We start from the raw sequence: 288358 nt of genomic DNA, 5'->3' as shown, positions 1-288358 counted from the left end.
AACGTGAGGTCCAAGGCACTACAGACATGAGTGGGTCTTCAGTGGTGAGAGGCAGGAATGGGATGATTTGTTCCCAAGCAACAGGCAATATGTGGAGTGTTGAGCTATGAGTGTGTGTCAGGTCATTTTCTTTAAGAGATAAAAGAGACTTTAAGAATCATTAAGTGCAATTGCTTCATCCCAAGTGTGAAGAACCTAGGATCTAAAGCTAGACAGTGGCAGTATCTGAACTAGGGCAGAGTGTTGGCTACTGGTCCATTACTCTTTTCATTCAACCTTCCCAATCCTGCTTTGCACCTTTAACAATGACAGCAGCTACATTTTGCTTCTCTGTAAAAAAGCGTTGAGAGAGAAGCTGGTTATTCTATCCATCTTTAGGCTTGAGAATTAATGCTGGGTTTTATTTCCTCAATCCTTGCCTAACCCTCAAGCCTGCAGACTAAGAACTGTGAGTACTCAAACAATAAGGTTGGGATCGGGTGAAAGATGGAGAAGTAATCATATACCTTAGAGTGTGTGTAAGAGGATAAGTGCTCCTTAGAGCTCTGGGAATGGCAGCTAATGAGGGCCACAAAAATATCCACTCACGGTTATCTGCAAGGTGAGTCTCTACAGCTTGGATTTCAGATTCTCAACTCAACCATTCCCTCGGACCTCTAGCTCCCGCCCAGGTACTGTCCTAGACTGACTGCCTTTCATTTCGATGCTTATCTGCTGTTTTAATCAGACCTCTGTTTCCCTCCATGACACTGTAGCAGAGGCAAAAATGAAAATGTAAATATTTGCTTATATTCTTTCTATACTTCAAGCCAATCCCTCCCCTCCCCAAATATGTGGCATCTCCTCCCTTTCTTTCAAGTTCGTAAAAGAAAACCCAGGATTGCCCCCTTCAGCATCGGTCACCCAGCAGGCTACTATTTTAGCAGCAACACAGAACCTCTGAAGCTGGAACCTGCATTCAATTAAAAGCCATTCTAAGTAAATGGAAGCATTGACCCTTTCTCATTTGTTCCTTCCCAAGCCTCTGGGAAATGGAAATGGTGGCCTAGGAAGAAAATTGCATTTTGTTATTAGGATTGATAGTTATAATGATAAAACATCTGAAGACATGGAGGGGAAGGATAATAGGCCAATAAATATGGGGACACATTTAAGAAAAACTTAAGCTCCAAATTTATTTATTTAAGCTCTGAACCCCAAAATTGCTCCTTTCAAGTATCCTCAAAGGTCTACCTGCGTCAGTGAGCTGACTACACTCTACTGAATTGAAGTCTGCTTCCAATGCCAAATAGAAGGCAGCAGCTTCACAAGAGCAGTGGGCTTTGGGGACACTAGTCTGCTCTGGAGGCCTGGCCCTAATACTGATCACCCAGCTGGATCACCTTGGGAAAATTACCTGACCCTTGAGCTTCTGATTCCTCATCCATAAAATGGGGCTAATAATCTACTAGGAAGCATAAATGAGATGATGGAGACAAAGTAGGTAGGAAGAACTTATTAGCTGCAGAATTAAACCTCAGAGTTGGCAGAAGCATTAGAAGTCCCCCAGCCCAATCCTGCGCAACAGTCCTCCAGCCTCTGCTTGGTGCCTGCAGTGAAGGGAAACTTACCACCTCCCAAGGCAGCCCATGCCACTTTGAGACTAATGTTAAAAAACATTTCCCAACATGGAGCTATATCTCTGTCCCTTAATTTCAAATGCTCTGGCCTTTGTTCTGGCTTCTGGACCAGAAATGAGAATAAGTCTTAGCAGTCCTGCCCAGGAAAGCCATTTAAATTATTTATTTGGCCACCTGATGGATTATAGTTGCAAAATTCCCACATGCAAGTATACAGAACCACAGAGAGTTGAGGGTGAGTCCAGATTCATTGTTTGGGGGCTGGCTGAAGGGATGCCATTGGCCAAGACAGAGGACAGAGAAGGAGGGGCAGGCTCATATGGGAGAGGTGATGAGACCAGCTTGGGATGTATTGCTCTGGAGTAGCTGAGGGTCGCCGGGTGGAGGGGGTGAGCGGACAATGGACGTGGCAGTCCTGAGGCCAGGAGGAGGGTAGAGGCTAAAAAGACAGAGTTTGGAGGGGTCTGTATATAGTGGTGGCTGAAGTGGAAAATGTGGCTGAAATTGCCTAGGGGGGAAATGAGAACATCCCTGTTTAAGAGGTGAAGTATAAACCAGTCCAAAAAAGTAAAGAGGAATAAAAGTTGCTGCAAAAATCAATGAAAGTGCTCCATGGAGAGGAGCTCAGAGAGAAGATTAAGACCAGGCATCCATTAAAGAGGCACGAAGAAATCCAGGAGGGGAGTGGTAGCAGAGTAGCTGGAGAACAGTGTGTCATAAAGGAGGAGCTGGACTGCAGGCCAACTGAAGTATTGACACGTTTCCACTGGATTTGGATGTAGAGGCCCATCGGTGGTCACCACAAAGGACTTTCAATGGAGCGCTGGGAATGGAAATCAGATTGCATAGTCCATTGAGGGATTAATGAGAGATTAAAGAAGTAAAAACAGCCACTACAGACCAGTTTCAGGTAATTTGATTGTTAAGGATATAAAGGCAGAGGGGACTTAATTAAAGAGGGGTGACGTTTGCACGTGGTGGAGAGGAAAGGCTTATAGGCAGGGGGAGGTTAAAGACAAAGAGGAAAGAGTATGCTGATTAAGTGTGATCAGTAACTGAGTCTGGGGGAAATGTTCAATAAAAGGAGGGAAATTCTCTCAGGCGCAAAGGAAAGAGCGCAGGCTGGATGCGGAAATAGTCTGTAAGTGAAGGGGCAGGACTGAGCGGGTTTCCACTGATTCTCCGTGTGAAGAAAACATGAAGGTCCCCAGCTTGGAGGGAGGGAGAAGGTCACAAGCTAGGAGTTTGAGGTGGGCGGGGGGGAGAGTCAGACAAGGCAGTGGGGGAAACGGCAGGGAAAGGTGATTGGGATCCCGTAGAGACTGTCCACCCGCCTGCGAGACTATGAGGCTGATGAGTTCAGAGGCCATTATTCTGCAGGTGCACCGATCCAAATAGATGGTGGGTTTTTCCTCTTTCACAGAAGTGCTTAGCAGCCAGGACACAGAGGCAGGAAATGCAGGTGGTTGAACTTATTCGGTGGAGCGATTTTGGTGGGGATAGCAAAAGGGAAGGAGATAGGGAGTTTAGAGTTTTGGCAAAGGAGTGGGTGAAGGGATGGTCCACAGGGGCACGGCTGAAAGGGGAAGGCACCATCATCTTTCCTTCAAATCTCTCCGACCACTTCCCCCATCGTGGACCCTTGCCTCTGGATATGTTACTTTACACCACGTGTTGCCTGGAGCTGCACGTAACAGTCTAGATGTGTGGGACTTGAGCCCTTGGCTGATCTTGCAGGACATGGCCCATCCTATATGTCAGTTTAGATTCTGATTCTGGTGTGAAATGAGGTCACTGTGCTTCCCAGATCTGGGTCCTGAACAAATGGGATAAATGTGTCATCCATGTCTTTATTCAAGTCATCGATAGAAACGTCGAACAGGAGCAGGATAAATCCAATGGCAGAACTGTGTCTGACTCTCGCTGCTAGAACCCTCTCCCTAGATTGACACCAATCCATCAACCCCTTTGTGCGGGCATTTAGCCAATCAGCTACAAATCACCACATTCTGCAACTGTCCAGTCCACGTTTCTCCAGCTTGCCCACAAAGATATCACAAGAGACCATCCAAGCACCTTGTTGAAAAGTCCACGTTCGTTATGTCAACAGCTTTCCCATGATGCACTGGTCTAGTAACCTTATCCCCACTGGATAAGAACACAATGCGCTTTTCTTTGCTGTGTCTTATACACCTAAGACCAGATGGAAATCGGTTTACGACATTCTACTGCTTTATAACACTTCCTGTCTCACCATGACATCACTTTTCCCCAATCCTAGGACTTCAGAGGCCACAAAGGTGTTGAGACCTTAGCTTCTAAACCTTCCTCTTACTCCAGTAGATCGGGTTACCTGATCTCCCAGCCTGTTGAAATGAAGAACGTTAGCCTGATAATGAGACTATAACAGAAAAGCCACTATTTCAAATAGAGAGAGAAGGGCTGTATAAGGTGCCCCCCTTTGCCCTGTCTCAGGACTTCCTCCCAGCAGCCCTAAAGAGTAGTTTAAATTTATTTCCTTGAATCTGAGTTTGAAAATAAAGGCAAATGTGATTATACCTGAGCTTTCTTGAGTACATCATTTTCAACCAGGTTACTGAAATCCTGAGATTTTAAATCTTACAAGCTACATATTTAGTTGCTTAAAAAAGAACATGGGATGAGAAAGATACAGATCAACAATAACCCAGAGTAAAAATGCCAGGGTGTTTATGAAGGGTACAGTCCCCAATTATGCTAAGAGGGACACCCTTTCCCCTTGGCAATGCTCCTTAGAAGCTGCCAATACATTAAACAGGACCAGTTTAGCCAATCCATCAACATCTGTTTACAGCCTGCTGCTGGGGACACAAAGATGTGAGAGATATGATCAAGAGCCTCCGAGCCTTCACAGTCTAGCCTAGGAGGAGCTAAGAACAAAGAAAGACACTTTCACCGAAAGGTTCACCAACCAAGGCAGCATGTGCTGGATGCCAAGAGAATGTGCCAGGCAGTGTGTACGCCAGACTTTCTGAGAGAGGCTGCCAGCTGGAGGCTGAGGAGAAACACTCTTCAAAGGGAATGAGACTTTGCCTGGGTCTTAAGGGATGGACAGAGTTTAGGCAAGGGGTAGGGGGGCATTCCGGGCAGGGGGTGTGAAATAAATGCATATAGCCCATGCAGATGAAAGAAGTTAAGCTGCATCCAAATCCCGTCTCACTTTGCAAATACATTCGTGGGGCATTGGTTCCAGGACCCCTGAGGATACCGTAATCAGAGGATGCTCAAGTCCCTTGTATAAAATGGCGTAGTATTTGCATATAACCTATGCACATCCTTCCTTGTACTTTAAATCATCTCTAGATTACTGATAATACCTAATACAATGTAAATGGCTATACATACAATGTAAATACTGGCAAATTCAAGTTTGGCTTTTTGGAACTTTCTGGAATTTTTTTCCCGAATATTTTCCATCAGCGGTGGGCTGAATCTGCAGATGCAGAACCCACGATACACAGATAGGGAGGGCTGACAGGAGAAAGAGAAAAGCCTGCTGCTCAACGGGAAATTAACAAAGAAAACACTTAACTTTGCAAGAGGAGGGGATCTGTGCCTCCAGGCAAAGTTCAGCCAAGGTCATGCAAGGATGAACGTCCACTACACTCACTCTAAGATGCTCCGATGAAAACCCTAGTATGCTATTACACACAGCACAAATTTCATTAAAATCATCCCCGGAAATTTAAGATTTGAGACTAACGGACTTTCTAAGAATGCAACAACATATGCCACAGAGGTAAAGATCCTAAGAAGAAAAAAAACAAGTAGTGGTTGGCAGCCCTGGCTCCACATTAGAATGACCTGGGGACCGTTCAGAAAATACCAGTGCTTGGGCTTGTCCTACCAATTACATCACAATCCCCAGGGCATCAATATTTAAATTAAAAATACCAGTGATTCTAACCTCATTCTCTCAACAAATTGTTTCCTGAGTGTATGCTGAACCTTGTTCTAAGTGTTGAAGATATGAGTGAATCAAATAGGCTCCCCACCTTCAGAAAAATAGCCTCATAAATTTTACAATGCAGCGGGGTAGAGCAGGCAGAAAGGCAAATTAAGTCAGTAAAATATATATGCTTAAACACTGACCAGGCGCAAAGGAGAAAATAAAGCTGAGAAGGGGGATATGAAATCTCAGGCTGGAACAGGGTGGCATGGAAGACTTCACTGAAGGTGACATTTGAATCAAGACCTGAAGAAAGTAGCAACTCAGCTACATGAAAGAAGAACACGCTAGGCAGAGGGAACAGCAGGTGCGGTGCCCCCGAGGCACCAGTGTGCCAGGGTGGCGCGTGGCTTGAGCAGAGAGGAAGAGTTACAGAGATGGAGTCAGGGAGGATGGGAAGGGGAGGGCCTGGAAGTTAAGTAATGAGTTCAGCTTTTACTCTGAGTGAGATGGGGAGTCATGGGAAAGTTTGAACAGAGAAGTCACAGGATCTGGTTTATATTCTGAATCTAGAATTACTCAGCTGCTCTGTTGAGAATATGCTATGGGGGGAAAAGGAAAAGGTAGAAATCGAGCAATTCCTGAAATAGCCCACGTGCGAGATGAGGACACCAGGGATGAAGAGAGGTGATGAAGAGAGGTGATGAGCCATGGTCAGATTCTGGGTATCTCTGGAAGAACAAACTAGAGACAAAGCATCTGGAAGGGGAAGGGGTGGGAGTCAGGAACTTAGTTTTAGACGTTAAAGCCTGAGATGGCCATCAGTGGAGGTGTCAGATAGATAATTCTATATGCAAGTGGTACAAGATGGAGATACACTGGTGTGAATTCTCGGCTTACGGATGGCATTTAAATCCATGAGGATGACTGACATCACAGATAGTAATCACAGAAAGAAAAGACAAGAAGTGCAAGTAAAAAAAAAAAAAAAAAGAAGTGCAAGTAATGAGTCCTGGGCCCTCCAGCAGTTGAGAGATCAGGGAGGAGAAAAGACAGTCAAGAAAACTACGAAAGAATGCTGGCTGGTGAGCAAGGAGGAATGTCCGTACAGTATGGTGTTCAGAGAGCAAAGGGAAGGATGCATTTCAAGAATAAAGCAGGGATTAAAAAAAAAAAAAAAAAAGAATAAAGCAGGGATGAACTGTGTGCATCAAATGCTTTGAAGGAGCATGGAAAAGGCTGAGAGTCAGTCCTTGGGTTTAGCAATGTAGACATCATTAGCGACCTTGATAAGAGCAGTCTGTGATGTACAACAGGGTAGTGAATCACTTCTCTAGGAGGTCATGTTCTTGGACAGCTTAAAATATATCGAATGCCTGTCTTCCCTAATAGAATCTAAGAGTCTAGTACACAGTAGGTCTCTATCTGATTTACTGAAGAAATACCCCGGGGCTGTACAAGTGCAATGTTCATGAAATCACCTAAAATGATCACTCTGTAAAGTGGAAATCTTTCCATTTGGAAAAATATTGTGATGGAAAGCTCTCTCTTAAGACACATATCAGAAGGTTCATCTTCCCATACATCTTAAATCATAACTAGCACTGCCTCAGATTTACTAGCTCCCCTATTAGATGATAAGTTTCTGAAGGGCAAGACAGTTTCAGATTTCAGGGATCTTCATGGATCAGCTGTAGGTATGACCTGAAGTATGTAGTACCGATTATTCTCCCCACTCAGCCATGCTGGTCTGACACTAGTTTCATTCATTTAAAAAACCTTCATGAAGGATTTACTATGGTCCAGGAACTGCTCGGGGTACTTGAGTCACAGCATCAAAAAGGACATGGTTTCTGCCTAGAAGAACCTTCCAGTCTACTGTTTCTGACACACTGCTGACATCAACTGAAGAAGTGGCTATGGCTTCACTTTGGACTGCAGTTCACTTTCCCAACAAAAGCCACAGGTGACAGAGCACAATGTGACATCGCCCAGATTCACCCAGGCCTAGATATATATGTTTATGAGTAAATACACCTAAGGGGGTTCTTAGCCAGTTCCAAGTCTCCAGCAAAAGCCGGGTTTAGGAAGCACATCACGTTCTTGAAGGAATGCTTTCTCTGTTGTTTCTCCCCCATCCCAAAAGAGAGTTAAATAATTTGATGGGATTGGTAATTCAAGGCAATCTGAATTTTATTTATTTTTCTTCCTCATGCATTGAATGTGAAGTGTACATACCTTTTCTGTATGTGATATGTACTAAATAAATATTAATTGGATGAAAAGAAAAAAAATTGGTTTGCAGTGGCGAGGACAAAGTACAAACTCTAGGAAAGAACTGGGCATCGCTGATAATACTACCTCCTTCAAATGTCTGCTGAGCTTTCATAGTTTTCAGTGGTTTTACGGGAAGCTACCTACTTCCTATCTGCAGGACCACCTCTATTAGCAAAGTTTACATGCTGTGTCAAGATGAAGATGGGGAGTAGCCTTTGAGAAAGAGTTAGAAAAAATAAGTCCAACTATCCCAGCGTGCAGGTTCCAGCATGGATTTGAACCAATGGAAATCCAGAAGGACTTCTTGATCCAGCAAACGAGAACAGCGGTGGGTGGCGATATTCCACATCAGAACAGCACATACAATTCAACCTGGGCTCCATTTGACCACCCACCTGCCTGTTAGCAGAAACAATGAGCAGCCCCTCTTTGGTTCATGATAAAAATAAAGGAGACTGCTAATGAGCGACATTTTACATGCACAACCCTCCAGGCAAAGTTCTGGTTACCATAGCAAACCCCAGCTCATGACAGCAGAGGCAAAGCACATGACGTATCAAATGGCCAGAGTTCTGCTTCTCTGCAGGAAAGCAGCTATATTTGCCAAATATACTAATCAGTCACTATAGCCCTTTCTACGAATGAAAGCCCAACCCACATTTGTGGGTCTTGGCCACTCTCACAATTACTATTTGCCTGAAAGAGTAGCTTTTTGTCTGATGTTTACTTATCGGGATGCTGATGTAATTCTCAAGATGGAACCTATTTTTAAAAGGGGGTCCAAGAGCAGGGAAGGAAACAAATAGCTGCTTTCTCATTTTCCCCAGTCTGAAACTGGCAGAAGTTCCTTTGAGCCCCACATCTGGCAAGAGCCTATCCTTTGGCCTCTTCCATGACTGGCCCAAAGCTGGTGACAGAGAAATAGACCAGTGTTTTAGCAAGACCCAATGCAGAGGGTCTTGCTCTCAACCACCTAAAAATGGGATCCATGTTGTCATTGTAAGGTTCTATCAACTGGGAGGAGACAGGGAGGCAGACAAAAACCAAACTACAGACAAGTGATGATACAAAAGGAAAACCAGGAGGAGGAAGATCTCAGGGCTTCTTATGAATGCAAACAAATTTCACCTTTGCATTCTCCCTGCAGAGACGATCAGATGCAACCTGGTCACCTCTGCCTTTCCTATAAGCATTCAGGGAAGAGGGTTTAGGCTTCCCTGGTGGCGCAGTGGTTGAGAGTCCGCCTGCCGATGCAGGGGACACGGGTTCGTGCCCCGGTCCGGGAAGATCCCACATGCCGCGGAGCGGCTGGGCCCGTGAACCATGGCCGCTGAGCCTACGCGTCCGGAGCCTGTGCTCCACAATGGGAGAGGCCACAACAGTGAGAGGCCCGCGTAACGCAAAAAAAAAAAAAAAAAAGGAAGAGGGTTTAAACCATTAATTCTCTAGATGGATCAGAAAAAGTCTTCAGCCTAAATGCCCAAGTGGTGAAAAAAAGAAATTAACTTCTTAACTTCTCAAGCTTAAGCCCCAGGGCCAACTTTTCAGAGAAATAGTACATTGAGAATCTGAGTAAGTATATTTTTTCCCTGTGTTTTAACAATCTGTGTCCTGGGTTTCTGAGCAGAAAAATGAATTAGAAAACTCAGGGCTCTGCAGGGACTTTAGGGATCTTAGGCAGTCCCTCCTTCTCGGAGACTCTATATGGAATAATAGTTAAGAACGCGGGCTTAGGAGACAGATTTGGGTTCAGATTCTTGTTCCAACTCTTAACAGATGTGCAACTTTAGGCAAGCAATTTAAACTTTTTGAGGCTACTTTTCATCATCTGAAAAATAAGGATAACTGGGATCAGTGCCTGGAATGTAACAAGTGCTTTACTTGTTCAACAGCTATTTATTGAGTGCCTACTGTATACTAGGCATTGTTGTCAGCACTGGAGATACAGTAAACAAGACAAGGTCCTTGCTTTTTTTTTTTTTTTTTTTTTTGCGGTACGCGGGCCTCTCACTGTTGTGGCCTCTCCTGTTGCGGAGCACAGGCTCCAGACACACAGGCTCAGTGGCCATGGCTCACGGGCCCAGCTGCTCCACGGCATGTGGGATCTTCCCGGACCGGGGCACGAACCCGTGTCCCCTGCATCGGCAGGTGGACTCTCAACCACTGCGCCACCAGGGAAGCCCCCAAGGTCCTTGCTTTGATGGAACTTACATTCCAACAGGTGAGACAAACAATAAACAAATAAATCAAAACTTTATTTCAAACGGAAAAAGAGTAACATGATAGAGCACCTGGGGGGTGGCCATTTTAAAGTATATGATTGTGGAGAAGAAGGTCTTTGAAGGTTTGAAGGAAAAAGCTTCCAGGAAGAAGTAAGACGGTCTTCTGGGATAGAGCTTGCTATGCTCCATAAAGGACAGTGTTTCTGGACACAGAGAGTGAGGGCAATGAGTGGGAACAGAGGAAATCACCTGCGAGTCAGGTTGGGGCAAGGGGCCTGAATCATATTCAAATGGCAATGAGAAAGCCCCAGGTTGAAGCTGCAGAGTGACATGACTTGATTTGTGTGTTAAAAGGTCCCTCTGGCTGCTCTGAGGAGAAAGGATTAGGGGTCAAGAGTACTCTGGGGAGGCCCAGTTAGAGGACCACGGCAGCAGCGGTCCAGGGACAAATGGCGGCAGCTTCAACTAGGGGGGGCTGCCATGGAGGTGGGGAGAAGGCGGATACTGGAGGAAGGGCCAACAGGACTCACAGACTTAGTTGCTGGAGTGGGAGGAAAAGAGTAGAATGAAGCGTGGTTTCTAGGTTTGGGGAATGAGCCTGTAGGTGGATGCTGGTGTCAATTACTGAGGTGGGAGGAGAAGGAAAGAACTAGCCTCAGGGGTACCTATCAAGGCTTCCATTTTGATTGTGCTAGGTCTGAGGCACCCATTCTATTCCCATGCAGAGATGTCAGGTTGGCAGTGGGGCATACGAGTCTGGAAGTTGGTGAGAGCTAGAGACACAAATTTTGGAGGCAACATAACACAGATGGTAGATGAGATCTCCCTAGAAGGGAGAATAACTAGAGAAGAGGACCCGAGGTCAAGTCCTGGGGCAACATCATAAAACAATGAACATCAGTTGATGTTGGTATAATTTTCAGTACGCTGGGAAGGAGAGCATTGTCCAGTTACTGTTATCAGCATCTTTCTACCCATCTATCTACCCACCCATCCTGTCATCCATTCATACCATAAACAATCAGAGCACATTTACTGAGAGGTAGTAGAGACGATAGATGGTCCTTGACTTATAATGGTTCGACTTACAATTTTTCAACTTTACGATGGTGAAAAAGTGATACACAGTCAGTAGAAACCATACTTCAAATTTTGATCTTTTCCCGGGTTAGCAACAGGCGGTTACAACACTCTTTGGAGATTCTGGGCAGCAGCAGTGAGCCGGAGCTCCCGGTCAGCCACGCCATCACCAGGGTAAACAACCGATACACTTACAACCATTCTGTACCCATGCAACCATTCTGCTTTTCACTCTCAGTATAGTATTCAATAAATTACATGAGATGTTCAACACTTTTTAATAAAATAGGCTTTGTGTTAGATGATTTTGCCCACTATAGGTTAATGCAAGTGTTCTGAGCACATTTAAGGTAGGCTAGGCTAAGCTGTGATGTTTGGTAGGTTAGGTGTATTCTCTGTTTTTGTTTGTTTGTATGGCCACACCACGCGGCACGCAGGATCTTAGTTCCCCAACCAGGGATCGAACCCGTGCTACCTGCATTGGGAGCTTTAAGTCTTAACCACTGGACCGCCAGGGAAGTCCCATAGGTTAGGTGTATTCAGTGCATTTTTGACTTATGATATTTGCAATTTAGAATGAGTATTACTACGGTGGGCTTATTATAGTACACAACCACATTATAAGTCAAGGAAGATCTGTAGTTCAACAACACAAGCTCTGGAGCCAAACTGCTCTACTTAAATCCTGGTTCCACAAGCTCCTGCAACCTTGGGGAATTTTCTTAACCACAGTGCACCATTTCTCCATCTGCAAAAGGGTATGTAGTGGGTTAAATGGTGACTTCGTAATAGATATGTTCACATCCTGGTACCTGTGAATATGACCTTATTCACAGAAATAATTCAATTAAGGATCTTGAGCTGAGATCATCCTGAATTATCCGGGTGGCCCTCAACCCAATGACAAGTGTCCTTGTAGGAGACACGCAAAACAGAGACATGCACACACAAGAGAAGACACGAGCGCACAGGGCAGAAGGCAATGTGAAGACAGAGATGGAGATTGGAGTGAAACAGCCACAGGAATGTTGACAGCTCCCAAAAGCTGGAAGAGGCCAGGAAGTCTTCTCACTGAGAGCCTCCAGAGGGAGCATGGCCCTACTGAAACCTGATTTTCAGACTTCTGACCTCCAGAACTATGAGAGAATAAACTTTTGTAGTTCTAAGCCACCAAGTTTGTGGTAATTTCTTACAGCAGCCTTAGGAAACAAATGTGGGGATAATAATAGCATGGATCTCATCGGATGGTTACGAGAATTATATGAGTTAATACGTGTAAAGTGGCTGGAATAGTGCCTGTCAAATAGGGAACATCCAAATGACTTTAATTTTTCCCCATGTACTGAATATTGCGCCAGATCCTGAGGCGTATGGATCCTGAAGAGTATGGGGGAAAGGGCCGATCATCTCCAGAGACCCTCAAGAGATAGATGGTGCCCAGGACACTCAGCAGGTGAGGGGCCAGAGGGTGGGCAGGGTGCTCAGGGGCCGTGTATGACTCCCAGGTGCCAGAAGCTCCTGAATGCTGCTCCCCGGCGTCACGATAAAGAAGTCAATAAGCCTCACATCTGCTCAGGTTTTTAAAGACGAGTAGTTGGTCCAGAGAGGGGTTAATGCAGTCCTTTCTGGTACCTTCCTCTCCCTGTGCCATCTGACTGCCTGCTCTCTCATGAGAATCCATGCTGATGACGACACTTGGAGCACATTTCCTGGGGACAGCTGTCTCTTCTTTTAGCCTAATGATACTGGGAATAACTGTGACCAGGGTGGCGTAGGGGTGGAGAGTGGGCAGTGGAAAACTGGAGGAAAGCGATGCCGAATTTATATGCTGAGTGACTTAAGAATAATATTTGCATGGCTGCTTTAGCCTTGGGAGTTAATTTTCTTCACCAAGAGACCTATATAGCACACTCTAGTTTTACCCAAATCTCTATAAGATGCATTGTGTCAAAAAGGGGGTGGTGGGGGGACTTCCCTGGTGGTGCAGTGGTTAAGAACCCGCCTGCCAATACAGGGGACATGGGTTCAATCCCTGGTCGGGGAAGATCCCACATGCCGCAGAGCAACTAAGCCCGTGTGCCACAGCTACTGAGCCTGTGCTCTAGAACCTGCGAGCCACAACTACTGAGCCCACGTGCCACAACTACTGAAGCCCGCATGCCTAGAGCCTGTGCTCCACAACAAGAGAAGCCACCGCAATGAGAAGCCCGCACACCGCAAAGAACAGTAGCCCCCGCTCACCGCAACTAAAGAAAGCCCACGTGCAGCAATGAAGACCCAACACAGCCAAACATAAATTAATTTTTTTAAAAAAGGGGGTGGTGGGGAATGTAACTGAAGCACAGCTGAAATCAGACATTCTATAAGTGTCCATTGGCCAACACATAAAAATGTGAAGAGTTTATTGACATCTTGCTTTATTAAAATTGGCTCCATTCTCATCTTCATAGGTATAAAAAAAGACATGTTCAAACACTAGAAGAAGTTTTGTAATTATATTTGATCGCCTGCAAGCAAATATAAGCAGTGTCAAGAACCACTTAATAAGTCTTCAGGGATGAGGGCATTAACTGGGTGTTCAAACTTGTTTACACCAACCTAAGATAGCATGGCTAACAGAGAAGGGGTCTTGTGGAATACTGGAATTCCAACCCCATCCCAAGATGTGTAAACAGGACAAGCAAGTTCACATTAGAAGGCATGTGCAGCGCTCTGGCCTCTGGTGAAAGGGACGAAAGAGCCAGTGTTTATTGCATCTTCTCCCCTAGGTATCCCAAGAGCTCCTTAGGAGAGACGGTAGCCAGACAGGGTCCCAGGGGAGCCAGTCTCCCAGGCACTGTCTCTCCTCCCACTACCTTCCTCTGGATGACCAGAGGCCTCCCCTGTGAGGCAGCCTAGCGCCCCCACCCTCTACTGAGAACACCCTGATCCAAAATTACCCTCCCTCCCAGCCACCTCCCAGCACAGCTTGTATTCCTGCAGCGGGCAGGTCTCAGCCAGGGAGCTGGCTTTGGATTCCACAGCTCTTAGATAATGGTGGGAATCTGATTCTGCATTGCATCCATTCATCTTGATTTTTAGCAAAGCAGGATGCTCACCCCTCAGAAGCCAGGGTGACAGAGTGTATGTCTTTTAACTAGGATGATTCAGTTGAGGTAGCAGAGTTAGTTAAAGTGGAGTGCAGGCAAAAGCAAGTGCTGGCGGGCTTCCCTGATGGCTCAGTGGTTGAGAGTCTGCCTGCCGATTCAGGGGACACAGGTTCGTGCCCCGGTCCGGGAAGATCCCACATGCCGCGGAGCGGCTGGGCCCATGAGCCATGGCCGCTGAGCCTGCGCGTCCGGAGCCTGTGCTCCCCAACGGGAGGGGTCACAACAGTGACAGGCCCGCGTACTGCAAAAAAAAAAACAAGTGCTGGTGGTGTCAGGTGTTGATAAAAATGGAGACCATGAGTGGCTCAGTCCAAATCCATTTCCACTCCTGCCAAAACCCTCCAGGGACCCAGTCTGGAGCATCATTCTATTAAGGGCCACAAACACCATGAAAGCCCCTCCTCAGGAGGCTGCTCAAACACCACCAGATCTATTCTGGAATGCGCTAAATTTACTTCAACCTGAAGGCAAGGGATTGGATTATGGTCCTTCAAAGATCTGCAAATCCTTCAGAGAGTGTGATTTTTTTTTTAATCCTCATGTGGATAGCTAGGCATTTCAGGCTGCTTAAGGCAACAAAACTTCCCCTATCTCTTCGCTGTTATTTTATCTAAAGCTGTGACATCAGTGTGGGCAAAATTAGTCCTCTTTGCTGTAAAGCTGGTTCCCCAAACCCTGCTTCTCCAAAACCCCTTCACGTGTTAAGAGTGTTTGATGAGCCACAGAAACACTTTAAAACCCCAAAACAAATAATCCAGGAAAAACTTAGTCAGATGTTCAATGCTATCTGGTTTCATTAGACTGCTTCATAAAGAGAGTTAATGCCTAAGTTTCTGATTTTCTACAAGTTAATAGCTCAGTCACTCTTCACTCTATGTATTCGTGCAGGTAATGCATGCATCCCGAAGCCAGCGGCTCTCAGAATTGGGATTGTTTCCCGGCCCCACTGTGAATATGGGGTGGAGAAGATGTTATTGGCATTGGAGAGAGGCCCCGGCCAGGGGCAGACCTCTTCCGGGAGCTGGAGAGACTTAAAAGACAGATGTGTCTTCTCTGCGCTCTTAGTGCCTTAACAAGCCATCTCTCGGCTCGGCCGCCGTATCAGACCACAAAGGGACCCTTCAACTATTGAGTTTTCAAACCGTAAATGCTCCCAGTGTTTTCTTGAACACATTTGTAAATAGAATGCTGAGCTCTTGAGATCACAGGCGATTCAAGTCTGAATCAGATGACCTACCTGCCTTCAAATCCTGTCTCTGCCCAGAACTGCAGAACTCTGGGGAAACGTATCCTTTCCCAAGCCCATCTTCTTTTTCCATTTCCATTTCCATCAATAGAGATGGTTATTATAAGATCAAGGATTAAAAGGTTTTAAATGCCATGGAAGGATCCATCATTTTATATGGAACCTATGCATAAGGCCAAGGGACAACATAATCTAGACCTAGACCATCTGGCTGGAAAAATAAATCAAGGATAACCTGAGAACATATTTTTACACTTCTCTTTCCTTAAAAAACTTTCTGCACATTTTCCCCAAATATCATGTAATTTGGCACACGTTTATTATTTCCTAAATCAAGGTAAGCACTCCTTTCCCTCCCCTCTTTACGAATGAGTGAGAATATTCATCTAATCTAAGTATAATGATAGATCCATTAATAAAACCAAGGGGGGCCACAGATTTTGAATTCCTCATTACCCACCTGCATCTTGCACAGCTGCCATTGAAAGACGACGGTTCCCAGATCAAGCACCTTAGACTGTGATTCTAGCTCTGGCTGTACTGAAATGAGGCGAGTTCTCTGCTTTTCTGGGCCTCCGCTTCTTGGAGTGCAGGAATTAGCCAGTCTGAATGTATCGCTCCTTCCAAAAACCACTAAGGAGAGGGGAGACCAACCAGGATCTCCCTGCTTTGAGCCCTGGCAACTTGACTTTTGCATCAGAGAGGGCCGTGATACATCTTTCACCCAGAACTGGGAGAAAGCTTCAGTCGGGTCTACTAAACAGTCCTGCCTCCTGCCTCTACATTCAACTGGGCTGTCACTGACTTTGGCGAGAGGTTTATTCATTTCTCAGCACTCTCATCGGGACCCACACATACCAGATGCTGTCATTGAGACACATGCATATCTCAGTAGCTCTTTTTATTCCTCCTAAGAATAATCCTGGGAAGTAGCTACTCTACCAATTTTGCCCATGAAGAAACTGAGGCTGCAAAATTTCGAATCATCTGGCTAGCGAGACGTTCTCTGCACTGTGAGGATTCCAGCCAAGTCTCCGACCCCAGTTCCACAATCCTTCCTTTCCCTCTTGGCTGCCTCAGCCGGTGCCACGAACCAGGTTCACCCACCCTGGCCAGCAGCAGCCTGTGCCCCCAAAGCTCCCACCCTCACACAGTGCCCACCTGGCTGTCAGCAGCCAGCCCTTCTCTTTCACCAAGACTGATACCTTCCTCCGCTGCATTGCAGGCTCTCTCCAGCACCTTGCCCCACCTCTGCTTCCCTCCTACATTTCAGGGAAGGCAGATGCCAGCTTTTTTCTTTCCCTGCACCTGCTCCTGATGTCTCTGGCCCCTTCCCTCTCTTATCTGCTCCTTATCTTGACTCCATTCTCTCCCACTTCTCTTTTGTTTACTAAACATGCCTGGGAGGGGGAGCTGGGGGACTCTCCTGAATAAACCTTCCCATAACGCTACCACCTCCTCAAACTACCCTCCTGTTATTTTTGACTGGCATGCTTCTGCATCCAGTGTCCACACTCCCCACTTCCACTGTCTTGGCATTTGCTCTCTCCTTCGTCCCTTGCAGCCTGGCTTCCTTGGGCATCCTTCACAGATGCTGTCTCAGTCTCTGTTGATGGCCTTTTCCCATCATCCTCCTGGGATGCTGGCCCTTCTCAGACATTCCTGCCTGCACCTGTCCGCCCACCCTCCTTAGGGGCCTGCCTGCCGACCATCCTACTTGGTAGTATGGACACACTTTTGAGGGCAGAAGAAAGAGGTTAAAAACTGTTGAGTCTCCAAGTCTGCCCTGTTAATGAGATTCAGCCTCTCCTTTGGCTTGGTCCTGACCTTTTGTGGGTTTGTCTTCTTCGGGATGTTTCCCCTTGTGGATGATGCAGAAAGAGGGAGCTGGGGCCACCTTCCAGCAGGGACAGCCACCTCCCACCATAGTCTGAGTCACTTAGGCCCACAAGATCCAGGCCAAGGGGGTATGCACAGCTCTGTGCTACCCTGTGCAGCCCACCAGCTCCGGAACTTCCAAGCCAGGGTTGGGACAACTCCCTACAGTACAGTCAGCTGGCGCGATGGAGTGCGGGGTGTCTGGAGCGCAGGCTCTGTCCCTCTTCCTGTCTAACCTGAGGAAGTTGGTGGGTGACTGGTCGAGGCCTTTTCTGGGCATGAATAAGACAAGGTCCTAGAGAAACAGACCCAGGACTTCCCTGGTGGTCCGCGGTTAAGACTCTGCACTTCCAATGCAAGGGGCGCAGGTTCCACCTTAGTCGGGGAACTAAGGTCCCACATGCCGTGCTGTGCAGCACCCCCCACCAAAAAAAGAAACAGGCCCAGACAGCATGATGAGTGTGCAAAGGGGGCTCTGCAGATCGACGGTCCAAAGGTAGGACTGCTTTACGTCTCCTGGGAGAGGGAGAGGCAGAGAAGTCACAGAGGAGGAGGTTTTGAGCTAGATCTTGAAGAATAAAAAACGGTGCATCAGGAGGACCAGGGGAGAAAGGATATTCCAGGACCTGGCCCTTCCCACTACTACTGCAGAGAGACAGCGTTGTAGAGGCTGAGAGGAGTACAGGTCAGGAGGACTACAGCTCACATGCGAGTTGGGGGATATGGCAGAAAAGAAGTCTGAAGAAGGGCATAGGATTTGGAATTCATCCCACAGGTCCTGGGAGCCACTGATGGGTTTTACAAGGCAGTCAATGGACCTTGGTGACTGATTAGATGTGGGAGAAATCAAGGAGAAGTTCGAAAGCCTTTCTCCAGGCCTCTGGTCTGCTGAATGTTAAAACTCCAAACTCCCCATTTCAGCCAACTGTGTATTCTGCTCCCCACCTGCAGGTGACCTTTGTTTCTTCTTCACTCCAAGTCAAAGCAGTGCCGATGTCTGATGAGCCTTTCCTTTCTTCCAAGCCCACTGCCACCCACCGGCTTAGACCTCCATTAGGTCCCCACCCTCTATCTTATTACAATAAGCTCACCAGGGTCCTCACCTCTCATCTCCCCAATCCCGATTCTTCCTGCAAGAGATCACACGAGTCACCCTAAAGCACACAGCTCCTCCACTAAGCCTGTCAGATCCCCTCAGTCAAAAGTGGTTTCTTTCTCCACCGTACTCCCAAAATGTTGCATCTGGATCACTCTTCAGGTACTTTAGTCGTTAGATCATCCCTTCATTTCTCCATTCAACAAATATAGGGTGCCTATACATGCCACATGGGCACCGGTTTGCTTCGGAGCTCTCAGTATACGTATCTCACGTCTCCTGATAGACTGAAACTGTGACAGCAAGGAGGGAGCCTCTGCCACCTATGCACACCCCCAGGAACCTCTAAGCCCCTGTGCATGGCAAACCACAAAAATGGCTGAAATGAATAGAGAAATTATCATAAGTTTCCTTAAATAGTAAACTGCCGTGAGCACATGCAAAATCAATCTCAACGATATTTAAAGCAGAATTCAGTGTTTTTCCAGGAGCATGTTAACTGTGTTAAGGGAGGTCCATTTATATACTTTACATGGTTCTGATTCTTCCTTTCCCAGCACCTGCCATCCCTCTGCTCCCACATCTCTCTCTGCAGCCCTCCCCCCCGCCACCATCACTATGTGGTTATTAGTGGAGCAGTGGGTTTTGGCCCATTCTAATGGAGGAAGGAATTGATGAAGCTCTAGAACCACCTGCAGCCAAGGGTATGTTCTGGGACATTCTCTTCTACCCCTGCAAGCAGCCGTCCCACACCACATCTGCCAACCTGTTCCTACTTGACCCCCACTCAGAAGTCAGACTAGAAAAGCTGGCCCTAGAGCTGGTAAAAATACCAGGTCCCTAGAGCCCAAGTTCAGAGCAGACTGAGTGGGGGAGGCCTCACTGCAGAAGGACCGGCAGCACGGGAGGTGCAGCGGGGGCTCTGTGTAAAAGCAAAGCCAGAGTATCACTCCCTGCAGCCACCTTCCTCATGATGTGTCGAGGAAAACGCATCCACCCGAAGCACCATAGCTCTGTGAGAGGCAGGAGGCCGTGCCAGCTGCAAGAGGCCGCTCCTTGCCCCAGTGCCCCTCCACCTCCGGTCCCAGCGCACGTCTGCAGCTCTGGAATGCCCTCGTGCCTGCCATTCCAGTCTCTGCGACCAGCCTATGTCAGACCTTGTCCTCTTCACACTCCAGTGTCCCTTATCAAGGTCTCCGCATGGATGAGGGCTGCTGAGGACAGGCTTCTGGCAAACTCCAACCAGGGACCCTAGACCCTCCCCCTCCCCAATTCAGCATTGCAGGAAGACAAGCAGCCCTAAGACCTAAAATGTCAACGCAAACCCAAGAGAGCGAGGGAGAGAGAAAAGAGGAGAAGGCCAGATTTGCGGAGGAACTGGACTTCAGAGGGAGAGAAGGTAGAGCAGCATTGCCTCATCCGTAGTTCCCCATCTCGCTGGAAGACGCCGGTAACCTCCCCAAAGATGCCCTTGCTCTTTGCGCGCCCTGCCCTCGCGCCGCGTGTCTCTTCTCCAGGCAGGAAGGGGGCAAGAGATGAGTAAGCGCGGGAGGATGGACCCCAAGGCAGTACCTGAGGCCAGAGCACCTGAGTACCTCCGTCCTGGAGGAGGGGACCTGGCGATGGTCCAGGGATGGGGATCCTGGGCGCGCGCCCCGGCAGGGGCTTCAGGCCCTGTCCTGAGTGTGCCCAGCAGTGCGCCTCGGGCTGTCCCGCTGTCCCCGGCCCGCTCTGTCGGGCCCTCTTCCCGAGGCCGCGTTCTCCCTGCGCCCAGCCGGATGCACAGGGAGTTTGCGCCGCCCAACGTGGGACCGGGGTTCAGCTCCCCTACTCGCCGCCTAGCCGGGGCTGGGATTCCCGCACCTGGATTGGTCCCTAAACTTTCCTGGGCGCACGCGGTTTCGGGGGTGCCACGCTTCCGCCCCCACCGGCCCCCACCGGCCCCCACCCATCCTAAGCCCCACGTCCCGGCCACAGCGGGACTGTCGCTTCACCTGCACGCGGCTCGGCGGAGGCTCCGGCTGCTCCTCGCGAGTCCGGACCGAGGCGCCGCCCGGTGGGTCTCGGCGCAGCTACCGCCGGTGCCAACCACCGCGCCTGCCCGGAGCTGCAGCGCCTAGGTTCGTCCGCAGCCACAGGAGGCGCAATCCCGGGCGCCCACGGCCCTGCGGGTCCCCGCAGCCGCCACCCACCGCTTCTCCCTGCCCGGGGCCGCACGCACCGGCGCCGGGAGTCCGCTTCTCGCCCGGCTCTCCCAGCTGCACGGCGCTGGGGATCCACTGAGCCTCTAGGATGGGCGGGGATTCCCTCCCTCTGGTAGATTCGAGGGGCGGGAACTCCCTTCCTGGAGTGACATGGACGGGGGGCGGGGATTCCCCTGCCGGAATGACAAGGTGGGCGGGGTTCCCCTGAGCGAGGCACACCGCGGACCGAGTCCCTCCGGGTGAACCGGGAGCCCTGGGGCGCTGCCTAAGAAACCTGGGGATCCTGGGAGGAAAGGATCCGGGGAGATGGCAGCTCAGAATTTCCAGATGGTGGGGCTTGGGGCGCCATCTAGGTGGAAGAGAGTGCGCTAGGGGACGGGAAGTTGCCTTTGCACGGCACTTCACATAGCACTGAGGAAAATGTCAGTCACTATAAAATACAACAATGGGGCCGAGAGGCCAAAGGAGAGGGGGGAAGCAGTAAGCCACTCCAAGCCATCCTTGGCCTCTGGTCTTTGGGATACCAAAGTTAATTTAACACTGGTATGAGAATTTCGGGGAACCTCTTGGCACCTCAGAGCTGCTTAGTCCCCCAGTTAAACCCCTCAGAAGCAAAGGCCCGTGGCTCCCGGCTGGTGGTTTAGGTCATTGTGAGAACTAGACAAGAGCCCCTGCTGAGCGTACTGTGACAGCTAATACCAATTGCCCTTGGCCTTGTTCCAGGTCACTCGAGGAACAGAAGCCTCGGGCTTTTCGGATTCCTCATTCTCGTGGATTTTCAGGAAGGCCTTCAAATATTTTTGGTTCTTTTTTTGTCATCCTTGACATTCCGCCTACCACAGGGAGAGGACGATAAGAACATAATAGGGAGACTGCACAGCTCTGCAAATTAAGCTCTCTGAAGAGGAAAAAGCTGGTCTTTTTCAAGTGCTAGCAGATAAGAGTAAAAACATATGAAAAATTACAAAACCTGGGATAATGAATAGTTGAATAATGCTTTTGACATTTTCTGCACAGCAGTAATTGGAAATCTTTGCTTTGGGGGGATGGAGGTGGGGTGGGGCAGGGATCTGCTGCAGCTTCGCCCAGCAAGGCGATAAGCTCTGGTCTCTTGGAAGAGCAGACAGACATGAATCGCCTGCACAGATTCTGCAGAGCCGTCCCACAGCATCAGAGGCCAGGGTGGTCCTAAGGCATTTCAAGATAGTATTTTCAGCAGGGGTTGGGGTGGGGAACTACTTGAATTCAGCTGTTCTTCAGCATTTATAATTACCAGGTCACTGAGATCAATGTCTGCGCAAGCCCAAGCTTCATGGATTACAAGCTATGCAATCTTAGGCACCCAGAGTTTCTCTTCCTAGCTGTAAATAGAAAAAATACCTTCCACGCAGGAGTGTTGTAAGGATCAGCAGTAATATAGCTACTCAGCACAGCACTTAGGAGGTACTTAAGGAAATGGCAGCTAGTAACTAGAATGATGTCATTGGAACACACAAAACACCCTTCTGCAATCAAACAGGACTGGTGGTTTCTGTTGGGTTCACAGTCCCAGGCCTGTATTCCACCACTCTCTTCCAATCACATGAGCCACAAAGAGGCAATGCATGTCTCCTCTACCTCTGTACCCAGCACCTAGCTCCTTCAGCACCCATTGGAAGTTTGCTGAATAAATGAATATGTAAATGAACTTATCATTCAAACCATAAGCACTACTGTTTCTTACCCAACCCATTCCCAATCCCTGCATCCCAGCCATGCACTCCTCACCTGTAAATTTTGTTCTTCCAGAATGACACTCCCACCCTCCTGTGTCTGCTGAAATCCCAGAGTTAAATGTCACCTCTTCAGGGAAGGCTTCTCTGATCACTGGTTTTCTCTCCTCCATTAATCATAGTAATGGGAGCACTTTCTGCAAGTGGCTAACATCACCTTTGTCAGGTTGTGTTAAGTTGTAGAAATCACAGTGTTCCCTCTCACACATTTCCAGCTTGTCAATTCCTGGAGGTAAGAGAACGTAGATCTTGTTGTTTGTGTTCCCAGAACCTAGCACGGCGTAGTGTCCAACTCAATAGCCATTCAATAAATATTTGCTAAATTAAAATGAATTGTTAAATATATAGATAAATATATGATATGTTATATGCATTGTATGTAGGCATAAATATTATATATACATATGTAATATTTTATCACCCGTCTCCTTCAGACATGTCTCCGCTGACCAGATGAAAATACATACTTCTCGTTTCAATGTCTTTTCATCTGATATTTTCCAGATAGTTTCTGGCAAGTTCTTGCTTGCTAATAATAGCTCACCTCTCAAGGGGTCAATCAAATGGATGGAAATTTTGTTTTGCCCTTGCAGTCTTGCCAACTTGGAAAGCTCACAACTGAGGGCATTCATTTTCCAGTGTTTGAAGATGAAAATGTAAATTCTTTCTGCCCCCTTGTTAAATATTTAGTCACAGATTAGTACTTCTATCCAAGTTGCCATTTTAATTTATTGCTGATAATATACATGATGTGGAGGAGGATATAGCGAATCTAAGGTTTAGAAAATCTAAGGATTTTCTATATAGAAAATCTAAGGTTTAAGGACAAACAAAGATTAAAATAATGAACTAAGGGGAAAAAAATGTATGATACTAGCCTACAGTCGTGTCAGTGATAAATAAAAGACTGCAGCGTTCTTTTTTTTTTTTTTTTTTTTGCAGTACGCGGACCTCTCACTGCTGTGGCCTCTCCCGTTGCGGAGCACAGGCTCCGGACATGCAGGCTCAGCAGTCATGGCTCACGGGCCCAGCCGCTCCGCAGCATGTGGGATCTTCCCGGACCAGGGCACGAACCCGTGTCCCCTGCATCAGCAGGCGGACCCTCAACCACTGCGCCACCAGGGAAGCCCTGCAGCTTTCTTTAGGTGAGTCCATGTGGATTCATATGGACTATAGTGACTTTGGTTTACCTCCGGCCTTCCCCCTCTGTGAAGAAGAATCTACTCTCGGGCAGCTGGAACAAAATTGGATGTTTCATCACCCACTCAAATGTAATCTTGAGCATTGCTTTCCATCTTTCCTCTTCAGTTGTTCTTCCAAGTGGGTTTCCAGGGGAAAGGAGGAGGAGCCTTAGTCAACAACTGGCTCAATTCCCTGTTTCCTCCCAGCCTCTGTGGGTTCATTTTATCTCCAGAACAGATTCCAGCTTCCTGTTTACCTAGCAAGTTACCCTCCTTTCTTTCTTCTGCAAATTCCTGGCCACTAAATCCTCCATTCAGGAACTCACCTTGGAATGAGCCATCCCTTGGGCAAGGAAGGGCTTAAATATAAAGAACAATGATGGTAAAGCATCAATTCAGCGGATCCTAATCTGGAATGTGTTTAAGGCTCCCCAGGAGATTTGAAAATTCAAATCTGGTCTCAGCCCCTGAGACCATGCATGCTGAGTCTGTAAAGGGGCTCTGGATACTGCAATTTAGCCAGCACGACAGTGACTGTGACTTGGGTAGCTCCCAGAGGATACTTGTAGAAACACTGAAATAGAGTGACTTTAAAAATGGGAGGGAGCCCAAGTTAAATCACATTCTAGTATTTAGTCATAGTGGTGATAGATTTTATTTTAAACCTAGATTAAAATTTTGCAATATTTATTCGGTCTCAGACCAACTTTTTGGTTAGCCAGTACATGAAATGGACCTACATTTGATGTGTCCTGTTTTAAAATACTTGTTCAGGAGAAAGGTTTAAGTACATTTCATCCCACGTATATTGAAAATGAGGCGTTTCGCTGTATCCATGAGCGTCGCATTGGAACTTATGCAAATGTGTTTTGTTGTTTTCAGTGTTCTAATAATAATACCGCACATGCAGAATTTATTATTTCCTCCTGGGGGAGAAAATACAGAATATACTATCTCTCCTTCTATTTATTTAGGTGGTTAAATGATCCATTATTTTATATCTTTGATTCAGCCTTCCATTTATACTAAGTAAGCATTGGTTGCCAGGGTAATCTTTTACATAGTTTTTGGCATGAAAAAATGAATTTATATTCTAGCAAGCATAAAGCAGGTATCCATATTACTTTCACAGTTTATACAGATGATTCAATTATTCTGTCCAGTGCTGAATTACCCCCTTGTACTTAGGGCACCAGTGAAACAAGGCTGCTGAAAGAAAGGGAGAAAGTGAGAGAGGTTCAGCTTTGATGAATGTAACCAGTATTTTGCAATCAGCATATCTAAAGAGAAGCTATTTTAGTTCCACATATACATAGGTTTTGTTTTATAGTTTCTTTATTTTGATTCACACAAGAGACAGGGTGCGGTGTTCTTCTTGGGGCTGAGGGCTTGGGGCTGTCTATCACATTGGCACAGATGTAAAAGATACGCTCCCCCCACAGGAGTTGGGAGCTTGTGTCCCCCCTTCCCTGTTCCCACTTTGTTGCAATTCAGTCAAATCACCGTGTATCTAAATTTGTTGACTATTTAGGTAAGGTATTTCCTCACTCCTCACTTTGTGCACAACACAATCTCATTCCGAACTCCTGTCTCCCCTGATTATTCCCCTTGTTCTGTTCTGCTCTACTTACTTATGAAAAGGCATCATTCTAAGTCAATCATATGCTATTTTTACTCCTTCCTCAGATACTTCTGCTTCCAGATATCTTCATTTAATAATTGCCACAAAAAAAGCAATTATAAAAATAAACATATTGCTAGTCTATCTCTTCTGTTTTCTTGTTTTATTTTTCTAATTTTACGTCTTTACGGCTCATTGTCTCTTTTTTTTTTTTTTTTTGCGGTACGCGGGCCTCTCACTGTTGTGGCCTCTCCCATTGTGGAGCACAGGCTCCGGACGCGCAGGCTCAGCGGCCATGGCTCACGGGCCTAGCCACTCCGCGGCATGTGGGATCTTCCCGGACCGGGGCACGAACCCGTGTCCCCTGCATCGGCAGGCGGACTCTCAACCACTGCGCCACCAGGGAAGCCCTCATTGCCTCTTTTGTCAATCTTAGCACCTGTCTTTACTGGTACAGCTAAAATGGACATGGAAATAAAAGGTGGGTAATGATATCCAGTCTGAAAAAGGAACAGAGAGACAGCGCTGTGTTCTTTGGCCAATCACAGTAACACAGTAAGATGGAGTAACCTCTGGTAAGCTTCACTAAAATGGGGGTAATCACACTTGCCTCTAAAGGTCTCCTAAGGAGCTTGAGTCCCCAGTGAGATCATAGAGGCAAAAGTACTTTGAAAAAATTTAAAAGTCTTTGCAGAAGAAAAAATCTATGCTCACTCCAACAATGGTACCTCAGAGACTGGATTCAGGACTCTCTTGGGCCTGGAAGAGATTGTGGAGAAGCAGGGAGACATCATAGAGTACCTGAAGCGGCACAATGCCCTGCTCAGCCAGCGGCTGCTGGCCTTCATGTCCTCTGACCTCAGCTTTCAGCCAAGTGGGATTTGACAACAATTCCAGAGGAGCCAGAGTAATTTAGACTGACCGACTCCCTGACAAGCTATCTTAGCGAACTGCAGCTTTGCCAAGTAACATTCTACAATTTCTGGTGGAAACCTGAATTTGATTCTCACCTGTGTGGCTGTTTAATAAGTAGGACTCATGGATCATTTGAAAGACACTTTGTAGCGCCTTGGTAACTCAAGGGGAATGTCTGCTTTGCACATTTTGAAATTATTTAACTGCCTGGTTTATCCTAGGAGCAAAGGTAGATTAAACATCTCCTTGACCACAAAAAAAAAAAAAAAAAAAAATTTAAAAGTCTCTTCAAATAAGAGAAGGGGAGAGCAATCCTCTTTGAATGATGTCTTCAGTTTGTTGTTGAATGTCCATGAATAAGATGCTTTACGTTTCATCTCATTGTACAGCAAGAATCACCAAGGGTATTTGATAAAACTGTCAATAAATCATTATTAATAACTTATTTGCTTGATGTATGAATTAGTGGGCCAGACATAAGAAATGCATTTTGCATCTCTGCTGTGTCAAAGAGCCATGAACCAGTGAATGAAGTCCATAAAAAGTAGAACCTCTAAAGATAGGATACAGTGAACTTGAAAAAGCCAGATCTGGTGAAAACACATTCATTGTCTATTGGAAAATACGAAAGAACATCTTGATTTTGCTTGGTTTTAGCAAACGTTGAGTGACTCCTTCTCTCTAACTGCCCATCTGAGTGGGTTCCTCGTAGGGCTGCTGCTTGAAAAGAGCCCCAGAAATCATACTCTTGGTTGGCCTCTATTTAAGTCATGGTGTCCTTCTCATTTCTGGTTAATAGAACATTGTTTAAAATAACATTTAAATGCCCATTTTCGGGACTTCTCTGGTGGCACACTGATTCAGAATCTGCCTGCCAAGGCAGGGGACACGGGTTCGAGCCTTGGTCCAGGAAGATCCCACATGCCCCGGACCTGTGCTCTAGAGCCTGCGAGGCACAACTACTGAGCCCATGCACCACAGCTACTGAAGCCCGCGCGCTCTAGGGCCCACGTGCCGCAACTACTGAGCCTGCATGCTGCAACTACTGAAGCCTGTGTGCCTAGAGCCCATGCTCCGCAACAAGAGAAGCCACCACAATAAGAAGTCTGTGCACTGCAATGAAGAGTAGCCCCTGCTCGCCAGGACTGGAGAAAGCCCGTGGGCAGCAACAAAGACCCAATGCAGCCAAAAATAAATAAATAAATTTATTATGTTTTTTAATGCCCATTTTCTCAATTTGTTAAAATTTTTCAAGAATCCAGGGAGAGGTGAATCTTTTCCACTTCACTGTGTACTTGTCAACAAAGCGAATATCCTAAATTGCTTTAAAATAATTTGCTTTTGTAACTTAGACAACCAGACCATCTGGAAATAAAGAGAAAAAGACAAAAGAGTGAAGGCCAAAACACAAGATGACAAGATCCCAGAATTCTAGACCCCAAAGGAAACTCCTTAGGCATCAACTTGCCCAGCTCGCTTCTGTGACTTGCCTAGAAGTACTTCCGTGGGGAGGCAGAATGTGCTTTGGAAAGGCTATGGAGAAAGATCCCATAGGCTCAGAGGGGCTCTCTTTCTGCCCATCATTTTGACAACGCTAATTCTATCTACCGCATAATATATAAGCCTGGTTTTCACAATCGAGACGCTGTGTCACAGGGCTCTGAGGATAGAAAGACTGACTTAAGGACTTCAGTGTCCACATTTCCTTGTCATTGAAGGGTACACACATTTCTTTGTGTCATGCCAGAGTAGAGGAAATATTCTCTGACGAAGGGAGCAGACTTATAAATTAATTCCTTATGATAAATTGCAAATGCTCCTTAAAGGATGATGATTTTCTTATTAAAGTCTTTTGAGGCATGTACCATCAGTTGGAATGTCATGTGGCTTATCAATATTGTATCTCCAGCATGAATCCCCAAGAAAGGGCTTTTAGAGATCAAAAAAGTTCACAGAAAATACAGTAATGCAGAGCGTCACGTAGCCGAGTTGCCCAAAGTTTGCTTCCTTGTGTCTGAATATTTTCTTTCTAAAAGGAATTCTCTGGCAGTCCAGTGGTTAGGGCTCTGCACTTCCACTGCAGGGGGCACAGGTTCAATCCCTGGTCAGGGAACTAAGATGATCCTGCAAGCCGCGCGGCATGGCCAAAGTAAATAAGTAAATAACTAAATAACAAGGACACACAATTTACACCAAAACTAAATGTTTTTCCTAGAATTGCTAATGGCAAACCTTTATCTAAAATCGAAGTGAATGGTCCCATAGGTAGCATTCATATTAGATTTTTCTGCTGGGCTAGAAACCAGGGTGAGAGACACTCACACGCAAGGCTGTGCCTGACTCTGAGAGTGAAGGCCTCCTTAATTTTGCGCCCTAGGTACCTCTCTTGCTCATCCTAGCCCTGGCCCCGGTTCTCTGACAGACTACAACAGAGAATGCAGAAGTCACGGGAAAAGTCTGGACACTGATTCAGCCAGAAGAAGTGTAGCAATCGTGATTAATAAAACGAGTGCTAAAGACCAGTTAGCCTTTGCCAAGAACCACAGGGTGACCTTGGGCCAGCTGGGCCCAGACGCCACGCCCCGCGATGCAGTGCTGTGCCCCCTGCCTTGCCCTCCACCTCCTGGATGACCACACCCATGCCACCAGGCACAGCTGTCAGCCCCTCACAGAGGATTAGTGGGGGCAGGTTTGGCGCTACCATAGCCACTTTCTATTTTCTACATCTCAGCTGAATTCTGGGCAGCCTGAGCGCTCTACAGCCTGCCAGAGACACTGGAGACGGCAATCACAGGACCTTCATCACTAAGTCTTCTTTGGTTACCTGCCGTTTGCCACGCTCTCATCCCCGCGACATTCTGCCGCAGCCCCAATGCAGTTTCCTCTTCACCCTGCCCCCCACACTGCTGGCTAGCACCTCCACTCCCTCATCAACAAGCATCCCCATTTCCTCAACACTGCCCCATGTCTTCCCTAGACATTCCTTCCAACTCCAGACTTTCGCCTTCGCTGAAGACGCAACTTCCCCTGCAGCTCTGTCTTGAAGAGTCTGTTCATTTGGTCACAACATGCATTACCTACAACCCAGGGTCAGGAGCGGTGTGAGGAACCCCCATGCCTTTATTCTACAGCCTGTCATTTCCAACACTCTCGTATCCAAACTGTCTTTTGCCTTGGTTGCACCTACCCAGAAAGCCCCAACCCAGGATGAAACCGGCCCTTCTCTGAGCCTGACAGTTGACGCACTGACTGAAAGAAAAACATACCTGGGTAGATGGTGAATTCCTGGTTACCCATCTCAACTGTCTCTAAACGGTGTTCAGTTACTATTTAGTAACTCCCATTCTCCCATCTGCACAATGAGTATTTCAAACCTTCTGCACTATGTTCAAATTTCTGACTCCTCTTGTCTTATCTTTGTCCTACCCTCTTGCTATCTGAAGATGATCCTGATTTCTAACTCTCAGATAAAATAAAAGTTGAGACAGGAGCTTCTTTAACTTCCTACCTCCAGATTAATAGATCTTTCCTAAAATCAGCACCACCTTCCTCTTCCTTCTTGGAGTTGGTGTCTCTCCACTTGAATATCTCATTGGTGCCTCAAACAATGTATATATAAAGTGAATTTACACTCTTTTTCCCCAAATTTCTCCTGTATTGTTTAGCTATCCCAGTAAATAGAGCTCTAGTATCAGAGCTTGTCCACTTGCCCAAACCAAAAGCCTCATTCCTCATCTCCAAAAAGTATATCCTATCAATTTTTCTCAAGTACCTGTAGGCTCTACCACTCTGCTCCAAGCTACCTTCATCTTTTGTCTACACCAGGGTCTGGCAAACAAGTTTTATTGGAACACAGCTATGCTCATCATTTATGGATTGTCTACAGTTGCATGTACTACAAGGGCCACAGAAACCATATGGCCCACAAAGCAGAAAATATTTACTTTCTGGTCCTTTACAGACAAAGTTTGCCAATACAACCCTTGATCTACACTATTGCGAGAACCTCCTAAGTATACCCAGCACCAAGCCTGGCAATCTATTCTCAGATTATCCACAGGAAAGCTGATCATCTTTCTAAAACCTTGTAACACCATGCTTGGATCCCTTCAGCGCATGAAGACCATACTTGGGATAACATGGAGTGTCCCTGGTCTGGCCTACTTGACCCCTTATGATCGGCCCCTGTCTACCTCTCATCCTCACCTTGTACCTCTCCACCCCTTGCTCACTAAAGCCAGCAGTGCTAGCCACCTTTTGGCTCATCCAATGCACCATGTTCTTTAATTCCACAGAATTTGAAAATTTTTATTTCCTTTGCCTTGGAGGCTCTTTTTCTACCTCGATTTGCCCCTCATCCAACTCCTACTTATTCTTCATGACTCTGCTTAGACGTCCCCTCCTCCAGGAAGCCTTCCCTTTCTCTCAGATTGGGTTAGGCACCCTGTTTCATGGTACTATGTACTTTTAAAGTATTTATCTCAACTGGATTTAATTCTTTGTGAAACTGTTTAACGTTTGCTTTTTAAGATAGACTGTAGGGGCTTCCCTGGTGGCGCAGTGGTTGAAAGTCTGCCTGCCGATGCAGGGGACACAGGTTCGTGCCCCAGTCTGGGAAGATCCCATATGCCACGGAGCAGCTGGGCCTGTGAGCCATGGCCGCTGAGCCTGCGCTTCCGGAGCCTGCGCTTCCGGAGCCTGTGCTCCGCAACGGGAGAGGCCACGACAGTGAGAGGCCCGCGTACCACACACACACACACAAAAAAGATAGACTGTAAGAGTCATGCTAGAAAATCTTTGTCTATCTGGTTCAGAAATGTCATCTTCAGTTACTGACACTGTGCCTGGCACAAGATAGGTACTCAGAAAATATCTGTTCAATAAATGAATGAATAACAATAGCATACTAAGGTTGTGCTGATGATACTGGGAGGTAATGTACACAGACCATTTAGTTAATTGCCTGGTACTGGCCAAAGTTAGATAATATTTATATTTTAGTATTATTATGTTCTCACTTTGAATCGCCTCTGCACTTGTTGATTTGGCAAAGAAAGAAGGTACCTAAAAAACATTTTGTTCTTGTAACATGTAGCATGAATCATTCTTCAGTTCAATCATTCTCCTGTTTGGCTGTCTATAACAAGCATATCTGACTTTTCATAGTGCAAGACCTCTAAAAACTCAACGTATCTAATCCCGGAAGCCAAAAATTATGCTAACTTGTGTTTTCCAGTCTGGATAGCTCCTGCCTGCCCTCCAGATCTGCTTCCCACTATGCTACACCCTTCTGCCTGCCTCAGGAGGCTGACCTCCTGTTGTGCTCCTTGCCTTCTGCCTTCTGGTTTGGTTTGACCAATGGGTACCACCAGCCAGAGATTGGAGGCAGGACAGCAAGGAGGAGACTTTAATCCCTCCGGCTCCTTCTTTAGACTGTGGTCTGACGGGTGACTCCGCTGCTCTATCTAAGGTCTTAGCTCCTATCAGGGGATTTCTCTAATCCATCACTATAATCACCAGGCCCTCTCCCTATAGATATGGCTTCCTCTTGCTTATTTTGGCCTAGGATAGTTACAGCTCCCTGCTGTTGATGGCCTTGGCATGTTTCATTATCCCTTTTGGATTCCCTTAACTTGTCCACACCTTTGTCAATTAAAATCCTAGTTATTCCTGTTTGAGTGTGCTCCCTGTTTTCTGATAGAACCCTGACTCATACAATTCCATTGCCTAAGTAAATATAATGAAAACACATCAAGAGGCTCTTAGTGCCTCTCTAGATCTCTCAGCTACCTCTGCAAGCTTGGTTGATATGAGCTTAGGTACCATTACCCTCATTTCTCAGGCAGACAAAGGAGTTTGGAAGCAATCAAAGTAAGGAACGTATCCACACTTCCAGAGCTTGGTGGTGGCAGAGTCAAAGCTGCCGATCAGGTCTGAACCTTACACATTGAACTCAGAGCTTTATCTCGGCTACTTCCCTCCCAGAGGACCACCTGCCTGAGTTTGGACAGCTAGGATCTCAGATAAATCATTCTTGGTAACAAAGCTCTCTGCAGTGAGTCTAATCCAGGTGAAGGCTGAAGCTGGTGGGTGTGTGCAGCTGGCTCTGTGCCCCAGTTTGGAGCAGGTCTGGGAAGCATTCCCAGATGGCTCCTGGATGCCATGACTTTTTCTGGCTGCATTCCTGGGGGAGGTGGGAAAACACTTATAGGTCTCCTAGCTGCAAACCCAAGCAAAGAGCACACTGTCATATCTTTAGCAAATGATAGCACACAAAATATAGAAAGCCAAAGGACTAGAGAGAGACATATTTACCCAGCTGAACTAATTCACTCTTTAAAGATAAGGGACAACCAGTGTAGAAGATTTTCTATCCTCTTTGTGAATAATTGTCTTTCTTAAAAACAACTGCTCCTGGCTTTGGGCAAATCACAGACAGCCCTTCAGACTATCCTCTCAATTTCCTCCTCTGGAAAATGGAGTCCTGCCAGTTTGTGACAAGGGGAGCAACTTCCCATTAAGGTGAGCAGAAATCTCCGTAGGCCTTAATTTTAAAACCTCAAATACAAAGCTACCATTGATTTTTCTCCTTTTTTGGGCAGGAGGCAATATGAGTCATAGTTGAGAGCATAGACTCTGGAGCCAGACTACCTGGGATAAAATCCCAGTTCCAGCCACTAACTAGCTATGTGATCTTGGGAAAGTAACTTAACCTCTCTATGCCTCTGTTTCCTTATCTGTAAAAGAAGGATAATGACAGTATCTACCTCATAGGGTTGACGTGAGGATTAAATGACTTATTATAAGGAAAGACTTTGAATGATGCCTAGTATGTGGTAAAGACTACTTATATAAGGTGGTTGAGTAAAATGATTTCAGTAATTATCCATGTATCTTTATAGAGGCACATGTGGAATACTGATCATCTCACGATTTTTCATTAATTTTTTGCCTATAGCCCAAATAACTTTTAGGGTAAAATAACAGATCCAGAGAAGATTTGCTAGCACTGCCAGTCATTAGATCAAGGGAATTCGGCTTGTGTCCTAACTGCCATCAGGAAGAGAATATACCTGGGAGGCTAATAATTGGAAAAGCATATTTTGGTACGTAGACTAAGCCTGGCACGTTCATCAGTTATGCCCCAAGAATAAGGGGGAGCACCAGGTGGCCTTACCTGCAGGACTGATGGAGAATGAAGAGATGTCTTTTAAGCAGACCATCCATCACTGATAACTGAAGGCCTAGCATGAGTCCCTATCTATCATTCACCAAAGTCTTTTCATTTAGGCATCTGTTGCACAAGGCAGACGCATCTCAGAGGCTGGATTAGTATGCATTCTTCCCTTTCCTCTCCTCTTCTTCAATTTCCTGTTGGAAATCAGTGACCAGCCCAGTTTTCCATAAGCAAGCTTTGGTTTTCTCTACTGGCTCTCAACTAAAACACCCATCCTCCAGGTTTGAGGAGAGCTCAGTGTCTCCAGAAGGCCCTCCTCCTCTTAGGGAAGTCCTGGTTGAATGATGTTCTTTTTTTATTTTTTTAAATATTTATTTATTTATTTGGTTGCACCGGGTCTTAGTTGCGGCACGCATGTGGGATCTAGCTCCCCGGCCAGGAATCAAACCCAGGCCCCCTGCATTGGGAGCATGTAGTCTTACACTGTGCCACCAGGGAAGCCCCTGAATGATGTTCTTAATGAAAACATTTGAGCTACCCTGAGAAGTCGAGAGTTCACAAGAGTCACTGTCCTTTCATAATTCAGTAATAATGGCCAATTTTTATTGAGTTCTTACTATATGCTGGGTACTATGCCAAACACTTTATATAACATTTTCATTTAATTCTCACAGTCATTCTGGCATAGGCATAAGAGTCCACCATCTGAGTCTCTAGGGCAGCGCTGTCCTATAAAAAAATGTAATATGAGCCACAGGTGTGGCCACATATATCATTTTGAGTTTTCTAGCAGCTACGTTATATAAAGTAAAAAGGAACAAGGGAAGCTAATTTCAATAATATGTTTTGTTTAACCCAATATATCTTAAAATTGACATTTCAACATGTAATCAATATAAAAGTTATTAAGGAGATATTTTACATTCTTTTTTTGTCCTAAGTCTTTAAAATACAAATTCCAATTAATAAATGTAGAAGGAATGAGGGAAATAGGAAAATCACCATTTGTCAAACACCACAGTAATAACTGTTGCATGCAAGATCTGTCTATAGAGGCTAAAATTAGAGAATGAAAGTTTGAAGAAAAATAGGATATGTCCATACTCTGAAAATATCTCTCTCAAGATCTTGCTTAATTTCAAAGGGAGAAACAGTGACTTTACAGTGGAGAAACCCAGCAGTACCATCTTACCAAATGGGCAGAGTTAACATCATCAGTGAGAGGACACATCAACATCATGTAGCCCCGGTAGGATGCACGAGAAGGATACATCATTACTGAGATCTTACCAAAAATCTGTAATCTCGATTGAATCCTGAGGAAACATCACAAACACCCCAAATGGAGAGACAGTATACAAAATAAGTGGCCAGTTCTCTTCCAAAATGTCAAGGTCATGAAAGAAAAGGCAAGACTGAGGAAGCTTCACAGATTCAGGGGGCACCAAGTAGACATAACAACTAAATGCAATGTGGGATCCTGGACCAGGTCCTGACGCAGAAAAACGGATATTAGTGGAAAAACTTGTGTAGTTTCAATAAGGTCTATAGTTAGTTAAAAATCATGTGCCAGTGTTGATTTTCTGGCTTTGATCATTTACCCTAGTTATGTAAGTTGCTAACATTAGGAGGAATCTGGGTAAAGGGTATGTAGGAACTCTGCTTTTGCAATTTCTCTGTAAGCCTAAAATTTCAAAATAAAAAATGAAAGAGCACAGTGCAATGCAAGTAAAAATGCCAATTGATTACAAAGTACCTTTGCAATTATTTCAAAAGATACAGGAGTCTATGAAGTTGATGAAAGAATTGAAGTACTGCTGAAAATACATGAAAAACCAATGATGAACTAGGTAAACCAGTTAACATTTGGAGAAGAAAAATCAACAAGCATGGTAACAGGATGTGGGTTTCAAAAAACAATAATTTAAATGTCAAGGGATTATGAGAGGTCCTTGGAAAAATGAATGAAACTTTCTAATATGTTTGCCAAAAAATTTTTGCTATTAAATTACACATTAAGTGAAAGCTGTTGTATCATGCCATGTATCACTTTAAAAATTATGCCAAAATGTCCACATGAGATTTATTTGTGTTCATTCTAAGAATGAACACATAGTTGCAATGATAATCTATCTTATTTTATTGGATAAAATTTTATTTTCCTAATTTGTAGCTATATTTTTTATATTAAAAAGAAGCCTTGTTTAAAATTTTGATCCATCTCAAATAGCTTGACTTTGGTCTATTTCAGTCTCAATGATCCTTGGATCATGTGCACTTCCCGTCAGTTAGTGAGAGACCCAGGACTCGAATCCAAGTAATCGGCCCCTCTGGTCCATGTTCCATGGTCCATGCTCTAGTCTCATGCAGTGAGCATGTGCGCTCTGCACTGTGCCCAGGTCCCAAAAATGAGGGCTCCTCTTTGCTTCCATTACCTGATCAAACTTCCTCTAAGTCATTCAAAACCAATTTTGTGTCCTTTGTGAAGACAAGGCACCCTAGTATGTTTTCTACCACTCTGTGAATTTGTTGAGGATGAGCAACTCTATAAATCAATGGGAGACAAGAAAGAAATGGACTTGAATGAGCACATGAACTTCATCAGCCATGTCTGTGTGGCATCTGTGAAACAGCCACCCTTGATCTCTAAGACCCATCAAACCTGTTAAAGACGACATTCTGTTTTTTTTTTTTTTTGCGGTACGCAGGCCTCTCACTGCTGTGGCCCCTCCCGTCGCGGAGCACAGGCTCCGGACGCACAGCCCCAGCGGCCATGGCTCACGGGCCCAGCCACTCCGCGGCATGTGGGATCTTCCCGGACCGGGGCACAAACCCGTGTCCCCTGCATCGGCAGGCGGACTCTCAACCACTGCGCCACCAGGGAAGCCCTGACATTCATTTTTAAATAAGCCCACTGAATCCTAACTCAGAAACCAAACCTATAGCCAATGAAAATAATTCAAAATGCTTAGTGTTCAAAATGATGAACTGTGATATTTAAAAACAAAAGACTGAAGAAAGGAGATATGTACCATCAGGAAGGAGCTTCCAACACTTGAAACTATCAGTAACAAATGATATGGACAGAAGACTAATAAATTTCAGTGAGAGCATGCCAGGGCAGAGTGGATGGAAGAGGCCAAGTGAGAAAACATTTTCAGATTGGCTCCCCCTATCCTGGAGCAAGCATTGCTTTAGAGTGAAACACACACACGCAGATACACACACACACACACACACACACACACACACACACAACTGAAACTTAAATGATATTGATAGGGTCATTATTAAAATGCAATATGGTAAGTTATCAGTCCATCCCTGGCCCTGATCACACCAGAGGTTAGGAGGTTTGTTTAAAAGAGACGCTCTCAGTCATGGGGCATTAAACAGGGCATGCCTGTTTTCTCTAGGTACACCTGCTGGTACAGGGGTTCATTCGGATTCATCTTTATCCTGAAATAATCCTTAAAACAACTGAAAATTGGTCAGTCTTCCAGTAACCTATTGTGCTGACAGTGGGAGAGACGGCATAATGGGGCCAAGCCAAAGTCAGAAACCTGGGCAAAGGGGAGTGGCTTCCTTTATCAGTGTACTGCAAAGTCAAACACTTCTTTGTGGTCCAATCTCTTCTTTTTTCTGCAAGAAGAGTTGGATCACTTCCTGTTGGCCTCAGGTGGGCTAAAATCCAGGTCAGGCCATTCTCATCCCAACCACAGTGTTACTGCCACAATTACCAAGGACAAGAAGAAGGTGGGGATGGGATGGGGGGAGGGGTGACAATGGACCCTTTCTTGGTCTAGCCCCGCGATCCTTATAGCTCTTGTTAATTCTTTACAGACCTTTCGGAGAGTTCCTTTTTTCTGAGTCTCCTGCTTACGATTCCTCAAATTGCACAGTGCAGTGGACACTCCCACGCGCTGCTTGCTACGACCCCCGCTTCAGGGACAGCACTAAGCTGTCATCCCTCATCAACCGCTTCCCGGCCCCTCTTGGCATTTCTTTTCTACACGGACTTCCCAGATGCACTGGCCCTGGGTCCCTGGTCACTGTGGTCTCCAGTTTCCAGGGAAAAGCTCCCCATCACTCTATGCATGATTAGCCACCTCATTCTGCCAGAAGGAAGAAAGATCTGGCCTGCTGTCACCGCACATATCCATCCCTCCTCTACCCACCCAGGGGACTGTCAGAATCAGGTCGGGAATGGGAAGGAGTGATGCCAGTGTGAGCGTCTATCTCTCTAGTGGTTCAACCCATCCCAGCACTCCCAGCTTACTAGAAGGCAGGCTATCCTGACTTTAGTCATTTCTGTGCCAAAGGTTATACATGACCTTAGGCAGCTTCCATTGTATATCTTTGGCCAGGATGCTTTACTACCCACCTGGGCAGCAGTGGCAGGTGAGCACAGCAAGCCAAGAGCCATGAGTCCTCCTTTCTTGCCTGCATGTAGCAGTCGCCGGCACCTTGAGAGGCATCAGAGTAGAACTGAGGGGCAGTTGTGCTGCCTTCATGAGGATCGACTCTAACAGGAATAGAAGAGAGCATGCAGGACGGGAGAGAGGGGTGTGTTCTGAGACTCCCCAGGTGTGAAAGCTCTGGAAGTCAGATGGAGCATGGTGGGGGGAGAGCTGAGCTCAAAACCAGGAGAGGCTGGATTGCCGCTGAGCAGAGAGGGGAGGGGAGGGCAGCCGCTGAGCAGAGAGGTAGGGAAGAAAGCGCCTTAGGTGAATGGCCCAGGGGAGCTGGGGCTAGAAGGTGGGAGAAAGATAAGACGTGGGCCAGGCCAGGTGGTTCAGTAAACCAAAGCCACAAACCCTGGGCACAAAACAGAGTTTCTTCTTTGTCGGAGCCTCTGAGGAATTCTGCTAGGTGTGGGCAACTCCCCAGAGGTACCCTAAAAACAAAGAGCTCCACAGACCTTCCAAACTCAGAACAAGGTGCTTGTTATGAACAGCCTCAGCCAGGGTGCCAGCCATCACGGCACCCGACTGTAGGAGGTTTCAATCGTCCCAAACACAGGCCCTTGCCCTGACACTTGATTCTCACTGCTGGAAACAGAAGAACGTCTCACACTCCTCAGGGGGGCCGCGGGGGCGGTGTATTTTTCAAGAGTGATAGATACACAAGGATGAGCCCAGCACCTGTGGCAGCCCCATGCCTCTGAAGAACACAGCACACTATGCCATGGGAACCTTCCTCACAACCACTCCCACCAAGACCAAGGTGTGCAAGCCCCTCCACTGCTGTTTGTTCTTGGTTCCCTCAAGAAATAACCTTTGGATTTCCCTGCCCCTGAATTTTGGGCGAGCTTCCCAGAGAGAGAGAAAAACGTTGGATGCCACATAGGCTCGTGACCTTCTAGTGCAATTACAAATGTAGGAAAGAACAGCTGCTGTGGCTAAGGCTGTTGTGGCAGTAGGACGAGGGGCACACGCTGAAGCTACATCTCACTCTGGCACATCACGACGCCACGGTATTCTGTTTGTTCTTAGGGCTGTGTGCTTTACAAAGTTCAAGTGACACTGCTTTTCATGAGCTATCCCCACGGTGGATCATATGCGCACCAAGGGCCTTGGCTAAGGCTTATGCTTTTTCTATTAATTAAAAATCAAGGCTCTCTAAAGGAAAACTGCTGACCCAGAAACTACAACGAGCGCAGTGAGAAAATTTTTAAAAAGCACAATTTCTCTCTCCACTCGTCCATTTCCTCACAGTCCTTCCAAAAGCTTTCCATGCAAGAGTTCTGTTGGGGATTAAAAAACATTAAAAAAAAAAAAGGAAGGCAAAGAGTAACCTATGTGGAAATGCCCAAATCAATTATTGTATGCCAGTAGTAATTGCTAAGAATTGTTGCAATCTGAAGATACAAGTGGTGATGCCTCGATAGCTAAAATATTTTTTAAAAAGAGGTATCTATGATGCATAAGTGTGGGGAGGGGGTGCCTTCTTGAAGCTAGAGAAAGACTGTCAGTGCACTCCCAGCAACTTGGAATCTGGACTGTGTTTCAGCTCTTCTTCCAAGGTAATTTCCTGTTTACACGGAGGGAAGCTGGTTAATGGTGCAGGCATATTTTATCAAGTCGGTTTGGCAGTACTGGTCTAGGACTAGGCAGCATGCAGAGCAGTGAATTAGAAGTCTGGTATGAGGGAGGGTGGGGCATTCTCCCGGCTGCCACGGCTCTTTCTCTGAAGGAGACATTCCCTGCTGAGCTAGGCTGACCGAAGTGGGTGCTGTAGATGCTCCCCCAGCCCCTGGGGTGGGCTCTCCCATAAGACAGAGGGTGAGGTCTAACTCCCAAGCCCTGTCTCTCTCTCTCTTTCTCACACACACACACACACACACACACACACACACACACACACATACACACACACACAAACAAGGGCAGTTGCTGTAAATCAAGCAATTTCCTGACGAGGCCTTGCTCTCTCATCTCATATTTGCAACGAGACTCTTGGGACTGACTAAACAAAGCCAAATTTCTGAATGAATGAAAACTTACTCAATGGATAGCCTTCATTTTCCACGTGGCTGGCAGTACTTGGGCAGTGATTAGACAAGTCAAAATTACTCTCATCTGGTTAAATAGGAAAACAACTCTCCATCCTGTCCCTGTATGCAAGAAATAAGACCTCTTGAGTTGGCCCAAAGTAGGCCAGTCAATAGAGTGTTGCCAGCTGAATGTAGTAATTGTCGCCTACACCAGTGGATGAGCCGCGTAGCTGGGCCAGCTCTCTCTTTTACGCCCTAGTGACATTTCAGGGTCTTCAGTGAAATATCTGTTGTGTGCCTCATATATGCCAGGCTCTGAACTAGGAATGAGGTGCATACCAAGAAGGCCCAAAGTCCTGATTCTGCAACAGAATAGGGAATAGCCCTGTAAGCACAAGTGGGACTCATCCTTACCAAAGGGTGGCCCCATTTGTTGCCAAAGTGGCCACAGACCAAGTGTACAACCTGCCATGTCACCTGACAGACCTGAGGTTGGACTTCTCCCTCCACTAAGTCTTTGCTCACAACTGTAGAACAAGGTAGAACTACTGAGAGCTGAGGAACTGGGTGTGTCCTCAGCCCCACCCTGAATGTGTGTCATGAGCAAAATCTCTCAACCTCACTGAGTCATGGGTTCTTCATCTATAAAAGCAGGGTAAAAAATATCCTGGGTCCCATACTGGGATAGTGTGTGGGGAAGTATTTTTAAGACTGTAAGCACCATATAACTATACTGATTACACAAATCCAGATTCGTCACTTGAATAGATCCTGTCATTTAATACACATCTGGTCCCTGGACAAGCATTTTTTATTACATTTTCCAAAAAGAGAAATATCAAGGACAACAGGTGAGGGAGCCTCGTTACAAAGGTTTTGAATATCCTTCTACTTGCCCCTCTCTTAACCTAAATGGGGACCACACTTGCTGTCCCAGATAGCAAGGTGAGTTCAGGTCTTCATGTGCATTTTTGCCTGACTAGCAGAGATCTGACCTTACGGAGTGAATTAGTACAGCTCTTTATGTATATTTTTTAATCAGCCACAAATATGTCTGCCCTGGCACAAAGACATAAAATTACATGCTTTCAGCTCTTCCAATGTTTTATTTACTGCTTGTATTTAGGTGCAACTTAATATTGTCACATAATGTGACATGGGGGAGGGGCACAGCTCAAAAGAAAGGTATTTGCATTATTTAATTAAACAAATTGACCACGGTCTACTGTGAGACCTAACACACAGCACAACTATAAATACCATGAATGATTTCTTAACAGGCCATAACTTACACAACCAAATGAATGTTTTTCCTTCTAGAAATATCTCAGGAAAAAATTTTAACGTTGTTTTTAATATGTTCTGAGGAGGACTCATCCAAGAAGACTATTTTTAAGTTTGTCAGTTTAAGGTATAAATTTGAGCGTGCCTATTAAAATCCATCGCCTTATTTTATACTTCCAGCTCATGCACATCTCTGTCTTTTAGTAATATAACAGGATTAATATCCGAAATATTCAACAATTGGTATAGTTAGTGCACCAAACTATCAGAACAGACCTGGTGTGAAGGCAGTGCCAGGGCATGCTGGCTGACTATTTGGCAGTGAAATAGATCAAAGGATTCACATGCCTTGAGTAGTCTGGGATATTAACACCATAGTACTACAGATGGAGAACAAATTCTGCCTTCGAGAGCTCTTAATCTTAGACGACATGGTAAACTCAGATGAACTGGGGCAGGGACAAGATCACAAATAGCTCAGCAAGAGTTCTTGCCTTCCACCCAGAGAAAAAGCAATCTGAAGGCTTAGGATCTTTTCAGATATTAAAGATTAATTTAAGCTTTTTATCCTGCCCATAACGATATTTTGCAATTATAGCTTATGGCCTCACTTTTCATAATGTCAATACAAGATGACTGCCCACTCATGACCATGTCCGCCTAACATACATAAAGTCACTAAGCAATGTAGCTAAAACCCAAGGTTTTGCTTCTATTTCTTTAATTACATTTGTGTAAACTTCTTTTAATGGATCTATTGCATTTTGTGCTGTTCTAGATCACCGCTCCTCACAATTAACCAGTCAGCTCCACACTTGCTATTTTGAAAGGCCAGTCTGTTGAACTACTCCTGACACTGAGCTGAGGCTCTCCTTTGCCATGTGCCGCTCCACATGGCCTGATGTTCCCAACCTAAATAATAGACCCACCTACTTGGTGTTTCATACCCAGACATTTCTGGGTGTTAAGAACTGATGTCCCCTGGGACTTCCCTGGTTGGTCCAGTGATTAAGACTCTGCGTTTCCACTGCAGGGGGCATGGGTTCGATCCCTGGTTGGGGAACTAAGATCCTGCATGCCGTGTGGCTTGGAAAAAAAAAAAAAGAAATTGATTTCCCATCCACTACTTAGTTCTTTACTGGCCTCATTTCAGGTTCTTCCCGCCCCCGGCTTCAGTCTGGGAGTAGGAAGTTTAGAGGCTATTTCAACACAGGATGGTGACCAAGATTAAAACAATAATATTACAGCCTTGGATGTAACAATACACCAATGTGTTCTTTATCCTTGTTGTTCTTTATCTTTGTTGTAAAGTCAACATCAAATAAGAGAGGATTTATTATCCACAACCCCCAAACAATCTCCTCCTATATGTATTTACATCATTCCCCCAATTTTGTATTTCTGTTATTGCATTTATTACATCACGTTGTAATTATTTGTTCAGACATAGAATTTCCCTTCTAGAATATGGGTTCCTCAAGGGTAAGGTCTGTGTTTCACTGATCTTTTGTCCCTATCACCTAACTCAGAGCCTGGCATGTCATTCATATGGATTATAAATATAGGTGTGTGTGTGTGGAGGTGACTCAAGTCACCGTGGCACTTATTGTGTGCAAGTCATTCATTGATGGTGAACCAATAGGCCTGGCTGCCACTTTCATAAAGGAGGTGGCTCATGCTATGAGGTAAGATTATATAAACAGGGTTTGCAATCCTGAAAGAAGACCAGAAGCAAAACTCCCAGAATTAAGTCCCTTAGTCATGACTCCTTAACATTATCAGAGACATGTAACCACTGCAAAGATAAGGACTCAAGTATTTACAGCATTCCAGAAGCAGCTTCAGCCTTTATTATTATTATCCTAAGAGCCATATGGAGACTATAAAATACCCAATCAGATTTATGCTACAGACAAAAAATAAGTTAACTTGTTGGACCATTTTAAAATCCAATCCATATGTCCCTGAGGAATTCATTAACTGTTCATGATTAGAGACTTCTAGGCACCAAGCCACTCCATCTTCTGAATGGTCAGCTTTACTCCCATCTTGTGCCCAGCAATTATTTATCCCTCAGCTTGGTCGTATCTTAATCAGGATTTCCATAAAGCTAGATTATAATAAACAATTCTTAACATTATCCAACAATGCTTTCTCTAAATTATTTTATGATTTTTGTACCTAAACGTCTGCTTTTTTATTTAGGGTGTCTGATTCTCAAGAGTTCAGATTTTTGTACAAATTTAAAAGTTTGTACTTAACCCCAAGGCCTGAAGCCCTTAACTTTAGGGTTCTTTCTGTCTTGTCTGTCTCTCTGGATATTTATCCCACTGCGTGTCATTTGAAAGAAGTAAGAAGCATGCACTGACTGGGGTTGAACGGCTGTGTAGGATGCCGTTCTGGTGTCACACTGTTGGGCAGAATGCGGTATCCGCACCTACTCACACTCAGATCAAAACCCATCACTAGGCATCTACACTTTTCAGATAAGAGAAAACTTCTCCGCTGTTAGCCATTGCTGCCTTTCTCTTCTTTTTAAATCATTAAGCTACATTACATATTCCAAATAACATGTTTCAACCTAATGATAGCTATTGCATTAAGTAAGGGGAGCTCCAGAGAATTAAAAGGGAAAAGTAGACTGAAAACTAAAGGTAATATTTATACCTGAGAATATAACTCTTGGAAGCTGCCCAGGACAAGTTTTTAACCTTACTCAATTCCATGAATAATTTAAAAACACAAAGCAGAGTGCTTGGCACATAGAAGGCACTGAATAAATATTTGTCCAATGATCGCATGAATACTTTTGCACTTAAAAATATCTCCATGTCTACAATTAATTTGCATTAGAGTAAGCATCACTCTTTTTACGGGCATAGACCTATGTGGCCAATTTAGAAATGTTTTATTCTGCACTAACATTTATTACTCGCTAGAAATATCAGAATTCTATGAGTGGTTTAAAAAGTCTACAAAGCTCTCTTGATTTTCATATGTACTTTTTCTATACTTAGGCTGCCCAATAGAAGTTCCTTCAATGTTGGAAATGTTCTATATCTGCACCATCTGATACAGAAGCCACAAGCCACATGTGGCTACTTAGCACTTGAAATGTGGCTAGTGCAACTAAGGATGACATGAATTCTAAATTTTTTAACTTTAATTAATTTTAATTTAAGTAGCTGCACATGGCTAGTGGCTTAGAATGCACAGCTCTCTAAAAAGATCAGAAGAACAAAATTTGAAACATGGGCAAACACGTTTTAAAAAACACTCTTGTAAGTTTTCACCATTTTTGCTCTTCCATGGGAATAGTTTGTTCATTTCTCTCTGACTCCCTTTACGGTGATCATTTTTGAACTTTGTAGTTTTAAGGGTGATAAATGCTCTTCCATCAACCATTCTTTGCTCTTGTGGTTCTTAAACTTGGCTGTGCATCAACGTCACCCCAAGAGATGCGATTCAGCAAGTCTGGGGAGGGGACTGGGCATCTGTGTTTTTTAAGCTCCAAAGATGATTCTGATCTGCAGCCAGGCTTGGGAATGACTATTTTACACCAGAGATCCCAAACCGGTACCCCTTGGGCCAAATACACCCTCGAAACATATGTTCATCCCACACAGTGTTTTAAAATGTTTTGAATTAGTTGCCAACTTCTACAAATCATAATTTTTTTTTAATCCAAAAAAGTGGAGTTGACTAAAGACTGCCCCCTTTTGATATAGAGCATAACTTCTTGGTTTCAGCATTATTTGCCCACCTCATAAAAGCCTAGGTCCCAATAGCATTTGAGTTTGAGACCCCTTCCTTATATCTCTGTAACACTTGCCCAAACAGACAGCAATTCTTTTATATCAATGCACCATTCCCAAGATGGACTACCAATTATTTTATCCATGGGGCTGCCTGTAATCATCTTGGCAGGCTCAAGAATATTATCCTACCATCATATAAAAACCCTGAATAAATATTGGGCTGGCCAAAATTTTCTTTTGGGTTTTTCTGTAATATCTTACGAAAAACCCAAACAAATTTTTTGGCCAACCCATTAAGATGAAATTCTCAATTTCAAAGAATGGGTCCCAATCCAGGATCATTAGACCAATCCTGTTCATGGACAAATCATTAAAAGCAGGGAAAGACTGTCTTACTTTTTATTTTTTACATCCCAAACTCTCTCACCTAAGGCACCGTAAGACCAGCCAACAAGACTGTCAGGGAGGGTATCTTTGTTATAAATTCCTATCTCTTCAAAAAAAATTTTTCTTATAGCTCTCTCATCTTTCACCCAATTTCCCTTTCAGTAGATTTGTATTCAGCTATGATTCTTAATGTTAAAAGCAGTTGATCACACGTGTGTATCTTTTTTCTGTCTTGAGAATCCTCTATAATCATAGCTAATGAATGAAAATATGTAAACCAAACGATGAGATAAAAGGTAGACAAGCCATTAGTTTATGAAAACTAGATAGAGGAATGCTAATTAACTTAGAAAGGCAAAGGAAAGCACAGCTTTGAGCACAGACTCAGTAGTTGTGGCACACAGGCTTAGTTGCTCCATGGCATGTGGGGTCTTCCCAGACCAGGGATAGAACCTGTGTCCCCTGCATTGGCAGGCAAATTCTTATCCACTGCACCACCAGGGAAGCCCATGCTAAGTTATTATTTTTTTACATCTTTATTGGAGTATAATTGCTTTACAATGGTGTGTTAGTTTCTGTTTCATAACAAAGTGAATCAGTTAATGCTAAGCTCTTAATTCTGGCTTCACCACCTGCTAGTCATATGATTTGGGGCAAATTATTTGATCTCTCAGAGTCTCAGTTTCCTCCTCTCTAAAATAAGATTAATAATACCTTAATTATTATTGAGTTATGAGCACATACAATGTGCTTAATAAATATATTTCACTTTTTGCTTTGAAATTATTAACAAAAATGGAAATTAGTGAAACGCTCATCAAGACTGGTCAAACAGGGAATTCCCTGGTGGTTCAGTGGTTAGGACTCCACGCTTCCACTGCAGGGGGCCCAGGTTTGATACCCGGCTGGGGAACTAAGATCCCACGTGTTACGCAGCCCGGCCAAAAAAAAAAAAAACTGGGAGTAGGTTGGTGACGATTTTGTTTAGTGACATTGTACTAAGAAATCTATTGCAAAGAAAAGAATATTTTCATTTTGATGGGTTTTAGTCTCTCTGTTAACCAGTTAAGTCTTGTCTTTAAAAACCATACTGTTTCTATCTCTTCCTCAAACATTTTCTCCTCTCTTCTTTCTGCCTCATAAGCCTTACCTGTTAGAAAAGAAAATCGATGAAGTATGCCAGCCATGGTCCCAGCAGGAAGCTGACTTCACCTCAGTTAGTTCCAGAGAAGGGACTTTAATAAGGGAACTCTTTCAGGAAACAAGCACAGGGTTTTGAGGCACCCAGAGGCTAGCAATAGCGGGCAGTCATTACCACATCAAGGACAAGAGGGACAAAGGGGAGGAATAGAATTACTGGACCCCGGTGAGAGCTGAGATGTGGAGGATGAACCACCCAGCAGAATCTCTAGTTGTGGAGGAATGCAGCAACTATCTGAGCCTCAGCAAAACTGGAAGGAAGAAAAGAAGAAATAACCCTATATACCTTTCTTCTCCCATCTTCAGTTCCCCTTGACTGCTGGAAGCCAGTTGTCAAGGGACCCTGAGTGATGCTGCCCACAGTGGTCAACCTCCAGGGACCTAGAGCAAGGTGGAGTGCACCTCGAGGGAGCAAAAGGAAGCAAAAGGAGAGTGATCAGCACATGAAGATTTTAAGAAATATTTGTTGCATTACTTTGGGGGAAATCAAGATGTGTGAAAAGTCTAAACATTCTCAATGATATAAACTGGTTAAAACAGAAAACTGCAAGCAATCTTGTGAAAAAAAAAATTTTTTTTTTCTTCACTTTATCTTTGATGCCTGTTGTATGTAGGAATAGATGAGGATAGAAATGAAGGCATTTCCAATTAGAAAGCAAGATTGTTTCATATTGCATGTTCTATGCCTTAAGGTGACTCCTAGTTTATCACCTCAATGATGAAACCAACTGCCACTCAGGGGAAAGAGGAAGGGCAAAATAGTCAGCTCTGAACTAGTGGAACTTACCAGGCTACTGTATCAAGGACTGTTTCCAATGTATGCATGAGTGCAATTTCAGGAAATGTCTCAGCCTCGTGATGGATGTCTCTAAGGATTTGTTAAAAAATTCAGATGCCGCAGATTTGTTTATTTTATGCTGAGAAATCCACTATGCCTTCAGTTATAAGTTCTAGATGACAGTTTAATATGATCCTGAGAATGAGAGTATGTATTCCTTGCATTTTACTTAAAGCCTAATGGTATGCCAGGCTGCTTTCCCTTTTGTTAATACTAAAGACTAATCACAGTACGTGATTCAAAATTATGTCCCGCTTGGCAAAGCTCTGGCTGACATTTTGGTGCTTTGTATCAGTATAAATATTTAGCAAGTCATGTGTCCTATTTCAGGTTGATGACTTTTTCTACTAGGAATCAGTGGATAGGATTCAGGGGCCTGTGAAACCCTTAAAATTGATTGCAAAATGTTTGGCACACATACATCTTTCTAGGAAGAAGATCTATGGTTTCACAACTACTCCAAAGCTACGCTTTCCTTTGCCTTTCGAAGTTAATTAGCATTCCTCTATCTAGTTTTCATTAACTAATGGCTTGTCTACCTTTTATCTCATCGTTTGGGTTTACATATTTTCATTCATTAGCTATGATTATAGAGGATTCTCAAGACAGAAAATAGATTTCTTAGTACAATGTCACTAAGTAAAATGGTCACCAACCTACTCCCAGTTGTTGTTGTTGTGTTTTTTTTTGGCCGGGCTGCATAACATGTGGGATCTTAGTTCCCCAACCAGGTATCAAACCTGGGCCCCCTGCAGTGGAAGTGTGGAGTCCTAACCACTGAACCACCAGCGAGTTCCCTGTTTGACCAGTTTTGATGAGCATTTCACTAATTTCCATTTTTGTTAATAATTTCAAAGCAAAAAATGTAATATATTTATTAAGCACATTGTATGTGCTCATAACTCAATAATAATTAAGGTATTATTAATCTCATTTTAGAGAGGAGGAAACTGAGACTCTGAGAGATCAAATAATTTGCCCCAAATCATATGACTAGCAGGTGGTGAAGCCAGAATTAATAACTTAGCATGGGCTTCCCTGGTGGCGCAGTGGATAAGAATCTGCCTGCCAGTGCAGGGGACACAGGTTCTATCCTTGGTCCAAGAAGAGCCCACATGCCATGGAGCAACTAAGCCCGTAAGCCACAACTACTGAAGCCCACGTGCCTAGAGCCTGTGCTCTGCAACAAGAGAAGCCACCGCAATGAGAAGCCCACACACCGCAATGAAGAGTAGCCCCCGCTCGCCGCAACGAGAGACAGCCCGCGCGCAGCAATGAAGACCCAATGCAGCCAAAATAAATAAATTTCTTTTAAAAACTTTTAATTAAAAAAATAACTTAGCATATATGATTTCATCAAGAAAACTGCTTTCTTACATTACTGTAAAGCATTTCTCTTTGATTTTACCATAGTCTTAAGATGCTTTTGACACTCTGCAGAAAAGATCTTACTGTGTCCACATATTTTTCATTAAAAGGATTTGATTGGACTTCCCTGGTGGCACAGTGGTTGAGAGTCCGCCTGCCGATGCAGGGGACACGGGTTCGTGCCCCGATCCGGGAAGATCCCACATGCCGCGAAGCGGCTAGTCCCGTGAGCCATGGCCGCTGAGCCTGCGCGTCTGGAGCCTGTGCTCCGCAACGGGAGAGGCCACAACAGTGAGAGGCCCGCGTACCGCAAAAAAAAAAAAAAAAAAAAAAAAAGATTTGATCACACTTGTTTACAATTTGTTATCTGTCTTGAGATGTCTCTATAGTTACAGTTAATGAATGAAAAATACGTAGACCCAAATAATGAAATAAAAGGTAAAAGGGGGGCTTCCCTGGTGGTGCAGTGGTTGAGAGTCCGCCTGCTAATGCAGGGGACACGGGTTCGAGCCCTGGTCTGGGAAGATCCCACATGCCGCGGAGCAGCTGGGCCCGTGAGCCACAACTACTGAGCCTGCGTGTCCGGAGCCTGTGCTCTGCAACAAGAGAGGCCGCGATAGTGAGAGGCCCGCGCACCGCGATGAAGAGTGGCCCCCGCTTGCCACAACTAGAGAAAGCCCTCACACAGAAACGAAGACCCAAAACAGCCAAAAATAAATAAATTAATTAATAAACTCCTACCCCCAACATCTTAAAAAAAAAAAAAAAAAAGGAAAAAGGGCCATCAGTTGATGAAAACAAGATAGATGAGATTTGGAAAGGCAGAGAAAGTCATAGCTTTAAGGGCTCCCAAAGGAAAATTGGGACAAGAAGGAAGATTTAACTCATAGAACCCTAGAGAATTCTGGGATCAAAAACTGGATGTACATTGGTGGACACAAAAATGAGATGTAGGGCTGAAAACAGAACTGATGGAAAAACAGATGTCTGGTGATTCTTGTTATGCTTATATTTTCAAATGAGGCACTGAAATGATAATTGGGAAATCTGGGTCTGTTATCAGGGTTTGTCATTTTGCCTTCTTTGTGTAGGGTGATCAAGAAGGAAAATGGTTATTATTCCTCTTAACCCCACCCCAACTCATTCTCTCTGAGAATGCCTGCAGCAAGATATCTACCATGTAGTCAAGAAATTAGAGGTTTCTCCCTGGAGAAATTGAACGGTGTTAGAGAAAAGATCTCCACATTTTGGCTTTTGTGGGTTCGCTGAGATGATGCCTATTGCTCCCACCCGATCACTCTACAGCAAAGTTGACAAACGTGTTTACAAGTATAGGTGTCTTTTCTGTATCCCATTCTTAAATATATACATTTTTGAGGGGACACAATTCAGTCCATAACAATCAGATCCACAAGCTCATTAGTCTTTCAACTATTTATTGTATAAACCACCCCAAAACTTATTGTCTTAATGAAACAATTCAATATTTCTCATGATTCTATGGGTTGGCCAAGTAGTTCTTCTGCTTCATGTGGTAACAGTTTTGCCAACTTTTTCACTAGCACAGGACATGGTTTACCATCCTTCCAGACTTCAATAGTAGTTTCTTCACTAATTTTCCAGCTTCTACTAATAGTCTCCTTGCTACCCTTCCAGCTTCTATCTACTACCCAGTCTCAAGGCCATGACACATGCATTCAGTTTTTATTATAGCAGCACCTAATTTTTATTTTATTTATTTTAAAATTATTTTTTTTCTGGTACACGGGCCTCTCACTGTTGTGGCCTCTCCCGTTGCGGAGTACAGGCTCCGGACGCGCAGGCTCAGTGGCCATGGCTCATGGGCCTAGCTGCTCCGCGTCATGTGGGATCTTCCCGGACCGGGGCACGAACCCGTGTCCCCTGCATCGGCAGGCGGACTCTTAACCACTGCGCCACCAGGGAAGCCCAGCACCTCATTTATAGGTACTAGTTTCTCTTTCAACTAGTCTTTGTTGTGGAATAAAACACCCCAAAACTTAACAGCTTAAATCAACACCACTTTATGTAGTTCTCTGGGTTGGCTGAGCAGTTCCCTGCTGCTTTCACTTGGGCTCATACACACAGCTGCATTCAGCTGGCAGGTCATCTGGCAGGGTGCTGAACTTAGCTGGGACAGCTGGGTCTCTCTTTCCATATGCCCTTTTGTCCTGGGCTTCATTATGGTATGGTGGTCTCAAGGCAGCATTCCAAGAGAATGAAGGGAGACACCATATCACTATGTGTCCCAAGCTGTGAAACTGGCAAGATGTCACTTCCTCCACATTCCACTGGATAAATCAGAGAACAAAGCCAGCCCAGATTCAAGAGGTGGCGGAACAGACTCCACCTCTTAATAGAAGGAGCTGCAAATAATTTGTGGCCGTATTTAATTTACCACGGAAAGTTATGCTATGGTCCTAAATAGAAAGACTCAATATCATAAATATGTCAGTTCTTTCAAATAAATCTGTACAGCCAATGTCATACCAATCAAAATCCCAACAGGATATTTCAAGAAACTTGATAAGATGTTCCTAAAATTCATATGGAAGAGCAAAGGGCTCAGAATCGCTAACACAATTCTGAGGAAGGACAGGTCCTCACAGATATCGGGATTTATTATAAAGCTATGGTAACAGCTGTGTATTGTGACAGCAATTTGAGGAGAAATTCATGTGAAGTCCACAAGATATACAGCATCTATGGATGTATACAACCCAATTAGCTTTATGGAGCAATTTACTTTTATGATTTAGTAGTGAAAATATACAAATATAAGATTATGGAAAGCAAAATTTTTCCCACTTTATTGAGATATGATTGACATATAACATTATGTAAGTTTAAGGTATGCAACCTATTGATTTGATATGCTTATGTACTGCAAAGTGATGACCACCATAGCCTTAGCTAATACCTCCATCACATAATTACCATTTCTTTATCGTGGTGAGAACATTTAAGATCTCCTCCCTTAGCAACTTTCAAGTATATAATACAGTATTATTAACTATAATCACCAAGCTGTACATTAGATCTCCAGAACTTACTCATCTTATAACTAGAAGTTTGTACTCTTTGACTAACACCTCCCCATTTCCCCCACCCCTAACCCCTAGCCCCTGATAACCTCTGTTCTATTCACTGTTTCTATGAGTTTGGCTTTTTAAGATTCCACACATAAGTGATATCATACAGTATTTGTCTTTCTTTGTCTGACTCATGTCACTTAGCATAATGCCAGCAAAAAATTGTTAAGGTATGCATCTAGATTGAGCTTTACTGAAAAATACCTTGATAGGTACAGCTTTTTACTTTTGGTGAGTTAAGAATATAGAAGAATTTGTACTTGTGGAAAAACTTAAACTCAAGAAATGCTAATGATGTGCTTTTGAAGCTGGAGGGAGGGGCTTCCCTGGTGGTCCAGTGGTAAAGAATCCGCCTTCCAATGCAGGGGACAGGGGTTCAAGCCCTAGTCAGGGCACTGAGATCCCACATGCTGTGGGGAAACGAATCCGGCACGCCACAACTACTGAGCTCACGCACCTCAACTAGAGAAGAGAAAACCCTCATGTCGTAACTAGAGAGAAGCCCGTGCACCACAACGAAGATCCCGTGTGCCACAGATAAGACCCGATGCAGCCATAAAAATAAAATAAATAAAATTAAAGAAAAAGAAGCTGGAGGTAGTTTCAAGAAAAGATACATGCACCTCAATATTCATAGCAGCACTATGTATAATAGCCAAGACATGGAAGCAACCTAAATGTCCATTGACAGACAAATGGATAAAGAAGATGTGGCACAAATATACAATGGAATACTACTCAGCCATAAAAAAGAATGAAATTATGTCATTTGCAGCAACATGGATGGACCTAGAAATTATCATACTAAGTAAGCCAGACAAAGACAAATATTATATTGCTTATATGTGGAATCTAAAAAAAATGATACAAGTGAAGTTATTTACAAAACAGAAATAGACCCACAGACATAGAAAACAAACTTATGGTTACCAAAGGGGAAAGGGGAGGGGGATAAATTAGGAGGTTGGTATTAACATATACACACTTTTATATATAAAATAGGAAATGAACAAGGACCTACTATATAGCACAGGGAACTATACTCAATATTTTGTAATAACCTATAAGGGAAAAGAATCTGAAAAAGAATATATATATATATGTATAACTGAATCACTATACTGTATACCTGAACCTCATACAACATTGTAAATCAAACTATGCTTCAATAAAAAACAAAAATCGGCCAAAAAAGGAAAGAAAGAAACTGGAGGTAGTTTGAAAGTAAACATAACAAAAATCCAAAGCCTATTACAGTGAGAACGGCGACTCTCTTGAAGTCTAGAAGGAATGAAATGTCAATAGGCAGTAAAACTTTTTTTTCTAAACTTATAAAAGGTTTAGAAAGGTCTCTCATACCAGCAGCTTCCTGCAGGTACACACCCACAACAGGAAAAGCCACTCACCATTTCATAAAACGAAAACCAGTTATAGTGTGGGAAGTACAAACTACAGAAAACCAGGAGTCCCTGGAAGAAAAATGATCCTGCGAGAGAAAGGAGGACGCTCGGTTCTGCGCAGCGTCACTTGGTGAAGGCGGCCACCACTGCCCACAGCACCTCGTTGGTGCTGGCCTTCAGACACTCCACCTCAGGGTCTAAGTCCAGGAGCTGCCGCACCCGCTTGGTGGCTAAATCGTACTGCTCGTCCAGGAGGGGCGCGAACGCGTTCTCCAGGACAATCTGAGGCGTGGGCCAGGTAGATGAGGGCCAGGAGGCGCTTGTCCATGCGGTTCCTGCACCTTCTTAATGAGGCGCTGCTTAATGCTGTTGTTGGTGAGGGGATGTGTCGTCATGTCAAAAAGAAGGAAGTTCTGTTTCTTGGTTGTCAATACGCTCCTGTCTACCAGGTTTTAAGCTAATCATTCCTGCACGTTTCTTAATTGATAATGCAGTTTTAATGAATTCCATGTCTCACCTAAACAAAAGCACTTAAAAGCTAGAGAAGAATTTCAGCTATTATTTTCTTTGTACTCTTAACAGGAATAGCAAAATGTGTTCATTGTAGCTGGTTTGCTTCTGGAGAAGTGGAATACAAGTGTTCTAGGACGGTCTGTGTTCCCAGAACGTAAACTTCTTGTGGGACAAGAATCATATTTTATTGATCTCTATAGCCCGGCACCAGGTATATTTCCTGGAACATAGTATTGCTCAATAAGTATTTGGAAAAGAGAATGAATAAAGTATTCAAATACACGAATTAGAACAGATTGCTAATGGTTTTGGTGTGAGGTAGATATGAGTCAAATTGTAAAATGATAATTCCTGGTACATTTCTATCAACATAAAGTTGTCAGTAAATAGCCAAAGTATAAATTAGAGGTTCATTTATTTTTATTTTTTAAATAAATTTTTAAAAGGAATAATTTTAGATTTATAGAAAAGTTGCAAAGATAGTAAAGCGTTTCCACATGCCCCGCTGCTATTTCCCCATTAATGCAGCACATTTGTCACAATTAATGAACATCGATACATTAATATTAACTAAAGTCCATACACTCTTCACATTTCCTTGGTTTTTGCCCGATGTTCTTTTTTTGTTCCAGGATGCCACCCAGGTTATTATATTACCTTTATTTGTCATATTTTCTTAGGCTCCTCCTGGTGGTGACAGTTCTCCGATCTTCCCTTGCTTTTGGTGACCTTGACAGTTTTGAGAAGTAGTGGTCGTGTACTTTGTAGATTGTCCCTTTGTTGGGATTTATCTGACGCTTTTCTCACGATGAGACTGAGGTTACAGGTTTGGGGGAGTGAGACCACGAAGGGTGCATACTATCAGCATGAGTTATCACTGTTGGTGTTGACCTTGATCACCAGGCTGTGGGAGGGTTTGTCAGGTATCTCCAGTATAAAGCTGTTCCTCCCTCACCCCTTTCTGTTCTGTATTCTTGGATGGAAGTCGCTATGCGCAGCTCACATTTAAAGAGTGGTGGGTTATCCAGTACTTCCTTGAGAGTGCGGTATTTACATAAATTATTTGGAACTGGAAGTTGTACTTTTCATTAAAGAATTAAATTGAGATTCTCAATAAAGATGGCTGGTTGAATAAATATTCTCTTCGTGATGAAAATGCTATGAAAATAAGAGTAAAAGGATTTCTATAGAAGCACAAACCCATAATAGTAACAGGAAAGAACACAGGAGCAGTAAAGTTTCGGATACTGCAAAGTAGGTGAAAAAGTGGTAGGTGGATTAGTGGATGCAAGAATGCTAATCCAAAACTGGCAGTGGGCAGAGAAGGGAGGAACCCTACTTTACATGGCAGAAGCCCAGAGGCTCAGAAATTGGCACCAGATAGCTGTGGGAATGGTGGGGGGCGGGGGGAGAAGATAATGGTAGGGCTAAGAATAGAAAGACTGAAAGTCTATTTAAAAAGCATCTCCAGATCTCCTTCTCTACTCTGTGCAGTAGAAGATAATAAAACAGAGGGTCTCTGGACTCAGGGACACCAGGCACAGCTGAAGGAGGCAGGGATCTCCCACTGAAAACAGGGGGATTAAGTAAGAGTTTATGTCCTAGAATTTGGGACATTTCAGCCTTTTCTCTCCTTTTGACTCCCGGAATACTGGAAGCTAGGATTATACCCTCCAGCCAAGACACTGGAAGAGTCTTTTCTGGAAAATACCACCAGCCCAAGAGAAAAGGATGAAAAACACTGATATGAAGATTTCCCCAAAGAATTACAAAGAAGCCCCCACTTTACCACCGCCCACCATGCACACTTACAGCTTCCAAGTAACTTATTTGGCCTCTTTTTCCAAATATGAGCAGACTTCTAGAGAATGCCATACATTTGGGAAAAATTCTCTAATGCGAAACACAGAGTACAAAGTAAAATATTAAAATAACAAAAAGATGTTTCTAATTCCTCCAAAGTGGAAAGTACACAAACGTCTGGTCAACTGGTGAATGTCAAAACAAAATGCGGTACATCAGCACAAGGGAATACTCTGCAACAATAAAGAGGAATGAACTCCTGAGGCATGCTGCAACAAGGATGGCCTTCAGAAACAGCACGTGAAGTGAAAAAGCAGACACAGAAGCACATATACTGTATGATTCGATTTATACGAAATGCCTAGAAAACGCAAATGGGTAGAGACAGAAAGCAGATTATTGGCTGATTGGGACTAGGGTTAGGAATGGAGATGAATTGCAAACGGGCACCAGAGACCTTTCTGGGGTGATGGAAATGTTCTAAAACTGGACTGCAGTGATGGTTGACTGACTCAATAAATATACTAAACATCAGTGAATTAGACACTCACAATGGGTGAATTTTATGGCATACAAATTACACTTCCAATAAACCTGTTTTTTAAAAAAAGGAACTCAGAGGACACTGAAACTATGAAGGGAGAAGAAAAATGTGGGGAAAAAAGGCATTACTGTTCTCAGAGAAATAAGAGAATATTGTATCCATAAAACAGGAAAACAAAATGGTTGTTTTAAAAAGAAGAATATTCAGAGAACAACAACAACAAAAATACTAGGAAAATAAAAATTGGATGGCAGAACTGGAAAACCGAGTAGAAAAGTAGAGGATATAGTTAGGGAATCCAAAACTTAGGGCAAAATGGCAAATAATTGGACAATAAGAGAGAAAACTTAAGAAATTAATTGGTCAATCCAGGGGGCCCAGCAACTAAATAATATGAGCTCCAGAAAGGGTGAACAGAAGAGAATGATGAAGAAAAGTGTTGAACTTCCCTGGTGGCACAGTGGTTAAGAATTCACCTGCCAATGCAGGGGACACGGGTTCGAGCCCTGGTCCAAGAAGATCCCACATGCCGTGGAGCAACTAAGCCCCGTGCACCACTAGAACTACTGAGCCTGCGCTCTAGAGCCCTCGAGCCACAACTACTGAAGCCCGTGCACCCTAGAACCTGTACACCACAACTACTGAGTCCACGCGCCACAACTACTGAAGCCTGCATGCCTAGAGCCTGTGTTCTGTAACAAGAGAAGCCACCACAATGAGAAGCCCGCGCACTGCAATGAAGAGTAGCCCCTGCTCGCCGCAACTAGAGAAAGCCCGCGCGCAGCAACAAAGACCCAACGCAAAAAAAAAAAAAAAGTAAGCCGTCAATTTAAAAAGAAAGAAAAGGAAAGTGTTAATAAAATAACATGAGAGAATTTTCCAGGGCTGAAGAACATGAGCCTTTTTTCAAAAAAAGGCCCATTGGATATCCAGCCCAATGAATAAAAGACAAATAAATAAATAAAAATAAAGAAAAACAATTAAAAAACCCATTAAGCAATTAAAAAAAAATCCAAAAGACTCATTATCATAAAATTTCAAACACTAGTGCACTAGTGGTAAACAGAAGGCTCTAAAAGTTCGGGTGGGGGGTGGATGTTAGGGGGAGACAGTTAATGATCAGAAGAGTGTAAGAATGGCATCAAACTTCTTGAATGGGAGGTAGAAATAATGAAGCTGCACCTTCACATTTCCAAAGGAAATTTTTACTCTCCATCAAGTGAGAGGGTAGAAAAAAGACAATTTAGACCTCTAGACATGTCCTTCCCAAGCACCTTTCTTAGGAAGCTATTTGGGAATGTGCACACACACATACCACAGTCACACGAAAGGGCTCCCTTTAGAAGGAGGATATTGGGATACATGGGGTTGAGGAAACAGAGGATCTAATAGAAGCAAAAGGAATCCCCAGGGTGATGGCCAGTGGAAGTTCCAATACAACAGAGGAGCAAAGGCCCACAATGGAAGCATCTAGATTGTAACCAGAAGGTGGAGGCACTAGGACTGTCTTGGACTGAAGCAGAATGGGGGTCCAGGATGTGGTTCTTCAGTTATTTAACATGTTTTGTATAAAATGTAATGAGAGACATTTTACAGAGCTGTTGAGGATATGGGAATATTTAGTCAGATATTCAAAGGAAATTAAGAAAATGTCTTCAAATAAAGCAATTATTAACTCCAAAAAACACAAGTTATGTAAGAAAGGATATATAATCATGCTACTTGATGCAAAAACATACTATGTACTACACATACATTGTCAAAATTAAGAAAACACTGAACATAGATTTAACAGATATTTAAGATATAATTTTATTGAGAAGATGGTGGAAAGGAAAGAGTGGTATACCTGAGCTAAAATCCTTGTTATCTATAATTGGAAATCAACAGGTAAGTCTATTCTGATGAGTCAAGAAATACCAGTATATATTATGCATATTATTTAGAAATAAGAAAGTAAAATCAGAGAAAATATCTAAAAAAGTTGAAATTGATTACTTGGCAGATGGTAGGAGTAGAAAGGTAAAGAAAAGAGACTGCTGTTTTATAAAAGTTACTTTTAGCAATATTTGATCTTTTATACTATTCAAACAGCACTTTGACAAAAATAAAAGTTGATTAAAAATAACACATCATGGGCCTCCCTGGTGGCGCAGTGGTTGAGAGTCCGCCTGCCAATGCAGGGGACACCGGTTCCTGCCCCGGTCCGGGAAGATCCCACATGCTGCGAGCGGCTGGGCCGCTGAGCCATGGCTGCTGAGCCTGTGCTCCGCAATGGGAGAGGCCACAACAGTGAGAGGCCCGCGTACCGAAAAAAAACCAAAAACCAAAAAAAACACGTCATTTTACTGAATGCAAAAAAATGTATAAAGTTATACAATAACAAGAAACAGGAAATTTCAAATTATGGTATTAATACTCAATTTAATATACATAAAATTTTATTTAATCATATGAATTATACCAAAAAGACACAATTTGGAAAAGCCATTTTGCAATTTACGATTTGCTTTATAAAACTGGAGTTTTAAAATTATGATAATTAATTCATGAAAAGTTGAGGATTTGATTCCTGCTTTCTGAAGTTTATTAATATTTAAAGCCTGAGTCTATTTTTGAAGTATAAAGAACTTTATCAAATTAAAGAGTGGCAAATCATTCCTCTTTGAAGAAAAACATTACAATTTGCATTCAAATTCCTTATCTTTTTAAAAGAGGAAAGACAGCATTTATTTTAGCCCTCATTATATTTACTATCCTGAGTCTGTAAATGGAAATTATACCCAAACGATGAATGTAATCCTGATTACTTCTTTCTTTTGGGTTAAACATAAGTTCACACACCCATACTTAAATATTAAGAAATCAGCAACAGTTATTTTACCCATCTGCAGTCTGAGCCCAATGATGGGACAGCCTTCCCGCCTCCCTTCCTTCCAGAAGCATTTACTTTGTTCCTAGTATTGGCTGGGTGTTGAGGATACAAAAAAGAATAAAATATGATCTTCTTCTACCAAGAAACTGCAAGCTAGTGCCACTTTATACAACTAACCATAAAACAACATGGAAAGGGTGAGAGGAACAAAGTTCTACGAGAATAGAGAGGAATCAGAATTTACAGGGTGTCTGGAGACAGAGTATACTGGAAGACACTCTCCAAAGAGTACACTTTCTCTCTTTGACTTGGAGAGGTGGACAAGCCAAGGGAGAGGCCTAATGCCCTGGGACAGAGGGATCAGCAAGCGCAAAGCATCCAAGGCCACACAGGTACAGTGAGACGCAGACTACCTGGAAACGCTGCCTCCCAAGGTGGTCCACCTGTGGTCCCTGGTTACCCTGACTACACACTCCCCCAAAGTCGCCCACACACACCGGGAGGAGGAGAGACACGCTGGGGTGTTTCATTAGAACCGGACATTCCTGGGTGGAGGGCAGCTGGGGGAGGGAGGGTGCTCTAGAGAACAAGCCATGCCTGTTTCATTTCTAGCACAAAGAAGAATGCATTGTAAGTTCATTCGAACAAATGACTGCTCTATGAATAGTGCTAAATTTAAATTTCTTGGACAAAAGGATTTTCCTCAGGTTCCAGATGACTCAGGTTAACGTGAGAAAAGACTTGACAAACAATTTATACATGCAAATTGGACGTGAGATGTTCTTTCGTTCAACAATTATTTATTGGGCATCTGCTACGGGCTTCTGTCAGTGTTCAAGGAACCAAGAACAAAAAAATCCTCACACTTGTGACACATATTCTAGTGACTTCTATTCATTTATAGTTCATCTTTCTGAATTAAAAAAAAAAAATCATTGCCAGAAATCAACTTAAAAATTCATGAAAAACAACAAGCATTAACCGTATAGCACAGGGAACTATATTCAATATCTTGTAAAAACCTAAAATGGAAAAGAATCGAAAAAAGAATATAGATATATATATGACTGAATGATTTTGCTGTTCATCTGAAACTAAAACAATATTGTAAATCGACTACATGTCAATTAAAAAAATTCAAGAAGGCAAATTTAAGGGACTTACCAACAATACTGAAGAAGACTTAGATATAAATGTGACAAAATGATTTAAAAACCTGTATTAGAAGAAAATTGTATCATTGCCCTTTATACCATAAAACTGAAAGGACTTCTATGATAAATATGTAGTCTAGTGCCACCTTGTGTTTAAATTTCTCAATTACAATGTGATTTAATAGTATTCATTTCCTATTTTTCCTATTGCAGCTGTAACAAATTGCCACAAATTTAATGCCTTTAAAACAACACAAATTCATCATTTTATAATCCTGTAGGTCATAAGGGTGTAATGGATTGCAGTGGGCTAACATCAAGGTATCAGCAGGGCTGTGTTCCTTCAAGATCCTAGAGAAGAATCTGTTTTCTTACATTTTCCACCTCCTAGAGGCTGCCTGAATTCCTTACCTGGTGGCTCCCTACTAAGCTTGGAGCCAGTAATGGCTAGTTGAGTCTTCTCATGGTGAATCACTCTGACACTGCCTCTCCTCTTTCACTTATAAGAACGCTTGTTATTACATAGGCCTCACCTGAATAATCTAGGATAATCGCCTCATCTCAAAATCAGTTAACTAGCAAACAATTCCACCTGCTACCTTATTTCTCCCTTACCATGTAACAGAACATATTCACAGTTTTGGGGATTACAATACGTACATCTTTGGGAAGGGGGCATTATTCCGCCTACCACAGAGTCTGTTGGGTTTTTTTTCTGGGGGCAAATATGCTACTTCTTATGCTTCAATCAAATGGTAAAGATATTAAATTAAAACTGGGGGGTTCTTGGACTTTATTTGGAACTCGGAATTGATGAAAAACAACAAAAAAATCTTTTACCAATGTCTATGACACAAACCAAGCATTTAGAAACCACCCCCACCCTGTGAATATTTACTTTACTAATTAGCTTTATAATCTTAGCTAGAAAGACCCAAATTAAATATAAACATATTCTTAAATTCTCCCATAAGGTTAACAACTGATTTCTCAGCAGAAACTCTACAAGCCAGAAGGGAGTGGCACGATATATTTAAAGTGATGATAGGGAAGAACCTACAACCAAGATTACTCCACCCAACAAGGATCTCGTTCAGATTCGACGGAGAAATCAAAAGCTTTACAGACAAGCAAAAGCTAAGAGAATTCAGCACCACCAAACCAGCTCTACAACAAATGCTAAAGGAACTTCTCTAAGTGGGAAACACATGAGAAGAAAAAAACCTACAAAAACAAACCCAAAACAATTAAGAGAATGGTAATAGGAACATAAATATTGATAATTACCTTAAATGTGAAGGGATTAAATGCTCCAACCAAAAGACGCAGGCTTGCTGAATGGATACAAAACGAAGACCCAGATATATGCTGTCTACAAGAGACCCACTTCGGACCTAGGGAAACATACAGACTGAAAGTGAGTGGATGGAAAAAGAAATTCCATGGAAATGGAAATCAAAAGAAAGCTGGAGTAGCAACACTCATATCAGATAAAATAGACTTAAAATAAAGAATGTTACAATTTGGACACTACATAATGATCAAGGGATCAATCCAAGGAGAAGATTTAACAATTATAAATGCATATGCACCCAAACATAGGAGCACCTCAATACATAAGGCATATGTTAACAGCTATAAAAGAAGAAATCGACACTAACACAATAATAGTGGGAGACTTTCACACCTCACTTACACCAATAGATCATCCAGACAGAAAATTAATACAGAAACACAAGCTTTAAATGACACAATAGACCAGATATATTTAATTGATATTTATAGGACATTCCATCCGAAAACAGCAGATTACACTTTCTTCTGAAGTGCACACGGAACATTCCCCAGGATACATCACATTTTGGGTCACAAATCAACACTTGGTAAGCTTAAGAAAATTGAAATCATATCAAGCATCTTTTCCGACCACAACACTATGAGATTAGAAATATTTTACAGGTAAAAAAATGTAAAAAACACAAACACATGGAGGCTAAACAATACATTACTAAATAACCAAGAGATCACTGAAGAAATCAAAGAGAAAATCAAAAAATACCTAGAGACAAATGACAATGAAAACACGAAGATCCAAAACCTATGGGATGCCCCAAAAGCAGTTCTAAGAGGGAAGTTTATAGCTATACAAGCCTACCTCAAGAAACAAGAAACACTCAAATAAACAATCTAACCTTTCACCTAAAGGAACTAGAGAAAGAAGAACAAACAAAACCCAAAGTTAGCAGAAGGAAAGAAATCATAAAGATCAGAGCAGAAATAAATGAAATAGAAACAAAGAAAACAATAGCAAAGATCAATAATACTAAAAGCAGGTATTTGAGAAGATAAACAAAACTGATAAACCTTCAGGCAGACTCATCAAGAAAAAGAGGGAGAGAAAAAAAAAAGAAAAAGAAAAAGAGGGAGAGGACTCAAATCAACAAAATTAGAAACGAAAAAGGAGATGTTACAACACCGCAGAAATACAAGTCATCATAAGAGACTAATACAAGCAACTCTATGCCAGTAAAATGGACAACCTGGAAGAAATGGAAAAATCATTAGAAAGGTATAATTTTCCAAGACGGAAACAGGAAGAAATAGAAAATATGAACAGACCAATCACAAGTAATGAAATTGAAACTGTGATTAAAAATCTTCCAACAAACAAAAGTCCAGGAACAGATGGCTTCACAGGTGAATTCTATCAAACATTTAGAGAAGAGCTAACACCCATCCTTCTCAAACTCTTCCAAAAGATTGCAGAGGAAGGAACACTCCCTAACTCATTCTACAAGGCCACCATCATCCTGATACCAAAACCAAAGATACTACAAAAAAAGAAAATTATAGACCAATATCACTGATGAATATAGATGCAAAAATCCTCAACAAAATACTAGCAAACAGAATCCAACAACACATTAAAAGGATGATACACCATGATTAAGTGGGATTTATCCCAGGGATGCAAGGATTCTCCAGTATAAACAAATCAATCAATGTGATATACCATATTAACAAATTGAAGAATAAAAACCATATGATCATCTCAATAGATGCAGAAAAACTTTCGACAAAATTCAACACCCACTTATGATAAAAACTCTCTAGAAAGTGGGCATAGAGGGAATCTACCTCAACATGATAAAGGCCATATGCGACAAACCCACAGCAAACATCATTCTCAATGGTGAAAAACTGAAAGCATTTCCTCTGAGATCAGGAACAAGACAAGCAAGTCCACTCTCACCACTATTAGTTAGAGTTTTGGAAGTCCTAGCCATGGCAATCAGAGAAGAAAAAGAAATAAAAGGAATACAAATTGGAAAAGAAGAAGTAAAATTGTCACTGTTTGCAGATGACATGATACTATACATAGAGAATCCTAAAGATGCCACCAGAAAACTACTAGAGCTAATCAGTGAATTTGGTAAAGCTGCAGGATGCAAAATTAATGCACAGAAATCTCTTGCATTCCTATACACTAGCAATGAAATATCAGAAAGAGAAATTAAGGAAACAATCCCATTCACCATTGCAATAAAAAGAAAAAAATACCTAGGAATAAACCTACCTAAGGAGGTAAAAGACCTGTACTCAGGAAACTATAAGACACTGATGAGGGGCTTCCCTGGTGGCGCAGTGGTTGAGAGTCCGCCTGCCGATGCAGGGGACACGGGTTCGTGCCCCGGTCCGGGAGGATCCCACATGCCGCGGAGCGGCTGAGCCCGTGAGCCATGGCCGCTGGGCCTGCGCGTCCGGAGCCTGTGCTCCGCAACAGGAGAGGCCACAGCACTGAGAGGCCCGCGTACCGCACAAAAGAAAAAAAAAAAAAAAAAAAAAAAAGACACAGATGGAGAGATATACCATGTTCTTGGATTGGAAGAATCAATATTGTGAAAATGACTATACTACACAAAGCAATCTACAGATTCAATGCAATCCCTATCAAATTACCAATGGCATTTTTTACACAACTAGAACAAAAAATCTTAAAATTTATATGGAGACACAAAAGACCCCGAATAGCCAAAGCAATCTTGAAGGAAAAAAACGGAGCTGGAGGAATCAGACTCCCTGACTTCAGACTATACTACAAAGCTACAGGAATCAAGACAATATGGTAATATGGTACTGGCACAAAAACAGAAATATAGATCAATGGAACAGGATAGAAGGCCCAGAGATAAACCCACATACCTATGGCCAACTAATCTATGACAAAGGAGGCAAGGATATACAATGGAGAAAAGACAGTCTCTTCAATAAGTGGTGCTGGGAAAACTGGACAGCTACATGTAAAAGAATGAAATTAGAACACTCTCTCACACCATACACAAAAATAAACTCAAAATGGATTAGAGAACTAAATGTAGGACCGGACACTATAAAACTCTTAGAGGAAAACATAGGAAGAACACTCTTTGACATAAATCACAGCAAGATCTTTTTTGACCCACCTCCCAGAGTAATGGAAATAAAAACAAAAATAAACAAATGGGACCTAATGAAACTTAAAAGATTTTGCACAGAAAAGGAAACTATAAACAAGACTAAAAGACTACCCTCAGAATGGGAGAAAATATTTGCAAACGAATCAACGGACAAAGGATTAATCTCCAAAATACATAAACAGCTCAGGCAGCTCAATATCAAAAAACAAACAACCCAATCAAAAAATGTGCATAAGACCTAAATAGACATTTCTCCAAAGAAGTTATACAGATTGCCAACATACACATGAAGAACAGTACATATACATATGAAGAACAACATACTATGGAGAACAGTATGGAGGTTCATTAAAAAACTAAAAACAGAATTACCATATGACCCAGCAATCTCACTACTGGGCATATACCCTGAGAAAATCATAATTCAAAGACACATGAACCCCAATGTTCACTGCAGCACTTTTTACAGTAGCCAGGTCATGGAAGCAACCTAAATGTCCATTGACAGATGAATGGATAAAGAAGATGTGAAAAAAAAAAAAAAAAAAGATGTGGTACATATATACAATGGAATATTACTCAGCCATAAAAAGGAACGAAATTGGGTCATTTGTAGAGATGTGGATGGACCTAGAGATTGTCATACAGAGTGAAGTCAGAAAGAGAACAATAAATATCATATATTAACGCATATATGTGGAATCTAGAAAAATGGTACAGCTGAACCTATTTCTAAGGCAGAAATAGAGACATAGAGAACAAACATACAGACAGCAAAGGGGAAAGGGGGATGAGGGCTGGGATGAATTGTGAGACTGGGATTGACATATATACACTAATATGTATAAAATAGATAACTAATAAGAACCTGCTGTGTAAAAAATAAAATAAAATTCAAAAAAAAAGAATGAACTATGAACATTTTCTCACACCATATACAAATATAAACTCAAAATGGAAAAAAAACCTGTTAAATTATTTCAAATTGACAAAGGCAGGTGTAAGTCCAAATATTGCTTGATAATACACAAAGTATAAAAGTAGAGGGTCTTTGTTTACCGGGCAATAGGTTTTGTTCAAAAACTGGTCGGAATTAAGCTCATAAAAACTCAAAAATAGAAACCTCTGGGGACTTATCTGGCAGTCCAGTGGTTAAGACTCCACGCTTCTGCTGCAGGGGGCACTGGTTTGATCCCTGGTCAGGGAACTAAGATCCTGCATAGCTGCAGGGTGCAGCCAAAAAACAAAAACAAAACTCTGAAGGGATTAAAGGAGGAGAGAAAAGAGAAAGAGAACAGGTAGATTGTGGTTCTTTACATGTACCTACCTCTCCATTACTGTAGCAGGTGAGCACCCCAATTTTTATAGCTCATTTTCCAGCAAGGGCAAGAGAAACTGCTCTGCACCCACCAGGTTTCAATGGGCCGCTCGTGGAGTGGCTTTCAGAGTCACTGGATGATCCAGAGTCAGAGGATGATGTAGGTAGGGTATGCTAATCAAACATCGAAGGAAAATCAACAAGATACAATGCTTGGGTTTTCAGCAGGGTTCTGCCAGCCTTCTCTGGAATGTCATGTATAGTGTTCTGAGGGAAGGGTACATCAATATTATCCAGGTGGGCTGAGGGAAAAAAAAAACATAATAATTGCAGACTTATTTTTCTGTTATAAAATTTTTAGCCAACTATTAGTCGGACTGAGTAGTAGTAATGCAAATCTTTCCAGGGCCAGGGTATTGCTTTTTGTCCAGCTTGAGGAACACTTCATCAAAATATTAAAGTGCCTCAAACAGAATCTCCTTACAAAGTATTTTCATGGATAGCAGTCATTAAATTGCAGCTCAAGTCTTGGCAGTAACGTGTTATAGTTTTCACTGTAGAGGTCTTACATGTCTTTTGTTAAATTTGTTCCTAAGTATTTTGTGGATTTTAATGCTTGTTTAAATGCTAATGATTTTATTTCTTCCTTTGTAATATGTATGACTTTTATATCTTTTTCTTACCTTTTTACATTGGCTAAGGTCTCCAGTATAATATTGAAAAAAGTGGTGAGAGTGAACATCTTAGCTTTGTTTATTATCTTGAGGGAAGAATATTCAATATTTAACCTTTAGGTATGATATTATCTTTAGGTTCTTCCTAAATGCTTTTAAATTTAACAAAAAGTTCCCTTTCATGTCCTAGTTTGCAAAGAGGTTTTTGTTTTAAAATCATGATGGCTATTGAATTTTATGAGGTATTTTTGCATTTATTGGTATGGTTATATGGTTTTTCTCCTTTATTGTGTTACAGTGGCAAATAACACCAACTGATTTTCAAATTTAAGGCAACCTTCTATTCCTAGAATACACCTACTTAATCATGATGTAGTAATACTGCTTTTGACTTGCTAATATTTTGTGAAAGATTTTTGCAACTTAAGAGATGCTGGTCTCCAATTTTCTTGTAGGTTTCTGTCAAGTTTTTGGCAGTATTATCTTGGCTTCATAAAATGAGTTGGGAACACTTTCTATTTTCTAAAGGAGTTTGTGTAAGATTAGTATAATTTCTTCCTTAAATGTTTGATAGAATTCCCGAAGAAAACCATCTGGACCTGCAGTTTTCTTTGCAAGAAGGCTTTCCATCATCAATTCAACTTTAAAAATAGAGTTATGAAAATTTTCTATTTCTTTTTGTATCAGTGTGGTAAGTTGTGTTTTTAAAAGAACTCTTTCTTTTAATCTATTTGTCAAGTTATAGGCATAAAGTTATTCACTACATTCCTTTATTTGCCTTTTAATGTATGTAGGGTCTGTGGTGATATTCCCTCCTTCACTTTTAATGGTGGTAATGTGTACTTTCCCTCCTTTGTTTCTTGATCAGTCTGCAGCATTCCCAAAAGTACGTCAATGTCTGTGTTCTTTTTTCCCCAGGACAAGCAAAAAGGATGATCTTCTTTCAATATGAAGAGGTAGTACCCTCTTCTCTTTTCTTCTATTTCCCATCAAACACACACACACACACACACACATACATGCACACATACATGCACACAAGCATATACACTTACAGATAAGGCAGACTACATCTAGGAGATCCCTCATTTTCCTAATGATAAGTTCCTCAAAATGTTCTTTGGACAACTAGAACATATAAACTTCGGGGGATATAGCCAAAAATTTTAAGTGACTACTTATAATTGTTAATTACTATGATTATACATCTGTATTTCACATCATATGTTTTATTGAGTTTTTTGGAATGTAATTTAATTTTTTTAATTGAGTATATTTGACACACAATATTACATGTTTCATGTATAGTATTGAGCTTTTGTGTTAAAATATATGTATCATATAAAACTGAAAATTTAAATGTGTCATTTATTATATGTCAATTATACCTCAATGAAACGGTTAAAGAAAAAAATATATGTGTATCATAAAATTTACCGTTTTAAGTGTACAATTCAGTGGCATTAAGTGCTTTCACAATGTTGTGCAACCAATACCACTATCCATTTCTAGAACTTTATCATCCCAAACAGAAAATCTGTGCCCATTAAACAACTCCCCATTGCCCCTTCCTTCCAGGCCCTGGTAACCTCTATTCTACTTACTGTCTCTATGAATTTGCCTGTTCTAGGTACCTCATAGAAGTAGAATCATACAGTACTTGTCCTTTTGTGTTTGGCTTATTTCACTTAGCAAAATGTTTTCGAGGTTCATCCATGTTGTAGCATGTATCAGAATTCCCTTCCTGTTTATGGTTGAATAATATCCCATTGTATATATATACAACAACTTGTTTATCCATTCACCTGTAGATGAACTTTTGGGCTGTTTCCACCTTTTGACTATTGTGAATAATGCTGTTATGAATATTGGTGAACAAGTGCCTGTTTGAGTCCCTGCTTTCAGTTTTTTTGTGGTATATACATTGGAATGGAATTGCTGGGTCATACAGTAATTCAATGTTTAACTTTCTTAGGAACTGCTAAACTATTTTCCACAGCGGCTAAACCATTTTACTTTCCTACAGCAATACATGAAGATTCCAATTTCTCCAAAGCATTGCCAACACTTGTTATTTTCCTTTTTTGTTTGTTTTTGTTGTTTGTTTTAGAATCACAGCCATCCTAATGGGCATAGAGTGGTATCTCATTGTGGTTTGGATGTGCCTTTCCCTAATGACTAATGATGTTAGACATCTTTTCATGTGTTTATTGTCTAGTTGTACATCTTCTTTGGAGAAATGCCTATTCAAGATCTTTTCCCATTTTTGAATTGAGGTTTTTTTAACCCATTGCCTCATAGGAATTATTTATATATTCTGGATTAACATCCTTTATCAGATAGATGATTTGCAAATATTTTCTGCTACTCTATAAACTGTCTTTTTACTTTCTTGATAATGTCCTTTAATGCACAAATGTCTTTGATGAAGTCCAATTTTTCTATTTTTTCTTTATTGCCTATGCTTTTGGTGTCATATCCAAGAAATTATTGCCAAATTCAATGTCATAAAGACTTTCCCCTATGTTTTCATTTTAAAGTTCTATACTTTTACCTCTTAAGTTTAAGCCTTTGATCTGTTTTGAGTTAATTTTTGTATATGGTATAAGGTAAAGATCCAACTTCATTCTTTTGCATGTGCATATCCAGTTTTCTCACTACCTTTTGTTAAAAGGACTGTCTTTCCCCATTTAATGGTCTTGGCACTCCTATTGAAAATCAACTGACCAGATATGCTTGGGTTTATTTGGGGGCTCTATTCTATTCTTTTGGTCTATATGTCTATCCTCATGCCACTATCACACTGTTTTGATTACTATAGGTAAGTAATAAGTTTTGAAATCAGGAAGTGTTAGTCTTACAAATTTGTTATTTTTCAAGATTGTTTTGGCTATTGTAGGCTTATATTGACTTTTAAATACTGATTTCCCCCCTCATATTTCATGATCCCATTTTAATCAAATATGTCACATGCAACTTCAATAGAGTCTATTTTGGTAAAATTCTTTAAAGTGAATTAATTAAGCTCATACGCGATTGGAAAGTAGGGAAATGATGTCAGTATGCCATGGGAACTATATTGGTTCATCTGCACAATGTCCCAGCATGTAATATTTTGTGCCATCAAATAGAGCAGGGAGATGCAAGCACATTGGCAGGGGTGAATATAGCAAATACAAAGAAATAGAGTATTGAGAACAATGCCCTTTCTCTCTATGTTCTCTTTTTCTTTTGAAATAATTTTCCACTTAGAGGAAAGTTGCAGAAATAGTACAAAGAGCTTACATATGCCTTTCTCCCAGCTTCCGTAATTTTCACAATTCCATAACCATTATACAATTACCAAAACCAGAAAAACAGCATTGGTGAATACTATTAACCAAACACAGATCTTATTTAAATTTCACTCATTTTCCCCTTAATGTCTATTTTCTGCTTCAGGATCCAACCCATGATCCACATTGCATTTAGTTATTGGCTCCTTGGTTTCCTGCAATCTGTGATGGTTTCTCAGTCTTTGTCTTTCATGATCTTGATTGTAGAATGTCTTTCAACTTGGGTTCGTCTGATGTTTTCTCATGATTAGCTTGAGGTGTTGCATTTTTAGCAAGATTACCCCAGAAGTGATATTGTGTCCATCTCAGTGTATAATTATTTCAATGTGATTTGTTGCTGGTGATTTATTAACCTTGATCACTTGGCTAAGGAGGTGTCTGCAGGTATTCTCCACAGTAAAGTTACCAGTTTTCCCTATGTAATTGACAAATATCTTAGAGAAATACTCTGAGACTATGAAATATCTTATTTCTTCTCAAACACTCACAACTGATTTTAGCATCCATCAAACTGACTAGACCTGCAACACTTACTATGGTGGTGTCTGCCTGGCGGTAATTTTTTTTATTTCTCTCATTTCTTCTACATTTATTAGTTGGAATTCTTTTGTAAGAAGAGATATTGTTTCCCCTATACATGTATTTATTCAGTTCCTTTTTAAAATAATTTATTTATGGCTGTGTTGGGTCTTCGTTGCTGCGTGCAGGCTTTCTCTAGTTGTGTAGAGTGGGGGCTACTTTTGGTCGTGGTGTGTGGGCTTCTCACTGCGGTGGCTTCTCTTATTGCGGAGCATGGGCTCTAGAGCACAGGCTCAGTAGCTGTGGCACATGGGCTTGGTTGCTCCATGGCATGTGGGATCTTCCCGGGCCAGGGCTCGAACCTGTGTCCCCTGCATTGGCAGGAGGATTCTCAACCACTGTGCCACCAAGGAAGCCCTTCAATCCTTTTTTATGTTGGTTGGATTCATGGAAATTTGTTTTATTCTGAGCTCAAATTCAATACTATTATTATTAGTATTATTATTTATGTTTTGCGGTACACGGGCCTTTTTAAACTTATGATTTCTTGGCTTTACAATGGTGTGAAGCTATTCCCATTTGTACTTAGAATTTTTAATTTTGATCTTTTCCAGGCTAGTGACATGTGGTAGATACTCTCTTGTGATGCTGGGTGGGGGCAGCAAGCTGTAGCTCCATCAGCCACGTGACCATGAGTATAAACAACCAATACACGTACAATCATTCTGTACCCAGACAACCATGCTGTCTTTCACTTTTAGTACAGTATTTAATACTCCATGAGATATTCAATACTTAATTATAAAATTGGCTTTTGTGTTAGATGATTTTGCCCGACTGTAGACTAATGTTAGTGTTCTGCACACGTTTAAGGTAGGCTAGGCTAAACTATGATATTCAGTAGTTTAGGTGTATTAAATGCATCTTCAACTTTAAGATAGGTTTATTAGGACGTAACTCCATTGTAAGTCAGGGAATATATCTTTCGCACAAATAAGATACATACGTATTTTCTTTTTTTCTTAATAGATCTTTATTGGAGTATAATTGCTTCACGATACCGTGTTAGTTTCTGTTGTACACCAAAGTGAACCAGCCATATGCATACATATGTCCCCATATCCCCTCCCTCATAAGCCTTCCTCCCATCCTCCCTATCCCACTCCTCTAGGTCATCTCCTTCTATGTGAAGAGTAACATGCCATAGATACTCTTTTGTACTTTGCTTCTTCTCCACCCTCCTCCATATCGCCCCCCTTCTTCCTTTTGGCTCAGTTTGGTTACATGTTTTGTCTTAGATGGGCATAGTACTTAGTTTTCACCATCTTTATGCATTTTGATTTTGTTGCTATATCCCATATGCCCCAACCATTTTTTATACCTCCTTTCATCAAGGTACTTTCAGCTTTCTTTTTTTTCTTAAAAGGTAAGATTCTAATCTTACTGTAGTAGTTCTTTACTAAGAGTTTAATTTATCTCTTGTTACTATGCCAGTATTTCTCACTGGATTATGCTTTAAAAAAATTCTCCAACCACAATGCTACGAAACTAGAAATCAACTATAAGAAAAAAAAAAACTGCAAAAAACACAAACACATGAAGGCTAAACAATCTGCTCCTAAACAACCAACAGATCACTGAAGAAATCAAAGAGGAAATCAAAAAATACTTAGAGACAAATGAAAATGAAAACACAATGATCCAAAACCTATGGGACACAGCAAAAGCAGTTCTAAGAGGGAAGTTTACACTGATACAAGCTTACCTCAGGAAACAAGAAAAATTGCAAATGAAAAATCTAAATTTACACCTAAAGCAACTAGAGAAAGAAGAACAAACAAAACCCAAAGTGAGTAGAAGGAAAGAAACCATAAAGATCAGAGGCTAAATAAATGAAATAGAGACTAAAAAACAATAGAAAGGATCAATGAAACTAAAAGCTGGTTCTTTGAAAAGATAAACAAAATTGATAAACTTTAGCCAGATTCATCAAGAAAAAAAGGGAGGGGCTTCCCTGGTGGTCCAGTGGTAAAGAATCGCTTTACAATGCAGGAGACATGGGTTCAATCCCTGGTCAGGGAACGAAGATCCCACACGCCATGGGGCAACTAAGCCTGTGTGCCACAACTGCTGAGCTCTCATGCCTCAACTAGAGAGCCTTCATGCCACAAACTACAGAGCCCACGTGCTCTGGAACCCACGCCCCACAACTACAGAGCCTAGGTGCCCTGGACCCATGCGCCAAAACTAGAGAAGAGAAAACTCGCACGCCACAACTAGAGAGATCCCACATTCCTCAACGAAGATCCTGCATGCTGCAACTAAGACCTGATGCAGCCAAAAATAAATAAATCTTAAAAAAAAAAAAAGGGAGATAACCAAAATCAATAAAATCAGAAATGAAAAGGGAGAAGTTACCACCGACAGCACAGAAATATAATACAAAGGATCGTAAGAGACTACTACAAGCAACTATACACCAATGAAATACGCAAGCTAGAAGAAATGGACAAATTCTTAGAAAGAAACAATCACCTAAAACTGAACCTGGAAGAAGTAGAAAATATGAGCTGACCAATTACCAGTATTGAAATTAAGTCAGTAATTTTAAAGCTCCCAACAAACAAAAGTCCAGGACCAGATGGCTTCACAAGTCAATTCTACCAAACGTTTAGAGAAGAGTTAACATCCATCCTTCCAAAACTATTCCAAAAGATTGCAGAGGAAGGAACACTTCCAAACTCATTCTATGAGGCCACCATCACCCTGATACAAAAACCAGGCAAAGATATCACAAAAAAAGAAAATTACAGGCCAATATCACTGATGAACATAGATGCAAAAATCCTCAACAAAATACTAGCAAACCAACTCTAACATTAAAAGGATCATAAACAATGATCAAGTGGGATTTATCCCAGGGATGCAAGGATTTTTCAATATCTACAAATCAATCAATGTGATATATCACATAACAAACTGAAGAATAAAAACCATATGATCGGGGCTTCCCTGGTGGCACAGTGGTTGAGAGTCCGCCTGCCGATGCAGGGGACGCGGGTTCGTGCCCTGGTCCGGGAGGATCCCACATGCCATGGAGCGGGTGGGCCTGTGAGCCGTGGCCGCTGGGCCTGCGTGTCCGGAGCCTGTGCTCCTCAACGGGAGAGGCCACAACGGTGAGAGGCCCGCGTACCGAGAAAAAAAAAAAAAAAACAACCATATGATCATCTCAATAGATGCAGAAAAAAGCTACAGTGATTAAGAATCCACCTGCCAATGCAGGGGACACGGGTTCAATCCCTGGGCTGGGAAGATCCCACATGCTGCAGAGCAACTAAGTCCATGTGCCACAACTACTGAGCCTGCGCTCTAGAGCCTGCGAGCCATAACTATTGAGCCCGTGTGCCACAACTACTGAAACCCACAGGCCCTAGAGTCCATGTGCCACAACTACTGAGCTCATGCTCCATGACTACTGAAGCCTGCGCACTCTAGGGCCCATGTGTCGCAACTACTGAGCCTGCATGCTGCAACTACTAAAGCCCACGTGCCTAGAGCCCATGCTCCACAAGAGAAGCCACCACAATGGGAAGCCCGTGCACTGTAACGAAGAGTAGCCCCCGCTCACCACAACTAGAGAAAGCCTGCACACAGCAATGAAGACCAATGCAGCCAAAAATAATAATAATAAAATAAATAAAACCCCCTTAAAAAATATTCAACAACCATTTATGATAAAAACTCTCCAGAAAGTGTGCATAGAGGGAACCTATCTCAACATAATAAAGGCCACCCACAGCTAATATCACACTCAATGGTGAAAAACTGAAAGCATTCCCTTTAAGATCAGGAACAAGACAAGGGTGCTCACTCTCGCCACTTATATTCAGCATAGTTTTGGAAGTCCTAGCCATGGCAATCAGAAAAGAAAAGGAAATGAAAGGAATACAAATTGGAAAGGAAGAAGTAAAACTGTCACTGTTTGCAGATGACATGATACTATACATAGAGAATCCTAAAGATGTCACCAGAAAACTACTAGATCTAATCAATGAATTTGGTAAAGTTGCAGGATACAAAATTAATGTATAGAAATCTCTTGCATTCCTATAAGCTAATGATGAAAAATCTGAAGGAAAAATGAAGGAAACACTCCCCGTTTACCATTGCAACAAAAAGAAAAAAATACCTAGGAATAAACCTACCTAGGGAGACAAAAGACCTGTATGCAGAAAACTATAAGACACTGATGAAAGAAATCAAAGACGACACAAACAGATGGAGAGATATACCATGTTCTTGGATTGGAAGAATCAATATTGTGAAAATGACTATACTACTCAAGGCAATCTACACACTCAATGCAATCCCTATCAAATTACCAGTGGCATTTTTTACAGAAGTAGAACAAAAAATCTTAAAATTTGTATGGAGACACAAAAGACCCCGAATAGCCAAAGGAGTCTTGAGGGAAAAAAACGGAGCTGGAGGAATCAGACTCCCTGACTTCAGACTATACTACAAAGCTATAAGAATCAAGACAATATGGTACTGGCACAAAAACCAGAAATATAGATCAATGGAACAGGATAGAAAGCCTAGAGATAAACCCATGCACCTATGGTCAACTAATCTAAGACAAAGGAGGCAAGGATATACAATGGAGAAAAGACAGTCTCTTCAATAAGTGGTGCTGGGAAAAGTGGACAAGCTACATGTAAAAGAATGAAATTAGAACACTCCCTAACACCACACACAAAAATAAACTCAAAATTTATTAGAGAACTAAATGTAGGACCAGACACTATAAAACTCTTAGAGGAAAACACAGGAAGAACATTCTTTGACATAAATCACAGCAAGATCTTTTTTGACCCACCTCCCAGAGTAATGGAAATAAAACCAAAAATAAACAAATGGGGCCTAATGAAAGTTAAAAGCTTTTGCAAAGCAAAGGAAACTACAAACAAGACAAAAAGACAACCCTCAGAATGGGAGAAAATATTTGCAAACGAATCAGTGGACAAAGGATTAATCTCCAAAATATATAAACAGCTCATGCAGCTCAATATTAAAAAAAAACAAGCCAATCAAAAAATGCACAGAAGACTAAACAGACATTTCTCCAAAGAAGACATACAGATGGTCAAGAAGCACATGAAAAAAAAAAGAAAAAAAAAAAAAAAAGAAGCACATGAAAAGCTGCTCAACATCACTAATTATTAGAGAAATGCAAATCAAAATTACAATGAGGTATCACCTCACGCCAATTAGAATGAGCATCATCAGAAAATCTACAAACAACGAATGTTGGAGAGGGTGTGGAGAAAAGGGAACACTCTTGCACTGTTGGTGGGAATGTAAATTGATACAGCCACTATGGAGAACAGTACGGAGGTTCCTTAAAAAACTAAAAATAGAACTACCATATGACCCAGCAATCCCACTACTGGGCTTATACTCAGAGAAAACCATAATTCAAAAAGACACATGCACCCCAATATTCACTGCAGCACTATTTACAATAGCCAGGTCATGGAAGCAACCTAAATGCCCATCGACAGAAGAATGGATAAAGAAGATGTAGTACATATATACAATGGAATATTACCCAGTCATAAAAAGGAACGAAATTGGGTCATTTGTAGAGATGTGGATGGATATAGAGACTGTCATACAGAGTGAAGTAAGTCAGAAAGAGAAAAACCAATATCGTACATTAACGCATATATATGGAACCTAGAAATAAGGTACAGATGAACTGGTTTGCAGGGCAGAAATAGAGACACAGATGTAGAGAACAAATGTATGGACACCAAGGGGCGAAAGTGGCGGCTGGGGGTGTGGGATGAATTGGGAGATTGGGATTGACATGTATACACTAATAAGTATGAAATGGATAGCTAATAAAAACCTGCTGTATAAAAAAATAAAATTAAATTCAAAAAAAATTAATATATAATCATGCACTTGTACCTGTACAAGTGTTTAGTGTTGTTTTGTGGTGTTTTATATTTTTCATAAGTGGGATGCTATTGAATTCAGTATTCTAAACCTTGCTTTTTATTCTTTTCATGTCAGTAGATATCGATTTACATCATTCTTTTAAATTACTACATAATATTTCATGGTAGGGCTTTACTATGGCTTATGTAGCCATTTATGAATATATCGATGGGTATTTAGGTTGTTGTCCTTTTTTCTTTTCTTTGCAACTATGAACTAGGGGTAAGAATATCTTTGTGCATGCCACTTAAAATACATGTTTGATGCATACAGGATAGATATTGAGAAATGGAATTGCTGGGTCATTGAGAATGAATAATTACCATTTTCAAAGTTACTGCCACGTTGCTTTTCAGAGAGCCTTAAATAATGTTTTTTCTATCAGTTGAGTGGGAGAATACCATTTCCTCACATTCTTGATTGGTAGTATCAACATTTTTTATTTTTTACCAATTATATGGTGAAAAGTTACATCTTATTTTAATTTACATGTCTGCAATGACTAGGGAGGATAACATTGATTTTTACATTTACTGATCATTTGATTTCTCCCACTCCATAACTGTCTAAGCTACGCATATACTTGTAGCCTTACTTATGAATTCTTAAATTAGCTTGTTAAACTATATACTAAATATTATTAGGATATTTGGGGGATTACATTGTCTTTATGGAACAATTTGGAGAGAACTGGCATCATAATATATTGAGACCATTAATAGTGTCCATTTATCTAGGTGTTTTTCTATGTCCTATAGTTTACTTTTTCCCCTGTAAAGATCTTATATATTTATTGTTATGTTTATTCTTAGGTGTTTTATACTTAGGTTTCTGTTGCAAATTCCCTTCCATTACATTTTCTAACTGTCTATTGCTGGTAAACAGGAAAACCACCAATTTGTGAATGATTACCTGCTATCCAGTCACTTTGCCGTACTCTGTTATTATTTGTCAGTTTTCATCACACTTGTTTTCACAATCTACCATTTGGTAGACTAATACTACCCTGGAGCTGCCACCTCTTATCCCAAGTCCCTAGGAATAACAGAAAAGTTATAAGAAGAATACAATCCACAGCATGTAGAAATCTTCTTCTGGAGATAGTTTGTACATATACAAACACACTTTTTCTTTTCCCACTTATACAGTACAGTAGTATACTGAATAAACAGTTAATCATTTTCTGCTGCCTTCTGATAAGAGTGTTCAATGTCAGTACACAGAGAGGATCCCCTTCTATTTAAGGGTGCCACTATATGGATGTACAATAATTTACCCAGTGCCCCATGGAGGAAACCGGTGCCCAATCCTCTATGATTACAATGAAAATACTTGTATGAAAGGCTTTGCATCAATATCTTCAGGATCAATTCCTAGCAGTGAAACTCCTAAACCTGGATCAAAAAGTATATACACCTTCAATATATATATTATACATATATATTTTTTGGCCATGCCGCGTACCTTGAGGGACCTTAATTCCCCAACCAGGGACTGAACCCACACCCTAGGCAGTGAAAACGTGAAGTCCTAACCACTGGACCTCCAGGGAATTCCCACACCTTCAATATTGACAGCCACCGTCCAGTTGCCCTTCATAGAGGCTGTATCAATACACATTCGGAACAACAGTACATCAGCATGCTGTTTGCCTACACCTTCAGCGATACAACAGATGCTGTTTAAAACTGCTTGAAAGGAATATAGACAGAATTGGTATCTTAATTTTTGCTGTAGCAGATGCTGTTAATGTCCCAGCTAGTAACTTTACCTGCAGCCATAAGTAACAGTTCCTGCACATTCTGACAGCATCCAACTTGTGTCTGAATCTTTCTGCTTCTCTTCCCGAGTCATTCTGAGGTGTCACGGAACGTGCTCCACCCTGCAAGGGTGGACTTTCCAGGATGGCTGGGAAGAAACAGTCTATCAGCCTCTCGGCGGCAACCCCCAACCAATAAAGAATAGGAATCAGTGGATAAATATGTAAGCTTCTCCATCTCTCAGCAGGCGATTCTTGCTGGTTCCTCAGAGTGAATTCAGCTCTTGTTGACTACAGCAGTAATCTTCACTTTAATGTATCCTTTATTGACTTTTCTACCTTCTCTATCTCACTTTCCCTACCTCCTCTCTTCCTGATATCACCTCCCCAGTAGCTACATGCCCCCTAATCCTTGCCTCAAGGTCTGCTTTTCCGGAGACCTAAACTAGTACCAGAGATGGCCATGGAAAGTTGACCCTCAAGAATGGGACTAGAGAATTTGCTCACTCTCTGGTCAGGAGGCATCAAGAACCTCATTGCTGGTCTAAGACGGGGTAGTGACAACCCACAGCATGCTGTAGCAGCACGTTTATTAAGACTTTCATCTCTGTTTGGGAATAAGGAACGGGTGGAAGGGACCAGGCTGGGGAATACGTGGTAGCTCTTGAGTGGTGTGGGACAACGGTATTCATAAGGATTGTAGAGGTGGCTGACTTCTGTTAACTCTCCTGGAAGCCTTGAAGAAAGAGACTGGCACACCAAGTCAGCCAACTATCAACTCAGGGCATGTCAAGAGAGCCGGAAGGCTTTCATGGCTGATTTTAATTAGACTCTTACCTCTTGCAGCAGGAGGGCAGACTATGCTGAACATTAGCCTCAGGATACGATAATAAGAATGTCAGAGCTACAGTGGGATGCCGAATGCAGGCCAAAGCAGGTGTTCTGCGTTAATGTAAGGGCCCTGAAAAGGAAGAAACAGGACTGTGAAACTTGGAATAGTTGTATCTGGGTGAATGCGCTATACAATCTTAACCCCACATTTCCTTGAGCCTTCTGGGTGGGCATGCTTATTTACAAAAAGACCTTCCCTTTTCTCCTGTGTTTTCTAATAGTTTCCTTCCTTTTTTTTCCCATTCAAATTTGACTGAATTATAATGTATTTTGTTGCAAGGAATAAATTGGGAATCCAACTTTTTTTTCTTTTTTGAGACAGCTATCCATTTCTTCAGGATCACTAATTGAATAATTCATCTTTCCCCATTGATATCAAATGCCACCCTGGTGACATACTAAATTCCATATGCATTTGGGTCTTGTGGGAGAGAAGGCTAGTTATTTACCAAAGCTTTTCCTTCCTCTCTCTGGGCTCACAGCACGTTAGTTTCCCAGCTTCGATTGTAGTCAGGAAGTGATGGACCTGGCACGTAAAAGCTTCCCACACATGATCCTCCATCCTCTCTGCCTTCTGCCATGTGGAATGGAGATATCCTCCAGAAAAACTTGAGAAGCCACATACTGAGCATGGCAGAGCTAAAGATGCAAGGAGCATGAGCTCCAGAATCCTTGCCTGGAGGAGAGCCTGCCAAGCAGGAACACCTGTTTTGGACTTTATGAAAATGAGAAATCATCTTTCATTTTATGAGCCATTCATTTTTTTTCTTTTTTGTCTTTCTTTAAACCACGTATTGTTACTTTATCTAATATAGGTCTACTTCTGTACTCTATTCTGTTCCATTCATCTGTCTGCCTGCTCACGTGCCAGTAATGCACTGTTTTAATTAATACAACTTTATAATGTATTTTGGCACATAGTAGGGCCAATCCCTTCATTAACTTTTATTTTACAATTTTTTTCCTGGTTTCCCTCCTTTTCCATATGAACTTTAGAACCAGTATCACTAGCCAAAATAAAATCTCCTTGCTATGTTTATTGAAATTGCATTATATGTAGAGTCTGATATGGGAAGAACTGACATCTTTATAATGTTGAATCTTCTTATATAAACATCTTTCCATAGAATTCAGGTCTTCATTTATATTCTTCAATACCTTCGTAAACTTCTCCTTGTATAGGTGGTAATTTTTCATTTAGTTTATTCATAGGTATCTTTTTCTGGTGAAGTAATGCTTTGTAAGTAAGACCTTTTCCTCTATTTTATAATTGGTCATTGCTTATATAGGAAGTCTACTAGGACGATGTGTTGCGTCTTAGCATGACGTCAAATAAAAATAAAATACCAGTCTGCCACCCAAGAAAAGCACTTAAAAGCAAAATAAATCTTTAAAAGTTTTTAAGCAAAATAAATCTTAAAAGAAGTTTAAAATGTCTATACTGCAATAGCAGAAAAACAGACTGTATAAAGAGAAGGTATGTTGTCAGTTTATTCAGAATGGTCAGAGAATGTCCGTCCCCCTTTTGGATTGGAATTCCAAGAGCTACCCACATTTATAAACTTTCCATACTATTTAACAAATAAGCATTGTCAAGTTGGGGTTTGAGGAGGGTCAATAACATCACCATTCTCCACTAAGCTCCTAAGCAACTTAGAAACAGGCTCAGGTATTTAGCCAGATGGAGGTAAAAGTGTCATCATTATTGAGAAAGCTGATAGTAGAGAGCAAGGCTTAAATCTGTGGCAACAACTTGTTTCCTACATTGCACCCCAGAGATATAGAGACTTTGCCATCCACTGGCACCACTGGACAACAGTGCCTGTTCTTACAAACTTCTGGCATGGAAGGGCAGAGCAGAACATACTTTGGTAAGAAGGCATCCTAGAATTCCCTTGTTTCACTCTTCCTTGCCTGGGGAGGAGTGAGTAAAAGGGCAGAGCAAGGTCAGGACTGTAACGGAAGGTGACTCCATATGGAAAGAAAATCAGAAGTGATGAATAGTGTTACCCTCTGAGAACCAGCAAAGCTATGTTCTAAGAGCGATATTCTTTTTAGGGACCAAAAGTTCGTATCTACGGTTTTTGGACGCTAGTGTCAAATATTAGATTTGAATTTTAGGCAGAAAATCAAACTACATGGATTTTTATGTCATGCTGACATAAGCATTGTGGAACATGGTTATCAGGTTTTATCTGTAAGAGATAAGATCACAAAAAAGCTGTAAAACTGACACGACTGCCTTTCTTTTGTTTCTAACAAAGTTATTCTATGGACACAATCATTAGATTACAGGTATTATCTTTTAGCTCTTTTGGGCTCATGTGCTTAACACATCCAGTCCTTAGTAAACGTTTGCTCCTATATTAATACCTGTATTTGTTCAACTTGCTCTCAGAGATAGCATGCTTGCAAGAGGTTATATAATACAGAGCACATAGTAAGGTTTATTACTGTCAGAACTCCAGTGACCACTGGTATTTTCTGTACTCAATTCATTAAACATTTTTTGAGGCTTTATAATATGACAGTGACTATGCCAAAGCCTGGGGCTATAAAGATGTATGATGATGCAGTCAGGGGCCCACGTCTACCGGGGAGGACAGATGTGAACAGCTGACTACTGTGTGGCGCTGGAGCACAATAAGGAGACCTCTAGGGACATGGGGAAGGCCTCGAACCATGCCTAAAACAAAGACTCTGACAAGTTACGTTGCCCAAGTTCACCTAACTTGTAACTGGCAGAGGTAGAGTTTGAACTTGGACTGATTTCAAAGCCACCAGTGCCTCAGGTGCCACTCTGTGACACTGGTGCCCTTATTACCCAGGTCTGCTCCAGACGGGGCAATGCTGCAGAGGGTAGACGGTGCTGCCGTACAGTTCCCAGGGTAGATTCTGTCTGAAAAGCTGGCCTTCAAGCCTGGCTCCAACTCTGACTTCAGCCCCGTCTCGCCCTCCCTGAGTGCTCAGGGTCACGTGCTGCTCCAAAACCTTACTGGACCAAGCTGACAGAGGCGTTCCCCCTTCTCGAGCGATTCCACTTTCCTTACCCTTCCACAGCGGAGGCTGCTCTGTGGTAAGACTGAGGCCCAGATGAAGGGAACGCTTGTGGAGGGTTTGGAAATGATAGTGAATTGCTTGGAGATACTTACTCTACCCCACTTCCCTGTCATGCTCTGGTTGATTCATGAGGGACTTTTTTTTTTTTTTTTTTTTTTGCGGTATGCGGGCCTCTCACTCTTGTGGCCTCTCCCGTTGCGGAGCACAGGCTCCAGACGCGCAGGCTCAGCGGCCATGGCTCACGGGCCTAGCTGCTCCACGGCATGTGGGATCTTCCCGGACCGGGGCACGAACCCGTGTCCCCTGCATCGGCAGGCAGACTCTCAACCAATGTGCCACCAGGGAAGCCCCATGAGGGACTTTTTTGCTGGAGGTCACCTATAAATAAATCAGCAACATAAAAAATGGTAAGGATAACTCTAGATTCTATGAAGGTAATTTATAAGTATGGGGGTAGCAACTTCTAGACATTGTCTACATCACAGGTTTAGCCCCATAAATTCTAGTGTTATCTACCAGCAGGCAGGAAGGGAAGAGCAGAGGAAAAAAAGCCACGCCAGGCTTTGGCTTCCCTAACCTCGCTGACTGCACAAGTTTTAAAATTGTGAATAAATGGATGCTTGCACCAATTCAAGACAAGAGTTTTAAATTATGAGTATCTCTGCTTAAAACCCCTCCATTACTTCTCTCCTTATGGGCAAGGACCTGCCTTCTTTGAATAAAGAAAGTGAAATTCCACTATTCACAGAAATACAGTTGAAGTTAATGTGGGATTTAAAAAGATCAGGGGTTTAGGAGGCGTGAGAGCAGGTGAGACCTGTAACAGCCATCACAGGACACTCTAAGTAGGGCTGATAAGTAGGGCTGAGTTTCGAAATAACAGCCAGTGTTTGCTGAATGGCTCTGGTGTTAAGGGCTTTATTATGTGTTATTCCTCACAATATCCTGACGCGTTAAGTTCTCTCATTGCAAAGGAGAAGCTGAGGCTGAGGTCACACAGCCGGAACATGGAGAAGGGGGCAATGGAGCCAGGCAGTGGCCCTTGGAAGTTCACACTCTTACCACGATGCGCTGCTCTATTTCAGTCATGACAAGTCATCATTGTCTTGATCCTGGCGTGATCTTATCAGCTAGGGTGCTAAGGCTTCTAAGCAGTGCTGATGTCTGATCCATCAGCTTCAGAGATCTGCTTGCTGGTGAAGAACGTTTTGAAGTTAGAGACATGGTAGGAATGTTGTAGCTGTAGGCTGGCTGACAAGTCACCAAGGAAGGTCTTCAAAGGAAGAGACACTGTACACCCTGAGGCTTGCCTCAGCCTCTGAAATGGGCTCCTGCTTCTGAATCACAGGAACCAAACTCACAAGATACTAATGTACAGAATGCCAACGTACCCATTTCCAGTGAGTGACTAGAATATTCACTGTTCAGAGAACTCTCTCCTAAGAATCAAGGTTCACAGAAGCCTCCTTAGTCACTGTAACTTCATTTGCTGAACTCAAATAACGAATAAAGGGAAAGGATGGCACTGATGTTTGGAAGTCCACGAGGGCAGCTAGACCTACAAAACCAGAGGCGGTCCAGGACCAGTTAGTTCACAAACAAGCACTTCAAGAGAGTGTTGCAACTCAGGATGACCAGGTAGTACAGCACAGTCCAATAGTGAGTTATTTTTACATGTGATCCTCATGTATCTTGAGCATTTCTGAAAGATGTCCAACAAAAACTCCCTAAGTTTCATGAAAGTGCTTTCTCTTAAGTTTGGTGAGATAATCTTATACTAAGAAACATCCTGTAAACTACTGGCAGTGCAATGCATATATTGCCAGCAATGTGGGACCACTACTGCTAAAACCAAAGGAAGATTTGGAGAGAATGTTATATAAAAAGTGAAGGACTTGACTAAGAGCTCCTCGAGGACCTAGAACACTTACAGATAGATGTCTACAGAAAACACTCATAGAGATTTAAAAAAAAAATTCCCCCTAGATACTGGGAAATACGTACTTGTCAATTATCAAAGTTATGGCCTAATCTTACATTTAATTCACATTTTTCAAAAAAGCTGCTCAAAATCCCATGCTTTAGTGATACTGGTAAATAATCCAAGGCATGGTACTGTGGTATTCCTCATTGGCACTTAGAACACAAATGAAGGATGTCTTGATAAACTAAGTATCTTCCTATTTGAAATGTGCAGAGACATAATTTACTAAGTTGGTTATGGTCAACAAGTAGGGACGGAATTTTATTCTCCGATGAGAATTACAGAGCATGAGAACCAAATGATCTGAATGTTCCTAAAAAGGAAATTGATGCCCTTTTATTCTACCTGAGTTAAAACAATGATGAATCTCATCAGAGTTCATGGGAGTCGTAATAAATGACTACTAAACCAGACTTACCAAGGCTATGAACACACCAAGATCATACACAATTAATTAGTGCTACAGTTTGGTTTTAAATCTTTAAAACTTCAAGACACACCTTTTTATTTACTTTAGCTGATAAAATAACTTACTTATAAAAGTAACATCATTTACAGAACTCTAATAAGTTTTTTTCAAAATTTAAAAATAAACAATAGCGCTCTTTTGCATTCTGACTTTACAGGGAAATAAAGCTTTTTGGCACATAATGTTCTAACAAAAATGGAAAGCTGAATCAGTTTGCTTTGCTTTTCACAACAGAAATAAGCATTTATACTTATTAGCATTGGGAGATCAACTTAATGACAAGAAAAGTTTGCTAGAAAATAGAACCATTGGAAAAATAGGATCTGGTGCCACCTACTGAGTGGCAATGGCAATGTGACCTTGGGTATTAGCCATCAAGTTAGGTAACACACTATAATTTTAGCTACACGCAACTGTACCCCTGTGGTCAAGGCTTAAAAGCTACATGCAAAAATGAAAACGACTGCTGTATTAGGAATGAGGATTGATGGATTTTTTTTTTTCTTTAAATGCCACCTGACCTTTTAAAGGAAAGGAAACCAAGGAGGTGGCTAAAAATGATCACTGAACACGAGGAATACTGAGGAGAGGAAGACTTTGGCAAATTAAGTAAACGAAAAGTACCATGATCAAGAGTGACTTAGGTAGGGTCTCTTACTCATGGAGAGACTGGTGGAAGGCAGTTACGTCCTTGGGTATTTATGGTAGATCAGAATTAAGGACTTAACTTCTTTCCCCTACTATTTACATAAAAAGCTGGTTTATTTGAAAAAATTATCAACCCAGACTGCCAATAAAGTGGCACTTAGGAACTATTGATATAATGGTAATTGACACCCATTCTGACCATCTGGAGGAACAAAAAACCCTGGAGGGTTTTTCTGATTAGCAAAGAAAAGTTACTTTTTGTTTGGTTGAATTTACTCAAATAGACCCCCTCAATACCAACAATGCTGAGAGCATTTCATAAGAGTTGGGCCACAATCCTAAGTCTTGGAAAGGTAGACTTCCTAGAACATTTTCATGGACTGGCAAGTTTTTTTATTATTATTATTATCATTATTTTGCTAGTAGCGTCTGAGAATGTTACCTTCCTGTAAGGCCAGGGTGCCCTGAGTACTAAGAGCATGCCTAAGACATGTCTGTCGTTTTCCTTTCCTTCATAACATGTCTCATAATCCATAATTTGCTTCTCAGCTGTCCACCAAGAGGGCAGGGGCCTTGTCTATTCTGTTTGTTACCATATAACCAGCACTTAGTTATGTCTGGCACATGAACGTGCTCAAAAAATGTCAGCTGGGTGAGTGAATGAATAAATGAATAAATCTCACACAGTCCAACCAACCTAAGGGGAAGAGGGGAAAAGAGGAAAAAAAAAAACCCTCACAAAAGTGAAGACGACAGTGATGGACAGGAAGAAAGATGAGCATCAGTTCCATCAACTGGGGGTAGACTCAATGCCAAAAAAAACCTGCCATCATTCAACAACTGGTGATACCTGTTCGGAGATTCAAAATACCTGAAAGATTTTAAATGAAAGTTAATATTAAAACAAAGTGTTCTCTGGAAGATTCATTTGCAAACAAGTTAATGAAAACTCCGTTACTACATCAAGATGTTAATAGGAGCCTAGCATTGTGATGTTTCAAGATGAAGTGGACTCTGCTGAATACACCAGGTGAACGTCTAGAGTCCCATAGAGGGAGCGTAGCACACTGATGACTTTTTCTTGAATGGTGTCAACTTGCTCAGAAGGACAGTAATCATCCAGACTTGACCTGGAACCAAGCAGAGAAAGAGAAAGGAAAAGAAAAATACACATAAATAGGATGAGATCATACTGTGAAGTGAGGAAAAGCCTGCATGTGTTGACTTCAATGTAAATTAGAAATGAAGAAGCTGTGTTGAATTTTGGTATAATAACTGTTGAAAGCTACTAAACGTTTACTCTATGTCAGGCGCATTACATGAATTATGTTCTTTAATCTTCTCAGCAACTCTATGAAATAGGTATATTTACCATCCCTTTAAAGGAGTCTGAAACAGAGAAAGATTAACCTGCACAGGCCACATACTAGTAAGTGTTGGTGATGGGATTCAGAACCATACAGCATGTCTTCAAAGCCTCAGTGCTTAATACTAGACTGTTGTTTCCCTGAAAGGGAGACTTTGCTTGGGAACACTGGGGATAATTATATTAGTGACTGGGCATCATGTTTCACATTCTTTTATTATGTGTACACTCAGGCTAGAAATTATGACGGTAGAGGCATTCCAACCGATAAAAGGGTTCTGCTTCTATAAACAATCTGCTAACCACACAAGCGTACAAGATCATCCAAAATGAAAGGTGCGGGTGTGCTGGTGCTGGGATTAGTCTCCTAGGTAGTATTAAGAGAAGAGAGTAAAGTGCGATGGGGCAGGAATCTGCATTTTGGGTCTTTCTAGAATCACCAACTGTAATTTGAGTGGCACCAGCCAATAACAATGTCGCTGATGATTTTAGCAGGATTAGTATCTAAAATGATTTTATCAGCGTCTCCTGGTTCTGAACTGGGCTGAGGAAATCCATTGGCAATCCCACTGGATTGGAAAATGGCATAGAAATCTTTATAGGAGGAAATGGAATTCGTTATCTAGCCTACTCCTTATCACAAGTATTTTAGACCTAAAGAAACAATCTGTAAGACTTCAGATGAGCTCATTTCATTCTATGGTGATTAGGTTATTTTTGAGGCTTGATGTAAACAATTTTAAATTATTAAATACTGTCTAACATACACATATGGATAAATGTCTACTTTAAGAAAGCAGGATATGTAAAAGTTTGATTTATTAGCCTTAAAAAATAAGGGGCATTTCAATGCTTTCACAACGATTTCTGGCTTCTTTAAAACAGTATTAGAGTAGCTCTTGATGGGAGCTACCCACAAGAGGGAGTTTTGGAAATCTGCAGGTACAGTTTTGATTGTCACAATGACAACTAGGGGACCAGGGAAGAGGGCAGGGCTGCTTGAGCGCTTGCAATATGCAGGATAGTCCTGAAATGTGAATATGAATTGTCCTGTGTCCTGTACAGTCTCCAAGGTCCACGGAGCACTTATATAAGTGAAAAACCTGTTTTTAATTTTTTGAGCCTAGAATTTAATACTCTTCTACATATGAACAAAGTATTTTTGAAAATGGATTAAACTAAATTTTCCAGGAATGCAAATACTCTGTGAATTGAGGGAAGATTGGACTTTAAGTTCAGAACTTTACCAAGAGGTTCTTGTGACTAGACTAACCATGTTGCCATGGCAGTGCTGTTCATGGTATTTGGGCAATATGACACACTGCATCTGTTGGCATTTTTAACAACTGCATTTAGTGACTCTTTGTAAAGATGCCAGTTTGGTGTGGCATCTTAATATATACTACTCTATTATCAATTACTTTCATTTCTCCTTTATGTTACGATTTTTTTGCTGCGTGGATATATGAATATATATTTAAATTATGTGTATAGGTAGGTTACTGCTATAAACTAAATGTTTGTGTGCCCCAAAATTACTATGTTGAAACCTAATCCCCAATGTGATTATATCTGGAGGTGGAGGTCTTTGGAAGGTGATTGGGTCATGAGGATGGAGTACTCATGAATGAGATTAATGCCTTTATTAAAGAGGTCCTAGAGAGCATCTTCACCCCTTCATTTTATGTGAGGTTACAGGGAGAAGATGGCTGTCTATGAACCAGGAAGCAGGTCCTCACCAGACACTGAATCTGCTGGTGCCTTCATCTTGGACTTTCCAGCCTATAGGTCTTCGAGAAATAAATTCCCGTTGTTTATAAGCCACCCAGTCTAAGATATTTTTGTTATTGCAGCCTGAATGGATTAAGACGATATCATCTATATATTATAAATGCTATCTAAATATATTTAAATTATGTGTATATAGATTAGATTATCTATGAATTTCATTCAGGATGGTAAAAGAATTCTCATAAATATTTCTCATAAAATATGTAATATTATTTGCCTGAGCATTTAAAGTACTTATTTTAGAAACTCAGTTACATACAAAATGAGTCCAAAGATTAACATAGAAAAGAAATTTTTATTAAATTGTTGTAACTATTCAGCACATTAGTACATTCAAATTTAAAACGTGGTAGCAGCTAAATATTCATCTGTAGGACACAGAAATGGGAATTCTTACGTTCAACTGAATAACATCACCAACTTCAAAGACAAGATTAACAGGAGTTGTATGTTGTTTGCCAACCATCACTAATAGGAAAGAGAAAATATAACACCTGAATTTCGAGCCGAGTAGGTAAAAAAAATTAGTAGGTAAGGACTACTGCATTAGTAATCATTAGATTCATCTACGGAGATGAATTAATTTCCCACTGCCGTTGTAACAAATTACTACAAACTTAGTGACTTAAAGCAAACAAATTTATTACCTTACAGTTGTGTTGGAGATCAGAAGTCCTAAAATAAAGGTGTTGTCAGGGCTGTAATTCTTCTCTAGGCTCTAGGGGAGAATCTGTTTCCTTGTCTTCCTGGCTTCTAGAGGTTGCATGAATTCCTTAGCTCAAAGCCCCATCCTCCATCTTCAAAGCCAGCAGTCTAGCATCTTCCAATCTCTCTGATTCTGACCTTCCTTGCCTTTCTCTTATAATAACCCCTGTGATTACACTGGGCTCACCCGGATAATCCAGGATAATCTCCTCAATTTCAAGCTCCTTGGGTGAACCAGACATGCAAAGTCCCTTCTGGCATATAAGGCAACATATTCACAGGCTCTGGAGATAAGGATGTGGACATATTTGGTGAGCCATTATTCAAGCTACCACACTTACCTTGCAATTGTCACTACAGTAGGTTTTGGCAAATTTTTTAGAATGTAATATACAGATTGAATAAGATATTCAATTTCTTGTTCTGTGCTGACATGGTGAGGAAGTTCTGAATAATCACAGGTTAGACCAGCCTGGTGAACCTGAAAACAAGACAATTAAAAATTACAAGGTAATGTTGTTTTCAGAAGATTCTTTAACCATTTATGGCCTTGCTGACAAATTTTAAATATTTTTGTGGATTAGGATTGTTTCTTCCTTAATAGTTTCCATGCCATAGCAGTTATTTATACTTTGAAGTTTTGGAAGAACTCGTCTGTACACCAGTTTGGGCCTGATGCCTTTTCTAGGAATAATTCTTTATTTTATGATTGTGGATTCATTCAGTTTATCTTTACTTCAGTCTATTTTGATAATTTACATTTTCTAGCAAATTGTCCATTTCACCTGGACTCTAAAAGCTAATATAAATTGGTACATAGTATTCTCACCTTACTTTTCTTTCAACAAATTATATTAACTTTTTATTTACTTATTTTTAACAGACTTTTAAAAAATTACTTTATTTTTGGCTGCATTGAGTCTTCGGTGTGGCTCATGGGCTCTAGAGCGCAGGCTCAGCAATTGTGGCGCACGGGCCTAGTTGCTCCGCGGCATGTGCGATCCTCCCGGACCAGGGCTCGAACCCACGTCCCCTGCATTGGCAGGCGGGCTTCCAACCACTGTGGCACCAGGGAAGTCCCTATTTACTTTTTTTTTTCTTTTTTGCGGTATGTGGGCCTCTCCCGTTGCGGAGCACAGGCTCTGGACGCGCAGGCTCAGCGGCCATGGCTCACGGGCCCAGCTGCTCCGCGGCATGTGGGATCTTCCTGGACCGGGGCACGAACCCGTGTCCCCTGCATCGGCAGGCGGACTCTCAACCACTGCGCCACCAGGGAAGCCCCCTATTTAATTTTTAAATACATGTAATGAGGACTACATTTAAAGCTTCAAGACGATACAAGGGGAAGACTTCCTCCTACCTTACTGAACCTACTGTTTTGAGTTTCTTGTGTATGCTTCATGTGTAACCATATATACTGATATCTTAAAACATGTGTTGTAAATATAAATGACTGGTGTTCCAGTCTTAGCACTAAACTAAATGTGCCTAAGAGCTAGAAACGGCCCACAGGCTGACATTTTGCAGCCTCTGCATTAAAGTTCTGAAAACTGGAATTCAAATATATTGTAGTTTTGCCTAGGGTACGTAAGTGCAAAGTATGGAAACAAACACTAATCTACTGTATTATTGGAGGCTCTGGATACACATCAAAGATTTAACTGGCAATCATCAGTCAATGCACTAAAAAGAGAGACTCTGCATGTTCTTTTCTACTAAAATGATCAAAACACCTAGTGTTCTAACCCTGCAGCTATGGGCACATTATATTTGATTACATAATCTGCTACCAAGCCTATGCCATCCTTTTTCTCAACAAACGATGTACAAAACCGCACCCCCTCCACCACCAGAATATTCAGATGCCATGTGATGACTAAAGTAGACCTGCATGAAGACACATTCAATAATATCACGTGAGCTCAAAGGAGTTTTAAACCCTAAATGTCTTCTATCATTCTTAATAATTGCCATTAAAAAAAAGGGTGAGTCTTGAGTTATCTCTGATTTAACCAAAATATTCTTTTGCTGGTATGTTTTATTCTTACAAAGTTAGCATTAAATAAATACATAAACTTCAGTTCAAATAAAGTGGTTTGATTATATTCCACAAAAAAATAAAACACTACAGCAAAACCACAATTTATTAAAGTAAAATAAACACCAGAAGTAAAAGAAGCAGAAGACCTGGAGGTCTCAGCTCTGGCACAAAATTTGAGAAAAGGTACCTGAACTTCAAATGGGAAAATTTATGCTTAAATACTACAAAATGATATAAAAATAAAAGAAATTATCATTAAAGGCATCTTCTTTTGACACAGCATTCAGATTGCTGTTGGCAAACAAACTTATACAGCTAATACAGTTAAGATGTGCTGGCCACAATGGCTTCTATTGTCCTTCTATTTGGTTTTTACAATCAGAAGTTTTCAGAGAGAGAGGAAAGAAAGAAGGGGGAAGGGAGTATAAAAATGAACCAACAAAGAATGAGCAAATGTAGAAATTTTCTTTTCTAAAAGAAATCTTTTCTCTGTCAAGGAGAGATCTGACCATAGGCAAAGTTAATAAATCCACAGTACTTTTGCTTCATACATAAAATTGGCAAAAGTGTGTTTTTCCTGGAAAACTTTTCCAGTGTTCTGGCTTCTAAAAAGTATGTATTTCTTTCACTTCTTCTTTTTTTTTTTTTAAATCCACTCACACTTTCCAGGAACACAAATAAAAGTGAATCACTTTAACAAAGAGCACATTTTTCTAGCCAGAAAAATGCCTTTCTTAAAGGGTCATTTTATACTTCAACGTAAGTATTTACCATTTCATAGTCTGGCGCTTCCATCCGTTTTTTCAAACTTTGTACCAGTGGAACTAGTGATTCCATTCTGGAAAAAAGCACCCCTCAATTAAACATCACAGTACCTCAACTTATAGTAGCAAATGAAATTTACCATTAACAATATGTTTCATACGATTCTTGGGAAATTAAAATTGTTCAAATATCATCTTAAAATATTAAGAAACAAAGGTTCCCTGCTGTTTTCTTTTCTTTCTTTTAAAATTTATTTAATTAATTTATTTTTGGCTGCATTGGGTCTTTGCTGCTGTGCACAGCCTCTCTCTAGTTGCGGCGAGCGGGGGCTACTCTTTGTTTCGGCGTGCGAGCTTCTCATTGCTGTGGCTTCTCTTGTTGCGGAGCACGGGCTCTAGACGCGTGGGCTTCAGTAGTTGTGGCATGCGGGCTCAGTACTTGTGGCTCGCAGGCTCTGGAGCGCAGGGTCAGCAGTTGTGGTGTACAGGCTTAGTTGCTCTGCCGCATGAGGGATTTTCCCATACCAGGGAACGAACTCACGTCCCTGCATTGGCAGGTGGATTCTTAACCACTGTGCCACCAGGGAAGCCCCTCCCTGCTGTCTTCTTACTTAAAAGATTACAGATTGTGTTAAAGGTTAAAAATTAGCACTCAAGAAACTGACATTTTCCTCTTCTTTAAAAATGGAAATTCTACTGTGACTTTAAAAATTATTTTGATCAGCAAGAAAACTAAGTGCCTTTAGCACCCTGTGATGAGAAAAGATAGTTTCCCAAAAGTTAAAAAAAAAAAAAATTAAGGACATATTTATTTACATATACAATTATAACTGGAAAAGTTTTATACTGTCTGATATAATAACAATGGTGCTTTTAAGTTATTTAATATAGATGGAACTCTTTGGAAGTCCTGATTAATTAGTGTTTCTAGTATTTTAATGTCACCTCTACCAATACCCACTTATCTGCTGGGAGGGAAAAAAATAATGACAAAAGGAAGGCATGGAGGCCTGTCTACCCACTTACCCTATTACTTCTCCCTTTCTATTAACGACACTTTCTGGGCTTCGGGACTCTAATCACCCACCTCTTCTATTTCCTTAGGAATAGTGAAGACTCCTTCATGCTGAGGGTCTGACCCTTTAGGGGCATGGTAAGTTTGGGGAGACGTTTCTTGTCGTCTGACTCACTTCTCCTTTGTGCTATCCTTTTTTTCCTCCAATTCCAGTCACAGTTTAAACTCACCACTGTTGTAGCCTTGTTGTTTCTTCAAGGCTGTGACAGAACTGCCTGCAGGTGGTGAAGAGCTAAGTGTGCTCAGTAGACAGGTGGGTTTCAGTGGAAGGTGGCTAGATTCAGGATTCTAAAGTTGTCAGGCTATTTTGTTTGTTTTGTTTCATTTAATTTTAAACTTGGCTTAAGACTTCACAAAATCACAATACAGTAGGTACTCTTCAATATTCCTGGGAAGAATCATGTCCTGTGACTTATTTCTATATCTCCATCTTCCATCATAATTTCAAAAAGGAGGGAATCATTTTTAGATCTAGCGCCCTATACTGAAGAGGAAAAAAGTGCCTGATCAGTATTTACTGATATGATTAATACTACTATGGTTTATTCTTCCATACCACTGCTTTCCTTAGTGACAATAAAGTTTTACGATACTTATATTTCAGGGATGTTTCTGAACATTTTATTTTTAAGTGAAAATTGCACTGAATATTTTAAATAGGTAATACACATAGCAAAAGAAGATACTAATTTAAAAAAAAATATTTATTTGGTTGCACCAGGTCTTAGTTGCGGCAGGCAGATTCCTCAGTTGCCGCTCGCCGACTCCTTAGTTGTGACATGCAAACTCTTGGTTGCGGCGTGCATGTGGGATCTAGTTCCCTGACCAGGGATCGAACCCGGGTTCCCTGCATTGGGAGCGCAGTCTTAACCACTGTGCCACCAGGGAAGTCCCAAGAAGATACTAATTTTTCAAAAGCAATTTAGAAAATTTAGCAATATATCTAGGATTAAATACAGTAGAGTTGGAGAAAAAAAAAAATTGAGGGTCTTACCTAGGATACGAAGCCCATTTCTGTACAGTTTCTTCATCATCACCATCACACAAATCAGCAAAAGCAGCTTCTAAATCTTCTAACTGATGAATTCGAGTATCAACACAATCTACCAAATCTTCCTTTAAACACATTGAAAGCCGAGATTATATAGTTACTCTTTCAAAAAAACAAGTGAAATCCCATTACAATGAAAATTTGATTCAATTAGTTAAAACGTAATTTTTCAAGTACTAACCATGGGCTTCCCCAAGAAACACACACCAAGATTGTGGACAGTTGTGTGCGAGTACTCCAACACCATGTAAGCTATTATTAGATATGTGATAAATAGACAAACACAAAAGAAACAAATGGAGGATACCTCTGTCAGGTCGGTACCAGGCTTTTTAAATTGGTACAGCTCTTTTAAGATTTTGTACTCCTCCTGGAAAACAAAACAAAAAATCCATATACTAGAAAAAAGGTTAATTTTTCAATGATATGCTTTAAATAAAAAAATGGCTGTGATACAAGAACATCTTAGATAATTATTTAAAGGTTAGTCAGGGAAAATCAGGGAATATGTATAATTCATATTTCACTGTAAATATTACCACTTCTTTAGTGTAACTCTATCCATCTGGGCATGACAAGAATGTGTAAAAATTAGCTATGGAAGAAGACTTAATGGCTAACAGGTAATGAGATGAAAATATTTCTAATAATATTCTACTCTATAAATGGATACATCCTAGGATCTGAACATATTTTCGCTATTTATGGGAAATATACATATCTTAGTAACAACAACAAAACTCTCCATGTTCACTTTGCAGCTCTTTCCCTAGCCACAGAAGAGAGCTCTGGAGTACAAAGGCAATCCTGGAGGCAGACGCAATGCAAGGATTTTGCAGGAGAATGTCTCCGCTTATTCAGCACAGCCAGGCAGCCCCACTATAGGTAGGTGTATCTGGCCCCAATAATCCTGTTTGGGAGCATTGTCAGGCAGGGGTTACACATAAGGCCTAAAATTCCTTAAGCACAAAGCTGTGCACTGCCCTCGTCATAACAATCCTGTGAGCTGGGTGTGATTATTATTTCGATTTTATACTTGAAGAAACTGTGGGTCTGAAAGGTTAAGTAATTTTCCCAAGATCATACAGCTAATAAGCAGAAGTAACAAACAGAACTTAACTCTTTCTGACTTCTGAACATGTTTTTTTAAGAAATAGCTATTAAACTGTAAGGTATAATACATGCTCTTTTCAAAAAGTTCTACAGAACCAAAGGATATAGAGGAAACAATATCCCCACTTTCTCAAGTTTCCTTAGAGCACAGGAAAAGGAATAACTGTCACTAAGTTTCTTATGTAACCTTTTAGAAATTCCCATTACAAGTATTTGGTGAGTTTATTTGTAGGATAAATTCATAAAGTCAGGTTTTTTAGCTTCCAGGTATGCCCATTCTCATGTTTTCTAAATATTTCTAAGGTCATTTCATAATTCTGAATGCTGGTAGTTATAGTCACTGGTCCATATACAATAGTAGGAAAGAATCAGAGGGCAATTTTTCCCCCTTACTGCAAAAAGCTGGGAGAGCACTCTAGTTCCCCCATTCTTGATCCAGACTGCACTACAGTTGACCCTTGAACAACATGGGTTTGAACTACACAAGTCCACTTATACATGGATATTTTTCTGTATATTGGAAATGTTTTTGGAGACCTGCAACAATTTGAAAATATTTGCAGACCGACTGTATAGCCTAGAAATATTGAAAAAATTAAGAACAAGTATGTCAAGAATGCATAAAATGTACATAGATACTAACCTATCCTTACATAGACACAAGATGAATGATATTACTATAAAATTAATAATGGGTTAGTTTTCCTACTGTTTTACAACTTTGCTTTCAAAGAATTACATTACTGTACAGTATGCCCCTCTCTCTCCTAATTGGAGAAACTGCATATCATCTTATCACATAAGTGGTTTTTAAAAAAATATAACAATGTTTCCAATACTGTACTATGAATATGACTGTAATACTGTATGTCATAAAATTTTTATAACGAGTCATTCATTAGCACAGAGGCTAGGCTACCGTGAAGCAATCATGTCAAATTACACTAGGCTACTGTAAAGCAATCACATTGCTGCTTCCTCATTATCAATGCATGAATCGTTATAACTGTAAATAAATATGACTTTGTCGCATTATCTTTTCATTTTTGATATCTAGTGCTAGTAATACGTACAACAGTGTTTTGTATCATAAGAGACAATACTGATGTAGGTTCATCTTATTAACATGATATAAACTTATGGTATTGATAAATACAGTACAGTACTGTCAATGTATTTTCCTTATGATGTCCTCAACATTTTCTTTTCTCTAACTTACTTTATTATAAGAATACAGTATATAATACATATAACATACCAGTATGCGTTAATTTACTGTTTACATTATCAGTAAGGCTTCCGGTCAACAGCAGGCTATTAGTAAATTTTGGAGGAGTCAAAAGTTATACCTGGATTTTTGACTACGCAGGGAATCAGCACCTCTAACCTCTGTGTTGTTCAAGGGTCAACTGTACATTCTCCAATTTTACCTATTTTTAATCAGTACCTATTAAAGATCTTTGATAATTTAGATAAATCACAATGGCTTCCGATATGCACACAGAACAAAGAGTGTAAATTGCAACATCACTGTCATGAATCAAATACTGAACTTAGGTAGAAAGAAGACAGTTAATTTGAATCCCCAAAAGAACCAATCTGGAACAACCTCCCATATGTTAAAGTAAGCAGTTATATGTGCTCATAAAATGCACCTGGGAATGCTCACTTGGATCATGAATTTACCAGTTTCTTAAAGGCACACATAGTTCTACCTCAGATCTGTGCATACTAACAGTGGCTCGTGATTTTCATTTAAGATCTGATGAGGATGGGGCTTCCCTGGTGGTGCAGTGGTTGGGAGTCCGCCTGCCAATGCAGGGGACACGGGTTCGTGCCCCGGTCCAGGAACATCCCACATGCTGCGGAGCAGCTGTGCCCGTGAGCCATGGCCGCTGAGCCTGCGCTCCGCAACGGGAGAGGCCACAACAGTGAGAGGCCCGCGTACAGCAAAAAAAAAAAAAAAAAAAAAGATCTGATGAGGTACCTGAAGGATCACAGGACTGAATCATTAGCTACAAATCATACATGTGTAATCAGGCACCTCAATGTTCAGTGAAAAATCTGTCACATGGGGATTGTACATACATAGAGTATCTCTGGGAAGATATACCAAGAAACTAGCCATGGTATTTGTTTCTAAGAAACTGGGGGAATGGAGAAGGAGTAAGAGAGTAACATATACACTTTTTAACGTATACACCTTTTTGTACTACAGCTGACCCTTAAACATCATGGGTTTGAACTGCATGGGTCCATATGTGGCGTTTTTCCGTGAATATATACTACAGTTCTACACGATCCATGGCTGGGTCAATCTTCAGATGTGGAACCGTGGATACCAAGGGCCCAGTACAAAGTTATACGCACATTTTTGACTGTGCGGAGGGCTGGTGCCCTAACCTCCATGTTGTTCAAGGGGCAACTGTATATGATTTTATTTTTTTCAACCACCTGTGTACACACTACCCCAATTAATAAATGCAAAATAACACTATCTAGAGCAGGGATTAGCAACCTATGGCCTACAATCTGTTTTTGTATATCCCTCCAGTGGGTATAAAAAAATTGAATAGTATTGACAATTTTAAAGGGTATAAAAACAACAAAGAATATGTGACAGAGACCACATGGGGTCCCCCACAAAGTGATTACTATCTGCCTGTCTGCCAAAAGTTTCCTGATTCCTGATCTACAGAAATTTCATACAATTCTCCAGAGCCACGTTTTTAAAATACCACATTTGGGACTTCCCTGGTGGTCCAGTAGTTGGGACTTCGCCTTCCAATGCAGGGGGCGAGGGTTTCAATCCCTGGTGGGGGAGCTAAGATCCCGCATGCCTCGTGGCCAAAAAACCAAAACATAAAATAGAAGCAATACTGTAACAAATTCAATAAAGACTTCAAAAATGGTCTACATCAAAAAAAAAAAATACCCCATTTACCTGAGTGAACATTTCTTTGAAGGGATTCTTGACTGAAAAAAAATCTAAGTCAATATCTAAAACAAATGCATCCCCTTTCTCCAAAATTTTCAGGATTTCTCCAGTGCTGACTGAAGTGTGGCATTCTTGGCTTTCAGAAGAACATGAACATGATGGTTGTAGACAAGTTTGGTCTCTTCTCTGTGTCACTGAGTCATCTTCCAGTCCTTCTGAACAAGATTCACCATGAGTAGAGGCAGTGTTCTCTGCGTCCTCCAGTGCTAGCTTTGGCTTCTTAGCAGAAGACACTGTGTCATTTTCTTCTTGATTGTTGCAGAGTTTATAAGGTTTCACCATAATTACATCCAATTGTAAAGGTTTTTGGTTCTCTAGCTGGTCTTCAGTTACATAAAGACCATCACTTAGAAAGTAATGATCTGTACTTGTAACCCTGGATCAGAGGAAAAAAATATTTTAAAGACGAAAGGACAAATTAGCTGACATTTCATATAGAATTTCAGAAATACAAGGAAGGACATATTTGACAAAAACTGGAGAGCTGTCTCTAATATTTGTACTTTCTGTTCTTCTATGGAAATAGGGTTCCCCAAATTTTTAGCTGGGCACACAACTGCCCAAAGTAAAGACCATATTTCACAGTCTATCTTGCAGCTGGGTGTGGCCATTTGACTAAATTCTGGTCAAAAGCCGTGAGTGGAAGAGAAGTGTACAGAGCCTCGCCCTCCCCTCCCCATCGACTGGCATGTGAACAAGGTGGTGGCAAGCCCCACTTGGACTCTGAGGACAAAGGTGATACTCTAGAGACGGGGGAGCAGCAAGACAGAACACACTGGCGTTCTCCAAACTGTAGGGCTGTCACATTGGCCCTGGACTGTGTGTGGTCAACTCTAACATGAGAAAGAAATAAATGGTCCTGTTTAGCCAGTGCTTTGGATCTCTCTCATACCAGCTGGATCTTTACCAAAAAAATCACCGAAGAGAAAAATTATATCTGGAAATAATTTAAAATAATAGAAACTCCCTCTGACATATTTCAAAGCTTCATTAAATTTTATATAACTATAATATTTTAATATGAAAAGCAACAAAAAAATCTTGTGCATGTACAGAATGCATTTCACAAGTTGTAGATTTCTGATTTTAGACATATCAGCATGTTCTTAGCTTTTCAACTATTATTATGCCTTGGTAAGTACTTTGAACAGCAAAACCAAATGCTTCTTCCAGAGGTAGGATCTACCCAATTAAAATAATGGTTAACATTTATTTCCCACCCACCCTCCTCTAGCATATACAGCCTTAAGTTTAAAAAGATTCAGTTTTCTAAGAAAAGATTAATGACAATAAAACTAATGTCCAAGATTATTAAAAACTGTACCATCCTAAGAAAGACAAAGGCTGTATCCTCCAATCTAAATCTGTATTCTTCTTTAATAAGGAACATTTTACTTTGTTCACATCTGTACAAACACATACATCTCAGACTGCATACCTATATGTGTGTCTTTTCCATAAATTTTTATTTGCAGGATTAACTAAAATCATGAGATAATAAAAATCTTCCTAATATTGTCATTACACATTGAGTATCAAATGTCTGTTTCAGATTGCTCAAAATTAATTTGATTTTGCAGAAACCTGTTACAGGTTAAATTAGGCCTACTCACCAAAGTACTTAATAAAAACCCTACCACTCTTTCATATAAGCCAGTATTATGTATAATATTTGTATGTGGAGCCCTATTTAATTTGTTATTATATCCTCAATAAATACAATTTTTATGTATACACAGAAAAGTTACTTGTCCAATTGATAAGAACATACAAGAAAAGTTAATTGTATCATTAAGGATAAATCAGAAATAAAAAGTATCATTTTCAGTGAGATAGACTGTATTTCATTTTCAATGTATTGCCATTTCATCCCACTATCCTTCAGGTTCTAGAAAGTCATGATTCCACTGCTTAAAACATTCATCCCATAACAAGAGAATTTAGAAAGCTAAGAACATTCTGATACTTTTAAAGATATTACAGTATCACAAGCTACATAAAACATTGGTTAAATAGCTTATACACCAAAAATAATTGCATATGTAACTCAAGTCAGAGAATGCTGCTATTTAATTTAGATTAGGTAATTATCTAGAGCTCACCATATTAATAAAATTAAAACCCCAAATCTACTTTTCAGCCACGGAATTTATAAAAAGACCAAAGTGAGATAATTTTGCTTTTTCATTGCAAATTGTTAAATTCAGCAGACAAAAGTTACATTGGAAGGAAATAATAAAATGTTATCATTAAATATATAAGTCTATAAGGTACTTCAATGATTTAATGGAGTTAGTCATCAATGGAGCCAGGTTTCTAGAGGAGGAAGATCATGTTATTCAAAAACAATCATGTTGGGGCTTCCCTGGTGGCGCAGTGGTTGAGAGTCCACCTGCTGATGCAGGGGACACGGGTTTGTGCCCCGGTCTGGGAGGATCCCACATGCCGCGGAGCGGCTGGGCCCGTGAGCCATGGCCACTGAGCCTGCGCGTCCAGAGCCTGTGCTCCGCAACGGAAGATGCCACAACAGTGAGAGGTCCGCGTACCGAAAAAAAAAAAAAAATCATGTTGTTTGACTAGCAACAAAATACAAATGATGTGTGAAAAAGATTAAGAGACTTGCAAATTTGTTCCTGGTGTTTCGAGAACTCTTTTTGGAAGAGTTGAGGGCTAATCTGACCCCATTTTTGTGTGGAGATACTTATAAGTTATTACAGGGACCTAAAATCAGATAGAAGAAGTAGTCAATCCCTTTCATACTCATAAATACGAGGAAATTACCTGATTGTTGTGGTCGAAGTGTCTTTGCCTACTAAAAAATGATGTCTGCCCTCTCTGATTTGCTGAGCCCATGTGGGATGAAGCCATATTACATGGGAAAAATGGCCAGCATAAACTGCAGGTATAATCCAATTCTCGATACTTAATTCTCTGCAAAGAAATAGAGAGGAAGCATGAAAACTGTTAGTAAGTAGGTTTTTCCAAATGTAATTTCATTCAGAACAATATTTTAAGACAGTAGGTCTCCAAGTGGGGTCCAAGGACCCTTGCAGGGGTTCCTGCGACCTTTTCAATGTAACTAGTTCAAAACCATTTTTCTAAGAACACCAAGGCACTATTCCCCCTTTTCACTGTATTGACATTTACACTGACAGTACAATGCAATGGTGGTTGATGTCCTAAGATTAATCAAGGGAAAGGCACCAAACTCTACAAGTAGTCACTGTATTCATCACTACCAAGCACCAGTGTCCCACACCCGCGTCCAGTTTCACGTGAGAAAGTCTTTCATAATTTTATTAAACTTTGACCCTGAGTATACGTTTTAAAATAACCTGTGTGGCAAGATGGGAAGTGCACAGCAAGCACTTCTGTTACGGATTTTGAAGTACAACGGTTGTCTCAAGGAAAAGCACTTGTAATTGAATTGCAAGCTGAACACCATTTTTCTTGAAAGGAAGACTGACTCATAAACCATAGTTGTTCAGACGTGAACCTGAATTGCTGGATTCTACTTTCCAACTAAGCTTTAAGAAATGACCACTTGTCAAGTTTTGGTATAGTATTAAAGAATATTCACAATTAACTGAAAAGGCTATGAAAATACTCTTCATATACCTCCACCAAAACAACATATGGTAACGGACTGAATGCAGAATCCGAGAATCCAGCTGTCTTCTATAAAGGCAAATATTAAAGAGATCTGTAAAATTTAAACATTGTGGCTTCCCTGGTGGCGCAGTGGTTGAGAGTCCGCCTGCCGATGCAGGGGACACGGGTTCGTGCCCCGGTCCAGGAAGATCCCACATGCCGCGGAGCGGCTGGGCCCATGAGCCATGGCCGCTGAGCCTGCGCATCCGGAGCCTGTGCTCCGCAACAGGAGAGGCCAGAGCAGTGAGAGGCCCGCGTACCGCAAAAAAAAAAAAAGAAAGAAGAAAATATATTTGTTTTCCATAAAAATATCTTATGTTAACATATAAAGTCCTATTATTTTGAAATGAATTAATATCTTAAACATTTCTCAGTTTTAATTTCAAATATGGTAAATATCAATAAATATAACTCACATTAAAAAAAACTCAATATTTTTAAGGGTGTACAGGAATCCTGAGATTAGAAAAGTTTAAAAACTATTATTCTATGACTAACTGTACAGTCGTCATACCTGCTTCATAATTCTTTTTAATTTCTAAAATATAAAATCTCTAAATATAAAAGAGAGTAAGGACAATGGTGGAGCTACCACATTTCTTTAGAAATTAGTTCTCTGAGTTTTAGTTTTAGAGTCAACTAAAAGAAATGCAGTAGGCTAAAATTAATTCACACAAGCATTTATATTTTAATTTTATATTACAACAGGATAATTACTGCTATGTAACTTTTCATTTTATACAAGTAGGCTATATTGTAACAAATACATAAGTAAAGAGACAGTGACACGATTTCAGGGAACTATATCACTGAAGCGAGGTCAGTAAGTCACTATTTAGAGATACACTAGGTATGTCTTTCCTGAAGAATGGACTACAAAATTTCACGTCCACCTCTATGATTCTGTATAACTGAAAGTCAATAGGATTTGTGACCTGAAAAGAAACAAATTGGGAGGTTGCAGGGACTCAATACTGGAAGAAAGGATACACAAATTAAAGATGCATTGCTTATACAATTATTGAACTATGTGTTCAAGACACATTTTCTTATGCCTCCGTAACCAAACTTTTTTTTTTTTTTTTTTTTGTGGTACGTGGGCCTCTCACTGCTGGGGCCTCTCCCACTGCGGAGCACAGGCTCCGGATGCGCAGGCTCAGCGGCCCAGCCGCTCCGCGGCATGTGGGATCTTCCCAGACGGGGGCACGAACCCGTGTCCCCTGCATCGGCAGGCAGACTCTCAACCACTGTACCACCAGGGAAGCCCCACCAGACTTTTAAAGGGGTAAAGAAGAGTGAACTGGCTTAGGTAATTTCTAAAGTCTCCGAGTTCTAAAATTCTAATTCTAAAGCAGAGGCTGGTAAACATTGGCTGGGCCACCTGTTTTTGCAAATAAAGTTTTATCAGAACACAGCCACTGACGCTTGTTTACGTAGTGTTTACAGCTGCTTTCACACCACAAAGGCAAAAATAAGTAGTTGCAACAGAGACCATATGGCCAGCAAGCCTAAAATATTTACTATCTGGTTCGTTAAGAAAAAGTTTGTCCATACTTGTTCTAAATAAAATAAAAAAGGCAAAACAAAAGCAAAACTCATGAGCTTAGCAAAGACTATTTCTCTTAATTGCTTATCATCTACTGCAAATTGTATTTCAGGTGCATAAAAGATCATTAACAAAAATCACATTTTACCCGAAAAGTGTTTCCTTATCAAATACAGTGTCAGCTGGCATATTCACAGGAATAAGGAGGTCTGGATGTGAATCAAAATGCACAAAACTTATATTACTTGCAGGAAGATGCTTTGAGCCAATGGCCCGGTATATAAAGGGCAGAACCTGTAAAAGACACATACATGCACACATTCAGAATTGGTACTGAATTCATGACCATACACTCAATTGCAGACTGAAAAACAATGCTAAACATAACTGCACATAATCTGAAGCACACCAAGTTGTTAAAAAGTAGGGAAATATTAAATTTGTTCATTGCACATGGTTTAGACAATCATCTCAAGCTTTATTTTTTCCTCAGAACTTCCAAATTACACCTCCAAAGGCTTTAATGGGCATCTCTCACCACCATGCTGCCTCCACCTCAAACACAAAGATAATGTGGGGAAACAGGCAGGACTGGTACTCAGGAAAAAACTGCTGGTTAATACCCTCTCTGGCATTAAAGATGTGTTCAAGCTACCTGGGTCTCTGGCTCTTTTCCACACCTTTAGGATGGTGGTGCAGGGCTATGTCGTCTATAAGGCTCTTTGTCTTGTTACGGTCTCTAGAGTTCTAAGTTTAAGACTGAATTTGAAAGCACCACCTAACCCATGCTTGCTCTCTCAGACACATACACACCGTCTCTAGGTCCTGAGAGACCCAACTTCCTTCCTATTCTCTTTACTTTATTCATCCACAAACCTGGAATCACCCTCTTCCTCTTTCATAGCCAGAGCATTCTCAAGGCATATGAATGCTATTAAAAAAAAAAAAAGTCTTAGACCACGGGACTGTCTCGTAGGCTTCCAGAAATCTAGATTAGGGCACCATTTTAGCTATTCCAAAGTAGCACTACCTCAGAAACAGAACATATCTTTAGTGTGTATAAACTCGGGGCACCCTGTTAAAAGATTTAGGCACACACTACGTACACAATAATACTAACGGCCCTATGAGTGCTACTTTGCACCATTTCACAGGTGACAGTCCACATTCTTAACAAAAATCTCCCGGCTACACAGCAGGAACGTGTAGGGAGGCCGGGAGACAGTAGGAAGCCTGCGTCAATGCGCAGGTTGAGGACTCGGGGCTGTGCAGTTACACTGCCCGCGTTCGACTCCCGATGCCACCAGAGCCTCGAGTGTTAGAGGAGTTGCCCGACTCGTAGTAAGCCCCCCATAAACGTCAGCGCCTATTCTTCCAAGCTAACCGTTCTGGTGTTTTCCCCACAGCAATGCAACTCGCGTGGGTAACTAACGCTGGTTATCTCTCTGGCCTCCGATGGCCAGGCTCCGCCGCCTCCTTGGTCCTCGCGCGATTCTGCCCCAGGCCCGGCAGCCGCCCTCTCACCTCCTGATGATCCTCCACCACCCACACCGGGAGCTCATGGTAGCGCCGGAGCCGGGAGCACTCTCCAGTGAACTCGCTCATATTTTCGCTCGAGGCAGCGTTCCAGCGAGCTGGACTCAAAGAGGTTTGAGCTGCGACCCCGCCTCCTCGCCCGACAGGAAACGCGCGCTCACCCGGTTGTGGTTCTGGATTGGAGGACGTAGGGGGCAGCGGGCGGGCGCCGGAGGGGTCGACGAGAACGATTGGCTTAGATGTTCATCGCTCTTATTGATGCACCAATCACCGCGCACAAGGCGCTGCGGCGAGCCCAAGAGCTTTCCCTCTTGTGGTCCGGCTTTCGCAGGTTTGTTTTTTAATTCTCTCGGTTTCCTGTTCCGGAGGCGCTGGCGGAGCTAAGATCCTGGCGGCTGCAATGTGAGTCTGGCTTTACTCTAACGGCGACCTCGCGGCCTGAGAGCCTTTTGTAGGTAAAAGGGGCAGCTTGCGGGTGTTGGAAGAGGGAGTGTTTCCAAGTGTCCTGATTTCAACGGGGCTGGAGTCTGGGGCTGGGGTGAGGGGCGCCTGGGAATTAGGATCGGGCAGCCCCTCTTCAGATCTGCAGCGAAGGGCGAAAAAGCGACTTTAGGCCCGGATCCTGCGAATAAATAGAAGTGAAAAATGAGATCATTTCTTTCATTGTGGAGCGCGTGCGGTGGTCCAGCCCTGGGGCCGCCCGGATCTCGGAGGGGAGTGAGACCGTAAGCTTACCTCGTGGGGCGCGCGATCTGGCGGGAGATGTGAACAGCGAGACCCGTAATTTCGGATCAGCCAGCCGACGATGACCGGCCTGGGGATTCAGCTGGGAGAAAGAGTGTTAATAGAAATTTAGTCACACTTTGCAACTTTTTCTACATAGACTGATGTTCCTGGACGTGTTAACTATGCAAAACAGCTCCCTCAGTTTCCCTGCTTCCAAACAGCAACTTAGGAGTAGGCATACGCAGAAAATAATTACTTTTCCACTTGCAGTGAGTTCCTTGACTTTTTTGTCGCACCCTAACACAGCCTGACTATGCCTTTAATAGATCACTTTCATAATCAGTGTTTTCAGATATTCTGTCTCTAGAAACATACATGAGGATCTAATGGTGAGTCTTCAACAGCAGTCTGAACACACAGTACAGGAGTGTTGGTAATCCTGACTGTTGCCCACCTCTAGATTCAGTACATTCCTTTGTGTTCCCCAGGACCCTATGCATACCTCTTTTCTTGTGTTTATAGCATTATATTATTTTTTAAAATTGTATTTGTATGTGGATTCTGGGCTTCACGAGTCCTGTGGGCTCTGTGTCTTACTCATCTTTGAGTGCTTAGGACCTGTGACAGTGCCCCACATGTATAGGCCCCTTAAATGTTGCATGAATCAGTGAAAAGACCTGCTTTTTGTCTGGTTTTGGTAATGCCTATCTGTTGTGAATATATGCAGTAGGGAAATGTACAGTAGCAACACAGAAACGTATATCACTAGTGAGACAGTAAACATTTATTGATCACCTACTGTGTGCAGGACGCTCTGCCAGGGGCTGTGAAGGATACAGAAATGTTTGTGAATCAACCCGTTTCATCAAGGAGCTCATAATCTAGTGGAGGAGTTAGACATGCGCACACGTGACTGTAATATGAGGCAGTCTCTGGTAAGTGCTATAAAAGAATTAAGTACAGACTAAGAGCAACGGACGTGTAGAGGGAATGGGATTACTTCCTGAAGGGAACCAGGAAAGGCAGCACAGAAGAGTTGGCATTTGGCTTGGTTGGTGGGTAGAAGAAATTCAACGGGCAAATTCATAGGGTAGGGGATTTTAGAAGGGCAGGAGCAAAGAACAAGCGGGGTGACAGTACTTTGTATGTTAGGCAACTGGGAAAATCTGGGGTGATAGGCACTTCTTGGGGAGGTTAATGGAGAATTAGCCTGGAAGAAGTTGGGACCAGATTGCAGAGGGCCTTAAATGCCAAGAGTGTGGTTTAAACTCGATTCTGTGGGCTCTGAGTAGCCTGTGGTGGCAAGATGGGCTGTTTAGGTCCCAGGTCTATCATGAGGGCCTTGAACTGAATAATAATCATTAATCAGATATTATTTGGTATCTGCTTTTTATTAAGCACAGTGATTGATACAGCTAAATAATCTGAACCTATTTTCATAGCCATTTGAAAATCTACCTTAAGCCTATCGGTAAAGCTTTTAGTTAGAAGGAAGATGCTTCTACATTAAAGCTTTTTGCAGTTAATATTTATTTGGGTTTTTTAAACATTTTGCTGAAGCCTAAGTATTTGGAAAGCCGTTCCTGTTTGTAACATTCTTCAGTGGAAAGAGCTGAGAATGAGAATCAAGGGAAATTGTTGTGTTGACAAGATTATAGTTAAGTTTGAATTTGAATGCTGGTCTCTTTGTGAAGTAAACTGGAGTGTGGAGTGGGAGAACAGAAATGATTTTTTTCTTCCAGTCTTTTAGCAAATTGGAGATAGAGTATGCCTAAGTTTCCAGTCTTTTAAGCTACTGATTATTTTGAGTCAGCAAGACAAGTATTAAGGATATCTAAAAAGTTAGCTGTAAACTTTAATTCAGTTCAGCGTGCTCTTAATTTTGTTAGTATGCGAACTGCATTGGAAGATGGAAAATCAGTGTTAAGATAATTGTAGAAATGTTTTCTAGCATTAGCAGTTTGGGAATCATTTTTATGTCTATTTATTCTTTCTGTCTTCTAGAGCTTATATTCTCTGTGGAAGATGTGACATACCCAGATAATACGTCACCATGCAAGGCAGTACCTGGTGAGTGGTATGACAGTAATGGCAGCCGTTTTGGGAGAACAGGGAGAAGCAAACACTGGCACTGGGCCATTGAGGGTGGGAAGGGTTTAGATATGTGAGGAGAGGGGGAGTGTGTTCACGTGGGCCATGTACACGGCCTGCCCTGATGGCCCTGGCAGTTCTGAGGTGCCGGCAGACATTAAAGGTGGGATGAGGTAATGAGTTGGTGACCTGTAATCATTGTACGACCTGCCAAGAAGCAGCACAGAGTGTGTGAGAGCAGGGGACCTATCAAAACCCTTGGGGTGGTGACAGTGGCTGTAGAAAGGCCTGCAAGGGTGTTATTGTAGTAGCCAGGCAGGAGACGATGGTGTGAAATGGATGCACTCAAGAAGTATTTATGAAGCAGAAATGATAGGCATTTGAAAATAAAATTTTAACTAGAGGGGATAAGGGAGAAGTTGTCAGGTAACCCCTGGTATATGACTTGAGGACCAGTAAATGGTCTCATCTATTGAGACAGGAAACACTAAAAAAGGAGCAGGTGGTGGTGTCTCGAAGGGGAAGATCATGAATTCCTTTTAGGATGCATTAGGTTGAATTTGCGAGTCTGTGCTGAGTGGGGAGGAAAGTGTAGACAGGAAGATGCTGGTGCATATGTAGAGACGTGGGGTGTGTGGGCGGGATGACATGGTGAGGTCATAGCAGATGGTTGAACACTGGGATGTGACTTTGTCATGCTGGAGGTGGAGTGGCTTTAGGGAGTGACAAGGACCAGGGACTGACCATGGCAGTGGGTTGGGTGGCTGAGACTGGGGAAGAGGAGTTTATTGGCCATGAGGAGGTTCCGCTATTACAGAGAACTCAGTATTAGATGGGTGGGATATGGCAGTGGCCTAAGGGATGGTCAGGCGTTTGTAAAACCCTGTATATATAGTGAGTTTTTCTTTTATCTTTTTCTTTCCTCCAACGAAGTCATAGAATGTCATTCCATCCAGGACGAGGGTGTCCCCGAGGGCGAGGAGGACATGGATCCAGACCCTCAGCACCAGCCTTCAGGCCCCAAAATCTGAGACTGCTTCACCCTCAGCAGCCTCCTGTGCAATACCAATACGAACCTCCGAGCGCCCCTTCCACCACGTTCTCCAACGCTCCAGCTCCCAATTTCCTGCCTCCGCGACCAGACTTCGTGCCCTTCCCTCCACCCATGCCTCCATCAGCACAAGGCCCCCTTCCCCCCTGCCCGATCCGGCCCCCCTTCCCCAGCCACCAGATGAGGCCCCCCTTTCCCGTGCCTCCCTGTTTTCCTCCCATGCCGCCTCCGATGCCCTGTCCCAATAACCCCCCAGTCCCTGGAGCACCTCCTGGACAGGGCACTTTCCCCTTCATGATGCCCCCTCCATCCATGCCCCACCCCCCGCCTCCTCCCGTAGTGCCTCAGCAGGTCAATTACCAGTACCCTCCGGGATACTCGCACCACAGTTTCCCACCTCCCAATTTTAATAGCTTCCAGAACAACCTCAGTTCCTTCTCACCCAGTGCTAATAATAGCAGTAGCCCTCATTTTAGGCACCTCCCTCCATACCCACTCCCAAAGGCTCCCAGTGAGAGGAGGTCCCCAGAAAGGCTCAAGCACTATGATGATCACAGACGCCGGGATCACAGTCACGGGAGGGGCGAGAGGCATCGTTCCTTGGATCGGCGGGAGCGAGGCCGAAGTCCTGACAGGAGAAGGCAGGACAGCCGCTACAGATCCGATTACGACCGGGGGAGGACACCGTCCCGCCATAGGAGCTATGAGCGGAGCAGGTAAAGCACATGTGTGGTGTTTAATGAAGTGCAGAGGCCCCGGCACAGGCCATTTCTGTTGGTCAACAACCAAACCGAAAAGGTCCAGCTGTGCATTTTGGTTTATAAAAGGAAAAGCCTCCCAAAATTATCAACATAGATTCATTTCAATGAATGTAAGCCAGTTACTCTGCATAATACAGTTGACATTTTAATGATGATCAATAAAAGATCTTGTAGATGTTTATGTGGATGTTGTATTTAATTATGTTCAGTGTGATCACCATGTCAGGTTACAGCACTTGAGTTCTTTTGGAATTGTTGATCTGCGTATGTTACCAGTCAGGAATCGAAGTAGTTAACCAGCAGAACTTGCTTTCTGATGTTTAGGATAAGTGGAAGTTTATCATATGTTGTTGCTTTCTTGCTCTGTTCCTTTATAAAATCAAATAATACACATTATCAAAGTTACAGTTTTCAAAATGGCTTTTAATTTGATTTTGTTGCATTGAAACATATTCATACTAAAGAAAGTTGCATTTAAAACGTACTATTCCATTCCAGGTTACATTTCTTTTTTTTTTTTCCAAAAGACCAAATATCTACATATACAAGAGAATAAGGTTTCCAGCAGACACTCATAGATGGGCATCTAGAAGTGCTCTGAAGTTATATGCAAATTCTTTGTGTATGTATGTTTTTCTATAAGTTAATCAGTTGCTTACAGCAGATTCTTAAGAGATGGTGTGAGTCTATTACATCAAAAATCTAACAACCATTGGTTTAGATGGAAAAATAAAAATGCACAGATATCGATTGTACTAATATTTATTTGTACCTTCAGTGAACTGTTTATATTGATGAAGATTTGAGGTTTTCCAGTTGTCAAGCTGGTAACAGTGCTGCTCTTTGTGTCTGCTGTGGTGTGTTTACCTTCATTGTCTTGTGGAACTTCTGTGCTGAAAAGTTTGAGGTCCCCAGAGCGGTCACTCCGTTACTTGGGTTTGTGGAGAGCTGGTCTTGGCCTCTGTGGAATCAGTGTGCTTCTCAGTTCCCATGTTGTTTTCATGGCTGGGGGCTTGATTCTGACTGAACATTTTGCCAGTAAACGGTAGCAGTCATTCTCAGTCCCGAAGAGAGTGACCAGTACTCGGAAGGTTCGGAAGGAAAATGCTCTATTGCTTCTCCCTGACGCCCAGTGGAAGGTGGAAGGAACATGTTTCCTTCAGAGGTGACTGATTCTGGTGGGCCAAAGCTGACAGAGTTGGTAGACTTTTAAAAGTCTTTTCAGCACGACTTACTTACTGTTCCCGGTCAATTTTGTTCTTAATTCTGTGATGGACTAGTTGGCAGAGGCCTGTGATGGTTTATTTTACAGTTTTATGGTAAAAATCTAAATCAGAAAGAATTCGTTAATAGTTTTCTTCAGACAAAGTGATTATTAATAAACCTGTCTCTGGGGAAACATTTTGCTGCAAACTTCAGCATTCTAGGTGGCATTTTGTTTTCCGTTTTGGGGGTGCTGTAGTTTTTAGGGCTCTGCTGTAAAATCCTGGATTCTTCCATCCAGGCTTAAGCTTGGAATTAATGTGTTTGTTTGAAGAAACACAGATGTCCTGTAAACTGAAGATGTCTATCAGTAAGTGAAATCAAGTGCCAAAAGAATTACCCTTAATCTCCATTATTCTAAAAGGCAACCCCTTTACCATGAAGGACCTTAGGCAGTTAGCTCATCTTTGTAAATGGCCTTCATTTACTTTGGAGTTGTTTTATAATGTTGTATTTGGGATATTTGCCTAGGAGCTGCCTTAGTGTCACAGCCACATTAAAATCAGCTCCTTTTGGGGTCTTAGTAGCGTGTCAGTCATCTGTCTTATATGGAATGCTTCTGTGAAACAAACATGGGGTACCTGAAGTCCTAGTATAACTTCTAGAAGTATATTGGAGAAAACCAAAAGTTTGTGCATTAGGTTGTGTTAAGTTTATGCAAATTCTTTAGTCTGTCCTCTGGCTACTTCTCCCCTTGCTTCTTGGGGTAAGTGAATCTGTCCTTTTTCAAATTTCATTCTCCCTCTTTTTCTCCTGCTCCAAAATCTGGTTGAATAATAATTAGAAGATCCTTTTAGGGCAAACCATCTCTAGCGGAAGTTTGTGAAGAAGTAGATGTATGCATTTGCTATCGTGAAAGATCAGGGTTCCTCCGGGGAGTGGGAAAAGAAGCAGCGGCAGATGCAACCAGTAAGGTGCAGTGCAGCGGCTTCCCACAAATGAGTAGTGTTATAGCACAGTAATCCGCATAGCTGTCCTGTTGAGTACAACGTGTAGTCATCAGAGAGCTAGTATCATGTATCTAATACTATGCTTCCAAACAGGGAAAAGTTTTTGGAAAAATAACCCAAGCATTGTTTTTCTTGCTTTAAATGGCTTTATCATACAGTGTTACTGTGACTTACGTCCATACTGGTCTTTTCAGTTCATAGCCACTCAGAGGTAGTAATCATCATCAGAAATGCCACTCTTGAATGCAAAATTCTATCCCCTAGATGTTAAAGAAACAAACAAAACTTAGGAATATCCTTTAAGTTGAGGGTTTTTTTGTTTGTTTTGTTTTGGGTTTTTTTGATGTGGACCATTTTTAGAGTCTTCATTGAATTTGTTACAATATTGCTTCTGCTTTATGTTTTGGCCTTTCGGCCCCAAGGCATATGTGGGACCCCAGCTCCCCAACCAGGGATCGAACCCGTGTCCCCCACGTTGAAAGGCGAATTCCCAACCACCAGGAAGTCCCTAAATACAGTTTTTATTTGGAAATAGAGGCAATTATTTTTTTCAGCAGCCATGCCATCACAAATTACATTATATCTTTGTCATGTGGTACCGCTCACTAGCTGGGATTTACTGCCTAAAAGTAAACTGTAAATTTAGTCAGGTAAAGAATGTAGAATTCCAAGCACTGGCTCCTTTACTTTGCACAGCTGGTGTGTACCTGAGGCTTAAGTATATGTTAAAAGTATTATTCAAAAGAGTCTTTCCTGAGGAGGGGTGATTTTTAGGTGAAAAAACAATTTTTGTTTTAATATCTAAGATCTCTATCAGTTTTGTAAATTTTGATTTCAGTGAATTTACATTTCTTCTGTTTGGCTGTAGGTTGGGGGATTTTTTTTTTTTTTTTTGGCCATGCCACATGGCAAGCATATAGGATCTTAGTTCCCAGACCAGGGATCGAACCAGTGCCCCCTGCAGTGGAAGCACGGAGTCTTAACCACTGAACTGCCAGGGAAGCCTGGTGCAGGGAGAGGGAGATGTTTTTGAGTTCAGACATTTTTGTAGCCTTCTTGCTGGACTCAGACTAATATAGCATTTTTTTCCCCCATCCTAAGACCTAGTAGTTATTTCCCTTAGATTTGTTTCTGATATAAACACACTGGAGTTCCAATTTTTGTTTCAGATCTCATTGTACTTATTAAATAGACTCAGAAGTTATTACTATTATTATTACTAAATTCTGGTGTCACATTGGAAGGTTCAAAATCCTACATTCTAGTTTTACACTGAGTAAACTCAGTGTCTCCATTTAGAGTTTTTTTTCAGATGAAGACAGCATTTAAAGGTAAAGTGACTTAGAGTCTCATGACAATTAGTGATGGCTAGAACTATACCTCAGGCCTATAACCTATAAGAGTTTAGAACTCTTTCATTATAGACCCTTGTCCTGATCTTTACTGTAAAAGCTTTAACTGGCATATATTTGATGGATGAAATTAAAAATGTTCTAGAAATCAATGGACAGTTGAATCCTTTGAAGTTTTTCTCTTAGGTTAAATAATCAAGGTTGGCTGGTTAGAAGGTCTCAAGAGAAGATTATGATAAAATTCCCTTTGTTGCTCAGTATTAAGTATGACTTCTTTTTTTTTTTTAAGAAAACACCAAGAAATGTCCAAGTTAGTTAACTTCTGTAACGTGAAACACTCCTTTATCCTCTAATAAATGAAGGATGAATAAAAATTCCCATAGTGAATAGTGCCTGCAGAATTCTTAGGTGAGGTGAGGTTCATTTATTCAGAAGGTGAATTCAGTGAAAAGAGATGGTGTTTTGAGTCTTTCTGTTGAAAACAGCTCTGTGTATTAATTCCTTTAAGAGAGCGGGAACGGGAGAGACACAGGCACCGGGACAGCCGAAGATCACCGTCTCTGGAAAGGTCCTACAAAAAAGAGTATAAGAGATCTGGAAGGTAAGCAAGGAGTTGACACTGGTAGAAGTCATAGGATTATCTCCTGGAATTCAGATTTTGTGCTTGTGCAAAGTATCAGCCAGGTCTTAAGAATAGCCTGAGAGTCTGTCCAAAGAGCCCTGTGAAAAGTTAAAGTAGCCAATTACTTAAAAACCTTTACTTTCAAGATGTATTGAGAATGAACAAGGAAAATCTTGATACATTTCCAAAAGTTAGAAATTATATGGGCCACTTTCTGACCTCAGTTGCTATAAAACTATACATTAATAATTCAAGGTTTTTTAAGAAAAACCTTGAAAATTCATAATTATGCTCTTAGATTTACTTGTTTCAAAAAAAAGAGCAAAACTGCAGTCACACCTTATTTGGAAAAATGACATTGAGATTGCTGCAAATCAAAACTTGCAGGATGTAACCAATTCTATATCGATAAGTAAAATCCATGTCTTATGTAATGGTAATTAAAAACAGTACTCTAGGATCTGACAGATTTGGGGTCAATTACTAGTTTTCCCAACTTTGTTATTGAGCAGAGTAATCTAACTTTTTTTAAGCCTCAGTGGCTTTGTCTAAAATAAGGACAGTATACTTGCCTTATTGAGTGGTGAGGGGTCATTGAGATAATAATACACGTAAAACACTTAGAACTGGGCCCAGTAGTGCCAAATAAATGGTAACTATATATCTAATTATTATCTGATCACTTGACTCTAGAAATTGGTAGAGTATAAGAAAAGCGGAAAAAGGGATTTAAAGATAAAAGAAATTAATGAAATAGAAAATAGAACTGAAGTACTATAATAATATTTGTAAATAAATGCAAGATTTCTTTGAAAGGCCGTACAATTTAAAAAGTGGCAAATCAAGAAAAGAAATACATACATTCCATTAAGTATAAGAAATTATACTTTAAACCTCCTTCATTCCTGTATTATTACAGGAATGAAGGAGGTTTAAAAATTATTGTATGTTGGTATAAGTACAGATATTTTATTTGAGAGATTTAAAAACTTGGATGTGATGGGTTGTTTTCTATGAAAACAAAAATTACAAATCTTACACAAGAAGCAGAAAATTTTAATAGGCTGATAACCATGGAAAAAAGTTGAAGAAGGTGAATTTGTGCCACTTTCAAAAAAGTTTTAAACTATTTTAGAACACTGATGAAGAGAAGGAAAGCTCAGTGCGTGCTGTGATACCAGGAGAATCCAAATGGCAAAACCTAATCAATGAAAAGAAACCACAAAACAATCTCTTATGAATAGGGATATGAAAATACTGATTAGTATATTAGCAGGTTTTCAGTTGTGTGTTAAAATAATTGAGAGATTATTCCAAGATTGCATGGGAAGATAGGTTAATATTAGGAGATTTGTAACTGTAATCCTTTGTGTCAGAATCTGTAGGGTTATCTCAGTATCTGCCTATTAGATATTTAAAATAAAGTCACATCCATTTATGAGTAGAAACTGGTAAACCTCGAGTATAAGCAGACTTCTTCAACATGATGAGAACATTATCTTGTGACGAACATGATTGATACTATCTCAGAAGAGCCAAATTCAATGTTGAAAACTTATAGACCTTCCCATACACATTAAAAGGGGTCCTGTAAATCATTGAGGATGTACATTAAATAAAGACAAGGGGGCCCAATTGCCTACCACTGTCACCTGATGTATAGCTAAATCAACAAGCGAACAAAAAACATTGCATCCTTGTGTGTCCCAGGTATTGTACTGGTGCGGTGATATAGTCATTAACAAGAGTCCCCACTTTTCAGGAATAAGAAAGTTAAGTACTGTGAGAAGTGCTTTTGGTAGAGCAATTAATTACATGTTGCTCTGGGAACACAGCAGTCGATAACTCAGTTTAGGGTAGTCACAGAGAAATTGACATTTTACTGATACCTAGAGTATGAGTAGGAATGCATGAGGGAAGGGAGATGGTAGGGGAAGAGAGAGAGCAGGTGTGAAGGTGGCAGTATATGAGTAGGAATGCATGAGGGAAGGGAGATGGTAGGGGAAGAGAGAGAGCAGGTGTGAAGGTTGCAGTGTGGAGAATTGGTCTCAGAGGATCAAGCCTGGAGGTAGGGAAATGAGTTTAGAAGGCTTTTGTTAGTAATCCACAGAAGAAATGATTGTGCCTAGACCGGCACAGTGACAGTGGCGATGGGGAAAGTTAGAGGTAATTGAGAGATCGATGAGGGAGGCAGGAGGACTTGATAACTGATCGTGAGGAAGAGGCGGCAGCAGTCATCATCGAGGTCTGGTGTTCTCCTTTGAGGGCTGGGAACACTCAGAAACAGGTAAAGGAAGAGTTCAATTCGGGGCAAGTGGGATTTGAGAATCTGTGAGACAACCAGATGGAATTGTGTGGTAGTTATTTGGACACAGAGGTGCAAGGTTCAGAAAAGAGATCCTAGCTGGAAATACTAAATGCCATGGATTAGACGAGGTCAGCTGGGAAGAGTTTGTTCAGTGAGAAAAAGGGCCTGAGGAGGAGGAGAAGAAGGAGGGGATGAGGATAGGAAACAAGTCAAGATACTGTGTTGGTGGAAATCACTGAGGACCTGTCTGAGGTTGATGGTTTTTAATGTGCTGTGCTAGAAATCTCTTCAGTGTGCTGGTTTCTTCCCCATGCCCAGTAGCTTGTGGAGAAGGCAGAGACTTGGATTCTGTGAGTCTAACTAATGCAGTAGATGAGAAAATAAAAATTACAGATGTAAATCCTGTAAAGGAGGGAGAGTTATCATAGTTGTAATATAGCATCTTGTTAAAAAACAATTTTGAGTTTGGATTTTGAAATTTGAAATTCCTGAGACACCTACCTAAAAAAGATGTTTTGTTCCTGTTTTGAAATGTCCCTCTCAAAGTGTTAAAAAAAAAAGAAAGAAAGAAAGAAAGAAAAAGGAATACTAATTGTTGTTCACAATAGACAACCCTGACCATCCATTATTCAAGATACCTGCCTAAGGGGATGGGGTGACAATGTCTTCTGCCTGTGTTTCTTGATGATAATAATAAATATTTGGTGGGATTTTTAGTACATGTCAAAATGTCTGTGTCAAACAACCATATTAGCATTTAACTACCACTTATTAGCTGTGTGATAGTGGGCGAGTGATATAATTTCTAATTGTTTCCTCTCTAGGGGATGTTTATATCTGCCTCAGGGTTCTTGTAAGGACTAAGTGTGTCAGGGTACTTACAAGAGTGTCAGGCTCTTAGGAAGTACCACAAATGAATAAACAAACAAACAAACAAAACCACACCACTGGGAGCCAAGATTTGCCATTATTAGCTAATGATATTATCAGGAAAATTCAAGAGAATTAGCTAAGAAACATGAGAATTAACTCACTGAAGTTGACAGTTATAAAATAAACATACTATAATTAATAGCCTTCCTAAATACTAGTAATACCTACTTGGAAAATATAACAGGGAAAAAAATGTAGATTGACTACAGAAAATTTAAATTAATAAAAATTAAATAACTTATTAAACTTAAAAAATATATAGATCAGTGGGAAGAAAACTTCCCATTGTAAGTGTAGTAGATGACAAAGAAGCTGATGTAAATGAATGGAGGGCATGCCATATTCCTGTAGTGGAAGTGGAAGACAGGGTTATAAAATACCAGTTTTCTTCCAAAAACAGCTGTAGTTTTTAGCGGCATTGGTGGTATAGTGGTGAGTATAGCTGCCTTCCAAAAAATCTATTTTAATGTAAGTTCAGTTGAAGTACCAGTTTTAGTAATCTAAAATTCTTCTTTGGAATAGAAGTGAGTATAATGAAGAAAAATAATAATGCACAATTTGGTATGGATATAGATAGATGAATGAAACAAATATTGAACAACTTTCAAGTATATATAAAATTTTACATCTATCATGAAGCTGTTTTTTCAAATCAGGAGAAACTGACGTGGGAACAATTAGCAAGCCATATGGAAAAAAATTGAATTCAGGTTTCTGCCTTAGGTCTTGGACAGATACAGTAAAAAAAATTTAATGTTAAAAGTAACTGAAGAAAATATAAAATATTTATTTAACCTTGGGATGGGAAAGGATTATTAGCGTAACACTAAGACTGGAAACAAACAAAAAAATCTCTAGATTTGGCCATATAAAAATTGTATGTAGCCATAAGCAGAATTATAAAGGAAAACAAAAAACTGACAAAGGTTACATTACATATGACAGCAGACAGGTGATTATTTTAATAAAAAACTCTTTCAATAAACAAAAAAGACTGTAATCCTAGTTTTAAAAATATTGGCATGGCATATTGACTCAGATGTTCAGAAAAGAAGTGAATGTGAAACGTGTCATTTCAGTAGTGACGAATTAAATGAGATACTCTTCATAAGAATGGAAAAGATTAAAAACAATCATGTTGACAAGATGTGTAGAAATGGGAAATCACATATGGTTTTGATGGTAATCTAAACTGGTACTGCCTATCTGTAGAGAAGCCTTAAAAAAAGTACACACTCTGTGTGTGAAATAATCTGACAAGTCTGCGGAGAACCCAGGTGTGTTTACAGTAGCATTGTTTACAGTGGCAAAAAAAAAAAAATAGTAACAACCTAAGTGACTGATCAGATTTGTCAAATTATGGTATATACATATAAAAGAATAATATGAACTTATTAAAAATGGTTCAGATATAGATGTATTGAAGTAGAATGATGTTCCTGATTTACTACCGAGTTGCGGAGAGCAGGCTATAGAGTTTCTTTTTTGTTAAAACTTGTATGTTTACATATCTGTATCTTTTAACACATTTGTGAAATATAGTGGTTATCTCTGAGTGGTGTTACAGGTGACTTTTGTCTTGTTTTTTTAATGCTTTATTAGTTTTCTACAGTGAACATATATACATTTTACTTCACAGTACATTTTTTTTTCTGGTAACAAACCTAGTGATGTACATGTAATATTTGGAAGTTTTATCAATAAGTAATATATATAACCCTTCTAATCACTCACCCTTTTCCCCCTGATGTATACACACTCACACTTACCCTGTCATAAAATCAGGAGTGAATGGTAGAGTTGATGGAAAAAGTTAATTTGTGACTTTGACCCAGGTGTAAACTTTCTTGGATAATAGTGACTCTTATTATCAGGCTGCCAGCGCAACACTAATAAAGCAGTTACTCTCCTTGGCTGGATTCTCAAGGCCTTTATGGTTCCACCTAAATTTCTTGGGCTTAATTTAAAATCTATCCTATAAGTTTTTCCCTCCAAGCACATCCATAGGCTGGGCCTTTGCAAATTTCATGCCCCAGAGATTCAAGGAGATAGAATTGCTTTTTTCCTTTTTAATTGAGTTAGTATTCGTGGGGATTTGAATTAGGCAAAGTGGTGGTTCATTAAGCAGTAATACCCAAGTGTGCACTTCCAGAGAGATGCTTAGGGATAGTATAACTGGTTCACTCTTGGATTATGGTCCTCAGGCTAACTATATGGCCAAGTTGAGACCATGTTTTGTGAAGATTTTTTTCTTTTTTCTTGGCAAAGCAGGATGTAGAGGATTCAAAACTAGTATGCTCAATGCTGAGATTGTCTATATATGTGGAGATTTCCAACTATTTCCCAGATATCTTTCTCTTCCAGGAGTTATGGTTTGCCGGGTGCTTCTGAACCTGCTGGATGCACACCAGAATTATCTGGGGAGATTATTAAAAATACAGATTCTTGGGCCCCACCCCCGGAGACTTTGAATCAGTAAGTAGATCTGGGGTAGGGCCTGGGAATTTGTATTTTTAAACAAATAACTTCAGGTGATTCTGATGTCACCAGACTGGTGTCAGGGGGTCACTGGTTTAATAAAAATGAATATGGTGGTTTGCCATGACATTTTTCTTTTAGGTGAAAAATGAACTAAAGAGGTGAAATAGAACAGTTTTACAATGGATGAACATTTTTAATAATTAGCCTCCTTCGTCCCCTTTTGAAGTCGCTCCCCAAGTAGGGAGAAGAAGAGAGCTCGTTGGGAGGAAGAAAAAGACAGATGGGGTGACAACCAGAGCTCCGGCAAAGAGAAGAATGGTAGCTCAGTCAAAGAAAGAGAGCCGGAGGAGTCGCTGCCCGACAGAAATGAGGAGGACGACGACGAGCTCCTTAAGCCTGTGTGGATCCGATGCACCCACTCAGAAAGCTACTACTCCAGTGACCCCATGGATCAGGTGGTAGGTCTGAAGTAGGAGAAGCTGTGGACCAGAGCTGCTCAGCCTCGGTACTGTGGGCATCTTGGGCCGGATAATTCCTTGGGGCGGGGCCCGCCCTGTGCATTGTCAGATGTTGAGCAGCATCTCTGGGCTCTATGCACTGGAGGCCAGTAGCACCCTCTGCTCATTGTGATAACCAAAGCTGTCCTCTGATGTTGCCACATGTCCCCCGGGGGTGACAGAATACCCCTCCCCGCCCCCTCCGGTTGAGAACCACTGCTGTAGACCAAAGCTGCTTTACAGATGCAAGAGTGCAGCAGGTTAATGAAAGGATCTCTGCATTCTGCATTTTTTATGACACTGCTAGTCTTACTACTGGTGGTTTTGTAAGCTCTCACTCATAGCTGCTTTATGCCTTTTGTGATCTATAGCCGTGTGTGTGTGTGTGTGTGTGTGTGTGTGTGTGTGTGTGTGTGTGTGTGTTTTCCCCTCAAAATGAGAAGCAAGGGAGAATTGAGTTTGTCTCTTACAAGTCTATCCTTGACCAAAGGTAGCCATAGCAAGTTTCCCGAGCACATTGCTGGTTTTGTGGAGTGGCAGGTGTCGTTGCCTTTGGTGGGCTCTCGAGAGACTCAGCACACATGCTGTGGGAGATGGGGCTCCTGGGGCTCGGCATCCGCACCTCATTGAAGTGGGGACCCCACGACCTCCATATGCTCACTTCTTTTCCTTCTTCCGTCTCCATTTTATTTTCTGTCACTCTCCTTTCTTTTTTCTCTTTCTCTCTCCCAATAGGTGTCATGCCTCTATCCCATTAATGTAGGTGTATTTGCCATGCGATGGACATACAGTAATGTTCATTGATTAAATGAATGAGTGAAGGAGTGGATATCTACAGATTTAGGACAGAAGAGCTTGGAGATGTTAGGTTTAGTGCATGGGGTAGATAAGAGAGCATAGCAGTTGTTTGGAATTTTGTAAACATAGCTTTGACTTGGACTGGGCCCTTATCTATGGGGAACTAGAGAGGAGACTCCCTTGCCTTTGAAAAAAGGGTCTGAGAAATCTTTCCTGTTGGCATGATATTTTACTTGATAAAGTAAAGCAGGGTTTTAAGTCATAGTTCACGTGATACAGGGAGGGAGAAGCTCACATACCGAGCACTGTTTGGTGCCAAAACTTTACTCCGTGAATCTCAGATTATCTCATTTAATCCTTAAAACATCCCTGGAAAAAAGGAATCTATTACTTCAGAATGTTGCTGTAGATAAGAATACTTGACTAATCGTGACTTAAACTTGCTGGGTTTATTTTTCTCAACAAGCTGTCTGGAGGGAGGTGGTGGCCAGTGTGCATTTAGTGGATCAGCGATGGCAGGGTCCTAGGTTGGCATTGCTGTCTTCTGGAGGGTCCACCACGGTTGCAGGATGCCTGCAGCAGCTCCAGGCATCACGTCCTTACACTCCTCTGTCCAGACACAGATGCAGAGGGCAGTGTTGGGTGGAGCCTCAGTTGCCTGGGGATCTTTTCTTCCATCCCTTTGCCCAGAACTGCATTGTGTGTTCTCCCCATGGATTCGTTTTCCATCTCTTCTGTAACCAATTTCCACAGACTTCACGGCTTAAAACAATCCACATTTATTACCTCACAGTTCTGTAGGTCAGAAGTCAAACTTGGGTCTCACTAGCTAAATTGAGGTACCAGCAGGGTTTCATTCCTTTCTGGAGGGAGCCTGTTTTCTTGCCCATTCAGATTGTTGGCAGAGTTCAGTTCCTTGTGGCTGTAGGATGGAGGTCCTTGTTTCCTTGCTGGCTGGCAGGTAAGGGCTGTTTCCAGCTTCTAGAGGCCATGTACATTCCTTGGCCCGTGGACCCCTTCCTTCATCTTCAAAGCCAGCAGCCAGCGGGTCGAGTCCCTCTTGTGCTTTGAATATCTCCTGCCTCTTTTTCCATTGCATCTCCGACTCCTGTTGGGAGAGATTCTTCGCTTTTAAAAGCTCATGTTAGGTTGGGCCCACCCACATTATCCCATCTCAAATTCTGTAGCCTTAATCACATCTGCAAAGTCCTTTCTGCCATGTAAGGTAATGTGTTCGTTTTCCAGGGATTAGGACAGAGGCATTTTAGGGGTAGGGGGACTGTGGCTCAGCCTGCCTTCTGAGATCATGAGTTTTCTGCCCCAAATCTGAAGGGAATCATGGTTCTGTAAGCAAGGAGGAATGGCAGAATGGCTGCCATGGGTATTATTATTATTGAAATAACAAAGCTGAAGGCACTGAGGTTCAGAGCATTTAAACAGGCAGAGCTGTATTTTTCCCCCTCACCTTTTTGTGGGCGTATTAAAACTCCAGTGTAGAAGGAAGGCTGATAAACCAGAAACCCAATATTGGCCTTTGTGTTTGTGCAGCGTTGAGGCAGAGAGACGGTAAGAATGTCAGAGCTATCCCAGCATCGCCAGTGTCAGTAATGAGCCGGGGCTGAGGAAGAGCAGTTACCCCCTTTTGGGATAACTGCAGATTTTATGATTTAATATTCATTTTATGTCTGAAAGGTACATTTTGAAAATTACTAAGTCAGAGAGTATGGACATTTAAAGTGATTTTCAACCTGGGAGGAGAGTGGGGAAAAGTGGAACACTTCCTCTAGGAATGCATTGCAGAACCTTGTGTTTGTGGTGTGTGTGTGTGTGTCCCTGTGTTTATGGGGTGCATGTGTTTGTGGCGGTCATTGGATTAATGTGGGATATAGACTATCAGTGACTTTCAGTAGGGGAGGAGTATATGTTCCCTAGCAGGGTGTCAGGTGTCATGAATTCTCAGAGGTTTATGATTTTTTTTGTTGTTATATCAAAAGGGCATAGATAAACTTTTCTAATGTTTCTGAATGTTGGCAGTGTGCATTTTCCTGAGGACTTTGTCAACCATAAATGTGTGTGCGTGATTCAGAGCATCATTGCCAGCACTGGGCATTTTGCTTTTAAATGTTTATTAAATCGAGGGTTGAAAAATGACACCTTGCTAGTACAAATCTTTGGTCACTGGTGAGCTCTTATTGTCTCTCTGGTATGACTATTATTAATACAGTTCCTAACATTGATCCTTTATTTTTCAAAGGGAGACTCTACGGTAGTTGGAACAAGTAGACTCCGCGACTTATATGACAAATTTGAGGAAGAGTTGGGGAGCAGGCAAGAGAAGGCCAAAGCTGCTAGACCCCCATGGGAGCCTCCCAAGACGAAGCTAGATGAAGATTTAGGTGAGTCACAAGGCACTAGACCGAGATCCTGTGCTCTTTTATTATTGCTTAATCCTGAACTTTTGGGATGTGTCCTTGAGAGTCCCAGATTGAAATTTCCTCTTGCCCGTTTGGTTCTCCTAATTACAGTCAGCAAATGCATAGCAGTGAAACTTTCTTCTTTCTGATCTTATTTTTCCTTAGTTACATTCAGTAGAATACATAAGAGATCTCATTTGCAAGGTGTGCTGACAGTTGTGTCTCCTGTAGAATTGTCTTTTGTCTTAATCAGAAAGGACCATTGTCCAGCCTCCCATCAAAAGCAGGAGCCTGTTCCCGTGCCTCAGGCCTCTGATGGGCAGGCATTCCCTATGGCCCTCCCCACTGCCAGGGTGCTCCTGGTTTGATGAGAAACTCCAGCTATAGCCCAGCTCTGTTTGAAGGTTTCTCGCTCTTCACAAAGTTTTCATAACTTTCTTATATGGTGATGTCTTGTCTGTTCGCAGACAAGACATTCAGCATGCCTTTTCCTGCGTGTTCTCTGGCTCTCATCTGTCTACTTTCATTATGTCTCCCTCGCTGAGAGGCAGTGTCCATGGTGGGGAAGAGCAATGACTGCACCAGCTGACCTGGGTTTGAATCCTTGCTCCACTACTTGAAAAGTGCGATCTCGGGCAAGTGATTTAATCTCTCTGTGCCTTACTTTTCTCATCTGTAAAAGAGGGATGACAGCCTCCATCTCACACAGTACACTCGAAAATACAACCATGTACGGGTTCCTTATTACTATGCTGTACTACGTTAATCTCTTGTATCATTAGTCAAAGTTCTAGGTCTTTTTTTTTTTTAACTGTGGTAAAATACTTACAACATGCACATGAGACACATAAGACATACCGTTTAGCCATGTTTGAGTGTACGGCTCAGTAGTGTTAAGTACATTCACATTGTGCAAACAACCTCCAGACCTCTTCATCTTGCTAAACTGACACTCTATCCACATTAAGGAGCAACTCCCCAGTCCTCCCTCCCCCAGCCCCTGGCAACCAGCATTCTACTTTCTGTCTCTATGAATTTGGCTACTCTAGGTACCTCGTATAAGTAGAATCACACCATATTTGTCTTTCTATGGCAGGCTTGTTTCATTAGCATAATCCTTGGTCTGTTTTTATCCAGTCATTTCCAAGGACTAAAATCTTCTGTTGCTACCATCGAGAGAAAAACATTTACAATCTTCAGTCTGACGTTCAGAGCCTGGCGTTCATGACATTGGAGCCCCTCACTTCCAGGTTTTTTCCGTGAGGCCTTTGCTCCAGCCAGATTCCACCCATGCTCTTGCCTCTGTGCCTTTGCCTGCAGCGCCCCATCTCTGTTCCTTTCCGCCTCATCAGCCTAACCCCCCCCCCCACTCCATGCCTTGGTCGCGTGTACCCCTTCTAGGAAATCCTCAGTGACCTTTCCGGACCAGTGTGGATTCACGGCACCTTTCTGAATGTGAAACTTTGTACTGCTCCAGTGGTTTGCATTTTCTCTGGCGTTGTTCATCAAATCTTTCTTTGTAAAAATATTTGATTCTTTGCTTCCCCCACTAGACTGTGACTTAGGATTATGGGCTCTGTTATTTTTCATGGGGTTGCTTAGCAGAGTTCTAGTATGGAGTAGGCACTCGAATATTTGCTGGGAGATAAACAGCTCTCCTCATATTTAGAGGTTTGGGTCATTAGAAAGTAAGTCTCCAGGTAGAACCAGCTTGCAGATTGCTTCAACATCTCTCCATGTTTTCCCCTCACCACTGTAGAGAGTTCCAGTGAATCCGAATGTGAGTCCGATGAGGACAGCACCTGTTCTAGCAGCTCAGACTCTGAAGTTTTCGACGTCATTGCAGAAATCAAACGCAAAAAGGCCCATCCTGACCGACTTCACGATGAACTTTGGTACAATGACCCAGGCCAGGTACGCAGGTTTTTATGTTCTTGCTGTGAAGACTGCGGACGTACACATCACGTTTATGACTCTAGGCTCAGAAGATGCATGTTAGCTGGCACTGAAACTGAATTTTCCTCAGGGTTGGGTGTCATTCTTCACAGCTTATTTCCTTTCAGCTTCTGAGTTCAGCTCCAAAGCATAGCACCAGGGCAAGTGTTCCTTGAATCATGTTCGATGATGTTGGTAAATCCTGTGTTGGGGAGCAGGATGATGGTGCTGCCTCATTAAACTTTCAGTAAATGGAAGGAGACGAGTGGTGGGTTAGGGAGAGAGCACTTGTAGTTCTTTCTAAAAGCAGTTCATCTGGGGCTTCCTTGGTGGTGCAGTGGTTGAGGGTCTGCCTGCCGATGCAGGGAACACGGGTTCGTGCCCAGGTCCGGGAAGATCCCACATGCCACGGAACGGCTGGACCCATGAGCCATGGCCGCTGAGCCTATGCATCCGGAGCCTGTGCTCCTCAACCGGAGAGGCCACAACAGTGAGAGGCCCGCGTACCGCAAAAAAAAAAAAGCAGTTCATCTGGAAGTTACTTTGCAGCCGTACAGTAAACAGTGTCCCAAGTCCTGTAAGACTCCATATTTCCTAGTTGGTAGTAGTCACAATGTCTTATAACTTCTCTTCCTTGTTAATAAGCATGTTTGAGCTAATTACATCATGGCTGGACATAATCGTTTTTGTTTTTGCTTACTATTTTATTATGAACTAATGCATAATACAAAATGTTAATAGTATCTATAAAAGATTTGTATTTTACAAATACACAGTACATACAAAAATAGTATCTTTAATGCATATGAAGTTATCAAGCATAATAAAACATCTCTATAAAAAGATAATTTAAAATTTATGTTTTATAAATAAATTCATACCATTCTGTATTATTTTGAATGCTCTTCTCCTGGTACTTATTAGATGACAGCTATCTAAATTTTTTTTTCTTGATACAATTAATATAGTTAGAATGCCTGACAGAAGTGTACTTTCTCTGAGGACTGCTCTCTGAGAATTGAGCAGAAATGTTTGCAAATGGTCAGTGCATTTTGAAATCTTACTTTGATATGTTAATCATGTATATGATCTCTTTAAACAGCTTTAGTGAGTTATAATTCACATACCATACAATTCACACAATTAAAATGTACATTTCAGTGTTTTTATGTATATTCACAGGAATATGTGCAACCATCATCACAATCTAATTTTAGAGCATTTTTGTGTCCCCTAAGAGAACTCCTGTGTCCATCAGTCACTCCCCTTACCCTGTGGTCATATCAAGAAACCTATTCCTTGGTTTCTGTGGGTTCTTATTCCTGTCAGAGATTTACCAGGGCCTTCTGTACAGTCTCAACATTGTGTTTACTCTGTGGTTTTGCATCCTCTGTACAGTTGAGCCTTATAAAGGGCTGATCTGCATTGGGGCCCAGACCCTGGTAAAAGGCAGGAATGTATGATGTCTATCTCACTTCTCCTTAAGTGAGCACTAAGTGATTTTTCATCACAACAGGTTGTGCCCAGCATTACGAATGTGTTGTGACTTTTGAGGGAATTTCATCACATCTCTGTTTGCCAGCTTTTACTTTGGATAATATCTTAATGGATTTTTTTGTTTGTTTGTTTTAGGTAGCCATTATTCCTCTGCTGTACCACCTGGAGCTTTAGATTTCCCAAAAGGATAAAGAAAGTTACAGATTTTTACTTTAAATTTCTTTTCAAAGTTTAATGAGATATTTTCATTGGGCACGAGTTACAAATCCATGGATATCGAAAGAAATATGTGTGTGTATATAGAATATATTTGTCCCGTAATATGTGTCATATTTATAAATTATACATTTTAATTAATACAAAGAAAGTGAGAAATGGAACTCCACTTCCCCATACTCTAAACTGATGCTCTCATGTCCTTTTTGATGCCATATTAACCATTTATATTGAATAAACTCATGAAATTGGCTTTTAAGGCCCTTTAAGATTTTGACCTCAATTCTGTGTTTTTGGTTTTCTCACTCACACATATGGTCCATTCCATTTAGATGGGTCTCAATCTCATGTCCCTGGAGCATAACGTAGGATTTCTTCCTTCTCTCTTTTCTCTCATGCTGGTGCCTCGTGTAGAATAGCCACCGTCTTTTCCCGTCCTTCACATTTTGGTTTCTTGAAGCCTGGACATTTTTCCTTTTTCTTTAAAATTACTAAGCATTTCATATGTGTGTTATTTCTCCCATGTGGTATAAGTATTCCTAGTGCTTGCTTCAGCAGTGCATACACTAAAATTAGAATAAGTATTCCTTGACTGTGTGGACCCTTAGCTATGTATCACCCTCCTTCTCCCCTTTCTACCCAAGAGGCATTCAGGATTATTCACTTATTGAATCATGTGGGTGGAATTCATGGCAGTAAAATGAATTCAGGCGAACAAACATATACAGACTCACCTGAATAGTGTTGAAAGTTTTTCTGGTTCAGGTAGGCATTTTCTTCCCTCTGCTTCAGATACCTTTAGGTCTGTCTTTGAAAACATTTAATCTGCAGGTCACTTTCAGAGCATTCTTTGTGTTCCTTCAGAATATAAAATAGGCTTTTCTTTTGTGAAAGAGTCATTTTTCCTGAAATAGAAAATAGGGGGAACATACTGGAAAGTGATAGGAGAAGATGGGGGCAAACAGGGCTCTGACATTGTTATTTTCTGCTTGGCTGCACAAATAAGTCAGGAATCCAGCATTGTCATACCATTTCCCTTTATCAGACAATAGAGACAGTTTGCAGCTTTATTGGTTTGGGAACATCCGTTTAATCTTCTAACCGTGACAGCCTCTTCAGAGCTTCGGTACTCATGACATTAAAACCCACACAGTTTCCGAGGCATCATCGTGCATGGAGTGGATTTTCCCCCAGTAAAAACGAATTACATTCTGTTTCTGACAGATGAATGATGGCCCACTCTGCAAATGCAGCGCAAAAGCGAGACGCACGGGAATCAGGCACAGCATTTATCCCGGAGAAGAGGTAACTGGTTCAGGTTATTATATTTGTCAGTGCTGAGAAGCCAGAAGTAGACAGATGCTGTTGCTATTCTTTTCCCCGTAAGTGAAATAATACCATGGAAATAGTCTTCTCATATTCCCTAATAGTCTCTGTTACTGATAATTGGAGAAGAAACGTACTTGGGTTTTAGAGGTGGAGTGGGAATGTTATCAAGGGAACTTTGGAAGGTTCATTATTTAAAATAGGCAAAGTGAATTTGAGTTGCTTTTTTATTATTTTAAGTATCCTAAGACGGTACATATTGTAATCTTTTTTCATGTTTTTGTTATAAATGGTTGTGAATCTCCCTGGAGAAGTGATCTTACTGAAGTGCTGTAAGGCACATGTCCTTTTTCCTTGGGGACATGAGTGTACACTGTTGTGTTTGTTAGTCTTTGTCTGTTGTCCCCACTCAACTGGGAGTGGCACACGGACTTGTTTTACCTGTGTCACACCCCAGTCCCTGGGCTGTCAGGAGCGCGCCAAGTGTGTCTGCCTGATGAGTTGAATACTTTTACATCATAGAGTTATATACACCTACTCCTGTTCAGTTATTTTCCTTTGTCTTTTCCCCATTATCTTTTATCTTTACAAACTATTCTCATTAATCCCAGGATTGTCACTTTATGATTCAGCACATTATGTTTAAACATAGTTTATGTAAATCCTTCATTTCTATGTAAAACTTGTTTGAGGCCATAACAGTAATCAGACTAAGGGCTAGGAGCCGATGGCGGATACTTTGAACCACTTGCCTCCCTTTGACCTCATTTGTCTCTGGCAGCTGGCCAGTGTAGCGAGGGCCTGTGGGACGAGATGTGCTCTCTGTGAGTGTCCATGCGTGTGCTTTAGGCTGGGGTCTCTGCAGGCAGGGCTGCAGTGAAGACATTTCACAGGGACCAGGCAAGAAGAGGGTGGGCTTGGGACCTAGCAGAGGCGGAAGTCCACCTGTGATGGGCCTTTAAAGCCGGGCTTGTCGGAATTATCTTGCATGGGACTGGAGTGGCTGTCATACCTACATCTCCCTCGTCCCGAGCAAGCTGCCTTAGGAAGGGCACGACTTTGGCGGAGGGAGGGGCTCTGTAGTGGAGGCTGACCTGGAAGGAGCCGACAGTGGCAGGCTGTGTGCTGACTGCTTTTCCCACAGCTGGGCAGCAGGCCCTTCCGTGAAGGGAGATTCAGGTGGGCAGTGGTGCTGGCTGAGGAATTCTGAGCAGGCAAACCCATCCTCAGAGTACATGTGGCCCTTTCACAATGGACGGGACTTATGTAGTCAGCATTCCACCAAGTGGTAGGTTGGTCTCCTCCAGGAATGTTGCCATATTGGGGGCCTAGCGTTGGTCATTGGAGGTGGCTGGCTGGACGTTCGGCAGTGGCAGTCAGCTTAGCCAGCTTAGCCTGGGGAAGTGAGGTCCATGCTGTGGGGCTCGTGTGAAGCCTCCGTCTCCGCTACTGTGGCCACTTTGTTCATGTGGCCACCCTGTCTACCCTAGGTGGCTAATGACCGAGGCTGGCCGGCATTATCTAACTGTGCCGTTTTGTCAGCTAGATGGTTTAGAACCTCTTCCACAGTGGGAACATCCACATGTGATGAACATCCACATGTGATGGAGAGATCATCGTTCTCTCCTCCTGTTTGTTTACCTACAAGTCTCTCCCCCAAGACCTTCTTATCCCTGATCTTCCCATCTTTTTCCTTCTAGGCCTCTGACAGCTGGCATGGCCACTTGCTTCTGCCATGAGTCCATCTATATTCTAGCCTCAGGCTACTTCTCTTTCCACACAGAGTGGATGACCAGGTACACCACCTGAAACTCCGCCCACTGGGAAGAATCTCCCTCATCTCTGTCTCTCAGAGCCATCCCTGAATGAGGCTGCAGCACGGTCCGTTTTCGGCTTGCACCCCCTTTCTGACTGACCTGTTTGCAAACCAAGCTTGGGCTTTTCCTTATGCTTTCATCCTCCTGTCCTTAGTCATCAGCTGACGGAGGGGAGCTGATGCAACGGTGGTGGGCTTGTTCGTGCCCTCTGCTCCTGTGTGTGCTTGGTTCTGGATGTACGTCCCCTCCACCTTACCATGGGTTGTTGCTGGTCCCACCCAAAGTTATGCCGGGGTGGGACTGGCAGAACCCAGCTTACGATGGGCAGTTCCAGCCACATGTCTGTTTGCTGTCCCTTGGCCATGCCTTCCAGATCTACCAGGGCCCAGCAGCACACCAGGAATTGCTTTTCAAAGGCATATAATTCTTCACTATAGATGGCATGGCTTGGCTCCAGAACCCCAGAGACCAGCATTGTGATTCTCCCAGTGTGGCCACAAACTCTTCTTGGCATCTTTTCCCACCAACAGTGTGGGATTTGCCGAATTGTATGGCCCCTGCAGCAGGGCTGCTTGCACTGCAGTTTGGAACTGCTGAGGCCTTTCTCACTTGAGTCATGCTTACAGCTGGCAGCCTTTTTATAGGCTTTTATATATATATATATATATATATATATATATATATATATATATATATATATATATATATATATATGGGCTGCAGTAATATTCCTAGCTGAGGACTGCACTGCCTCCTGAGCCCGGGGAGGCCCACCTAGTGTACTGCTTCCTTCTTCATCATAGGAGGTGCACGAGGCAATAATTTTATCTTTTACTTTGGATGGATGTCTTGGAACTCCCCAGAATGCTCCCCTAAAATGGTACGGCTGGGGTAGACCCTGAATCTTCGCAGGGTTTCTCTCTCACCCTTCGGAGCATATCCATTTTACTAGGGCTCTTAGTTTCCTCAACGTAATAATGTCACAGATGTGGTGGAGCAATATAACATTCTACAGTATTCCAGAAGGTCAGGGGCACCTTGGACTGTATTATGACAGTGAGTGGGAGAGTGAACCCGGTGGCAAACCCATAAATGTTGTCTGTTCCACGTGAATGTGAACCGGTTCTGATCGGAACTGGTCCTCATCCTGATTGGGATAGAAAAGGATACATTCAGCAGATCAGTTGCCACATACTTTGTACCTGAGGTCAGATTAATCTGCTGTAACTACGCTACAACACCTGGCACAGCAGGTGCAATTAGAGCTACTTGGTTGAGCTTGTGGTGGTATATAGTCATCCGCCAGGATCCATTTGGTTTCTTTAGGGCCCAGACTGGTGAATTAAACAGAGATATGATAGGGGCAGTCATCCCTGTGTCATTTGGATCCTTAAGGGTGGCACCAATCTCCGCCATTCCCCCAGAGTCATACTGTTTTTGAGGTCCGGGTTGGGTGGCTTCTGCTTGACCTTTCCCATCACGACGGCTCTTACTCCACAGATCAAGGACACAGTGTGAGGTGGCGCCGTCTGCCAATTTTGTCAATTCCAGTGGTACACTTGGGAACCAGGGAAATGACCACTGGGTGGATCTGTGGACTCAGTGGACCTACTGTAACCCAGACCTTGACCAAGATTTTGTTTACTACCTTGGCCTCATCTCCCCCACTCTGACAGGGATACCAGAATGATACGTCCAGTCTCTGAGTATCAGTTGATTCTGTTGCTGGGTCTAACACTCCTTGAACTGTCTGGCTTCTTCCTTCCCCGGTGTACAGTTATCTGAGCAAAATGGCCGTAGGCCCCTTGGGGGAAGGACAGGGCCACCGTGACCATTTTTGCTGGTGATAATGTTGCAGGGCCCGTCCTCCTGCCTTCTGGCCACCTCTTCAGGCAGTGGATTTCAGTCCAGTAACTTGTCAGGCCTGGAGCCGGGCAAGGGATCATGAGTGTTTACTGGAGCATCCTACCTTCAGCCTCTTGGTTATCCAGTCTTGATTACTTCCGTTGGTACAAACTAAGGTAGTACTCTTATCAGCTACCCATTTTTTTTGTACCTGAGGACACTGTGTTGTGAAAACCACTTCCATGACTCTTTGTGGGTTACATCCCCTTGGCTGCCACTTCCGTCTTGCTGGCGATAATGATAATTGTGTGACCTGACTTCTTATAATGAGCCCCATGATGTGGCCTCTCTTGTTTCAGAGTCCTGTCATCCCTGCTGCTGTAACCGCCTCTCTTACAATCAGCCCTGGCCTGCAGAGGAGGCCACCACCGATCGTCCTAGTGACGCTGGTGCCCCTTCACGAGCACATTCCTTTTGGCCTTGGTCAATGGCGTGTCCTCTGGGCCTTCCCATGGAATATGATTATCTGATAATATTTTTCAGTCATAGATACTATATCCATCCCAACGTACCCATTTCCTTGAATCTCTGAATTCCTTCCTCCTCTGTCGGTCACTGCAGTTTTGGTATTTTCACTTTACTCAGCACGGGCCATCGCTTTTTCATGCTTTTAGGAGATGTCTTAGTAGGGAGTTCTCAGCATCTCCTGACATCCTTGAATCCCGAATGCTCCCAAGTCAGTAAACTCTTCCCTAATTAGCTGTATGTTCTGTTCCTTTTGATCGAGCACTCCCAGCATCTGGTCGTGTGTGGACTCCTGCTGCCGGCACGTGCTGGTGCCAGCTGGTTCTTACAGTTCCTTTGGGATGTTATGTCTCCTCTCAGCACCTTCCCAGCTGTAAAATGTGAAACCAGTTATGCTGTGAAATGACCCTAATTACAGGTCTGTTGTGAGGTCGGGTGTCGGGAGAGTGAGGACAATGTTGCCTTCAGGGGCTTTCGTTGTCTTCAGACGGGTGAGTGCTTGCTCTTAATAGACAAGGATGGGCCACCTCTGAAGAGGCAGAAGGGTTAGAGGCGTCTGAGGAGTCAGAACCTGTATGTCTCATCCCGGGTTTTCATACCCCTGACCTTGGCATAACAGACCTGCCTTGGTTGACTGTTAATTAGCCTTTAAGTTCCACCCACTTGGACAGGTAAGCCCTGGGCTTGGTCCTGGCGCTCTCTGATCTCTCACTGCAGGTGGTAAGAGCCTCTTGGTGTGCAATAGCAGGCTTTCACATCTGGCTTCTAGCTGCCTTTCCTTCTCTGCTGCTGCATTTCTGTAGAGCAGTGGTTCTCTTAAGTGTAGCTCTCCAACTAGTATCAGCATCACCTGGGGCCTTGTTAGAAATGCAGATTCTCAGCCTGCCTCAGCTGCTGACTTAAAACTTCTGGGCCTGGGGAGCAAGCAATCTGAGATCACACTAAAGTTTGAAGAGCATGGTAAAGCATCAGTGGTGCTCGGCAATAGCCATCCATCCCATTATCCCTACAGCTACCGGTCTCTCATAGTTTTAAACACCTGGTGCATTGCACCTGCTTCCACTTGTACAGTCTCCCAATTCAGCATCTTTGAAAGTTTCAATTGGCGTGTTATCTGGTGCCAGGGGCTGTGTGCTCCACCAGCCACCGTGATGGGTTCCTTTCTGCCAGTTGGATGGTAAGTGATTCAGCTCCAAAACCCTGTCTCATCTCCTGCTTTCTTGGATCACTTCTGGTGCCAACTGTCACACGTTGGATTCTCCAAAAGCAGATGCTAAGATGAAGTTTGGGGTGCATGTTTCTTAGGGATCTTCACCTGTGAGAGGAAGAGGATATTAGCAGCATTGGATAGACGGATTAGTCTAACTATGAGTCAGCTCCAGCAAAGCCCCTGTCAACCTGGTGCTGATCCAAGGAATGAGTATTGCCCATTCAAGTTGGGCTGGGGGGCTGGGCTTTTGTACCTCTGCCTCGCTCACTACACGCCAGACATCAGGTGAGGGGCCTCTGCAGTTGACACAGATCCTGAAGGAGCCGACAACTGGAGACTGCTGTCCATGCTGTTCACAGTAGGCAGCAAGTCCTTCCTTGAAAGATGGTCTGGGTCACCCATCGTTGTGTCTGTCACAATGTACCCAGTGATTCCACTGATGCTTCTGTTGCTCGCTGTTTTCCTTTTCCCGTCTTAAGCTCTGTGCATATTCTGTCCACCACCTCTGTGCTTGCTGCATTTCTGGTTCTCTCTATTTTTATTCAGCATATTTAACCCTTTCACTTGTTTCCCCTTCCTATTATAACCTACTGCTGTTACTTCTGAGATTATTTTTCTTGCTTTCTGGGGTTTTTTTTTTGTTGTTTTTTTAGTTTATTGAGAGGTTAGCCAAAGGTCAATTATTATGTTATTTTAAATGAAAGGAAGATAGTCATGGAAATTCAGATCTAGAGAGATCTATATGTTGTATTGTACGTGAGTTGGTGGGTTGAATGCGTGACCAGCAGCCCATTTTTATCTATCTAGTAATGGTAAAGTGAATACTGTCCTTCCCTTCCAGTTTGTGAAGGAACACACATAACACCTCTTTTGTCAGATGCGAATCTAGAAAATACAGTCTATTTTTAAATAACAGTATTTTGCTACTTTACTCTTAAACTCATTTTTATTTTTCCCCTCAGGCCATCAAGCCCTGTCGTCCTATGACCAACAATGCTGGCAGACTTTTCCACTATCGAATTACAGTCTCACCTCCTACAAACTTTTTAGTGAGTTCCTAACAAAATCAGGTTTCATTTGTTTAAAAATGTAGTAAATATGTTCTATGTGTGTACATAGGTTAAAATGTGAATTGGTTAAATATGGATTCAGTTCTTAAATGTTCTTTCTTTTAAAAACATTTTATTTTTATGCCAATAAAATTGACCTTTATTATAATGACTTATTTTTGGCTTCCTTTCATTATACTACTTTCTGTATCTTTTTTCATTTATATTGTCGGTACCACATAATAGCCAGTGAATTATGGAGAGCTTGTTCGTTGGAGCTATGGAGTTGGAAGAATGCAGAGAACGCTTGTGCATCTCTTAAAAATCAGCTAATAGCTTATGCATTATCTATATATTATGACCATAGTATTGCATATATGACAGTGATAATAATACCTAATGTTTGTTGACTATGGTACTAGGCACCATTCTAAGTATTTGACATGTATTAAGTTATTTCACACAAAAAAATCGATGGAATAGGTATTATTATCCCGACTATGCAGGTGAGGCAGTCGTCCATGTTTTACAGACAAGGTTAAGCAGCTTGCTCTAGATATTCAGGCAATAAGTGGCACAGTGAGGACTTGAGCCTGGGCAGACTGACTTCATGGAGCACGGCTGTATGCCATTCCACTGTGCCGTACTGCCTTTTCACAGTACAAAATTAATTAATTCTGGTTACTTTTTTAATTAAGAGATTTTAGTTTCAAAATTAGATTATTAATATTTTAACAACTTTATTGACATATAATTAATATACCATAAAACTCACCCATTTAAAGTATATATTTCATGATATTTAGTCTTTTCACAGAATTGTGAAACCATCACGTCAGTCTAATTTTAGAACATTTTCATCATCTCCCAAAGAAACCCTGTACTTACTAGCAGTCAGTTCTTTCCCACCCCACAGCCTTCAGAAACTACTAAGGTACTCTCTGTCTTTATCATTTGCCTATTCTAGATATTTCATATGAGTGGAATCATAGAATATGTGATCTTTTGGCTTCTTCCACTTACCATAATGTTTTCAAGATTAATCCATGTTGTAGTATGTAACTTCATTCCTTTTTACGGCCAAGTAATATTCCGCTGTATGGACATACTGTATTTTATTTATCCATTCATCAGTTGATGAACATTTGTGTGGTATCCACTTTGGGGCTATTATAATAATGCTGCTGTGAATGTTTGTGTACAAGTTTTTGTGTGGATGTATGTTTTCCTTTCCCTTGAGTATAAATGTAGGACTAGAGTTGCTGGGTTGTATGGTAACTATATGTTTAATATTTGGAGGAACTACCAAACTGTTTTCCCAAGTGGCTGTACCATTATCATTTCACTAGAAGTTCTTTCATAATATTTAATTTAGACCAGCTTTGTTGAGTTATTCAAATGGGAAGTAACAGTAATATTGGAAAAACAAATAATACGCATTTGGATATTCTTTATTTCCCCCCCCCAAGTTCTTCGTGTGTGTGTGTGTGTGTGTGTGTGTGTGTGTGTATAAATGTTTAGAAGAATAATGTTCAATACCTATGTAAAAAAACATGTCTTTTAGGTTTCCAATCTTGATAATTTGTTCCATGTTTAGCATTTAGGATTAAAAATGGTGGGCTATAAGAATGGCATGAAGAAAAGAATCTCTTATGCTTAGGTCAACATTTGTATATTTTAATTAGATTCAATTTGCAGGTAATTAAGATCTTTGACATTATGCAGGAATTGATTTGTTACAGTGTTTAATGGGTTGGCTTCTTCTTGGAGGGCCTGGGAATGGAGCTGTGAGGGGATGAGCCTCCGGCACCTTGAGTCTTTTCAGAGCCTTCCAGGCTGTTGCTAGTTTTGACTGTTGTGATGCTGAGTCTTCTCCACTTGCTTTGATTCAACTGTGCCATTATGTTGTTCTTGTTAGAGCTTCTGTTAGTTCAGAAATATAGCTTAGTAAGAACAGGACTGGTAGTATTGTGGGATTAAATAAAACAAGTTCCTAGAAAATGAAGCCATGTAGCTAGCCTTTTTTTTCTTTATGGCACCCATAATAAACATTCTTGATTGTCTAGTATATAAATATTACTGAAGCTAGAGAGTTCCACCAAGCAGGAGAATTCTAGCTAGACTTAATCCTCTGTGTAAAGTTTCTCCCTGGTGTTTGGGAAAACGTTAACAGAAGTCCATACATTTCACCTATTTGTTGCTTTGTGTGTCCTGATGGGTTTCTGCACATGCCATTTTTTCATATTTTGTGTTTCTGTTTGCTTTCAGACTGACAGGCCAACTGTTATCGAATATGATGATCATGAGTATATCTTTGAAGGATTTTCTATGTTTGCACACGCCCCCCTGACCAATGTAAGTATATGCTGATCAGCTGGCTTTCTCCTTCCCTGAGCCCCCTTCCTTCCCTTCACTCTTTCTTTCTAAAAGTCAAAGGAAATTTCTTTTCATCTGACTTCTAAGTAGCAATTACTTTGCACCCCTCTACCTGAGCTGCAGGAAGTCAGCGGCAGTGTGTGTCAGGTGGCAATGTGACATCTGTGCTAATGAGTCAGAGGTTTGGTCCACATTAAATGGTGTAAGTAAACATGGGTCAGAATAACATTTTGAGAGTGTGAAAGATTGAAAAAGAAGGATAAACTGTGGAGTAATGTGTCAAAGCTATTTTGGGTTTGGTGTCCTTCAAAAGAAAGTTGGAAAGTTTTAAGGAGAAGCTATTATTTAGTCTCTGAGCAATAGGTAAAGAAATAGAGCTTATTCAGGACATCTGGAGCTTGAATTAACTTCATACGTTTTTGTGCTTTTGAATCCCAGGAATATGTCTTCTTTAAGACACTCTGACATACAGATCCATGATATTATATAGGTATTGGTAATCGATTTGTTGGTAATCGGTTCAAATGGAAGTTCTGTATTTGTAAGTCAAAATCTTTCTGTCTCAAAGCTGGCAGTCATGGGAATTGTCTTACTTATTCTGTGTTCCAGTTGGACGTAGAGTGGAATTCACTGGCGGCTCAGGAAGGGAGTGTAGAGGTATACTTGAGCCAGTCTAGATGCTGCTATAGAACTTACTGAATTACAGCTATGGTGTATGTACATCAAAGTAGAATGTTCTTCAATCCTTTCTGGTTTGGTTAAAAGAAATTACATCTGCAGTTTGAGAAGTTATTTTAGTACTGTTTACTTAAACTGTGAAATTCTGTTCCATTGGAGAGTAAAGAAAAAATCTTTGCCTAATCTTGCTCCTTTCGATTATTATTTTTTATTAGCAGACATGATTCTATAGTAGTGATATTAATTTAAAACAGATTGTTTTCTTAATGAGATTTTCTTTATGCTACAGTATATTTTATCCTAGAGAATCTTTTTTTTGAGAAGATGATTACACTGTAAATGTAAAAATAAAATCATTTGATAATACACATCACATCTATCTCTAGGGTGGACCATAATATAGAAAGGGGTGTAATATTGGACTTCTTTTTTTTTGTTGAGGTATAATTGACACATAATGTTATTAGTTTCAGGTGTACAACATAATAATTTGATATTTGTATATATTGTGAAATGATCACCACGATAAGTCTAATTAACATCCATCATCATACATACTTACAAAGTTTTAAATTGGACTACTCTTTTTTTTTTTAATTGAAGTATAGTTGATTTACAGTGTTGTGTTAATTTCTGCTGTACAGCAAAGTGACTCAGTTATATGCTGTAATCATTCTTTTTTTATATTCTTTTCCATTATGGTTTATCCCAGAAGATTAGATATAGTTCCCTGTGCTATACAGTAAGATCTTGTTGTTTATCCATTCTATATGTAATAGTTTGCATCTACTAACCCCAAACTCCCAGTCCATCCCTCTCCCTCTCCCCTCCCGCTTGTCAACCACAAGTCTGTTCTCCATGTCTGTAGTCTGTTTCTATATTGTAGATAGGTTCATTTATGCCACATTTTAGATTCCACATATAAGTGATATCATATGGTATTTGTCTTTCTCTTTCTGACTTACTTCCCTTAGTATGATAATCTCTAGTTTCATCTGTGTTGCTGCAGACAGCATTATTTCATTCTTTTTTATGACTGAGTAGCGTTGCATTGTATATATGTACCATATCTTCTTTATCCATTCATCTGTCAATGGACGTTTAGGTTGTTTGGACTATTCTTAAACAATCTTTATGAAGAGACACTGGGAAGTTTTTGAATTTTGAAGGTTTCTTATTTTATTTTTTAAAATGTCTCAGTTAGGCACTCAAACCCTTTGTTACACCAAATCTCATAGTCTTAGAGTTGAAAAGGCCTTCAGAAGTCATCTAGTCCAACTCCCCCCTACATAATACGTTTCTCTTTTTTTTTCCTCAGCAGGCTTGCAAATACAAATAATTAGTTACCATGAAAATATTTAAAAATTATCTGTCTTATCTATTAATTCCCTACAAGTAATACAGATCTCATTTAACTTTTAGGATCACCTTAAAGAAGGAAAGAAGTGTGACTTCAGAGAGGGTTTAAACCTTAGTGAATTCTACTTACTAGCTGTATGATTTGACATTTCAATTTTTATAAACCCTGATTTTCTCATCTGTAAAACAGACGTTATTAGTTGTGGCAGTCTTACTGGTTTTTGTAAAAAAATAAATGAGATGACAAATGAAAAGTGTTTATCATGATGTTTAATATACAATACATATTGGCACTAATTATTTTGGATAAGATGTCAGGCAGATGTGGATTTGAGTCTTCTAATTCTTTTTTTTTTTTTAACTGATTCTCCATATTTATGTGACCTTGGAAGAGTGATTCTTTGAGCTTTATTAAAGTTCCTCAGCACAAGGTTTGGCACTGAGAGGCCGCTAGTGCAAAATTAATTGCAGTTGTTACTGTTGTTGTAAAAGATAGGACTGAAAAATTCCTGGCTTCAGAGTATATTTTTTATAAATATTCAAGTTCTCAAAACTTGAGAACTTAACTCTGTAATGAGAAGATAAGCCCCATCATTTATGTTAGAGATGTTGATAAAATAAATCGAGTTTTAAGCTGAGTGTTGTACAGTCATAGGAATTAGATCCATCAAAGGCCTCTTGAATTTGAAATAGCCTCCCAAGAAAAAGAATTATTAAATCGCTTTACTGTTCTGATTCATTTTTTTGCTAGAGAGAGCTCATCAGCAAGAAGGGCATGCAAATTATGGTAATGTTAGAATCTCAATCCAGTCTAGTACCAACAAGTTCTCTTAAGGTCTTCTTGAATTGAAGTGGATTGAAAGCCTTGTTGGCTAAGTATAGAGCATTGTGGGAAAATTTTGTCCTTTTATGTAGTACATTTGCTGTTACTTACAATACCTGATGTTATTAGGGACTTTGACAACATAACTAAAATTACCTAGATATATGTATTACATGCATAATATTTTATCCCGTCCTCAAAAGCCCAAGGCAGCACCATGATCATTTCCCTGCTGCTTTCCATTTCCAGTGGACTCGCTGCCCTGGATTTAGTCTTTCAGTTCCTGGAAGTAGTAGAGTTAGAATGTAGAAGTTTAGGGAGGGTTTTTTTGTTGGTTTCTGGTAGGATGAGATAAGAGTTAGTGTCAAATCAGCATTCAAACGTGTTTTAAGAAATGGTAGTGGGCATTTATATTATTTGATTGGCCAACTGAGTTCTCAATCCACTGAGTTCCCAATATGTAGGAAAATGACAAGTCTCTTTGAGTCTTAGAGAGAGAGACGAAAGTTCGCATAGAAAAGGAGATTCTGCCTTTCCAAATTTGTGTGTCTGAGAAGGGCTCTAGTGGTACAGGTAAGAGCCCCAAAGAAAATGCAGTGTGTATAAGAAAAGAGGTCAAAGAAGGAATCCCCCAAAAGTGATTTTAGTTGAAATAATGTGGGGAAAGGACTGAACTTGGCATAAATCATCCAGCAGAGTTGCTGTTGCACATGGTAAAAGGAGTAAAGTTTATACTTTTGCTCTTTTTCTTGCCTCTGGACTATTCCCAAGGGCTCTGGTCCTTTTCTCTCCTGAATACACTCCTCGAGTAATGCAATGTCACTCACAGTTTTTCCTCCCATGCATGTTCTGACATTGATATTTATAGCTGTGATGTATGGCTCTGTGCTCCACACTCACATTTCAGATTGCCTGTTGGACATACCTACCTTGATGTTCCCTCAGGTACCTCACCCTTAACCTGTGTGAAACTGAACTCATCATCTTCTCTGCGTACTGAGTTTGAGGAGCTCAGGGGACACCCTATGAAATTCTTTGTATTAATGCCATCGTGAGCTATCTGGTCCCTTAGGCCAGAAACCTAGAAATTATCCTCTATTCTTTCTCCTCTTTCACTTCCACATCAGAACAGTCACTGTATATTTCAGTCACATCTCCTGTGTTTAAATTATTCTCCCTCCTTTTTGATCTTTTGTTCATTTGGCTTCTGAACTGTTTCGTTAGACTCCTTTCTGGTCTTCTGGTCTCTTGCCTTGTTCCCCTACAAGCCATTCCCACCCTGTTTACATAGCATCCCATCCATGTAAACTGTGATAGTCTCTCACTTAAAGTACTTGAATGACTTCTTGTTGCCATAAGGATAGCTCTGAATCCTTAACATGGTTTTTAAGATCTGCATAATATAGTTCATACTTTCCTTTCTAGAATTTTCTTATATCTCTGTCTCCATGCATTTCACTTCTGAAGAGCTAAATGACCTGTCCTTCCCCCAGCTCCCTTTTCTCTGTCTTGCTAGAAACTAAACACCTGTTCTTCCCCAGTTAATTTTCGGAATGACCTGGAAAATCCCTTCCCATCTTTGAAGACTCAACTCAAATGTTACCTCCTCTTTGGTTCTTTTGTACTTTATACTATTTTGTTTGCTTATTTGTTTTTTAAATGCACTTGTAAGTTATACTGTATCATATTCTGTTTATGCTTGTTTACATGCCTTTTTTTCTCTTCTAGATCCCTACCTTTTTATTTTTTACACCTTTATTGGAGTATAATTGCTTTACAATGTTGTGTTAGTTTCCACTGTACAACAAAGTGAATCAGCTATATGCATACATATATCCCCATATCTCTTCCCTCTTGAGCCTCCCTTCCACCCTCCCTATCCCACCCCTCTAGGTGGTCACAAAGCACCGAGCTGATCTCCCTGTGCTATGCAGCTGCTTCCCACTAGCTATCTATTTTACATTTGGTAGTGTATATATGTCCATGCCACTCTCTCACTTCGTCCCAGCTTACCCCTCCCCCTCCCTGTGTCCTCAAGTCCATTCTCTACATCTGTGTCTTTATTCCTGCCCTGCCACTAGGTTCACCAATACCATTTTTAAATTTTTTTTTATTTTAAATTTTTTATTTATTTATTTTTAAAATTTTATTTATTTATTTTTGGCTGCATTGGGTCTTCTTTGCTGTGCACAGGCTTTCTCTAGTTGCAGCAAATGCGGCAAGCGGGGACCACTCTTCATCGTGGCATGCAGGCTTCTCATCGCGGTGGCTTCTCTTGTTGTGGAGCATGGGCTCTAGGGCATATGTGCTTCAGTAGTTATGGCACATGGACTCAGTAGTTGTGGCTCAAGGGCTCTAAAGTGCAGGCTCAGTAGTTGTGGCACAGGGCTTTGTTGCTCCACAGCATGTGGGATCTTCCCAAACCAGGGCTCGAACCCATGTCCCCTGCATTGGCAGGCGGATTCTTAACCACTGTGCCACCAGGGAAGCCCTCTCCATTGTATATTCTTGCCTCCTTTGTCAAAGATAAGTTGACCATATGTGCGTGGGTTTATCTCTGGGCTTTCTATTCTGTTCTGTTGATCTATATTTCTGTTTTTGTCCAGTACCATACTGTCTTGATTATTATAGCTTTTTAGTATAGTCTGAAGTCAGGGAGCCTGCTTTCTCCAGCTCTGTTTTTCTTTCTCAAGATTGCTTTGGCTATTCGAGATCCCTGCCTTTTTAAAAGGTAAGGGCTGGGACATATTTTAGAGTAACTGTGAATCTAACAGTTGTTAGCAAAGTATTTTAAAAATATGAATAATTGCACAAATTTGTAGCTCTCAAATATTTTTAAATGATTGTAGGAAGAAAGAAGAACTTAAAAATGAGTGGCCTTAGCATGTAACTTCATCTGGTTTAGAACTCATTACCATGAGAAGGCTGAAAATGGATCTCTTATTAACGTTAATTATGAATTTCACTCAAATTAGCCACCATCCTAAAAAAAAAAAAGAAAGCACCTAAGAGCTAAACTTCATTTCTGAGAAAAAGATTTCCAGTAGATGGCATTATAGGACTATTTGCTTTTCTTACCATTCCTTTTGCTGGTGGAATTAAAATTTGTTTCTTTCTGATTGCTGTGGTTTGTAAAAACGATTACCTTTATATAAATTCGTCTTATGGACAGATCAAGGGGCCAGAAAAGCCCACTTAACACATCTCTAGGGCTTCTGAGTCTATTATTTTCCCCGGCTAGTCAGCCAAGCCACTGCATTAACCTCACACCCTTCCTTTCTCAGTCCTTCGTTCATTCAAAAATATACTTAAAGAAAACCTATTAAATCTAGGCACTAGGCTAGTGTCTCATGATACATTGGTAAAGCAAGACAGATGTGGATTTATTTCATCTGAGCTTTCCTTCATTTTCACACATACCCTGAGTATTAGAACAGGAAATGAGAGGTGGATACCCAAGTGGCTTAGAGCTGGGGTCTAGAGCAAGAATTTCTAATTCACCAGCTACCTGCTTCCTTCGGCAAAATATCTGACGACTCTGCCTTCATTTCCTCCACTGTACCCTGAGAAGAGTAGTTGTACCTGTCTCACAGGGCTGGTTACATGAGTGACAGACAGTATGTGAAACAGTAGAACAGTGCCTAGCTCAATAAGTGGTAGCTATTATTATTATTATTATTATTATTTTTTTTTTTTTTTGTGGTACGCGGGCCTCTCACCACTGCGGCCCCTCCCACTACGGAGCACAGGCTCCGGGGGCCCAGCCGCTCCGCGGCACGTGAGATCCTCCCGGAGCGGGGCACAAACCCGCGTCCCCTGCATCGGCAGGCGGACTCCCAACCACTGCGCCACCAGGGAAGCCCTATTATTATTTTTATTACCATGATTGCTTTTGCTCCAGAGCCAGAGAGGCAGCATGAGTTGTGTCTACTACAGTGACTTATGAATCTATAGCTGATGAATTGTCAGCCTGCTATCCCTGCTTTGCCTGAAGAGCTGAAGATTCTGAAAGATTTTTAAAACCTGAGAAAACGAAGTATTTAATTGTGGTTTTATTAGTTCTTTAGAGGCAATATATTTGGTTTTAATGAGTTCTTGTCATGTTTGTGTTGCTGCTGCTAACACAGTTAATTGAGCACCAACGTTATGCAGGTTTCCTGTAGAGACTGGGCCAGCTGGGTTCTTGTTATTAAAATTCAGCAGCTGTGGTCAAGTTTCATGTGCAGTATTGTTAGCAGCTTAGATTAAGGTGAAGCTTTCTCATTTGGTTCATGGCCTTCTGGGTTAGGTAGCAAACACATGTACAGTGTGAGCGCAGGAAGGTATTTTGAAACTGAACTTTTCCTCCTTATTATTGCAGATTCCACTGTGTAAAGTAATTAGATTCAACATAGACTACACGATTCATTTCATTGAGGAGATGATGCCTGAGGTAAGGGAAAAGATTATTTAACAGCTTGATGCAGCTTGCTCTTTTGTTTATTCCACACATATCTTTAAAGCATTGAACTTGGCCAGGTCTGGCTTTTTGCCATAAGTATACCCTTAAAGTATTGTGTTCACTATTGAAAGGACCAGTCGGATGTAGTCAGATGTAGCTTTAGGAATGAGGTTAAAATTCAGGTCGTTTTCCAACTTATTGACCTAGTTTTGAACCCATTTCTCCTCGTGCTGCAGCTACTGATAGTAGCTTCACATCTGTTTCTAGTTTGTTTTGGACAGGGGACAGCTTTTGGTTACTGGTCGTTATCAGATGGGAAATTAGAAAAGTGAAATTGAATCTGATAGCTGTTGGAATAATCTTATTCATTATCTCCAGTGACAAGATCAATGCTTTGTTCATTTTCCTTCCCATATATTTACACATTTTCCTTCCCATATATTTACACATTTTCCTTCCCATATATTTACATATTTTTCACTATGTATGCTCAGCAGCAGATTTATCTAAATATATGCAAGAGGTTTAAAATTCCAAAGCAAGATAAATGTGAATCTCAGAATGATTCATTGCCTGATCTTGAATTTAGTGCTGTCAACAAATCACACTAAGAAATAACAACTAGACAGCAAACAAGCTTGTGCACTTAACATTGTGTTGGAGTCGGGTCGATTTCCTGAGCCCCTGGCTCCTCTTGCAAACCTCGTTTAACGGTGCAGCTCTGTCGAGGGCAGCGGAGCACCCAGGGGGATTGATGAGCATGACACGCATGCTTAGTTTGCACCTATTTCATTCTGGGCAAGTCCTTGTTAATTCCACCTGTCTTTCAAAAAGAATTGAAGAGAAAGGGCCGCCCCTTCATTCTTCTGCTCGGAAGGGCTTTTTTGCTTCCTTTTGATTTTTAAGGTCATAAGCCTTCATTTGCTATTGTAAAAGTTTATGACTTCTGGCATGATCTCACGCAGGGTGATTTATGAACCCCGAGCAAAACAAGTAGGAGGAAGAATTATGAGACAAGTCTCACTTGCAAATATATCATCTGTTAAGCTTGTTTACAGCAGAAATTTTGGTACAAGGTTCTGTAGTTTGTCTTAGCCCTGTATTTGCCTTCATTAAGAATTGGAACTTTTTGGGCACAGAGACCTTTGTTTATGGTAACTTTGTAATAATAGTGATTCTGGGTGTATTTGAGGGGTGGAGGGAGCAGGGGTGGAGCGGGGGAGGTGCTGGGGACAAGCCTATCAGAGCTGGCTGCCCAGTGTGTGATCTGAATTAACAGAAAGTCCCTAGGAGATTCTGATATATTTTATAATTGGGTTAGAAAAATGTGACATAAAGGAGACTCTGATTTTTAAATTGCACATCGTTTTATTTGTACATTGAGAAGGGCCAAGTTCACATTTTCTTAGGAATCCTAATGATACTATTGCCTACTTCATTAATGTTTCAAGCCAATGAGCTATTATAGGACGGTGACCAAACTAGGAAATTACCTTGTTTTAGTACAGTTGCAATAGACACTTTTTTTTTTTTTTTTTTTTTTTTTTTTTTTGCAATAGACACTTTTTAAAACACTTGACTAGAACAAGCTGAACCTTGTTAATACATGTTTGCAGTACTACAGTGATTTGATTTTGGTTTATTTTTCAGAATTTTTGTGTGAAAGGACTTGAACTCTTTTCATTATTTCTATTCAGAGATATTTTGGAATTGTATGACTGGAATCTTAAAGGTAAATAATAGGATTTAAAGAAAAGTGCAGTGCTTATCGAAGAACGTTGTGGTATGTGTGAAAACTCTTATAAAAGTGGGGGAACATAGTTGAAATTCCTCGTACTTTTGAAATACCCAGGGAAAAGTTTATTATTCATAGGAGTGCGTGTTATCATTTGACATGAATAAGTTGTTATGGTCTTATTTTAATACAGTTGGACAGTGTCCATTACGGAAGATTACCATTAATTGTTACCTAACTGGTACCTCAGAAGATGGTAGCAGTTATGTTGAGTGACTACCTTGATTTATCTGCATTGGAGAAATCTCATTAGTTAATATTTTAAATCTATTGAACTTTACTGTAATAAACTTCTTCCAAGATGACAGTTTATTAAAACAGAACTTTAGTTAACCTTCGAAACACACACATACACTGTGAGCTACAGCAGTTCAAAACTTGATACTTGGTTCTTGGATAATAGTTCCCTCTTTTGGAAGTGCCTCTATTCCAGCAGACATTTATTTATTTTTAAAATAGTATATTGATGAATGGCTTTTCAAACCAAGTTTTTAATAGTATTTCTCTCTTTTTTTTCCCCAGTTGTATTGGTTAAAATGGAACGGAATGAAAACACAAGCATATTATATCATCCAATCGTTCATTTATAACAAAAATCTTTGTATCTTTGAATTTCTAAAACTAATTTTACCATATATACCATATACCGTATATAACCTTGGGGCATTCATTCTCCTTTTCGAGTGGTCTCTTCCCTACAGTCTTCATGGAATGTTTGTGGCAGTTACCACATGATCGATTTAGCTATTGAGGAGAAAGGGGTGGTTTTCTTATGTCCCTACTTCTGGTGGTATTTTTTTGTATTTATCATGACTCTCAGGAGTTAAGTTGCAATGTTTGTTTCCTAAGGTGGTTTTATTTATTTTTTCTTTCCTTTTCACTTGTTTGCTTTAGGTCCTTTGTTTGAAGACAGTCCTCCCTGCTGCCCAAGATTTCATTTCATGCCACGTTTTGTAAGATTTCTTCCAGGTAAATCTTTTGACTTGTCAGTGACCCGGTGAGATAGTGCATCTGAAAATAAGCCTGCCATTCTCCTTTCAGTCTTCAGGGACAACTTTCCCACCTCAGACACTTAATATCTACTTCTCAGGTCAGGCATGAAAATGTAAAATTATACATGTTGATTTGTACCCCTGCATAATTTACGGTAGCCCCAAGTTAGATGAGCAATGAGAAAATTGATTTATAAATTTTGAGAGTCTACTTGATAAAATATCATGCAAGTATTAAAATTAATATGGAAAAATGCATGTGGCTTAAAAAATGCATATAGTTAATTAGAAAACAATTATAAAATTTTATAAACAATATGATTAAATTATGCTAAAAATTACTGCAGTAATAGTTGTAGTAAGATTAGTATTATAGGTTTTTTTTTCTCTTTTTTGACATATACTTTTATTCATTTTACAGTAAAAAAATAATTTATTGTCTCATGAAATTAAAAATATATAAGTAAATATATAACTTTTATGTTTTTAAAGCAATATTTTAACTATTTTAAAACTTTTGTCAAGAGGCTAGCTGTGAGCTATGGCATTGTATTTAGTGTTTTTTAAAATGGTTGGGTTTTTAATGAAATGTTTGGACGCCTTTTTGTTTGTAAAGTCTTCACCATCCTAAATGAATTCATCCCTGGAATCTCATTCCCGTATCTCACTTTCTGGTGATATCCATCTATACTTCCACCCTCTCGTTCCCTTATTCCCTTTGCTTCTGCTTGACTCTTCTTTTTTCTCCTTGTGTGCAGTCATCTTTCCTTGCTTTCTTAAGTCCTGTCCTCTGACTTCTGTCTCAGCTCTAGTGACCTCAGCCCCTTGTGCTAACCACCACCTTGCATGGAAATGTCATTTCAACCATTTGCCTTTTCTTCTCTGATGTTTGGGCCACTTAGTGATACGGGAGAAAAAAAAATGGCCGCTGCGATTAAACTGTGGTTTATAATTTCAGCTGGGGAGCTTTTCAGCATGTAAGCTTTCTGCCCACGTTTACATATCAGCAGTTTCAGAAGTTCAGCCTCATGCTCGTGCTCTCCTCCTCATGCCCCTTGTCCTCCTGGACCCTTGCCTCCCTCATGCCTCAGAACCATCCCTTGAGCCTGTCAGATTCTGGGCCGTTCACAGCCTGGCTTTCCTTTGGTGCCCCACCTGCCTCTTACCTTGTCCCCACCCCGCTGCAGCTGCTGATGCCAGAGCCAGCCTGCAGAAGGCCAAAAACAGTGGACATGCTTCAGTTGAGTCTCCTCCCTAATGTGGTACCTGGGCTCTTGTTCTGGTCTGCCTGCTGGACTCTCCTTACTTGCCTTCTGGCTCTCTGATTCGTCCTTTGTGGCTTTTGTTTCTTGTCTTTTCATTTTAGTTTAGCTTTTCCTCCAGGTTTTGTCCATGCTACCCTTTCCTCAGTCCACTCAGTCACAATGGCTTATTTTTATTTTAGCATGGTGTTAATCATATTTTTAGTATTGTTAATGTTCATTTTGTTTGGAAAATGCATTCAAAAGGTTTTCTCTTTTGGACATCTGGTTTTATTTCATTGAGAGGTCCTTTGTATTTTCTAAATATTTATTTATTTTTATTTATTTGTTTGGCTGCATCGGGTCTTAGTTCAGCCTGCCGGCTCTTTGTTGTGGCACACGGGCTTCTCTCTAGTTGTGGCACATGGGCTGTAGAACGTGAGGGCTCAGTAGTTGTGGCACACGGGCTTAGTTGCCCTGAGACATGTAGGATCTTAGTTCCCCCACCAGGAATTGAACCCACATTCCCTGCATTGGAAGGCGGATTCTTAACCACTGGACCACCAGGGAAGTCCTGAGGTCCTTTTCTTCTTTTCAAGTGAATGCATCTATGATTTTATAATGGAGCTTTAGCAGTAAACTTATTAGAAAATTGTGTTAGAGTGAGTTTGTTGAAAAGCCTTTCCTTTCTGTATCTGTCTGCCTGTAGAGAAAGTGGACATTTTTTTTTTTTTTTGAAAGTGGACATTTTAAAAATCATCTTAAAGAAGAATCTTATGTCAGATATTTACTTCGTGGGATTTCAAGTCTCACAAAATGTTTCTTGTAACTGTATAGGGATAACACTTAGGTTGTCAAGAAGGGAAGGGTCTATTGACTTATTTTTAAACGGGATTTACTTTTTCATTAGACTTCCTTTTGAAAATATACTTATTAAAAAAAACCCGGGACTTCCCTGGTGGCACAGTGGTTAAGAATCCCCCTGCCAATGCAGGGGACACGGGTTCGATCCCTGGTCTGGGAAGATCCCACATGCTGTGGAGCAACTAAGCCCATGTGCCACAACTACTGAGCCTGTGCTCTAGAGCCCATGAGCCACAACTACTGAGCCCGTGTGTCACAACTACTGAAGCCCGTGAGCCTGGAGCCCATGCTCTGCAACGGGAGAGGCCACCACAATGAGAGGCCCATGCACTGCAACGAAGAGTAGCCCCTGCTGGCCGCAATTAGAGAAAGCCCCCATGCAGCAATGAAGACCCAATGCAGCATTAATTAATTAAAGTAACAGCTACTTCAGGGACTTCCCTGGTGGCGCAGTGGATAAGACTCTGTGCTCCCAATGCAAGGGGCCCGGGTTCGATCCCTGGTCAGGGAACTAGATCCCACATGCATGCTGCAACTAAGACCCGGCACAACCAAATAAAAAAAAAAAGTAACAGCTATTTCAGAACAATGTTAGTATACTTAACACTGTTGAACTGGATGGTTAAAAATGGTTAAGGTATTTCAAATACATAATACAGCTAATAATACTGTATTACATATTTGAAAGTTGCTAAGAGAAAAAAATCTTAAATGTTCTCACCGCAAAAAAGAAATGGTAATTACATGACATGATGGAGGTGTTAGATAACACTATGGTGGTAATCATTTTTCATTACATAAGTTTATCAAATCAGTGTGTCATACCCCTTAAACCTACATGATGTTATATGTCAGTTATATCTCAGTAAAGCTGAAAAAAATGGTTAAGATGGTAAATTTTATGATATGTTTTTTATCAAAATAAAAAAAGTATTAAATCTTTAAAAAGTGACAACAGGACAAAAGAGTTGGAATGTTGCTGACTAATGGACCTAGATACCAGAAAACAGTTTCTTGCTAACAGATACAATTTAGAATACTAAGCCAAGCAAAGGGAAGTTTTCCTCAGTGTGAAAAAGAAAATTAAGTTTAAAAGTAGAAAAAGGTTAAGGATTTTTAAAATCAGTATTTCCTACATTTTCTAAAATGACATACTTTATGAGTGTAATTAAATTTTTTTAAATTTTAAAAACTGAAATAGTTTGTGTCTTTAACTTCTCAAGTTTATATAATACTACTTAAGTTTGGCTTTCTATAATTACAATGTAAGATTCAAATTAATCAGTTCTTAAAAGGCTTACCTTATTAGCTTCTTCTGTCACTATTCAATTAAGAAACTTCATCATAATTGTTGGTGCCACAGGGTTGAAACTGTCAAAGTTTTATAAAGGAAGATAGTGGTTATGTGATTAATTAAAAAATACAGTATGGGGGCTTCCCTGGTGGCGCAGTGGTTGAGAGTCCGCCTGCCGATGCAGGGGACATGGGTTCGTGCCCCGGTCTGGGAGGATCCCACATGCCGCGGAGCAGCTGGGCCTGTGAGCCATGGCCACTCTGAGCCTGTGTGTCCGGAGCCTGTGCTCCGCAACGGGAGAGGCCACAGTAGTGAGAGGCCCGTGTGCCGGAAAAAAAAAAAAAAGGAAAAATACAGTATGTATATAAAATTTTAAGCAGAAATTTCATTCTATTTCTATTCTATGTGATATAACACACTCTTCCTGAATTTCTTTGGGAAACAGTAACCTTTGATTATTATCTCCACTGAGACTGTCAGAGATTATAAATATTAGAGGACATCGACCAATCTGCACATACTTCCTAAAATAACAAAAGATAGCAAGCAAGGTTGAAATTTAAAACACCTGCCATTTAATTTGGAGTTTTAGAAAACTTCACTGAAACTCACCTCAGAACTTCATGTAAAATATGAGAATCTTGATGAAACTGGTTAGGTAAATCCTACCAAAAACAAAGGAAAAACATTAGCTCAGTTTTATTCCCATGTAAATTTATTTTCAGATTTATATCTACCAAAACAGGAAAAATGTTATCTATTCAATGTATTGTAACCAGAACTTTTGTAGAAATTAAGGGAGACATCAAATAGCTGATATCCTAAATAGTAAAATGCATCAATGGGATTTTGAGAGCAAACTTCTTAGGGTCACTACAAGTTATAATATTTTTACTAAGATGTCAGTTTCCAAATATTTTTTGCCTTTCTATACTTAGGCCATTAAATATTTAAAGTTCATTAACCCATAGCTACTTTATCCAAGTTTACTGCAAGAAACTTTAGGTTTCTTCTATTATACAAAGCCTTTATGTTATATTTTACCAGTACTAACACTATGGAGAGAGTTAATGTCATTATCACATAAAATATATCTTAGAATTGTTTACTCAATAGTTACAGCAGAATTTCAAAAGCTGTCCTTACTTCAACTAGAATTATCAGTTCTCAGATCATCTCCAAACATTTGTAGTTTGTTATATTTTGTCGCTCTTAGTAGAAACTCTTTAAAAACTGCTATCTGAGGGCTTCCCTGGTGGCGCAGTGGTTGAGAGTCCGCCTGCCGATGCAGGGGACGCGGGTTCGTGCCCCGGTCCGGGAAGATCCCACATGCCGCAGAGCGGCTGGGCCCGTGAGCCATGGCCGCTGAGCCTGCGCGTCCGGAGCCTGTGCTCCGCAACGGGAGAGGCCACAGCAGTGAGAGGCCCACATACCGCAAAAAAAAAAAAAAAAAAAAGTGTTAAATATGTTTCCTTTCAGAATCAACCTTCCATGTATTTCCTTATCAGTCTCAGATAGCAGGGGTTTTTTTGTTTTTTTTTGGCAGGGGTACGCGGGCCTCTCACTGCTGTGGCCTCTCCCGTTGCGGAGCACAGGCTCCGGACGCGCAGGCTCAGCGGCCATGGCTCACGGGCCCAGCCGCTCTGCGGCATGTGGGATCTTCCCGGACCGGGGCACGAACCCGCGTCCCCTGCATCGGCAGGCGGACTCTCAACCACTGCGCCACCAGGGAGGCCCTAACACTTATATTTTCAACGAGTTATATACGCATCAATATTATACATATGTACGTAATATACATATACATTAATGAATAAATTTACATATACATGAAGGAGCACACAATATTGTAGACCGTTTTTAATTAGGCAGAACAGTTCAAATTTAAAATAGAATATTCATTTCAAAAGACAAAAGTCACTGAACAACAGTAACTTTTCTGTACCAATGAATGTAATATGGAGTTAACTGGTTTCAGAACACAGCTGTTAGTATAAAAGTCATACAATTGGTAAAAATATTTATGACTTTGCCTACACAGTGAAGATTCTCCCAATTAGTGCATGACTATAAATGAGCTGTTTTCAATAATAATAAGTTTTAATTTAATTTAATAATAAGTTTTGGGCTTCCCTGGTGGCACAGTGGTTAAGAATCTGCCTGCGCTCTGGAGCCCGCAAGCTGTGCTCCGCAACAAGAGAAACCACCGCAGTGAGAAGCCTGCGCACTGCAATGAAGAGTAGCCCCTTTCTCTAGTAGCTCGCTGCAACTAGAGAAAGCCCATGCGCAGCAGTGAAGACCCAACGCAGCCAAAAATAAACACACAAATAAATTTATTTTTTTTAAAAAAAGCAAAACGCTGAAGGATATAGAAAAGTGCCTAATGTATAAAATGCATTTTGGTATTTGACGGCAAATTATGGTTGATTCATTTTTCACAATATGACTTCACTGAAAATCTTTAGAAAATGATGAGTTCAAAAGGAAAATACATTTTGATGTATATTTTCATTTTTTTCTGTTCATAACTTTTTTGCCTAGTGGTCATCATACTGAAATGTTTTGCATCCTAATTTTTAATAATTCATCAAGTAGGCAGATATTTTTAAAGATCATGATATGTAGTACCAAATTTCTTGTCAAAAGAATCATCAGTTTATGCTGCCATGGAAAATGCATTATTAGTCTTCTTCACGTTTTGGACTTTCCTTCCTTCCTCCCTCCCTCCCTTCGTCCATTCCAACTGTAGCTCTATGAGGCTAAGGAGTAAACAGTCTGTCTTGTATCACTACTGACATACTACTAAGTGGTGCACAGCAGGGGCTCAGTAGATACTTGTTTACTGACTTTATTTAATTGGTCATAATAGTGTCTTAGTAAAATATTCATGTATTTCATTACTAATAAGAGTGTGTTTTTCAAACATTATTTGGTATTGTCTCTCATTTTTAAAAAGTAAACCTTTGATTGAAGTAGAACACAAGTACTGAAAAGTGCACGTATCATACATGTAAGACTCAATGAATTTTCACCAAGTGAATATGACTGTGTACTCAGCACCCAGCTCAAGATTACCAGCATCCAAGAGCCCCTTTCCAGTCACTACCCAGCCCGTCAAGGTAGCCTCTATTCTGGCTTGAAAATACCATGTATTAGTTTTACCTGTTTTTGAATTATAAAAACTAGAATTGTATATTCTTTTTTGTTTCTGTTTTCTTCTGTATTATTTTTTTTTTGTTTTTTTGTTTTTGTTTTTGCGGTACGCGGGCCTCTCACTGTTGTGGCCTCTCCCGTTGCGAAGCACAGGCTCCGGATGTGCAGGCTCAGCGGCCATGGCTCACGGGCCCAGCCGCTCTGCGGCATTTGGGATCCTCCCGGATCGGGACACGAACCTATGTCCCCTGCATCGGCAGGCGGACTTTCAACCACTGTGCCACCAGGGAAGCCCTGTGTTATGTTTTTGAAATACCTATTGTTACAGTTAACTGTAGTTGGCTCATTCTAATTGCTGTATAGTATTATATGGTATGACTAAATTAAAATGTATTTAACCTGTCTGTGATTAATGGACATTTTGCATGCTTTCAGTTTTTCACTCTTTCAGGTAGCATACACGTGTTCACCAAACACTTATACATGCTTTTTGGTGAGCATATATTTATGCTTTTCTATAGTGGATATATACCTAGGAGCGGAAATTCTGGATGTGTTTATATTAAGCTTTGTAGATACTTCCAAACAGTTTTCCAAAGTGATTGTACCATTTTACCGTCCCACCTGCAATATGTATGAGAGTTCAAGTTATTCCACATTTGCACCAACACTTGGCATTTTTCTTTCTTTTTCAAGTTAGCCATTCTGATGAGTATTCAGAGGTATAACATTATGGTCTTAATTTTCATTTCCCTAATGACTAATGAAATGGAGCACCATTTCATATATTGACCATTTGGATGTTGTCTTTTGAAGTGCCTGTTCAAGTCTTTAGCTCATTTTTCTGTTGGGTTATATCTGCCTTTTTCTCATTTACTTGTAGGTAGTTTTTATATATACTCTATGTGAGTCTTTTGTCAGATATATATATTGCCAGTACCTTCTCTGTGATTGCTTTTTCACCATCTTAATGGTGATTTTTGGTGAACAGAAATTCTTTATTTTAATGTAGTGCAATTTACATATTTACCCTTTTTGCTTGGAGCCTTTTGTATCTTATTTGTGAAAACTTTGCCTACCCCAAGGTCATCAAGATACTCTTCTATATTTTCTACAAATTTAGGTCTATAATCTGTCTCAAATTTGTTTTTACAAATGGTATGAGATATGGGTCAATACTCATTATTTTCAGTATGACATCCAGTTGACCCAGCACCATTTTTTGAAAAGACCATTCTTTCTTCACAGAATTGAAGTGTTACCTTGCCCTTAATTATGTCGACTCTGTGTGTGTGTGTGTGTGTGTGTGCGTCCGCACAAACAACACAAAAGTGTATGAAGTAAAAAAGTGAACACCCCCTTCTAGACATGTGAAAATGAATAGGTGCTATAAATGGTTTGATTTGTATTTGTTTTAACCTGTACAGAGAGAATTACGCTTTTTTCTTTAAGTGGGATAACACTAAATATGTTACATAGCTTGACCTTTTACTCAACTGTTTCGGACATCCTCTGTATAAATACACTGCCTCAATCTTTAACACCTGCATGGCATTCCATAGTATGAATGGACGTTAACTTTTTTGGCAGTTCCTCTAGTCATGAGTATTTTGGAGGTCTCTATCTTTCCTCCATTACATATAAATACTTCAGGAATAGTCTTGTGTATCTATCCTTTTGTATTTGTGTGAGTGTTTCTACAAGGTAGGGTTCTAGAAGTGAAATTATTTGTTAGGACAGTACGCACATTTTAAATTTGGAAAGAGTTGGCCAAGTTTTCTCTAGAAAGGACATAGTTGGTAGTTCTAACCAACATTTTTAACAGTACCCTTTTTCTATACATCTGCCAGCAGTGGATATTACTAGTCACTTGATAGGTAAAAAGTCATCTGATTATTATTATTTGCATCTTACTTGAACTCCTGTAGAATGAGCAGCTTTTATATAGTATTACATGGTCCTCTCCTTCTCATTTGCTTTTTGTTTGTATCAGTTTATTATACTATGTAACTGAAAGTTTATCAGTCATTCCAGTTTTTCTCTAGTTCCTCAGTTGACCTGCTTTGAAGACAGCTGTCTCAGTTGCTTTATACAAATTTATCCAAAGTTAAGCTTATAGTTTAAAGCAAGGATTATTCAGTGCAGGCTAGTTTACCAGAAGTCAAATCACAGAACAACCAGTTTATTGATATTTTAAGAGTTTTCTCAAATTTTTGTTTCTTTCCTATCCCTGCCTCTACCTCTAGTAGCCAAATAGTTGATATGAGCTCTCCTAGAGCCACCTGAAGGTTTTATCCTGACTGTAGTTAGGGCTGGGGCAGGGCATAATTCAAGTTAGGAAGGCTGCACTTACGGGGAAGCCTGTTCATTGTTTATATCATTGCTGTAGTAAAGCTTTGAGAATCCTGAATCAATTTTGCAAATCAGTTATCTAGCAGATTGATTTTTGGAGAAGTAATTCTTTAGGTATGGCTGACAGAGAGCCAGAGGGTGGGAGAGTATATCAAAATTCCCAGGAGGGAAGTGTAGTTTGGAAAAAACATCAATTGATATAGCATCTTAATATAACTTTGTATTTGGAAAGTTTAGAAAATACTGTGTTGTTAATACAAATTTTCAAAACTTAAGATTATACAAAGGTGTCTTAGTAGGAATATAAAGGAGACATGGTAATGAAGCTATATAGTTATTCTCAGTGTAAGGAAAGAGGAAGGTATTTTTATATTTCTTAAAATTGAGTGTTACAGCCTTGAGAAATACTCGTTTAACCAGCTGTATTCTTTTAAATTTTATTTTATTTTTTTTGGCTGCATTGGGTCTTCGTTGTGGTGTGCAGGCTTCTCACTGCGGTGGCTCCTCTTGTTGCGGAGCACGGGCTCTAGAGCGTAGGCTCAGTAGTTGTGGCACACAGGCTCTAGAGCGCAGGCTCAGTAGTTGTGGCGCATGGGCTTAGTTGCTCCGCGGCATGTCGGATCTTCCCCGGACCAGGGCTTGAACCCGTGTCCCCTGCATTGGCAGGCGGACTCTTACCCATTGTGCCACCAGGGAAGTCCCCCAGCTGTATTCTTAACACAAATTCCCTAGCAAATTGCCCCTACCCCCAATAACCATATAAATAATCAAGCAATATAAGCTGAGAGAATTGGGTCTCTAAGAAACAGTTTATAAAGTCTGTCAGTTCATTAATGACTGTCCAGATTCATTCCCCGAAACACAAACTCCAGTTTTTCCCAAATAATGAACCGTTGTCACAGTTCCAGTCCCAGTGCTGGCAGAATTCCTGCTAACCTTAGCTTACCCACTCTCATTTCTCACTTATATCATGTCCTATTTATCTCAGCCAACGAGATAAAGATTACTTCCTAGCCCTCAGTGACATAGTTCCATAAATCCCCAACATAAACATGTAGCAAAGACAAACCAAAAGAGCCAATTCATTAACATTAGTAAATTCATGGCAGTCTGCGAGCAAGTGGCCACGTTATTTATCCGCTTCAGAAAGTCATTCCACAAATATTTCTGGAGTGTCTTTTTTTGCCTGACTGGGTGTGAGGGATGCAGCCCTTGCCCCGTGGGCTCTGCAGGACTTTGTAGTCACGTCTACTTTTCCTTATATTTCCGTAAGGATTTCACCTCAGGTTATCTGTCCTGAGTTTCTGCTTTTTCACATTGGTAAATATCTATCTTTTTAGATTTTAGTTGCTATTTAAAATATTTAGCAGATTTCAACATGGATTTACAATTTCCCCTTCAGCATTACCAATTTTGCACCTGATGTGTGTATGTTTTTTAAAAAATTATTTCTAGTTCCATGCTGCTATAAAACTCTCCTTCCACATCAGCAGCTTTGCACCTAATCTAGGTAGATGCGTTCTCATAAGCATTCAGTGGCTTTCCTTCTGTCTCTCACAGGTATTCTTCTCCTAAATTGGGCAGTGCCCTTGGTTTGTAGGTTTAAGTGTTACTCCCTCCCACTAGCTCTTTGAGTTTTTTATTCTTTTCACTTTAAATTCAACGCCGCTACTCCTTTTCACTTTTATTTGAAGTGCCCTGAAGTCAGCCACTTGTAACTGCTTGTGGGGAGATTCTGGTGCCAGTGTGTATACCTGGACTTGCATATCTTTTCTCCTTCCACCAGGCACCAGCCTCCCCAAATAAAATCTGAATGTTTTTTTCTAATCCTCGCAGCAAAACAACCCTCTGCTGCTTATAGTATCCTAGACTCCTGATGTATCCTTATAGGCTTACAGTGCTCTTTAGTAACCTTAACGAATACAATGATTACAATCTAAAGACTATTTTACTCTTTCCTTGGTGCCTAGAATCTCGTTAGTGTGGCAGTTCTTCTCGGGGCTGTCTAGGTTTTCTTTATCCCTGTTGCCCTGTATGTGGACACGTGCAAGTGTAAGTCAACTTACTCTGACTTTAAGAGTTCTCTTGTCCACCTGGTCACTTCAGGCCCCCCTAGAAGCAGAGATTACCATGGGCTCAGACGGACAGGTAGGCATTATGACTATGCTGGGCTCCATAGCAAAGAGGGGAACATCATTGATTGAGAAAGACATGTCACGTGCAGGCGGATTAAAATTTCTATTGAGACAGACTGAGAAATATGCCCTTAACCATGGAAGTTTGTTAATCGAAGGTGATTCCTGGGTTTAAGGCAGATGTTTTGTAATGAGGCATAAAAAATTTTTACTGCTGTGAACAATAATATGAAGGGTAGGTAGAACATGTCCTCATGTGGGTTGATTGTATTTTGTACTTTAGTTACTTCTTAGACGGTTATTTTTTTTTAAGAGACTCTGTGTCTTTAAGAGAGCTCTGTTTTCAGAATGTTATGTGCAAAGATTCCTCTAGGAACAGTTGTGATTAGTCATCATTAGCCAACTTGCTTCTTGAAGGCCTAGAGCTTGTGTTTTTGTTTGTTTGTTTGTTTGTTTTCCATAATTGCTACATGGGACCACTCATAGTGCCTGGCACGTGATGGTGAAAAACATGCTCCCGTCTGAGAGTCAAGTCCAGAGCGCTTCCCGTGCTCTGTAAAGCTTGGCAAGGTCTGACTTCCCTGCTGCCTCCCTCACGCTCTCCTCCTCCTCACTCCATCCACGCTGGCTTCTTGGCAGTTCCTGGAACACATCAATCCCACTGCACCTTAGGGCTTTTGCTATGTTTTCTACCCAAGACAACCCGCTCCCAGATAGCCTCATGGGGCTCCTCTGCTTCTTTCAGGTCTTTGCTCACATGACACCTCTTCAAAGACACCTTTCCTGACCACCCTTTTATGTGTAGTTGCCCAGTTTGACCCTTATTCATAGCAGTTATCTCTGATCTATTATTATGTAGTTGTTTTTTATTGTATCTTTCCCTCTGCTGGAATATAAGGGTTTTTTTTTTTTTTAGAAGATGTTGGGGGTAGGAGTTTATTAATTAATTAATTTATTTTTACTGTGTTGGGTCTTCGTTTCTGTGCAAGGGCTTTCTCTAGTTGTGGCAAGCAGGGGCCACTCTTCATCACGGTGCACGGGCCTCTCACTATCGCGGCCTCTCTTGTTGCGGAGCACAGGCTCCAGACGCGCAGGCTCAGTAGTTGTGGCTCACGGGCCTAGTTGCTCCGCGTTATGTGGGATCCTCCCAGACCAGGGCTCGAACCCGTGTCCCCTGCATTAGCAGGCAGATTCTCAACCACTGTGTCACCAGGAAAGCCCATAAGGGGTTTTGGCTATTTAACACAGCTGTGTTTCCTAGGCCTGCTACATGATAGGTGCTTGGTAATTATTGAATGAATGAATGCATATTTAGAATTAATGAATGAATGCATTCCTACATATATAGTGGCCCTGTAGCAGCAATGCCATCTAATTCCAGAGCAGCATCTGAGATAGAAAGACACAGATCAAAAAGAAATTTTGTGTAGGCTTCAGTTCTTAGCCCATAGCAACTTGAATTAAAATCTTTTATCTTCTTCCATTTTCTAGTATCCCAGATTCCTTGGCTGCCATGAACTCTTCTGTCTAGCACAAATAGGACCCCCTTGTTTATTCCTACCCATCTCCACCATCTTGGTCCCCTTGTTTCTCCATGAAGTGTTTGGTCCTATACCACTGTTCCTAGCATGTCTCATGACCTGGGAAGGGTAGTTATTGTTCTCTACACCTTCAGGGCTCTTGTCCTTCCTTTGGGTGGGACTAGGCAGAGAAAAGGTGGTTGTACATGCTGGTCAAGAACCTAAGCCCAAAGAGAAGGCAGAAGCCTGTGAATCTGAAATTAATGCTCACATTAGATCAATGTCTTTGATTCATCAAGTACCAGATTAATTGATTTTTTCCAAGGTGCTTTCATTATGTTCTTTGTTGTTTTTATCCTCTGTAATTGGTAATATATGCTTCTGTAAGTCTCAGAGTACTTGGTATTTTTTCCATGTACTAACTCCACAATGATTTTCATGATATTAGTACAAGCTCTTTAGCTCTATTCCTCATGGCAGGTGCAGCACATTAGCACCAAAAAATTAGACCATAATGCAACGATAGCTTACTGAAAACATCCGTAAATATCTCATAAAAGCTTAGAATTTCCTTAAATCAGTAACATCACTGTCAAAGAGCTTTCATCTGTTACCCTGTAGAGAGTGATAAAATACTTAAAACATAACACGGTTCTGTATATTATAAACTGTGGTTCTTTACATTAGGTGGTTTTAAATTTATTTAGGTAGGCACCTTTTTTATATTCCTACCTTACATATGGGCCTTTTATCATTTATAATGCCATCGTTGCCATTTTAGTAAATAAGGTAGTTTATGAGCACCATTCATGAGTGAAACAAATGGCTTTCCTGTTATTTAGCACCTGGTTAAACAAAGGTTTAATGATGTAAATTCTGTACTGCCTTTTTAAAAATGCTCTCTTCTCATTGTCTCGTTTTTCCTTATTGGGTGGATGACTGGCTGTTAATTGAGTAGCCCTATTTTTCCCTCTCTCTCCACCGTCCCCTAAGACGGAGGAAAGGAAGTACTGTCCATGCACCAGATCCTCCTTTACTTATTACGGTGTAGCAAAGCCCTGGTTCCCGAAGAGGAGATCGCCAATATGCTTCAGTGGGAAGAACTCGAGTGGCAGAAATATGCGGAAGAATGCAAAGGCATGATTGTCACCAACCCTGGGACGGTATGTGCTGGTGTTGACAGTCAGAGACTGAATCACCTTCGTTTCAGGTTTGAGTGTTTTGCAAAAACGATAACAGAACATTTTTAAAGATTTAGGTATTCATTGCTTCTTGTTCTTTGAGAATTTTTTTCCTTTAAATATTTAGTAAATAAGAAAAATATAATGTAGGCATATTTAGTAATTTCATCTGCTTAGTAAATTTATTCTGATTATTATGGAGAATTTTGAAGTGTTTAGATATGTTCAGATCTGATTTTTTGCTGAGTATAAAAGTAATATGTCTTCACTATAGAAAATTAGGAAAATAGAAAAACGGCCCAATGAAGATAAAAATTACCCATAATTCCATAGTGATACTATTCACTTTTCTAGTTTCTTTAGAATAGACATATTTCATATTGTTTTGAAACAAAATTGGCATCATACTATTAAATATTAACATTCAGACCTTTTCCTTCTTATCCTCCTCCAGGAACAACCACCACGAAGTTGTTTCTTTTCCTTAGTCTTAAATCTCTTTAGGCGTATAATAAAAAAAAATGCCCCTAAGTTGTTTAATTAACCCCCTGTTATTGGGCACCTAGGTTGCTTCCAGATTTTTGCTATAACAAATAATGCTGTGTTGAATTTGTATATATGTGTGTAAACATGTATACATATGTATGTATTTTATCTTTGAATGTGTCCATTTAATTCCTTAAGGTAGGCACATTTTGAAGGCTTTTGGTACATGTTATAAATTGCCTTCCAGAGGGTTGTAGAATTTGCACTCTGACAAGGAGTATATGAGATTGCCCATTCCTTCATATGCTTATACTAGTTTAACAAGAAACTTTGTCAATTTGGTAGGAAAAAAAATTGATACTATTTAGTTCAGTTTTCTGTTTATTTTGGTTTCTAGCAAAAATTGGTATTTTAAATGTTTATTGACCTTTAAAGTTTTTTTCCTGATAATGGCTTATCGGTATCCTTTGTCTAACTTTCTTTTGTGGTATTTGTCGTTTTTTATTGATTCTTTGCCATAATTGTTACAAATATTTCCCATTTTATTCATTTTGTTTTATAAATTTTTGGCTTTAAAATTTGCTTCTAATGTTTATTTTGAGGTAAAAATATAAAAATCAAAGCAGAGAATTAATAGATAAGTAGTTTTCTCTTATAAAGAATATGCTGTTTTATATATTTATTAAAAAATTGTTTTGTCTAAAATGTTATTTCATAAAATAGTTACATATCGGCATCTTATCAGGATACAGTTTTCCAAAAGTGGAGAATTAAAATACTTCTATGTAAAGAAACAGAGTAGTCTATTTAAACAAAGCTGTTGTTTTTAAAAGGCTGCCAAATTGCTTAATAGCCTTGATTCATAAAAATAAAAACTCTGGATCAATTTGTTGTAGCATGACAGTAACATCTGCACAAGCAAAATGTTGCTATTTGCAAATCAAATATTCCAACTAATACTGATTATTTTAAACAAATCTAGAAAGTGAAAGTTTAATAACATATTTAAACATTAAACTTGTTTAAAACTAAAAAAGTTATACAATTTTTACTGTTACATTGTTTAGCCACACAAATAATTATTAAAGTAACTTTAAAAGAAGTATACAATATGTATAGCTGATTCACTTTGTTGTAAAGCAGAAACTAACACACCATTGTAAAGCAATTATACCCCAATAAAGATGTTTAAAAAAAAAAAAAAAAAAAAAGAAGTATACAAGTCATAGTACTGTGCAAGTGTGTCTCTGGACTTAATTTTTCTGTAAACAGTTGCACAAATTTACATTTCTTCTGTCAGTTTTATAGTTGGGTCAGAGGATGGGTAGGTGTGATGGTGGTGGGAGACATGCCTTTTCACCTTGGTAGGTCTGCTTGAAGAATCCCATGATTTACTGTGGAAACACTTTCATCCTGGGGCTTTCTTCCACAGCCTGGTTAAAATTCCCTAAGATCCTACGATCAGTTGGAGAGCTTTTGAAAATATAAGAATGCCCTGATGCACCCCACCCCATATGCTCCACGTAATGGGGTTCAAAGATCTGAAGTTTAAAAAAATAATCCTCAGTTGCTTCTGGTTCACTCCTTGCTTGTTTTTGAGACAATGGCATAGAGGATATTTACTCCATTACCATGATCATCATTCAACTCAGTTGTTGAGGGACTACTACGTGAGCCAGGTGCTAGTGAAGTATATACATTATATATGTTGCTTGTCCAGCTGCAAACTCACAGCATATCCATATGAAAGGAGTTTGTGATGAATTATTGAATCAATGGACCAATCTGAAAAAGCCGGTCAGGAAAGCTTGTAGTTTTTGGTGAGATCACTGGGCCGGGCTGCCAGGCATTCTTCATAAACATTCTACTGTGGTATTTAAGGAATCAAGAAATTGTATAAATTATTGGCACAATTGAATGTACATACTTGAGATGGTATATGGCCAGTTTTAAAGATAATAAGGAAACCACAGGTTAGTCAGGGTGAAAGGTTTATGTTGGAAAGTAATTGGAAATAAATTAAGAAAGCTAAGTTTGGGTGCCACGCTTAGGGACATGTTGAAGTTAATTTTTTTTTTCTTCTTTTAGTATTTAGTCTTAGTGTAAAGGAGAAAAATATTATGAAAACTCAGTATAATAAAACATCCTTTCATTATATCCTTTTGAGAATAGGGCAGAATAGACATGGTACCACATTTCATCCTCTGCAGTACTTGCTTTGGAAGATTGCCCAGTGGTAAGGATATAGGGGAATTTATTAAAAATTTCCAAACCATTATGGTCACATTAAGTACTTTATTGCTGCAGAACTTAGAAGAATTAATCTCCCTCCCTAGGTACTTTGCCTCTGCTGGGGAATACTTTGGTCATTGGCGAGAATGTTTTTTATTCTTCTACAAAAATGGTGTGATAGATACTGTAGGGTGTGGCCAAAGTCTAGAACTTATTTCATCGCCTCCCCCTATAAATTAGAGATACTATAGATATTTTAAATCACTATTTCCTCTGTTGATACCATAGCATGGTATTTAAAATCATGAAAACATGAATACTTCACTAGCGTTTTTCCGTGGGGCAATCCCTCTTTTAAAAATGAATTCTGCTGCTTTGATGCATAAAATATTGGAAACAATTCTTAGACCCAAATAACATGTTGCTACTGTTGATGGGCATTTAAATAATTTTATCTTAGGTTTTCTGTGACCAAAATCTTCTCCAATTATTAATTTTGAGAGCAGAGGTCAACTTTTCAAGATGCTAGTAAAATTTTGACTGTTAAATGACATTGAAATATTCTTTAAAAACTGAAGTCTAAGTTGTTTTTTCACTAATCTAGATGAATTTACACAAATCTTTTTACTTTGTCACCAACTTGTACTTGTCACATGGCTGACTAGGACTACGGTTGTGGGTAGGGTAACCAGCTTGTCCCAGTTGCTGGGGGCTTTTTCAGTTTTAACATTGAAACCTCTGTGTCCTGGACAAACAAGTCATAGTTGTTGGGCATAGCTGTTCAACAGAATGAAGCTTATTGGCCTCCATGGGGATCAACTCTATAGCCTTGGCTCTAAAGCAACTGAGCCAAAGACCCCACAATCTCTTAGTAAGAATTTAGTTTCTAATTAGGGACTGCCCTGAGCATTGAGTATAAGCAAGGAGGTTGTTAAAGCATACTCTCTGTGATTTTACCATCTTTTCACAAACTTAAGCTTTCAAGATGAAAGACATTTTACAAATGGATCCTCATACTTAAGTAACTTAAGAAGGAACCAGCTGTTCACTTCTTTTTTTATTAGACTTGGGGGGAAAAAAAAAGACTTATGAAGCTCTCTATTAAAATTTAAGAATGGCCTACATGGACATAATAAGAGAAGCTTAACTATTTGGTCTTTGTGCCACCATACCTTTTAACTTAAAGGTATAGAATTAAAGGAATACACAAGGTACACAGAGAACTAATGGGGGAAAAAATTATATAGAGGCATCTGTCTGTGCCTTCTGAGTAGAAATAAGCTATTCATTTGAAATGTGAAATTAAAGCAGAATAAGTCAGCATATCTCTTTCTGGTCATGTGGAATACTTCCTCTGTGTCTTTGGAGAGGTTAAGGAAAAGTTACATCTGCCTAAGTGTCCTTTCAAAAGTTTAATTTTTAAAGGTTTCTATGTGGATGGCAAACAAGGACAAAATCATTGTTCATTATGCCAAATGGCACAAACTCATTTATAGGGATGACATTATAGTTTTTATATAGTTTAGCTGCTATGATTAAAGGGTTTTTAAATGACATTTTCCCTTTGGGGATGAGGCTTTCCTAGGGAAAAATCCGATTACTTTCTTCCCTACTTAGATTAAAGACAATACTTAAAGAATTCTTAAGGGAATAAATGGCTTTGATTTTTCTCTCTAGAAACCAAGCTCTGTCCGCATCGATCAACTGGATCGTGAACAGTTCAACCCCGATGTGATTACTTTTCCTATTATTGTCCACTTTGGGATACGCCCTGCACAGTTGAGTTATGCTGGAGACCCACAGTAAGATATTTTTCAGTGTTTGTCTTAGCCAATTTCACCTTCTACTAACAGCTGAATTAGCGAGGAATCCCCTTTAGTGGATTTTTTCTTTTTAAAAATTAAGACCTGAAATGAGCCATGTTTCCAAATTTAGGTTACCAAATGAAGGAGGTTTTGGTAGCTCCTGAAGAATTATTTTCTCTACATGTTTGACTGCAGGAAATTACTATTCAATAGATTATCCTTGGCAGTCGTGGTCATATGAGTCCTGTATGTTTTTAACCTTTAAGGAACTTTTCCTTTATCCATCATTATAGTACTTACTGTTATGATTCTTTTTTATTTTTTTCAGTGCCCTCTAGAGGAAAGTAGCGCCATGTTGGTTCTTAGCACTGCCACATTTATGCAGAGTTCTGTTTTTTGGGTACATCTTAGTAAGAGCCCAACATCCCATGCAAAGTCAAGGGTTGTATTGGAAGGAGAAGCCATGACTTCTGACTCTTAGAATTGATGTCACTTTCCAACTGGCATGTTAGTGTTTTGCTGGGAGAAAATGAAGATGTGTGGGAATGGAAATAGTACCATTATATTCTTCAGGAGTGTTTGGATTCTCTACCTTGTTAAACAAACAAACCGTCTCCTGATTTAATTTTGTTAAAGGATTCATAATGGGAGAAAAGGGCATGGGAGATTTTCAATTCATAAATCCAATTCTGGCTGCTATATTAGAAGAGGCTAAAGGGTTTTGTTCTTTTTTTCCCCCCCTTTGGATAAAAGTATGAAGCAGTGAACCAGGCACTGTGTAAGTACGTCTTCCTTTCCTCCATTCTCTAAAAAAATGTTATCAAAAAGGAGACACCCAGCTAAGGCCAAGAAAGGAGCAGTTTCAGTATGACAGAAAATCTTAGGAAAGTCCTTTCTTTTCAGAAAAGTGTTAGTAGAATGTGATTAGGCTCTCGTGGACTCTCAGATGGCAGGAGTGTAAACTGATAAAAGACTTCATATTCTCTTCATTTCCAGGATGCTTTAACTATGATCCAGGTTATAACATATTTGGTTACAAATATGCTTATTTTTGTCATGGCATATACAAATTGATATACACCATTTGTCTTTTTTCCCTTCCCAGTGGAAAAATGGATGTATGTAGCCATATAGCTTGGGTATTGTCCCAAAAGGGGTTCTCTTTTCTAATACTCTCCAACTTTTACTTTCAGTGAAGGCATTTTGGACACAGACAGTATCTTTATTAAGTAAGAGGTCTTTCAACAAACATCAGAAAACACATGTTTAAATAAAACGTGTTACTTTCGAAGAGGTAACAATGAGAAACCATACATGTTTCTATTGGTTTTTATGTGTCTCCCTAGGAATTTTTTCCAGAGAGATTCATCCGTATAGTGACACCTCATTTTCAGCCCATGTAGGCAGCAGTCAATAAGTAGGTTGCAGATGCCTCTTGGTCATCCTGCCACTCAGCGCCCCCAGATCACATCCTTCCTTAGAATGAAGGTCTGCTGCCATTAAGGATATTCACAAGAATGCATTTATGATTGAGCGGGCCTGTTAGAACACCTGGCTTTATTGCACTTTAGATTTGCCTTCTTTTTGTCTGAGGTGTCTGTCTGTCCTTTTCCTTAGGTACCAGAAACTGTGGAAGAGTTATGTAAAACTTCGCCACCTCCTAGCAAATAGCCCTAAAGTCAAACAAACTGACAAGCAGAAGCTGGCACAGAGGGAGGTTGGTATCGGACCCTGTTCTCCTGTGACTAATGGTGATGCATTTCAGGTTTACTGGAGATTGTTTTCACAACAATCTTTAAAACAATTGGTTTAAAGAAACTTTTAAAAAATCACACTTTATTCCCCTCCTCACATTAGTATGCTGATTGATTTTTTTCATCTTTTAGTAGCTAAGGGACCATTTTCTCCCCCTAAAAAGGCCAGTTTTTTAAAGAAAGTTGGGAATAAATATAGCTTCTATAGAAGTTAGAGTTTAAAACGTGCTGGATCAGCCTTTTATCGTTAATCAGGCTGCACATAGTACCACTCATTCAAATTTCGTGGTCTTAAAGTTGTAAAAGATTGGCTTCCATATGTCTGTTAGTTTGGTAAGGTGAACTGATTTTCTAAGGTTTTGTATCCCAAATTCCATATTTCTTTACTAATGGGTAGTATTATCTGTACTCTAGGATCATTTGTGTTTTAGTTTTAATTTTAAGAATAAATGGATTCAGTATCAACATAAATTTTGTCTTAGTAAGATTTTATTCTGTTGCCATAGTGTAAGAGCAAGGTGGGGTTTTTTTTGTTTGTTTTTTAAAAATATTTATTTATTTATTTTGGCTGTACCAGGTCTTGGTTGCAGCACACGGGATCCTCACTGTGGCATGCAGGATCTTTAGTTGCGGCATGCAGACTCTTAGTTGAGGCATGTATGCGGGATCTAGTTCCCCAACCGGGGATCGAACCCAGGCCCCCTGCATTGGGAGCACAGAGTCTTAGCCACTGGACCACCAGGGAAGTCCCAAGAGCAAGGTTTTGAAGCTGGCAAAAGTGTTTGAATTCTGACCTCATCACTTTCTGTGACTTGAGTCAGTCAGCTTCATTATAAAGGACAGAACCAAGGCCAAGAGAGGCTGACTGAAATGTCCCTCTGTTGGTGCACCCAGGGAAAAAGGTGGTTGTATGGACTTGGAAATACTCCATTTAACTTTCCTCCAGTGGTATTGGCCTGTAGTAGGAACTTAATCAATGGTGGAGCTGGTGGTGGTGGTTCCTGTTGTAATTATGAATTCCTATGAGATTTTTATTGAATAAGCGTACAAGTATAAAATTATTTTTTATCATTAATTATTTGAAAGGCGGCATAAAAGGGAAGAGTCAGTTCCTGTTTATGTCTTGCAGAAGTTTTGGATCACTGTCTTTTTTTAATAAAATGTACCCTTGCTGCAAGGGTTTGCAAATTGGAAGGTAGCTTTGACAATTACATGGGTTTCTGGTTAATTTACTGATTGTCTTTCTTATATGTAAATGCTTAGCATAAGGCTTGATTTAAATATAATTTTTACATGCTGATTTCAAATTCCAAACACCACATTTTGTTTCTTTTTCAGTAAAAGGGCATTTTTTGTTTGAACTTGCCAGAGTAGTTGATTTGGTTTAATTTTTTTCTTATCCATTTACCAGGAAAAGCTGGCTTATCCCCAAGGCCTTTATAATTTTTTTTTAATCTAATTTGGCAAGAAGAGGTTTGACTACCTGAATGTAAGGGTGAATGAATCCAGCTAATTTACTAATGCTTGTTGTTTGGCTTAGTATTGCTTTAGAACTTAAAGGTTACTCATCATAATGGGGTCTTTTCCAGGAAGCACTCCAGAAAATACGACAGAAGAACACCATGAGGCGAGAAGTAACAGTGGAGCTGAGTAGCCAAGGATTCTGGAAAACTGGCATCCGTTCTGATGTCTGTCAGGTGATGACACTTCTAAGGACACAATTATACCCAAACATCTCTTCCTCTAAAAGGCCTCTGGCACTGAAGTCTTCCTAATTCTGAGAAGTGTCTGCAGAACGTATCACCTGTAGCTAAATGGAACACCAACCGTGAATTGTTTTCTATCATTTGGGTTTTGTTTTTGTGTCAGTTTTCATGTCTTGTTTCATTGTGTGTGGGTGTGTGCACAGTGCGGGCATGGGAGGCACTGACTTAGTAGTGCTCAATTCTGTCTCTGTACACTGAATGGAGGCAGGTCTGTTCTTCAAATGCATCTGCCTGTTTGAGCGCGTGTGTAGGTGCCTGTCAAAAGAGATCCTCCAGCAGCTCTACGGGCAGATTCCTGAAGGTCGTGTGTACAAACTTTCCAGACTGATGACTCAGACTTAAATTTCAGAGAACGGAAGGCGTTTATGAACAGAAACAGTATACATTTCATGTTTGAGCCAAATGATAATATTTTTTCTTTGGGTAAACTTAATAGAGGAACATTTCAGCTATATATATAACTGGCTCACTAATAAGTATTTTTGTTTTCCTTATGGGTGGAATTTTTACCAGACTAGAGGTCCCCCAAACCGAGCATGTTCTTTGACTCTTCACGTGATTCTTTTGTTACGATTGATATTGGTTGCACTCCATGGGAATTACAGTAAAGGAAATGATTACCCAGGCTGGAGTCAGGTAATGCACTTTGCTATGTTCGAACTTTTGGAATAATACTTCCAGGCTGCCACTTATCTGTTGTGATGATAGCATGTATTGTAATAAGTTCAGATACTCTTAGGTATTCATTTCATCATAATGAGTTTTCTTTTAAAAAATCAGTGTTGGCATTTAATTATTGTATTGAACAGTGGAATTTAATCGTATCACTGAAGGAATTGCTATGTCATTCATTTACCATGTGAAGCTAAGTGTTTTTGTGCTAGGATGAACTGCTATTGATGCAGTATTGCTAAATAGTTTGAAAATAATCATCTACAGTGGTAGCCAGTACATCCACCGAGTCCTCAGTTATTTTGCCAATTGACCAGTTTTTTTTGTACTGTAAATATCTTCAGAAGCGACTCTCTTACTTCCATTGATTCTTTCTTAGCGCCACTTGGAGCCGTATCACCCAGTTTTTCTGTTTGCTAGTGTTTCTCCAAAACCAACACAACACCATAATGCCAACATAATGTCTTAAGACATCGTAAGAACAATGAGTGGAATCTTCAACAATCTGCTCAAAATCTGGTCATCGTGGTGACAAGTCAAAGTTGATTGTTTGAGATCATAACATTGAGCAGCATGAAGAACTGGAAAGGACCTGAGAGTTCTTCTAGTTCAGTGGCTTTTAAACTTGTGTTTTTGGTTGACTTTGAAGTTTTTTTTTGTTCGTTTGTTTTAAACAAAACCCTGTGGCGCCCTAGTTTGTAAAAAGATAAAAAAACAACTGATTGATGAGTGGTGTATGAAGGGAGTATCCATCCCATTGTACGAGATCTCTCTCCCACCCTGTGGAGCAGTCCTTAAGGCAGTTTTGTTCCGCTGAACACAGTTTTTTTGAAAGCATTGAGCTCTTTGTACCCTTTGTTTTGGTAAAACAAATAGGGGTGCTGAATGATATGTTCCCCTGCCATTTTATGGCCTTCAGCTGTGACACAAGTAGCTCCTCAGCTGGACTGGAAGCAGCTTGAGGACTAGGTTATCTTCTCTCTCTCGGTGTATATTATATTTTACATTCTGTTTTGAGATTGTTAGGCAAACACACTCCATCAATTCTTTTGACTAACTGGACCTGATTAAAACTTTGGCCAAAAAAAAACTTTGGCAAAGGTGAATACTTCTTTTTTTTTTTTTTTGGAGTACGCGGGCCTCTCACTGTTGTGGCCTCTCCCGTTGCGGAGCGCAGGCTCAGCAGCCATGGCTTACAGGCCCAGCCGCTCCGCGGCATGTGGGATCTTCCCGGACCGGGGCACGAACCCGCGTCCCCCGCATCGGCAGGCAGACTCCCAACCACTGCGCCACCAGGGAAGCCCAATACTTCTTGATCTAATAATGGTTCCTCCATCTGGAGGATTCCTGCTCTTCCACAGAAAACTGGCATCTGTTTCAAAGCCATGCTTCCATTCTCCTCTCCTATTTTTTTACAAGTAACATTGGCTCTTAACTATATTTAATTTCTTATCCCAGAATAAATGTTTTCTTTTTTGTGTGTGTTCCTTAAATAAGATGGCAGGTAGCATGTAATAGTGTAGTTTAAAACATTCAAAATAAATGCATTTAGTATTTTTCGTAATGAAGAATAAGAATCTGATTGAGAAATAGCAGTTAAATGAAATTGTACACTGAATACTCGGAATAACCCTGAAGCCTGTGAAAAAATGGACTCATACTTAATTTTAAGAGAAAGAGGCTGAGCGCAGCTCTAAAATTGTTGGGTGGGGGCAGGGAGAGGTTTCCTCTATTTGGTAGTTCATCGGTGTAGAACCTACTTTTTGTTAGTAATAATTGCTAGTGGGTTGCTAGCGAAAGCCTTGTGATGCTGTCAAGCTGCCACTGGCGACAAAACTATTATGATGAATCTAAGGCAGAGCAACCTAAGGACCAGCATCTCACTCTAGAAGTGGAATTTCCCAACCAGAGAAGACAGCAAGGGTTGTTAGGAGATAAGAAAATTCTACCTGATGCCCCAATCAGTGTTAGGAGGAATGGAAACCTACGGGTGGTCCAGTAACCTGTAATTACACGTGAACTAAATGCAGACTTGAACCATGTTTAGAGAGAAACTATTGAAAGATTTTCTCAGTGTTACTGCTTGTTAGAGTGAATTCCGGGTAATATGGAAGAAAAAGCAGAAATCAAAACCAAACTGAGGCTGAGAAATTCAGCATTATGACTCAGAAGAGGAAAAAGGGTATCATGTGGCTACAGTATCTGTGCTTTAAGAATGGGGTTTTGGGGCTTCCCTGGTGGCGCAGTGGTTGAGAGTCCGCCTGCCGATTCAGGGGACACAGGTTCGTGCCCCGGTACGGGAAGATCCCACATGCCGCGGAGCGGCTGGGCTCGTGAGCCATGGCCGCTGAGCCTGCGCGTCCGGAGCCTGTGCTCCACAACGGGAGAGGCCACAACAGTGAGAGGCCCGCGTACCGCAAAAAAAAAAAAACCAGAATGGGGTTCTGCACACCAAAGTTGAATTGGTGTCTTAGAGGAGTAGGTACCTGTGCCCTGTGCTATGCTAAGGAGGTTGTCCATGGAAATCAATAAACTGAATCACAAGAATGAAGGATGAATAAATGTGACACACAGAGCTGTCAAAAAAAGGAGCAAAGAATCTGCATCAGGACAGTCATACAACCAGTATGAGGCTCGTGCAAAACTGGAGGACACTACAACTCCTTATTTTTATGAGGAGGCATGGTGCCTGACGAACTACACGTCATGGCTGGTGTTTGCATTGAGTGGACAGAGTTGTATTTGGACTGATTAATAGCTGGCTGTCTTCCTATAGTGACTCTCTAGAATGGGATGGAAGCCTGCCATGTGTTATCAAACTAACTGATGTGCTTGCTCAGTGATTTAGCAGGTGATGACTGAACAGTGAAAAGAAACATCTCTAGGGATTAAGAGATTTTGGACAACACATTGAAGGAAGTATTTTCTAAGTTAAAACTTGGGGAAAAAAAGGAAGAACCTCTGAGAGGCATATGGCTTCACAGTTATTGTTAACAAAATCTTTGGACCATGTGAGAGGCTTGATTTTTTTTTTCTTTTTTTTTTTACTGGAGAAGTAATGTTTCTTGTGAAGAAAGGGAAGAAGATTTTGCTTAAAAGCTAACTGGCCTGATAGAGAACTATTATACTTCTATTTTTAAAAATATCAATATTACAGTAGTATAATATCAATATACAAGATTAGAGAGGAAAGTATAATGAATTCCATGGACTCATCAGTCAGTTTCGACAGTATCAACAACATTTCTATAATATCAAATGCTAGTCAATGTTCACATTTTCCCAATTGCCTATTAAATTTATTTGCCTGTTTGAAATGGAGTACAAACAAGATCCATACTTTGCGATTAGTTGTTTTTTTAAGTCTCTTTAAACTGTGGGTTCTCATTCCATTTCTCCCTTTGCTTTCCTTGCAAATTTTTATTGTGGAAGAAACTGGATCAGGTATTCTGTTGAGTTCCTAAGCTCTGATCAGGGTTTCCTTGATTGCAACTTTATGGGGTCATTTAACACGTGTTTCTGTCCCTTGTATTTCCTACAGATTGGTAGTTAGATCTAATACTGTGCCATCTAATACAGTATCACTGGCCACACATGGCTATTTGAATTTAAATTAATTAAAATGAAATTAAATGAAAAATTCAGTTCTTAGTTGCCCTCACCACATTTCAAGCACTTAATGGATACCTCTGGCCTAGTGTCTGTTGTAACAGCACAGATACAGAATATTTCCATCATCATAGAAACTTCCGTTGGACAGCTGTGATGAGTTTAAAGTTCTTTTTATTGAAGGACTTTTTCATAGGGAGTAGTGTGGTCTCTTCTTTTTTTTTAATAAAATTTAAAAATATATTTATTTATTTATTTGGCTGCACTGGGTCTTAGTTGTGGCATGTGGGATCCTTGTTGCGACACGCGAGATCTTTAGTTGCGGCACGTGGGCTCTTAGTTGCGGCATGTGGGATCTAGGTCCCTGACCAGGGATCAAACCCGGGCTCCCTTCATTGGGAGTATGGGGTCTTAACCACTGGACCACTAGAGAAGTCCCTGGTCTCTCTTTTTCGTGTGTGACATTATTAGTTATTGATGGATCATTACCTAGGCCCAGTAATTCATTAGGCGTTGCCAAAGTGATATTCTATCTTTCCTTCTGCATTTAGCAGAATACTTTTATAAAGGATATTCCCCTCACCAGCTATTTGATTACACTGAAGTACAGATCCCATATAGGACAAAACCAAAAAAATTGCTCATTCGATTTATTCCATAATACATACAGAAGCAGTAGTCTTAGAATAACAGTATTAATGGCACCACCAATAATATGATTATGGGAAGTAGCTGTTTGTTTGTTTGGGGTCTTTTTGTCTGTGATTATAGCTATATCCCACCAGGCATGCACACTCAGATTACCATGTTTTAAGGTCATTTCTGCTTATACCACAAACTGGATACACAGATTTATTTATTTTATTTTACTTTTGATTTTAAAGGTTCCTTTTAAAAATTACATATTGTCTTATAATTATGTAGTATATTTACCATGATTCCAAACTCAGATTTACAAATGCAATTATGTTTTTCAAAAATCTAATTTCTATCTCTGTTGCTTCCACCTTGTTCTTGCCACTTTCCCTCCCACCCCAAAGGTAACCATCTTTTAGAAATGATTTACTTTTTCCCATTTTAATATAAGCAAATAGACACACACACACACTCTCTTGATATATGTGACCTCCCCTCTGTCAAACTGTTTTGAAGTTTTGTGGTTACTTACGAGGTCTATTTTATTTGCCTTTGTTTTTTCTTTCCATATCTCTTTTTGTATTCAGGAAAGATTATATTTTTGTTCTAATGTTTACCTTTATTGTATAATTAAACTTCTCCCCCCTCTCCCTCTCTTTCTATGTGTGTGTGTATCCCGCTGTCTGTTAATGAAAATAACTACTATCTGCTACAGCTGGCCCTTGAACAACATGGGTTTGAACAGCTTAGGTCCTTTTGTCTCAGTGTCCAAAGATTTTTTTTTTTCTTTAAAAACTAACAAGTAGTTTTACTAGAATATGTCTCAGCTCTTTTGGTTAATTTTTTTCAGATATGCTGTGTGCCCTTTCAATATATACTTTCACATTGTCTTTCATCTCAGGAAAGTTTTCTTGAATTACTGATTTCATTATTCTATTGTTTTGATTTCTTTTTTTTTAATAAGGACTGCTATTATATGCATCTTGTATCTTCTTTGCTTATTTTCCATATCTATCATTTTCTCTTAAATGCTTCATTTTTTCTAAAAGTTTTTCTTTTTTCCATCTTTTATTTCTCAAAGGCAGTATTCATTGGTTAATATGCTGTTGTGTTCCTTCTGTTTAGTGTATATTCTTGAAATCATTATTTCCTTCTATACCTTTTTCCTGAGTTTTGTCACTTCTCTTCAGATCTTCCTTTCCTCCAGTCATCTCATTTCTGAATTAATATAGTATTTATTAATAGTTTTCCTTATAAATGTTATTGTTTTCTTAATTTAGTTTGTTTTGAAATAATAGGTTACAGCTTTCATTGGTTTTATTGGCATGTTTTTCTGGCATTTTATTATCGGAGGTATCTTGTTCTATTCCTTTCATCTATTTTCTTATAAAATCCTTGAGTGTGATTTAATCATGATTCTTTTCCATTGCTCTTTAGGTTAAATCTTGTTAAATAAGTGAAATATTTTCCTGTGCTCTTTTAAAAAATATTTATTTATTTTTGTTTAAAAATTTTTTTTGGCTGCGTTGGGTCTTCATTGCGGCATGAGGGATCTTCGTTGCAGCGTGTGGGCTCTTTGTTGCGGCACATGGGCTTCTCACTCTTTGTGGTGCGTGGGCTTCTCTCTATTTGCAGTGTGCAGGTTTTCTCTCTAGTTGTGGCATGGGCTCTGAAGTTTGTGGCACGCAGGCTCTCTAGTTGAGGCACGTGGGCTCAGTAGTTGTGGCGTGCGGGCTTAGTTGCCCCAATTACATGTGGGATCTTAGTTCCCTGACAGGAATCAAACCTGCATCCCCGGCATTGGAAGGCGGATTCTTTACCACTGGACCACCAGGGAAGTCCCTATTTTCCTGTACTTTTAGGAGGAAATGTAAGCCAGAATAGTTCTCATGGTTCTAGAGCCTCTCCTTCTGTTGTTTTTGCAAAGTGATTTAAAAAATGGGGGGTGGGTGCTCATCATATCTGAGATCTGCTGCATCTGTTTTGTTCCTCTACTTTTATCTGGACATTCTCTTTCTTTTGCCTTTTATTGTTTCTCTCCTGCTAAATGTGGCTTTTACTCCTAGCACTTTCTTTACACCATGGGGCTTTACCCTGGAAGGGAACTTGAGTTTTTAATTTTGAGCATTTTTAGGGCTCAGGCTTCTCCCACAGTGTTAGACTGTCCTCTTATACTCATCCAGTGAATTGGATTCTGCAGAGCCCTCTCCTGTTTGGGCCACAATTCCAGTGAATATAAATTTGGGGGCTCTTCCATTCTTGGGGTCATCAGAAGCCCTGCTGCTCTCCCTGTGTTTTTTCTCTCTCAGATGCTGAGACCACACACAGGTCTTTGTCCTCACCCACACTTATTTTGGCATTCGTGGGGATACCTTGTCATCTAGTTTTTATGTATTTATTGTCCACAGTTCTATTTTGATATACTGTTTGCTCATTTTTAGTGGAGAATTTGAATAGATTTAAAAACTGTGCACTGCCATTTTCTTACAGTCTTCCAAAGGAGCTTTTAAAAATGAAAGCAGTTTCTAGGCATGAATGGAGTGGGGAGGAGATGCTTAGTGATCGTGTGTATTTTAACATTTCAAAAATTGATAATTTAAAAAACTGAGCTAGAGCCTCGTAGATAACCTTGAGACTTGTCTGTCAGGGATACAAGATGGACATGGGTCATATATACCTTTCCATGGTGGTCACAAGAAACATACCTGGGTAGAGAAACTGGCGCTATTTGGAGCAAGTTTAGAGGAAGTGGCGAAGGGACGCACAGCTGTTTCACATAAGTAAAGGTTTTGTTCTTTTCCAGGGGTAGACCTAAGTTCAAAGGGGTAAACCTCCAAAGAGACAGATTTGGACTAATGATAATTTTCTAATAATCAGAGTACTCTAAAGGTAGTGTTGTTTTCTTAACAGGTAATGATTTCTCTCTTCCCGGAGGTATTAAAACACCAGTTTGAATTCATACTTCAGAAAGATAGTTACACCGCATAGTCTTCATGACCCATCCTCCTCGTGTGCTTAGCATCAGTACCCTTGAGTCCCCTGCAATTGAAATGCCTGGAAAACTATATTATACCTTGGGAGCAAAAAGAGTGTCTTCATCTTTTTTCTCTTCCACAACTAATAATAAGCCTTACCTGTGGAGGTGCTTAATATGTATTTATTGAATCGAACTGGAAAGAATGACTTTCTGTTGATTAGAGATCCTTTTTGGGAGAACTAATCTTTCTTTATAAGTTAATACAGGAAACTGATTTCTGTAGTTTCAAGCAAATCCATTATCATGTATTTTTAAATAATGCCAGCTTAAAATACTTCAAAGACTAAAATGATATAAAGCACATGTCAGTCATTCTGTGATGGGCTGTGCCCATCCTCCGGGTTCTGATGAATAAGAATGACTCCTTCATTCTCTTGAGTTCTAGGGAAACATTATTAAAAAAAAGAAAGAAAGAAAGAAAGAAAGAAAAAGATATGCCTTCCATGAAATCTCCCCATAAGGAATCTATAGCCAAATGAAAAGTGAAATAAAAATAAAAGTTCTATATCCTCAGGTGATTTAACTGTATGGGTGGTTTTATAAAAGTTGTCCTTATAGTGTTAGATTGAGTGTTAAACCTAGAATGGCCTTTCGAGATCATCTGCCTGAGAAATTCTTACCCAGAGGATAGTGATGGGCTTTAGAGATCTGTGAACTCATTAAAATTCCATACAATTTTGGCATGTTTGTGCACATAGGCACTTTTCTGGGGAAAGATTCATTTTCCTTAGATTCTCAGAAGTGTCTGGACACTGACAAAGTTTCAGAATTTGTGAGTCCTAATCCATTCCCTTAGAATTAAAGATAGACAAGGAGGCACAGAAATTCTTATGACTTCCTTAAGCTTACCCTGCTGGGTACTGATGAACCATGGCTATTCCTACTTCAATGAGGGCCAATAGGCCTTGTTCTAAGCAGCTTTTTGTATTTGCTCATTTAATCCTTTTAACTGTCCTTGAAAGTAGCTACACTGATTGTCTTCATTTTACAGGTGAGGAAACAGAAACAGAGAGGTTAGATATTTGCCCTGAGTCCCATGATGAATGAGTGACAGAGCAGGATTTGGACCCAGGCATTCTGGTTCTAGAGACCGTATCTTTAACAGCTGTAGTCCACCACCCCTCACAGAGGATATGCCAGGATGCCATGTAGCCAGTAAACTGTTTCAAGACTTTGTGAGATGGAATTTAGGATGTAAAAATGGTTCTTGTTTGTTGTAAAATAAATGAAGTGTTTTTAATAAGTTTTTGTAGAGTTAAACATATTGAAATATGCTTTTTCCTAGCATGCAATGATGCTGCCTGTTTTGACCCATCATATTCGATACCACCAGTGCCTAATGCATCTGGACAAGTTGATAGGATATACTTTCCAAGATCGTTGTCTGTTACAGGTAAGAATTACTCTCCTGTACATTTATATAATAACAAGATAGGAGTAATTCATCTTGCAGGTTACAAATGGAGCACTGAGAGTCTCTTCTGGGAGATGATGAGAATGTTTAGAAACAAAGCTCTCTCCATTACTCTACTCTTATTGCCACTTTCAAACCCTTTTTCTCACTTTTTTTTTTCTTTTTGATGCTGTCCCTAAAGAAATAGATTAGGGCTTCCCTGGTAGCGCAGTGGTTGAGAGTCCGCCTGCCAATGCAGGGGACACGGGCTCGTGCCCCGGTCCGGGAGGATCCCACATGCCGCGGAGCGGCTGGGCCCGTGAGCCATGGCCGCTGAGCCTGCGCGTCCAGAGCCTGTGCTCCGCAATGGGAGAGGCCACAACAGTGAGAGGCCCGCGTACCGCAAAAAAAAAAAAAGAGAGAGACTAAAGCTAAAATTTGCCCGTCAAACCTGACCACTTCTTTCAGCTTTTCCTCCTTTATGGCTCTTCTTTCCAGGTGCTGCATATTCTAATTCCTCTCTGAAAGATGTGGTGTTTTAGGTTTGTTTAGAAGAGCTTGCACCAAAGCTTTGGAAATGTGACACTGGAGGAAATAGGATGGAAAGATCGGGGATTAAAATTTGACTAGATAAACAGATCTCTTTCCTGTTTCATTTGAGGTGATATAAAGATGGTGCTTCTAAGCTGAATTTGTTTTTGTTTTTATGCTGAGTTTTTAAGACTGAACTTATTTCACCGCAATTTTAGCTGGCAATGACCCACCCAAGTCATCACTTAAATTTTGGAATGAATCCTGATCATGCCAGGAATTCTTTGTCTAACTGTGGAATTCGGCAACCCAAATATGGAGATAGAAAAGTTCATCACATGCACATGCGGAAAAAAGGTAGGTTTGGATTCCACTCTCCTGTTTTGTTCTGTGTCTCCTGTTGTAAATTAAATCCCCACCAGGAATGGTTCCCTGGTGACTGATTCATTCTCTTTCTTTAGTGTTTCTTGACCCATATGTAATAACATTCACTTTGAGCAGAGCATTATGATAAGAGTAAATGAATTTGTGAGAAAATTTCCTTTCTCCTGTCAAGTGTTTTAAGTAACTAAGTTGATCAGACTTGCTAGTCAAATTGGGGTGAGATAGATAATTTTCTTTCTACATGTCATATGATGGTCCCAGAATTCTTCTAACAGTATTTAGTTGTGATTTTTTTTTTTAATAGGAATTAACACATTAATAAATATTATGTCACGCCTTGGCCAAGATGACCCAACTCCCTCAAGGTAAAGTAGATTTTTTAATAGTAACTTTGTTGAGATATAATTCACATACCATACAATTCCCCCATTTAAAGTGTACAATTCAGTGGTTTTTGGTTTATTCACAAAATGGTGCAACCATGATCACTGTCTAATTTTAGAGCATTTTCATCACCCCCAAAAGAAACCCCATACTCCCCATTTCCCTCAGCCTGCCCAGCCCTGGACATCCACCAGTCTTCTTTTAATCCATGTTCAATATTTATGGATTTACCTATTCTGAACATTTTGTATAAATGGTGTCATACAATATGTGGTCCTTTGTGACTGGTTTATTTTACTTTACATTATGTTTAAAAGATTTATCCATGTTACAGTATATGTCAGTGTTTCTTTTTATTGCCAAATAATATTCCATGGTATAGGTATACCATGTTTTATTTATCTAGTCACCAACTGATGGTCATTTGTTGTTTTTACTTTTTGGTTATTATGAATGCTGTTGCTATGAATATTTGTATACAGGTTTTTGTATGGACATATGTTTTGTTTTTTCTTGGGTATATACCTAGGAGTGGAATTTCTGGATGATATGGTAACTCTGTTTCACCTTTCCTTTAAGGAACTGCCAGACTGTTTCCAAAGTGGCTGCACCATTTTACTTTCCCAGCAGCAATATATATGAAGGTTCTGATTTCTTCACATCTTTCCCAACACTTGTTATTATCTGTCTTTTTGAACCTAGGCTTCCTAGTGGATATGAAATAGTATCTCATTGTGGTTTTGTCATATGTCCCTGATGGCTACTGATGTTGAGCATCTTTTCATGTGCTTATGGGCCATTCGTGTATCTTCTCTGGAAAAATATCTATTCAGATCCTTTTCCCATTTTTAATCAGGTTACTTTTTGTTATTGAGTTGCAATCATTTTTTTATGTATTCTAGATACAAGTCCCTTATCAGGTATGTGATTTGTAAAAATCTTTTCTCGTTCTATGGATCATCTTTTCACTCTCTTAATGAAGCACAAATTCCACATAATAGATAAATTTTGTTGCTTTTGTTGCTTCTGCTTTTGGTGTCATGTCTAAGAAACCATTGCCTAATCTAAAATCACGAAGACTTACATCTGTTTCTTCTAAGAGCTTTATGGGTTTTTTCCTCTGACATTTAGATCTGTTCTGTTCTGAGTTAATTCTTATATATGGTATGACATAGAGGTCCAGCTGCATTCTTCTGCTTGTGGATATGCAGTTGTCCCAGCACCATTTCTTGAAAAGGCTGATCTTTCCCCACTAAATCATCTGGGTTGAAATCACCCTTGACAGTATATTTGAGGGTTTATTTTTGAATTCTTAGTTCATTCCATTGATCTTTATGTCTGTCCTTAAGCCAGTACCACACTGTCTTGATTACTGTAGCTTTGTAATAAGTTTTGAAATCTAGAAATGCAAGATCTCTTCTCCAACTTTCTTTTTTACAAGACTATTTCGGCTATTCTAGACCTGTTACATTTCCACATGAATTTTTTAGTTACCTTAAGAACTTTTGCAAAGAAGCCAGCTGGGGTTTTGATAGGGATTGTGTTGAGTCTGTGGATCAGTCTGTGAATGCTTACCATCTTAATATTAAGTCTTCTGCTTAATATTGTCTCCTGTTCCCTGAACATTAGATGTCTTTATTTTTTCTTTGTTGTCTTTAATTTCTTTGTAATGCTTTTTAGTTTTCAGAGTATACATTTTGTATATCTTTTGTTAAATTTATTCATAAGTATTCTTTTCGATGCTATTATAAATGAAATTATTTTCTTAATCTTTATTTTTGGATTGTTCATTGCAAGCATATAGAAATACAATTGATTTTTGATTATTGATCTTGTATCTTGCAACCTTGATGAGCTCATTTGTTAGCTCCAGTAGCTTTTTAGTGAATTCCTTAAGATTTTCTATATAGATGATCATTTCACTTATAAATAGAGATATTTTTACTATTTCCTTTCCAGTCTGGATGCCTTTTGTTTCATTTTCTTAACCTAGTTGCCCTAGCTGGAGTCTCCAGTACAATATCAAATAGAAGCGGTGAGAGAGGATCCTTACCTTCTTCCTAATCTTAAATGGAAAACATTCTTTTACCATTGTGTATGATGTTATCTCATAGGTGCCTTTTATCAGATTGAGGAAGTTCCCTTTTATTCCTAATTCGCTGAATGTTTTTGTCATGAGAGTGTGTTGAACTTTGTCAAATGCTTTTTCTGCATCTATTAAGGTGATCATGTGTTTTTTTCATTTATTTTATCCACATGGTGTATTACATTAATTGATTTTGGGGTGTTAAACCAACCTTGCCTTCCTGGGATACATCACACTTGATCATGGTATATAATCCTTTTTATATGCTATGTTTAGTTACAATTTAGTTTGCTAGTATGCTGTTGAGGATTTTTGGTCTGTAGTTTTCCTTTCCTGTGACGTTTTAGTCTGGTTTCACTATTAGGATAATACTGGCCTCATGTAATGGGTTGGAAAGTTTTATATGTTAGCTTTCCGTATTTTATTTCTTGATTTTAAGTGATACCTTAATATATGAATATTCTCACTTTGTGGCCTGGAACCCCTGAGGAACCTGGGAAGGAAGTAGGCTGAGTCTATATAAACTCATTAACACCCTGGAAAACTGAATGGAAGTAAATGCCAAATGCTGATGGGGCTCTGATGTTGCTCTCAGGAGGCTTATCTCTGTGTGTGAAGCACAGGTTCTATTTTGAAAGCCAGTAGAGGAGGTTGCTTGAGGGCGGCTTGCTTTTTAAAATGGGGCATTGAAGAGTTGAATAGCCAGGTTTGTCCCTCTTGGGATCCAGACTTAGACGGATGAAAGGTAGGTAGAGCAGGGTTGGAAGTGACAGAGTTGAGACACTGCTGCAGCTGGTAACTGGCCTCCACAGTGAGGTAGGTGCCCAGCTGAGCTAGTGCAGCTTCCTTTTCTACCTTTTTCTTCATATATCACTTTTCTTTTCAAATAGACTTGCCTTGACGTTGCTGTCTTTTGAGGTTATCATAAACCAAACTGTCTTTCCTCTTCAATCAAGAGGTAAAAAGAAAGGCAGGACAGAACTTTAAAATTCCAGTTTGAAGATGATCACATGCCTCACTACTGTGTTCTGTGAGGGTGTAAGATCAGAAAAGGACTGTCTAATTAGAGGAGCCCTTAATCACACCCTCAGGGATAGCGTGGCCATGGTTTCATTTTACCTTGCTATACTGTGGATTCTCCCGATGACCGGTTCTGTATTTTAATAAGTGAAACCCTTGGTCCCCTGCAGCCCCTTTAGCAAGGCCGCACACGCAATAGACACGTCGTTTTCAACGATGAAAGCACAGGTTTAAGTGATCTTTGTCTCATCTACCCAACCACAGTTATTGGTATGTAAATTATGTCTTTTGGTAGCATAGTTTAAACCTCGTGGTTTATGTTTTCTTACTGTGGCAAAGGGAACTATAGCTGAGAAACTGTGTTCTTTCTGAATTTACCATTTTGAAAATGATACCATTGATAGACAATCTCTCTTGTCCTTTGGCTTCTGCCCTGGCCTCTGCTGCTTGTGCTGAGAGCCTCTTGCAGTAGATCTGATCTTTCGGCTGATGCAGAGTCGACCCCAAGTTTCTGTTCAGAAAGATCCTCCCAGCCTCGGTGGCCGGGCCGGCTGCTGCTTGGCTGCGGCTGTCCAGTAGCCCCAGCTGTGTCAGTACAGCCCTGGGAGCCATACTGAAGAAACTCAGGCGAATGTAATCCAACAGACATTTATCCAGTGCCTTTTGAGCTTGAGGCAGTTCGTGGATATTTTACAGGGATCCAGAGGCAAGTAAGACAAAGCCCCCACTCACCAGGAGGTGTGACTGCCTGGGGTGGGGTGGGGTAAAAGTGCCGTAAACATAAGTAACTTCATATAAGGAAGACCCTGCTAAGTGCTTCAGTGAAGGTCAGAAACAGAACATACACAGCAGACTGGGGGCTAAGGAGAGCTCTGGTGGTTGTTCACGGATTATAGGTCAGTTATGCACTGTGCACCAGAATAATTGCATTCACTGGAAACGACTTGCCCTCTTCCCTGTTTGTTTCTTTTTTTTTTACATCTTTATTGGAGTATAATTGCTTTACAATGGTGTGTTAGTTTCTGCTTTATAACAAAGTGAATCAGTTATACATATACATATGTTCCCATATCTCTTCCCTCTTGCATCTCCCTCCCTCCCACCCTCCCTATCCCACCCCTCCAGGCGGTCACAAAGCACCGAGCTGATCTCCCTGTGCTATGCGGCTGCTTCCCACTAGCTATCTACCTTACGTTTGGTCCTGTTTGTTTCTTAGTTTGCTGTTACAAAGTGGGATGCAGTAGTCTCTGCTCCTTGGAAGTATATCTTTGAAACGAACACTATCCAATTTCAAATGTCAGTGGTTATATCTCCTCCCAAGCAAGCATGCTCAGAATTTCAGACTAGAGAAAGGAAAGAGAGAGCCAACGAGCTAGTAGGTTTGGGGAATCTGTGTCTGGCAACGAAGGTGGAGGAACAAGGCAGGTAGGGGAGCTTGGTGGAATTCTTCCCCCAGCCCCTCTGGGTACCACTCCTCGCCCCTGCCCATCCTGCAGTGCAATTAGTGCCGCCTTCTGCCAGGTCTCCCTTCAGGCTGCCTCTCCAGGCTTCATCTTGCTATTTCTGGAGCCTCCTCTCTAGATCTTAGCTGTAACCTGCTTGAAAGCTTTCTGTGACGTCTTGTCACCTACTGAATAAGTCTGAACTTCCCCACCTGGCAGTCTCAGCACCCAGTGATCCAGGCACATCACTCTCTTCCCTGTGGCTGTCTGCACACCAGTAAGACTGAGGGACTTGATGTGCTGCCAGACGTACCCTCTCCCTTCCCTGAATGCCAGCAGTAATTGTGCCTGTGGAATGCCCTGTGTACCCTGTGACATCCTGCCCAGATCCTGCTGGCATTTGTTTTATTGTGCATGTTCTGGTTCTCCCAGGTATTATAATTGTGTCATAATCTGATTTTTTTTTTTTTAACTGTGAGCATTTTGAAGGTCTTTTGTCCTACTCTCTTTTTTCTTTTTTCAAATTCTTTTCCTTTTCCAACTAATGCCTTTCACAAAGCAGGGGCTCAGTAAATAAGTCTTAAAGGAAAGAATGTGATTCATGACATTACTTTTATTCCGGGTTATTTACTCGTTGACTAGAAATAGGGAAATGGGGGCATTAGGAAAGGTCACGGTCAGAGCCATCAAAAGTTTAAATGGCTGGTTACTCTCTTAATCTGATTTGGGATCAGCTAGCGTTTACAAAAAGGCACGAAGACTTAAAATTAATAAATAAAAATCTGTCTGCCTACCAAAAACTACAAAACAATTAACTTTTAGGATGGCATCATCTCAAGTGAATATGCCGCCCATAATTTTTTAAAGTGTCACTATTTAACCACGTAGATCTCAGTTGTGTAGTTATATTTAACTCATGCACATTACAGTGAAATGTTACCACAGAGAAGGTCTCTGAAGGATTAGGCATTCGGTTCAGCCTTGTACTCCAACGTGAGAAACAGCCTGTGAGAAGCACATTCATCATGTAATTAAGATATAAATAAAATGCAATCTCTGCACTGAGGGGGAGAGTATTAATTTTGCTGAGGGACTCAGGCAGGGATTCATCTGGAGCTCACATTTTGCTAGACCTTGAGAGATGGGTAGGTTTTCAATGTGTCTCAGTGCACAGGGGAGAGCAGAAGACTCCAGGGCGGCAAGGAGCTTGGCCTGAACAGAGGCACTGAGTATTTTAGGAGATGCCCTTTTCAGAGAGGACCAGGCAGTTTTGGAACAGGACCCTGTGCATAGGTAGGAGAGGATAGCAGTGGACAGTGAGACTGAAAAGGTGGGTTAGGCCTATTTTGAAGGACTTTAGATGCAAGGTTAAATTTAGAATTTGGAGTTTGGACCATGGGAAGGTAGAACATTGTACCAAAGCTGATTTTTCAGTGTCCTAACTCTCTCTAAGAATGCATTCTCCTTTCTCTCGTCCACCTGATAGTGGTGTGGAAAGAGTCCCAATTGTTAGGGTGATGTCTCCTTGCTTTAAATCTGACTCCCAGGGGGAAGGAAGCACCAGGGTGGGAAGCCTGAGACACGTAGTATGAGGGGACACTCCCTCCCTTTCCCACCAGGCAGCCCCTGTACCTCCAGCTAAGATGGCCATCAGTGTTCTTGATTATGAGGAATAAGGTAGGGTGCTTTGATTACTAAAGAGCTAACCCTCCATATCCTTTTCTTTGAGAAGAGAGGGAGGAAATATAAATGTGTGCTATTTTAAGTGATCTTTTTAATTCTGTAGGATTAATCATAATGAACGGTTGGAGTTCCTGGGTGATGCTGTTGTTGAATTTCTGACCAGGTAAGTAGGCTTTTCTGCCATTTCCCAACAATTGCATTTTATAGGTAACATACTTAATACATACCTTCTTTGTAATTAGCCAAATAAGGCCTTGAAACACCATGTTTTTGGTCTCCTCTGTAGAGCTTAAAAGCTACATGTCTGTGGCTCTTGCCCTCACTGATAACTTGCACTCACTGATGCTCTAATGAGCAAGATTACAGGATGAAAGGCTACTGTCTCTGTCCTGTCAAGTTTATGTTCAAGTTGCTGCAGCCAGAAGAGATCAGCTTGTCTTGGTCTAGATGCTTCAGAGCTTCCATTCAATTTGTAGCGAAAGGGATGATATTTTAAAATGTCATTTCATTTTCTAGGATTTGTCTTTGATCCCTTTCTCACTCTTCCTGAACTCAAGGGAAGTAAAGTTTACAAGAATTTTAATAACTAGATTTTGGGGTGTGTGTGTGTGTGTGTGTGTGTGTGTGTGTGTATGTGTGTGTGTGTGTGTACGTACGTGTTTCTATATGTTTTCTCCGCAGAAATATTTTAGGGTCCTTAATTTGGAGGTAGGGGTAGGAAAGTACATTTTGTTTTTTCATTACTCATAAAATTTCCCTTTTAAAGGGAGATAACACATGTTTCCCTTGGAACTGTCTTGAGCTATTTTTATTCTCTTTAGGTCATTTCTTTTCCCGGAAGGACATAATGCGGCAAAGGGGCTGTTTTCTAAGCTTGTTCTCACTGGACACAGTAGGACTAGACAAGCTCAGCTGCCCCGATCAACAGTGGGTCTGAGACACCAGTGTGAGAGTTAGGGGAGCGCAGTTAGTGTCATGGTCTGAACGGGTCTTCCATCGGCCTTCTTCCTAATTCCCTTACTTTCCTGATCAACAGCGCCGGTTCTGTTTGCCACTCGTGTTCCTGTTCCTGTCCCTGTCTGTACTTGTGAAGAACGTGCCACACAGCTGCCCTGCTCAGAGCTCCCAGGCTCCTCTTCAGGGGCCCTCATAACCCAACCCAAGCAAACAGAGCCTGTCTGTTTCCAGGCTCAATTTTCATGTATTATCCAGATAGGTTTGCTCTCAGCAGCATATGAATGTTTGTTCAGGTCTTTGTTGTTATCATATTTCAGAGAAATCTTTTTACAGAAGTTAATGTGAACGTATGAGTGAATGGTGTTGTTTGGGTTTTAGCACATTCAGATATACCGTGCATACTGTTTAACTTTCAAAGACCCTACAGTTTAGTTCACTTCAGCTGGTATGTATTGCCCAGATATTATGTGTCAGGCCTGGTTTTTGGACTCAGAACCACAGACAGAATATTGTGATACATGTTTACTTATATGCTTTTTTTTTTTTCTGGCAGTGTCCATTTGTACTATTTGTTTCCTAGTCTAGAAGAGGGAGGATTAGCAACCTATCGGACTGCCATCGTTCAGAACCAGCACCTTGCCATGCTAGCAAAGGTACGTCAGATATCTGAAGCAGTCCATGCATAATTTTGCATTTGAATAAGTAACCCTTTAGGGTGCATTAAGGGTTTAATATTTTATAGACGAGGAAGGACTTTTTTGTTTGGGTTTTAAGGATTCAGCCTTATTAGTTCTGTTACCTTAGTGAGTTTCACCAGCAGCCAATGAACTCCACAGTGAGGTAACTTGATAAGAGAAGAGGAAAAATTTGATAGATGTGCGTGTACAGAGTTAAACATTTGGGGAAAGGAACGTGAGAACAGAGTAAAAGAAATGAAACATTTCATATTTTCCCTTTGTGTAATATTTCTGTATTATAATTGTTTTTAATTTACTTTAACAAGCAGAATTATAGCTTTGAATAGAATACTCCAGGCCATTTGTATCCACAGGGGATGCTTTACAGATCTTTGAGAATTCCCCCCAAATCACAAATCCTATTAATTAAGATTTAGGTTTTAGGCTGTTCAGCTGGCCACGTTGACTTAGCTGAGTGACTAACAGAACCTTTTCTTGATTTAGATTCATGGTAGGCATGTTTCTTACATTATCTCATTTGATCTTCCTGTCTCTGTGCAGTGTCTTTTTTTAAAATTAATTTTTATTGGCGTATAGTTGCTTTACAATGTTGTGTTAGTTTCTTGCACTGTCTTATCATAAATCATAACGGATAGGACATGGGCACTTGCCTGGGCCGTCAGAATACCCACAGGGGGACCATGGACAAATTGTTATTCTCTTTGCCAAGCCTCTGCTTTCTCATCTATAGAATGGAGATGGCATTAGCATCTACTACACAGGGTGGTTGTGAGAATTAAATGAGATTGTCATTTGAGTTTTAATGATTCCATTTGTAAAGTGCTTGGTGCAATGCCTGTTCATAGTAATCACATAAACATATGAATAAACTAGTAGGAGTTAGTTGTTTTTATTGCTGCTGCCACTTATAAATTACATTTATAAATCATTACATTTTATAGGCCTGTGGGTTTATTCAGTAGTAAGGGGAACGGTGGCTGTTAAATTCCCAAACAGTAGTGATCCATTAGAAAAGCTTTTGTGAGTTTTCCTTGATTTTTGCCTTAAGTAGTTTTATTTTTCTTCATTTTGATATAAATGTTGAAATCTGGTAGAAAAGACTAGATAAAACCCATTCTAGTTTTATGACTGATTTTTTAAAAAACATATTTATTTATTTTATTTATTTATTTTATTCCGGCTGCATCAGGTCTTAGTTGTGGCACTCGGGGTCTTCGTTGCAGCGTGCGAGCTCTTTGTTGTGGTGCATGGGTTTTCTCTCCCTAGTTGTGGCGCGTGGGCTCCAGGGCACGTTGGGCTCTGTAGTTTGCAACACGCGGGCTCTTTCGTTGAGGCGTGCTAGCTCAGTAGTTATGGTGCACAGGCTTAGTTGCCCTGAGGCATGTGGGATCTTAGTTCCCCGACCAGGGATTGAACCCGCGTGCCCTGCATTGGAAGGCAGATTCTTTACCACTAGACCACCAGGGAAGTCCCTGACTTCTTAATTTGATCTTGCCAAAGTATTAATTACATCTAAAATGTGGTTACTTTTATCCCACAGTTTTCGTGTTAGCAAGAGTGCATTGCTTTATTATATATAACATCCTCATCATAGCTATGTTGGTAGGCTTTGACCTAGCTTCAGTGGCATTAGAGAATATAGACAGTGATGCCTTCAGGAAAAACTATAGGCAACAGGTATGCTAACTTGGTTTTAGCCTTACAGTGAATGAAATTCCACAATCTATGTAAAACTGCTTCAATGTTTAGTTGATTTAATTGTCAAGATGCTTCCTGATAGTTCATGTAAGCGTCCATTGGAAATACCTTTAATAAGTAGATTGTCAGCACGCTCCCCCCACCTCGCCATTGTTTTCTTTTCAGTTTCAGATATAATAGAATTGCATAATTGTTTTTCAGACAATTGTAGGGAGGATATTTACAAAGTGTGGGAAATTACCATAGTATGAACATGGATGCTGTTACATAACACAGTGGGTGCTGTACAAAGCCATGAGTTATGATCGGGGTGGCCAGTTTCTCCCTTCAGGGATCTCTGTGTGATCTTCCTCTACCTCAAACCCTGACATTCCCATAGCACTCAACACTCATCTCCTCCAGCAGTAGGCAGTGGTGGTCTTACCCTTCTTCTATCTAGACCAGTGGTTCTTAACCATTTGGGAGGAGGGACTTGGTGGAGGAGCATTGCTGACTGTGAGAAGGTAATGAGAGCTCTAGGTCAGCGCTCCAGACAGGAACATTTTAACACGTGCACGGTGGAGCACCACTCTCCTTTTTTAAATTTCCACCAGTGCCTTCATGAAAAAATAAGGATATGGAGGAGGTATTATGAGAAGTTGGAAAATTCATAGCATTCCAGAATAGTTGTTTATAATATAAAATATGGCTTGCAGTCTACTCTCAAGCACGGCTCCAGAGATAGCAAACAATTGGATTTTCCCAGTGAAGGTGTGAAACAAGTGAAATTTACATATTCTAGTATAAACTCTTGCACTTGGGGATCAATTTTTTAAAAAGAGGTGGTTTCTGCTGTTGCATTTGTGGTAGTCAAAACTCTCATTTGAGTTTATAATACACTCATGAATTCCTAGGAATACAAAATACTGATAGCATATATGTCCCATTTTTATTGTCCCTTTTTCCAATGTAAACAGATATGGGTATTTTTAACATACATATCAAGACATACAAAATCTGAGTCTCTTTTATCTGAGAGCTGATGAGATTCATATTGTCCTAGGTTGTTCATTGACTTGCAACTTGTTCCATATTACATGGCATGTTATTGCTTAGTAAGTATTTATTGAACTGAATTACATGGTAATAGAAACAGATTTATTGCATGCTTATGCAATGTCTGTATCTTTCTCCTCTTATGGAATGAATTATGATTTCCATTTATTCAATCTCAGGAGTTTTATAAAAAACCATACTGTGTCTAGTTCTAAAAGGACTTGATTTGTACATTGTAATACAATAGGATAAGAAATAAGTAGGTACTGAACTCAAAATAAAGAGAAAATATGGGGCTTCCCTGGTGGCGCAGTGGTTGAGAGTCCGCCTGCCGATGCAGGGGACGCGGGTTCGTGTCCCAGTCCGGGAAGATCCCACATGCCGCGGAGCGGCTGGGCCCGTGAGCCATGGCCGCTGAGCCTGCGCGTCCAGAGCCTGTGCTCCACAACGGGAGAGGCCACAACAGTGAGAGGTCCGCGTACCGCAAAAAAAAAAAAAAAAAAAAAAAAATAGAAAAAAAAAAAAAGAGAAAATATGGGTAAGACAGTAAGTGAAGGCGGAAGTAAAGTTAGTGTGCACGGATATATTCATTAAGTCCTAAACAATTTCTAGAACTGGGCCGTAAATTTGTCTCTAAACTTGTGTGAGGCCAAATAAAAAAAGAAAATATAATTCATTATAAACCGTATTCCCAGAGCCCTTAAGATAGTTCCAACCCATTGCTTAGATCTCACTGAGACTTTAGAAGGATAAGTGTGGAAGCCTCAAAAAGCAGACATAAGTGCAAAGATATATGGCTCCCCAAATCCTTGTCAAATAAAAAAAAAAGATTTAGAGATGTAAGACATTTTGAAATCTTCTGAGGGTCCCCATTTACTCTACCACATAAAAATCTCTTACATATGGTACAAACACCGTCAGTACCACATAACTCTGGAATCCTAGAGGTTAACTTTGGGTTGGGTTTGTATCTCCCTAGACGTATTGGGTGAACCCAAGGGTATGGTCTTGTTACAGAGTCTTATTCCAGCTTAAGCTAGTCCTTTTTCTGTACCTGGAATTGGACAGCTCAGACCTGATCAGTTCTGAACCAAATTGAACCATCAGAGTTCATAGAAGCTTGTTTGGGGAAAAGTCGAGGTTTGTCAGCGCTAAGCCATATGTAAGGACTCGTAGGGAATGGTGACTAAATTTTCACGTAAGGCCAATTAAATTGTAACCATACCCCTAGGAGATGCTGAGTTATTACAGTTACAATACGATTTTGTCGATTTTTTTCTTACTTTCTGTCATTTTGAATTTCGTAGAAACTGGAACTGGATCGATTTATGCTTTATGCTCATGGACCTGACCTTTGTAGAGAATCAGACCTTCGACATGCCATGGCTAATTGTTTTGAAGCATTAATAGGTAATTTCTCACTTATAGTCTAATTTCCTGCATGTCTGCAATGTCTGGAGGGCACATAAAATTCAGTGTGGAGACTTGGGACAAAATTACTTGTTCCCAAAGCATGTGAGGTCCCCAGTATAATACCCACCTCCTTATACTATAGTTATTGTAGTTCCTCCAGAGCAGCAGTCATGCTTTCTTTTCTTGAAATCCTTGTACCATGTCATGTACATGCTTAGTATATACTGAACTGAAGTGCAGTGAATTAATATGGGGATGGATTACTTGCCAGATTTGATTCAGGATCACATACATAAATAAGTTGCTGGTGAGGCCCTAATACTGTTTTTGATCACATTTTAAACTATTCACAGGATTTTCTGATTTAAACATCTTGAAGACACCACATATTTAAAATCCCAGGGCTTGGGCCTCTATAACTATTGTTTATTCACTTGAAGCAAGACTGATGCAGACACTTTACTTCCTCACTCAGGCTCTTTACTTCCTCAGTTTCTTTTTTACTGTAACTAGAATATAATTAGCTGTTTGTACAGGAAAGTTATGAAGAGTTAATTAGCTGGTGATTGCAAGTATGCTTTACAATGAAACGTTTCAGTAGATTGACAATTCCTTGATTTTTTAAGGTAAATGATTGAGTGCATTTTTCAAAGGGCTTTGTACTTCCTTATCAATTTTGCCCTCGTTCTTTGAAAATGAATATAAAAGCTTCCCATTGTAGTTCCATGCTGATGGTGGTAGCAAGAGAATGTTTAATAATTATCCACAGTCTTTTTTCACAGGTATGTCTGTTTTGCACAAATATGTCTATTTTCAGAGGGTTTGTCACGTGGAGTGACTGTGCTCTGTAGACATAATACTTTTGACAGTTAATGTTACAGTTGGCCCCGTAGCCTGGCACACATGATTCAGTTCCCTTTTGTATCATTTATTGGCTCTGTATCTTTGCCAAGTTATTGAATCTCTTTGAGGCTCAGTTTCCCCATCTATGACATGGAGATAGTATCACTTACCTGACAGAGTTGTAACGATCTTAGTATCTGATCCTGGTTTCATCAAATCCAGAGCAAAGTTCCATTTCCTTTAACCCTCCCCAAAATCACCTACTATGGGTCCCAGTCCTGTAAATCTTTTCTAATACCCTCTTACTAAGGTGCCCTTGAAGGTGAAGATAAGAATGTGAAAATGCTTTGTACAGGGCCTAGGGCATGAGTGACCCCCACAAACCCCTACTACTACTAATACTGTCATCATCATCATCATCTTTATTGTTATTATTATCATTATTACTACAACTGTTGATAAATAATAAGTGTATTTAGTCATCAAAAGCCCTGGTGACTAAGTATCTGAATATTTTATGTGGAAAATAGCCTTTCTGAAGACAGATGTAAAAAATACGATTTTTAAGAACTAGCCTACTCCAGTTATTTGACACCCAGTTAAGATGTTACTATAGTACTTACTGGTTATGATGAATGGTAAACATGTGTACAGTGCTTAGTTATTTCAAAAATTTTTAATAATTATTTCTAATTAAAGGTAAAGGTTATCCTGATTTTTATTTGCAGAAGCCTTAATTGATCTGAGCTCAGATTTTACCTATGGTCTGAAATATAAACTATAAATATAGAAAATAAAACATAACATTTTCATAAAGTTAAGTATTTGTGCATAGTTCCCTTAGTCACTAATGGTTCATACCCATATCCTTCACGATAGTTCATAGTTGGCCTCTTTTTCTTACAAAATAAGGTTTATGTTTTAGTAAATTGAATTTCGTATTTCAGTCTAACTTATAACACAAAGCATAGCTAAAAGAGGGAAAATGCTACCTTTAAAACAATTGCTTCTGGGCTTCCCTGGTGGCGCGGTGGTTTGGAGTTCGCCTGCCGATGCAAGGGACACGGGTTCATGCCCCGGTCTGGGAAGATCCCACATGCTGCGGAGCGGCTGGGGCCGTGCGCCATGGCCGCTGGGCCTGCGCATCCGGAGCCTGTGCTCCACAGTGGGAGAGGCTGCAACAGTGAGAGGCCCGCGTACCGCAAAAACAAAACAAAACAAAAAAAAACAATTGCTTCTGATCTTGTCAAATTTTTCTGTGAGTGGGTTTTGGCTTGCCTTTTTGCTTTTTTATGGAGATATGTAATTTTCTCTGAATATTAATGCAGCCTTCCTTTTGGCATTCTCTTCCTTTTATCTAGGAGCTGTTTACTTGGAGGGAAGCCTGGAGGAAGCCAAACAGTTATTTGGACGCTTACTCTTTAATGATCCGGTATTTATCTCGATTCATTTGATTTTTCTCAGTTATATATCATTACAGAAGATTTTATATCCATTACTCTTTGTATTTTAAAGAGCGTGTAAGAGAAACAAAAACCCCAAATCTACTATAGATGGTAGATTTCAAGCACTTCAAAAATAGCTTAGGGCTTCCCTGGTGGTGCAGTGGTTGAGAGTCCGCCTGCCGATGCAGGGGACACGGGTCCGTGCCCCGGTCCGGGAAGATCCCACATGCCGCAGAGCGGCTGGGCCTGTGAGCCATGGCCGCTGGGCCTGCGCGTCCTGAGCCTGTGCTCCGCTATGGGAGAGGCCACAACAGTAAGAGGCCCGCGTAAGTTCTGTGGACATTTACACTAGTTTGGCTTCTACCCGAAACCCCATCTTTCCTCAGGTCACTTTTAAGTTAAATATGAATACAAATAAGGTAGGACTTTGCTTTATTTTGAAGTATCTTGAAATTAATTATGATTTTATATTTTATAATCATTGGGTACCTACCCCATGCAGGCTTAGTTGAAGCTATAGCCTTTTGGCTTTTCTGTTTATGATTTGTTTTTATGTAAGTTATGTAGACTAGATAAATGTATATTTATTTTAGAAAGTCAGTTCATAGGGAGTTTCTGATAGGGCTATGAATAAAGAATATGGAAGTACTTTTTTTTTTTTAAAGCAAATTATAGCTCAAGAAAAGATGATAGATTCTAAAATAATTCCTGTTGTTACTAAAGTATTAAGCTATTAATATTGCCAGGGCTACCTTTTTAATCCTGCATGTAATAGAGCATACTGGCTGCTTTTTGTACCCAAACAAGTCAATTTAACATTTAAAGGGAGCAGCAACTCTGTATTCCCGATTGAAATGTCATTATAATTGAATGATATAGCCCTCATGGAGCAGTAAAGAACATAGGAAGCCAGGCTTTTAAGCCTTTGTGAAACCTTCAATGTAAGTGGCTGTCAGATGTTATTACTGTATTCCTTAGGATAGTTTAAAAAAAAAAAAGAATCAATAGTTTTGAAAAATGGGGCCTGGATGATGCTCATATCTGAGGATTTGATCTTCTTTTACCTGTTTTTATAGAGATAGGTGGTGATTTTATACGTGTGAATTTCTTCCCAGTGGGAGCATTATCTACAGGTGTTCCATGTCCCCCATTTTGTCCTACAACCTATAAACAAGTGTGCATCTCGATTTGTATCTGTAGCAGATGTATTTTAAGTCTTCTTCTCAAAACTTAAAATAACTTTGTTCTGGCCTTTATCTTTTGTTGGCAGTTTCAGCAACCTCTTTACTTTGTTTGCTCCTCCAGCCTTGCCTCTGTGTGCCCCCTCACCCCTTGAACCTATCCTTCACCTACTCCTGCCCCTGTCCTCCCATCTTACCTGCATCCCCCATCCACTCTGTGTTCCCGTTTTCCTGAATTATATGCAGCTTTATACCTGGTAGTCTTAATTGCATCAGTTTTGTTTAGATTCTCTTCTCTCTTTAAACTGCTTCTCTCCCACTTGTCTACTTAGCAGGCTTATCTTTTATTTCCAGTACCAAGTACAATGCTGGCCTGTGCAGAGTTTAATAAATATTTGTTAAAGGAATGAAATGGATAAATGACTAAATGAAAAAGCAGAGTCTGAACATCATCTTACCAATGGGACGCTGACATTCAGAATCTGTTTTAGTCATTTTAGTGTGTCTTTTGTGAAATTGAACAGGGCTTAGTAATATATGGTCTTCCCACTTCAGCGTTTTCAAGTGCGCACACTTGGACAGTCTAACTCATCTGACATCTCCATACTGGTTTACATCTCTTAGTTGTAGTATGTGAGAGATTTTGGCGAACCATTGTACTTTTTCTTGAGTAATGGTTCTGTGAAAGTCCAGTCAGCCAAAGACAGCCAGAGACAAGATGTAGGTTTACTGACTCCACGCATGGGGCTGGGGGAGGGGGCGGGGGGCATGCTCATAACGGGGAGGGGACCCTCCTTTTTGAGGCCTGGGCTGGTGCTGACCGGTTCCGAGGGGCCAGGAAAGCAGGGATCAGTTCTTGTTTGGTTGCCGTGTCTGAGGCCGGGTTAGAAGAAGCAGTGGGGGCTTCCGTGGTGGCGCAGTGGTTGAGAGTCCGCCTGCCGATGCAGGGGATGCAGGGGATGCAGGTTCGTGCCCCGGTCCGGGAAGATCCCACATGCTGCGGAGCGGCTGGGGCCGTGCACCATGGCCGCTGGGCCTGCGCGTCCGGAGCCTGTGCTCCGCAACGGGAGAGGCCACAACAGTGAGAGGCCCGCGTACCGCAAAAAAAAAAAAAGAAGAAGAAGCAGGGGATTAATTTGGGATTGGGTGCTGTCAGAAGCCAAGGGGCAGTTTAGCTATTGAGTGTCCCTGGCAATCTTTATCTCGGGGCTAAGACATAGCAGAGCAGGTCAGAGGGCAGCACTGGTGGGAGAGCAGTTGTTTCTCAAACCAGGGGGTCGTTCAGGGTTTTACAGATGCTGTAAGACCTTGAGGGAAATGCTGTTTCCTGTTAACTTGGAAGCTGGCTTTATGTGCGTCGTCCTATCAGTCCTGTTAACAGAAGGGCTATTTTTCTTTCTTAGCCTGAACTACTTTTTACTCTTTCAGCCCCAGGATGATTTTGCCAATTCTGTGTTTTCAGGTCTGTGTGACCCTTCCCGGCTTACCCAGTACATTCAGAACCACTGTTTCCATTTGACCATCCAGTGACCCTCTTAGAAACATAGGGAGCAATTACTATGTAATCTTTCCTAGTCTCCCACTTCCCCCCGATACACACCTCTTTTTGTCTGTGCATATCTGTCCCAATTTCTCTGACCCAGGCCTTTCTCTGGAGCTCCAGAAATTGGAAAAAGTGTCTTTTCAAATTGCCTCTGGGCAGCTTCACCTGGGTGTTCCACAGACACCTAATTTCAACAGGTTTAGTATTTGAATTCAATGCCTTAGCCCCCAAACATATTTCTCCTTCTTTAATTTTATGATCTAAACCAGAAACCTTAGGGTATTCTTTTGTCCTTAAGCTTTTTTCTCCTCATCTCCATTCAGTTGCAAACCCCTGTCAGTTCGGTCCCTCGTATCTCCTGAGTGGGTTTATTCTTGGCCTTACTGCTGCTTTTTTTTTTTTTTTTTTTGCGGTATGTGGGCTTCTCACTATTGTGGCCTCTCCCGTTGCGGAGCACAGGCTCCAGACGCACAGGCTCAGCGGCCATGGCTCACGGGCCTACCCGCTCCGCAGCATGTGGAATCTTCCTGGACCGGGGCACGAACCCTCGTCCCCTGCATCATCAGGTGGACTCTCAACCACTGCGCCACCAGGGAAGCCCCGAACTGCTGCTTTAACGTTTGTCCTCCTCGTCTCTCACCTGCCATAATTAACCTGTTGTCCTTCCCTGCTGCTCTAGTCCATCATTCATGCTGCGTTTAGTGTTGTCTTCTTTTTAATGCACAGATTTGATTATGGTCTTTGTGGCTTAAAATCTTCGGTTTCTTTATTGCCTGCCAAAGTCTGTATTACACAACATAGCATTTAATAGTTCTCATAATCTGACTCCCACCTATTTTTTTGGTCTCCTTTCTTTTCACTCCCTCTTTGTGCCATTCTAGGAATTACCTTTTTTTTTTTTTTTTTTTTTTTTTTGCGGTACGCGGGCCTCTCACTGTTGTGGCCTCTCCCATTGCGGAGCACAGGCTCCAGAAGCGCAGGCTCAGCGGCCATGGCTCACGGGCCCAGCTGCTCCGCAGCATGTGGGATCTTCGCGGATTGGGGCACGAACCTGTGTCTCCTGCATCGGCAGGCAGACTCTCAACCACTGTGCCACCAGGGAAGCCCGGAATTACCTTTTTTTAATTTTAATTTTTTTTGAGTCTGTTATAATTTATTAACAAATAAGTGTTTATTTTATTTTTTGCTTTACAGTGTTGTGAAAAATTTTTTTTAGGTTTACAGCAAAATTGAGAGGAAGGTACTGAAATTTCCCATATATTCCCTGCCCCACACATGCACAGCCTCCTCCACTATCAGCATCCCTGACCAGAGAGGTAAAGTTGGTATAATCAATGAACCTGCACTGACATATCATAATCACCCAAAGTCCATAGTTTACATGAGTGTTCACTCTTGGTGTACATTCCGCGGGTTCAGACAAATATGTAATGACATACAGCCACCATTACAGTGTCATACGTTTTCACTGCCTTCAAATCCTCTGTGCTCTGCCTATTAAGATTTACCCTTTTGTGTGTGTGTACTTTGAGACCTATTATTTGTGTATGTATGGTACCCTGCTTTTGATTCCCTCCCTCTGCTGATGTACTGAATTCCTCAGTGTTCTGTGTTCTTAAGAATACAGCTGAAAAGTCACTTCCTTTTTGAAGCTTGATCTGACACCCCAGGCAGAGTTTTCCTGGCACTTGGTATATATACATCACTATTATAGAATTTGTCATAGTTTATTTAAATTATACTTATTTACCTTCATTCTTCCCCACTAGGCTCCTTTGAGGACAGAGATAGTGTGTTATTCGTCTTAGTAAGCTAATATGTAACAGGTATTCAATAAAAATATGCCACATGATCTAATGTCTCAACAGTCAATGCACATTTTCCAGAAGAGCAAACTGAAGGTAGAGGCTTTACCTAAGGTCCTTGGGCTAATAGAAGGCAGAGCTGGGATTCCAGTCGAGATCTTTTCCAGGGTATTTTCTCTGACCCCAAGGGGGCAACAGAACCTTATCTCAGTGTGCAGGGTAGAATAAAGGAAATGGATGCCATTGAAACAGGCTAGTTGTGAGGTTTTGAAGCTATTACACCAAGATGGGTGACAGCAAACATCAAAGAAGAAATCAGTGTTTTTGAGCAAAGAATACATAGGAGAAAGGAGGAAGATGAATCTAGAAGTCCCTGACAGTTTTGAGCTTTGGAGATTGAAGTTGGTCAGGAGAGATAGTTGTTTGTCGTCATTGTTGATGTCATCATTATTAATAGTGGCATTTTCTGTGTGCCAGCACTGGGTTCAATGCTTTGAGTACATTGCTCACTGAGGCATCAGAGAACAGTCTGAAGTATACTGTGATTATCTTTGTCTTACACTTGAGGAAAGGTTGGCTCAGGGAGGTTAGGTAACTTGCCAACGGGGAATCAGGATTAAATCAGGCAGCCTGTCTCCTCATTCTGCAGCTTTTTCTGACACCATACTCCCTAGTTTAAGGTGAAAGGTAAAAAGGTATGATTTGGTCATTTAGGTTTGAGGTAAAAGATGCCCATAAAGGCACTTAGAGTTATGGACTTGTAGCTTGGGTGAGAGGTCAGAACTGCAGCAGAGATGAACAAGTGATTTAAACAGAGGTAACAGTTAAAGCAATGGGAATGACAGGGCTCTCCAGAGAAGCAGGTAATGAATAGGTCAGGCAAGGGGCTGAAGTTTGGTAAATGTCCGTTTCAGGTACAGCAGGAAGAGAAAAAGCATTGAGAGAACATGAGAAAGTTGCAGGAAGGGAGTGACATTCAGTATAATTTATGCTACAGAGAATTCAAGGGAAAGGTTATTGAATTGGTTAAGAGAAGTCCTTTAAATAGCTTTAAAAGAACAGTTTGATATTTAAGCTTGTTTTTTATATTGGCAAAATAAAACACCAAAAACAAAACCTAAGTGTATTTTATTAAGATGCAAGTTGTACAAAAATATCAGGTATTTTATTTCACTTTGTCATCATCTGGTCACAAGTGATAATATATTTTCCTATACTTCCCCCCTCCAAAAATTAAAAAAAAAAACTTGTCTTTTAAAAGTTTTGTCATTTAACTCAAAAACCTATCATCGAGGCCAGAAAGGAGATTCAGTTGGAGGCTCCCTAGAGTCTAAAACTGAAGGAAAAACACTTTAATCCCGAGGAAGGTCTAATTATAACTGCCTCTGGATTTAACTCAATGGATTAGGATTTTCCACAGAATTTATTCTTTTATTTGTTCTCTTATTTCAAGTATACATTTGTAATGATCCACAGTAAAAGTGTGGTCTTACAAATCTAAGTGTTTAGGAACTAGATATGGGGTGTTTTCCACTCCATCTTAAAACAACTCAACGATAATGAATTAGTGCCTAAATAAAGGACCATTTGAGATGAGTTTTCATTACAAAAGGCACAGCTGATGTACATTTCTGGGGAATGGTAAACTGAAAAATGTGATTAAAACAGCAGCTTAATCCAGTGTATTAGGTTAAGCAGATGGGTAACTTAGTTTTAAAAGGTGTCTTTGACTCTTGGGGGTGTGGGGGGCTCTTTTCCTCCCCAGCTTAATAGGCTAATTAGAGTCACTGCAGGCAATTTGAGTGGTGAATACACTTTAAAAAAAATAGTTTGCCAGCACTATTAAATTTGCAATAAGTGGAGTCAGCATCTAAAATAGTTCAGTATTTCACATAATGGCATTTTATTTAGCACTCTAGAGTGTGTTAAATGGCTCCCTCAAGCATTAAAGGCATCACTCCATTTTCCAGGACTTGCGCGAAGTCTGGCTCAATTATCCTCTCCACCCACTCCAGGTAAGTGTGACCTTCCTGTCTGCAGTAAGCTTTATAACTCTGGGCATTCATGATGCTTCAGTCTGCCTTTTGTCCCTTCCTGCTTTTATCCTTTGATTCCCTTCTGTGGCTTTATGACTTTAAGCTGGGGTGTCAGACCAGAGAACTTTGGAACAAATATTAAAACGATGCCATGTGTTGCCCTCTTTGTGGTCTGGGGTGAGGTGGGGGAAGCACTGGGAGTTGCCTTCCCTCACGAGGCAGGGAGAACTACTTGCATGGCTGTGGTTTGGTCCCCTCTCTTCCCCAAAACAGTGATAGTCAAAGCATAATATGTTGTCTCCAGTATATCTACATGCCTGCTATTATAGGGAAAATAATATGGAAGCAAGTCTGGGCTTATTACAAAGTAGAACAAATACTAAATTAACATTGCTAAATCGTAACCTAATTTGGATCTTAGAAGTTAAGGGCTTTGACTTTGATGCATAAAACATATTGTAAATTTAAATTTTAGTACAGTATAATGGCTTTTTATTCAAGATTTTGGAATTTAAAAGATCTACATATGGTGACACTTTTTTCCCCAGTTGGTTTAAAAATTCTTACTATTCTTTGCTTTTATTACCATTTTACCTTGGAGATATGCATCATATACATACATATGTAAATGTATACTCATATATACATATTTTTGTATATGTATATTATGTGTATATAAAAGTCATCACTAGTGGCTGAACTCTCTCATGAGAGGCTTTACAGTAATAAGTGACATTAATTCAGAGTACTTTAGAAATATTTTATGAGTATGAGCTTGCCAAAATAGGTTGGTCCCTAGAAGACACGCAGAGGTCAAGTTACTCAATGCAGAGATTCTCAAAAGCTGGTCCCCAGACCAGCAGCATCTGCATTACCTGGGAACTTATCAGAAAGGCAAATCCTTGGTCCTTATTCCAGTCATACTGAATCAGATGCTCTGGGGGCAGGGCCTGGCTCTCTGCTTTTAACAAGTCCTACAAGGGTTTGATGAACACTAAAGTTTGAGAACCACTGAGTTACCAGATAGATATATACATATTCTCTACCAGTGGTTCTTCAGCTTGCCTCTTCCTTGGAGAGCTAGTATAATACTTGGGATTTTGAACTATCTGTGTACAGTATTTGGCCTTGAAATCTGATAGAAGATTGGAAAATATTATTTGAGCCTTCTTTAAATATTAGGTTTGTTTGCGATTCTAAGGGATGAAAAAGAAGCTTTCGTGTTTTATTGGCATTTCAGAAATTTCTGCCCATGGGAGAAGGAAGTTTACAAAATACTATCTTAGAATGGTTAATTACTTTTGTAACTAAAAACTGCATGTGATTTTTCTTTCTTTCTTTCTTCTTGTAGCTTCAAGAGCCAAATACTGATCGACAACTTATTGAGACTTCTCCAGTTCTGCAGAAACTTACTGAATTTGAAGACGCAATTGGAGTAATTTTTACCCACGTTCGACTTTTGGCAAGAGCATTCACATTGAGAACTGTGGGATTTAACCATCTGACCCTGTAAGTTAGAAGTACTCATGTAGTTCTAACATGGGCATTTAGACAAGCAGTCCCAAACGTTTGCTGCATGCCCTTCCAAGGCTGGGGTCTCAAACATATTTCTAGGGAAGTCATGTCGTTAGATGGATGAGCAACCAGACACCAGTGTGGACCAGAGGATATGCTCTAATCCAGTATTTTTGGTCTCATTGCCATGCATCTTATTTCTTTGTAAAGTATAAGAGAAGTGTGAAGGAAGTAAAAACTTTTTCTACGAAGGGACAAATATTAAATATTTTAGGCTTTATAGGCCATGTGGTATCTGTCATGATGATTCTGCCATAGTAACAAAAGCAGCCACAGGAAAAATATAAATGAATGAAGATGGCTGTGTCCCTTTTTACTAAAACAGGCCATAGGCTGAATGTGGTCCTCCAATCCCTGCTCTGGATGAGTGATTTGAACATGAGCTAATGAAATAATTAATAAAATAACCAAAACGTTGTTTCTTTGCATGGTGTTTTTTATTCAGTTTTGGCTTCCTTCCCCCAATTCAGATATTCACAGTTCTCTTTACACAGTAAAGATTAAGGATTCTTCTCACAGATTTTTTTAGTCCTTAACCTAGAGTCCAGATTTGAATAATGGAGTGTATTTTTCAATAAAAAGATAAAGATTTAGGGCTTCCCTCGTGGCGCAGTGGTTGAGAGTCCACCTGCTGATGCAGGGGACGCGGGTTCGTGCCCCGGTCCGGGAAGATCCCACATGCCGCGGAGCGGCTGGGCCCGTGAGCCATGGCCGCTGAGCCTGCGCGTCCGGAGCCTGTGCTCCGCAACGGGAGAGACCACAACAGTGAGAGGCCCATGTACCGCAATAAATAAATAAAGATTTAGCAAAGAAAATTCTTGGGCCTTTTTCTTTGTTTTGTCTGTATGAAGATTGTCTGTGCAACATTGTTGTCTCTGCTGTACAGTTGACCCTTGAATCACATGGGTTTCAACTGCATTGGTCCACTTACATGTGGATTTTTTTCAATAAGTATGTGCTACAGTGCTACACAGGGTCGGTTGATTGATTGGCTGGATCTGCAGATGCGGAACCGTGGTACAGAAGGCCGACTGTAAAGTTAAACTGGATTTTTGACTGAATGGGGGGGTCGCTGCCCCTAACCCCCTCACTGTTCAAGGATTCAACGGTGCTTTATTTTTCAATTGATACTCCCCAGCTTTTGGCCAGGCACTATTTCCTAGTCTTTATTTTAGCAGTTGTTTAATCCTTAAATAGTACTTACTTTACTCTCCTTTGAAGCTGAACCTGTATTGACTCAGATCTCTTCTCAGTTGAGGGGCCTTAGGGAATTATTTTTAGTTTTGTGCTTTAAGCAAGGTGAATGCATTGCTTTTTAACATCATGCCTTTTGAAAAAAATTCTCTGTGTTTTTTTTTTTAATCCACAAATGCTTATTGATCTCTTTACATTGATGTTTCTTCCCAGAGGCCACAATCAGAGGATGGAATTCCTCGGTGACTCCATAATGCAGCTGGTAGCCACGGAGTACTTATTCATTCATTTCCCAGATCATCATGAAGGACACTTAACTGTGAGTTTGTATTAAATCATTTCCTCCAATAAGATTGCTGTATAACAGAGAGCAAAGATTAGAAGAACCAAATATATATTTATGTAATTGACTTAGTTCTTGGTGACTTTAGCATATCATATGGTTTTGTTTCATTATGTAAATTGTGTGCAAAACAATATATGATAAGAGCTCATTTCCATTTAGTGACTGCCTACTCAGTGCAAGACATTGAGTTAGGCTTCATGGGGGGAGCAAATATTAGCTGACACCTAGTCTATCCATAAGAAGTTTAAAAACTATGAGGAGAAATTAAAAATATAAGTAAATAACTACAAATTCTCTCTCTCTTTCTATATCTGTATACATATGTGTATAGATAAAGTGTGGGGTGTGTGTGTATACGTATACACGTACACTATAAAAAGTATAAGTGAGTAATTGTAACTAAATGCAGGGAGTACCATGTTAAATATTATAAAGAGACATAGGGAAACTGTGCTGTTTAGGAAAAGTAAAATTTCTTTTAGCTGTGGAATTTCTAGAAGGCTTCATGGATATGATGTTGTTTGAGCCTTTAAAAGGATGAGTAGGATTTGGCCACTGGGAGTTAATGGGAAGAAATTTCTATGCAAAGACATTGCACACATTGGGACTGCTGAAACAAGGGCACAGCATGGAAGATCAAAAGCCTAGTTTGAGGGGCTTCCCTGGTGGCGCAGTGGTTGAGAGTCTGCCTGCTGATGCAGGGGACACGGGTTCGTGCCCCGGTCTGGGACGATCCCACATGCCGCGGAGCGGCTGGGCCCGTGAGCCATGGGCGCTGAGCCTGCACGTCTGGAGCCTGTGCTCCGCAATGGGAGAGGCCACAGCGGTGAGAGGCCCCCGCGTACCGCAAAAAAAAAAAAAAAAAAAAAAAAAAGCCTAGTTTGGCTGGATCATGTGGAGTTGAAAGGGACTTAGAGAGACAAGGCTTGATTTATGAACAAAGTGAAATAGTTCCCATTCCTCTCACCTTTGTTTCATTTTATAAAATTTTATTGAGCTTTTTTATTTGCTGGGTGTGGTTTTTACCCTGTGAAACCAATCAGTGATAAAACCAGAGTGGAGAACAAAACATATCTGGAAGCCAGTTGTGATGATCTCTCCCAGCCCAAGGAATAACCTTTGAGAAGTCCCTCTAGAATTGGGCATTGGAAAAGCAAATATTTTATTGGGCAAAGAAAAAGAGTACTCACTATAAGACATTTTGTGAGTGCAGACATTCTTCATTAGCTTGAGGCAAATAAGTCTTTCATACTTTGCATCTCTACAATTTCTATACATGTTTTGCTTTGAATAGAATTGGATCTTATCTCTGCAACTGTGAACCCTGGAAATAGTTTATGTGACACACAAATATTGGATTTAAGGAGAATATGGTTATTTGACTATGTTTAGATGTAATTTTTCAGCAGAATTTCTAAGCCCAACAAAATATGGTCCTTTAATTCATTCACTCAGTGAATATTATGTTCCTGCTATGCCCCATGTACCATTATATGGGAAATCGGGAATACTATTATTTTACATTTAGTTTACAATTAGCAGTTTGATTACCACTTAAAGTTAATTGCTTTTGGATGGACAAGAAATTCCTCTTGAATTAATATTAAATTCTTAAGAACATATGAGCATTTACCGGAAATAAACTAGTATCTAGTATCTTGCTCTACATTCAGGAATCAATAAATGCTCATTCAGTATCTTCCATTAGGGAATAGACTTCATAGCTGTCAGAGTATCTGGTTGGTCTGAGAAATGGCGAAACTAAACCAAATGGCTTAAGTGGTAATTCATCTTATGGCCATAAAGAGACCACTGTTGAAAATGTGTGACTTAAATACACACATTTACCCCTATATTCCCACAAATTAATTGTGAACTCCAGGATTTTGTGGAGCAGGGACGTATGGATCAGCAAGTTTACTGCTTCTCTTCTTGGCCACGGCACATCCCGCCCCTGACCCCCAACACTGAACAGATAATGAAACCAGAACTCAGAAAGGCATGGGCCCTGCCCAAGGTCTGGATAAAGGTAAAAGCAGGACTATGCTAGAGACTCCAGTTTTTTTTTTTTTTTTTTTTTTTTTTAAACATCTTTATTGGGGTATAATTGCTTTACAATGGTGTGTTAGTTTCTGCTTTACAACAAAGTGAATCAGCTATACATATACATATGTTCCCATATGTCTTCCCTCTTGCGTCTCCCTCCCTCCCACTCTCCCCATCCCACCCTTCCAGGCTGTCACAAAGCACCGAGCTAATATGCCTGTGCCTTGCGGCTGCTTCCCCCCAGCTATCTACCTTACTACGTTTGTTAGTGTGTATATGTCCATGACTCTCTCTCGCCCTGTCAAAACTCACCCTTCCCCCTCCCTATATCCTTAAGTCCGTTCTCCAGTAGGTCTGCATCTTTATTCCTATCTTACCCCTAGGTTCTTCATGACATTTTTTTCCCTTAAATTCCATATATATGTGTTAGCATACGGTATTTGTCTTTTTCTTTCTGACTTACTTCACTCTGTATGACAGATTCTAGGTCTATCCATCTCATTACAAATAGCTCAATTTCATTTCTTTTTAAGGCTGAGTAATATTCCATTGTGTATATGTGCCACATCTTCTTTATCCATTCATCCGATGATGGGCGCTTAGGTTGTTTCCATGTCCTGGCTATTGTAAATAGAGCTGCAATGAACATTTTGGTACATGACTCTCTTTGAATTTTGGTTTTCTCAGGGTATATGCCAAGTAGTGGGATTGCTGGGTCATATGGTAATTCTATTTGTAGTTTTTTAAGGAACCTCCATACTGTTCTCCACAGTGGCTGAACCAATTCACATTCCCACCAGCAGTGCAAGAGTGTCCCCTTTTCTCCACACCCTCTCCAGCATTTATTGTTTCTTGATTTCTTGATGATGGCCATTCTGACTGGTGTGAGATGATATCTCATTGTAGTTTTGATTTGCATTTCTCTAATGATTAATGATGTTGAGCATTCTTTCATGTGTTTGTTGGCATTCTGTATATCTTCTTTGGAGAAATGTCTATTTAGGTCTTCTGCCCATTTTTGGATGGGGTTGTTTGTTTTTTTGTTATTGAGCTGCATGAGCTGCTTGTAAATTTTGGAGATTAATCCTTTGTCCGTTGCTTCATTTGCAAATGTTTTCTCCCATTCTGAGGGTTGTCTTTTGGTCTTGGTTCTGGTTTCCTTTGCTGTGCAAAAGCTTTGAAGTTTCATTAGGTCCCATTTGTTTATTTTTGTTTTTATTTCCATTACTCTAGGAGGTGGGTCAGAAAGGATCTTGCTGTGATTTATGTCATAGAGTGTTCTTCCTATGTTTTCTTCTAAGAGTTTGATAGTTTCTGGCCTTACATTTAGGTCTTTAATCCATTTTGAGCTTATTTTTGTGTATGGTGTTAGGGAGTGATCTAATCTCATACTTTTACATGTACCTGTCCAGTTTTCCCAGCACCATTTATTGAAGAGGCTGTCCTTTCTCCACTGTACATTCCTGCCTCCTTTATCAAAGATAAGGTGTCCATATGTGCCTGGGTTTATCTCTGGGCTTTCTATCCTGTTCCACTGATCTATCTTTCTGTTTTTGTGCCAGTACCATACTGTCTTGATTACTGTTGCTTTGTAATATAGTCTGAAGTCAGGGAGCCTTATTCCTCCAGCTCCTTTTTTCGTTCTAAAGATTGCTTTGGCTATTCGGGGTCTTTTGTGTTTCCATACAAATTGCGAAATTTTTTGTTCTAGTTCTGTGAAAAATGCCAGTGGTAGTTTGATAGGGATTGCATTGAATCTGTAGATTGCTTTTGGTAGTAGAGTCATTTTCACAATGTTGATTCTTCCCATCCAAGAACATGGTATATCTCTCCATCTATTTGTATCATCTTTAATTTCTTTCATCAGTGTCTTATAATTTTCTGCATACAGGTCTTTCGTATCCTTAGGTAGGTTTATTCCTAGATATTTTATTCTTTTTGTTGCAATGGTAAATGGGAGTGTTTTGTTGATTTCACTTTCAGATTTTTCATCATTAGTATATAGGAATGCCAGAGATTTCTGTGCATTAATTTTGTATCCTGCTACTTTACCAAATTCATTGATTAGCTCTAGTAGTTTTCTGGTAGCATCTTTAGGATTCTCTATGTATAGTATCATGTCATCTGCAAATAGTGACAGCTTTACTTCTTCTTTTCCGATTTGGATTCCTTTTATTTCCTTTTCTTCTCTGATTGCTGTGGCTAAAACTTCCAAAACTATGTTGAATAAGAGTGGTGAGAGTGGGCAACCTTGTCTTGTTCCTGATCTTAGTGGAAATGCTTTCAGTTTTTCACCATTGAGGATGATGTTTGCTGTGGGCTTGTCATATATGGCTTTTATTATGTTTAGGAAAGTTCCCTCTATGCCTACTTTCTGGAGGGTTTTTATCATAAATGGGTGTTGAATTTTGTCGAAAGCTTTCTCTGCATCTATTGAGATGATCATATGGTTTTTCTCCTTCAATTTGTTAATATGGTTTATCACATTGATAGATTTGCGTATATTGAAGAATCCTTGCATTCCTGGAATAAACCCCACTTGATCATGGTGTATGATCCTTTTAATGTGCTGTTGGATTCTGTTTGCTAGTATTTTGTTGAGGATTTTTGCATCTATGTTCATCAGTGATATTGGCCTGTAGTTTTCTTTCTTTGTGACATCCTTGTCTGGTTTTGGTATCAAGGTGATGGTGGCTTCGTAGAAGGAATTTGGGAGTGTTCCTCCCTCTGCTATATTTTGGAAGAGTTTGAGAAGGATAGGTGTTAGCTCTTCTCTAAACGTTTGATAGAATTCACCTGTGAAGCCATCTGGTCCTGGGCTTTTGTTTGTTGGAAGGTTTTTAATCACAGTTTCAATTTCAGTGCTTGTGATTGGTCTGTTCATATTTTCTATTTCTTCCTGATTCAGTCTTGGCAGGTTGTGCATTTCTAAGCATTTGTCCATTTCTTCCAGATTGTCCATTTTATTGGCATAGAGTTGCTTGTAGTAATCTCTCATGATTTTTTTTATTTCTGCAGTGTCAGTTGTTACTTCTCCTTTTTCATTTCTAATTCTATTGATTTGAGTCTTCTCCCTTTTTTTCTTGATGAGTCTGGCTAGCGGTTTATCTATTTTGTTTATCTTCTCAAAGAACCAGCTTTTAGTTTTATTGATCTTTGCTATTGTCTCCTTCATTTCTTTTTCATTTATTTCTGATCTGATTTTTATGATTTCTTTCCTTCTGCTAGCTTTGGGGTTTTTTTGTTCTTCTTTCTCTAATTGCTTGAGGTGCAAGGTTAGGTTGTTTATTCGAGATGTTTCCTGCTTCTTAAGGTGGGCTTGTATTGCTATAAACTTCCCCCTTAGAACTGCTTTTGCTGCATCCCATAGGTTTTGGGTCGTTGTGTCTCCATTGTCATTTGTTTCTAGGTATTTTTTTATTTCCTCTTTGATTTCTTCAGTGATCACTTCATTATTAAGTAGTGTATTGTTTAGCCTCCATGTGTTTGTATTTTTTACAGATCTTTTCCTGTAATTGGTATCTAGTCTCATGGCGTTGTGGTCGGAAAAGATACTTGATACAATTTCAGTTTTCTTAAATTTACCAAGGCTTGATTTGTGACCCAAGATATGATCTATCCTGGAGAATGTTCCATGAGCACTTGAGAAAAATGTGTATTCTGTTGTTTTTGGATGGAGTGTCCTATAAATATCAATTAAGTCCATCTTGTTTAATGTATCATTTAAAGCTTGTGTTTCCTTATTTATTTTCATTTTGGATGATCTGTCCATGGGTGAAAGTGGGGTGTTAAAGTCCCCTACTATGAATGTGTTACTGTTGATCTCCCCTTTTATGGTTGTTAGTATTTGCCTTATGTATTGAGGTGCTCCTATGTTGGGTGCATAAATATTTACAATTGTTATATCTTCTTCTTGGATCGATCCCTTGATCATTATGTAGTGTCCTTCTTTGTCCCTTTTAATAGTCCTTATTTTAAAGTCTATTTTGTCTGATATGAGAATTGCTACTCCAGCTTTCTTTTGGTTTCCATTTGCATGGAATATCTTTTTCCATCCCCTTACTTTCAGTCTGTATGTGTCTCTAGTTCTGAAGTGGGTCTCTTGTAGACAGCATATATAAGGGTCTTGTTTTTGTATCCATTCAGCCAATCTGTGTCTTTTGGTGGGAGCATTTAGTCCATTCACATTTAAGGTAATTATTGATATGTATGTTCCTATTTCCATTTTATATATTGTTTTGGGTTCGCTACTATAGGTCATTTCCTTCTCTTGTGTTTCGTGTCTAGAGAAGTTCCTTTAGCATTTGTTGTAAAGCTGGTTTGGTGGTGCTGAACTCTCTCAGCTTTTGCTTGTCTGTAAAGGTTTTAATTTCTCCATCAAATGTGAATGAGATCCTTGCTGGGTAGAGTAGTCTTGGTTTCAGGCTATTCTCCTTCATCACTTTCAGTATGTCCTGCCACTCCCTTCTGGCTTGTAGGGTTTCTGCTGAGAGATCAGCTGTTAACCTTATGGGGATTCCCTTGTGTGTTATTTGTTGTTTTTCCCTTGCTGCTTTTAATATGCTTTCTTTGTATTTAATTTTTGACAGTTTGATTAATATGTGTCTTGGCGTGTTTCTCCTTGTATTTATCCTGTATGGGACCCTCTGTGCTTCCTGGACTTGATTAACTATTTCCTTTCCCATATTAGGGAAGTTTTCAACTATAATCTCTTCAAATATTTTCTCAGTCCCTTTCTTTCTTTCTTCTTCTTCTGGAACCCCTATAATTCGAATGTTGGTGCGTTTCATGTTGTCCCAGAGGTCTCTGAGACTGTCCTCAGTTCTTTTCATTCTTTTATCTTTATTCTGCTCTGCAGTAGTTATTTCCGCTACTTTATCTTCCAGGTCACTTATCCGTTCTTCTGCCTCAGTTATTCTGCTATTGATCCTATCTAGAGTGATTTTAATTTCATTTATTGCATTGTTCATCGTTGCTTGTTTCATCTTTAGTTCTTGTAGGTCCTTGTTAACTGTTTCTTGCATTTTGTCCATTCTACTTCCAAGATTTCGGATCATCCTTACTATCATTATTCTGAATTCTTTTTCAGGTAGATTGCCTATTTCCTCTTCATTTGTTAGGTCTGGTGGGTTTTTATCTTGCTCCTTCATCTGCTGTGTGTTTTTCTGTCTTCTCATTTTGCTTATCTTACTGTGTTTGGGGTCTCCTTTTTGCAGGCTGCAGGTTCGTAGTTCCCGTTGTTTTTGATGTCTGTCTCCAGTGGCTAAGGTTGTTTCAGTGGGTTGTGTAGGCTTCCTGGTGGAGGGGACTAGTGCCTGTGTTGTGCTGGATGAGGCTGGATCTTGTCTCTCTAGTGGGCAGGTTCACGTCTGGTGGTGTGTTTTGGGGTGTCTGTGGCCTTATTATGATTTTAGGCAGCCTCTCTGTTAATGGGTGGGGTTGTGTTCCTGTTTTGCTAGTTGTTTGGCATAGGTTGTCCAGCACTGTGGCTTGCTGGTCGTTGAGTGAAGCTGGGTGCTGGTGTTAAGATGGAGGTCTCTGGGAGATTTCCGCTGTTTAATATTATGTGGAGCTGGGAGGTCTCTTGTTGACCAGTGACCTGAAGTTGGCTCTCCTACCTCAGAGGCAGAGCCCTGACTCCTGGCTGGAGCACCAAGTGCCTTTCATCCACACGGCTCAGAATAAAAGGGAGAAAAAGTAGAGAGAATTAGTAGAAGTATGTGGAAAGAAAGAAGGAAAGGAGGAAAGGAAGGAAGGAAGAAGCAAAGAAGGAAAGAAAGGAGGGAGGGAGGGAGGGAGGGAGGAAGGAAGGAAGGAGGGAAAGAAGGAAAAAAAGACAGAAAGAAAGATGATACAGTAAAAATAAAATAAAGTATAATATAGTTATTGAATTAAAAAATATTTAGAAAAGAAAAAAAAAAGGGACGGATAGAACCTTAGGACAAATGTTGGAAGCAAAGCTATACAGAGAAAATCTTACAGAGAAGCATACACATACACCTTCACAAAAAGAGGTAAAGGGGGAAAAATCATAAATCCTGCTCCCTGAGACCACCTCCTCAATTTGGGGTGATTCTTTGTCTAAAGGAGGGAGGGAAGGAAGGAAAGAAAGAAAGAACGAAGGTAAAGTATAATAAAGTTATTACAATTAAACTTAATTATTAAGAAAAAGAATTTTTAAAAAAAAGCCATGGACGGATAGAGCCCTAGGACAAATGGTGGAAGCTAGAGTATACAGACTAGATGTCACACAGGAGCATACACGTACACCTTCACAAAAAGAGGAAAAGGGAAAAAAATCATAGATTTCGCTCCTAAATTCCACCTCTTCAATTTGGGATCATTCCTTGTCTATTCAGGTATTCCACAGATGCAGGGTATATCAAGTTGATTGTGGAGCTTTAATCCGCTGCTTCTGTGGCTGCTGGGAGAGATTTCCCTTTCTCTTCTTTGTTTTCACAGCTCACAGGAGCTCAGCTTTGGATTTGGCCCTGCCTCTGCGCGTAGGTCGCTGGAGGGCGTCTGTTTTTTCGCTCAGACAGGACGGGGTTAAAGGAGCCGCTGATTCGGGGCCACCGGCTCACTCAGGCCGGGGGTTGGGGGATGGGGGATGGAGGGGCACTGCGTGCGGGGCGGGCCTGCGGCGGCAGAGGCAGCGTGACGTTGCGGCAGAGGCCGGCGTGACGTTGCACCAGCCTGAGGCCCGCCGTGCGCTGTCCCGGGGAAGTTGTCCCTGGATCCCGGGAACCTGGCAGTGGCGGGCTGCACAGGCTCCGCGGAAGAGGGGTGTGGAGAGTGACCTGTGCTCGCACACAGGCCCCTTGGTGGCGGCAGCAGCAGCCTTAGCGTCTCCCGCCCGTCTCTGGGGTCCGCGGTTTTAGCCGCGGCTGGCGCCCGTCTCTGGGGTTTGCGCTTTCAGCCGCGGCTCGCGCCCGTCTCGGGGGCTCGCGCCCTCAGCCGCGGCTCGCGCCCGTCTCTGGGGTTCGCGCTTTTAGCCGCGGCTCGCGCCCGTCTCTGGAGTTCCTTTAAGCAGCGCTCTTAAACCCCTCTCCTCGCGCACCAGGAGACAAAGAGGGAAGAAAAAGTCTCTTGCCTCTTCGGCAGGTGCAGGCTTTTCCCCGAACTCCCTCCCGGCTAGTCGTGGTGCACTAACCCCTTCAGGCTATGTTCAAGCCGCCAACCCCAGTCCTCTCCCTGAGCTCCGTCCAAAACCAAAACCCGAGCCTCAGCTCGCAGCCCCGCCCGGAGACTCCAGTTTTGTGTTCTTTCCAAAATGACTTCAGTGCTGTAACTAATTTTATCCAAAATGTGTTTATCAGCCTTGCTGTCTTAAAAATAAAGAATTTTTGGATAGCTTCTTAGAAAGATGTTAACAAAGAACAAAATTCTGATATGATGGTTTTATGAACTGTATTCACAGAAAGCTTCTGTAGAAATCAGTAGGACCAAGAGATCTGCTGACAAAACAAAGATGATCTGTCATCAGTGAAATACATATTTAAAAGATACTGACTCTCATTAATGTCTCTTTGATGTGGTTGCTCCCTCCCTCCTTTTTTTTTTTTTGCGGTACGCGGGCCTCTCACTGCCGTGGTCTCTCCCGTTGTGGAGCACAGGCTCCGGACACCCAGGCTCAGCGGCCATGGCTCACAGGGCCAGCCGCTCCGCAGCACGTGGAATCTTCCCAGACCGGGGCACGAACCCGTGTCCCCTGCATCGGCAGGCGGACTCTCAACCACTGTACCACCTGGGAAGCCTCCTCCCTCCTTCTTGAGCCGCTGTCTCCCATTGGCTTCTATGATGCTGCATGTTCCTGGTTTTCCTCTCACCTCTTGAGCTACTCTTTCTTAGCCTCCTTTGCAGGCTCATCCTATTCTATAGAGCTGATGAATATTCCAGGATGCACAAGGTTTACTCCTAGGCATTTCTTCTTCTTAGTAGAGTCTCTTATAGGCAGTCTTTTCCAAGTATATCATTAGTTTCACTCTGTAGGCAGACTTTTAAATGGACTTCTTCAATCCCGTTTCTTTTCTGAGCTCCAGTGCCAGCTGCCTTCTCATCATCTCCACATGTTGAAGACTGAACTTGAAGTCTTCTCCCACCTGGGTCCTCTACCAATATTCCTTGAGTAATTGAATGGCAACATCACCCATCCAATGTTGCAAGTCAGAAACCTAGTAGTCATCTTTGATTCCTTCCTCTGCTTCCCTTCCCTATATTCTAGTCCATTCGCAAGTTTTGACAGTATTACTGCTGGACAGTGTTATGTCTTCATCACCCAGATCCTCTCTACCGCCCTCTGTCACCTGGACCACTGCAGTAGTTTCTGCATAGCTGTCACAGTGTTACAGGAATATGATTGACAGAGAGACTCGGTTAGAAGAGGTGGCATTTACTAAATTGCAAAGGATAGGAATCTTAAGGTTGTGCTTATACAAAGCAGTAGGCAATGCAGCAGGCTCAGATTTCCCATGAGATGTGTGTTACTATTGGAAAAGCTGGTCTTTGCCATTCTTGTGGGCATTTTTGTACTCTCCAATGGGGGACATTGTCTCAGGTTTCGGGCCTGTTGGACAGCGTTACGGCTTCTTACACCAGCCTTCCTGAATCAGCTCTTGCTCCCATGCAGGTCAGGATGGTCTTCTGCCTTCTGCGGAAGTCTTCTTACCTTCTGCAGCCAGTGGAGTCTTCACCACACATATTTTGTGACCACACTAGCCATTCATCGTCAGTCCACTTCGGTTGTTCCTCTTCACCTCCCCAACCTTCTCAGACCTCTTCTCTTTTCTGTTGACTTCCTCTCCATGAGTCTGAATACATCTGTACGTTACTTTCTATTTTATGTCTTCAGTTCTTACTTGCCCCTAACTCCATACTCAAATATCTCCATATTTAGAGATATACTTGGATATCTAGATATACTGGATCTCTGGTTGGATTTCTATCGGGCACCTCAAACCTAACATGGTCGAAACAAAACTGATTTTTACCCCCAAACCTTGGTGTTCTCCATATCAGTAAGGATTGTTCTGTTCTTAGCTCAGGCTAAAAACCTTGGAGTTATCCTTAACTCTTCTCTTTCTCTCATCCTACACCTCCTAGCCATTAGCATAGCCTGTTGATTTTACCTTAAAAGTTCGTCCCAAACATAACTACTTTTCACCAGCTCCACTGTTATCACCCTGGTCTGGACCACAGTTATCTTTACCTTAAATTACAGCCATAGCCTCCCAACTGGTCTATCCCTCCCCACCCTTCAGCCTATGTTCAGCACATCATCTAGAGGGACTATTTTTAAAGAGAAGTCGGATTACAACTTCCTATGTGCAAAACGTAAAGATTTCTCATCTCAAGGGTAAAAGACAATGTTGTCACCTACAAGACCCTGTATGACCTGCTTTCCTGCTGCCGTCTTAGACTTTTTCTCCTAGACACTTCACGTTAGCCTCTGAGATTCCTGCAGGACACTAAGCAAGCCTTTGCCTCAGGGCCTTTTACATGCTTGCGGCCAAATCCCACACCTGTGTTCAGATGTCATCACCAGTGAGGCTTTCTTTAATTCACTCTGCTTGATAGTAACCTTTTTTCCTCATCCCCAGCTCCCCTCCCCCAGTCTGGAAGCTTACCTCCATTTTCTCCTTCCTTTTTCTACTTAGCACATACTATTCTCTCATCAGAGTGTAAACTTTGTCTATCTTCTTCACTCCTGATTCCCTGGGTCCTTGGACAGTCCTGGCATATCAGTGCTCAGCAAATATGCTGAGTGAATCATCATCATATTCCAGTCTAATGCTCTTCATTTTTTCTTTGGAGAGTGAAATGAACAAGCCTGCCCACCTGCCCGGCCTTGTGTCACATATTTGTCTTATCACTCTGCACTTCTTACCTGGCCTGCTTTGCATTCCTCCAAGCTCTCTCCTGCCATTGGGTTTGTACATGTTCTACCTGGAGACCATTCTGCTTCCCGCCCTTACTCTCAGCTGCCTGGTATCTCCTACTCTGCATTAGATGTCAGTTCCCACATGACTGCTGCCTGCAAGGACAACTTGCCAGTCACATTTCTGTGTCCTTTTCCTTCCTGGCACTTATTTGAGTTTCCCTGTCCCACTAGCCTGGAAGTTCTGTGAGAGCCTGTGTTTATGTATCACTATATGTGCAGCAGTGCCTGGTATATGTAGGCTCTCAATACATATTTGATAAGGAGAAGAATGAGAGTTTTGTGGGCAGCTAAGTCATATAGAGAGGGAAGTGGAAGTGGCATTGGAAGGAAACAACATGTTTTTTTTAATGTGTAAGGAAAGAAGCTGAAAACTATTTATGAATATCTAAGGATTAAAAGTAATTTAAAATTTGCAGAGGATTACTTACTGCAGTTGCATTTGGCTGGGTAGAAGGCAGGGAGAGGATGGCTAATTATTCATTATTGTGATTAAAGAACACACAACTACAGCGAGGCATTAGTTGGCTCAGAGCTGTTCCCTTGCACACTCGCTTCATAGAGAAGAAGGGCGGTTGAGCGAATGAAATCGTGGTTTACAAGTTTTGAATGCTGATGGGGGAAGTCCATAGTGTTCTATAAGTTGGGTGTTCAAGAAGGCCTGTTTGGGAATGAATGTCAGGCTTATATAATTGTGCTAGCATGATGGAGTTTGAATTGGGATGTATAGGGAAGAGGTTCTATTTCATAGACTGAGGTTTTGGTTTTTGAGGGTAGAACCTACTCAGTAGAGTCAGGGTAAATAGGAGAGTGTCTCAAAGAGCATTTATTTAGACAAGAATGCCTCTTTTATCACACTTTCAACTTTTAACATTTGCATCTTTTCCACCTCTATTTCATTCTTTTCTCTTAGCCTTTCCTATAAGTTTCCAAGCTAAAGATAGTTGTCAGTCCCATGCCTACAATGTGCAAGGCACTGTGCCTAGTGGAGGCGTCCACCAGCAAGATGAACTTGCAGAAATTTTTGTTTGTAGAGGAATGATGTGGGGTAATGAGAAAGCAAAGATTACAGATAAAATTTGAGAACCAGTGATCTAATCCTTCTCTGCTGCCTTCAGACAGCACTAAGCATAAATCAAACAAGCTATCTAACAGATCTCTTTGAGAGGGTAGATTCCACAGACTCCTGTTTGAGAATTTCTCCATCACTGTCATAATTTGGCTGTTTGTATCTGACCTGCACTCCAGCGGGTAGCATCTGCCTCTCTACAATTTCTATACATGTTTTGCTTTCAATAGAATTGGATCTTATCTCTGCAACTGTGAACCCCGGAAATAGTTTATGTGAGACACAAATATTGGATTTAGGGAGAATATGGTTATTTGACTATGTTTAGATGTAATTTTTCAGCAGAATTTCTAAGCCCAACAAAATATGGTCCTTTAATTCATTCACTCAGTGAATATTATGTTCCTGCTATGCCCCATGTACCATTATATGGGAAATCGGAAATACTATTATTTTACATTTAGTTTACAATTAGCAGTTTGATTACCACTTAAAGTTAACTGCTTTTGGATGGACAAGAAATTCCTCTTGAATTAATGTTAAATTCTTAAGAACATATGAGCATTTACCAGAAATAAACTAGTTCTTTAGTTATCACGGGAAATGGAGGCCATCTGGCTACCACTGTTGGTATGAGAGACCTGTGTGGCACATCACTGTCATTTTTAATAATATATTCTACTTTCACCTCATGCTCTTGTAGTAAAGTCCTCAAAATAATAAATCAGAGTCTACTGTTTTACACTAGATGGCCCTCTTTGGTAGCTCACGTCCCACAACTGTGGTTTTCTCTTTAGTATCAAGAGTGAATAGAAGTTTAAGGAAGAGTGCCAATGTGTTTCTTTGCTTATTTTAAACCAATAAACCTTTTTCTTATTAAAATTTAAGTTTACACTAATTAGGAAAGACTGCTATGTTGAGATAATAGAAAACATACTGGATTCTCGAAATCGCACTTGGCAATTTGTGATATTTTTGTCGGTCTGTGCCATTGCTTCAGGAACTCAGCAGTCTTTTTCTCAGCTTCACGGAGAGCCCTAGCTACAGCTTTCCTCACTTTTTCTGCTAATTTCAAGTTAAATTTTATCTTTTTTGCGGGGTGTTAAAAAAAGTTGTTAAGGACAGGTTAGCACTTAGTAAAATGGAGAGCTTTGAAGACTATTAGTGGACAGGTATCCAGAATATTTTCATTGAAGACAAATCCAGAGGAATTCCTAGAACCTTCTATAACCGTTTTCCTATAACTGAAGAACAAACATATCTTATAATGATGATGTCAGTAATAACAGCGGCTATCGTCTCTGTGTGTTTATTATGTGCCAGTCATTGTACTTAGATTGTATACTCATTCACTTTAATTCTCATTACATCCCTGTGAAGTAGGTACTACTTCCTCCATGTAATGGATGTGGAAACTGAGCCTCAGAGAGATTTAGTAACTTATACAGGGTCACCTAGGCAGGAAGTTGTAGAGCCGTAGTTTGAACCCAGACAGCTTGGCGCCAAATCTTCTGCTTTTTACCAGTACATCTAACTCAAGGCACTGCAGAACAGTCTAATAACCGTCTCATGCTCAGTTGGGTGCTTAATGTTCATTTTCAAGGTTTCTACTAAGAAAAGTTTCTTCTTTGTAAAATAGTAATTTATAGCATCGACATCTGCAGGCTTTCCAAACTCATGTCTTACCCCATTCAAATCCATCCACCAAAATGATCTTTCTATAATCAGAAAGTTACCTTGCCACTGCTCCCATTTGACACCTTTTGGGACTCCTCTTCCCTTATAGGAAAGTACAGACTTCTTTTATATCACCTGCAAGACTCTCTGTGCCCAGAGGCTGGGCAGCCTCACCTGTATCAGCTCTTCCCCACCAGGCTCAGATTTCTCCTCCAGTTCCACCCAGGAATCACCTCACTGTGTCATGGCCCCTTGCCTTTTTTGTTTTGGCTACATTGGGTCTTCGTTGCTGCGCACGGGCTTTCTCTAGTTGCGGCGAGCGGGGGCTACTCTTCCTTGTGGTGCACCGTTTTCTAACCTCAGTGGCCTCTCTTGTTGCGGAGCATGGGTGGGCTTCAGTAGTTGTGGCACGTGGGCCCAGTCGTTGTAGGCTCCAGAGCGCAGGCTCAGTACTTGCGGTGCGCGGGCTCAGTTGCTCCGGGGCATGTGGCATCCTGCTGGACCAGGACTTGAACCCGTGTCGCTTGCATTGGCAAGTGGATTCTTAACCACTGCACCACCAGGGAAGTCCTGGCCCCTTGCTTTAATAGAGCTGTTTCATCATCCTGGAAAGCCCCTTCCTATTGTCTTAGTCTATTCAGGCTGCTATAGCAAAATAGCACAAACAGGATGGCTTATGAACAGCAGAAATTTATTGCTCACAGTTCTGGAGATGGAGAGTCTGAGATCAGAGTGCCAGCATGGTCAGCTGAGGGCTCTCTTCTGGCTCGCAGACTTCTCATTGTACCTTCACAGGGTGGAAGGGGCAAGAGATCAGTATGAGGCTTCTTTTTTTTTAGCATTTAATAAATTTTCTTATTTAATAAAGTTCCTCTTTCTCATGATAGCTTCTGACTTAGTTGTTTTTTTAAACATCTTTATTGGAGCATAATTGCTTTACAATGGTGTGTTAGTTTCTGCTGTATAATAAAGTGAATAAAATATACATATACATATATCCCCATATCTCTTCCCTCTAGCATCTCCCTCCCACCCTCCCTATCCCACCCCTCTAGGTGGTCACAAAGCACCAAGCTGATCTCCCTGTGCCTTGCGGCTGCTTCCCACTAGCTATCTATTTTACATTTGGTAGTGTATATATGTCCATGCCACTCTCTCACGTTGTCCCAGCTTATCCTTCCCCGTCCCCATGTCCTCAAGTCCATTCTCTACATCTGCATCTTTACTCCTGTCCAGCCTCTAGGTTCTTCAGAACCTTTTCTTTTTAGATTCCATATATATGTGTTAGCATACGGTATTTGTTTTTCTTTCTGACTTACTTCACTCTGTATGACAGTCTCTAGGTCCATCCACCTCACTGCAAATAACTGAATTTCGTTTCTTTTTATGGCTGAGTAATATTGCATTGTATCTGTGTGCCACATCTTCTTTATCCATTCATCTGTCTGTGGACACTTAGGTTGCTTCCATGTCCTAGCTATTGTAAATAGAGCTGCAGTGAACATTGTGGTACATGACTTTTCTTGAATTATGGTTTTCTCAGGGTATATGCCCAGTACAGGGATTGCTGGGTCATATGATAGTTCTATTTTTAGTTTTTTAAGGAACCTCCATACTGTTCTCCATAGTGGCTGTATCAATTTACATTCCCACCAACAGTGCAGGAGGGTTCCCTCTTCTCCACACCCTCTCCAGCATTTATTGTTTCTAGATTTTTTCATGATGGCCATTCTGACTGGTGTGAGGTGATATCTCACTGTAGTTTTGATTTGCATTCCTCTAATGATCAGTGATGTTGAGCATCCTTTCATGTGTTCATTGGCAATCTGTATATCATCTTTGGAGAGATGTCTGTTTAGGTCTTCCGCCCAATTTTGGATTGGTTGTTTGTTTTTTTGATACTGAGCTGCATGAGCTGCTTGTAAATTTTGGAGATTAATCCTTTGTTAGTTGCTTCATTTGCAAATATTTTCTCCCACTCTGAGGGTTGTCTTTTCGTCTTGTTTATGTTTTCCTTTGCTGTGTAAAAGCTTTTAAGTTTCATTAGGCCCCAGTTGTTTATTTTTGTTTTTACGTCCATTTTTCTAGGAGATGGGTCAAAAAGGATCTTGCTGTGATTTATGTCCTAGAGTGTTCTGCCTATGTTTCCCTCTAAGAGTTTTTTAATATCTGGCCTTACATTTAGATTTTTCATCCAGTTTGCGTTTATTTTGTGTATGGTGTTAGGGAGTGTTCTAATTTCATTCTCTTAACATGTAGCTGTCCAGTTTTCCCAGCACCACTTATTGAAGAGGCTGTCTTTTCTCCATTGTATATTCTTGCCTCCTTTATCAAAGATAAGGTGACCATCTGTGCGTGGGTTTATCTCTGGGCTTTCTATCCTGTTCCATTGATCTGTATTTCTGTTTTTGAGCCAGTACCATACTGTCTTGATTCCTGTAGCTTTGTAATATAGTCTGAAGTCAGGGAGCCTGATTCCTCCAACTCCATTTTTCTTTCTCAAGATTGCTTAGGCTATTTGGGGTCTTTTGTGTTTCCGTACAAATTGTGAAATTTTTTGTTCTAGTTCTGTGAAAAATGCTATTGGTAGTTTGATAGGGATTGCACTGAATCTGTAGATTGCTTTGGGCCGTATAGTCATTTTCACAGTGTTGATTCTTCCAATCCAAGAACATAGTATATCTCTCCATCTGTTCTTAACATCTTTAATTTCTTTCATCATTGTCTTATAGTTTTCTGCATACAGGTCTTTTGTCTCCTTAGGTAGGTTTATTCCTAGGTATTTTATTCTTTTTGTTGTAGTGGTAAGTGGGAGTGTTTCCTTAATTTCTCTTTCAGACTTTTCATCATTAGTGTATAGGAATGCAAGAGATTTCTGTGCATTAATTTTGTATCCTGATACTTTACCAAATTCATTGATTAGCTCTAGTAGTTTTCTGGTAGCATCTTTTGGATTCTCTAAGTATAGTATCATGTCATCTTCAAACAGTGACAGTTTTACTTCTTTTCCGAATTGGAGTCTTTTTTTTTCTTTTTCTTCTCTCATTGCTGTGGCTAAAACTTTCAAAACTTTTGAATAATAGTGGTGAGAATGGACAACCTTGTCTTGTTCCTTATCTTAGAGGAAATGGTTTCAGTTTTCCACCATTGAGAATGATGTTGGCTGTGGGTTTGTCATATACGGCCTTTATTATGTTGAGGTAAGTTCCCTCTATGCCTACTTTCTGGAGGTTTTTTATCATAAATGGGTGTTGAATTTTGTTGAATACTTTTTCTGCATCTATTGAGATGATCATATGGTTTTTATCCTTCAGTTTGTTAATATGGTGTATCACGTTGATTGATTTGCATATGTTGAAGAATCCATGCGTTCCTGGGATAAACCCCACTTAATCATGGTGCATGATCCCTTACTGTGCTGTTGGATTCTGTTTGCTAGTATTTTGTTCATGATTTTTACATCCGTGTTCATCCGTGATATTGGCCTGTAGCTTTCTTTCTTTGTGACATCTTTGTCTGGTTTTGTTATCAGGGTGATGGTGGCCTCATAGAATGAGTTTGGGAGTGTTCCTCCCTCTGCTGTATTTTGGAAGAGTTTGAGAAGGATAAATATTTGATAGAATTTGCCTGTGAAGCCATCTGGTCCTGGACTTTTGTTTGTTGGAAGATTTTAAATCACAGTTTCAATTTCAGTGCTTGTGATTGGTCTGTTTATAATTTCTGTTTCTTCCTGGTTCAGTCTCGGGAGGTTGTGCTTTTCTAAGAATTTGACCATTTTATTGGCATAGAGTTGCTTGTAGTAATCTCTCATGATCCTTTGTATTTCTGCAGTGTCAGTTGTTACTTCTCCTTTTCCATTTCTAATTCTATTGATTTGAGTCTTCTCGCTTTTTTTCATGATGAGTCTGGCTAATGGTTTATCAATTTAGTTTATCTTCTCAAAGAACCAGCTTTTAGTTTTATTGATCTTTGCTTTTGTTTCCTTCATTTCTCCTTCATTTATTTCTGATCTGACCTTTGTCATTTCTTTCCTTCCACTAACATTGGGGTTTTTTTTTGTTCTTTCTCTTATTGCTCTAGGTGTAAGGTTAGGTTGTTTATTTGAGATGTTTCTTGTTTCTTGAGGTAGGATTGTATTGCTATAAACCTCCCTCTTAGAACTGCTCTTGCTGCACCCCATAGGTTTTGGGTTGTCGTGTTTTCGTTGTCATTTGTTTCCAGGTATATTTTGATTTCCTCTTTGATTTCTTCAGTTATCTCTTGGTTATTTAGTAGTGTGTTGTTTAGCCTCCATGTGCTTGTATTTTTTACAGATTTTTCCCTGTAATTGATATCTAGTCTCATAGTGTTGTGGTCGGAAAAGATACTTGATACAATTTCAATTTTTTTAGATTTACCAAGGCTTGATTTGTGACCCAAGATATTATCTATCCTGGAGGATGTTAACACCATGAGCACTTGAGAAGAAAGTGTATTCTCTTGTTTTTGGATGGAATGTCCTATAAATATCAATTAAGTCTGTCTTGTTTAATGTATCATTTAAAACTTGTGTTTCCTTATTTTTTTTTCATTTTGGATGATCTGTCCATTGGTGAAAGTGGGGTGTTAAAGTCCCCTACTATGAATGTGTTACTGTCGATTTCCCCTTTTACGTCTGTTAGTATTTGCCTTCTGTATTGACGTGCTCCTATGTTGGGTGCATAAATATTTACAACTGTTATATCTTCTTCTTGGATCGATCCCTTGATCATTATGTAGTGTCCTTCTTTGGCTTTTGTAATAGTCTTTAAAGTTTATTTTGTGTGATATGAGAATTGCTACTCCAGCTTTCTTTTGATTTCCATTTGCATGGAATATCTTTTTCCATCCCCTCACTTTCAGTCTGTATGTGTCCCTAGGTCTGAAGTGGGTCTCTTGTAGACAGCATATATACGGGTCTTGTTTTTGTATCCATTCAGCCAGTCTGTGTCTTTTGGTTGGAGCATTTAATCCATTTACATTTAAGGTAGTTATTGATATGTATGTTCCTCTTACCATTTTCTTAATTGTTTTAGGTTTGTTATTGTAGGTCCTTTCCTTCTCTTATGTTTCCTGCATAGAGAAGTTCCTTTAGCATTTGTTGTAAAGCTGGTTTGGTGGTGCTGAATTCTCTTAGCTTTTGCTTGTTTGTAAAGGTTTTAATTTCTCAGTCGAATCTGAAAGAGGTCCTTGCTGGGTAGAGTAATCTTGGTTGTAGGTTCTTCCCTTTCATGACTTTAAATATGTCCTGCCACTCCCTCTGGCTTGCAGAGTTTCTGCTGAAAGATAGCTGTTAACCTTATGGGGATTCCCTAGTTTGTCATTTGTTGCTTTTCCCTTGCTGCTCTTAATATTTTTTTCTTTGTATTTAATTTTTCATAGTTTGATTAATATGTGTCTTATCATGTTCCTCCTTGGATTCATCCTGTATGGGACTCTCTGTGTTTCCTGGACTTGATTATTTCCTTTCCCATATTAAGGAAGTTTTCAACTGTAGTCTCTTCAAATATTTTCTCAGTCCCTTTTTTTTTCTCTTCTTCTTCTGGGACCCCTGTAATTCAAATGTTGGTGCGTTTAATGTCCCAGATGTTTCTGAGACTGTCCTCAATTCTTTTCATTCTTTTTTTTTTTTCTGCTCTGCGGTAGTTATTTCCACTCTTTTATCTTCCACATCACTTATCCATTCTTCTGCCTCAGTTATTCTGCTATTTATTCCTTCTAGAGAATTTTTAATTTCATTTGTTTTGTTGTTCATCATCGTTTGTTTGCTCTTAGTTCTTCTAGGTCCTTGTTAAATGTTTCTTGTATTTTCTCCATTCTATTTCCAAGATTTTGGATCATCTTTATATCATAACTCTGAATTCTTTTTCAGGTCACCTGCCTATTCCTCTTCAATTATTTGGTCTAGTGGGTTTATGCCTTGCTCCTTCATCTGCTGTGTGTTTTTCTGTCTTCTCATTTTGCTTAACTTACCGTGTTTGGGGTCTCCTTTTCACAGGCTGCAGGTTCATAGTTCCTGTTGTTTTTGGTGTCTGCCCCCAGTGGGTAAGGTTGGTTCGGTGGGTTGTGTAGGCTTCCTGGTGGCAGGGACTGGTTCCTGTGTTCTGGTGGATGAGGCTGGATCTTGTCTTTCTGGTGGGCAGGACCATGTCCGGTGGTGTGTTTTGGGATATCTGTGAACTTATTATGATTTTAGGCAGTCTCTCTGCTAATGAGTGTGGTTGTGTTCCTGTCTTGCTAGTTGTTTGGCATAAGGTGTCCAGCACTGTAGCTTGCTGGTTGTTGAGTGGAGCTGGGTCTTAGAGTTGAGATGGAAATCTCTGGGAGAGCTTTCGCTGTTTGATATTATGTGGGGCCCAGAGGTCTCTTGTGGACCAGTGTCCTGAGCTCGACTCTCCCACCTCAGAGGCTCAGGCCTGACACCCAGTTGGAGCACCAACACCCTGTCAGCCACTCGGCTCAGAAGAAAAGAGAGAAAGATAAAGGAAGAAAGAAAGAAAAAATAAATAAATAAATAAAATAAAGTTACTAAAAAAAAATTTATTAAAAATAAAAAAGTGAAAAATTAATTTTAAAAAGAAAGGAAGAAGAGAGCAAGCAAACCAAAAAACACATCCACCATTGATAACAAGCACTAAAAACTATACTAAAAAACAAAGAAACAAAAAAAGCCAAAAATGGACAGAGAGAACCCTAGGACAAATAGTAAAAGCAAAGCTATACAGACAAAATCACACAAAGAAGCATACACCTACACAGTCACAGAAAGAGGAAAAGGAAAAAAAATATATATATTAAAAAAAAATAAAAAGGAAGAAAGCAACCCAATCAATAAACAAATCTACCAATGATAGTAAGCTCTAAATACTAAACTAAAATAAACATGAAACCAGAAACCAATTAGATGCGGAAAGCCAACCCCAAGCCTACAGTTGCTCCCAAAGTCCACTGCCTCAGTTTTGGGAGGATTCGTTGTCTATTCATGTATTCCACTGATGCTGGTACATCAAGTTGATTGTGGAGATTTAATCCCCTGCTCCTGAGGCTGCAGGGAGAGATTTCCCTTTCTCTTCTTTGTTTCCACAGCTCCTGGGGTTCAGCTTTGGATTTGGCCCCGCCTCTGCATGTAGGTCTCCTGAGGTCATCTGTTCTTCGCTCAGACAGGATGGGGTTAAAGGAGCTGCTGATTCGGGGGCTCTGGCTCACTCAGGCTGGGGGGAGGGAGGGGTACGAAGTGCGGGGCGGGCCTGCTGCGGCAGAGGCAGGTGTGACGTTGCACCAGCCTGAGGCGCGCCGTGTGTTCTCCTGGGGAAGTTGTCCCTGGATCCCGGAACCCTGGCAGTGGCGGGCTGCACAGGCTCTCAGGAGGGGAGGTGTGGAGAGTGACCTGTGCTTGCAGACAGGCTTCTTGGTGGCTGCAGCAGCAGCCTTAGTGTTTCCTGCTTGTCTCTGGTGTCTGTGCTGATAGGGACCTCTTTTATAAGGGCACTGCTCCCATTCATGAGGGCTCCACTCTCATGACCTAATCACCTTCCAGGGGCCCCCACCTCTTAATGCCATCACCTTTAGGGGTTAGGATTTCAACATACGAATTTTGCAGTGACACAAACACTCAGACCATATCACCCATTCTTCTCCCACTGGCAGATTCATTCTTTTCAGTTCTGACTCTACATTCATCAGAATCCACCTATATAAAATTTTTAAAAATATACTTTCCAGAAATTCTAATCTCTTGGTTCTTGGAAGAGGCCTGAATACCAGTATGACAGAACTAACTAATGATTCTGTTATAACAGCCAGCTAAGTCAACAAGCCTCTGAAATGTTTTTACTCAGGGGTCAGGTCCTCCAGGAGGCCTTTTTGAAAAGCTGGGTTGGAGAAGAGCACCTGCGTGTGCTGTGGCCTCTGCTGTCACTGCAGCTGTCACAGTGCATTGCATTGGCCACTTTGTGTATGGCTTCCTTCAGAGATTAGCGGCTCTCGGAGGGCAGCCACAGGATGTTGATCAGCTCAGTATCTTCAGCCAGCAGCCCAGGGTCTGGTATAGCATCAGCCTCCACAGCTGTTGCACTGAACTGCCATAACTTTAGGTGGTTTTTTGCCTTGTGATCCCCTCTTGATCTCACTCGTTGGCAAACAGCATGATTTATTCTGAAACAGGGTTCAGCAAAGGCCAAGGATGGAGGTTGTCATTTAAAGAACTGCCATTCAGGCTTTGTTGTTTAAGAGCAAGGTCTTACCTCTTTTCAACTCATCTTCTAAATTTAAACTGACTCTAAAAATATGGATGATTTATATCTTCCTTCTCCCCCACTGACTTTTGGTTCAGGCTCCAAGTTTTGGCAAGAACTGAAAGATCTCACTTTCTGCTGGCCACCCTGCTGGTGCTTTAAGACCCATCGGGGCATATCTTAAATAAAATTGGTAGTGTTTCTGTTTACATCCTCACTGCTTTCCTCCTTCCCTGTCAGACAGCATTACTGCTCAGCACCGAATGAGGAGCCCTGAGGCTGGAAGGCGGCAGCTGGGGCCCAATAACCAGTGACGTATTTTGGTTTGTGTGAGCTCATATGTACATCAGGCATGCCATGATTCTAAGGCATGAAATCTCCTTACAGGCAGCCCAAGTTAGAGTTTTCTCCTCTCACCAAAAGCATATACTGAGAGAGAAGCTAGTTCACGCAGCATAGCCATATTCTCAAAATAGCCCTTCTGTTCCCCCATGGCCTGTACTTTGTGAACCTCCCCCTCCCCCATTATAAATCCAGACTGAGAAAGATGTCTCCCTTCCAGCTTCCAGCTCAGTTATTCTGTAATTACAAGATATTAGACTGGTGGGCTCCCTAATGGTTGCGTTTTTGTTTTGTTTTGTTATTTTTGGCTGCGCCGCATGGCTTGCAGCATCTTAGTTCCCCGACCAGGGATTGAACCTGGGCCACAGCTGTAAAAGCGCTGAGTCTTAACCACTGGACCACCAGGGAATTCCCTGGTTGTGTCTTCTTTTTAACGTTATATGCTAGGCCTTTTTAATTTTGAGCTTCTCTGTGGATATTAATTTTAATGAAAACACTGTATTGAAGAAAAGATTGAGTTTAGGGGGCAATCGGAGGAGGCAGGAGCAGAGACAAGCAAAGAATAACAGTCTAACTCAACAGCAAGCATGGCATGTGGAGATCAAGTTGTATTTCTGCTTCATGAATCATTGTCAGACAAATTAAGAACATATTGTTTCTTATTTATCTATTGTCAAGGATGCAGTCTCAGGCATTGAGGATAAATCTTGATTTTCATAAGCTCAGTTGACACTGTGGAGCCACAGAGCATAAAACTTGCATCTAATAAACAAAGTTCGATGTGGAACGGCAGGGGATATAATACCAGCATAACTTGCAGCTGCTTCCTGTTCCTTGGCCCTGGTGTCAGGGTTATTCCTTAGCAGGAAGGAATTGTACTAGACCAAGAGTTTGTTTTATCTGTTGTAAGAAAAAGTTCTAGTTTTAGGTACTTTATTCCCCCAAATCTTAGAGATTGGGGATAATTACTTTCAGCTTTTGTTTGGTGAGTTCTCATCTTTATATCTACCCACTTTCTCCAGCCTCCCTCCCCACCTTCCTTTAGTGAGTGATCAGTGACTGTTAAATTCCTAAGCCATGCTTGTTTTAGGGGCACGTCTACAATAGACTGGTTGTACAATTTTCATGCACTGTTTAATGTTACTACTTGGATGGTCCTTTTAGAGGACTGCTAGCTGACTGAAATTCCTAGTAGAAATTTTTGTTTGGAATTCCTGAAGTTGAAATACGGAAATTATATTTTAATTTGATTAAAAATAAAGGGTCTCAGCTTGAAAAGCTATGAGTCAGGATATATAGTATATATAATCTTTATATATACATATAAATCTGATATATATATATGTATATACAATATAAATCTTTAAAGAATGAAAGTAAAATGTAAATAAATAATTTCAATATTTTAAATAATACTAAAGCGTCACTTCCCCAAATCCTATGATATCAAAATTAACATCAGTGCCATAAAATGTGAAGCTTATTTTTGACTTTTTTTTATTTTTATTTTTATTTTTGACTTTTTAAAAAATGCTCCTTTAAAACTAACGTACAGTGACAGAAAGTAGGTCAAGCTTGCCTGGTGATAGATGGATTGGATTGATTGATCGCCAAGGGGCCAGGGAACTTGTTTGGGGTAACAGAAATGTAGAAGCTTGTCAAAACTCATTTAACTATACTTTAAATGGGTGCATTTTATTGTATGCAAATTATACTTCAATAAGTTGATTTTTTTAAAGTTAAAATGCTCCTTGGTTTAGTAACATTAAACTTAATGGAATCTTTGACCTTTAGTATAGTATAGCATCTCCCCCAACACTGCTCACTGCTACTAAACAACTAAATGAACTATTTAAATGTCAGTTAGGTAAAATCCAAGAGCAGAGTAAGTTATTAAGGAGAAACTAGAAGCATGTGGAATTTGTCACTGTTGCCTGGGGGTGGTGGTTGAGAACTTAAGCCATTGCTTGCCTAAGTGTCCCTGTGGTCTAGGCTGGGTGGGCCCAACGCAGGAGCAAGAGAGAGACCAAAAGTGAAATGGTTTCTAAATGTACCTCAATTCCTTTTGGCCAGCTGTTGCGAAGCTCTTTGGTGAATAACAGAACTCAAGCCAAGGTAGCAGAGGAATTGGGCATGCAGGAATATGCCATCACCAACGACAAGACCAAGAGGCCTGTGGCCCTTAGGACCAAGACCTTGGCCGACCTTTTGGAATGTGAGTCCTAGGGAATAAAGCTTTTCTCTTAACCCGCAGATTCAAGTTTAAATCAATGGACCAAATTTATGCTGCTTCTTCTTATTATTATTATGTTCTGATTAAAGAAACCTCTTCTCTATTTTAATTTTTATTTATGCTTCTCTCCAAAGCTTGTTTGAAGGAGAATAATTTGGAATTAAGACTTGTGAATAATGAGCAGTGGAGGCTAACACAACATTGTAAAGCAGCCATACTCCAATAAAAATTAAAAAAAAAAGACTTGTGGATAACGAATTTATGTTCAGTCTGTGTTCACTAATGCTCCCCCCTCCTCACCCTACGCCCCTCCATCCTAATGCTCAGCCATCACATCTCTTTGTGTGAAACAGTAACAGAATGTGAAGATTGGAAATAGTGAATCATAGCTGTTTTTGCCACCCAGCAGCCTTTAGATAGAGGCCTAGAAGAAAGAAGGTAATTTATTCCCTAAATACTAAAACAATTATCTATTGTTGTGAATGAACTCAAAGCTCTATGGACAATGTTGTCATCTTTTGCAGTTATCAGACCATCTGATACGGTCTCGTAGCATTATAAGTAATACTATTATAGCTAACTAAAGGATCATACACACAATTTTATTGTTTCTGATACTACTGTAAAATAAGTGGGCCATTCACTGGGCCTTGGAACCTTTTTTTTTTTCTAATGTTTTGGTATTTTGGGCAATTGGAATTATATACAGATATTAGAGTCTACTAGCTGATTTACAAAGTGCAAAGGCAATCTGACCAAGGAGCTTAAAAGAACTTATTTTTCAATTAAAGAAAAGTAACAAGATTAGAATTAGAAAAAAAGTAAGTTGAGTGATCATCAGTCTCACTGGCTTTTTTTAGCTCAACAAAAGCTATTTTTATTCCTCCTTTTAAAAACTCGCCGTTTGTTTGTGTGGTGAAGGTACCTTTTAATGAAGCTGTCTTTGGGGTCACCGTTTTTTAATGCAAATTTGGTTATATTGTTTTATTGTCATTAAGCGCAGTATTAATTTTTTCTCTGTTTTGGCAGATTGAATCTATAAATTGTCCCATATCTGTTGATGAAAGGTAACACAAACCCTTGTAAATGGGTGATCTCCTCAAGACCGGTGTTAAGAATAGCAGGCCCCAAGGATGTGCTCATTCTGGCATCACATCTGATCTTCAAGTTTTATTTTGATTTATTTGATGTTAACATGGTTGTGTTCCCAGGTGTCACTCTTTCCCTGCTATACGGCAGCACTTTGTGTATCGTTTTAACTAATTATTCATTTATCCCTTAGTCAAACGTAATTTGGTCTTTGTGGTTTTGCATCTTAATTATACATCTCTATTGCTACTTTTAATATTAGTGATAAAGAGTAGTTCTTGTTTGAAGAAAGATGAAACGGTAATGCTAAAAAATAAAGAGGGCTTGGAAGTTAACGTTTCTTAAAAGTCTAGGACTCGTACTCTTTCTAGTAAATGGCAATGTATTGTGGCTTATTTTTGCGTATTCTCTTTTTCAGCATTTATCGCAGCTCTGTACATTGATAAGGATTTGGAATATGTTCATACTTTCATGAATGTTTGTTTCTTTCCACGATTAAAAGTAAGCTCCTATAAAATTTAAATTGGTTGTATGCTCTATGCTTGGTGATTCTAGAACCCTTTACTAAATACTTTTTGGGGACTTGTTGCAGGAGTTCATTTTGAATCAGGATTGGAATGACCCCAAATCCCAGCTTCAGCAGTGTTGCTTGACACTTAGGACAGAAGGAAAAGAGCCAGACATTCCTCTGTACAAGTGAGTACCTGCTGCCCACAGGCTGTTGGATCCGGGAAACTTAGAGTAATGCTCCATGTGCCTGGAGGAAAAACTAATCACTGTGGGGTAATGGCCACATGAGTCCTGCATGGAGACATCTTGACTCTGGGCCCAATGCTCAAACTCTTTGCGCCTCTCAGTCTTTGAGCTCTAAGTAAGTGGGTCACATTCGATTATCTGTGCTTTCTCCCATCTCTAAAATGCTTTGGGAACTGCACCCTGGGAGAAAGACATGCTCAGATAATTTTTCTGATCAAGATCAGAAAATTTTAGGTTAAATTGTTTTATGTACATTCTTATAGTTGTCTTCTTATTTCTTATAACCCCTGCTGCCTACACATCTAGATTAGATGGTGTGTGCTTGTTTGTTTGTAACAGTACTTGTGTGTCTCTCTCCACTCTCTGAAGCCCTGCTGGCCTCTGTCCCGATTGCCTGATAGGCAATCACTGTAAAAAGCAGAGCAGTTCTTCACCGCTGCTGTATTATTCAAATATTTGGAACTTTTCTTTTCAGAATGTGTACTAAAAGCTGCCGTGTACTTTTGAATATCTTTAGTGACACATCTTTATCCTTTGAGTAGTAGCCAAAAGTCATTCAAAGGAAACGCAGGTCACTAAACACGTAACACCAGTTTTGATGAAAACAGGAGGTTTGACTCTGAAGTAGAGTAATTATCATGAGACACTCAGAAGGTGGTTTCAGAGGGTGGTCTCAGAAGGTGGTCTTAGAAGGTGGTTTCAAAGAGGAATTATAAGAGGGAGGGATTATCAAAATAAGTGGGTTGCCTCCCAAGGTATGGTCTGGATATGTATTTTTAAGGATGTTTAAGTATCTAGTTTTTAGGACTGGGTTACCCCCGTCTCTGTACACACATGGGTGCAAGTACACACATTTGTGTGAGTGTTTCATATGGAATAAAAGCCCCTTCCTGCAGACTTTCTCAGACTTCACAGTACTCAAGGGAAAACACCAGAGTGGCAGCCGGGAATTTAAATCCTTTTTTATGTTTTTATTTAATAGTCACAACACGTTATAGGCTTTTTCACTAAAAGAAAAACTGAGGCCAAGAGAAGGTTGAGTCACCCCACAGCAGGCTGCTATAAATTGTCCCAAGAAGCTGTCACTGCTAAACAGTGATTCCTTTACTTATTGGGAAAAAAACCAAATGTTTAGAAATAGCACTTTAACATGTGTCTAATAAGCATAATGAACATCCAAACTGTATGACATGAAAGGCTCAAAGTATTTCCTCATCAAAGTGATAATTAAAGTTCAATAAATAAAATGAGGATGATAAACTTCTCATAGCGCCAGCATGATTACTATAATAAGCACTACCTTTAAGAAGCCATCCGTGTAGTTTCATCCTAGTGAGTATATACACACAAAGGAAATGACTGCTCCCTTCTCATATATCCCCCAAATGAAAGTACGCGATGAGCTTGTTCATTTTTATCAAGATGATGGGGTTGTTTTACATAGTTTTTTCAAGATTACTGTGTTCATTCCATTATCTTTGTTGGCTGTGTTTAATTTCCCTTTTCCATGAAGTTATCAGTTTTACCACATTTGAAATCTACACCTTGTCATTAAAATCCAGAGTGCCTGGAGTTTTGTTTTTTGGCAGTTGTGTTGTGTACTCCACACCATAGCATACCTTTGAAATGATCTCTGATGTTTCAGAAATTAAATATATTTTCTGATCTTTTAGATAAGATACCAGACATTAGAAAGAATCCGTAAAGGGTGTGAAGCCATTCAGCTCTGGCTTGAGGTGTATTACCCCAATATTTATGATTTTTCGCTGTGATTAGCACTGAAGAACAATGAACAGACTGAAATGGCTAACTTTTCACTGACAAAAGTTTGTTAGTTTTATGATACTAGGAATAACACTTTGAAATTGTTAAAAAATATTTTACCCTTCGTTGTTCGCCTTCAGATACTGTTTATAATGCTTTGGGGAAAATATGTGTATATAAAAATCCACTGTAGAATTTTTTAAATTTCCTACTTCAAAGCTCTCTATGTTTTATTTGTCACGTTAGCAAATCAAAACCTTACTCCTTTAATTTTCCTGTTAATTTTACCTTCCTCTCTCTAAGCAATAAGTCACGTGGTTTTTCTTGGAGTTATATATTAGCAATAACAATTAAGTAACACTTTACGTAATTAATGTTTTTCCTTTTCCTTCCAGGACTCTGCAGACAGTGGGGCCATCCCATGCTAGGACCTATACCGTGGCTGTCTACTTCAAGGGAGAAAGAATCGGCTGTGGGAAAGGCCCAAGGTATGAAAAGAAGATACTTTAAATTTCTTCACATGAACATCCTGGGTGTCTGGCAGGTGCCTGCTTGGTATTTCCAAACTCTGCAGCCTGTCTTTTTAAACTCAGAGTATAGAGTATTCGAGGGTAATAGCAAAGTGAATCCCAAGGCTTAATGTCCCCACCAAGCTCAGCCCCAAACTTGAGAATCGGCCTTGAGCAGTGGGAATGCCATTGCCTAAAGGGCTTTGGCTACCTTGAGGAAAGAACATTACCTGGTGCACAGGTAAGGTCTGTCCAGTTTAAGTTACCCAACACTGCTGCAAGCGTTTCATAGAACATGTCATGCATGACACAGCCATTAGACACTTGATCTCTTATTACTACTCACTTGAGCTTTGTAGAAAATGCTCACATCTTCAGGTAAAAACAATTTTGTATGTTATCATCTTTCTTTGAAACTTCCAATTTATATCTTAAACTGAGAAATGATTTGAAGTCTGTCTACACGTGTATTTTTTTACTCTTTGCCGCTTAAACTTTACACTGAAGATGTTCAAATTTAAGTAAGAAATACTTCAGACCTAATATAGATGGAAGGCATTTTATTGCAGTGTTAAAGGTGTGGAACGAATAACTTAACAGGCTTTGTGCAAATAAATGACATTTCTGCATGCCCTTGTGTGTATTCCTATCTGCAATTCAGTATATGACAGTAGAAGTAATCAGATAAAATTTTATGAACCAAACATGAAAGAAAATCAGCCTGAATAATTTGGAGCCATGCTTTGTGTTTTTGGAAAAAAAAATCTTAAAATGTACCTTGTCTTTATTTTATTTAATAGTATTCAGCAAGCAGAAATGGGAGCAGCAATGGATGCACTTGAAAAATGTAAGCCTATCTCTTTTTCTGTAATTATATGTTCATAATGTAATGAGTATTTTATGGAAAGAAAATGGGGAAGTAGAAAAATGGTAAGTACTGATAAAATGTGATCTTTTCTTCATAATTATTCTCCAGACAGAGTGTGGTAGAATGTAAGATATGTATAAAATGGGATTATAATTTAAAAAAAAAAGTATTCCCAAATGCTTTTTGATTTTCATTTTCCTGTTTTGTATAGAGTCCCACTCTCAGCACAGGTAACCCATGTGAGTGACTTAGTATATTTCATTCTACATATTTCTCTATACTTCTAAAATCTTAAACCCGTGATGGTTTTTTTCTTTTTAGTTTTTAGCCATTGTTTTATTAAGACAGGATATTTACGTACTTCTCTGCATCTTTCTTTTCTTGCTAAATAATACATCACGGGCAGCCCTGCAGGTCATAGTGGCTCCAATTCATTCTTTCTTAAGGGCTGCGTAATATTTCATGCCGTATTTTATTCAGCTTTTAAAATTTTTGGTGGACACTGTTTCTGTCTTTTTATCATTGTTGATAATAAAAGTCGCTGTATTGCTGCTTTTAGTTCTAAGGGTTGGATTCCCAAGAGTTGGATGGCTGGGTTGAAGAAACTTCAATTATATAATTGACCCTATAGGGAACTACAGAGTCTTTTGTAAATTGAAGGCTTAAGTGCAAGGAAGTTTTCTTCTGAGGTATATCGTGCCGCCCAGCAGAACCTGTGGGTAAAACCTGACAGTGCAGTTCCCTCATGCTTCAAACGCCAGCTCAGTGTGGGCGAGAGCAAAGTGTGGGAAGCTAAAGGTAAAGAGGCCCCGGATGCTCAGCCTGGGAGAGATTCCAGGAAAGGCAGGAGGGCCGGGAGCCAAGTGGTAATTGGCGGATAATAGCTTGTGGGTGGGGGCAGGGGGAGGAGTCCTGGGGGCAGAAGCTGGTGTTATCAGGGTCCCATGTCCATGGAATCTTCACTGAGAGTTTTGTTGACTCTGTTGTGGAGCTTTTTTAGATGTGTATAATCACATATTGAACTAAAAATGAGACTCCATTTTCCAGCTGTAGGGTTGTTAGAGATGATCTTTTGAGTTTTTGGTTTGTTTGCCTTCAACCATAAAACATACTGGAGAGATGGCTGATTCTGAGACTGGCCTTCACATGCATACTGGTGGAAGGGAATTGTTTAAACTGCTGGAAAACAGTTTGGCTGTCTGTATCAGGTCCTTAAAGAGGTTCATACCCTTTGATCTAGAGATTTCATTCTAGGAGTCAAACCTAAGAAAATAATTGGAGCTATGAGCTAAAGTTCACCTACCACGATAAATGTGACAGCTTGGTTTGTAATAGCCAAAAAATCAACCAGTCAAACTGCATGTTTGAAGGTAGGGAAATGTTTAAATAAATTATCCCAGAGATTGACAAACATTTTCTATAAAGGACCAGATAGTAAGTACTCTGTCACAATTATGTACCTCTGCCACTGTAGCCCGTAGGCTCGGGTAGTATGCAGATGGCTGGTGTCTGTGTTCCAATAAAATCTTATTTACCAAAACAGGTAGAGGGCTGTATTTGGCCTGTGGGCAGTAGTTTACCAACCCAAGTGTACCCATCAAAATGTGCCTATAACTATACTCTCCCAGTGTAAGGATGGCTGGGGGAATGATTTTACGTGTTCACGTGTCTGTGTAATATATGTGCACATTTACATTGCCTGTGTGTGTGGAGTATAACTGTACTTCATAGGAAAAGGGCTTATTATAAGGATATATTCTAAAAGCTTATCTATGGCTAGATCTGAGTGGTGGAATTAAGTACTCTTAATACTTGAAACCTGTGTTTTATACAGTACTTAAGGAATCAAATTAACATCGTTTAGAGAATAGGATTTTATTGCTGTTTTATTTCTAAAATATGCCATTATGGCTCCTCTTTTGTTTAAAGTCAATCACTGACTCTTAGGTCTTAGGTGATTCACCACCTGCCTTTCAGATCCTTTTCCTACCACCCTCCCTGTCCCTCCTCCCACCTGGGGTGAAAAATGGGACACTGTGCTGAAAGGAAGGGGGGTTAGGAATATACTATATATTTATGTCCACGTTTATTACGCTTCAACCTCAACAAAATCAAACTTTCCCCCAAACATGCCATGCTGATTCTTCCTATTTTCAAACATGAAGTAGTACCTCTTGTGTTTAACAGACCCGTACCAGGTTAGGGAGAATGGTGTCCTTCTCCTGTTACCAGATAACTTGTGTTGCTCTCATTCAGGCATGCATCCCTTTGTGATATTTGTTGCTGAAGTGTGTAAGTGTTTGTTGACTAAGTGTGTAAAATGACTTTTTCTTGTTCCATATTTGATTTCTCACTCCATTGCTACACTCATTATATACCACAAATAACAAATGAGTTGTAAAATGTTTACATCTTATTCAAGATTTCCACTGTGTCAACACTCTTGAGCGGGGTCAAATATCAAACTAAATGTAGGTTAAACTGTGCTATTGAGTGACATGTTTCCTTTCACCAAATGAAAGTGCTCTACTTGAGTTGCTGTTGCCCATATAGCTTTTAGCTTCTCATGATAAACTTCACAAGTTGAATTATCAGAAATAATGACTTAGGATGTGTCCTCCTTTTGTCCATCTGATCTTTTTACTCTTTTCAGAAACTTTAATTGTTGGTAAATAATGGTGTGATAATATCGTTATTTGTTTGAAGTTTTTGGTTTAAGCTTTGTAAAAATATACAACTCCCTTTTGCTATAGCCTTTAATCTCTCCCTGAAAATCACTTGTTGCTAGGAGAACTGTGTTAAAACACCTTAGCTGGAAACATTCTGAAGCCACATGTCTATGTTTTAACATACCTGTGTATTTCGGTGCCTTTTATGCTCGAGTTCACATCAGATACTGAAATCCAGAATCGACTGCTGATCCAGACTTCCACTGTGTTCCCGAATGATAAAAGAATAAGAGAAGAAAGCAAGCAATTTTTTTTTCTCTTGCCTTACAAAATACAACTATATAGATTTCCTATGAATACATGTTCGCTCGTATATGTGTATGTTTAGTTTGCATCATTCTGTGCACTGGTGGCTCTCCTTTATTAAGTGTAAAATATATCTCCTCGTGTCAGATAACTTTCCCCAGATGGCCCATCAGAAGCGGTTCATTGAACGGAAATACAGACAAGAGTTAAAAGAAATGAGGTGGGAAAGAGAGCATCAAGAGAAAGAGCCAGATGAGACTGAAGACATAAAGAAATAAAGGAGAGCACGAAAGTGGTGGTGTATTTACTTGCTTAATAACTGTGACTGTTGCCGGTTGAGACCTAGCCTAGTTCTCCTGGAGACAGTTATGAATAAAGTGTGCCCACTGAAATAAAACACAGTCAAATCACTCTTGTTGTTTTACTGATCTCATATTCAGTTTTTAGCTGGAGAGTCTTTATTGCAACGTATTTGATTTCTCTCCTATTGAATGGAAAACTTCACTTGGGTAAATGTGCATATTCCCTATGATTTTGCTCTTTAAATAGTAAAATTTGAAATGTATATTCTATGTGGAACAGATCCTGATTTTTCTATCTTTCTGAGATTGTGACTCCAGACTTTTAGCTGAGAGGCAAAAAATTCACTTTACCAGATTTTTGGGCTGTGCTCTGTAAACATCAGTACTGTTTGAAATCTCTGGATTATTCACTCGATCTTTCACCTTTCATCTGGGTGTTTGTCATGGTCTCAGCTGCAGACATTGTGCTTACCGTCGCTAACTGGTGAATCCTGTGTAGAAGGTATCTCTGTAACACTTAACTGGCTAATGGTGGGGTGCGGTGGGGGAAGACTGATACTTGAGTCATACATATTCCTTGAGTCACTAGAATAGGGGAGAAATCGTGATTCCAAGCCAGAGGACGCTTTAAGCCAGGTGCTGTTATCCTGGGGTCAGTGGACCCTTTAGAAGTTTATAAACAGACTTCAGGAAAATCTCAGAATATCTTGAAATTGTACTGGATTTGGGGAGGTGGCGGGGAGCAGGGAGAGGGGGGCTCATAGCTTCCATCAGCTCACAGTGGTCCCAGTAATAAAGGGCTAACATTGCATTAAAAGACGTAACATCTTTTTAATGTTGTCTTAAACTGAACCTCACTGGTTTATTATTAATAAAGACAAAACTTCTTTGTTAAAACAAATGTGTTTTTATTCATTACTTTAACAGCTATCGAGTGAGTGCCCACTATGCGTCAGGCATTGTTCTAGCCTCTGAGGCTATAGCAGTGAACACAATAAAATTCCCTGCCCTTGGGGGAGCTCGTGTGGTAGTGAAGGAATACACACGATGACAGGACATAAGACAGAGGTCACAGGGTGATGTAGATGATGGCCAAAGTAAAGTAGGAGCTGAGATGGGTGCAGTTTTCAGTCAGGTGGTTGGGGAAGCTCCCCAAAAGGGTGGTATCATTTGAGTTAAGAAGGGAAGGAGGAGAGGGAGCCGTTCAGGTTATCTGGAGACTCTCTTTTTTTCTTTTTTTTTTCCTATTTTTTTGTGCGGTACACGGGCCTCTCACTGTTGTGGCCTCTCCCGTTGCGGAGCACAGGCTCCAGGCACGCAGGCTCAGCGGCCATGGCTCACGGGCCCAGCCGCTCCGCGGCATGTGGGATCTTCCCGGACCGGGGCACGAACCCATGTCCCCTGCATCTGCAGGCGGACCCTCAACCACTGCGCCACCAGGGAAGCCCATCCTTTCTTTTTTATTAACTAATAAATCATCTCTCAGTGTTGAATCCACATATACATTGATAGCTGCGTATTAATGCGTATTTTGTATGCCAGGTTATACCATAATTTATTGACTAACCTAATGAAAGATGTGTAGGTTGTAAGTAATTTGTTGCTGTCATAGACAATGCTGTCACATTCATACACACACACACGCATGCACGCACACACACGATGGAGAGGAGTGAGAGAAAAGACCTCTCTAGACTCCGTTAACTTGTTAATTATAGGAATGTAAGATGGTGGCTGTAAGAAAAGGTTGTCTTGGTTCTCTCCCCCAGAGGAGGACTAACAGGGAAAGAACCCTGAGTTCATCAGTAGCCTTGAAAATGTTAGAGCAAAAGCCAAAAAGCAAGGGAAAATATTTGAACTTTTTTTAAACAAGCACTTTTACTAGTCTTGCCTGTGCATCAAAGTGATGCCAAAGCCAGCATGGGTTCAGGACTTTTTATTGTACCTGCACTTTTCCTCTCTGTAGTATTCTGGCCTTTTCCAGGTTCTCTCTCCATATTGATGGCTCTTGAAACCTGAAGAAGTTAAGTCCATAACACAGTAGAAAACCCCTTGCAGTGAAACACATCAAACACATATCAGGGCAGGTTAGCTTCGGGGGCTCTGCTGAGCAGTAATGAGGCCAGTGGCCAAACTCTGTAACTAGCCCCACAGGCCGACTCAGCAGGCCCTGTGACTACAGTTCCCACTTTGCCTCTGACCCAGCCTAACCCAGTCCTCTCCCCTTCCACTTCTGATCATGAGAAGCACCAGTGAGGGTGTACATCCTGCATCAGTTCAACTGTGCTGTGTTATTCATAGAGGCTGAATATTAAGGTTGCTTCTCACAAGTCGCTTAGCTTCTAGTCAGGGAGACAATGAAGTGACGGTGCATCTACCGACAAAGGGCCCCTGAGACTGGGAGGGGAAGGGGGAGACCAGGCCGGACAGGGAAGTTAACTATCTCCTTCACAGAGGAGTTAATACTTGAGGAGTTAACTGAACCTTGAAGATGAGAGAGCTTGCGCCATTTGGACATTTCCTTCCAAGGAAGCAACAGGACTGGGTGGCAAGAAAACGACTTAGGATCCTGTTGTATTCCATGAGAGATGTGATGAAGGTCAGAAACAAGGCATTGAGAATGGAGCTGCCAGGAAAGAACAGATTTGCAAGATACATAGAAGGTAGAAACTACAGGCCATGGAGTAGGGCGAGGTATCTCAGCCTCAGCGCTAGTGACATCTTGGGCCAGATAATTCTTTTTTGGGGCCAGGAGGGACTGTCCCATGCATTGTAGGGTGTTTAACCACATTCCTAGCCTCTGCCCACTAGATGTCAGTAGCATCTCTTCCCCTGGTTATGACATCGAAAAATGTCTTCCGATGTTGCCAAATGTCCCCTGGCGACAAAATAGTCACCTCTGGTTGAGAACCACCGAGGTAGAGAAATGAAGTGAAAGAACACCAGGCTAATTTTTGTACAATCAAGATACAAACTATTTCGAGCAAAGCAGAATTAGGTGTTGAGTTGAGTTGGCTGTATTAAACTTTAGGGCCTATGGGATGTCTCTATGGAGATGTTGAATAAGCAGTTGCATACATGGTTTTATAGCCCAACGAAGTTATCTGAGCTCAAGTACAGATTAGAAATGGACTCAAAAACCTCAGTGGTATTTGTACATCTACAAAGGAGAACACTGTTTTTCCCAGGTTGGAGACAGGAAACCATTCCAGGGATCTACTGCTTCGAAACTGTAGGCTTCACACGGGAGATAAATTTACACCAGAGAGGGAACTCAGCTTCCATCTGAACTATTTCAACTCTAGATGAGCTTTCTTAGACCAGCCAGCTGTTTCAGAATTATTTCTATCATCATCCTTGTTTGTGACATTTCCCTATGGTTACCTTGTACAAAGTGAAGAAGACTCTTTGTGAATTACTTGGTTTCCATGAGATGGTTCTAAACTGGGAGTAACAACACACTAAAGTCTCGCAGACCCGTTCCCTAAAGCTACTAGCCCTCGAATGTTCCCTAGACCATTATTTATTCTGTTTTATGAAGGATAAAATAAAGCATAATTAGGCATTATAATATTTCTTTTGTGTAAATATCAGAACTTTTAAGCGAACAGCGTGTGGAAGAGATACTTAATTGGCCACAAAAGATTTTTATTCTTATAGAATTGTTATCAGGAATTGCCTGCCCAACAGGGGACCACATTCCAGCCTTTGTGTTGAAGTGAATCCAAGTGGCTAGTTCCCACCCGTTGAATGTGAAGAGCTTCCAGGCTGTAGTGCCAGGAGCATGTTTGCTATTTCTCCATCCCCTTACTCCAATTTGCTGGCTGGATGCTGACATCCAGGGAGGGTGACCTTGAAAGCTACCATCAGTGAGAACATGAGTGGCTGTGTGGAGCAGAGCCTCCACCCCCATTCCCACCGCCCACCTCCCCTCCAAGGATAGGAGAATACTGCTTGGGCTTTACTCAAGTGAGAAACAAACATCTGTGTGTTAAACCACTACTTGGGGATTTATCCGTTATAGCCACTAGTGTTACCGTCACTAACATAAGTGTTTCTGAGGCAGGCAATGAACAACCCTAATTGAGTATTTGCCAGCCCAACAAGAGTTTTTTAAAAGTTCATCCACCTGTTACTAATGCTGTATTGAACCAGTGCTGTCATGTTCCTGATTCCATTCTGACGTGGTTATGTATGGTTCAGAAATGCCCCTTTATGTTAAAAGAAATGTTAAATTATAACAGCCGTGAAATGAAATACATTTTTGCCTATGAATTAGTGGCTTGGAGAACATTCATTCTAAGATTTATCAGTATTTGTAGCACCTACTATAATCCTGGGAAAAGCAGCATCATTGTTTTCAGGAAGCTCACCATTTATTTTTATTTATTTACCTTTTGGCTGCACCTTGCAGCGTGCGGGATCTTAGTTCCCTGACCCAGGGATCGAACACATGCCCCCTGCAATGGAAGGGTGGAGTCTTAGCCCCTGGACCTCCAAGGAAGTCCCAGATGCTCACTCTTAGAAAAGGAAGCACATACAGCCATGCACATAAGGCGCAACACAGAGGATCAGAGAGAGAGAGTGACTCATTCCTTCTGGAGGAATGGTGGGGTCCGGGGAGGCCCACCTTTAGTTTGATTTTGAGAGATGATGTCAATCCACCCAGCTGTTGACTCCACCTTACCATACTCCCCATGACAAAAAACCTTTTTTTCAGATCAAACATAATATTTTGTGTTTTAGCCACAATGTCATTATGACCCCTAACAAAATTATCAAAAACTCCTTAATAACTTCGAATAACCAGCCCATATTCAGATGTACAGCTGGTTTGTCCAACCATTGATTCCAACAGGATCCATACGTTGCCTTCATTTTTACGTCTTCTACATCACTTTTAATCTGGAACATTCTTCCACTCCCCCTTTTTTTCTAGTTGAAGAAACCTGGTCAGTTGTTCCATAGAGTTTCCCACATTCTGGATGTGACACACTGCTTTCCTGTGGCGTCATTTACGTTTTTCCTTTATGCTCTGTATGAGAACTAAAGGCTTGATTTTAGCTTTAGTTTCAAATTTTGTGGTATATGTGTATTTCAGGTTCCCCGCCCTCCACCCCTGAAATAATAATTTCAACAGTGCCAGTTCTCTAGTTCTTTTGGGGACTAGATGATTGTGATGATTAATTCTATGTGTCTGTGGGGGCTAGATGAGGGATGTTGCTTTAGGCAACTGAGTTTGTGGTCATTTGTTATGCAGCATTAGAAAGTGAATACCTTCCCCTTCTGTTTCTAAATGGCTAATCATTTCACAATACGATCCTGTTTAAAATATTTCATGGGTTCCCCCTTGCCTGTAGGATAAAGCCCAAATTCCTCATCTCCGCATTCAGTTCCGCCCTGCCCAGACACCAGCCTCTTCTGCTGGCCCCGGACCCCTCACGCTGCACTCCAGCCTCATAGAACAAGTTGTAGATACATAAACACCTCCTTTCTCTCCCCTCCAGGGCTGTGCACGGCCCTAAATAGGCCACCTCCTTGCTCCTTATCTCTTACTCATCTTTTGGGCCTCAGCTCAGGAACTGTCTCTCACAAGCCTTTCCTTGGACCTTAAACGTAGGTTAAGCGTACACCCTTGGGTTCTTTCCTGAATCACATTTGTCACACTGTATTTTACTGTCTCTTGACTCACCCATCTTTGCTTGCTAGACCACAAGCTCCTGGTGGGCTGGACCATCACTAGTCTACCTTTGAACCACGGGATCTTTGTGGGCTTGCCATCACTGTTGGCTGAATAAAAATAACCAGACTCCTCCTTGCCATGCTTCCACAAGCCTCAACTACCCTAGAGCAGAACTCCAGCATCCTCCAAGCAACCCTCCTGCAGGAACTCTGGGGCTAAGGTGAAGAGAATGACCATTGGAGGCTGCAACATCTGCACCCTCTCTGGACCTCCTGCCCTTGGACTTGGCTGGGAGCTCGGTGCTAGAGCAGGAGAGCACGAGCTCAGTGGGATCCGGCAGGAAGCAGGGGAGCTTGGTTTCTCTTGTCTTCCTGAAGCTGTTGCTCTCACACCTCTCTGAGGCCGGGAGTTCACATAAACAGGCAAGCAGACAAAGAATAGCTCCGGGAGCTACTTCTTGATGATGAGATAGAGCCACAGAAACCTGAGGAATGGCTTGGTCACCAGTGATGCCAGCAATGGGTGTTGTGGGACAAGCTTTAATCACCCGACCCCATAATCTCCGGCAGCAGCTCCCTCTCCAGTATTCCTTGCTCTGGACAAATACAAATGATCTTTATTCAGTTCCATATAACTGTATGTCTAGACACAGCGCCAGTTGGCACCTGCAACTAGATTGTTGCGCCTATGTCGAAATTTGGGAGCTGCTATAAGCAAGTAAGGGCAGAACCCCCAGTTTTCCCTCACAACAACCCCGACTAGATTCTCCATCTCTGTCTTACACTGTCAGTGTCCTCAGAGACATCCCTTTGAAGAGAGCCCCCGCATCAGATCTCTGTCAATAACCCAGCCGTGAATGAACACATCCACCCCATCACCCAAGTAGCTGCTTCTGAAAGTTTCACTTCTGCTGAAATATTTGTCCGACTAAAGAAAAAGTTTTAAATGAAGTTTAAAGACAAAAACCAAAAAACCCAGCTTGCTAATATTTGTAGGCTGAATATTAGCCCATCACAGTTGGAAACTCTCAGATAAAACAACTCATAATGAAAATGCAGCAAGACCCTTAAATGTAGCAATTCTAATGCTCACCTCTATTATTATAATAATAGGGGTCTCAAATGGAGCTGTTGAGAACAGTGGCTGCCCCTGAGTAGAATTCAACCAGAAAGATCAAGAGAGAGCCCTAATTGCCTTTCTTCTCAGATCAAACAATCGACTTAATTCTCCAGGCCTACACACCAAAATGTTTTTGAGGAGATTCAAATAGGTTACTATAGAGGATTAAGGTTTTCTCTGCAGATTATACTTTTATGCCCCGTGGTTCGTTGCTTGAAGTGTTAAGTAGTTTTGTCAAAATAAGCAGGGCTGGAAGGATTTTTAGAATCTTACAAATCACACACTTGCTGAGTAACACAAGGGACATCTCTCCCCCTGCCCCCCCCCCCCTTTTTTTTTTAATTTAATGGTTGAGGCTTGGGGGTGGGGAGAAATTAAGCATAATAGAGATTAGTTGGAAATTTCAAGAGGCATTGAAGATAAGAGAAGTACAAGTGTGGGGCTTTATTGTGTTTTGTCTTTCAAAAATTGTTTCACAAAATGATGCAGCTGGAGAAGCCACATAAGAAGAAGGGATTTTCTTGTGAACGCTTAACTGCCTGAAGAGAAAGTCCAGAGGGGCTGTGAAATCAGACCCTGGCGGCTTCTCTATAGTGCTGTGCTAATCAGGGTTATTTTACTCACTGAGACTTCATTTCTGCTTAAAGGAGTTGGTGGCAAAAATGTAAGCTTTCATTTTCTTACAATAGAGTATTGCCAGGAAAGGGCACTTGTCGGAAAGGCTTCAGCGACATTCTGTCCTTGGCTCCCCAGGTGGCTCGGCTGTCCTCCCAGGTCCCCCGGGAATGCGTTCCTCCTTAACCCAAGGGTTGTTCGGTGAATCTACCCAGGTCATGAACTGCACGGAGCTTTGATGATTTGTACACTGCCCTCCACTTTTTCAGTTCTCCTGGGTCTGTCCCTCTTAGCAAAGCTAGGTGAAGTAGCTTAATTGATGTCACAACATTGCACAACGTACCTAGCGAATGTGAACTGCAGACTTGATGAGGCCTGACAGGGAATGGACAACCGTGGTGTGCAGACATCCCGCGGAGCCACAGCAATTACGTTTTTGTCCAGCCTGGTACAGTCCCTCTTACTTCTGAGGTTGCCTTTCGCGTTTCTCCAGAACTCAACCCCACGCACTGGCTCTTGTCAGGTGCCAGGGAAAGTATTCCTCTGGCTCCGATCTCCTTCTCTGGCCCGGGCCTGGCTCCGTTTTCCTCAGCCATGTCTCTGTCCTCCCGTGTGTGAGAAAGCCGCAGAGACGGCATCACCGGCCGAGACTTCCAAACCGCCGACGGAGGTGCTCAGGGCGCCTCGGCTCCATGGGTTGGGAAAGCTCGTAAGTCGTTTATTGCCTCCTACCCCAACACGGAGGGAACTTGCTGGCAAACGTCAAGGCAGAGTTAAGCGGTGAGTGTCGGCATGCAGGGTTGGCCCAGACTTGGGGGGAAGCCAGAGGCCCAGAAGAAAGGCGAGAGAGGAGGAGACAGATGGGGCCTGCCGGTTCTCAGAGGCTGGGAGCAACTAGGGCAGAGGGAGAGGAAGAGGGGCTTCTGAGCAGAGGAGGGATGGGTGCGGAGTGGGGAGGGTGTGTGGAGAAAAGCCCAGGGGAGGTTAGGGGGCCCAAAGTGCTGTGCATTCAACGTGGCAAACTCCCTTCTTCTGTGTCTCCCAGGAGAGCATTAGGAAAACACCTATTGCTCAGTAATGGAAGACGGCAATGGAATAAACAGTGTTGAGTCCAGTGGGGAGAGAGCTGGGACCACACACAGGGCCTCATCAGGTCTGGGTCACGTTGCATCACCAAGGGGACTGGGGAACTGGTTTCTTCCGCTGCTAGCTTTATACATCTCTCTTTTCCTCCCTATCACGTTTTCTTGTTGGGCCCATTCCCATCCCGGCTGAGTCCCAGACGGACACTTCTGCCCGTTCAGTGCCCAAGTCTCATCCTTTTCTGTATATAGAACATCTTTTCCTTAGAGTCTCAGTACAAATTAAGTCCCTGAGTGGCATGGCAGCATTCAAATTGATGAGATCCTCTTAGTGCCTTGGATTTGAGTGCAGAGTGAATGCTTCAAGACAGGAGTCAGCAAACTTTTTGTGCAAAGGGCCAGATAGTACATATTTTAGACTTTGCCAGGCAAAACTGAGAATATTATGTAGGTATTTAATAGAACAGGAGAGAAAACAAATTTTCACAAATTTTATACATAAAATTCAAAACTTTATAGAAAACACTGAAATTTGAATTCCATACAATTTTCATGTGCCACAAAATATTATTCTTCTTTTGATCTTTTTACAATTATTTAAAATTATAAAAGCCATTCTTAGCTTGTGGGGTGTATAAACAACAGGATCCAGTGGGCTGGATTTGGCCCACTGGTTGTAATTTGCCAACCCCTGTTTCAAGAAGAATGAATCATGTTGCTATAAAGGAAGGTGCACTCACAACACCCTGTTCTTCCCATATCTCTGCAGGCTTGATTGTGACGATCTGGATAAAAATGCTGGTCATCCAAACCTCAGTTCCACAATCAATGCCTGTGATTCATGACAGGTAGGCAAAATGACAGAGTTATAGAATTCTCCACTCTTCTTCCAGGTAATTAGGCTGCAGGCCCAAATGCCTTGGTAATTAATGCTGGCATATCCCATAAGTCCATGCATGCCCTTTATCAGAAGTCTGCACCCGGACCACAGTGGTGATCTTACATTTTCATGGCAACACATGGTTTTAAAAGCACTTTAACATACAGTATCTCATTAGAGCTTCTTAACAACCCGAGAGGTAGAAAGGGTGATTATTATCCCCATTTAATGACTGAAAGAACCTAAATAAAACCAAAACCTCAAGAAGTTGTGGAGCTGCCTGTGATCAGTTATGCGGTGGTGGATGGAGGTCGGACCTCAGGTGTTGCTAGGAGCTGGGGATAGAGCAACAAAGCTCCGGTCAAGAGGGGCAACAGCCCACAGAGAAAATAAAATAATCCTACTAACATTAAAAGAGTTGGTACCCCTATCAAGATGAAAAAGCACACCCTCTTTGAATATATCCAGAAACATTTTGCCTTGTTTATTGTAACCCAAAAGCATATCTTAAGGTAAAAGCCTCCAAAAGCTGAATAAATCCCAAAGATAAAAAGAATAAACTTCAAGGTAATAATTATACTTCCAAAAACAGTCCCAGGATGCTTCTAAGGGCCAGTACCTGGAATGTGTATTTTGTCATTACCATAAATGTGAAGATCTTAAAGCAGACAGCAAAGAGAATGCTAAGAAAATCACAGTGCACAAGCTGACCCTCAAGGACAGCGTGAATTGGGACTCAAAGGCGGTGATGGTGGCCGTTCCTCACAGACCCCAATGAGATCACAGTGTCCTGAGACTTTAATGGGCCGTGACAGGTTAGTGGCCCGGCCATCCGGCTGCCAGCCTAGAGCCGACTTCCTTGTGGGGAGAGGTCAGGGGAGCAGAAAGAGCCTGCTGCTGCCGTCTGCTTCTCTCACAGCCACACAGCGACATCACACAAGCCCAAAGTCCTTTGAACACGGCTCCCAGGAAGTGTCACTCGGTGACAGAGCAGATGCTCTTGGAGGGTAGTGGATAAGAGCGAGAGCTGTAGAGTCACGCTAACCTGGGTTCAAATCCCAACCCTCCACTTACTGACCTGGACCTTGGAGAGCCTGCCTTCATGTAGTTCATGGTTTATAAGAGAGGCTAGCACAGTGGCTACACGGTTGGCCTGTGGGAAGCACTAAAAGAGATAATGCATGTAAAATGCCCGGCACATAGCCTGGCCTCTTGCTATGGGTGTTATTTATTAGGCCCAATAGCTAATCTGAAATAGCTAATAACTCTCTGGAGAGGCAGCTCCGCGGCAGAAGAAAGAGCATTAGGCTGGGATTCAAAAGGCTTGGGTCGCACGTGAAATTCTGACCCTTGGGAGAGGTTAAGTGATCTGAAGAAAGCCAACCCCGAAGCCCAAGCTGCCTCCTCTAGGAAATGGAATTAATAACGTCTATTTCATAAGGTCACTGGGAGGAGTAAGAAAGACAGGGTGCGAGATTGCTTTCTCTATTATATTATTATATAGTGCCACAAAAATGTTCACAGCAACGTCTCTGAACAAGCAATATATACATATTTATGTGTGCACCACATCTCGTTCCATAAAAGATTTGAGACATTCTTCAAACCTCAAGCAGAGCTCAAAACCCACGTGAATAAAGATAATCCACGTGAAATAATGAACCATAAATATGATTTAAAAAGGAGGACCCCGAAATAGGTAAAAGTAGGAACAAAAAGATCCAGGAGAAATAAACATTCAAAATTGTGGGGCAGAAGATTTTATCTACTATACTGCTCAAACTGAATATCCAATTTATCTCTTAAGTTTCTGAGAGTCCAAGGGAAAAAAGGGAGATGTGGTTTTTCATTCTTATTGAAAAAAATACGTACAGATCTATCTCACCCTCTCCTCTCCCCTCCCCACCTCCATTCTTCAAGAGAAGCAGTAGTTTGCAACCCTTACTTCAACCTTGCCAAGGTAAGTACTATTTAGAAATGAAGAAACCAAGCCTCAGAGAGGTTGCCTAGCTTGCCTGAGTTCACACAGCTAGTAGGAGGCAAAGCCAGTCTTCAAATTCAAGTTCAAAAGCACCACAGCCCTGTTCCTCCCACCACTAGCAGTGAAATTGTTCAGCAGGCGTCTTCCTGAGCTGCAGTCAGCCGGGGAGACTCTCTCTTAGAATCAGACAGAGACTGTCTTGGTGCCCCAACTGTCTGGCCAAAGTGTGATTCGGCAGAAAATTACTGTTTCAAGGCCAAAGAAACGGAGATAAACCCTCTCATTGCCGCAGTGCCGGGCAAGCTGAACCAGCCTTCCTGGAGGGCATAGACTGGGGACAGGGAGGAAAGAAAGAGGCAGTTTGCTGTCCTTGGGCTTGGAAATGAACTTAGCGCAGGGCACTTGCAGAGGTGTCCTCCTCAGCCCGCAGTTGCTGAAGGCTCATGGGATGTCAGTGTGAGCAAGGGCACAACAGACTCTCACGGGAAGTACTCTGAAACAAGAAGAAAGAGTCCAGCTCAGCCCTGGGTGAGGTAAGAACAGGGTAGAGCACATTCACCAGCAGGAATGGAACAAAGGCAAGAGGAGTAGTAAAACAAAAGGATTCTCAAAGTCCCAACCAGCCAGGCCTTTTATTCTGGTCTGGAAACTGATACCACAACCCCATTGTCCAGAATCCCCCGTCATCGTAACTAAGCAAGGTTCAGGTTTACAGTATAGTGTAAAGTATATGGTCCCCACTGGTCTTTTTAATGGATCCATAAAGTCCTGAGTTAAGAGGCTCCTCTAGGCACTGTCATATTGATATCCAGACGGGAGGAACCTATCCATTATTGCAGCCAAGAGTAAGTGACACCCCTGCCTTTAACAAAGTTCATGTCTCTTCCGGTGGCTATAGATAATATTAGCAGGGATTCCAAAATGCATTTCACAGTAGGTTCATAAAAGGTGCACTGAGTGACTGAGAGTACAATGTCTTCAAGCCATATTCCTACAGCACATGTGGCATCCAGACTCATAAGGTTTTTCCTCTAGTGTCTAGATCAAAGCCAAGGGCATGACACCTACAGTACAGCTCAGGAAAGGCAATTCTGCAGAGACCAAGACCACTTGTTTCAATTCTGGGCCTTCCGATATCAACTTTGATCAAAGGATAGACTTTATGTGGAGTTGGGTCCTATGTATGTCACATATTTTAAATGACTGTCCAACGATCTCAGCCTGAGGTTTTGATGAGAATTGGACACCTGACAGTTTGGTGTTATGCTTTTGGACACTGTCTTATATTAAAGAAAGGCAATATGTCAATCAAGGATAGAACAGTGTCCTTTGGAAATAAAAAATAAACAGATGGCAATTTGATACTATTTTATGAAACGCGAGTAGGCAAAATATGCTATCTACTTGGATTGATAGCCATCCGACCGCTGCATGGAGGCCAGGTGCAGAAAACTAGACTTGTGCTCAGAAAATAGTTTGGGGGCTTTTCTGGTACTTGAAAAAATGATTAATTAAGTCCTGAAAATTTTACACTGTAGAGCATGAAAAGAAGCTTTGGGCCTCTAAAGTGTTGGAGCAGTTGTTACTTATTCCCCTCAATGACTGTATAAAACCTGGATAACATGCCCACAGATAACATAGTTTTGATCAAAGCAGTGTTCTGATGGAACTGCCAGGATGCATTAATTGAAAGATGTACTTGTTTTAGTTTCTAAATAAAGGTACCTGTTTTATGAGATAATTGGTTATGAACCAATTAGGTTTTGGACAACATCTGCCAAAACTGATTTTAGCTGGGTCCTGTGATTAATTAACTGGAGGTCCTCTGAATCAGAAGGGTTTGCTCATTATTGAATGCAATTTGGAGGAATTTGGGCCATAAATCCCTGACTGTGAGGACTATTCCACTTTAGTCCTGGTGTTTAGAGCGGGCGTTACAGTGTTTAGGAGAGGGCCCTAGCCTCTAGTTCACAGGACCAGTGAAGAAAGACAAGAGTTAAGATGTGACCAAGACAAAAAGAAATGTGAGGGGACATTTCCCAGGCCCAACATTACCCAAATAATTGGAATGCCACGTTAGTAAGTCCAGAAATATCAGAGCCTCACAAACAAGTCATTAACCACTCTGCTAGCCAGAATCTGGTTTGGGGAGAAAAGTCGTAATGGCCACATATTATATTTCTGTCCTTTTGCTTTACACATTTTTGCTCAACCAAGATACCACCAGCATAACTAGAAATGTGTGAGTCTTTTCAAGGAAAGACCTCAGGTAAATGACTGAATCCAGTCTATTGTCAATCAACAAAATGTCACCTTTGTCCTTTGGGATGCTGTGGGGTTACCAAAGGAATGAGATACCCCACTTACCTGCCTTACATCTTCAGCTCTCCAAAGTTTAGCCTTGACTCAGAAGGAAGTATTAAAAAGCCTCACTTATGAAACTCTGCCCTGAATAAAGCCAGGTATTCACTTCCCTGGTTCTTCTCTCAGATTTATTGGCTCTCCTGGACCAGGCTTCTTAACAAGTACCTGACTCTGGTTTCTCCTTCTCTTCAGATGAGAAGCGGTATAGAAAGCCAGGAAGAGAAAGAGGATGACTCAGTGGGAGCTAGAGACATGGTCAGAGCCAGGGAAATGTCAAGTCTAGAGTCATAACAATGATAAAAGAACAATTCTAGACACGGAACCATATTTTATATAAGAATCAAATACTGTATATTCATGATAATAACTCTGAATCGAACCAGAACTGGCTAAAATGCTATTTTCCAGGGCATTAAATAATGTGTTAAAATTGACCATAAAATAATTGGTAGGCTCAAAATCAAATAATATTCTAGCAGGAAGTAGATTTTACCATATGAAGAAAACCAGGTTTGCGCCAAAGGCAGACCAAAAATAAGAGGATAATGAAAAAAATAAAAGAAAGAAAGGAAAACGTTGATTTGACAGCAACCGCTTTCCATAGGGTGTAACAGAAAGTAAACCTCTGGCTTCTCACAAAATCTGGATCACAGGAGCTCAATGTGGTTTTTACACAAGACTTAGAAGAAATCACCAGCATTAGGGTTTCCATCAAGGAGGAGCCGCCAGGCAACAAGCCTGGAAGCTCAGGACACACATCACTCTTAGAAAGGCGTGTTCACGCAGGGAGGTGCCTGCACAAGGAAACTTGTGCACAGAAGCCAGCAGCGCGATGGCCCTGCCTGGAAGTGGTGCAGGCTGCTCCCAGGGTATGTGGGCGGAGACAAGTTGTACCAATAGACAAGCCCAAATATGTGCATTTGCTCACATTTGGTTGGGGTGGGGGGGAGGTTGGGACAAAGTCATGTAAAGAAAGCAGTGCAGCTTGACTGGGTTCCCCTGTCTCCTCCCCACGTTCACCCATCAGCAAGGTCTAGGGGAGTTTGTTTGAAGATGTTAAATTGGGATCATACCATGACAACCTCTTGTTTTTGTTCAGTAACTAGGGAGCAGAAACGAGTTTCATTTTCTCTATTTTTGAATCTATGGAAATGTATGCTCCATTTCTGAAAGATTTTCATTAAACTATATTTAAAATAATAGAAAAAATATTTTTGACCTTTACTTAGTTAACTTCTGTGTAGTGGTTATGTATCTGACAAAGCAAGTTCAGGTCCTGGCTTTACCTCTTACTGGCTGTGTGACTCCAGGCAGGTTGTTAATACTTTATCTTTTTTTGTTTTTAATGGAAAAACAGGCCATTTCAAAACCATGAATACCATTGTGGTTGAGAATATCAGCGTCCCATCTTAGGGGCAGCACTGCGGACCCCATCGTCTGCCAATGCCCCTGCTTCTGGGATCTCATGCTTGGTGGGTGTCAGGTCCTCTCTGATGTCTATCTGACTTGTGGGGAGAAGGGGTAGAGGGTAAGCTCTCCCATTAAGAGTACAGCAGGGGCCCCACCTGGCCTGCTGGCATTGACAGAGGCTGCCAAAGTAGCTCTTCGCCTAGGGGAGGACAACCCCTTCAAAGAACATTTTTTTTTCCTGGCTGCTGTCTCAGAGTCTTACCCTTTCTCAGCCTCAGTTTCCCTGAAAAGACCAGGAAGTACAATAGTTATACTCGGAGGGATTGGCCCAGGGCTGCATGAGAAATGAGGGCCATTTCCTATTGATTTCTTACTGATTCAGCCACATCTGGGTTCTTAGAGTAGAGCTATTTAGAGAGTAGACTTGACTGAGAGTGTTTCCTGGGGTAAGTAAGGCTGAAGTGGACAACCTCTTACTTTGTTTCTCTTCTTCAACGATGGGGTCTAGAGAGCCTCCACTTTCCCATGTTTGAGTTCATCTGGCCTCTGCTTGCACATAATCTTTAATGCTCTGCCAGAGTCAACAGGAGCAAGAGGCAGCCTTTCAGACCTAGTCACGCCCAGTCTCCAGCTCTTACCAGTGAATGCACATGTGAGCATCAGGGCTGCCCAGATCCTCTCTTTTCCTTGCATGGTGAAGAGTGCCTGGTGGTCGCCATGATTCTGTTCAGTCCTGGAACCCACATCTGTTGACCTGGTCATCCTTGGTCTGAACGACATGGCCTTGGAAAATCCATGCTGTCACAGCATGAAGCCACTGGCTCCTTTGGTGCTGGCCAAGGTGCTGATCATATGGGATCCAGAACCCAAAAGTCTTCCTGCAAGAGAATGGAGCTGAACACCTTGTCCTGATTGGGTGACTCAGTAACCTGCTACTTAGGAGGGGCAATCATCACCATGCTTCCACGTCTCCTGTGGTGACCCCCTCTCAGCTGGGGTTGGGGAGGGAGAGTGGGGGATAGGTGCTCTAAGGGCAGCACACTCAGCAAGAGAATGCAGTTTTATTTTGAGTAGAGGAACAGATGGGGTGGAGGGAGAGAAGCTTGGGGTTCAGGTTCCTAGTCTGGAGGCCAGGGTGCTCCATGGAGCTAGTTTGAGGAAGGACAGATATGGCTCGGAAGTCCATAGGCTCTGCCAAGGCAGCGAGAAAGCATAGGGGAGGAGAGGAAGGCAGAGATGGGGGACAGAAAGCAGGGGTTGGAGCCAGTTAGGTTTAAGCCTGGACTATAGCAGAAAGAACCATAGTAAGTGAGAGGGACACCAGGACCAGAGGGAAGAATCAGCCAGGAGGAGCATTCTAGAGGGTGTAATATCATGATGGCAGAAGGTTCCGGAGAGGGGGTATTGAGGAAAGTCAAGACTACACAACACATTTTTGTATTTTCCAGTCTAGTTCCACTGAAAGAGATAACATTCTAAACAACTTTTTTTTTTCCTAACTACTTAATTTTATGTTTTTCGGCCACACTGCGCAGCATGTGGGATCTTACTTTCCCAGCCAGGGATTGAACCCATGGCCCCCGCATTGGGAGCACAGAACTTTAACCACTGGACCGCCAGGAAAGTCCCAGAGGAAAGTCTTCCCTCTCTCTCTAAGTGCATTATAGTTATCTGAACTGTTACTTTATAAGGCAAAATTCTTGTTTCCAAGGACTTTACAACTTAGCTGATGATACATCATATTCACTCAATAGAGGGTTAAATAAAAACCCAAGTAGCACAGGTGAAGTGACCAATAAATGGTATTCAGAATGAATGAGAGTTCTAATAAGGGAGACTTCACAAATGAGATGGAGTGATTAGAGGGGACAACATGGAGAAACTGGAATCTGATCTGAATCTTAAAGGAGGGAGCAGGCTTTGGAAAGGTAGAGGTGGGGGGACAGGTGGGTCAGGTAGGAAGAATGTCCTATGGCAGAGTTAAGTGAGGTGTGTTATCAGCAAAAATATGCAGGCTGGCCAGGGCTGGCCCCTCTGTAAAGGGGACAAGTGGAAGATGCTTGGAGGATAGCAAGGAGGCCACAGTGATGTACTCTCCCAAGGACACAGAGGAAAGAGGCCATTCAATACATAATGGGCCAGAGCTTAGCTATGCCAGGTCAGCTTAAATACCAAGCTGTATTACTGACCTAGAAGATTGCACTGTAACACGATACAATATAGAAAATCAACACATATGAAGAAAACAATCATAAAAAGTAGGGTTAGGGCTTCCCTGGTGGCGCAGTGGTTGAGAGTCCGCCTGCCGATGCAGGGGACACGGGTTCGTGCCCCGGTCCGGGAGGATCCCACGTGCCGCAGAGCGGCTGGGCCCGTGAGCCGTGGCCGCTGAGCCTGCGCGTCCGGAGCCTGTGCTCCGCAACGGGAGAGGCCACAACAGTGAGAGGCTCACGTACCGCAAAAAATAAATAAATAAATAAGTAGGATTAGTCAGTCTTAAAAGCCTAGCAAATGAAATTTGGCCATCCCCTTCAAACTCTGTCAAGAAGAGAGTTTTACCCAAATGATTTATAGTCTGCTGGTCTCATAGGTAAGAACATAGTATGGGGAGATGCCAGCCTCAGAGGGCTTGAGTAGATATTCAATTAGATGAGTAAATAAATGAATAAAGGATCTTATTAAATATTCAATTAATGTGATTCTTCTTCTCTTTCTGACTCACCACACATTCTGTTGATTGTAACTTAGCATTCCTTTTAGACTTGCCTGCAGAGAGATAATTACTGATCATAGATGTTTCATGTATTCTAGTCTCCACAACAAGAATTTCTTGCTGTAAAATAATAAACTGACATTCTGGTGTTCTACATCATGACTTTGGCTCATGGGAAAGATGCACTTTTGGTTTCTGAGGGTGACTACCAGAGAATAGATGGTGGTCAGCTTGCTGGGACAAAAATCACCCTTGTGTAAGGTTTCTTGAGGACAACCTTGCCACGGTTGAGAAAGCGCTGTATGGGGCATGATTATGGAATGTCTTAAATGCCAGTGTGACGAGTATCGAGTTTATTCTGTAGGATTTTGGGTGTAGTTCAGGTCAACAAATACTGAGCACTTGCTGTGGGAAAGGCATTGCTGTGTGGGGAGGAAAGCATTCATAAACAGTCTGTGTGGAATCTACAATGTAGTGGGAAAGGCAGCTCCTCACAAAACCATTTGTGATGGACACTGAGATAAAGGTATAAAATAGACTTCAGGAGGGAAGTGGCATTCAAACTGGGCCTAGAAAGAGAAGGATCATTTTTAACCTGCAAAACTAGGAGAAAGGCCATTTTAGGATATGGGAGCAACATAAGGGATGACAAAAACCCCATTGTGACTGAAGAGGGATGATTGAAGTTTGGGTAGAGCAGACATGACCTTGATCAATGGGCTATCCTCCAAGTAATGGTGGTTTGTGAACGGGTGAGTCATGCAAGTAGACTTTCTCTTTAGAAAAACGTTAAAAGATCATGAATAATAGATTTTAAAAAGATATCTGGAAGGAGAAATATAAATTATAAGACTGTCTTAGGTATCAGGTGAAAGATGAGTAGGATGTTAAGGGAAGGTAGTGGGGGTGGAATGAAAAGGACAGGTTCTAAGGAGAGTTCTTAACCTGGTGGCCGAGGGCTTCCTATAAGTCCCATGAGTGAACTATAGGGATGCACAAACCTCAAAAGTTGTGGGTCAAATTTTGTGGAAGTGTAAGTATGAATTGAACTGGGGAGAATGTTCTGTTAGCCCGCATCCCGCAACAAGCAAACGCCAAGATCCTATTTTTTTTGTTGTTGTTGTTGCCAAGATCCTATTAAACATTTAAGAAATTTCTTAGCTAAAATGCCTGTGAGAGAAAATGAGGAGGGAGCTGGAAGAGGCTGGGAGAGTCTTCAGAGAGGAAAGGAAGGAAGGAAGTTCTGGTGGAATCCTTTCAGAATGCCATTCCATCTAAGCAAGCTTCAAAAAGGCCACAGTGGAATCCTCCAGCCAAATTACTAATCAGGGGAGTCCCTAGTCTCCCAGGAACAGCTGTGCCTTAGTATTCCCGCTGTGTTTAGTAACCATCTGGGAACAGCCTGTCAGAAGCATAGTTGAGATGCAAAGGCAGCAGCTCTACTTTGAGCACAGCAGCCAGGGCCCCCGGTGAATGGTGCTCCCTGAAGCTGGAGATCTGAGAGGCTCATTCTCATAACCACCACAGGGGCACACGACCTTTATTGGATTCCCAAAGTGGTTCATGACCAAAATTGGGTTAAAACATCACCTTTCTAGAAATTGTGGAGGTAAAGTTAACAAGGTATGCAAATAATTTTCTGCGTATCTAGGAGAATGATGGTGCCAATTGCCTTACACACGGTGTGTAGGACAAGACCTAGTGCAAGAAAATGTGCTTTGTTTCTGCCATGTTGTATTTGAGATGCTGGTGAGAGAGCCCATTAAATACCTACCGAGCAAACTAGAACCTCAGATGGCACAGTTTGAGCTTCAACTCTGTGAAAGACAGTGTTCATGGAGAAATTGAGGTGTCAGTGGAAACAATAGACAGGAGTGAGTTTCCCTCAGGAAGAGGTAGATTGAACAGAGCAGAGGGTCAATTGTCTATTTTAGAGGGGGCACTGGGGCATGACAGTCCAGGTGTGTTGCTGAAAGAAGAGGGGGTAAGGGTGAGGAGTGATCCAAAAGGGAAGGAGATAATCACTAAAGCACTTGTATCCTAAAAGCAATGAGGACAGGATCTAAAAAACAGTGGGGTTGTCAAAAGAGCTTAATGCTTGTAGAATATCAAGTAGGGAGAGGTCCAAGAAAGATAGCCATATTTTAAGAAGAAAAGAATCATGAAACGGAGACCGCATCTTAATCACTGTATTACCTCTGTGTTTGCAATCTCCCTGCATTTTCACGAATAACTTTTTTTTTCAATTTTTTCTCAACTACAAATCAGGAATAAGTGGGTGGTGTAGAAAGGAGGCTGGAAGAATCAGGGTCTATCACAAAGAAACAAATGGTGTTTCTTCAAATATGTCTGAGACATTTTTTTCGTCTTTATGTAATTTGAGAAGTTGTCACCCAAACTGCACAACACAGAAACTAAACAACACCTAATACATGTTATGGTAAATATTTTCGGCCTAATGTATATTTATTTTGAAAGCTTACCATAGCACGTATAGATGATTGGTATCATCTTTTTATTGAATTCACTGTTGAAAAACAAATTTTCTAGGATGAAGATATTTTTCCCTGTGTAGCACGAGGACTGGAAATTTGTACTATTGTCTGATGCTTCAGAGATGCTTCTCAGTGCCAGTTATTGATCCATGTTGTTTGATGACTAAGCCTGTAAGTCCTATAAAGCGTAAGCGTATGGAAGATTGATTCAAGAGTTGCCCATTTGAACGGCATGTCTTGTCCTTTGCAAAATGGTAGTTTTGATTTTCTCCCCTAGGTTACTCATGCCCTTTCTATAAAGATCCATAAGACTCATCTACTTGATTTTTGTTCTGGGAATATTATATCTCTAGTGTGAAGTTTATAGTTTTAACTTATTAGAAAATGCAAACTTTGTAGTATAGCACACTTCCCTTTCCCCCTTGTTACAGAACATTACTCTATACTTAATGATAATAATAGGCTAATCTTGATTCTGGTAAGATGACTTCTAGAGAAGTACCTGGTTAATATATACTTGCTGAATGACTGAATGAATGGATTAGTTCCTTTTGACCAACTCATTTCTATTTCTGATGTAGATGTCATGTTTTACATTGTGCTTCAGCTTGTAAATTACTTCGGGTTATCTCGAAAGTAGACTGAGAATGAATCTTGAATTCAATCTACAAAACAAAGAAGCAAACTGCACCTACAAAAGAATAAATGAATGAAAGAACAAGACAATGAGTTTCTTTGATTTTTTTCATGGCTTAACATAATAGTGTAATCTACAAGAATACAACCAATGTTGGTTTCATCTTTATGGTAGGTCAAGAAGAAAGATCACCGTTTCACCATTTTTAGTTAATACTTTGAGCTGGTTCAAGGAAACAAGGTCATGGGAGGAGTGCAGTCTTTAAAGACAGGCAGATTATATAAAACTTACTGATGTTGTGACCTTGGAAAGCTAAATAGCTTCTCCGAATCTCATATTCTTTGTAAGACAGAAGCAGTAAGGCCTCATATCTCCTTGGGTGGCGTATGAGGTAAATGAGATAAAATATGTGAAGCTCTGGACGTATGATCTGACAAAGTTAAGTGTTCAGGGGACTTCAGGTCCCTCCCTCCCTTTCCTGTAAGCATCAACACAAACAGAAATTCAATTATGGGAGAAGAAAGGCAATTAAAGAACACTCAATTTTCCTAGCTTTTATAAATCAAGAACATATTTATGAGTTATATTTTAGTGTGTTTACTGGAGAAAACAAAAATAAGAAACAAAAACCAGGCATAAAACCTCACTGTTCTCTTGTATTATCACAACTGTAAAAGGCATTTTTTCATTGGCTATTTAAAATCTGGTGTTCCTGAGTCCTATGAGGAAGCCCACAACCACTCACTCTGCTTCAGATATTGACATTCCTGTGAAGAACAGATATTTTCTATTGGATTATTACTCATCATGACTGAAGTTCAACAGATAAATTAAAAACAGTCACTCCTCAGCCCTGGAAGTGACTCACTTCTCAAGGAATGCTCCCCCTTTACTTCAAGATGGGCTGAAAGACGCCCTGAATAAGAACTGCTCCTTGTCAAAGGGGCCTCTGGACCATTCCCAGAAGAAATTATGGGTTGTCTAATAGAACTGCACAGGCACTTGGCCAAGTGCTTTCTGGAGCTTGTCCTGCAAATTCCTGTAATTTGCACCAGGTCACTTGCTATCCATTTTAGCTGACTGAACAGTTTGAATCACAGGTGTGAAAAGGCAACTGAAGCCATAGTTAGCAGAGACCTTCCAAGAAGGTGCTATTGCCATTTTGACCATGTGTAAGTGGGGTCATGAACTACAACAAGCTCTTTACTTTGTATAAAACACACACACACACACACACACACACACACACACACGCACAATTTATTTAAGAATAATATTGGTTCAATAACCAAAAACAATCTGATTTAAAAATGGGCAGAGGCTCTTAGCACACATTTTTCCAGAGAAGACATACAGATGGCCAACAAGCACAAGAAAAGATGTTCAACATCACTAATTATTAGGGAATGCAAATCAAAAACACAATGAGATATCACCTGACATGTTAGAATGGCTATTATTGAAAAGATAAGAAATAACAAACGTTGGTGAGGATGTGGAAAAGGGGGAACTTCTGTGCACTGTTGGTGGAACTCTAAATTGGTGCAGCCACTATGGAAAAGCGTATGGAGATTCCTCAAAAAATTAAGAATAGAACTACCATGTGATCCAGCAATTCCACTTCTGGGAATATGTCTGAAGATCATGAAAATACTGATTCGAAAAGATAAATGTACCCCTATGTTCATTGTTGCATTTTTTAAAATAGCCAAGATATGAAAGCAACCTAAGTGCCCATCAATGGATGAATGGATAAAGAAGATGTGGTATATATGTACAATGGAATACTACTCAGCCATAAAAAAGAAAGAGATGCTTTCTTTTGCAACAACATGGATGGACCATGAAGATATTATGCTAAGTGAAATAAGTCAGATGGAGAAAGATAAATGCCATCTGACTTCACTTATATGTGGAATCTAAAAACAAAACTAAACAAAAAGAAACAAAAACAAGCTCATAGATACAGAGATCAGATTATTGGTTACCAGAAAGTACGGGGCTTGGGGGGTGAGTAAAGTGGGGGAAGGGGGTTGACTGTATGGTGATGGATGGTAACTAGACTTGTGATGATGATCACTTTGTAGTATATAAAGATGTCAAATTATAATGCTATACACCTGAAACTTATATAATTACAAGAAGAAAAGAATAATTATTGGTTGCTGTGAAAAAAAAATTCTTGTTGCCTTACAGTGAGAATGTGAAAAAAAAGAAAGAAAGAAAGAAAGAAAGAAAGACATCTAAGCCTGAGTGGAAAATACTCCAACTAACTGAAAGTAAACACTTTTCAAACTCTAACGGGTCTCCAGCCTTGTTTTAGATATTTTCAGCGTTCTTTTTAGATTGATTAGAGCTTAAACAGTTCAGTATTTTTCTCTATGTTACGTTGCAAATGTGGTGTTCAGGTACTTATTTTCCAGTTTAGCATTTCACTAATAGTCTGTTATTTTCCACCTAGGTTGCTTTGTGACAGTCTCATGCAGAATTCCCTCCTATGAGGTCTCTTCTCTTTTAGATATATCTTATTATCCATTAAAGAGTAATGAGATAATAGGGGCCATCCAGTGACTATAGGGGAATAAGTACCCAGCACACCCTTGTAAATAAGTAGTTGCTTTCTCCCCTGGAGAGCTTTAAAATATGTCCACACTGGAAACATTTTAAAGGACTGGTTAAAAAAAGATCTTCACTTAGTCTTGCATCTCTACAGTTCTCACAGGAGTTTTGTTAAAACCCTTTTTACCACGAATACATGTGGGTGTTTATAGAAGCAAGAAAATGAACATGAAGTGGTTTTCCCATTGTGCATGTTTCATGCAGTGCATGAAGCACAAAAGTGACTAGAAATGCTAGAGTCCTGCAGGGAAGCCAATGGCTCAGCTCAGAGCTTTGCGGGGAGAGTAGTTGAAGGCACAGGTGCTATGACTTGAACAGCTGCCTGCTGCTGTCACCAGGGGCAACAGTCACTTCCTGGGTTTTCATGGCGGGAAGAAGGAGCTCTAAGTTCCCAATGGGGACCTTGTCCCTTAGGGTAGGAGGAATGAATCTGTGGCCCATTGTGCAGTATTTAGTATGAGGAATAAGGAAGGTTGCCAGCTGGGCCTTCCATGTCCTGTGTTGTTGCTTGGTACTTCATTAGAGCAGCAGGTAAAACAATTCACCATCGATTCCAGACCCCACCGTTTGTTTCTCTGCTCAGATCTCCCATAGAGTTTTGCCTCGTGGTCTGTGGCATTCTCTGACCTCTATGCTCCATGGTCAGCATCCAACCCTCAGACTCGTTCTTCGTTAAAATTGTGAAATGAAGTTTGGAAGTTGGAACAAGATTACCGTTCCAGAAACTTAAAAATAGTTATTCAGAAAATTTCTTACATTGCTTCTATCCATCTGAGTATCATGGGAGTTCAGATTTAGAGATTAGTTTCTCCTAAGGTCAGGCCCAGTGTTCATGTTGCCGTAGTAACATTGCTAATGAAACAGAGTTTCCATGAGACCCATTTGTCAAACTCTGTTCCAGTCACAAGGGCTGGATTTATAAGAACCATAGATTACTTCAACTTATTCCTCCTTTGCAGATACATATATTATTTTATAGGCAGGCATCAAACTATGTAGCTGGACTGAAAATTAATGAAATACTGGGACTGGTAGGCTGGATATTTGAGACAAATGAAAAAGACCATGCTTATCAGTGTATATAGACAGGTTTTCTTTCTTGAGTTCATACAAGATTTAGAGGCAAAACTTTTCCCAAATTCTGCCCATAGACATGACATAAAGACAGATACCATCAGATACCCAGAAGAAAAAAAAAAAAGATATATTCAAGTTTCTAGGACTTAGTAATTTGAATCTCAATCTGTGATTTCAACTTTGACCCCATCCTCAGTTTGATGTTACTAGTTAGTGTGTGATGCAATCTTTCAGAGATGATATGCCTGTTGTATCAGGATATACTCTGTCAAGCACGTGCTTCAGTTTTATTTTGTTTTTTGATTTTGCATTTATTGTTTGTGGATTGGGTCATGCTCTTTTTTTTTTTTTTTTTACATCTTTATTGGAGTATAATTGCTTTACAATGGTGTGTTAGTTTCTGCTTTATAACAAAGTGAATCAGTTATACATATACATATGTTCCCATATCTCTTCTCTCTTGCGTCTCCCTCCCTTCCACCCTCCCTATCTCACCCCTCCAGGTGGTCACAAAGCACCGAGCTGATCTCCCTGTGCTATGCGGCTGCTTCCCACTAGCTATCTACCTTAAGTTTGGTAGTGTATATATGTCCATGCCTCTCTCTTGCTTTGTCACAGCTTACCCTTCCCCCTCCCCATATCCTCAAGTCCATTCTCTAGTAGGTCTGGGTCTTTATTCCTGTCTTACCCCTAGGTTCATCACAACAATTTTTTTCTCTTAAATTCCATATATATGTGTTAGCATATGGTATTTGTCTTTCTCTTTCTGACTTACTTCACTCTGTATGACAGACTCTAGGTCTATCCACCTCATTACAAATAGCTCAATGTCGTTTCTTTTTATGGCTGAGTAATGTTCCATTGTATATATGTGCCATATCTTCTTTATCCATTCATCCAATGATGGACACTTAGGTTGTTTCCATCTCCGGGCTATTGTAAATAGATCTGAAATGAACATTTTGGTACATGACTCTTTTTGAATTATGGTTTTCTCAGGGTATATGCCCAGTAGTGGGATTGCTGGGTCATATGGTAGTTCTATTTGTAGTTTTTTAAGGAACCTCCATACTGTTCTCCACAGTGGCTGTATCAATTTACATTCCGACCAACAGTGCAAGAGGGTTCCCTTTTCTCCACACCCTCTCCAGCATTTATTGTTTCTAGATTTTTTGATGATGGCCATTCTGACTGGTGTGAGGTGATATCTCACTGTAGTTTTGATTTGCATTTCTCTAATGATTAACGATGTTGAGCATTCTTTCATGTGTTTGTTGGCAGTCTGCATATCTTCTTTGGAGAGATGTCTGTTTAGGTCTTCTGCCCATTTTTGGATTGGGTTGTTTGTTTTTTTGTTATTGAGCTGCATGAGCTGCTTATAAATTTTGGAGATTAATCCTTTGTCAGTTGCTTCATTTGCAAACATCTTCTCCCATTCTGAGGGTTGTCTTTTGGTCTTGTTTATGGTTTCCTTTGCTGTGCAAAAGCTTTGAAGTTTCATTAGGTCCCATTTGTTTATTTTTGTTTTTATTTCCACTTCTCTGGGAGGTGGTTCAAAAAGGATCTTGCTGTGATTTATGTCATAGAGTGTTCTGCCTATATTTTCCTCTAAGAGTTTGATAGTTTCTGGCCTTAAATTTAGGTCTTTAATCCATTTTGAGCTTATTTTTGTGTATGGTGTTAGGGAGTGATCTAATCTCATACTTTTACATGTACCTGTCCAGTTTTCCCAGCACCACTTATTGAAGAGATTGTCCTTTCTCCACTGTACTTTACTGCCTCCTTTATCAAAGATAAGGTGACCATATGTGCATGGGTTTATCTCTGGGCTTTCTATCCTGTTCCATTGATCTATCCGTTTTTGTGCCAGTACCATACCATCTTGATTACTGTAGCTTTGTAGTATAGTCTGAAGTCAGGCAGCCTGATTCCTCCAGCTCCATTTTTTGTTCTCAAGATTGCTTTGGTTATTCGGGGTCTTCTGTGTTTCCATACAAATTGTGAAATTTTTTATTCTAGTTATGTGAAAAATGCCAGTGGTAGTTTGATAGGGATTGCATTGAATCTGTACATTGCTTTGGGTAGTAGAGTCACTTTCACAATGTTGATTCTTCCCATCCAAGAACATGTTATATCTCTCCATCTATTTGTATCATCTTTAATTTCTTTCATCAGTGTCTTATAATTTTCTGCATACAGGTCTTTTGTCTCCTTAGGTAGGTTTGTTCCTAGAAATTTTATTCTTTTTGTTGCATTGGTAAATGGGAATGTTTTCTTGATTTCACTTTCAGATATTTCATCATTACTGTATAGGAATGCCAGAGATTTCTGTGCATTAATTTTGTATCCTGCTACTTTACCAAATTCATTGAATTGCTCTAGTAGTTTTCTGGTAGCATCTTTAGCATTCTCTATGTATAGTACCATGTCATCTGCAAACAGTGACAGTTTTACTACTTCTTTTCTGATTCGGATTCCTTTTATTTCCTTTTCTTCTCTGATTGCTGTGGCTCAAACTTCCAAAACTATGTTGAATAAGAGTGGTGAGAGTGGGCAACCTTGTCTTGTTCCTGATCTTAGTGGAAATGCTTTCAGTTTTTCACCATTGAGGATGATGTTGGCTGTGGGTTTGTCATATATGGTCTTTATTATGTTGAGGAAAGTTCACTCTATGCCTACTTTCTGCAGAGTTTTTATCATAAATGGGTGTTGAATTTTGTCAAAAGCTTTCTCTGCATCTATTGAGATGATCATATGGTTTTTCTCCTTCAGTTTGTTAATATGGTGTATCACGTTGATTGATTTGAGTATATTGAAGAATCCTTGCATTCCTGGAATAAACCCAACTTGACCATGGTGTATGATCTGTTTAATGTGCTGTTGGATTCTGTTTGCTAGTATTTTGTTGAGGATTTTTGCATTTATGTTCATCAGTGATATTAGCCTGTAGTTTTCTTTCTTTGTGACATCCTTGTCTGGTTTGGGTATCAGGGTGATGGTGGCGTCGTAGAATGAGTTTGGGAGTGTTCCTCCCTCTGCTATATTTTGGAAGAGTTTGAGAAGGATAGGTGTTAGCTCTTCTCTAAATGTTTGATAGAATTCCCCTGTGAATCCATCTGGTCCTGGTCTTTTGTTTGTTGGAAGATGTTGAATCACAGTTTCAATTTCAGTGCTTGTGATTGCTCTATTCATATTTTCTATTTCTTCCTGATTCAGTCTTGGTACGTTGTGCATTTCTAAGAATTCGTCCATTTCTTCCAGGGTGTCCATTTTATTGGCATAGAGTTGCTTGTAGTAATCTCCCATGATCTTTTGTATTTCTGCAGTGTCAGTTGTTACTTCTCCTTTTTCATTTGTATTTCTATTGATTTGAGTCTTCTCCCTTTTTTTCTTGATGAATCTGGCTAATGGTTTATCAATTTTGTTTATCTTCTCAAAGAACCAGCTTTTAGTTTTATTGATCTTTGCTATGCTTTCCTTCATTTCTTTTTCATTTATTTCTGATCTGATTTTTATGATTTCTTTCCTTCTGCTAACTTTGGTGTTTTTTTGTTCTTCTTTCTCTAATTGCTTTAGGTGCAATGTTAGTTTGTTTATTCGAGATGTTTCCTTTTTCTTAAGGTAGGATTGTATTGTTATAAACTTCCCTCTTAGAACTGCTTTTGCTGCATCCCATAGATTTTGGGTTGTCGTGTCTCCATTGGTATTTGTTTCTAGGTATTTTTTTATTTCCTCTTTGATTTCTTCAGTGATCACTTCGTTATTAAGTAGTGTATTGTTTAGCCTCCATGTGTTTGTATTTTTTACAGATCTTGTCCTGTAATTGATATATAGTCTCACAGTGTTGTGGTTGGAAAAGATACTTGATACAATTTCAATTTTCTTAAATTTACCAAGGCTTGATTTGTGACCCAAGATATGATCTATCCTGGAGAATGTTCCATGAGCACTTGAGAAAAATGTGTATTCTCTTGTTTTTGGATGGAATGTCCTATAAATATCAATTAAGTCCATCTTGTTTAATGTATCATTTAAGGCTTGTGTTTCCTTATTTATTTTCGTTTTGGATGATCTGTCCATTGGTGAAAGCGGGGTGTTAAAGTCCCCTACAATGAATGTGTTACTGTCGATTTCCCCTTTTATGGCTGTTAGTATTTGCCTTCTGTATTGAGGTGCTCCTATGTTGGGTGCATAAATATTTACAATTGTTATATCTTCTTCTTGGATCGATCCCTTGATCATTATGTAGTGTCCTTCTTTGTCTCTTGTAATAGTCTTTATTTTAAAGTCTATTTTGTCTGATATAAGAATTGCTACCCCAGCTTTCTTTTGGTTTCCATTTGCATGAAATATCTTTTTCTATCCCCTCACTTTCAGTCTGTGTGTGTCTCTAGGTCTGGAGTGGGTCTCTTGTAGACAGCAAATATATGGGTCTTGTTTTTGTATCCATTCAGCCAATCTGGGTCTTTCGTTGGGAGCATTTAGTCCGTTTACATTTAAGTTAATTATCGATATGTATGTTCCTTTTCCCATTTTCTTAATTGTTTTGGGTTTGTTATTATAGGTCTTTTCCTTGTCTTGTGTTTCTTGCCCAGAAAAGTTCCTTTAGCAGTTATTGTAAAGCTGATTTGGTGGTGCTGAACTCTCTCAGCTTTTGCTTGTCTGTAAAGGTTTTAATTTCTCTATCAAATTTGAATGAGATCCTTGCTGGGTAGAGTAATCTTGGTTGCAGGTTTTTCTCCTTCATCACTTTAAATATGTCCTGCCAGTCCCTTCTGGCTTGCAGAGTTTCTGCTGAAAGATCAGCCGTTAAGCTTATGGGGATTCCCTTGTGTGTTATTTGTTGTTTTTCCCTTGCTGCTTTTAATATGTTTTTTTTTGTATTTAATTTTTGACTGTTTCATTAATATGTGTCTTGGCGTATTTCTCCTTGTATTTATCCTGTATGGGACTCTCTGTGCTTCCTGGACTTGATTAACTATTTCCTTTCCCATATTAGGGAACTTTTCAACTATAATCTCTTCAAATATTTTCTCAGTCCCTTTCTTTTTCTCTTCTTCTTCTGGAACCCCTATAATTTGAATGTTGGTGCGTTTAATGTTGTCCCAGAGGTCTCTGAGACTGTCCTCAGTTCTTTTCATTCTTTTTTCTTTATTCTTCTCTGCAGTAGTTATTTCCACTATTTTATCTTCCAGGTCAGTTATCTGTTTTTCTGCCTCAGTTATTATGCTATTGATCCCATCTAGAGTATTTTTAATTTCATTTATTGTGTTGTTCATTGTTGTTTGTTTCATCTTTAGTTTTTCTAGGTCTTTGTTAAATGTTTCTTGCATTTTGTCTATTCTATTTCCAAGATTTTGGATCATCTTTACTATCATTATTCTGAATTCTTTTTCAGGTAGACTGCCTATTTCCTCTTTGTTAGGTCTGGTGGGTTTTTATCTTGCTCTTTCATCTGCTGTGTGTTTTTCTGTCATCTCATTTTGCTTATCTTACTGTGTTTGGGGTCTCCTTTATGCAGGCTGCAGGTTCGTAGTTCCCGTTGTTTTTGGTGTCTGTCCCCAGTGGCTAAGGTTGGTTCAGTGGGTTGTGTAGGCTTCCTGGTGGAGGGGACTAGTGCCTCTGTTCTGCTGGATGAGGCTGGACCTTGTCTTTCTGGTGGGCAGGTCCACGTCTGGTGATGTGTTTTGGGGTGTCTGTGGACTTATTAGATTTTAGGCATCCTCTCTGCTAATGGGTGGGGTTGTGTTCCTGTTTTGCTAGTTGTTTGGCATAGGATGTCCAGCACTGTAGCTTGCTGGTCGTTGAGTGAAGCTGGGTGCTGGTGTTGAGATGGAGATCTCTGGGAGATTTTCGCCATTTGATATTACGTGGAGCTGGGAGGTATCTTGTGGACCAGTGTCCTGAAGTTGGCTCTCCCACCTCAGAGGCACAGCACTGACTCTTGGCTGCAGCACCAAGAGCCTTTCATCCACACGGCTCAGAATAAAAGGGAGAAAAAGTAGAAAGAAAGAATTAGTAGAAGAAGAAAGAAAGAAAGAAAGAAAGGAGGGAGGAAGGGAGGGAGGGAGGGAGGAAGGAAGGAGGGAAGGAAGGAGAAAAAGATAAAGTAAAATAAAATAAAGTAAGATAAAATATAATAAAGTTATTAAAATAAAAAAATAATTATTAAGAAAAAAATTAAAAAAAACAAAAAGCAAAAAAATGGACAGATAGAACCCTAGGACAAATGGTGGAAGCAAAGCTATACAGACAAAATCTCACACAGAAGCATACACATACACACTGACAAAAAGAGGAAAAGGGGGAAAAAATCATAAATCTTGCTCTCAAAGTCCACCTCCTTAATTTGGGATGATTCGTTGTCTAAAGGAGGGAAGGAAGGAAAGAAATAAAGAAAGAAGATAAAGTAAAATAAAATAAAGTTATTAAAATAAAAAATAATTATTAAAAACAACAACAAAAATAAAACGGACGGATAAAACCCTAGCACAAATGGTGGAAGCAAAGCTCTACAGACAAAATCTCACACAGAAGCATACACATACACACTCAAAAAAGAGGAAAAGGGGAAAAATAATAAATCTTGCTCTCAAAGTCCACCTCCTCAATTTGGGATGATTCGTTTTCTATTCATGTATTCCACAGATGCAGGTACATCAAGTTGATTGTGGAGCTTTAATCCGCTGCTTCTGAGGCTGCTGTGAGAGATTTCCCTTTCTCTTCTTTGTTCTCACAGCTCCCAGGGGCTCAGCTTTGGATTTGGCCTCGCCTCTGCGTGTAGGTAGCCGGAGGGCGTCTGTTCTTCGCTCAGACAGGACAGGGTTAAAGGAGCCGCTGACTCGGGGGCTCTGGCGCACTCAGGCCGGGGGGGAGGGAGGGGCATGGCGTGCGGGGCGGGTCTGCGGCGGCAGAGGCCGGCGTGACGTTGCACCAGCGTGAGGCGCGCTGTGCGTTCTCCTGGGGAAGTTCCCTGGATCCCGGGACCCTGGCGGTGGCGGGCTGCACAGGCTCCGGGAGGGGAGGTGTGGATAGTGACCTGTGCTCGCACACAGGCTTCTTGGTGGCGGCAGCAGCAGCCTTAGCGTCTCGTGCCTGTCTCTGGGGTCCGCGCTTTTAGCCGCGGCTCGCGCCCGTCTCTGGAGCTCCTTTAAGCAGCGCTCTTGATCTCCTCTCCTCTCGTACCAGGAAACAAAGAGGTAAGAAAAAGTCTCTTGCCTCTTCGGCAAGTCCAGACTTTTCCCCGAACTCCCTCCCGGCTAGCCGTGGCGCACTAACCCCCTTCAGGCTGTGTTCACGCCGCCAACCCCAATCCTCTCCCTGCACTCCGACCGAAGCCCGAGCCTCAGCTCCCAGACCCCGCCCGCCCCGGCAGGTGAGCGGACAAGCCTCTCAGGTTGGTGAGTGCTGGTCGGCCCTGATCCTCTGTACGGGAATCTCTCCGCTTTGCCCTCCGCACCCCTGTTGCTGTGCTCTCCTCTGCGGCTTCGAAGCTTTCCCCCTCCGCCACCCGCAGTCTCCGCCTGCGAAGGGGCTTCTAGTGTGTGGAATCCTTTCCTCCTTCACAGCTCCCTCCCATTGGTGCAGGTCCCGTCCCTATTCTTTTGTCTCTGTTTATTCTTTTTTCTTTTGCCCTACCCAGGTACGTGGGGGGTTTCTTGCCTTTTGGGAGGTCTGAGGTCTTCTGCCAGCGTTCAGTAGGTGTTCTGTAGGAGTTGTCCCACGTGTAGATGTATTTCTGGTGTATCTGTGGGGAGGAAGGTGATCTCCTCGTCTTACTCTTCCGCCATCTTCCCGGAAGCCCCGTGCTTCAGTTTTAAGAAGGCAGGTTGAGCACACATTTGCCTTTTGACATTTCTCCAAAACCATTGGGGAAAAATATATAGAAGTAGTTAACCCATAGTGAGCAGACTAAGTTAAGGGCCAGGAAAGGTGGGTCACCAATGGATAAGAAAGTTCAATGGATTTCTGGGAGACAGAAAAAGAATGGAAGTGTGTTGAAGGAAGGAAGCCTAGAATATCCTGTGGGAGCCAGCAGTGCCAGTGGGAGCCAAGAACCTTGAAGAGACTCTAGGTTCTACATCAAACTGTGGTATAAAACAGGAGTAAAGGGCACTACTCAGAGAGAATGTGATGGCAGAACTGCACAGGTGGGTCCCACAGCTCTGTATGCAGAACAGCAAGAAGCCTAGGACTTATCCCTAAGCCAAACCAACCAACCCACCAAACAACCCACCAACCAATCATCAACCAATCAGCAAAAACAGAGGGATGTTTTCTAAAACAAATATGAATTCAGAAAAAGTCAAGGTCCCAGCTGTGTATTGGTGCCTGAAGCACACCCCTCTTTTTTCTGCCTGTTGTAGACCTGCAGCCTAACAGAGGCTGACTTTTCACTCTTTCTAAAGCAAAACAGTCAGCTGCCATGCCTCATCCATGTGAGCAAGCTTCTCAATCAGAATTCCCTCAAAAAATGAGAGGGCCTTTTGGGATATAGATCTACATGCACGACAGCAGAGGAAAGCCACACTGGCTTCTCTGGTTTCTGCTCTTGAATACGAATGAACTTCATCAGTCATAGGACAAAAACCAACCACGTGGAAAAGAAGGACCAAGGTAGCCTGTGTCAGCTAAGATGCATTCAACTGCAAGTAACAGAAAATCCAACTAAAGTGGACTTGAACAAGGAGGACATATATTTTCTCATCTAAAAAATGTCTGGAGATGGAGAGTTCTTAAATGGAGTAGCTCAGCAATGTCATCAAGGACTTGAGATTTTCATCTTTCTGTTCCACTATCCACGTTAGTGATTTCTTTTCTCGTGGTTACAGATGGCAGCAGATATTACATGAATAAGATTGCTTAATTTTTTTTTTTTTTTTTTTTGCGGTATGCGGGCCTCTCACTGTTGTGGCCTTTCCCGTTGCGGAGCACAGGCTCTGGACGCGCAGGCTCAGCGGCCATGGCTCACGGGCCCAGCCACTCCGCGGCATGTGGGATCTTCCCGGACCGGGGCACGAACCCGCGTCCCCTGCATCAGCGGGTGGACTCTTAACCACTGCGCCACCAGGGAAGCCCAATTTTTTTTTTTTTTTTACCATGTGCCATTTATTGTTAGTGAGAATACCTTTCCCATAAATGTCCTAGGAGCTTTTCCTTATGGTCACATTGGATCTCAGGAATTGGGTCTCATGCCTATGCCTATAAAATCATTAGAAATGGGAATGAGACTCTTGTGAATGGCCTAGGTCAGGGTTTCTCAACCTTCACAGTATTGACGTTTTGGACCAGATAATTCTTTGTTGGGGGGGGGGTGTTGTCCTGTGCATGGTAGGCTGTTTAGCAGCACCCCTGCTAAGTCATATTCCATTCTGGAGGGGCATCCTCTTGACCAGTCTCAAGTAGGCCATTGAAGATGACGGTCAACAGTGAGTCTTCTGGAGAGCAGAACCAAGGGCAGAAGGACCACAGGAGCTGCATACAGAGAGCAGAGCCAAGGTTGACCTTGTGAGATTGTGAGATTTGATGTATGTAGTAGAGCAGTGACATCTCTACACTTCCTATTCTACCATTTCCCAAACGGATGGGTATTTGTCCTATTTTGTTTTGTCTTTTTGGTTTGCTGGTTTTGTTTTTGTTTTTCAGTTATTCTATTTCTCCTCCTCCATCATATATCAGACATATTGTTTCTTAGCATAGACCATCTGACCCCAAGGAGAATCATCTACAATTGGCAGAGGACAAACCATCATTCAGAAATTGTGGACTTCAAGGTTGATGCAGCAACTGAATGATATTCTGTGGGTGTCTTTCTTGCTGAAGGGATGAGTGTGTTCTGCTAAGGTATATGGATACTGACACGCCAAAGGGAGGACTTTGACCGACACTACAGATTGGATAAAACATCTATGTCCAACCTCCTTCACTCTTCCCTGTCTTTACCATAGAGGTTGTAAGTGTGCATACTTACCCAGTCACCCATACAGCCTGTGGTAGCCATATGACACAGCTCTGGCCAATAAGACATAAACAGAAGTTTAGGGAGAGAACTACTCTAGGGAAGTATTTGCGTTATTGATAAAGGAAACAGATGCAACTGGCCCTGGCCCTTTCTTCCTGTCTCCACGTCCTCCTGCCTGGTTCACGAATGTGATTCCTGGAACTAGTCATCTTGCAACCATGAAACAACAAGGTCTTCCATACCATCATTATCCATTTTATCAGTTCTGGATTGTCTGTCGCTGAAATTATCGATATTTGAGTAGTTTATAAGTCAGGTATATTTGAGTCATTATAAATCAGGTATTTTATCACTTGAAACTGAACAGCAACTAATTAGTAACATAAAAGAAGGTAGAGTGAAGGAGAAAGGCTGAAGTGAAGGATACGGATGCTAATAACCTCACCTTATGTGCAGTGGAATTGAGATACTGACTTTTGTCTTTGGAACATAGTCTATGGTAATATTTGGTAATTACCCACCGACCCTCACCATTTTTTGGTTTTTAATTCCAAGAACTTCTCTCTATTAAACTTCGTTTATTAGGCTGAGACACTCTAGGCTTATTACTGGAGGAGGGCTGACCTAGCCCCATGCATCAGTCAGGTTATTGGCTTTTGAGATTCTGAGTGTGCATTTGAAATTCACTGTCTAGAAATCCAAAGAGTTTTCAGCTTTCAAGAGCCAGGATTTTTGAGAAGAATATGTATTGAGTTCCAAAAGCTTGGCTTTGCATATCCAAAGAAAATAATCTCTGAAGGTATCAGGGCCTAAAATTAGGTTTGCCTGATGTGAGGAAGGAAACTAGAGGTTTAGAAAGTAAGCAAGTACTTGGGAAGTTGCTTGTACTCTGCCCACCACTCCAGTCCTGGGGTGAGAGGAGACAGATTTGAGTAAGAGTAAGTAAGAATAGAGGAGAGCAGCGCACACCTCTCTGCATTCAACTCCTGGAAGGCAGCAAGCTACACAGCAAGAGCTTGCAGAGGTCCCCTCAATGCTTAACAGAGTGGTGCCATAGCCATAAAATGGGAGTTATAGTGGGGCAGGCCGAGGCAAAGGGGGCCTGAGACAGCACTGCTGAGCTCCCTTTTGCCCCATAGTCATAGAAGAGAATCAGAAAACTGTTCATGAGTGAAAAATGGTCACAGCAGGGTTAAGTTGGCTAGTGGATCTGATGGGAACTCTTATCAGAACATGGATGATACAAACCATTCGGACTAGTAACCAGAGATCACAGTGGTGCCTTGTTCAGTACGGTGGATGCCAACACAGATGTCAATGACCAAAGATCGGAACTTGCCAAAGAGGTCAGAGGTTAATCACCAATAGAAGCCAACCTACCCCTGCTGCTTCGGCCCCACAGCAACCCTCCGGAAATGACCTGCCCTCCCGTGAACAGGGAAAGGAGGAATTAAATCTGACTTTATAGATTTTAAATGTAAAACAACGTAGTTTGCATGGAATTAATAATGATTAACGTTTCTGCCAGCTGGTACAATAGGGTCTTTTAGTTAGAGAAAATGAAGTTAATCCTTTTTACGCCCAGGAACATGGCTTGAGAAAATTGAACCTGTTACATAAGAAATTGAGGCGTAAGTATATTATTTAAGGTAATTAAAGATAAACAGGCAAGAAATAAAAATGATAATACATCAAATATTATAAAGAGGAAGAGGCGGGAAAGAAGAGGATAGTTATAAAAGTTAATTAATCCTCATCTTTCATTTCTGGAAGACAATAGGCTAAATATAAATTTGATACATCTACAAACCTCATATTCATGTTATTTAGTATTTTGAAAGTAATAAATATAAGAATTAAAAAATAGTTAAGAGGTTTTGCTTGGGAGAGGGACTGGGGGGAGGTAGGAGACTGTTTCTGTTCATCATAAATTGTTTTTACTATTTGATTTCTTTTCTTGCAACATACTTGTATTACTTTGATATAAACGAGAAAAGAATTAATTATGAGCCTGTGTGCCTTTGAGTTTTATGTTGCAGCGGTATATGCTAACAGAATACTTGTAGTAAAGATAAAAGTACTCCTAAGTGTTCTGAGAATATGGGCTACCATGTACTGCAGAGTGGCTTTGCAGACCTCTGCAGGAAGTCCTAGACTCTATGGGCAAGTATGGCAACCACCAGACCAATAGGATGGATATTATGGGGCAAAAAGACAGAAGAGAAGGACAAATAACACACAAAGCTTGGACAGGGAGACTTTTCAAAACAGACATTTTTAAGAGATTTTATGGTATCATAGCAGTTGGAGCTGTGGGATGATACATGTGGCAGTGGATTGTCTTTTGTGAAATGTACTGGGCCTGGTTTTTAAGTCTTACACACACACACACACACACACACACACACACGCACAGTGCATTTAGCTTGTGCTCTAGCCCACTAATCATCGTCTTCTTCTCACTTAGCCCTTGAGTCTTGAGAGCCCAATTAAAGGCCCCAGAAGCAACAGTCTGTGACACTTGCTAATCCCCCAGCCTTGCCCTGTCCTCTCAGAGGCAGAGGGCTGACAAACAGAGGACAGGGGGTTATGCCTGAAATCAGCCATTGTTTGACCCATGCCAAAAGAGAAGGTCCCTGGAGCAAAGGACTGTGACTTTGCAGGGGTCTAGGAAACAGTACAGCAAATCCTTGTAGTGTTGTCAAACACATCACCCCTGTGCAACAGCATAAAAACCACTTTTTGTTTTTAAGTTTGGATGACTTTTGTATCAACAACTCTAGCCAACAGCCTTCATTATCTCTTGAGCTGATGGAACCCTAAGAGTAGAGATACATTCTCAAACAATTTTCTCAGAGAGAGAAATATACCAATTGAAAAATGGAAACTAGATTAAATAGTTAACAATTGTAAAATACATAGATAGAATTTGCACCAACAAAAGATAATGTAATGGAGGCTTATTACACTTTTTTCTCCTGTAGTGGGGTTTTGCTTGTTTGTTTGTTTTGCCACACGGCATGTGGGATCTTAGTTTCCTGGTCAGGGATCGAACCTGTGCCCCTTCAGTGGAAGCACAGAATCCTAACCTCTGGACTGCCAGGGAATTCCCACCTGCACTGTTTTCTTTCTTTCTTTTTTTTTTTTAATATTTATTTATTTGGTTGCGCCGGGTCTTAGTTGCGGCAGGGGGGCTCCTATAGTTGCATCTTGAGGGCTCTTTAGTTGCAGCATGGGGCTTCTTAGTTGCTGCATGCATGTGGGATCTAGTTCCCCAGCCAGGGATTGAACCTGGGCCCCCTGCACTGGGAGTGCGGAGTCTTAACTGCTGCACAACCAGGGAAGTCACCTGCACTGTTTTCTTCACCATTTTTTCAGTTGTTTTTTCAACATGGTTATCTTGCACTCAAATAGCATTTAAAAATGAATTTAAGCACAAACAAATGTCTTTAGAGAAAAATAAAGGCTAAACATGACTGCACCTTGAAAGACATAGAAATAGTGTAGGTATTCTTCAGGCAATGCATGCAAAGTAGCATTTTCAACATGCTACCAAGTTCACTCTCATGGAGTCTGAAGAGGCAGGTGAGGGTTATATATATTCTAGATCCCAAATCAATTTGAGTTGATTTATGACTGGTAACAACTATTAGTGGGATTAGTGAAACTTTTCAGCCTGAAAAAATTTTCTGAAATTATTTAAACCAACTCTTGAAAATCAGAGAATGAACTAGATTCCTTTTAAAAAATTGATTTCAGCCCATGACACCAAGGGTATAATCATGCTATTCCACAACTATATTATGGTTCCATCAAATAACAGTTCTATTTGTGTGGCCACAGAGAGGTGAATGGAAGCTTCTGACCTCTAACAGTGCAATTTTGCTTTCTCAATAACAGCATCCTGGAAGCACTGGGGGCAGATTGCTTTCCCTAGAGTGCAATACCTGAAAACTGGCCTTGGCTTTCTTGCCATTGGTCTCGCCACCTAGGAGAGGTCTTATTCACTGCTGACAACACAGAAAGAGGTTAAATCGAAAATCAGGCTCCGTACACATGTTTTGTACCTACAACAGGGTGCCTTCACTGCAGTTCAACCGTAGGCTGCTTAGTCAACTACACGGAGAGACACCTAACCCTCTTCTATCACTGTGAATTCTTTCCTGAAATCCTGGCCATTAGGTGAAAAGCTGTTACATGAAAAATATTTCCATTAGTTGTAAGGAATTCTGTTCTCAGTCAAGGTTCTCAAGCAGTTTTCTCCCAGAGAAATGTATCAATTGGATAATGGAAACCAGATTAATTAGTTAATAAACACCAATTATAAAATACATAGATAGAATTTAGACATAAAATGTAATGTAATGGAGGCTTATTACACTTTTTTCCCTGCACCATTTTCTTCACCAGTTTTCAACTGTTTTAGGGCTCGTGATTATCTTGTACTCAAACTGCATTTAAAAGTAAATTTAAGCACAGTTAAATATGTTTAGGGAAAAATAAAGGCTAAACATGAGAGCATTTTGAAAGACATGGTAATAGTATAGGTACAACAGACTGAAGATTAGTAAAAGGTACCACCTCTTCATTTCTCTTGCTCAGTATATGTCCACAAAGCAAAACATCCAAACATGTACACAATTCAGATGTTCTCTAACTAGATGATATTCTCTGACTAGAAGCAGTTGACCTGAAAATTGGTGTGTATCTGCCTGAAAGTATAATTGCAGAATATCACTTCTTGTAGCTCATTAATTTAGTCTGCTTTGGGATACAAAAGTCATTATACTGAAAAAAGGAGTGTGGTCAGCAGAATAATGGTCCTCCCCCGCCAAAGATGTCCATGTCCTAATCCTCCAAACATGTGAATATGTTACCTTACATGGCAAAAGAGATTTTGAAGATGTGATTGGATCTTGAGATGGGAGGATTATTCTGGATTATCTGGATGGGCCCAAGGTAATCACAAGCGTCTTTATAAGAAGGAGCCAGGAGGTCAAAGAGAAGCATATGATGATGGAAGCAGAGGTCAGAGTGATGCACGGAAGGGACCACTAGACAAGCGTGCAGACAAATGGCCTCTAGAAGCTGGAAAAGGCAGGAGAATGGGGAAATGGATGTTCTCCTAGAGTTTCTAGAAGGAGCACAGTTCTGTTGTTCAATTTTAGACTTTCAGAAATTGTAAAATAATGAATTTGTGTTGTTTTAAGCCACTAAGTGTGTGGTAATTGGTTACAGAAGCAGTAGGAAATGAACAGAAGTCATTAATTTTAAAAAGAGTAATTGAAAAGTAGTGCAATTTTCAGGAGCCATTGTGGAAAACCTGTTGATTTGACAGCCTTTGTGAGATGTAAGTCTCCACCCACCCTTTGTTCTACAGGACTGGGCTGAAGCCAGTGCTGGGTATGGATGTTTGAGACCCAGGAGCTAAATGCCCATTTTAGGAGCATGCCTTTCTGCATTCAGCTTAGATAGAAATGTGTCTCCAGGAAATTTACTGTTGCTGTTTGTGGGCAATACTGTGCAGTGGGGGAGTGAGGTAGAGATAGTGGTGGGAAGAAATTTTTTTTGTTCTGCCAAAATGCCGATCATCCCTGAACGATAGGTGGAATTTTTGCTGTTGTCATTTATTTTGATATTACTATGAACTGAACTGTGGTCCTCTCCAAATTCATATGTTGAAGCCCTAACCCCCAATGCAGTGGCATTTGGAGATGGGGCCTTTGGAGAGTAATTAGGTTTAGATGAGGTCATGATGGGGGGTGGGGTCCCCATGATGGGATTAGTGTCCTTATAAGAGTTTCACCAGAACTTGACCATGCTGGCACCCTGGTCTTGGACTTCCAGCCTCTAGAACTGTGAGAAAATTAATTTCTGTTGTTTAAGCCACCCAGTCTATGGTGTTTTGTTATGGCAACCTGAGCAGACTAAGATATTGAAAGAAAATAAGAGTAGGGGTGTAAGGCTTGATTTTCATATCATCCTGGTTTTACAAGAGTTCAAGCCAGCCAAGAGTAAGCAGAAACACCCAAGATTCAGAGGAGTTGTTAATGCCTGAGATCCCGATGGGTCCTGGTGGGAGGGTCTGGCATTTCATGATCTTTACAGGTGTGGCAGGCAGAGTTCAAGGTGGCCCCAAGATTCCTGGTCCCTGGTGCACACACACCTTCTTCCAGTTATTCAGTGAAACACTAATCTAGATGCTACTATGGAGGGATTTTTGCAGATGTAATTAAGGTCTCAAAACAGTTGGCATTAGATAGGGTGATTATCTGGGTGGGCTTGATCTAATCACACTAGCCCTTCAAATCTGGGTCTAGAGGTCAGAGACAGAGGAAGTCAGTGATTCTAAGCACAAGAAGGATTTTTTTTTTTTTTTGGTGGGATCTTCCCAGACCAGGTCACGAACCCGTGTCCCCTGCATCGGCAGGCGGACTCTCAACCACTGTGCCACCAGGGAAGCCCTCTCCTTTAGTTTTTTTTTTTTTTAACATCTTTATTGGAGTATAATTGCTTTACAATGGTGTGTTAGTTTCTGCATTACAACAAAATGAATCAATTATATATACACATATGTTCCCATATCTCTTCCCTCTTGCGTCTCCCTCCCTCCCACCCTCCAGGCGGTTACAAAGCACCGAGCTGATCTCCCTGTGCTATGCGGTTGCTTCCCACTAGCTAGCTGTCTTACGCTTGGTAGTGTATATATGTCCATGCCTCTCTCTCGCTTTGTCACCTTACCCTTCCCCCTCCCCATATCCTCAAGTCCATTCTCTAGTAGGTCTGGGTCTTTATTCCTGTCTTACCCCTAGGTTCATCACAACAATTTTTTTCTCTTAAATTCCATATATATGTGTTAGCATACGGCATTTGTCTCTCTCTTTCTGACTTACTTCACTCTGTATGACAGACTCTAGGTCTATCCACCTCATTACAAATAGCTCAATGTCGTTTCTTTTTATGGCTGAGTAATATTCCATTGTATATATGTGCCACATCTTCTTTGTCCATTCATCCAACGATGGACACTTAGGTTGTTTCCGTCTCCGGGCTATTGTAGAGCTGCAATGAACATTGTGGTACATGACTCTTTTTGAATTATGGTTTTCTCAGGGTATATGCCCAGTAGTGGGATTGCTGGGTCATATGGTAGTTCTATTTGTAGTTTTTTAAGGAACCTCCATACTGTTCTCCACAGTGGCTGTATCAATTTACATTCCCACCAACAGTGCAAGAGGGTTCCCTTTTCTCCACACCCTCTCCAGCATTTATTGTTTCTAGATTTTTTGATGATGGCCATTCTGACTGGTATGAGATGATATCTCATTGTAGTTTTGATTTGCATTTCTCTAATGATTAGTGATGTTGAGCATTCTTCCATGTGTTTGTTGGCAGTCTGCATATCTTCTTTAGAGAGATGTCTGTTTAGGTCTTCTGCCCATTTTTGGATTGGGTTGTTTGTTTTTTTGTTATTAAGCTGCATGAGCTGCTTATAAATTTTGGAGATTAATCCTTTGTCAGTTGCTTCATTTGCAAATATTTTCTCCCATTCTGAGGGTTGTCTTTTGGTCTTGTTTAGGTTTTCCTTTGCTGTGCAAAAGCTTTGAAGTTTCATTAGGTCCCTTTTGTTTATTTTTGTTTTTATTTCCATTTCTCTAGGAGGTGGGTCAAAAAGGATCTTGCTGTGATTTATGTCATAGAGTGTCCTGCCTATGTTTTCCTCTAAGAGTTTGATAGTTTCTGGCCTTACATTTAGGTCTTTAATCCATTTTGAGCTTATTTTTGCTAAGCACAAGAAGGATTTGATGCACAATTGTTGGCTTGAGGGTGGAGGAGACCACATGCCAAGGAATATGAGTGGCCTTGAGCTGCTGAGAGTGGTCCCTGGCTCACAGCCAACAAGGAAACAGGGACCTAGTTGTACAACCACAAGGAATGGAATTCTGCCAACAACATGTATGATTTGGGAGCAGAGTTTTCCCTAGAGCCTCCAGATAAGAACTCAACCCAGAAACACTTACTTTGATGTCAGCCTTTGGTAACCAGAGCACAGAACATAACCATGCCATGCCAAACCTCATACAGTAGAACTGTGGGCTAATAAAGGGGTGTTGTTTTAAGCCACTACGTTTATGGTAATTTGTTTTATAGCAATAGATAACTAATACAACAGTCTGTGCTGCTATTGCAGTTTCTCCAATTCTGGGCACATGGACTCCAGCTTTCATCAGATTGAGACTCAGTTAAAAAGTGAAACTCTTACTTGGAGCCAAACATGTATGAGAGCTCTGCCCACCCTCTGAGATGTGCCGTGAATAGGATAAATTTTGGAACCCTTAGAAATTACCCTTGGGGACTTTAATCTTTATGAAAGACTGACCTTTCTGAAGCTAAGCATATGGCCTCAGAACCCTTATAATTTTGTTATTAACATACCAGGGCAGCTCTATTTGTATCCATGGGCTAGGCCATTTAAGTTAAATATACAAATGGCCTTAAAATGGTCAAATGTTAAGAATTGGTTACCCTCATATATTGGGTCTGAGAAATATATATATACATATATATATACATATGTGTATATATACACACACACACACATATATACATATGTATACACACACACACCCCTACACATTTTAAAATCTAGTTTGACAAAAAGAGCCTGCTGATTACTTTCCTAAACAACCAGAATTTTAAAAAATCGTTTTGAACGTTATTTTCCATAATCAATCTGCTTGATAAAATGTGCCTTTAGTCAGTATCAGCATATCCCATTCAATTCAGCAAACATTTAGTGACTATTTATTCTATTTTCTTTCTTTTTAAAAATTTTGTCTCAGTGAATTCATGGGAACTTTTTTTTCCCCATTGCAAAAATCAATCTCGTTAAAAGGTGTCTATTATAAGGCTGCAATGTAAGTTACTACAAGCTCTCCAATAACTTTAAAGGAGAAGATACCATATGTCTAGTATGAAGAAGAAAAGATTGTTGCTAGGATCAGAACACCAAACTTAGACTGGCTTAAACAAATTGAGGAATATTTGTATTCTCATACAGGTGGTATAGGCACATAATAGCATGTCAAGTTTAATTTTTTTTGTGTTTATATACATTTTCTTCATCATCGGCTGACATCAACATTCATCATTTGGTTTTGTTATTCACTGAATGTTTTATTTTTAATTGAGATATAACTGACATGTAACATTGTATTAGTTTTAGGTGACATAATGATTTGGTATATGTATATATTGCAAAATGATCACCACAATAAGTTTAGTTAACATCCATCAAACATTTTTTTTTTCTTGTGATGAGAACCTTTAAGATCTACTCTCTTAGCAGCTTTCAAATATACAATACGCCATTATTACCTAAAGGAATTTTTTGTCTTAACTGAAAAGTCTAAAACTAGGCCTGGCTCCAAGTACTATCTCACACAGAAGTTCAAAATATCACATTTTCTCCATGATTGTTTTAGTTTTCCCCTCCTCTTTGTGCCAGATTTATCTTCTGGCTGGCTTCCCTCATGTTAGCAAAATGGCTGCTGCAATTCTAGCCCTCATACCGTCATCACCACCTGAGAAAGAGAGAATGTCTTCTTGACTATACTGTCTTTGGAAGACAAGGGAGGCTTCTGTTGTCAAAGCTCCAGTAAATATTTCTTAAGCCTCATGACCTTAATGGGATCATATCTTCTTCCCTAAACAAAATATCAAGACTCAGGGATGGCGGGGGCGGGGAGATAGAACTAGTAGATTGGTTCATGTTCCTCCTATGAAAACAAAGGAGGAGTAAATTCCACCCAAATTACATGGCTGAGAATAGGAAAGGAGCGATTGTCCATCCAAAGAAAGATTTGTGTATTGCTGAAGGGAAGAGGTAAGTCAGTACAATAGTAGAATAAAATAAATGCAGTAAGATAAGCACAAAGTACTTATGCTATGGTGTCAAAAAGAGAAAGGGTCAACCTTCTGTCAACGTTTGGGAGATAAGAAAAGATTTCATTAAATAGTTGTGTATTGGTTCCTACATATCATTAAAGGTCTACGTTAGAGATGCAAAAAGACATCCTTAGAAGTAGGAACGTGGCAGCAAAAACAAGAAAGCAGAAAACTGTCAAGTTGTATTACAGTGACACTAATGAATGTAGCATGACTACAATACAAAATGCTGGGAGACACAGCTGAAAAGGAAAGTTGGAGCCTTACTGTGATGGGCTTTCCTTGAATTCCAGCAGGAGGAGTCTTATTTAATTTAGAAACCAGTGGGGAGCCATTGACAGGTTTTGAATAGGGGAAAGATACAACCAAATATGCCTGCTGGAAATATTAATCTGCCAGCAATGAAGAGGATGAATCGCAGCAGAGAGAGACACAACTCAGGGAGATGGGTAAGGAAGCTATTGTCGTTTTCAGAAGAAGAGCAATGAAGTTGGCTGGCAGCTAAGAAGTGGAAAGAGATGATGGGCATGAGAGACTTAAGATGGGAGAATCTTCACGGCCTTCTAATAAATTAGTTCTAAAGGATTAAAGGCGGATTGGTACTGATGGAAGCTCTGGTGTCACTGTGATGAGCAAGAAAGTGGTATCCATCATTCACGAAAATGGAGCCCTCAGAGGCACAGGTATTTTGCAGAGCAACAAGCTCCACAAGAGGGGCAGTAAAGACTGCCTGCCCCCGTGGCAACTGATTCTTAGTTCTTGAAAAGCAAAGGGGCCCCTCTGTTATAATTCACCTCTTTTATGAGCAAAAGTTGTTAACTATGACCTTTTTTTTTGACTGTGTCATTTCACTGGCTCTTAGCATCACAGAGCCATAACCCAGGGGCAGGATCATAAGCCTACAATAGGGATCCTTAAGCAGGTTTGGAAATGAAACTCTAAAGTCAGGTAGATGGCGGTCTACATAGTATCTTTAGTAAAACCGTGGGAGAACGAGGCTTAGTGTGAGGCTCAGATGGACTTCCTTAGATTGCTCCTGAGCGTTTAGATTCACTGGTTTACAGTCAGTGCTCGGGATGCAGGATTTCCTGCAGGGACGGAGCCTCTGAATGAAAACATACACCGTGTCCCAAGAGAATGGGACTGTCTCTGTGGGCAGGCAGGCCCCTGAGAGAAGAGGGACATACTGGCCCATTTCTTTCATTCACCAGTAAGTCCTTCCTCTTCCCTGGGGAGGAAGGGGTGAGAGGGCCACAGATGGGCCTGGGGTCTGGTCCCTTACTGACAGTGGGGGCCTTCCCGTGACCTCCTGCAAAACTGTCTTCCCTTTCTTCATTTTCAGTAGCCGAGGTCCCTGATTCATGGTGGCCTCTCAACTCTGGCTCCGCCTGGCTCTGATTGGACAGAGAGGGAGAGGCATCCAGATCAGACAGATTTCCTAACGCTTACATAAGGAGTGTGAAAGATTTGAATCGACGATGTGCTGTGGTCGGATTGGGGTTTTAGAAGATTCGCTCTGATGACAGTGTGGAAAATGGCACGTGGCAGAGAGGCCATTTAGGAAGATTGGGGGAATCCAAGGAGAAGGGGGAGGGGGATGTACTAAAGCATTGACAATGGGACTGGAGTGGGGCAGACAGATTTCTAAGCCATTGAAGAGGAAGAATCCATGAGACTACAGGTGGACAGAAAGAAAGAGAAAACTAGATAACCCCCAGAGACTGCCTCAGGCCCTTGGCTGGACAGTGAAGTCATTCCTCAAGAAAAGAACTGTAGAAAGTTGAGCATGTTGAAGGGGTCAACGTGAGATTTCATTTGGGGCATTTTCGTTGCATGTGGTGTTTCCAAGTGAAGATGAGCAGAGACGCCCTCAGCTCTCTGCAAAGCTTGAGATCAGCTGGGGGTGGGAGCTTGGAGGTGCTAATCTCTCGCTCTTCACATTTCCATTGAGGGACAAAATTACACGGCCCCACCCAGAGAAGAAAGGTCGGGGAAGAACACTCCCAACCTCTCTCCACCCCCTCAGTCACTCCTTCACAGGGCATCCTCTTTCTTCCTGACTGGCTCTGGTCCTCTTTCTTTCAGACCTGTATGCCTACCCAGAGTGCCTCCTGGGCTCTTCCATACGGTATGTTTCCAGGGAAGGCCTGATGTTTTCATTTCAGTGCACACCTTACTGTGGATCCAAAGCCACATTCCCAAATCAGTGTTATCAAAAATATAGCTGACCCTTTGCTCCCATCTCTCTGTTCCTCACCTCTTATTTATCAGTTGGTTCAGAGCTCTGGAGGAGAGCGTATTAGCTGGCTAGTGCTGCTATAACAAAGTATCACAGATCAGGTGGCTTAAGCAATAAAAGCTTTTTTCTTACAGGTCTCGAGGCTAATAATCCAAGATCAGGTTGTCAGCAGGGTTAGTTTCCTCTGAGGCTTCTCTCCTTGGCTTATAGATGGTTGTTCCCCCCACCCCCAGTTCCCTCTGTAGCATCCTGTGTCCAAATTTCCTCTTCCTATAAGGATACCAGTCATATTAGATTAGGACTCACTCTAATGACCCAATTTTCACGTAATCCCCTCTTTAAAGGCCCTCTCTCCAAATACAGTCGCATTCTGAGGTACTGGGGTTAAGGCTTCAACATATGATTGGGAGGAGGGGTCGCTATTCAGCCCGCAACAGAGAGAGAATGGTATTTATTCATCCTCTAAAACTTCATCAACAGCCCCTATCCTGTTCCCTTTCTAAATACATTCTCACACACAATTTTGAGACCGATTTTTTTCCCCTTCACCCTATTTGCTTCAATGCCAAGGCCTAGGAAAATTTTAATCAGGGGACTGTTTAGTTTCATTAAAGAAAAAGCAGGTCAGTGACGCTCAGAGGCTGGATTCCAGTAGGGGGAGGGTTGCTGGGCTGTGTATCTCTGGGAACTGGAGAGAGTTCAGGACAGTGCCTGGTGAGAACCTGAGCCCCTGGTAATCAAGATGACTGTACGTCTTCCCTCAGAAACAGTGTGGGGCAATGAGATCATCATTTCTACAACCCTACGGAATTTATGATTTGCCAAAATATCTGAGATTAACGTTGTGTGTATATTTAGGTTCACAACTAATTATAAGGCCATAATCCGGGCCTATCTTTCTTCATTAAGTTTTGCTCTCTGATATGTATTTCTCTCACCAAGTTTGAGCTTGAATGGTTTTCCCAAGGGAAATAAGTTCTGTATCCAGAGTGACGGCTGATTTTATGGAATTCTGTTAATACCCTACAGGACTGAAGACAGTCATTCAGAGCTTTGTTTCAGGGACATACAATCTTTAGGCATCAACACACAATGAAAGGAAGAAATGACAGATCTGTGGCAATGAAGCACTTTTCTTGATTAGTGTGATTATATCAGAATGCTCAACTTGGATATATTGATTTGTCTTTGAGAGTGCTTTGTGTCACATAAATCTCATAGAAATATCTTTAAGGAGTTGCCCCAGAAGGCCACTGCTTTCCTCCTCAGCAAAGAAAAGCAAAGCCAGGGAGTCATTTGTCAAAGTTTCAAACAGAATGGTCCATTTATGAACTGACACTGGATGGTTTCCTATTCTGACATTCATAGGATTTTAAAACAAAGATGCATTTTATGATTAACCTCGGCATATAGAAGCAAAGAGCTATATTTTTCTCTTTTGACTTACTTTGGCAGCCTGAATTTTAAAAAAATCACCTTCAAGGAAAATCATATTTATTATACCTCAAAAATTCAGTTTATATGCACCATCGTTCAGAGCAATTTCTTTTTCCCTATGTTTAATAGCCAAGAGGTTATTTGTTTTGGAGATACATTCATACTTTGGAAGATTTGGCCATCGATGGAAAAGAATGTTCTTGAGAGTGTTTTTTCCCCCTGCTGCCTTAGTACAGGAAAATAGGTCTCAGAAATTATAAATGAATTTTAAAATATTGATTAAAAGTTTCTTACTTGTTCTTTATTCTGGGACTCATAACCTCAATTTTCTGATTTTTAAGAGCTGTAGCGAAAAGAACATCTTTTGTCTCTTTCTCTTTTGAATTGGGTGACCTTGGACAATTATTGAATTGAAGTTTACTTTTTTCCCCTTGTAAAATGAGTATTGTGACACAAGTAGGCAGTACTGGAGAAAGAGGGGAGGTAGTTTAGCACATTTTTTATTTAGGAGTGTGGGTTTTAAGCCAGCGTGACTTGATAAATCTGCTACTTGCTGGTTGGATGATTCTGAGCATGTGACTTACCCCCTAAGCCTTATTTTCCTTATCAGTGAAGTAGGCATAATAATTGCTTTTTCTCATGTGACTGTTTGAAAAAGAAATGAAATAATTTACAAACATACTGTGAGATCATCATCATCGTGAAAATAACAAATAACCATCAACTGCTTTAATTATTTTGCTTCTCTCAGTATAATAAGTAAGACATAGACTCAAAGGGAAAGTAAAATCCATAAAATTCAAACTCTGTCATGGGTAAAATGGATTGAAACCAGATTAATGTAATTTGAAATATATCTTTTGAATATCTATGTTCATGTATACATATACATATGCACATATATATGCACAGACACATACATAGATATTTACATAGAAATATAAAATAAATCTATTTATACTCAGTTGAAATTTCATAGAGGCTTTAAATAACAGCTTGAAATGTATTTACCAAGATTTTATAACTATACTTCCATTTCAAATGCAAAGCCATTTTCTAAATAAAAAATATTTAGTCACAAGTATAAAATTGGAATAAGATTTAATAATCTCCCTTAGGAAGTGATTTTAAGGTTTAAATTGTCCTTTTAAACTGCATTAACTCTTAAATCCTTCTTATAATGTCTTCATATTTAAGCTTCAGTGGAAAAAAAGGAGGAGCTCATCATTCTCTCACTTATTTAAAAATATTCCTGGATTTAAAGACATGAAGGGCTTCTGCTTAAAGATGGCAGCATAAAGATAATTGGATTAAGCACCACTCTCTAATAGCAACTGAAAGCAACACAAATTCTAAAAAAAGAGTCTATCTTTAATGAAACCAGGAGACAGATACAATCCCAAACTATGAAGAACTGCTTCTAAATATAGGGACATTTGGCCTCAATTCCAAAAGGATGCCAAAAGTAGATTCACACTTGACAGTCTACACACACACTGCAGAGTTTTCCAGTAGTAGGTGGCACTGCTTGGAACTGCTTCACCAGTTACCCCTTACTGGAAACCATTAATTCCACATCCCACACTGAGGAACTGCAGACCCAATGGGATTGGAAGGAGAAAAATCCATTAACTTTGCAGGAAACATCCTGGAGGCATACAATGGGAATATCAATACCACTAATAATAGTATCAACAATAACAATGGCCGATGGTTATCAAGTGTTTACTATGTGCTAGGCACGGCTTTAAATGGTTTACATGGACCAACTCAGGTAATCCTCACAGTAACCTTATGGTGAGGGTACTATCACGATCCCAATTTTACTGGTCATTTATAGAGCCTGTCCTCTTCACCTCCGCACCTTCTGCACATGGAATCAACTTTGATCAGTGGGTCAAGGTCAGTTGAAGGAGAATGAAAATAAATGTCAAGTCACCACAAGAGAACTTGAGCCTTATGGGGCTTCCCCATGAGTCTCAAAATCTTCTGCCCCCTCCCAGAAGGAATGCGGGTCATGGGGAGGCACAGCAGAGCAGATGAGAAAGTCTTCTAAGAAGACACTTCTTCAATGAGGCTCCTGTGATTCTGGCTCTCCCCCACATTCCTTCCTGATATGACTCCTGTGCAAAAAGCTGAACAAGATGGAGCCACTGTCATTTAAAAATGACTCATAATTAGAAAGAAACTAGCATAGACTAATGTATAGATATTTGAAAGATAGGAAAAACAAGAAAAACATAAAGAAAAAAAAAATAGCCAGTGGCGTGAGTGGAGGAAAGAGAACATTTAGAAAGGCAAGTGGAGGGCTTCCCTGGTGGCGCAGTGGTTGAGAGTCCGCCTGCCGATGCAGGGGATGCGGGTTCGTGCCCCGGTCCAGGAACATCCCACATGCTGCGGAGCGCCTGGGCCCGTGAGCCATGGCCGCTGAGCCTGCGCGCCCAGAGCCTGTGCTCCGCAACGGGAGAGGCCACAACAGTGAGAGGCCCGCGTACCGCAAAAAACCAAACAAACAAAAAAAACAAAAAAGGCAAGTGGGTAATACACGTCAGAAAATGAACTAAATCATGCAGTGAATACAATTTCAAACACTTTTCAACAAAAAGAGAACAGAATTCACGGGAACCCCATAACATTTTAAAGGTAAAAAGAAAAAAATCACTGCCATAGGACAACTGATAATGGTAAATTTGCTGGATGTCAAGAACGAAGAACCTGATGTGGATCTTGCAGTTAGAAAAGTACCTATTACAGTAGACTTTCAACTAATACTCACTGAATTAATGAGTGAAACTAAGCCAGAAAATGACGAAATTCACCTATTTCAAGGGAAAACCAAGCCAGTTTTAAACTTCCTAGCAACAGTG

General features: G+C 40.9%; 2 protein-coding genes, 1 non-coding gene and 1 pseudogene across 4 annotated transcripts; 1 reads left to right on the top strand and 3 right to left on the bottom strand.

Moving 5' to 3' along the window:
• Positions 1 to 53329: 53329 nt before the first annotated feature.
• Positions 53330 to 53601, bottom strand: LOC136121483 (Golgi phosphoprotein 3-like; annotated as a pseudogene).
• Positions 53602 to 85310: 31709 nt separating this feature from the next.
• On the bottom strand, positions 85311 to 105005 carry C3H5orf22 (chromosome 3 C5orf22 homolog). The gene is made up of 9 exons (XM_065875006.1): positions 104841 to 105005; positions 103465 to 103610; positions 100901 to 101050; positions 98066 to 98495; positions 94316 to 94378; positions 93952 to 94073; positions 91890 to 91956; positions 89419 to 89558; positions 85311 to 86345 (listed from the first exon to the last, which is right to left on the bottom strand). Exons 1-9 carry the CDS (start codon positions 104919 to 104921, stop codon positions 86213 to 86215), a joined length of 1332 nt encoding a protein of 443 aa, XP_065731078.1. The 5' UTR covers positions 104922 to 105005; the 3' UTR covers positions 85311 to 86212.
• Positions 105006 to 107631: 2626 nt separating this feature from the next.
• Positions 107632 to 237207, top strand: DROSHA (drosha ribonuclease III). Of its 2 annotated transcripts, XM_065874878.1 has the most exons (33): positions 107632 to 107648; positions 108603 to 109436; positions 113555 to 113647; positions 119274 to 119384; positions 119617 to 119848; positions 122940 to 123081; positions 124859 to 125013; positions 127972 to 128052; positions 134433 to 134519; positions 136788 to 136874; positions 144116 to 144187; positions 145847 to 145928; positions 146886 to 146960; positions 160536 to 160705; positions 165119 to 165243; positions 166864 to 166963; positions 168590 to 168697; positions 178006 to 178113; positions 178863 to 179001; positions 179333 to 179393; positions 185747 to 185806; positions 187154 to 187253; positions 191339 to 191441; positions 193649 to 193719; positions 200232 to 200276; positions 201649 to 201806; positions 203280 to 203385; positions 228809 to 228950; positions 230476 to 230558; positions 230650 to 230753; positions 232973 to 233065; positions 233887 to 233933; positions 237077 to 237207. In XM_065874878.1, the coding sequence occupies exons 1-33, from the start codon at positions 107632 to 107634 to the stop codon at positions 237205 to 237207; spliced, it is 4122 nt and encodes a 1373-aa protein (XP_065730950.1). The 2 variants fall into 2 exon arrangements, with proteins under 2 accessions (XP_065730950.1, XP_065730951.1); XM_065874879.1 differs by lacking the exon at positions 119274 to 119384.
• On the bottom strand, positions 227072 to 227143 carry TRNAK-UUU (transfer RNA lysine (anticodon UUU)). Its single transcript has one exon. It is a non-coding gene; the product is annotated as a tRNA-Lys (tRNA).
• Positions 237208 to 288358: the final 51151 nt, after the last annotated feature.

The sequence above is a fragment of the Phocoena phocoena genome, chromosome 3 (assembly GCF_963924675.1).
Source record: "Phocoena phocoena chromosome 3, mPhoPho1.1, whole genome shotgun sequence".
NCBI lineage: Eukaryota > Metazoa > Chordata > Mammalia > Artiodactyla > Phocoenidae > Phocoena > Phocoena phocoena.
The sequence above is the reverse complement of the archived record's forward strand: the minus strand, read 5'-3'. Positions and strand labels throughout refer to the sequence as shown.

Excerpts from the sequence above, each read along its gene's own strand:
- C3H5orf22 (XM_065875006.1), bottom strand. The coding sequence starts at position 104,921 with ATGAGCGAGTTCACTGGAGAGTGCTCCCGGCTCCGGCGCTACCATGAG. Across the intron at positions 103,611-104,840 it reads TGGTGGAGGATCATCAGGAG|GTTCTGCCCTTTATATACCG; the intron begins GTGAGAGGGCGG and ends TGTCTTTTACAG. Across the intron at positions 94,074-94,315 it reads CTGGTACCGACCTGACAGAG|GAAGATTTGGTAGATTGTGT; the intron begins GTATCCTCCATT and ends ATGTGTTTAAAG.
- DROSHA (XM_065874878.1), top strand. Across the intron at positions 128,053-134,432 it reads GCATTTATCCCGGAGAAGAG|GCCATCAAGCCCTGTCGTCC; the intron begins GTAACTGGTTCA and ends TTTTCCCCTCAG. Across the intron at positions 233,934-237,076 it reads AATGGATGCACTTGAAAAAT|ATAACTTTCCCCAGATGGCC; the intron begins GTAAGCCTATCT and ends TCCTCGTGTCAG.